At 51.1% G+C, this 246,230-nt stretch overlaps 14 protein-coding genes across 38 annotated transcripts in view; 4 read left to right on the top strand and 10 right to left on the bottom strand.

Annotated features, from left to right (window-relative positions):
• Positions 1-3,862: 3,862 nt before the first annotated feature.
• TAF9B (TATA-box binding protein associated factor 9b) lies at positions 3,863-7,800 on the top strand. Its single transcript, XM_075054129.1, has 8 exons — positions 3,863-4,004; positions 4,112-4,328; positions 4,411-4,492; positions 4,698-4,834; positions 4,909-5,043; positions 5,477-5,558; positions 6,118-6,231; positions 6,692-7,800. The coding sequence occupies exons 2-8, from the start codon at positions 4,278-4,280 to the stop codon at positions 6,856-6,858; spliced, it is 768 nt and encodes a 255-aa protein (XP_074910230.1). The 5' UTR covers positions 3,863-4,004; positions 4,112-4,277; the 3' UTR covers positions 6,859-7,800.
• Positions 7,801-11,531: 3,731 nt separating this feature from the next.
• KIF4A (kinesin family member 4A) lies at positions 11,532-33,922 on the bottom strand. 5 transcript variants are annotated; one of them, XM_075054115.1, is made up of 31 exons: positions 33,850-33,922; positions 33,415-33,558; positions 33,172-33,286; positions 32,328-32,518; positions 31,942-32,034; positions 30,548-30,714; positions 30,201-30,295; positions 29,875-29,994; positions 28,464-28,639; positions 27,371-27,432; positions 26,532-26,664; positions 25,964-26,022; positions 25,653-25,758; positions 24,925-24,990; positions 24,441-24,626; positions 23,673-23,776; positions 23,219-23,363; positions 22,623-22,733; positions 21,737-21,820; positions 21,021-21,134; positions 20,625-20,780; positions 20,118-20,212; positions 19,536-19,665; positions 18,490-18,660; positions 17,978-18,085; positions 17,135-17,212; positions 16,940-17,041; positions 16,088-16,249; positions 14,597-14,716; positions 13,721-13,843; positions 11,532-13,283 (listed from the first exon to the last, which is right to left on the bottom strand). In XM_075054115.1, the coding sequence occupies exons 2-31, from the start codon at positions 33,535-33,537 to the stop codon at positions 13,095-13,097; spliced, it is 3,684 nt and encodes a 1,227-aa protein (XP_074910216.1). In that variant the 5' UTR covers positions 33,538-33,558; positions 33,850-33,922; the 3' UTR covers positions 11,532-13,094. The 5 variants fall into 5 exon arrangements, with proteins under 5 accessions (XP_074910216.1, XP_074910214.1, XP_074910215.1 ...); XM_075054113.1 differs by having other exon boundaries at positions 26,532-26,667; XM_075054114.1 differs by having other exon boundaries at positions 26,532-26,667; positions 33,772-33,865.
• Positions 33,923-34,019: 97 nt separating this feature from the next.
• On the top strand, positions 34,020-37,534 carry PDZD11 (PDZ domain containing 11). The gene is made up of 6 exons (XM_075054130.1): positions 34,020-34,144; positions 34,295-34,378; positions 34,910-34,966; positions 35,335-35,433; positions 35,613-35,673; positions 36,483-37,534. The coding sequence occupies exons 1-6, from the start codon at positions 34,058-34,060 to the stop codon at positions 36,515-36,517; spliced, it is 423 nt and encodes a 140-aa protein (XP_074910231.1). The 5' UTR covers positions 34,020-34,057; the 3' UTR covers positions 36,518-37,534.
• A 1,225-nt stretch (positions 37,535-38,759) lies between these two features.
• On the bottom strand, positions 38,760-42,747 carry LOC142043405 (uncharacterized). Its single transcript, XM_075054566.1, is given in 11 exon segments — positions 38,760-39,384; positions 39,979-40,032; positions 40,034-40,120; positions 40,122-40,253; positions 40,255-40,383; positions 40,810-40,912; positions 41,230-41,342; positions 41,344-41,662; positions 41,783-41,981; positions 42,416-42,488; positions 42,568-42,747. Coding segments are annotated over 11 exon segments (1,623 nt in total). The 3' UTR covers positions 38,760-39,150.
• RAB41 (RAB41, member RAS oncogene family) lies at positions 41,953-60,196 on the bottom strand. 11 transcript variants are annotated; one of them, XR_012654035.1, is made up of 9 exons: positions 60,043-60,196; positions 58,374-58,432; positions 56,571-56,624; positions 50,520-50,625; positions 50,142-50,253; positions 46,836-46,929; positions 44,964-45,030; positions 44,181-44,414; positions 41,953-43,631 (listed from the first exon to the last, which is right to left on the bottom strand). XR_012654035.1 is itself a non-coding variant. In XM_075054517.1 (9 exons), the coding sequence occupies exons 2-9, from the start codon at positions 58,397-58,399 to the stop codon at positions 44,350-44,352; spliced, it is 630 nt and encodes a 209-aa protein (XP_074910618.1). In that variant the 5' UTR covers positions 58,400-58,432; positions 60,043-60,183; the 3' UTR covers positions 43,944-44,349. The 11 variants fall into 11 exon arrangements, 7 of the variants coding, with proteins under 7 accessions (XP_074910618.1, XP_074910617.1, XP_074910612.1 ...); XR_012654034.1 differs by having other exon boundaries at positions 41,953-43,686; XR_012654037.1 differs by lacking the exons at positions 41,953-43,631; positions 50,520-50,625 and adding exons at positions 47,431-47,524; positions 54,313-54,418 and having other exon boundaries at positions 43,944-44,414.
• A 153-nt stretch (positions 60,197-60,349) lies between these two features.
• Positions 60,350-73,804, bottom strand: ARR3 (arrestin 3). The gene is made up of 18 exons (XM_075053978.1): positions 73,753-73,804; positions 67,771-67,816; positions 67,184-67,214; positions 66,782-66,842; positions 66,352-66,396; positions 65,732-65,931; positions 65,562-65,621; positions 65,242-65,309; positions 64,835-64,970; positions 64,650-64,734; positions 64,452-64,524; positions 63,789-63,926; positions 63,190-63,273; positions 62,851-62,874; positions 62,696-62,748; positions 62,324-62,333; positions 61,343-61,345; positions 60,350-60,944 (listed from the first exon to the last, which is right to left on the bottom strand). Exons 2-18 carry the CDS (start codon positions 67,785-67,787, stop codon positions 60,851-60,853), a joined length of 1,182 nt encoding a protein of 393 aa, XP_074910079.1. The 5' UTR covers positions 67,788-67,816; positions 73,753-73,804; the 3' UTR covers positions 60,350-60,850.
• A 47-nt stretch (positions 73,805-73,851) lies between these two features.
• On the top strand, positions 73,852-84,209 carry LOC142043158 (phosphatidylinositol 3,4,5-trisphosphate 5-phosphatase 2-like). 2 transcript variants are annotated; one of them, XM_075053976.1, is made up of 27 exons: positions 73,852-73,998; positions 75,206-75,269; positions 76,076-76,214; positions 76,301-76,451; positions 76,585-76,725; positions 76,870-76,957; positions 77,219-77,305; positions 77,598-77,705; positions 77,797-77,911; positions 78,107-78,213; positions 78,432-78,534; positions 78,956-79,152; positions 79,484-79,601; positions 79,718-79,814; positions 80,016-80,154; positions 80,255-80,354; positions 80,725-80,813; positions 81,048-81,129; positions 81,234-81,323; positions 81,428-81,544; positions 81,632-81,720; positions 81,928-82,015; positions 82,263-82,418; positions 82,597-82,678; positions 82,758-83,262; positions 83,548-83,768; positions 83,845-84,209. In XM_075053976.1, the coding sequence occupies exons 1-27, from the start codon at positions 73,862-73,864 to the stop codon at positions 83,978-83,980; spliced, it is 3,546 nt and encodes a 1,181-aa protein (XP_074910077.1). In that variant the 5' UTR covers positions 73,852-73,861; the 3' UTR covers positions 83,981-84,209. The 2 variants fall into 2 exon arrangements, with proteins under 2 accessions (XP_074910077.1, XP_074910078.1); XM_075053977.1 differs by having other exon boundaries at positions 83,921-84,079.
• Positions 84,210-89,787: 5,578 nt separating this feature from the next.
• On the top strand, positions 89,788-90,912 carry P2RY4 (pyrimidinergic receptor P2Y4). Its single transcript, XM_075053716.1, has one exon. The coding sequence runs from the start codon at positions 89,788-89,790 to the stop codon at positions 90,910-90,912; it is 1,125 nt and encodes a 374-aa protein (XP_074909817.1).
• A 1,461-nt stretch (positions 90,913-92,373) lies between these two features.
• On the bottom strand, positions 92,374-97,106 carry LOC142043047 (diacylglycerol O-acyltransferase 2-like). The gene is made up of 8 exons (XM_075053718.1): positions 96,799-97,106; positions 94,951-95,079; positions 94,765-94,872; positions 94,443-94,513; positions 94,141-94,345; positions 93,511-93,685; positions 93,218-93,420; positions 92,374-93,070 (listed from the first exon to the last, which is right to left on the bottom strand). Exons 1-8 carry the CDS (start codon positions 96,836-96,838, stop codon positions 92,916-92,918), a joined length of 1,086 nt encoding a protein of 361 aa, XP_074909819.1. The 5' UTR covers positions 96,839-97,106; the 3' UTR covers positions 92,374-92,915.
• A 1,708-nt stretch (positions 97,107-98,814) lies between these two features.
• Positions 98,815-104,782, bottom strand: IGBP1 (immunoglobulin binding protein 1). 2 transcript variants are annotated; one of them, XM_075054013.1, is made up of 6 exons: positions 104,569-104,782; positions 104,080-104,391; positions 101,894-102,089; positions 100,785-100,870; positions 99,625-99,737; positions 98,815-99,345 (listed from the first exon to the last, which is right to left on the bottom strand). In XM_075054013.1, the coding sequence occupies exons 1-6, from the start codon at positions 104,754-104,756 to the stop codon at positions 99,197-99,199; spliced, it is 1,044 nt and encodes a 347-aa protein (XP_074910114.1). In that variant the 5' UTR covers positions 104,757-104,782; the 3' UTR covers positions 98,815-99,196. The 2 variants fall into 2 exon arrangements, with proteins under 2 accessions (XP_074910114.1, XP_074910113.1); XM_075054012.1 differs by having other exon boundaries at positions 98,815-99,342; positions 104,569-104,768.
• Positions 104,783-111,712: 6,930 nt separating this feature from the next.
• On the bottom strand, positions 111,713-123,514 carry LOC142043042 (protein Wnt-11b-like). 2 transcript variants are annotated; one of them, XM_075053713.1, is made up of 9 exons: positions 123,429-123,514; positions 122,142-122,637; positions 119,980-120,205; positions 119,066-119,179; positions 118,666-118,785; positions 115,337-115,572; positions 114,606-114,883; positions 113,655-113,947; positions 111,713-112,873 (listed from the first exon to the last, which is right to left on the bottom strand). In XM_075053713.1, exons 5-9 carry the CDS (start codon positions 118,710-118,712, stop codon positions 112,699-112,701), a joined length of 1,029 nt encoding a protein of 342 aa, XP_074909814.1. In that variant the 5' UTR covers positions 118,713-118,785; positions 119,066-119,179; positions 119,980-120,205; positions 122,142-122,637; positions 123,429-123,514; the 3' UTR covers positions 111,713-112,698. The 2 variants fall into 2 exon arrangements, with proteins under 2 accessions (XP_074909814.1, XP_074909813.1); XM_075053712.1 differs by having other exon boundaries at positions 119,066-120,205.
• A 3,420-nt stretch (positions 123,515-126,934) lies between these two features.
• On the bottom strand, positions 126,935-130,507 carry LOC142043121 (transforming growth factor beta activator LRRC32-like). The gene is made up of 2 exons (XM_075053901.1): positions 130,328-130,507; positions 126,935-129,383 (listed from the first exon to the last, which is right to left on the bottom strand). The coding sequence occupies exons 1-2, from the start codon at positions 130,445-130,447 to the stop codon at positions 127,419-127,421; spliced, it is 2,085 nt and encodes a 694-aa protein (XP_074910002.1). The 5' UTR covers positions 130,448-130,507; the 3' UTR covers positions 126,935-127,418.
• A 2,507-nt stretch (positions 130,508-133,014) lies between these two features.
• Positions 133,015-215,771, bottom strand: EDA (ectodysplasin A). 6 transcript variants are annotated; one of them, XM_075053984.1, is made up of 8 exons: positions 215,431-215,771; positions 166,058-166,163; positions 147,976-148,005; positions 143,943-144,122; positions 142,545-142,579; positions 142,085-142,136; positions 139,069-139,148; positions 133,015-136,988 (listed from the first exon to the last, which is right to left on the bottom strand). In XM_075053984.1, exons 1-8 carry the CDS (start codon positions 215,725-215,727, stop codon positions 136,737-136,739), a joined length of 1,032 nt encoding a protein of 343 aa, XP_074910085.1. In that variant the 5' UTR covers positions 215,728-215,771; the 3' UTR covers positions 133,015-136,736. The 6 variants fall into 6 exon arrangements, with proteins under 6 accessions (XP_074910085.1, XP_074910084.1, XP_074910083.1 ...); XM_075053983.1 differs by having other exon boundaries at positions 139,069-139,157; positions 215,431-215,770; XM_075053982.1 differs by having other exon boundaries at positions 139,033-139,148; positions 215,431-215,769.
• Positions 215,772-231,693: 15,922 nt separating this feature from the next.
• The window catches only part of NALF2 (NALCN channel auxiliary factor 2), a 31,889-nt gene continuing 17,352 nt past the window's right edge, over positions 231,694-246,230 (bottom strand). Inside the window, exons 2-5 of one of the 3 annotated variants that reach the window (XM_075053954.1) lie at positions 240,252-240,423; positions 239,010-239,703; positions 234,690-234,911; positions 231,694-232,677 (exon numbers count right to left, since the gene is read on the bottom strand). In XM_075053954.1, the coding sequence (XP_074910055.1) occupies positions 239,285-239,703; positions 240,252-240,423 (591 nt within the window). In that variant the 3' untranslated portion in view covers positions 231,694-232,677; positions 234,690-234,911; positions 239,010-239,284. Of the gene's footprint in view, positions 234,912-239,009; positions 239,704-240,251; positions 240,424-246,230 lie in introns of all 3 variants that reach the window. The other 2 variants (XM_075053955.1, XM_075053953.1) reach the window with 2 other exon arrangements.

Here is a 246,230-nt window from a genome sequence, read left to right on the forward strand (position 1 = left end):
TATTTACCCTTAGCTTCATGGTGTTTGGAAAAGGGCTATTTTTTGCATTTCCTTTCAAGTCCTGTGAATCCCACTACGTGCGTAGAGCCGGGTCTGGCAGCGGGGCACTGGATCAATCGCCGAAGAACTGCAAGGGGAGGCAGTCCCCCTGACTGGAGCTGGACAGGAACAGCCTCTCGGACCCACTCAGCGGTTTGCCAGTTCCCTCCAGTGTTTGCGAGCACCACGAGTGGAAATCTTTAGGCTGAGAAGAGTCTCCTCCAGGCTCCGCCGAGGAACAGGGAGGCTCGCAGGCGGTCACCGTGCCCGGCAGACACAAGATGCTTCACCTGCAGGATGGCTTTCCTGCTGTCGGTGGTGATGACACTGGTGTGCCGGGAGGTCCCCGGGGTGTCGGAGTCCCCTGGCACGCGGCACAATTTCTGATGAAATCAGCTGGCACCGCTTGACTTTTTGTGGCTGTTTCCCGTGCTGCTCGTTCTGCGGTCATCCATCTTCCTCCCTCCACCTACACACTGCTAACGATGCTGCGCTAAATATGCACTCCCACTCTGCTTTTCTCCTTACACTGCAAAAAGTGCCTGCAGTTACCAAGTAGGGTAAAACAGTTCTTTGATACTGGAAATTTAATTAGCCCATTTGGGCCAGTTACATAATTTTCCATTGTTCTGTGTTTACTTAGGGCCTTTCCCACTTGAGCTCCTCCCCAGCATATGCCACCAAGTGAGAAATTTCTACTGACAGTGCTTTAATGACATTATTAAGATAGGATGGGAAAGCCTTTATTTGAACATCAGTCTTCAAAATGAGACAGTCTGACACTTAGCCCTGAGTTACTTTCCACTTCAGAAAAGATGAGAGATGACGAGCTGGAAAGCGCCAGGGCGGGGGAGGCGAGGGGAAAAGGGGCCAGTGGAAGGGAAAACGCAAGGGAAGGCTCTGGGAAGCTGGAGGTTAACTGCACGCAGCCAGAGAGAGCGGGGACACTTGGCACTGGAGAGGCTGCGTACGCTGCTCAGCTCAACAGCAGGATGCATCCAGCCACAGTCCTTGGAAATTCCTCCATAACCTGGGAAGTGGGGCGCTGGCAGAAGTGAGCGGGGTACCCTGTACAAACTAAACTTCCTCCATTCTCCTCAGAGCTCTGCTCTTTGCAGTTTTTCTTGTCTGAAGGACTATTCAAAGGCCAGCATTTTGTAGAGCCAAATAGTATGAGATGTGGGCTCGGAAGGTCAGTGCTGAACACAGACACTGCATTGTGTTGACAGAGCCTTGGTTCTAACATTAGGGAGATTTCTGCTGTCGTTTCCAAGAGGTGGATGCACTGGCCGTAGGGTTTTTTTCAAGAGATTTAGGCACCTGAACACCTCAGGAATAGAAAAGCAGTCTGTGTGCCAGGGCTTTGCTTTGCTGTGCCTTAAACACCCCAGCAAAACCCATCTAAGAAGAAATTCCCAATGCTTAACTCTCTGTGTTGATGATCTAAATGCTGCACTCTGAGCAGAGCTAAGCCCCAGCCGGTGCATGCTCGCCTGGGCTGACCCGTGTGCGGCTGTCAGCCCTATTTCTTTGAGCAGTTCCCTCCCAGCTGGGAGACAGTTGCCTTTGATGAACGTCCCCGGTTCGGCGGTGGCAGATGGAGGAGTCAGCGCTCGTCCTGGCCACGCCGTGACCCAGTTTCCTGTTTTCCAACGCTGAAAGAAACCCCAGTGTGTGAGCAGAGATGAAGGGTGACTGCTTTTTCATTCAGGCCAGGCACGGTGTCCGCAGTCCGCTGAACGCAGGCATTCACAGCACGGCCGTGCCCCAGAGGACTGGCAGGAGGGAGGAAGATTTCACAGCCAGGCAGGCTGAGCCTCTCCAGCTCAGCTGTCCGCATGGAAGGCATTTGTGGCCTCGGGGACAAATATCTCCCCTGTGGAAACTGGCTCTCCGTGTCTTCTCCTCGCCGCTGTTTTCCAGGCAGAAACGCTGCAAGTTGCTGCAGCTCTTGGTCGTGCTGCTCAGCTTGGAAAGTCACCTCCGCGCAGCAGGGTTGGTGGGGAAGGCGGTCATGGCACTGACAGGAGATCATGGGAGGGGGTGGCAGAGTCTCTGGCTGCTGTTGGGGGTAAACCCAGAGCCCATCAGCAGTACAAAGTATCTTTCTTTTTTTACTGCATCGGGAATAAATGGCAGTGATGGCAGATGGCCCGCTGATGCCAAGTTTCAGCCTGATCCACAGCCTGCATCCAGCCCTTGGTGAAAGAGCTCCCCTCCCCCTCTTCCCTAAAACAAGGGAAAAGAAGTGGGTTTTGTTTGTTGTCTAAGGTCAGTGTCTGGAATTCATCCTCCGTTCCCTCCTTGCAGGATGTTTTTGTGTAATATACTCTGACTCATGAAAGTCAAATGACTTGGACTACGACGCTACAGTGCTCCCAGCCAAAGAGCCTCAGCAGAGGCATTCCTGCCGCCTGCACCTCCAGCGCTGGCACGTGCTGGACGCGGGTTTTCCAGCTCTTCCAGCTGCCGCTGCAGCCGCGGGGCTGCCTCTGCCCCCCGTCAGGCTGAGTCTGGCACCCCCCCTCACTGGCAAACCTGCAGCTTGGGGGGGGCCAGCCGCCATCTCAGTACATGTATACAGAGGCCTAGACACGTTTGCAAGTTGCATTCACATCTAGGTAGGCTGAGTGTATGGCTTCCAGGTGTTAAACATCGTCCTTGGTATAGATGGGAAGCAGAGAGAGAGTCTCGCTGCTGCCAGAATGTTTTGCAATGCGTTACAAGCATGAATCAGAGGGGTCACAAGTTAACAGCTGTTTATTTCTTCTTGCTCTCAAAGGAGGTTGGCTTCTCTTCCCCCTTATATCAGCTGGTCTAGTGCGGATATCGCATCTTCCTCCAGACCTTGCTTCATTTGGACCGTCACGGCTAATGACAACACTACTGCAACTTCTTCTGGTATGCTGCTAACGCCCCGTTTGACAAAATCACAGGAAAACTTTTTTGTTGTTGTTCTGTTTTGCCTGAGAAAGTAAGAGAGAAACTTGTGATGAGACTTGCATGGAACATACGTAGAGATCCTTCGGCTGCAGGGAAAACAAACTCAAAGACTCCTGCTGCCAATACTCTCATTTTTCTTTAATCCTGGGAATGCTGACAATTTAAAAAGCGGCCATCAAAGTCACTAATGAAGTAACACACCCGTCTGCTTCACCACGGGATAAATGGCTGGTGTTGGACTATCCTGCAGCAAGGCGGGCAGGGGACAATTGCCCGTGCCCCAGGGACTTGGTCTGTGCCCTCGTGCATCGCTTTGTCTCCACAAATATTTTTATCAAAAGGAATATCTGCACCACAGAAATATATTTTTTTGAAAAGGAGGCTAAAAGCCCTGTCTAACCCAATACCAGTCTGACCTGGGGAGGGAGCTCAGGGGCTCAGCCCCACGGACCGTTCTTGCAAATAATTCCGGTAAAGAAATAAAAATTTAATCACATAGAAGGATTGGGTTTGATTAAGAAAATTGTGACGTATAATGTATAAGATTGTTAAGTTTGAAACGTAGCCATAGAAACTTTAGGAACTGTGTTATGTGTGACTATAGAAACCTTAATATTGTTAAAGTTTGAAATAGCTAACCCTAGAAACCTCACCAGGAAGTTACTGGTTTTTCTATGTTTTCTTTCAAGAAACCGTCAGGGACACCAGTTTGCTGCTTGGAAACCCCCTTACCCTTCCCATCTCGATTTGAGTATCGAAGATTCCAATCAGTAGAGCTAAGTGTAACTGACCGATGATTGTTTTTAAATAAGAATATTGATAAGGTTATATAATCAAAGGACCAATCATTATAAAGATTAAATTTAAGAGCGAGCATAGTATGTATTTTTACGTAAAGAGCTTACGTAACAATGACCTGACAGAAAAAGTCTATAAAACCTGATGGATTCTGATACCAAGTGGGACACGCCTTTGGAGGAGCGATCCCCGTTACGGAGTTTTATTCCGGATTTCGGTAACAGGTGAGGCCTGTACCCCCCCCTCACCCCCTCCCCCGCTTTCCACCGCGGGGAGGGGAAACCCTGAGTTTCTCCCGCGGCTGCCGAAGGGTTTGTTTGCTTTTCCACAGCAAGGAGACAGCGGCCACGGCCGCATCCTACGAGCCGCCGCCAGGCCGCGGCTTCTTCCGGCCAGGCCGCGTCTCCATGGCAACACCCGCCCGGCTCCCGTAGCCGCGTTCGCCGTTCCCCGGTCACGCGACCGGAAGCGGCCCCGCTCTAGAGCGAGCGGAAGCGATGGAGCCGGCGAAGATGGCGTCTCCCAAGAGCGCTCCCAAAGACGCGCAGGTACGGCGGGGGGCTGAGGGGGGTTCCCCGGGCAGGGCTGGGTCAGCGTGGCGGGGCTGAGCGGTGCCTCTCCGCCCTGCAGGTGATGGCGCAGATCCTGAAGGACATGGGCATCACGGAGTACGAGCCGCGCGTCATCAACCAGATGCTGGAGTTCGCCTACAGTAAGCGGCGGGGCCCGGGCCCGGCGGGAACAGCGGCGCTGGCCTCGCTGGGAAAGGCCGAGGGGAGGAGAGGAATGCTGGTTTTAGCCGTGTGTCCTCGAGGGGGGGTGGGGTCCCTGTCAGTCTTAAGGGGGGTGTTCGGTGACAGCCGGGGAAGGTTTTTTTCTTTTCATCCGGCCTTAACGAGAGGTTCTGTTTTTCAAAGGGTACGTGACTACTATACTGGAAGATGCAAAAATTTACTCGAGCCACGCAAAGAAATCCAGCGTGGATGCAGATGACGTGAGGCTGGCGATCCAGTGTCGAACAGACCAGTCGTTTACCTCTCCGCCTCCGAGAGATGTAAGTAAAACTCTGTTGATAGTAACGGAACACGGTGAGAGGCTACAGGTGGGAACGTAACTGTGTCTCTCCAGTTCTTGTTAGATATCGCAAGGCAGAAAAATCAGACGCCGCTGCCATTGATAAAGCCTTATTCTGGACCCAGGCTTCCGCCTGACAGATACTGCTTGACAGCTCCCAACTACAGACTGAAGTCCTTACAGAAGAAGGTAAGGTCTCAGTGGGTAGGATTTCATATTTACTTCCCCCATTTTAAAGAAAGAATCTTAAAAGTTGAACTTAAGGTTCCAGGTATTGACATGGGATATGTCTTGGTGCTAGGTGTAGAGTGGAATAATAATTGTTGATTAAAATGTTCTAGTTACTCTTTCCAGTAGAAACAAACCTGGTTGAGCCGAGTGCTGTTTGCCCGGTGAGCTGCCTGCCGATCTTCGGTATTATGTCATGTCCAGGAGCTCTCCAGCTCATGCCAGTGATGTTCACACCGTGAAGTTTGAGAACTTCTATGTTGGCATACAAATCGTGTATTGCAGCTGTGAAATAGGCTCTCTGTGGTTTTGTAGGAAGAACCGTTTCTTTGTTTTCATGTTAAGAACTGTTAATTCCTAACGGGATGCTAAACCAAATGTTCTCTCTCAACAGGTCTCTTCCTCTGCAGGGAGAATAACAGTCCCTCGCCTGAGTGTTGGTGCTGTGAGCAGCAGGCCCAGCACTCCTACTTTAGGTAGGAAACGGCTCAATTGGGGTTTCCCATGTTGATTCTATGATGGAAAAAGTAATGATGAGGAGTAATACCACTGAGGAAATGTTGGGTGCCACCTGAACTTAGTATCGTTTGACAACATCAGAAAAATTGAATTCATTTCAAAAAGATTATTGTAGTGTTCAGTACGTATATATGTTACAGACATTCTGTATTTTTATTCCTGTATTTGTGACAACTTCTATAAGTGAAGAGGCTATTGAAGAAACTTACATGAGTTTGAGTTTTTTTTCCTCAATGTGAGCACTATGCTGAACTACAAATAGCAGTAAATAAAATCCATTTTTAGAAGGTTCCCAAAATTTATGACTGAGCACATGCACTTACATATTAGTGTGTGTGTTTGTAGCCTAGAATTTTATAGGTCTTGCGTAAATGTGCAGTTCTGCCTGAAAATCCGACTCTTTATATTCCCACTACTTTGAAAATAATAGGTTCCACTTTGAATGCAAATTTACAAGTGCAAGTATTTATTTTTATTTTTTAATTTCTTTTTTGACCAAGTTGTTTTGAATTTCAGGTACACCTTCAGCACAAACAGTGTCTGTCTCAACAAAAGTTGGCACTCCAGTGTCGCTGACTGGTCAGAGGTTCACCGTACAGATCCCGTCTTCTCAGGCAGCAGTCAAGTCAGGTAAAACACAAGCTGTAAAGAGCAGCACTTTTGGGGGCTCTTCTTAGCAGAATGGATATTAATTTATTAATTTATAGTAATAATGTGGGAAGTTACCTTCACCTCTTCTGATTTTTATTATTGCTAATCTTTTGTGTCTCCTTACTTAAGGCAGGCAGTCCTCTCTCTGGTCATTCCAGTAACTTCTAGTTTTAATTCCTGGTTTTAGCACAGTGGTTTCAACCAGAAGATAGAGGCAGATTTCCCTTACACCTTAGCTGCCATCTCTGTGCTCTCGCTCTTTCGTGCTCACCCTGCCAGCACTTTCCTATCTTCTCAGGATCATTCCAGGGTTTTCAGCCTGGAATGTTCTAGTAGCACACTGCTTTATTAGATTGGAAGTTCTGTTCCAGTGTGGGGAAAATCAGCTGTCATTTTTTTTCAAGCTTTTCATTCAATGACATTGGGTTTTTTTTCACAGCCACACCAACTACTCCGACAGTTCAGAATGTTCTCATTAATCCTTCCTTAATTGGACCAAAGAACATTCTTATTACTACAAATATGGTATCATCACAGAATACCTCTAATGAATCAAATCCCTTGAAAAGGAAGCATGAAGACGATGACGACTATGATAATTTGTGAAGAGACTTTCTGATCCCCTTCCCTTCTTCAGCGATTCATATTGAGTCTGATGGGTTTTGCCAAGAGCTCTTTGTAAACTGTGTGAGAGCGTGTAAATACTCTGTTAATATGCATTGGGTGTGGAGTGAGAGAGAGATCACTGCCAGTGGAAAGACGAAAAAGCACCTCATCTTTTCCTGTGGCCTGTACTGTCTTTTGAACCTCAGCAGCGCTGGTGAGCACTGGTCACTGTTACACAGGAGAACAGTCTTTGTGCCTCTTCTGTCACCTTATTTCTAACAAACAGATGTATCCGTGTCTTATTTCAGATAACATCGGAGTCCTGGGTGAAGTGGGACATAGCTGGGGAATGTCAGCCTTTTCCCTGAACCCCCCCAAATACATTTGCTGCTTCTGGGTTGTGTTAGTTGCACACACTGTTCTCCATGTGCAGTTCCAGTGGGTGTGAAAGGTTTCTCTTAACAGTAGAAATGCAGACAAAAGGTAGAGGAGGGGATTTCTGGAGTACACTTAACTAACTTACTTTTAGGCTGACCTGTGGTATCCATTAACCCATGGTTTCTGTTGACCTTAACACCTACACCAGTACCCACAACTGGAGCTTAAAGTTAGAGAAGAGGTAAAAACCCAGCCGAGATTTGCTCTTTATTTATTTCCAAAGAAAGAGCTGCACCTCTGTCGCTTGTCACTTTATTAAGCTTGTGCTTCTATGTTTATTGAATTAAAAAGAAGTGTCACAGTCATCGTGGCAGACAGGGGGATCTGGCGAAGGGCAAATGGCCGGAGCTTGACGGCACGTGTCTGACTTCTTGATGCCTCGGGTACCTGCAGGTGCTTTTGTTGTGCAGCAGGATCCTAAGTGTGCTCTGCTAAAAGACTGGATAATCACTTTAATGTGTTTTTATATATTAAACAATAAAGTGGTGTGTTTTTATAACAGTATCTCCTTGGTAAATGCTTTAGCAATGTATTGGTTTTATGTGGCAAGGTTTTGGTAGCGGGGGGGGTTACAGGGGTGGCTTCTGTAAGAAGCTGCTGGAAGCTTCCCCTGTGTTCGAGAGAGAGCGAGCCCATACCAGTCGGCTCTGAGACGGACCCGCTGCCGGCCAAGGCCGAGCCAATCAGTGATAGTGGTAACGCCTCTGTGATAACATTTTTAAGAAGGAAAAAAAGTTGGGAGAGTGAGAAAACAGCCGCGGGAGAGAGGAGTGAGAACATGTAAGAGAAACAAGCCTGCGGACACCAAGGTCAGTGAAGAAGGAGGGGGAGGAGATGCTCCAGGCGCCGGAGCGGAGATTCCCCTGCAGCCCGTGGTGAAGACCCTGGTGAGGCAGGCTGTCCCCCTGCAGTCCAGGGAGGTCCACGGTGGAGCAGATTTCCACCTGCAGCCCGTGGAGGACCCCACGCCGGAGCAGGTGGGTTCCCGAAGGAGGCTGTGACCCCGTGGGAACCCCGCGCTGGAGCAGGTTCCTGGCAGGACCTGCGGATCTGCGGAGAGAGGAGCCCGTGGAGCAGGTTTTCTGGCAGGACTTGTGACCCCGTGGGGGACCCGCGCTGGAGCAGCTCTCCTGAAGGACTGCACACCGTGGAAAGGACCCATGCTGGAGCAGTTCGTGAAGAACTGCAGCCCATGGGAATGGCCCACGTTGGAGAAGTTCGTGAAGAACTGCAGCCCGTGGGAATGGCCCACGTTGGAGAAGTTCGTGGAGGACTGACCCCGTGGGTGGGACCCCACGCTGGAGCGGGGGAAGAGTGTGATCAGCCCTCACCCTGAGGAGATGAAGCGGCAGAAAATAACGTGTGACGACCGTAAACCCCATCCCTGTCCCCCTTGTGCCGCTGGGGGGGTTTGGTGGAGAAATCCGGGAGTGAAGTTGTGCCCGGGAAGAAGGGAGGGGTGGTGGGAAGGTGTTCTGAGATTTCGTTTTATTTCTCATTACCTTACTCTGGCTGATTTGTAATAAATTGAGTTAATTTTCCCTAAGCTGAGTCTGTTTTGCCCGTGACGGTAATTAGTGAATGATCTCTCCTGTCCTTATCTCGACCCGCAAGTTTTTGTTATATTTTTCTCTCCCCTGTCCAGCTGAGGATGGGGGAGTGATAGAACGGCTCCGGTGGGCACCTGGCGTTTAGCCAGGGTCAACCCATCACAAGCTTGTATTGCCTTTCCTACTGACTCCGCTCTCAGACGGACCCCCCCCTCCCCACAGACACCTTGTTTATGTGGGTGTAGAAACAGGTGGAACAGATCTGTGTTACACACACGCACACCCGCCCGGGGACCTCGCCGCGTTTGTCGGGGGTTTTATATATATACACATATATATGCGTGTGTGTATATATTAGCAGGTTTTTTTATATATATGTATGTATACACACACATATATAATAGTATTATATGCTCTCAGACGCATCCCTAGCTGTCCCTAGAAGACAGCTATTCTTTTATATATAGACAGTATATACATATATAGAATATAGTGTGTGTGTATATAGCAAATATATAGTACTTACTTTATGCATGCACATGAACACATTCAGCCACCCTTTATATATAATATATAGGTATATATACACTTGTATTATGCACACACATTCATGCAGACACTTATTCTTTTATATAGATAAATATATTTATAGTCTCAGACACCCTTTAGATGTATAATGTATACAGCATACATTTGACAACATATAATATGTATTTTTTTAATTATATGCATCCACACTCTCACAGACACTACTCTTACATATATACTATTCAAATATATATAGAGATAAATAAAACTACATGGTATCTTCTCACACACCCTACCTTTTAAAATAATTCATATACATATTTATACATACATAGGCATGTAGGCTTAGTTTACACAGCCACCCCCCCACACATACACACTCTTACACTCTGTCACCTATTTTTTACACACACATTATATACTCTTTCTATAAATGCACACACAGTCTCAGGCACTCTTTCATTTTTGTATATAAGTATAAAATAATAATACATAATATATAACAAAACAAAATATATGGCATATATTATATATGCCATATTTTATATTTTATGTATCATGTAGTCCGTTATTCATATTTATATTTGATATTATATTATACATAATTATGTTGTTGTATATTATATATACTTATATATTGAGACATTATTTACAATTATATATTACATGCATAAAAAACCACACACATACACACACACAGTGCGTCTCAGAGAACCTTTTTATATCTACAATACATAGCAAATAATACATCACATTACTATATAATGTGTAACATAATATATTATATATTATCTAACATATATAATACATATATAGTGTATCTAAACCACATAGAAACATATGCTTTCTATATACTTTTTTTTTTTTCTACTCCATGCACACAAAGTCTCAGACACCCTTTCATTGGGGGTGTGTGTATATAAAAAAAGATAGCTAGATATATAGATAAAAATATATATTCAATATACAATATATAACATTAAAAATATAATGTAATAGAGAACATATAACACTGTCTCATAATGCTCATATATCATAGCTTATATGTAAACCACACATTTTTATACACGTATTTGTGTGTGTGTATATATATATATATTAATAAAAAGTTGGACTCGATAATCTTAAGGGTGTTTTCCAACCTAAGAGTCTATGATTCTATATTTATACATTCTCTATACACACAGTATCATCAGACAGACTTTTATATATCTAAAACATGTAACATATTACATATACTATAATCTATAATATACTATTGCATATGTAAAATATACACAGCCACACCCAACGCTCACAGACATCTATTCTTTTATATATGTAATAGTCTAATATATGTATAAATAAATTCATATTCTCACACGCACTCTCTTGTTCACGCAGCGACATGTATTCTTATACACATATGCTCTACAACTCCACACACAGTCTCAGACACACATACATAAAAAATTGTATGTTATATATGATATTTAACAGGGCCTGGTGCCCCCCTGCTCCCCAGGGCAGCTCCTCAGCTGCTGTTGGGCTCCCAGTACTGCACCAACACAAAATGAAGACACTCGCCTTGATTTAAGCCCCGAGCGTGTCCCGCAGTGCTGGGCACTGGGGTGACTCGTGCTGCGGGGGGGCCCTGCAGCCCACGCCACCTCCCTGCCCGGGTGGGACAGCACCTTTCTGGTGTCTCCAGCGCAGCCCTTAGTCGACCCAGCATCCAAACAGGAGCTGGGCGGTATGAGGGAATGTAACTAAGGCAATACTTCAGAAAAACACCCATTTTTCTGATTTACAGCTTTTCTTCCTTTACAGGGGGGGGTCCCTGCCCCATCACACCAGAGGTGTGGTGTGGCTCGGGGCACAGGCTGGCAAGACCCGCGCAAGCGGGCTTCAGGTCCACAAAACTCACCCTCTTCCAGCAGCGGAGGCTAAACTGACGTCCGTCGGTCAAAGCTGACAGCTGTCCTGGGCAGCTGCTCTTCTCCCACCCCTTCCAGCGAGGAACAAGCATTGGGGAAAGGCGAGGAGAGACCTGCCACCTCCACGAGCACGCAGCTCCCAACCACCTGGGTGGATTGTTTCATAATCCTGTCTAGGAACAGGACAAGTTCTCTTAAACCACAGGCATTTGTTACATTGCCTTTCACTGCGCAAAGATTTGTTGCCTCTGTGCCGTGTCTTTGTTCTTCAAATACGAAATGATCCTGACTCACAGTTTCTAAGCCATCGCATAAAGGATGGGAAGGTTTGTGGGATGAGGTGGATGCCCTTTTGCTGGGTAAAGTCCTCACAACTGACAATCTTGTTTAAACATTGAAACAGTTGTCTTGCAACAATCAGGGACTTTTATATGCTTGGAAAGTAGAAAGATGACCAAATGTAGAAGAGCAGTCAGCTAATAGCTCTTTGTTGAGCAGACCACGTGTGATGACACGGGATTGTGTCTTGGCTTGCACTTTTCACAGGCACCACGCTGCATGGTTCTATCGGTGAGAGCAATGCCAGGTACAGTATGAACGCTGCTTCTACCACAGCCCCACAAGAGTTTGCAGAGAGCCCTGCTCTGCTCCAGCCCCTCCTCATAAAAGGAACAAGCTCATAATAGAGTGAAGGGAAAGTTACACTGCTCATTCATGTTGGGACCAATTTTAAGAGAAACCATCCACTTATCCTTTAACAAACAAAGGCATGTCTGAACAGCTCCTGCACAGAAAAGCCTGCTCAGCTTGCACTGAGCCAGAAGCCACATAATCCTTAATATTGCACCAAGCCCCAGATAAACAGAGAGCTCAGGGAAGGTACAGTGCTAATGCAGCATCTATCTGCAAGGTAAAGTGTAGGTCTGGGTTGTTACCATTATCATTGGAGAAAAAAAAAAAAAAAAAAAAACTTTTGTCACTTTTTCTTCATGCTGTGAACCAAAATTAGGACACAGTAGCAAAGAGAGGAAAGGAAAGCAGCAGTACCCCAACAGAAAAAGACCTAGAGCTAGTCCTGCCGGCAGTCAGCACAGAAACTGCTGGAACAGTTTTGAGACCCATTTTAACTGCAGACAGGCCAGATTGGCTATGTGGTTCATTGTATACAATAATGTACAACTAAAAGTCAGGGTTTTTTAGTAGTTACTTTATTAAAGCTACAAAACCAAGTTAAAATCACTAAAATATTCACATATGGCTAGCAAGTTTCTAACTTCATTGAATAAGGACAGACCAGTGCCCCAAAGAGAACAGAAACACTGACCACCATTTCATATCTGCTAGCTAGTTTAAGACTACAGACAGTCCCTCCTCACGATCAAGCACCAGCAGATCCCCCAGGGCAGCTGTATTGGATGAGACAGTGCCCAGATTTACAGTGCAAATGCAAAGTTTGTTCAAGCTTACGGATTAAACTGTACCCAATGTGTTCACAGCTCAGGAGGAGGAAGGCGGCTGGAATAAGCAACCTGGATAAATCACCTCCACTTACTACAGAAATTTCAGAGGAAAGGGTTTCTTACCATGGGCCCAAGTCCCACACATACAAGTATTTACAAAGAATGGGACACAATCTAGCAAGACATAGTGTTTGACTCCCTTGCTGATGCCAGAAGCCATCAGGCATGACAGTCATCAGGCTTTTACTGCAGCAAGAGATCCCAACTTTTTTTTTAAAAAGGCACCAGCAATGTGGTGTAAAGAAGCAGAGCACAACCCAGTCATGGGGCATCTTATGGGCTCGTCAGTTAAGCTCCTCTTTGATAGGGGTGCAACCTGAGAAGAAGCTGGTATTGCTACTCAGCATTCTCTTCTTTCTCTTTACAAATGGTATCTGGTTCTCTTGGGCCTCCTCATCTCTCATGAGCAGGGAAGCAGCAGCAGCGCTGGGCTTCTTCACAAACATATCTTGGTCTGTGATCTCTTTCAGGACCTATCGGAAAAGCAAGGAAGACAATTCTGGAGTTGGTCACTGGCCTGAAGAAGCCAGCCAGTTTGCACTGGAGCTTGGAGGCAGCACATACAGAAGTTGCCAGGGGAACATCAAGAGTTGCTTAATTTCTTTACTTAAGTCAAAATTGCAAGGATAAATTCATGGGCTGAGCAGGAAGAGAGAGCATTTAGAATAGTGGGCAGAGGGTACACATGAGAAGTGAATCCATTTTTTGTGACAAAGGTTTAGTGTGAAAACTTAAGAATTCAGCAGACTCCAAACTTAAATATAAGCTGGCTTGACAGCTGTAGCATGTTCAGAATTTTCTAGCAGCAGTCTATCATCTTGGGTTTTTTTCTTTAAGATCCATCACTAGCTGTAAACAAGGTGTGCACACATTCAGAACCACTGTTCGTTCTTACAGCTTTAGGCAGTACCTTTGTAGTTGGTGTGATGCACACAGGCTGAAAGAAGGTCTCTCCTGCGGTCACTTCAGTGGGGTCTTCAAGTTTGAAGGAACCTTCAGAATCCCTTGTTTGGTCCTCACACAGTGTGGCATCCTGAGGGGCAGTACTATTTTGGAGGACTTTTACAATATACATCCCTTCCTTTCCCACCAACAGCTGAAGAAATATTCAAGGTCCCTAAGCTACCTTTTCTCCAGTTGCAAAATAATTCATAGTACAAGATGCTAGATGCCTCTGTCAGGCAACTGGTTTCATAAAATAGTCAATTAAAAAATTACTATGAGAGGTCTCTGCTTCAAATCTCTAAGATCCAAGAGGTAAGGGAGACATTTCTAGCAAGAGTTCTAATGAACATCAGTTGCTCGTGATCATTCCCGATGCTACAAGCTCCTCCCCAAATTATCCCTGCCATACTTTAAAAAAAAGACAAACAAAAAACAAAACAAAAAACTGAGAATGAGTTAAGCTTTTGTGCCATCTGAAAGGAAAGATATAATTTTTATTTACTAAGTGCAAAAAAGAAAGACTTCAATTGTTCGTCTTCAGGTTCACAGCTGACAACTGGCAATAGGTAAATCTATGTGACTTGGGACATCATGCAAATTTCTATATTTAGTGAAAGAGCCTGGTACTGCAGTGGAAAACTTTGTACTTAATTACCACAGATAAACACTGAATTACAGTGACATTTACAAATGTTTCAGAAAGCTTTAGCTTGACAAACTATGCATGTACACTAAGAGTGTAACTGTTTATCCATTCATCCAGCTTTGCTTAAACACACTGTGTAGTCTGGATGTTGGGTGCGGGCCCTTTTGCACCCACAAATGCAGACTAACTACTCACCGGAAAGCCAGGGTCTCTATTTCTGCATTTTGCCGAGTCACAGCTACAGCCTTCAGTGCAGCCCACCTTCTGCTTCCTGCAGCCACACTGTCTATTTCCACACCAGCCCTTGCAGGAGCACTAATTAAGAGAAGAGTTCTGTGCAGAAAGAGCTTCGGTGTTTTATAGAGTGCATCTAGATTGCCACAGCTGTCAATACATGAAGCAATCTAAAGGACAGTACCATTCCCAAGCTGTCATGAACCTTCTACTGTTTCACTGTCAGTCCTGCATCCCAGGAAAAGAAACAAGGTCTTTCCACCTACAGACCCATCTCTTGCTTCAGTATCCCCATAATAAGCATCTTCAATTACTCAATCCCTGACTTCAAGTTATCCAAAAAGATGCCAGTTTCAGTGTCAGTAAAACAAGCTAACACTTACACACTAGGAGGCAAACCTGAGTCACCATACCTAGGGTCCTCCATCTAGATGGAGGTGATCCAATTTAGCTACTTCATGGCATACCACAACAATGAATCTCTTTGCTAATCTGGGTACATGAAGCAGTGTCAGACTGCACAGACCAGCTGCTCCAAGCTACAGTTCTGAACTGAGCAGTAATTTGCACTGGAATTCCACTGGGCTACGTAAACAAACTCCATAGAGCCAAGTGTCAAGCACAAACCCTCCTTCCTGCAACATGGCCAGAAAGAATTCCCCAAAACCCAAACCACTAATAGTAATGTAGTTCAGAATTTATCAGGTTGACAAGCTCCAGTGAAAGGAACTAGACCTTAAAATTCATAAGCTTTTCTGTAGTAACTGCTGACATTTTCACAGTCACTCAATAGTGAGATATGTAATCATTTACCCCTTTCACAAAGGGGAAGAACTCGTCTCACAATGGAGGTCTAGCTTCACAGCAATTCAAGCCCAAAGAGGCCCATTGGTTCACAGCGCTCAGCATGTTCAAACTATTTCTTCCATCCCATCAGGAACTGACTGAGCAGCAGGCTGAAGCTTCAGGCCCAGCAGAGTGATAGAAACAGAAGATGGAAGTTGAGGCTTCTGTCAGGACTAGGAGCCACAGTATACCACAGTGGGAACAGTCCATAGGGATACACGACAGGCCATCCCTTTTTTTCCCCCCTAAAATAGGCTTCATGAAGGAATAAGGCTGCTGTTAGGGCTCACTATTTTGCTGCTGTCTGAAACATAGGCCAGTTGAGCCACAGGCAGCAGGACAGAATGTGTGTGTCTCATGGTAGAAGATGACTTGTCCAATGAAAAACTATTTAGGAAGGTGTTGCTGACTACAAGCAACTTTTGCTCTTTCTGTCAGAAGACCATAAATAACCAATGCCAGCAGTACTATCATATTAGGGCTTTTCAGAGCAATAGCGGAGATGCTACAATCTCACTGTTTCTCTGTACACATACTAGATACTTAGGGATACAGGCAAATGATTCCCTTATAGATAATAACAAGTCAAAGGTAGCTGGATCTTACCCCCATCATGCTTTTCTTTGCTCCTTTGATTGCTTTTACCGGAACCCAGTCTGCATCCTCCATCTCCGCTCCAGACTCCTCTGAATCAGAGAACAGCTCTTCCACATTCATTTCTGGGGTTGGTGCACGGGGTTTTGCTGTCGTTTGCCGGCGAGTCTTTGGCTACACATAGAAATTACAAGGGTTGAGGGCCCAGAAGAAATAACAGTGGGTTTACATTTTATTAAGGCACTTCAGAGTCCCACCACCACAGCCCCATGGCTCTCAGACAGCCAAGAAGGCTGTAAGGTTAGGGAGGACACAAAAGATCAAATTGTCAGGACTAAAAATATATCAATCGATTTAAACTGCTAAAGTTGACAAATCTTGGAAATTTAATAGATTTGTGTCACAGTCTCGACAAAATTGTATAAAACCATTTATTCCTCCCAGCACTAAGATTTGGCTCTTTTGCAAGACAATGATTTTCTATGACAGATGCCTTGCTCCATGATTCAGAAACTGGAAATGCTACAGAGAAAACACCTGGATCACCAAGGAGGATACAGAGTCAGACATAATTAGACTGAGGAAACAGGTTTAGGTTTTTGCTTACCCCCCCCCCCGCCTTTTTTTTTTTTTTTTTTTTGTTAAGATACAAAAACTAGTGCAAGTTAGTTTCAGAAGTATTTTGATAACAGAAACCTTAAACAGTGATGAAGTAGAGAACAGGTCTATTTCAATAAGCAGAGCAAGACACCTTGTAAAAAGCAAGTTAGGACAACGAAGCCAAGATTATTAATAGTCAACATTAACTTTTGAAAATAACCCAGGTACAATACAAGCATGAAAACTGGTATGCAGCATCTTTACTTTGGGTGGAATATAATCAAAAGAAGAATCTGGAGACTCAGGTGGCATTTGCTGAATGTGGCGGAGCTTCTGTCCACTGGCAACTTGGAGGAGCAGCAGTTTCTGTCAAGAGGAACAAAAATTAGCTTTGCAAAATACATTACTGACATTCCAACTGACAGGAAGCTCTTATGACCTGTCTGTACAGATCTCTACCTGTTTAAGAGTGTCATTTTCCTGGAGAAGTTCTTGGTTCTTCTCACAGATCTCCCTCATTTTCTCCAGCTCTTCCTCCTGTTTCCAAGACAAGACAAAATCGGTAGGCTTACATGGGAGTAGCACAAGTAGTTGTTTGGGACAGATTTTTTTATTTGGAACTTTCTTCCAACACCAGGGGGGTTTCTTTGTATTCTCTGACAGGAGATCAGCTCTGACTACTAAATCAGGAAAATCATTAGTGCTACTACCTTGTTTTACGCATAACAGTGCCAACACAAAGAGAGAATGTGACCCTTTCAGAGTGACCATTTAAGATCTAAAACATCCTCTATTTCTAAGGCTTATCTCCAAATTATGTACACCTGGGGCTGATTTTGCTTTAATACATCACTGAACATGCCCTTCCACAAGAGTTTGCTACACCACTTAATTCTCCTAGCAACAAGACAAGGTGCAGCTTGTTTATATGATCAAGGTAAAGTTCTTCCAGTGCTGATAGCATGGTGGAGCTGTGCTCGGTAAAGAATTAGTAATAGCATGTTGAATGTCCTAACTAAAGGTGTTCTGAGCATGGAAGAAGTTTGCATGAGCAGGTCAGATTGTGGCAGGCCTCATTGCTGCATTTACATTTATTTAATGGAAGAAGATAGGAGAAAAAAAACCAACAGGCTTATTCCAACCTGTATAGCAACTATTCCCTGCAACCAACTGAATCAATCTTAGCTGCAAATGGAAATGCGCTCAATCCTTCTGCACCTTCCTCACTTTAAAGGCACTATTCCAAGTAACAGGTAGCCCTAATGAGCACACAGTCCCCCAAGCCACATCCAGACACTCTACCTGGAACCTGAGTCGCTCTTGCAGCTGTTTCTCTTGCTCACTTAGCGAATCTTCCAATTTCTTCTCTGCTGCTTCTTTTTGCTGAAATTGGCTAAGCAGGTACAGAACCTAAAAGCAAGTTAATATAGCAGAGACAAACAGGCATGAATTCCTAAAGAGACTTCTGGCAGCTCAGGCAGAGGCTTGACAATTTCAGAAAGATTCTTTCTGCCACTTCGAGTAGGATTCTGCCCTAATTTACTTTAAAAATTATCTTGTGCTGAGGTGTAACATCCTCACTTAAATCACTGCGAAAAGTTATTGAATAAAACAACTTGCATAGGACAGAAGATGAATAGGGAGATTTCTTAGGCTTTTGTCAGCTATCCTGCAAGAGTCTGACAAATCTTGATCAGATATACAGTGACAGATTGGTTTCAGCACAACACTTCACCTTTTTCTCTGAGCAGATCTGGGAATCAGAGTCCCAAGACACAAGAGCTCCCAAGATTTCTATCACTTTTTTTTTTTACCTTCTCCTGGTGGTGTTGTTCCTGCACCAAAAGCTGATTTTGGAACTCAGCCTCCATCTCCACTATGTGGTTTCGCTCTTCAACCAGCATTTTTTGCATGTCTGAACAGTTGGCTTTACTCTGCTGAAGGCTGCTCTCCAACTTGCTTTCCTGCACTTTTGAGGAGACCAGCTGAAAGACAAAAGCAAGATGATTGCTTGGGTCAATGAGTTCCATGTTTCATAATGTCTGTTGGGGCAGACATGCTTCAGTTCGAAGGCGAAGCATTTCTGCCTAACTTCCAACCACCCTAAGAATTGGACTGGCCACCAGCAACAAGGAGGCTAGATGAGATATTCAGAGCTAGACATCTGACAGCCAGTGTGGACGTGCAAAACAGATAGCAGGAAGTTTTGTTAACAGTTCTAGATTAAACTCCTTCCCTGCAGCACTTTGAGTACTGGGGGGACCCCAAAAATGAATGCTTTCTCACATTAGCTCCTTCACTCTTTTCCTTTAATTTCCAAGAACCAGGGACTGACATATGATTCTGCCATTCAGTTGCTCTTTCCTTGATTCCACATCAGCCCAATTCCTACTCTCTCCTACCCTCACAGTCTTGTTTAAGTGTCTCCCATACCAGCATCCATTCCACTGCTTCCACTCTGACCTCAGAGAGTAGTCCCCTTGTTTCCCTGCAGACAGCCTATTTGTTCAGTATTTTCAGGTACTTTCTTCTCTTCTTTTCATTTCCACTTCTGAATTGTGTCTCTTCCCTTTCACTATTCCCATGCAAGCCTTCTGTACGCACAGATTTAGCTGATATCTCCAGACCTGTGTCTATTCTGTTTCTCTCTTCCCTGCTCTTTTTGGATTTCACTCCCCAAAATGATCTACAGTACAGAATATTTCAATCAGAAGTTGAGGGAAATAAACCTCATCCAGTACAGCAGTGCTTCACTTGAATTCATCTCTGCTGTCAGCCTGTTAGTCACTGCCTTTCATTCCTGGCTAAGCACTTAGAGCCTTTGTTTTTTAGTGATAAAATAAGAAAATTCAGAATTTACCTCTCCAAGGAGATACTTCAAACCACATTTAGCCTCTAGAATTGTTGCAATACTGTCCCAACGCTGTTTCGCACGATCTCCATTGTCTGCATCTAAGAGTTTCTGCTGTAGATCTGCTATCTGGGCACTCCTTTGGAAGAATGCATGTATTGGAGGTTACAACACAGAAGAAAACCTAGGCTAGAGTCTGAGCTAAAATTACTCTTACCAGAATATTAGACAAAATTGCTCAATGCAAAATTTTGACTGCTTAGTAGAGCAGCTGGAACCTGCAGTGCTATACCAGGGAGTTTCTCGTTCCTTTCACACTTCCATTTAAAAGTGCAGTATTTCCCTCATACAGAGATGCTCACAAACAGCTAAGAACAATGCAGTCTCAGTGACCGAGTAGTGTCCTTATATCCCCACATTTTGGAAAAATTCAAACCAGAAAAACCACATGGTCTTACTTCATAATTTTTAGTGTCAGTGTACAAGTTATTTTACTTTCTCTTCTGTTTCACAGAAGAGTTGTAGATAGAGAAAAAAAACCACCAAAACGGAGGCAAGGGTGTGCAAATCAGCTTTGTCATACTGCCTTACCTGAGCCCCATCTCAGTTTCCAGGCTTTCTATCTGCTTTGACATGGAAAGGTCCATCTCTGCTTCCTGGAAGTCTGTGGCAGTGTAGGTGCGTCTCTAAAGAATTGCAGCAATGGACAGAAGTGAGCAATAGGTGAAGTGCACACAAGACTGGGCTTTCATTTACAAACATTTCAGCAAAGGGAGCCAAACTATTATAAAAGCCTCCAAATATCTCTCCATAGCTTAAATTCCATTGCTCCTTCCCAAACACATAAAGTCTTTGATAAGGGGTGTGACCCACTCACATCCATCAGGTTCATTGCATCAAGGAACAAGTTACTTCAGCAACTCCGTTCCCTGACATGCCAGACGACAGGAACAACATTAACCCTTTCTTCCAGAAAGGTAACCACCTCCACCCCTACCTTCTGAGGGAAAAGGTCAAATAGGAGTAAGAGTCAGTGACGGTACTTGCTGAACAGCCAGAGGTGTGGGACAGGGAAAGTGGCATTTCCCTCTCTCTTACCCGGAGCTTTGGAGGTAGCTTTTCCCCAGCCTCTTTGCTCTCTTTAAGCTGAAGGAGCTCCTGTGCCAAGATCTTTCTGTCCTCCAGAAGGTCTGCAAGGTGCCGTCGAGCCTCTTCAGTACTAACGAGAACCTCTACTTCATTTGCAAGCCAGCTCTGCAGGAAAAAAACCACCAAAACCAAACAGTATAGTGGTTCACTGTGGTCTCAACTTCAGGACTCAATCCTTCTCTGAAATGCCTTCACAGATAAACTGAATAATCACATTGCCTCCCTCAATATGTAACTCCATGTTCCTCCCCTCTGCTCTCCAGCCATCAACCCCAGCAACACCTACTGAGTTAACAAAGCTAAGTTTGCTCATTGTTTGTTGGAATGCACAACACAGTCACCCACTTTTACTCGTGCAGCAACTCCTTCCATTCCCCGATTTTGACTTTCCTTCCGTTTATCTGCAGCCTCCCGTTGTTTCTGCAGAGCATCCTTTAGGCGCTTGTTAGCAGCTGCTGCCTGTAAAATATTTTACACAGAAGCTGAACAGTAGTTACTTCGCTTAACCTGCGGCAGTTGAAAACACGAGGTACTCACAACGAAAGACAGACATTGAGACAACAAGAAGAGAGAGTGAGGTTAATAAAACCAGAACAACTTTAGAATTAAGGTAAGACTAGACTGTCCTTGACTATTTCCTTTGCTGAGATTCCCAGTTTAAAAAGAGAATCTGCTTCTAGGCCAAAAGGTAGAAGAAAGCATCCAAAACGACGGTTTCGAGATGCATTTCTTCTATAGAGCCATCCTGAAAGAATTTTGAACTGCAATCTAGCATATCCACCACCCAATTTTAGACTTTCTGGCTTGGGTATCTATAGTAGACTTGCCACAGCAGCCTGATGCACAAAGGGTAATTTAGCCTTTAAGGAGCAGATTTAACTAGAATCCCTCAAAGGCTACAAGACAGAAGCATGGTATTTTCCTACAGAGAGAAAAGCACCTATTTCCAGATCTCCAAACTGCTTTTAAAAAGTTTCTGCATATCCTATTACAACCTCCAACCACACTTTGCAGACCTTTAAGAATTGGTCAGGAGTTTCTACCAGATATTGGCTCCTTACCTCTTCTGTTTTGCGCCGAAGTACATTGGCCTGCTTCTGGAAATCTCGTTCTAGCTTGAGGAGCTCATATTGTCTCTTGCGATCCTGCAGGGAAATAATGTTAAGACAGATTGGAAAAAAAAACCCACCACACACAAAAAAAAAATCACATCACATTAATACCTATGACCAGTTTCACACTTCTTGGAACAGAGTAATTACATTTGCTGTTCTGCAATGCAAGTGCTTCATGGTAATGATTTCACTGATCATTACAAGCTTAAGCCATGTAGCGCCTCTGAGAACAAATGGCTGTTAGGTTTAAAATGAATAGAAGGGACTCCAAACTTTCCATTAAAAAGGTTTAGGAGCCTAAAGGCTGTAAGAGACTGCAAACCAAAAGTTTAAGTGTCCCAAAACATTGAGGAGCAAACTTGTTACAGTAAGAATTCCTGTGAGACCAGAAGTCAAGAGGTACAGATGTTTGCTGTGCATTACACTGGAATGCTACAAGCAGCTGGATTTCATTACCAATTCTGTTTACCTGCAGATTCAATATTCCTTTGAAAGTTTAAATACCTCCCATTCTGCAGCCAAACCCTGCAACTTTAAATACTTAAAAATATTAAATATTTTTGCCTTCTGCTTTAGAGCTGAATCATAACAACTATGTAGCTTTAAGATCTCCAGATCTTAAATAGCTTTAAGATATCCAAACATAAGCAAGTGAGACCATTTACGACAACTGGTGAAAGGTGGCAACCATATGAACTAACATTATCTTCAAAGCATTCCGCAGATGTTTTTCAGATGCTTGCTAGTTAAACAAAGCCTTGCAGCAAACACTTTAATGATTTGTTTCACTCTTTAGAGGGAGGTACAGTTTGGGGGCTTATTGTTTGCTCACCCGTTCTTTCAGCTGGATCACTTCCTTGTCCTTCTGTTGTTTCCATTGCCTGAATTTCTCAGCATCATCTTTCATTTGGCGCATCAGCTGTACCCTTTGGTTTTTCATTTCCTGAAAAATAGAGCAGGCTGCAAAAATTGTCCAGTACTCATATTCTGGGTAGTTTCAACCTACATTCCTGTAGTGTGTCTGTCAGGGGTGGCAGACAGGAAATATTAGTGTGCTGCCCACTCAGAGTGCATGCCTAAGGACACTCTCAAAAGTGCTAAAACCCAGGAATTCATCTTTTAAGGCATAAAGGGAAGGCTGACACATGGACAGTACACACATGGAAATCAAAGTGAAGTCAAGTGATTTGACTGAGGCAATAAATTATCAGAATAGCCAGAAGACTCTTCAGACTTCTTTTATTCCTCCAAGTCTCAGTAGTCACCTGCCTATTGCATTACACCAGCAATTGTGGTCATGTAGCCAAAGGAGTCTTGTCAAAAACTGGTGTTCTCAGTCTAACAAAACAGAAAGTGATTGCCTTCTGTCTGGAAGCTGCTTTGTCTACACCGGAGCAAGCCTGAGAACTGCATGCTAGGGTTAGTTACCTTGATCTCCTGGTTCAGTTTGGAGACAGTGCGTTCCGTAGATTCCTTCAGCTTTAAGAGCTTCGATTGCTCATTCAGCTTTTTCTTCAGCTCACTTATTTGCCCTTCCAACTCCTGAAGCCTCTTCCGACGCCGTTCACTCAGTCTGTAAAGAAATTACACTTTAAAAACAGCCCCCCCAAATAACTTATTCTCAAACAAGTACTCTCCAACTTCAGAGACACTTAATGAAAAATGAAGCGATTGTGTGTTATCACCTTTCCCACTGATGAAAGACCACTCTCAGGCTTCTCCGCAATTCATACAGCTCACATGGCATGTTAAAGGGATGCATTTGCATCAAAATAAGAGCTTTTATAAATAGTAGAACTAAGTGCAAGACAATGAATTTTCACAGGCGCATTAACACAATTTTCAGTGCTATAAGCCACATGGCTTGCATAGTCACTCTTACTTGGCTTGGTTGACATCCTTCTTTGCCATATGCAGAGCAAGGATCAACTCCTCCTTTTCTTTTTGCAAACTGCTGACCTCCAATTCCAGATCCCTGATATCAGTCTAGAAAGGACAAGAGTAGTAAGCCTCAAAATAAAAACCTTGAAACTCCACTCTGAGACAAAGCTTTAAGGGCAGGAGGCCTCAAGAAACCACGTTCCTTTCCAACTGGTTGTAAGCCACCTTGTCTAAAAGCAGTACAAGTGTCAAAAGGGCTAGTGCTCCATACACTGAAATCATAATCAGTCCACAGAACAAGCCAAAAGTTATGACTGAACAATTTCAGCGATGGGAGATCCCAGCACAGCTTGTGAACAGGGGAAGCCAGATCAGCTGGCTGTACTATGAGACTTAACAATGGAGTATCTGCACTTTGGCTTGGTGCACCCAAGCAAACCTCCGAGTAAAAAGCAGAGAAGCCCATTTCACATAGAATAGCTAGTGGCTAATAGCTTATTTCAGGGAAAAGACTGTCTTCTGATGGTAAAGCTATTTGTAGATAGCTGGGCATGGTCATCCCCCCGCCTTCTCTGCTGACACCTGTAGTTAAACTCCCCTCGTAAGCCCAAGGGGGCAATGACCAAGCTTAAGAAAATAGACCCAGTAAGAATATGCTCACGAGAGGACAAATCTTCTCCTCCCTTCCCTAGTCAGCATGCATTGACTGCATTAACAGGGAAAAATAAACTGAATGTATTCTTACAAGAGCTATTTCAGAAGAGTTTACCTGGTATTTGGACTGAATGGGCTCCAGCTGACTATCATTCTGTGTCATTTTTTTGGCAAGTGCCTCTTTCAGAGCCAGGGCTTTATTCAATTCAAGCAGCTCTTTGGACAACTGTGCTTGACGGAGGGCATGTTGAGTGGTAAAGTCATCCAAGGATCTCTTGGTATCCTGGCCCATTTCTGCTTCCTAGGGGAGACACAGCAATGAGCTAGAGAGGCCAGTGGAAAGCTCTTTAAGTATGTGATCACAGTTTTTGTGGAAGACTTCAAATTCATTTTTTTTACATTAAAAATTAGAGACTCAGAAATGAGAACAGGTTATTATCTTGAACACATTGAACAAATAAGGTCGTAGAAAGGCAGCACATACAAAAGTGACACATTAGTTACCAAACATTTGGTTAGAAAACTAGCATAAGGATGCAGACAAGATGATAGAAACGTGCCCCTGTTAAGACCTGCACTGCTGGACTCCCTTCACTTACAGCTGTAGCATCCTGTTCAGAGTTTGCCATCTCTGCAGCAGCTTCCATTGTGGCAGCACTTTCATTCTATACAGGACAAAGAAGAAAATTTCAGTAAAAAGTGAAAGATGAAGTAAAATGAAGCTAGTAACAGTCTGTTAGCATATAGTGATAAAGCATAATGTTATTCTCCTTTGTCCAGAAATCTGTCTTTGGGAAGAAGAGGATGCCATTATCCTCCTAGACATTCTTTCTAGTCTTCCCTGAACTCCAGCATTGGCAGGCAGCTCCTCACAAAAGTAAGGAGTCTGGGAACAGGGGGAATGTCTAGCAAGGGAGAACAGAGAAGTTTCTCCATTAGACAAAGGTTTGGCAACTTCTATTTAACAATTTCGGGTCCCTGAAATTTGGGTTGCTCATTAAAACTACCAAGTTTATAACTCACATTTCCAACTTTCGGATTTTAAATCCATGCTAATCTCCCACTAACAGATTCTTTTATGGATACTCTTCCCCCACCACGTGCAGCCATTCAAGCTGAAGTGGCCTTTCTGTGGCATTAAAAGCACAGCAGGGCAGCTTGTTTTGAAGTCTGTGTCAAGAGCCATTTAATACTTTTAACTCCTGGGTTCCTTAAGCAAGGTTTCTGAAGAGTAGAATCCACTGCTCAGCAGATCAGCAGAAGAACCCTAGGTTTCATTAGTAAATTCACTTGGCACACACTCTTCTCTCCCTGGATTCAGTCTTACCTGCAACTGAGCCAACACTTGCTGCAGATCGCGAATCACCTCTACGTTTTCTTTTAGTTCCTCATCTTCCACAGTCTCTACCAGCTTCTGCAGATCAAGCTTGCATCTGCAATGCAGACGTGGGAATAAGTCCTCAAGTACAAGGCACATTTGTGTCAACAGACGCCAATAGGGAACAATTTTCCCACTGAACATACAAATGAGTTTTGGATGAACAAACACAAATTGACTGTATCCAGTTTATCCCAACAAAAACATTTAATGCTGAAAGACACTTCCTCAGCACAAGTAGGGTGTGGGAACAGACTTACGCAGCATGTTGCTGAAGTTGCTCTAGTTTGGCATTCATCTTCTCATTTTCTTGTTCTGTCTAAGAGAAATCAGAATTATACTGAATTGTAGGAAAAGCATGATAAGAAGCCAGAAAACAGCTAATTATTCGTAGGGAAAGATATGTTGTTCATCTGTGGCAAATCAATGCACTGAAAGATTTTGCATGATCATTGCCACCAGTTTGCTTAGACTTAACACCGTTTTTCACAGGAATATACACTGCAGTGAATCAAAACAAAGCAGAGTGGGGTGGTGAAGAGGGAAGAGAGAGAGCGCGCACGCACAAGTGCTGGTATTTAAAACATTAAAGCAACTGAAAAGCTGAAAGATTCAGGTCTACTTTTCCCTACTGAAGTCACCAGCTCTATAGGCTCTGAAAGACTTTTGGTTCTGACTGATAGCTAGAGATTTGCAATAAATGTGAAAGGAACATTAGAAGAGAGAGATTCCTAACATGCCATTATTACAGGAGCTGCTAGGGATTAATCTTCAGCTAAAAGGGGAAGTCATGCAAGTTAAAGCTCTTCTGGGGTAACTGAACCTTACCAGAATGATCCTCTCCAACATCTGTGCTGTCTGACCAGCAGCCTCACTCAGCCCTTGGATCAGCTTTTGATTCTCCTCCGTTAGTGACTGGTTCTTCTCCATCAGGGACTGAAGGTTCTCTGAAGGTGCCATACTACTGAAACATTAAGGACCAGTTTGCTTGTGAACATGACTTTGCTAGAGATTTCTAATAGCACTGAAATTACCTCCAGGTTTCCTAAATAACTTACAATAAATATAGGTTGTAGCAGATGAACGGAAATAACTGGATGAAGTCTAATCTGAATTCAAAAATTTAAGTAATACAGCATATCAAAAGTAGACATTTGCAAGAGAAGAAAACACCCTTTTGAAACAGTAATGCTGTTTAACCAATGGTAAGTCTGTAAACTGCATGTACTTAGGTTTTGAAACATCCTCAGAAGACAACACCTACACAATCCAACTCTTCCCTGCATTTTGTGCTTTTAAGAACAATGGAGATGGAGGTGTCTTACATTTAGAGGTAGAGGGGTGAGGAAGAAAAGAGGGATGGACGGGTCTGAGAAACAGATACTTAGTTAGGAGGCATTGCCTAGTTCCTTTCATATTTACTACAACGGATTTTTGCAATCTTAAGGGGTCTGCTACAAAACTCAGTGAACCCTACATGCATGGAATTTCAGTAAAAGTGACAAAAAGAACAAAAGAAGAAGAAAAAAATTGTCCAGATTCTATTAGAAAGCAGCCAGTTTGCTCTACCCTCACTCTACAGCACTGTCTAGAGCAAAGGAGATCTAGAGCCTTTGCTGGTGCGCGATGGCCATCAGTTACATTGACCATTAATCTACAAATCTTACTTGATAGACACAGGCAGGGTCCCTCCATGGGCCTGCAGCAGTAACACCTGTAGCTGTTGTACCTAGAAAGACAAACAATTACTAGTTATAAGTCTCTCCTATATAGTAAATAGATGGTTGAAGGAACACTATTAAGATCCTTAGTCTGAATATCAGTCACCTGCTCCACAATTGTTCTTTTACTATTGCTTGTGGAAAGGAATCATGTCACTACAGTATTTCAAGTAATTTACTCCTAAAAAAGCTACCTTCCCTTCACCAGGAATGCTCAAATCAGAGCACGTTAAGTCACCCACAGACAGTTGATGTACTGTTCTGTGCAGGGTGTCAGAGACCTCGCTGATTCAAAGGGCAGGCCTCCCATCTTACTGAACCAATGCTCTGTCGCTACCTTTCACATGAGATGGTCAGTTCACCTGCCTTCCTAAGCTTCTTGAATATGTGATTTAAATTTACAGTATGTTAACAAACATTCGCTAGGCTCTGGTGAACACTCCTATGTAGTAAGCAAAACCACTTACTTGCTCCACTGTGGAACAAGACTACTGAGTTTTTCTACAGAGAGGTAGCATGAAAGACTGTATCACATGCATACAGTCAAGTAAGCAAAGCAAGCCTGGTTAACTCATCAGCAGACAAGCCCTCAGGCACTTCTAGCTTTGGGTTTAACCAATTCTAGTTTATGCAACTTATTTCCCTCTGAAGCTGGCCACACAGGAACACTCTTCACTTCCCACTCTGTGCTGGACGTAGGCAGGTGGTTTCAGCAAGGCAACCATCACTGTATTTCCCATTTTGTCTGTAGCCTAATGGGCAGGTGATGATTTGTTCAGTAGAAGGGAAATGTAAATCACACTAACACTACCATTTTTCTATGGCATTGATAGTTGCTGTAGAATTACAAGAAATATTCATGTATTCCCTTCTAGCACTTACACATCCATCTCAAGAGACAGAGAAACACATACTAAAATTTTTTTCCCCGCGTATTTTGTGTAGCTAGGCAACCTATGTCTTTGCTTGCTGTTTACTGAGCTCAGTCCCAAAATGATAGATCTACTCCTCTCACATGAAGAAAGCGCCCAGTCAATACCTGCTGCTTCAGATGATGCAACTCAGCCGCCTGGGGATCAAGGTTGACAATTGGTTTATTTTTTATTTTTCTTGCTCTGTCAGCATAACGCAAAGTATTTAGAGTTTCTTCTAGATTGGAATCCGCTGGGCTTACACAGGCAATCATGAGAGTGTGGCTGTTACCACCCAGAGAATCTGAGAGGGAAAACAAGGCATAATCAATGCTTTGAGAGAGAGCAGGAATGACTAGTAAGATATCATCCCTAAGATAATCTAAGACCACATGGGTACACCTCCAGACTACAGCTAGAAAATATCTAGCTGTAGATATAGAAAGTAGAAAATAACTAACTGTAGCTGTGTGCCATTGTCATCTACTTTCTCCTCTGTCCCAGTCAGTACTATACTAAAGACCTTTTCTGGAAAGCCAAAGTCCCAAAATTACGTCTCAGCTCTAAGCACTGATGATTTCACATCAGAATCCCCAGTAATCTTGCTGTCCTCTTGACTAATGTCTGTAATTACCGTAATTCCCATATGCCATTTCTAGCATAGTTCTTTCAGGTTTTCCCCTCCCTTCTCCCACACAATGATACTCAAGACCTCCATGGCTATCCAGGCATCAGAATTCACACTATCTTTCAATCTAAAGAATTATTGGCTAAGAACATATTTGTTCAGATCATCAAGCTGCATGGCATTTTAGTCTTTGGTTTTACACTAACATGTTGGCTACTTAAAACTTTTGATCAGAAAAAAAAGGACCCCACATCCAGCTCTGCATAATCCGGTTTCTTTTTATTAGATACTTTCAGATATGGAAAATCCTGAAGAGCCTAACTTTTTGTACCAAATTATTTAACTACCAAAAAAAATACCAGTGAATCGCATTACTATAGTTATGCCCATATTAAAGGCTAATTTAGATAAAGTGTATTAAAAGACCATCACAACTATTGATAAATAAGTACCACAAAGACCAGATATTCAGAATTAGAAAACAAACCAAACGTGATGCACACAGTGAAGGTACAGACAATTTAAGCTTCATTCTGGTTGTGATACCCTCCAGTAAGTAGCTATAATTAGGTATAATAATAGATCTCCACTTCCAGACTGAACTTCTCATCTTCCTTCCCCCCACCAAAAAAAAAACCCCGCACTGAATTTGTCTAGTTTTGTCCTATCACACAGGAACTGCAAAAGAGCAGGACTCATAAATAAGACCATCTCAATGCATTTGCAACCTTAAAATAAAAGTACAGAGAAGGTCTAGCTTCAGCAAGAAGAGGAACTAAACCAATAAATGCAATTCCTTTGTCAACAGCAGCTACTGCTTTGAATTGTGGTTGCACGGCTGTTAGGTTTTTTCCTACTTTGTTATTTAAGTGCATCTGTAGATTTAGGCTTTATCATCATCTGTCTCTTACCTTGCAGCAGTCTTGTTAACTTTGAGTCTCTGTAGGGGACAAAACCACCCTTTTTATTTTCATCACCAAGAGCACTAATTACATTCCCCAGGCAGAGGAGACCTCTATTTATGTTGATGCCTGCATACAAACAGATGACAGTGAGTAGAGCCACCTCAGCAGCTAGGAACTGGTCATTTCCTGTCCTTGTTAAAAAACTGAAGGTGAAAAAAAGGCAAATTATAAGGGTTAATTAAAGAACTGCTTTGCTTTTCCTTACAAGGACTCTATTTATTAACTTAAAAGTGTTAAGAAACCCAAGCTATACCAGTCCTCTTCCTACAGACCTTCTTTTAGTCTGTCTCCCTCGGCCTTGGTCTTCTTTTGTCTCTCAGAGCCAGCAAGATCAACCAGGTGTAGCTTGGAGTGAAAACTGCTGTTCCTATGGCAGAAATAAACTATTTTACTCTCTCAAGTAAACCTGCAGTTAGGAAAGGAGCAGTCCAGTGGTTACTACAGTTGAGCTACTGGGCTGAAAAATATACTTCATATCAGAGACAGTCAAATACAAGAACTGCCTCAAGAGTAGCTCAGCTGAGTTCATTCAAGACCAAGAAAGAATGACAGGACTACAAAATTTTGAGCAAATCTGACCCCTAAGAGCTGCTAGGAGCAGCTGCGCAATCACACTTACTTGTCATTTTTCTTCTTCTGATCAATGCAAATGGTGAAGATGGCATGGGACCGTGAGGACTGGGAATTCATTGCCGTGGAGGCCACTGTTCTGGAATTGTTCCCTTGTTCCAGGCAGGATACAGTATCTTGGGCACAGGTGACATTTCTTTCCGTTAACCCTACAATCTGTATCCAGGAGGAAAGCATCATTTATCCTCTCCTTCCTCTTCACCCCGATTTACATCAGAAAAATTATCCTCTGTCTTAGACTACGGCAGACAAAGCAAAATAAGTACACATTGACAAGAATCAGAGTCTCACTTCAAGCCAGAGGCTTGGTATGGATTCCCCCAGCAAAAATTTATTCTGAACTCTGTATTGGTAACTAAATGGCATCACCTCTCTCTCAGCCTATTCCTACATGCACACACCAAGCTACTCTGTGCCTGCTTGAGCTAATGGAATGGACCTTGAGCTATGAGCCAGGTGAGCTATGGGATGAAGACAGGGCTCTGCAGTACTCTGTGGAGAAATTACTAGCTGCCCTCAGATATCCTCTGGCCAAGCTGGGAGCTGAAAGTTGTGCCAGTCACAGGCAGAGAAAGGGGAAATGGGCTGAAGGGGGTGGGGTATTTGTGTGAAGAGAGTGGAGGGCACGCAGGTATTAGGGACATAAAGGGCAGAGGGGACTGAGTAGTAGGGACTGGTCGTGCTCCCTGGCAAGCTTGCACTTTCCCTGAAGAGCCCATGTCTCTGGATCACAACACCACTACCAATACGTGGATGAGCCGCACACCGGTACTTTAGAGGTGACGGTGAGCAGCACAAGATTACACACAACAAAACCATTAATGGATCAAACCTACAGGTGTCATGCACACCTAAGCTTGCATATGACAACCAACAACCTCCTTATCACTGCAAACTGAAGCTGTATAAGTGAAGTACAACCAATGAATGGAAGTTTAACTACAAAACAAGTACACAGAACAAGCAGTAGCACAAGGTCTTTCTGCACTACACTATAAGCACACTTCTGTACAAAACTGCTAAGAAAATAACTTTGGCACTTAAATAGTTTCCCCTCAGGATCCCTCTGTTGCACACTACTTCTGCCAAAGTGAAGAGTACAATTGCAACAGAGTTTGAAATTTGGCAAAGGGACCCAAAGTACAACATTCTCAGATATTCACCTAAATCAGCCTTCAAAGAAAAGCCAGAACAGGACTTGCAAGTGGCTCTGTCATGAATGTCTAACCTTACTAGTGACTAACCCTTTGGCTAAACTTCATGATCATCAATAGCTTCATTTATATAAAACAGCCCTCAAGGAGTCAGACAGTTGTTTCACCAAAACATTCATCCCTAGCGACGTCACCCTCTTATGTACCTATATCTAAGAGGCCAACAGACCTTTATGCCTTCTTTTGGATCTTCCCGTATACTGATTGGAGAAGACCGTTCTCTTGAGGGGCACAGCAGGTCTAGAATATCCTCATTGTAGATCTAAAAGCATCAGAACAGCAGTTCAGAGTTAGCAGCAATGCAAGAGAGCAATTCGCATAAAGAATGATGTACAGTTACACCAAAATCATGGCTAATGTTGCATGACATTCTATTCATTTTACCTTTAGAGAAAGATACCTAGGACTCAGAATCAAATTCCTGACAAGATCTTACGTAGTCTTCGGTTTTGATTTAATAAATACCTGTTACTTGAAGGAGGTGGCCTCTTTAAAGCTTGCTTTATGTGCAATTCATAACTTTATAATAGTTTGAAAAGTCAAGCCAACTTTTACCTCTAGATAAGAAACTTTGAGGACGAATTCCCAATCCTGCCTTTGCTCCTTCTCCTTAAATAGCAGTTTGATTACCCGAGGGATGACCCCCACACTGGGTTCATGCTCTTGATTGGCAGTGTAGGTACCTCCCATAGAGTACGTTTTTCCAGATCCTGTCTGTCCATAGGCTAAGACAGTAGCATTATACCCTAGGGGAACAAAGGGCACCCAGATCAGACAGTCACATGGCAACCAGAAGAAACTGACAAAAAAGCTGCGTTCCAATAAAAGCATCCTTCCAGAAAAGCACTGCCCCGCACTGTCAGTTTACACAAGTTTTATGCACAGGTCACTGTTAGCAACATCAAGGGGAAAAAAAGTCAATGAAAAGCTCCCCAAAACGCAGGTAAAATTATTATTCTTCCAGCTCTTTTTTTAAGACTGCGTTGCTGCTTTACTAGAGTTAGCCATAGAAATACAGTCTAAGTTCTCCATCATCCCAGCTCCGCTGTAGCATCGCTAACAGCGTCTGGTATGGGATGCTTATCAATTCACTGTATTATTCTTGATAAAATTCTCTTGCCTTAAAGAGAATAGCTGCAGGAACCATAATGACCCAGAGAACATGCACAAGTCATTTTGTTAGCCCTGCAGAGTACAACAGGTTGTAAACAGGCAAGATTTAGCACTTTTCACTAGAGGCTGGAGTCAGCATCTAGATAGTGCAGGAGTTTATTTTCTGCAAAGATCAAAGAAAAAGCAACTCAGAACGCAGAATTAAACAGCACCTTCTTCCACACAGCTGAGCCCACCAAACCCCCCAGTATTTTAAAACGGAGCTTTAAGTCAGTTAACCACAAACCTTTGAAGATGCCTCGTATGAGAGGGGCGACAGCCGTGTTGAAGACTTCCTCTTGCTCAACAGAAGGGTCGAACACATAGTCGTACGTGAACGACTTATCGTTACCTACAACCACCTGCGGAGGTGACCAGAACAAAAACCGCTGACTACACCGCCCCAGCACCCTGGCAGCAAACCCCACCCGGGGGGTGAGGGGAGAAGGTAAGGCCGACCCCCGGGGACGCAGAAGGCCGGCTCCCTTACTTGCGGTTCCCCCGCCACGAAGGACAAGCACATCTGGCACCCTTCGCTGGTCTCCTTCGGCACCAAGGGACGGCAGCGCAGCGCCACACGCACCGGGATCACCTTGTCATCTTCCCTCACCATTTTTCTGTCACGGCGGACGCCCTAAAGGAGGAACGAAGCCGGTTAAGGCCTCGCAGGACCAAAGCCCGCCGCTGCTCGGGAGCTACCACCCTGACAGGGCCCAGCGCCGCGGCCCACAATCCGGGGCCTAGGCCGGAGGGGTGCCCAGCCCCTACGGGCCGCTCCCGCCGGTAGACCAGGCCCCACCGGGCGAAGGAGGAAGCGCGGCGACCACCAACCCGGCAGCGTCCGTACCTGAGGGGACCCGAGGAGAGAGGGAAAAGGGGGGTGGGGGTAGTCGCGGCGCTGCCCCCCGGCGACAGCGGGACCCACCTAGAGCCGCCGCTGACCGTTACGATGGCGGCGGCGCCCCCAACATTCAAACCGGGGCCGCGCGCCGCCAACCGCCAATCGCCAGGCTGCGCGCCGCCAACCGCCAATCGCCAGCCGGCAGCGTCACGGCGGAGGGGGAAGGGGGCGTGGCGAGGCTGAGGGGAGGGGAGGAGGGCGGCGCCGTCCCGTCAGGCGGCGCGGCGGCAGCATGGAGGGCCGGTTGCCTTACGACGATTTCCCGGTGGTTTTCCTGCCGCCTTACGAGAGCCCGCCCGCCTGGGTGCCGCCGCATGAGGTGAGGTGAGAGGTGGATGGGGAGAGCTAGGCGGCAGACCGGGTTGGTGGGTGGGGTGAGGGAAGGGTCTGGCGGGCCGCCGCCCGGCCCGTTGGTGGTGCGGGTGTGCGGCGGGTCCCGCCGCCTGACGGCCGGCGCGTTGCCTTGCAGCGGGTGTACCACCCCGACTACAACAACGAGCTCACCCAGTTCCTGCCCCGCACCATCGTCCTGAAGAAGCCGCCCGGAGCGCAGGTGAGACCCCCCTCCGCACAGACCCCGGCCCACGGGCTCCCTCACGGCCACCACGTTCCCCTCGGCGTGGTGTTTCCCATGTTTCAGTCACAGCCGTCCTTCCCAGCGCCTTTGCTTGGCAAAAATCGGTTGATGCAGAGGCCGAGCTTGCGGGGCGATGATCATCCCTGACCGGCGCGCTGAGGGCAGCCCGGGAGGGGTTCCTTGGTGCTTTCCTCGTCCAAGCACTTGGCGGGACCGGTGGGATAAGGGGAGGCATCGCTGCTGCCCTGCTGGGAGAAGAAAGCTTTGTGGGTGAGGCAGGGCAGTAGAGTATCTTGGGATGCGGAGCTGATACGGGACAGGGAGCCCCTGGGGTGTTTAAGGTGAGATTGCCACAGAAGTTAGCAGAGAGGGACTGGTGCTTGCTGCTGCCTGGCTGAACGCTGCAGCACCAAAAGCTTTGCTCCATCCAGAAGAGACATGTTAGCAGTGGGAAGGGTCCTGGGACAAAGGGGGGTGACTGCAGTTCACTGCTGGTTTCTTTCACAGCTGGGATTCAACATCCGGGGAGGAAAAGCCTCACAGCTGGGGATCTTCATCTCTAAGGTGTGTCTGTCCTTCTGCCATTCCCTCCCCGTGTTCTGTCTGTTCCCTTGGGTGTTGCTGAGCCAGCAGGGCGTGCAGGGAGATTGTCATATGCCTTATATGCATCTCCAAACACATAGCTGTAATTTGCCAGGCACCAAGCAGCAATCAGACAGTCCTGTGCCATTTCCTGGTCTCTCCCCAGCCCACAGAGTGTTGCTGGTGCGCTGCAGTCCCCGCTCCCCATCCTCCCCCAGTCCCGCCTGAGTGTGCTGGATGGGCACCGTGGGGAGGCTCTGGGGCTGGGCTGCCTTGGCTGCGAGGCAGGGGAGCTGCTGCACTGGCCATGCGGAGAGTCACTGCTGCTGTCTCTGCTCTTCCCTTCGCAGGTGATCCCCGACTCGGATGCACACAGAGCTGGGCTGCAGGAAGGGGACCAGGTGCTCTCGGTCAACGATGTGGATTTCCAGGATATTGAGCACAGCAAGGTAAGCACTCCTGTGGCCCAGCTGCTGGAGCAGGGACAGGATGGGGATCCGTGTACACACCATCTCCTTCCAGCCTCTCAGCCTGCACCAACTCAGCTGCTGGCACCACATAACTGATAGATTCCTCTTTCCTATCCTCCAGCCTAGCATGGTCACTGAGCAACTCTTTCTGCTTTCAGGCTGTGGAGATCCTGAAGACAGCCCGTGAAATCACCATGCGTGTGCGTTACTTCCCCTACAGTAAGTGCCTGCTAGCTCCAAGTCCAGTCACCTAGCAGCATTTCTCCTTGGGAAGCAGACTGCCACGTGTCCCTGCCGATTCCACCTGAGCTTAGCAGTTTTGAGTCTAAGGCCATAGACGGTGTTAACCCTGCAGATCAGAAAGAAGATTGGGCTTTGATTTGGGGATCGGGGCAAGTACCAAGTCAAAACAGCAAGGACTGGCTTCAGCTGCCCATATAGAAAAACATCTAGAGCAGGGCTTAGCAACACAGTGCTAAAAGGTGGGATGATTGTTGAATGGAAATGTTAACTTTAGAGCCATAGAAGTAGCCTTGAATAACATAGGAATGAGTTCTGTCAGTAGTGGACCTGTGCCAGTGGTGGACACTGCTTGTGGCTTTTATCCCTCCCTAAGGACCTTTAAATTCCAAGTGAAGGAAAAGACTGTATTAACTCTCAGTTTCTGCACCCATAAAGTTCATACATAAAAGGGGAAAAAAAAGAGGTCAAGTCAAGCCAAACAAGGATTCTTCATAAAATGGAAACTGGCCCTTAAGTGAAGAAAGAAGAAAACTATGGAGCAGGGGAAGAGAGGACTTTAAACAAACTTTTGTTCTAAGGGCCCTAAAATAGCTTGAAATGAGTGGCTGGGGTGCAAATACGCTATTTCAAAGCCAGCTGCTACCCAACAAGGTAGCCTTTACTGCCTCTACTTAGTGAGGTATAAACAGAATTTATGTTTTCCTTTAACATTTTGGCTAATTCCCCCTTGTCATCAGCGACTGCCACTCCTGCCCTTTCAGCCTTGCCTTCTCTTTCCTTTCCAGATTACCAGAGACAGAAGGAAAGAACTGTTCACTAGTAGGCAGCTGTCTGCTGGGTCTCCAGAGTGGCTGTCCTGCAAAAAACTCTCCACTACTTTTCCTCAACATGTGAGATGACACATCAAGTTTCGGCTGTCACTGCAGGTACAACTGTCCTGTTGGCTGCACAGGCATCAGCTCTGCTTCCTGCGTGGAGGGATGCCAACAGTCTTATTTAGCTGGAAGATGGATGGGGCTTTAGTCTGTACTCCTTGAACTGGGTGTTGAAACAAGCTGATGGTGCTGATGTGGAAGTGGGTACTGGAGGACAGCTTCTTTGGCAAGATCTGTGTTTCTGTTCTAGCAGGACTTAAATTAAATGAGTACTCTGCTGGTTCTGGATCCAACCCTTGTTGTTAGATGTAAGGCCAAGAGGGTCTGAGCGTGCTCGAGCAAAGCACGGCCTTTGTCCTCCAAGATATCAACCTGTTCACTTCTCCGGTGACATGAAATTCTTTCCTTCTCCACTGTCCTACCTCTGCTCTACACTACTGGGTTTGCTTGGGACTCAAGGAACAGGAGTAAAATCCACTCAAACTCAGTGCACATCTCTAGCTGCACTAGTCTGCTAAGGTGTGTTTGTACCAATTTGCTGCTTAACGACCCCCACGATAGAGGACCGAGGCGCCTGGAGCATGTTTCTGAACTGCTGTGGGCACTTGGCCAGGTTCCCTCAGCTGTGGTGCTTGCACGGTTAAGGGTTTCACTCGCTGAACCTGCTTCCATCACTTGGCACAGCCCTGTCCCTGTCATGTGCTCCCATCAGAACTCCCCGCCACTTTGAGGTAAAATTCTCCCCTTCCGTGTTTTCAAAGACGGGTGAAGAAGCCCCTGTGCCCTGCGCTGGGAGAGCACAGTTGAAAACATGCTAGTTATCAGCAAAGCGGCGTGCAAATGCATGGTAGCATCGCATTGTAAATGGCATCAGGACAGCCCTTGCTCTGGCCTTGTGTGGTGTTTTCTGCTTGTCTGTAATAACTGAAATAATAAAACGAGTAGAGCAAACCGAATTCATCTTATTCCCACTCAGGAAGTCTCTGTGGAGGGTTGTTTGTTGCCATCCTCAACACTACCCCGAGGAAATGCTGGGTGGACAGCTGGGACAAGGCTTGGCTTTAGTTGTCCTTGTAGCCTGTAGGGGGAAAGCGTCGGACCCATGGGAGTTGCAGCTCTGTTTTAAGGGTGTTTTTCCATTGATTGTAATGGAAGTCAGCCCTTGATTAGCCTGGAGCAGTGTTTCAGCACTGCCAGGAGCAAGAGCTGCAATGGAGGGTTTTTGTCTGTGGTAGCACTAATGCAACTTAAGCAAGACAGCCAAAAGCAGCAGCCCTGACAGCTTCAGCACTGCGAGCCAGGTTGCTCTTAGCTCAGCTGCTGGGCAGAAAGCTGAGCCAGGCTGAAGCAGAATAAAAGACACTAGAAATCAGACTTTCACTCAGAATGAAAAAATAGCTTTTCTACCAGGGAAATAAGCATCCTGGAAAGCCCCACTGTAACACCCTGAGAAAGCAAGCTAAGAGCTTTTCTACGGAGGCAGGCCTCTGTGTCCCATGGTGATTTGCTTCCAGTTTCACAGCATTTACACGCTCCTTGGGGAAGGAGAATGCTCAGGGCTCATGTTGCAGCAAGGCAATGTTTCATACTGCTCTGTCTTCCCTTCTCCCTCTGTTGTGCTCAGATGTGCCATGGTGCCTGATGCGTGCATTCAATCGTCGTTTTCCAAAGCCAACCCTGTGCTCTGCCTGGTGGAAAACAGCAATAGAATGCGCGCATCAGGCTTTTGGCACTCAACCTAGCTGCCGAGGAGCCAAGAGGCACCTTGAACTCTTTCCACAGGGGACTGCAAATACAACCTCAATGTTCAATCTGTTAATCCTGCTTCAAAGCAGTCCCTCGCAGGAGCTCCAGGGAGATGGCCCCTGCCTAGGGCAGCTTCCTCCCTGTCATTACTCAGAGGTAATTAGTGGATGCCTTTGCAGCCATTGCAATGACCCCGTGACTGGCTGTGGGCTAACAGGAAAGAGTGGATTCTTTCCCAAGAAACACTCATGTCTTAGGTATCTTAATTGACAAAGCAGTACTAGGGTTTGTACTGGTGACCAGAGTCCATTTCATCCTCCAGGAACTGGAGGGACAAACAGGGGTAGTTACTGATCCCTGCTGGGAAAACAACAGGTCTGGCAACATTGGATGGTTTTAATGTCTTGCAAAATAGAGGCCAAGAGTCACAAGTGCTGGAGCAGTTTTAGTTTGTCAATGAATAACTCCCTGCCCAGGGAAGCACACTGGCAGAGGCACTGCAGGTAATTTGACCTTTTGGAGCGACAGTAACAGCCCCAGAACAAGCTGTGTTGTGTTAAAGCACCGCAGGTTACACCTGAGAAACATACCGCAGCTCCTCTCCCTGAGCATAACTCAGCCAGGTTGGTACAGGCGGCCCGTGTGCTCCTGGCCCCGTTCAGTCTCGGTGCTGAGCGGGGCTGGTGTGTTCGGACCCACACAGTCACATCTTGAGAGAAAAGGCTACAAACACAGAGATTTTCTTTAAAAGCTCCCCCCACCTTATTGTAAAAGACTGGATGCGCCTGAGCAGCACCACGTAACATTCCTCCCTGCAGCGACGCTAGCAGCATCAGTTCTCCGAACTGTTGTGGTCGCCCCTCTCATCCTTCACTTGGGACAGGCTGCTCTCATCGACGTTCTCCAGCGAGGCAGCACACTGCGCCAAGAGAGGAAGCTTGTTCTGCTCAGGGTACAGCCAGGGTTTCATGTTAGCGTCGTGCTGCTGCTTCCAGGCAGGGTATTTCACGCAGGCCTTGTGCAGTATATCAGGAGCAGAGAAGTACAGGGGAAACAACCACGGAAGCTTAGAAAAGGTCTTGGCACGTGTCTCATCTAGCCACTAACAACACCTACTCCATTTCTTTTCTGGTTGCTTAGGAGGGACTCAGGACCCACTAGCAAGAAAGGCAGAAGGCCAATTTAACTCCTTGATGGGACCATCTTCTGCTTGCCCAGGTCCCCTGATGATGCCAGCTGCTTTAGGAGAGTGAAATTAAACTTCCCGCACTGAAATCCTTTGTCCCTGTCCTGCTCTGGCAGCAGAGACCCCTCCAGCACTGCTCTGCCACTCAGCTCAGGATCTCCAAAAGCTACTGAGGTTTTTTTTCATGCCCTGTTCGGACGGGGCATGAAAAGTGAGGGTCAGGCAGGTTATTGCACAAGGAGAGACCAGAGTCGTCGTGTTATTTGTAGCCCTCTGGCTTCAGAAAAGCATCAGTCAGCTGTCAAAACTGGTAAGGCTGGCAGAATGTGACGCCACACCAGAGATGAGCCAAGATGCCCATTCCTAGTGCAGCCTCACCACCAAGGGAGGCCCACCCTCTGCAGCCCTCTGCTCCAGCTACTGGGGTGAGACTTGGCACAGGCACCTTGGAAATGCTCCACTCCCCTGCCGCGCCAGGTACTGCGAAGCTTTATTTACAACCCGCTTTGGCAACGACCGTAATAGATGGAGCTGGGGAAAAACAGAAGTTAACGTGCCAGAAAATAGCTGTGCTCCTACCAACCACCCAGAGGCCCCCTAGCAAGCTGCAGCATTCGCATCATTGTTTGTCAAAGAGGGTCTGGAGCAGAGGAGTGCCACATTACGTAGGCGTGCTCCGGATTAAGAGCAGGATTTCCACTGACTGGGGCCAGAATCTGCATCACCCCATCACCATGTCCTGAGGCCCACAGAAACAGAGTTACCTTTTGGATCCACCTGAGCCAGGTAGGTCAGACTGCAGCTGTTGGGCCCAGTTGAATGGACCAGGTGTCCCGCCGGCAGAGAGACCACTGTCAGCTCCTCGTGTGGAGGGTATTTCTGTGCAAACACATCAGACAGTCAGATGCTGTCTTCCATCTTCCCTGCCCTCTTCCTCTATCAGGTCTGGCATTGAAAATACAGGGCAAAGACTAGGCTAGAGGCACAGAGGAGCTTCCTCAAGCTAAGGAACTTGTAAAGGAATTACACATCTACATGATAGGGACTCTGGGACCCCATTTTGTCCCAGGCACAGGTAGGATCTTGCTGTCTAGATAGACCGCTGCATTCCTGTGAGGCTGGCACTGATGGTGTAGCTCAGCTTTAAGGGAGCCAGTGCCGTATCTTGAGACCATCTGACTCCTAATTCCGGTGAATTTGTGCAGCTGGTGACCCTAGAACAGCATTTTGCCCTTACCAGAACCCTGCAGTTCATGGGATCACTGTAATGGGAGAGCCTTCAGGCCCAGCCCGCTCTTCACTCACCAGGTGTCTGATGGAGAAGTTGATAACAGTGTGATACCCATCCTCGACCTGCAGGGATCGCCGTGTCACCACAAACCTGTTCTTCAAGGGCTTCGGGCACCGCCTTGAACAAGGAAGAAAGAAAATTTCACCTGCCTGAACAGCACATGGGGTCCGCAGGGATGTGCAGCCACTCTAGAAGCTTCTGCCTGGCCCGAGTGTCCTCTTCTTCGTGATCTCACCATCTCCTCCAAGCAGCACCCACCCTACCCCTTCCCAGCCCGAGCGGTATTAACGACCTCATGCAGCAGAGGTCCCACGTGGTGCCCTGTACCCCAAACACCTCTCTCCTGCCAAGCAGCCTGGACAGCGTGTGCCCTCTATTTATCACAAGCCAAGTACTTCGGTGGAAGAGTCAGTTCCATCACATCCCCCACTCACAGGCGCAGTAAGCCCACATCAGCGTTGGCAGCCAGCCGGGCGATGCCACGCGTGTCCGTGACGTCGGTGTCCCGCTTCCGTCGATACTCGACATGGCGCAGCACGTCGTACGCACCTCTCCACCGGCTCGTCCGGGATGTCGATGCGGCACTGAGGGGACAGGCTCGCCCACCCCAGGCCCTGCACCCCTCCCTGGCGGGGTGTCTGCAGGATAGGATGGGGAGTTCCCCTGTGGACAGCAAGGCTGAATGCTGCCTGCGGGTTCCTCGCACCCCAAGGAGAGGAAGGGGCTCCCGGAGGAGCGGGAATCCTGTCACGCTCCCTCAAGTGAGAGAGGAGCTGGGGCCACCAGCGCTCCCGCGGTGCCCCCGGGTCGGTGACACCCCCCTCGGCCTGGCAGGACCGGGTAGGCCGCCGCTGAGGAAGGCAGGCCCTGAGGGGTAGGCGGCCCGGCCCGGTTCCCCGGCGCCCCCGGGGCCGTCCCGGTGTGGCCCCGGTGCGCTCCCGGTCGGCGGAGAGCGCGGACGGCGACCGTGTCGATCATCCCGCGCACGCTCCACGGCGGGAAGGATGACCCGCCTCGGCCACGCCCCCCCGGCAGCCGCCAATAGGATAGGCCGCTGCCGACAGCTGGGCCACGCCCCCGCCGGCCCGGGCCACGCCCCCGCCGGGCGGTTTAAAGCCCTTCTCTTCTCGCTCGGCCCCCAAAGCGCCGCTTAAGCCCGGTAACCTCGTCCTTCTTCCGCCATACCCTACGCGGGACAGACTCGTTAAACCCACGAGTAAAATAAGCAGAGGCAGGCCTCGGCCCCTCACCGGCAGCAGGACAGCGAAGGTGTTGGTGAAATAACTTTATTTAGTGTGATACACGGCCGTGGTCAGACAGTCCATACTCATATTAATAGTCACACTTACTCGGCTAACAGCTAGGAGACAGCAGGGCCAGACACACACTCAATATTATACACATCCATAGAGAAGACAGTGGGAAGTGAACTATTTTATTTCACTAGTTACCCGCCCCCCCCCCCCCCCCATTACTTAGGGTCTCCCCCCTCCCTCCCCCCAGGTCCGTGACTCGGAACAACACGACAGCAGAGCAGCGCACACCTGCCTGTGAGAAGGGGACAGCAAAACCTGTTCTACAGCAGACACGGACACACCGACAAACATCAGCAATTCCCACACAACAGGGGTATGTACAGAGGAGGGGGCTGAGCATCTCGCCAGGCATTGGGACCCGGCTCTGCCAGCTGGGACTGTGGATAAGGTGAGGGGGGGACACTCCGGAGTGAAATGGGAAACCGCATCCCTGCTTCCTCCTGCAGGCCAGCTCACCCGGAGGGGAAGGGACAGGGCTCTGGGGAAGAAAAGGTCAGCCACCGGCAGCGAGGTGACTTGCCGCCAGTAAGCCAAGGCGGGGACCACCAGCTCCCGGTCCCAGGCTGCCCCTTCCCCTCCCCTCGACGGCTTGCAGGCTTCAAAGTGCGCACGCTGTGTCAGGGACCTGACAGGCATCCTGCTAGGGGAGTGTCACTAACCACCAAACACCCGTCACACTGCGGTCAGTCGCTCTCCTGCCCGCTGGCATCCCCCCCCCCCCATCAGCGTGACATAGGCTGGGTGATGAAAAGAACAGTGAATGGCTTAGAGCCATCCAACTATTTTATTCTCCTTGCTGTCAACAAACCTACAGACTTCTGGTTAGGACAGATGGATGGAAAACCCCCAGTCAAGGTCTCTGAAAAGCTCTATTAACATAGTTAGAAACCAGGGGCAGGGAGAAGAGGATGTACTTCCCAACCTCCAAGGTGGAGAAGTGACACCAAAATTCACTTCAGCAGCATACATTCCTCCATTCCTCTATCTGGGTCTGACAATAAATCCCTGCCACTGCTCATCTCAGTTTTGGCAATATTAGAGCTTAACACTATTCCAAAAGTGAAATGGCTACTAGCCCCATCCCCCAGAAGTCAACTACAAAGGCAGAAGCAGCTACATATGATTTCATCAAGCAGCAACCTAGGTACGAGAGCACAACAGCTATCGCTGGCCTTCCATCTGCTGTAGCTCTCCTGCTCCGCGTGAAGAAGCTCCCAGCCTATGTGACGATGAACAGGAGAACAGAGACTAGAAAGGAGCCTGAACAGCATCCATGACTTCTAGGGCAGGTATTGCCCCTGTAGTGATGGATTTCAGGTAACTGCTCGCTTTCACTGTTGACAGACAGGACCCAGGTCTCTACAAACCACCCCAAGGATCTCTCCCCACCCAGCTTCATGCTGCAAAGCCTCTGTACCCTCTTCCTTCCCCACATCTGACAGCCAACACTCACCAAGCACCAACGTCCTCTGGATGGGAAGATGCTCCAACTGAGGAGAGCAGTCTGTAGGGTGTCTCTGCTACACAAATGGGAGCAACAAGGCCAAAGCTATCAGAGTTTGGGGGTTTCCAGTGCTGTGTGTAACACAAGGGGCAAAACTCAGAAGTCATGAGCAAGAGTTAGCCAAGATCATCCACAGAAAGGAGAAACTGAGGAGCTAGTATTGTGTGTGCCCTGCAGGAAGCAAAAGCCTAGAAACAGATAACCTGTATTGTCCAAAAAGGCAAGGCCAAGTCAAACTGACTGGTTTAAAAGGAGCAGCCTTTTGACAGAGGAAGTGGGGATGCAGGACAAAAAGACTGGGCTGGCGTGGACAGGGAACTAGTTAAGATGCAAGGCAGTAAGGAAGGTGGAAAGCCCACCCCCAAGCTTTATTTTTGTCTTCCCTAACTTGGTGGCTTTTCCATTGCATTCACAAGACACATCTGAGCAGACAGGCTCAAGGTGGGGAAGAGGGGGAGAAGGAGAGGAAGAGAGAGAGTGTAAAGGGCACCACAGTGCCAAAGTGCAACAACATAAAAAAATAAAATAAAAGACAGGACACTCATTCTGCACTCAGGGCTCATACCATGCAGTAAGAGGGGCGGCCGGGGCTGCTCCCCACCAGTAAACAGGGAGTTCGCTCGCTTAGTAGATTGGTTTTTCAGCCCACAAAGTAGGGTTGCCTAGCCAATGAGCGGTGATGTTCTTCAGTGAGACTGGCCGGTTGGGGAATGTGCTGCTACAGAACGGGCCTGTTAGCAGGAGCACCCGCTCTCCGTTACTGGCTGCTCAGGAGGTTTCTCTAGTTTGATGTCAATCACTGCAGGAGACAAGTTAAGGAAATCACCCAGCCCAAGGAAAAACAAGAAGAAGAGAACAGAGAAAGGCATCAGTATCTGAAAAGGTTGTTAGCTGTCCCTTCTTGATAAGGGCAGGTGTTTTAGCAGAGCAGAGGATATCCTGCCTGAACAGGATTAACTGCAAAACCAGTGGACTTGGTATGTCAAGACCATTTAGAGGACAGAGCCCAATCAGACAGGTCTGCGCACAAGACAGCCCTGTGCAAAAGGCAGAAAGTATTACGGTATTTTGAAATGATGCAAATTTTATCCTAAGTGGAGAAAGCAAAACTTGTGTTTGCCATTATAAGTAGTTGTGTAGATTGTATATAGAACACAAGCAGGGTCATCAATTTACGCCCATAGGTAAGCACCACTCTATACTGGCTGTTTCAGCCATATCTCTGCAAAACCCCAATAAGGCCCATCCCCACAGTGTGCCAGAAAGTCAGCAAGCCCAACCTGACAAAAGATAATTGCCAAATTCTACGAGAACAGGGAAAGTTACTGACGAGAAAAAACAAGGATACTGTCTTCTTTGCTCTTCTCTGGTGTGCTGTCCATCCCAGGTAAGGCAGCAGCCACACGACGGAAAAGCTGAAAAGTAGCAATAGACAAAGCTGAAGAAAACTTATCAGAAAAAAAAAAAAGCATGTTAAAAAACATTGCTTTGCAACAGATCTTACAAACTTGTTATGTGGGTTACCTTAGCAAGCAAAGCAATGATCAACAAATGCCACGAGAATTTTACCAAAGAAATTTAACAGGTTTTATTAAAGTTATTCGATGCCTACAAAACACAGTTTGATTTTAACTGTTTCTACTTGAACAGAACATGGAATTAATTAGTAACAGTTCTTCCAGGGACGCATAGAACAATTCCCTCCTACACTCAGTAAGCATGTTATTTACCATTTCCAGCCTCAACTGCTTTTGCACACAGCAACGTTACAGTGCACAACTCTAGACTTCTGATAAGCAACCTTGCAAGAGACCGAAGGTTTAAGAAGTCTGTGGAATAACTGAGGTTTTACAGCCCATCCTTTCAGTTCAACCTTGCTGCAAACCAGCCATTTCTGAGCAGAACAGCTGGCTCAAGCAAGCTGCACTTAAGCTATAAAGGATGTGCTAGAGCTGGGAAGGACTATCATATCCCCATTATAAAAACAGAAAATGGTCTTGCATAATTTTTCAAGTCAATGTTAGAGCTCCTCCTGCTGACATTAATGCAGCAGCTAACACAATACAGACACTGCTAGGCAGTCTGGTGAGAAGTGCTGCATAAAGAACCAGAGGAATCATCAGCTAATGATGATTTTCCTCACAGTAGCTTGGCAGAGACTTCTCATCCACACCTCAAAAGTGTGTTACTTGGAAAATCAAGCCACTGAGGTACCAGCAAGGTGCTGCAGTGAGCATCCTTTTAGTCACAGAAGTTCTCAGTGCAAACACCCGCTAAGCAAATAAAGCAACACTAAGTTAGAACCAAAGACTAATGTGGATTCAATCCAGAATAGCCCAAAGAAAACCCAAAGTCTCCTAATCCCATTGTGAGGTTCTCCTAACCAGCTGGTGTGTAGCAAACTAGTATGTTTCCCAGCTGACACCAACAGTACTACGCTCCCTGCAGACCCCTGGACCTTACGGGTGCCTTACTCCCCAAGTTCTGTTACACTCCAGAATAATTCCTGAACTAACAGAGAGTGGGATCACAAGCCTATAGCAAGAGGCAATGGGCACAAACTGAAATACAGGAAATTCTGTTTAAACACAAGACAAAAGTTTAAAGTCTTTTCTACTGTACAAATAGCCAAACATTGTGACAGGTTGCCTGGAGAGATGGAGTCTCTATTCTTTGAGATACTCAAAACTCAACTGGAGTCAGTTCTGGGCAGCCTGCTCTGAGCATGGCGGTTGGACTAGACAATCTCCAGAGATCCCTTCTAACCTCAACTAATCCAAGATTTTCCTCTGTGGCTTGAAAACAGAAGCACAAACTTCTACTCTAGTGCATCAGCATAAGCAATTATCCCAACTGATGTCAACATTGATTTTAGAAAACAGTGCATGAACTGTTAACAAAAGCAAAGGGAATGTACAAAATTACGTTTGACTGGCTGCACGAAACAGTTCCATTCCTATCCCTCAGCACATTCTGGTTTTAGATTCTCCTTTCTTTCAAGGTAAGTTTGCTTAGCTTTAACAGGAAATCATTGACTTGATGGGAAAGGAGCTTCCACTAGGTAAAGCAGCAACAGTGATCTTTGGGCAAGAAGCATTTCAGGCGTTGACATCAAACAATACAAGCAAATATCTGATGGAACATGAACCCCAAGCAGAAGCATACACATACAGAGCAGTAAGTACAGATTTCCTCTCTTTAGAACAAAACATGGATCTACCTGTTTCACATTGTATCCAGTCTTTGCACTGGTCTCAATAAACATCACATTCAGCTCTTTGGCTCTCTGTTCACCTTCTTCTGTAGTGATTTGCCTGGACAAAGATGCAAACAGAAGCAGAAAGACAGAAAGGAAGAACAGACAGGAAGAGTTAGAGATGTCTGTGACTGAGACGCTCTTCAGTGGAGGGCCGCTTCACCACCCCTTACAAGGGTGCATAGTCCACCAATGGAGACCTGAGCACCTCTGAGTCTTTAAGACCCCTAGGTCCTCCAGCTAAGAATGAAACAACCTCAGGTAGGTTACCCAGGGAACGCCTGGACTTATGACTATTAATAATGGATGATCAGCACAGGATGAAGTTTGTGCAGTACATTTGAGCCTCATTCACAGCATCCTCAAGGGAAGGAAGAATCCCCATACGCTGCACCTGATACAAAAAGCAGTTTCGCAAGTCAACAGGAGGGAACTCCGCGAGGTTACAGAAAGATTTCAGAAAGGCTCCAGCAGCAAGTGCAGTGCAACAGCAAGCGCTAGGCTGCTGCTTGCGAGCAAGCACCTGCTTTTGCATCTCTGATCAATACCCTGTACATACCTGTTTCACATTATATCCTGCTTTAGCACTGGTTTCAATATACATCATATTCAGTTCTTGGGCTTTTCTCTCACCCTCCTCTATAGAAACCTGTCTACAGCAATGAGAACAAATCACAGAAAAGAAAAACCAAAGCAAAGAAAAATAGTCCAAAAATTATAAAAAGAAAACTGCAGGATAAGAGCAGCCACCAACTGAAGCAACATTAACAGGAAAGAAAAACTTAACCGGCTGCACAAAATAACAGTGCTATTTTTAGGTCAGCTTTTTGGCCTCAGAATGTGCATCATCACTTGGTTTTTACCATAGGATGAATGGCTTCCAATATGCTGTATTCCATTTCAAAAAATGTGACCAAGCTCAGACTGATACTGCAGCTTTGTCCAGCCTTAAAAGGCCTAGTATTTCAGCCTAACACAAATCTAACTTCCTTTTAAAAAGAAAGGCAAGGCAGCTTCTTTTACTTATACCTGGATATACACCATAATTCCAAATTCTAGCCTAGATTAGGACTACTGTCACTTACACTAAACTTCTAAAATAAGAATTTCTAGTGCTACAGAAACTTGAACTGTAGCTGGTTTCAAACAATTTTCTGGTATTTTTAATTCTTACGGCAGTGCTGAGCCAGCTGCACACACACTCTACTTCACTTATGTACTATCAGGAAATAATCCAAAACTGAAATTACCCCATTGCATTTTCCAGTTCCACATGAAATTGGATTTTGATAGAAATTAGAAAGCCTCAAATCTTAAATGCCAGGTTATTCAGTTAGGGAGCTGCAGTTATTTCTAGCTCCCAGGAGGGCATAAGAGATACTAGGTGGTCAACATCCAAAGCTGGCTCAAGTAGAACATCTTGGATTTTGCTCCATTGCTTTTGTAAGCTGATTTCAAAGACCAGACTGATCTGAGGTCTTGCCACCTGGAATTCTTAATCCAAATCAGCTATATGCATTTTTATCCTATTTCTGAAGCTCTAAGCACCAAGTTTTACCAACATTTCCAAAGCGCAAGGCACAGGATGCTTAGAATGGCCTCCCACTGGAAGTGGGAAAAGCCAAATAGTCATCAAGACTAAGGTGGTCCGCGTGTAGGGGACAGAACACATTTCTGTAAGAACCATCAGTACGAAGCCAACACAGCATCCAGTTGGAGCTTAACTTTATCCGCTTCACCACTGACTCAAACCACTTGCCAGGATTAGAATTGTCTATGCTTTTCCTGCCAGGCATGACAAACTAAAAACTAACAGCATGACTTATATGGGGACAAAGGGCAAAAAGCATCTCCTGACACCAGTTCGTGCAGCCAGGGATGCTGGGTATTGTCTCACATGAGCATTTGGACAACACCAAAACCACAAGAGAAAAAACACATCACAATACATTCCAAAGCAATATGTACACTGCAGGAGTGAGTAAAGCAAGGTTTAAAATTTAAAACACATCCAACAATGGAACAGTCAGAACCCTATTAGGCCCACCATCACAAGAAAACAGAGTGAGTAAACAGGCAGTTAAGATAATAGTACAAGATTTTTCCGAGAAAACATTGGTGTTCCACCTGTAAGGCTTTTCAAGCTGTTACCTTTTGATCAGAAGTGTCTCATTAACAGCCAAAGGATAAGGGTCTGATTGTATAAGACCTCATTTCGCTGTGAGATTCAGATGTTTCCCAGTTCTGCCTTTTTGAGATGCTTTCTTTGCATCATACAAAAATTCCCCATCATGCCAATAATTCATATGTCCCATGACGTATGAAGCACACATTTTAGAGTGCCTGATGTATGTGAAGATGCTTCAGTTTAAAGTATTGGGACTGTAAGGAACTGCATGGCTTACTCCATCTTCCCTTTGCCAACTACTACTGACACTAACCATTAAAATAAAAATCTTTCCTTATCTACACTGTTTCTGATGTCTTCATAAAGAATGACAATCTCTGAAAACACTAAACAAAATTTTTCCAAAATCATCAATCAAGAGAAGAATTTGAAATAGAAATGCAAAAGCACAAGCCTGTGGTCTTTTAACAAGCTATTACATTGGTTATGTTGGCTGAAGTAGTGTTGTAGAATTAAGAGTTTTAAAAGCAAAATGCTTTGACATGTCCCAAAACATTAAGTCTGTGTAATTTTAAGAGTCTAATTAACTTCTTACGTCTCTTGGGGAGGTCTGCTTCTGCTAATCGAGTTTCCTCTCACACATCCACAACATCACAGTTTGTGTTATGTATGGCATGAAATTTATGCTCAAAGGGAAACCTTTTAGATTGATACTGTAAAAGCTCATGCTGCGTCTTGTAACAAGGAGAAACTTTACTATGAACTTATAGTTGCACATGCAGAAAGAGTCACGTAAATAGGATTGTTGAAAAAAGGTAGATTTCCTTGCTTTTGCAAGACATCTTTTTGGCTTTATCTCAGCATGAAAAAAAAATCAGACAAAATACACCGTTGAGAAACATGGTATAGAGATACTTAATTTAAGCAAAAGGATTTTTTTAAGGTGGGTTTGTTTTAACCAAAACTATTTGTAGAATAGCAAAAGGGAGTAACTTTGCATATGCTGAAACCAGAAACCTGAATTTCATGACAAGCTATTTATGTTTCATTTAAAATCAACAATTGTTTTGAAGACAGACTAGTCTGCCAGTTCCTTGCTTCTACTGGTCAGGACAGCAAGGCCAGCAGCTCCCCCCCATTACCTCTTGTCTGCCAGGTCAGTTTTGTTCCCCACCAACATGATGATGACATCACTTCCTCTCTCTGTCCGAACATCATCAATCCACTTGGAGGTTTGCTGGAAAGAATTCAAGTCTGTAGGGAAGAATCAAACGGGAGTGCTGAGGATAAAACTTCTTTTCAGAGAGGGAGAATGCTATGCCTGTACTCAGGTGCTTCTCCAAATCTCCCCACACCACATATAAATGACCAATAAATTGTTTTCCGCTCAGACAGAAAAACAGGGCAGGGAAAAAACCGTTTCTAATGATAACCATCTTTTTGCAGAACTTCTTGTTGTAACTTATTAGTTCTGCTTACATGTAGTATTTCAAATAATGAGACACCAAAGCATCACTCACTTGTAATGTCATAGACTACCACAGCAATAGTGGAGTCGCGGATGTAGCTGGGAATGAGACTGCGGAACCGCTCCTGGCCTGCTGTGTCCCAAAGCTGCAGCCGAACCTGCTGGTACCAGGCCAGGGAGAGCAGAGAGAAAGAGAGAGAGAGAGAGCAAGAGAGAAAAGAAAGGAGGAAACTGTCCTTTAGAGAAAAGGCCATTTCTTGAATTAACTGTATGCAGCTCAGTCTGAGAAACTGAGGCTGACCTTGTTATCTTGCCCCAAATATCCAAACACCACAGAAGCTGGCTTTTCTGACTCTGTTTGTAGATAACGTGCTTTAATTACCACCTTTGCTTGCTTAGAGATTCTGCTATTCCCAAAGAGCTCCAGGTTATGACTACTACCTCATTGCTGATAGCAGTAGCTAATAAGTCATAAAGAGCTGGTCTTCCTGGTCTACCCAGGATTATGCATGGGGTCTCCGCAGGACTCCTGGCCCACAGCATCTCAGATCAAAGCTTTTTGGGCAATTCCCACATGACAGACATGCAATTCCCTCAGCCCAATGTAGTAAAATAGCATCCGTTCTCCAGCATCAAGCACCCAGAAGATAGTAATGGCAATTTTCATGCAAGATTAAGGCAATCAGTAACTTAAGTTCCAGCAGAAACAAAAGCAAATTTACACGCTGTAGGCTTCAGGTGACACAAAGGGCATGGGGCTCTCCCTTTCAGATAAGCACAAGAGTCAGAAACAAGCACAAATGCTATGAGAGGTATGGTTTGATCTCTAGAACTATGCCCAAACACAAACTGACCTATTATATATGATTGTCTGGGACCTGCCTATTAGAAATAGCAATGGTCAAAACATGCCCAACTACCACAGTGAATGCTAAACAAAAGCTTTTCACAACTGGGAGTGATACCATTTCCTTCCAAGTCATTACCCCACGTGGCTAGCTGTACAAGTAGCGCTACACTGCCAGAAAACAAGATTTCTGTTGGCATTCTCAACAGGCACAAGTTTCACAGGAGGGCAGATACTGGTTTCCAGCTTATTTACATGAATTGGTTAGATTGCTCACAAAGCCACTTGTTCAGCAATGAGGGAGAGCAGCTGTTTATGCGCAGAACAGTAGTTAATAGGGCAGCTTGCAGGAGACTGGCTACAAGGGAGAAAGCAGTTTCAGAAGGACCGATAATTGGCTTGTTTAGAAGAGAAACAGAAGCTGGACAGAGCACATGTCTGCACAGTGTCTTGCTACAAGAAGATTCAAAACAACATCATACCTACATCAGGGTATGTAGATCTGATGCCCTGGGGCTTAAGGAAGATTAGGACTTGTAGTTAAAGCAATTAGCTCATGCTTCGTTTTGAAGGCAGACTTGATTACAGCAGCAAAAGTCAGGACTCTTCATTACCCCAGGAAAATCAGGGTGACAAACTCCAAGCACCTGGACAATATTACACTGGTGCTGGAAGATCAGATTGATAATGACAGCTTCTGGCTCTTCTGGACTTTACAACAAGCTTCCACATAGTCCCCAAGACATTGCTGCTACACCAGACTATTCACCCAGAAAGTATACCAAAGTGTTGATTTAAACACTCCAACCTTCAAACTCCCAGTCAAAAAGGCAACTAGAGGAAGTACCACAGAACTTGGGAAAAACTGGCCCCAGTAATCTAATCTTGTTGTAGTGAAGGGTAACACTATTTGAGGGAAGGCTTCATCTAGTATGCAGGTACCCTGCAGGCACCCCACAGGCACCCCTGAAGTGACCTGAGAAAGTTAGCTGCAGTATTTCTGTGGCTTCTCATTTCTAGAAGTCAAAGTTTGTGTGCACCTGTTTTGGAAGGGAAGAGAAAATATAAACAACCCACTCAAACATGACATGCTAACAACCCTACTGGTCTGGAAAGGTGAAAGGTCCTCAACCGAGAATTAACCCAGTCCCTCTTGCAAACAAGGTAACTTGTTCAGAAAGGAGCCCTGAGTTGCAGTATGGACTTTCAGCACGGATCTCTCCACAGGCCACTTGCATTTCAAGATGCCCAGCAGATTAACAATAACTAAGCAATTACTCTTTTTCTTCTCAGCTCCCTACATGCTAGCTAACAGTTCTTCTCTACTAGTTAAGAGTATCTTGGCTGGTACTTAAGTATGTCCTGTGGGACTGTCCCTATTTTACACTACCACGACCGGCATTAACTTACAGGAGACTATTTGAGGTTCCCAAATACAGTTACCACTAAAGACAACGCAAATATATAGCTCTTCAGAGTGGTAAAGGAAACTGTTTTCCTAATCATGCTAGTGCTCACCATCATCATGCCCTCAGAAGTACACAAGCATGTTCCTTTAATAACACAAGAAAACTAAGAGCCTCTCAGTCACTAAGAACAGAACAAAGAGCAGTAACAAGAAAAAATGAAATTATCTGGAAAGATCAGACCATTACCAAAGTATGATGAGATCAGCTATCACTTAATTATTTTTGACATGTCTGGAAGCTGTTAAGAACAGCCTAGACTGGCAAGATTTTTCCACCTGCCTGGATAAACAGCATCCTGTATCTGTCACAACAGTGGGGAGAAAAGATGCCAGCCTATGCAGCCTGCCACACACACTGCCTCACCTAGATGAGATCCCAGCATAAGACACCAAGTGCACATCTCAGCACTCCTCAAATCCCAAACAGATCACTTCATTTTGACATTAGTTTGGACCAAGCCAGAAATCATACCAGAGTCAACTAGTTAAGCTACAGTACTGGGAGAAAGACCTTGTAATTATTTGCCCTCAATATGTATGATAAATCATAACAGAAGTCTATTATTTGTTAGGCACTTCAGTTAACTGAAGTGAAACAAACCCCTGGTCCGTAAAGCCTCACTATAACCTACAGTTTGTGACAAAATGAAGGTGGGCCATAGGTTTTTCATCTGCGCTACATTCATTACTTAGACTTTGTCCACATGGTGTTGGCTCACTGATATAAATGCTGTCTAGGTGTTTATGTTGTTACTGTAGCTTAACCAAAAAAGCCAGATCAAGTGGAATCAATAACAAGGAGTTAAAATGAAATAATTGTATTCATATCTTATACTAAAAAATTCATGCCAAGCGTTATAGAGAATTTCCCTCTAAGCTTGTTTATTGTTTAGAAATTATGGTAGTTACATCTCTTCTCTTTCAAAACCTCTCTCATTACTCATGTGAATAGCCAGCTCTCTTCTTCAATGAAATGGAAGTCTTGAATCCTCTTAAGTCACTACACAGCTTTTATTTAAATAGGTGTTGTACTGTTTTACCTACTCTGACAGTGTTCCTTTGCTTTGGCACCTGAAGTTGTTACATTTATTAACCTCTTCAGTTATCCAGAAAGGAAAAAAAATTCATCCTGAGGTTTAAAAAAAACAAACAAACAAACCAAAACCCACCCCAACCAGAAAAAGTATAAAGCTTTCCAAAAGCTACCAACCACCTTTCATTCCAATCAGCACAGACACACGAGAAGTCACAATCCCTATTCACCTACCTGCCAATCCTGTGTATCATTTCCATTGTCTGAGCTTTGAGCAGACCAGAGTTTTCCAGTTCCCCAGTTTCTGTATTATGGGATGGAGTTACCACTGGTTGTGGAGGAAGATGCTCAGCTACATCCCCTCAGCCCATGAAACACCTACAGTCCTGGGGCCGAGCGCCTATCTTAGCCCTTTTCAGATAACACCACCACTTCCAATGCATAAAAGGTACATGTTAAATGCAAGGTCCCTGCAGACACTCCAGCTCAATACCTACTTGTAATGTCAAAGACAATGACAGCCACAGCAGAGTCACGGATGTAGCTGGGAATGAGGCTGCGGAACCTCTCCTGGCCGGCTGTGTCCCACAGCTGCAGCCTGATCTGGGAAATGGAAAAGTGTAGGGGAAGAGGGAAGGGGAAGAGCAGGAAAATGGAAAACAAAACCAAAACTCAAGTGAAATAAAAATAAAGAGAAAAAAAATTGCAAGGCGAAAATAATGCAACAAAAGGAAAGTTAAAATGGAACAGAAACGTGAAAAGTGCTAACGATACTTCTAACTGCATTCTCGCAGAAGCCTCAGCCTAGCATGTCTGAGAAACCTCCCTCCCTCCACAGACCCATTAATAACTCACATGTATGAACACGTTGTTCTATTTAATCATAAAACCAAGATATCCCTAAAAAATACCTTCTCACACCATCTGCAAATGAGGGAAATGAGCATACATACCTCAGTGCATCCTGCCATGTAAGTACTCTGGCTATAATGGCCACACAAGCAGACTGCAACCTGCAGCTAGCTACAGGCAGTGACTCCTAACTGTAAGGACTACATCACCCCGCTACCGATTAACCCTCTAGAAAGCCTGATGTGGTGAAACATAGTAGTGGGGCACAAGCCAGAAGAGCAACCACCCTCTAGACTGGCTTTTCTAGTGCTTAAATCCAACAAGTCTGGGAAGATACCGAGACACAGAAAAGGAAGTACTACTTGGGTCTTTCAAGAGTGAGGTTGTAGCTGTAACATGGAATTGGCAGCCTGAGAGTTGGGATTGAGGATGAAATTACTTGTGGCCCCAGTTCACTTAGTGCCACAGGTCCCAATGCACTGGCAACGTGCTGGAAATGGCATACTTACAATCGCCCTCTGTGGGAGGCTTTGGAGATGGTTTTGAAGAACCAAACTCCACATATATTTGTCCCTTCTGCTGGCTAGTACATACTACCCAGGCCATATTTACTGCTGAGTGATCTAGCATAGGTATCATTCCAGAATATGTTATTTGGTGTAAGGACATATCAAATATGCCAAAGCATATGCTGCAGTTAGAGGCTTACCATTCTTCATTTCAAGCCCAGCAGTCAAAGCCTATTGCAAAATACAGCATTAGCCATATCTGAGAAATTATTTCAATGTCTGAATTTTCCCAGCTTGTGTGCTTGTATTTCTCCCTCCTCTTATCTACATGCAACACCTCTCTTATTTAAACAGGCTTTATGGGCTCTGTGGACCACTTACATAATCAGGAAAGCTAACAGTATATCTAACATTGGAAAGAAAATGGTATTTTCTGGATAGCAGGCCAGCAGGTGAATGACATCCTGACCCACCCAACCACAAGAAATCAAGACTACACTGCTGAAAACAGCACAAAGGCATTCCAACTTGCCTTCACCGGTGTCAAGCAGCATTCCCAAGATCTTTTTCTTCTTCTGCCACTACCACTGAAGAATGTTATTCAAGTAGTTTCTCCCATACAAAGATTAAGCAAGGTCTTTTCTAATAGTGAATCACTGGTAAGATGGCAGAGAAGCACTCGGGAAACTCACCACACACACTAGGCTGGGACTTGTTCAGAAGCAACAGACCCAAAGCAACAAAAAGGACTTCCACCGCACCACTGGCCCCTTCCTCCCCACAACAGTTTCATACTTCTCAGCCAGTAGTGAAACTAGCAAAAAGGCAAGTACTAGCAAAACCCAAACTAATAAAAAGACACATACTGAAAGACAGGAGAGGGATGCAAGGGATCTCTTTATGCAAAAAGGAATCTCATGCAAGCTAAATCCAAAATTGCTTTATTAACAGTATGTCAGAACTGTGTTACAAAAGGAGCCTTTCTACGAGGAGGAACTATGCCACCACTGGTAACCATGAATGACTTCAAGACTTGGAACTGCCTGAGGTCTGATCAGACCCATTTACACTGACAATCCCAGAGGCAGAACTGCAAATTCTGGGAGGAAACTACACCTAGGGTACATATAACAGACAGCCCATTCCCTGGGATATGGACATTAGCTTGCCTCAATTTTGCATGAAAGATTTTTACTTCATTCTATGGGTATCAGATATTAACAAGCACCATAAACAGGAGAGTGGGTCAGTGATTTGATTCAAAGGCTGTCCCTCTGAAGGCTGCTGGGAGATTTCAGCAGCCACTGGAGGAACGGCCAGGTGAAACAGCACACACAGCAACTGCTGCTCCCATGACTGCAGTTGCCATGCTATCACACAGATGCCTCACTTACCGTGCGATCTTCAAGATACATTGTTTTTGACAGGAAATCAATTCCAATGGTCGCCTGAAAAGAAGAAAAGCATTAGTAACTGCAACTTGCCTTCCAGCATCTGCAAATCAGATCTTTCTATACAAACTCTTAGAAATGTTCACAAACTTATAATTAAGTTGTGGAACTCATTTGCCTTCAATATAGTTGATAAAAACAAAGCAATCTGGGTATCTGCGCCATCTTCATTTCACATCATTCTTCCAACACTTCTCAACTGCACAAGAACCTCTGAGTCTCGATTTTAGCCTCAGACATTCATGCATCTTAACACAGATCATATCTGAAGTGGCATCTCCTTCTGGTCTACTGCAATTCAGTCTGGTAAGAGCTATCTTCTTAGAAATAACCAAAAGGTAGAGCAAATTACATATATAAATTGTGGGCGACTGTGCTGAAAGCTAAAAAGTGATGCTTGTCTGGGACTTTCCATTTCAGATTATGCTTCCTTTCCAGTGACATTCAGAAGCTTCATTTCCCAGGCAGTTCTTTCTGTAAGTCTCCTTCCATTCACGTTTCCATTGCTGTACAGTAATTCCAGTACAAAGACATTTCAATTAATTTACTAAGTTAGATGCACTCCCAGGCACTTAAATCAAGCAGATGTCCTAGCCCATCATAACCCTGGGAAACAAGTGACAGGTTACCATTGTAACGGATTTTAGTATTTTAGACAGATTATCTCCAGTCTTAGCAAACACAGGCAGCATAACATGTTCTGGAAGGTCTCCATCAGAATGTGAGACATTTAACATTAGAAAAGACCATAACAGTCAATTTCTGTAGTGAGTACTTATTTCTGGGAGTCCTATTTTCTGCAGCCAGGACACAGTTTATAACAACTACAATAAGCAGATGAATCTATGAGAGCACCTTACAAAAGTCAGGAAAAGAAACACAGAAAGCACAAGAGGATCCAGTTCCAGTGAATGACTTGTCCTCAAGAAAGCAACCTTCTCTTCCTTTTCCAACTTAAAATTACCCCAATCTAAACCTGTAACTCCTTCTCGCCTGAATTAAAAGACAAAGCCCTAGTCTCATCTTCTTTAAAGATATTTGGTATTTCCTCGAAATACTGCTAAATGGTTTTGATGCAACTAACTCTTCCTGAAATCTTCAGGCCTCTTACGCATCTTCAGCTTTTCATCTGCAGCCTCTTCATCCCCACCCTACTCTTTCCCTGCCAAGACTTCTTTCCCTGGCTTTTTCTATCTATAGCCTTTTAGTTAAAAAAATAGCAATAATAAAAAAAATTAAGAGAGAGAATATGCCATGCTGACTTCTTGCAGATGTATCTATACACTCTGGACTCAACTACTCCTACTTAAACAGCAAGCTTCTGAAGACGCTAGAGACCAAGAACTATCATAAGCGTGTTTGTATCTTATTCATTCTCTGTTTCCCGAGACTTCCATGTCCATCATCAGGCATCCTGACCATTATCTTCTCTATTAGCCAACCCCATAAAAAAATGTTTCTCCCTGTTTCCCTCAAGGTTTCTCACATATCCAGACAGGATCTAAACCTTGCTTCTTTTTTGTACACTGTATTTCCTGACATCACACTAAATGCTTGGGCTTAGTCATGAAGTCTCATTTCCATTTCAAGGCACCTTACAACCTTACATGTGATATTGAACTGACATCTCATGGAGAAATGTGCTGGGCCCTAACAGTTCTCACAGGCATACATTTTAATAGCGGGGAATAGATTTACCCATATATATATAAAAAATAAAAAAAAAATTAAAAGTCTACCACATACCTGGTAAGTATTGTCAAAACTGTCATACATAAACCTGGTGATCAGAGAGGTCTTCCCAACTACAAAAGAAGAGATAAATTACTTTAAAGCAGCAGTGGGGAAAAAATAACCACTGCTTTAGGAGTGGCACACTGGTGGTGCCAATCATCAGAACTGAGCTGCCACTCTAAGGCTATTTCCCAGCTATGGCCTCCTGCAAAATAACCAGCTAAGAAATTAATTCACAAAATGATAGAAGTATGTTAAGCCAAATCAATCTCAGTAGGTCAAAAATTAATCATGATGAAAACTTGGTCCTCAAATTAGGTACGTTGCGATGCATATGACAAAGAATTATTTATTTGCTTTAAGCGAGCAATAAACTTGCATTGCTACTTGTATTTCTGTACTTATGTAATCACCAAGTCTAGGACTTACAGGCATAAACATCAAAACAAGACACGGTGATGTCCCAGACACTGTTTAGCTGCCTCTGGCTGGATAGAAAAGCAACATTCAAGACTCACATCCTTTCTTCATAACAAGATTTTAGATACAGAGTAAACTTTGGTGGCTTGCTTAAAAACTTTAGATTTATGTCTCCAAATATTATCAAGAGACAAAGCCCAGAACCAACAAGAAACAGGAACCAAAGATAAGAGCTCTGATTATCTCTCAGGAAGCCAAGAAAAATTCAAAGGACATGGATGGAAGAGAAGAGGCAAAAGGAATAAATTGCCTAGAAAGGTTGTGAAATTGTGAATGCTGGGTTAAAAACCGGTTAGACAAATGTCTATCAGCAGCAATGTCGAAGGTAGGGGAATTAGACAACTCCTGGAAATTCCTCCAAGACCTGCAGTTCTGGGACTGAGGAGGAGGTAATCAGTACGAGATCTAAAGAGAGTAACACAGCAAAGAACACCACAATTTCAAGAAAAAGATATAACTTGTCCATATATTATGGGGGAAGGGGTACAAAAGGGAGGCAACTCCCAGGCAAAACAAAAAAAAACCCGAAGACGTAAGGGAGGCAGCAACCATGCTATATACAAACAGCACCGCCTCCCCAGCGGCACGGCTGCGGGCGCACTGCGGGCCAGCCCCGGCCCCGGCAGGCGGGTAGCACAGGCCCACCGGGGCAGGATAAGACCGGCTGAGCGCTGCAAACGGGGAACCGGCCGCTCGCTAGGCCCGCGCCTCCCGCCGGCCTGAGGCCTAAGGCCGGACCGCCCCTCCCTCGGGCGGGGGTCCCGGACGCCTCATCACCGCCTTCCCCCTCCCCAACCCCGGGCGGAGAAAGGGCCCTTAACGGTTCCTCCGCCGCCGCAAGACCCTCACGGGCCCGTCGTCATCCAGCCCTCAACGGATCCTCACTCACACACACACCCCCACCCCGCCGCCCCGGGAGCCTTTAGTGCTTCCTCACCCCCCCTCCCCAACACACACTCCGGGCCCTTAACGGCCCCTCACCGCCCTTAACGGCCCCTCACCGGCCCCCCCTCATTCCTCACCCCCCTCCCCAACACACATTCCGGGCCCTTAACGGCTCCTCAGCGGCCCTAACGGCCCCTCACCGCCCTTAACAGCCCCTCACCGGCCCCCGCCCCGCAGCGGAAGGCCCGTGACGGCTCCTCATCCTCCCTGACGCCCCCCGCGGCCGGCCGCCCGCCCGGCCGCCCGCCCCGCTCACCGCTCTGCTCGCCCAGAAAGACGAGCTTGAATTTCCTCAGCGGGTTCCCGAACTCGCCGCCGCTGCCGGGGGCGGACATGGCGGCGCGGGGAGGCCGAGCCGGAGCCGTGACTGAGGAGAAGGAGACACCGCCGAGCGTACACCGGACCGCCGCCCCGCCCCGCCGCGCGTCACTTCCGCCGCCGTCACCGGCGCGTCACTCCGCCACACCCCCACCCCACCCCTCCGTAGGGCGGGCGGTTGCCATGGCAGCGGGCCGGTCTCCGGTGGCGGCGGGCGCTGCGGCCTGTACCGGGGATCCCGACCGGGAGCGGCGGCGGCCGCCGGGTTTTGCAGCCCCTCGCCTTCCCGCCGAGGCCCGCGGCAGCCTGAAGCACCGCCTGCCCGCTTCGGGCTCTCCCGCGGCCCCGGGGTGGGCCTCGCTCCCCGGTACCGCGACACGGAAGCCTGCACCGGGCCCGCTGGGGCGGGTTTATTGATAACGGTGTCACAGAGTATCGCGTAACGCAGGCAAACGACAAACACGCCGGCGACGGCGCCCTTCCCGTCCCCTCGCTGGGTGCGAGGAGGTGGGAGCACCGTCCTGCAGGCTGTCGGGCTTTCCGCCGCAACCGGGGTCTTGGAATCGGTGCGAGGAGCCCGGGGAGGAGGGGAGGAAGGTGTACCCTAAGGGAATACATCGCACCGCGCGTAGAGGGCTGAGGTGTCTGCACCACGTGCGGTACAGCGGGGAACACGCTACGGGCATCTACGTCCCAAACCGGGCCGCCTGGGACCCGGTGGCCATCTGTGCGAGCAGGCAGCCAGGTTAGCTTTCCTCTTTGTTGGCCTCCTCCTCCTCCTCGTCTTTCTCCCCCTTGAGTTTCTGGCGAGCGAATTCCTCGATGACGATGTCCTCCTCGCTGGAAGGGAGAGCAAAGCGTGGTGAGCCGGGGAAAGGCGGCCACGGGGAGCCCACGGTCCGGCTGCCCGGGATGCACCGCAGCGAAAAGGGCAAAATCCCTGCTGACCCCCCCAAACTAGGGGACAGCGCGCAAATCCTGCTGGTGCTGGCCCCGGCCCCGTCACCCCCCACACTGCAGGGAGCAGTCAGATAGCGTGGGGTCACTGCGAGCCACAGCCTGAGCCAAGCACACAAATCCAGGACAGATCGCTGGCTCGGCTGTGAGCCTGCGTGACCGGAGGAGCTGGGCGAGAGCAACTGCAACTTTCGGCGTTTTTTTTAAAGATGCTGTTTTGCATTGTCAAGGGAAAAAAGGGAAGGAAAAGAAATTAAAGTGGAGACAAAGAGATTAGTTACCTTCTTGCGAAAGGCAAGCGGCAGATGACATCAAGGGAGAGCCGCAAAATGAAAAGTGGGGGAAGAAAACGGAAAAAAAAGAGTCAGCAAAACCGATTCCAAAAGCTTGCAAATGTGAATAGACTTGGCAAAACCTACAGGGAGCGATGGTGGGGACAGGCCAAGAGATTTCCTCCTCTGGAAGTTTAAATATCCTCGCTGGGCTGGGAAACTGATAGGCTTTGGTGTGAAAGCCTTGCAGTTGCAGCCCGAGTTTCCAGGCTCCAAATCCCAGCGCTCGCATCCCGTGGCAGGGTGTAACCAGACACAAAAACAGCCTTTTGGGGCTTTGCAAGCCAGGGCCGGCTGTGGGGCTGGTTGGCGGCCGTGGCTGCCAGGCACGGCTGCCAGGAATGGGTTTGGCACGCTGCAGCTTCCCAGAGGGAAGCAACCCCAGCTGTGGCTTCAGCTTGGAATAAGCTCATGTGGTGGGAGGAGAAGAGGGCTCTGGCAACGGGGAGCGTGCAGGGGCACGGGGCTGTGACCAGCGCCGCTTCCAGCAGCCAAGGGGCCTCAGCATGGGGCAGATGGGGACCAAGGCCATAGGGGACGTTATGTGCAGTGGTGGCACTTGCGACTGGGAGATGGAGCACTGCTGGCTGCTTCCGAGGGACAAGGCAAGGTCTGGGCTTGCAGCAGGAGAGGCTGCTGTGTTTGCAGCAAGCGGAGTTGTAAAATAAGCCCTGGAATTCGGCAGAACACGTGCCAAGCCCAGCATTGAATCCTCCCAGCCTGTGACAAGGCTCCTGCTGCCTGTGCCACCATGGAGAGTGTCATGCTGTCTGCTGTGACACAGGGGCTGAGGACTTTGAGGCCTGGATGATTTAATCCAAGGATGTAATCTCAAGCTGCAATGGGGCATCACATCCATCTGTGATGGATCTGTATGGTTTATGTGTTAGAGGAAATACTGGCTTGAGGTATAAGGAAACATCTCTTTACCTTGGCTTATCTGTAGTCCATTGATAAGCAAAGCACAGGGAGGCAAGGATTGAGAGACACACACATGCAGGTTAATAGAGAAAGGACATTTCAACTAACTTAATGCTCAAGTGTTTTTCTGGAAAGAGAGACATTGGGATGGGCAGCCCCCAAGGTGCCACGGGGAGAAGAGCTGCTCCCACACTGGTCCCGGAGAGAGGGTGGCTGCCATGCAGCCGGAGCAGCTCTGCCCGTCCCACAGCCAGGGATGCTGGGGCAGAGCAGGGCTCTGCACGGAGGCAGCTGCATCAGCGGTGCTTTTACAAGTTCCCCTCTGAACAGGGACTGCCTCTTCCTCCCGGGTCTTCTGGCACCATCCCAGGTGCTACTTACCGTCTGCAGGCTTCGGGTGCATCAGGATGACAGGCAGCTCGACTCCAACGTCGCTGGAAGGAAAACCACTTCTTTCAATAAACCTGCCCAGCGCCGCACCGGGCGGGCACTGGGCACTATGCTGCACTGGGTCCTGCAGGCAGCTCCTCCCTTACCTGGCAGTGAGATCCCCCAGGATGCTGCAGCAGTGGGAGAGAAGGGACAGAAATCAGCCAATGCAGAGGAGGGGAGGTGTTAGACTTTGCTTTATAATAAGGTAGAAAATGATTTATAATAGGGTTGAAGGGCAGCGGGGATGGGGATGGCGGGGGGGGAGTCAGGGAGCACAGATCCACGGCAGGAGCCCAGCGTCTGGCTGCCCCGTGGCCCAGGGGAGCGGGTCAGGGACAAGGGGATCCACGGCATGAGTCCCTTCGTCATCTGCCCAGTGGTACAAGATCCCACAGCATGGCCCAAGGGGATGGTCCCTACCCCCCACGGCCGCAGAGCCTCACCCTCCTCGGGACACCACCAGGTTGACCTTCACTTTGTAGGACACCAGGATGCCCAGCACCTCCTTGTCCATGCCGGGTCTCAGGCTAGGAGAAAGGCAGAGTGGAGCGGTGAGGTGGGCACTGCTGCTCGCAGACCCCGTCCGCTCCCCCCACGGCAGCTCCCGGGGCTGTCTCTGTGCCCCATTTTGTGCGGGGTGCCCTGGGTTTTAGCAGGAAAGGACAACACAACGTGGCAGTAAAAAGAGAGGGGAGGGCAGGTCATTTGGCTGAAGCCACAGAGCAGTTTCTGGAAGCCACTTGAGCTGTCTGAGCTGGGATTTACTCACGAGATGAGACCCGATGCAATTCTGCAGAGGGATACAGGGGCTTTGGACTGGGACTGGGAGGCTACGGCTCTCTTACGGGGTGGAGAGGTGGGTCTGTGGCCATGTCACAAAATCCCCACATTTTCCAGCTGGACGGGGTGGGCTCAGGCACAGGAGGTGGGGGGGAACCTTGATGGGAGCCCAGAGCACCCTGAGCAGTGGGAAGCAGCCAGAGAGGAGGGAAGGCATGGGTCCGGCTGTGGCGGGGAGTGCGGGAGCCCGCCTGGCTCTTACATGGTGGTGGAAGCCAGGTTGGTGTCCTCGTGTTTGAGCTTGCCGTCGAGAGCAAGGCCTCGCTTCTCACGGTTGGCCGAGAGCGTGGGGGTGATGGAGTACGTTTTGGAGAAGGTGGAGTTGGCTGCCACGTTCTCGCTGGAAGGGGTGGGAGAGGAGAGCTCAGAGCCAACACCAGCCTGGTGGGTGCTCATCACCCACTGGGGATGCTCAGCATCGCACCAGGCACGTAGGCAGAGCCAGACCCCCCCTACCCTGCCCTCCCCACGCAGCTGCCTGGGTCTGCTTCCTCCTTTCGTTCCCTTATACAACCACTTCTTTTTCCTATCCCTCACCTCTGCTGCAGCCTGCCTGGTTCTCAGGGGCACAGAGGCTGCAGCTGGCCTCAGAGATGCAAAGTAAGGAGACGAAGCAGCCGGGGGGGGCAGCTGCGCACGTTCCCCCAGGGACCTCCCCAGCCGACACCAGCTTGTGCTGGGGGGGCACGGTGTCCACAGCCTTCCCTCTCCTCTGCTTCCTCTGCACCTGCTCTTCTAACCCTGATATTTTTGCTGCCTGGTGTAAAACTGTCTTCCTTCTCCCCATCACTCTCCCCCCCCCTCCTCCTTTCTCTTCCTCCTTCTGGCCGCGATGCCATGCCACCCCCAGTCCCTTTTTACTTACTTTATCTCCTCGGTGCACACAGTCTTCGTGTATTTATCCAGTGAATAGAGGACCACATCTGTGATCTGATCAACTGAGAAGAGACAAGAGAGAGCAGCGTTGGCGACACGGCAGAGGCACGGGTGCACAATCCCCATCTCCGACAGGGAGGCTGGGACGTGGCGGGTGCTGGGACATGCCCCTCCTGCCTCCTCTCACCTGAGAGCTTAATTTTTTTCACAATCTTGTTGGTGGTGTTGTTGATGTTGACGGTCACATTGATGGGGTCTCCGTGGTAGTAGATCTGCAGTGGGAAGAGGCTCGGTGACACGACTGGGCATCCTGGTCCCCGTCTCTGGGGACACAGGTGGTGGCACAAGCCAGGGGACAGCCCCTGTACTGACCTCCTTATCCAGGGAGGCTTCGAGGTGCAGGGGCTTGTCGGACATCATGAACTGCCGGGTGGTCTCCGACTTTGGGGCTGGCCCCGTCACCAGGGGTGCAAACTGGATCTTGCGGATGATGAGGCGCACTGAGTTCCTGCGGGGCGAGAAGCGGTCACCCCCCAGTAGGGACGTGTCAACACAGCCTTCGAGGGGGACACGTCGGCTGTCTTCGTGGACATCACAAGGTCTCTAGCCAAAGGACGCAAGCTGCAGCCTGCTCTTAGGATATGGTGGGCTCTGACACGGGGACCACTGCCCCTCCTTCGGGCAAAGTACCCGATCCAAGTGTGGCACAGGCTGACAGCAGGTCCTCAGCCCGACCCCTGAGCTGGCCATGGGGAAGGAAAGGGATCCCCTTCAAATACCTCTTGTGAATTTTCTCCTCCAGATTTTCAGCACAAAATCCTTTGACCTCGAAGTCCACGCCGCAGGCCTGGGAGGACACGTACGGTCACTAAGCAGGAGGGGCTCAGAGCTGCCTGAGGTTTAGATTCATTCCTCTCCTTCCTCCACCGCATCCCTGGAGATCCTGGTCCCGACTCCAGCCATCCTTCCTCCCTAACCCTCACCCCATGGGCCACATCCCCATGAAAGAGAAGCAGCTCTCATTTTTGGCATCCCACAACTTAACCCCCTGCCAGGAGGGAATGGGTCTGGGGGACACAGGTTGGGGACAGCAGCTCACCTTTCCCACATCGTCTGGTCCTGGCTGGAGGGTGACTGAACAGGGCAGGTTGGTGGCAATCTGGGCAGAAGAGGGAAAGAGAGAAAAAAGTAAATTAAGAGCATGCCCAGAGATGAGCCCTGGTGCACACCACGGAGATGTGTGGTCAGGAGGGGCTGAGCAGCCCTTACCTCGAAGGTGAAGGGATAGGCATTCTCCCCGAGCTTCTTCATCAGCTTCTCTTGCAAAGGAGTGAGGGTTTTGGGTGTCTGGTCCGGCACCGGCGGGAAGATCTGGGTGGTCAGGACATAGAGGTCCTTCCTGAAGGTCAACCCGATAACGTCGAGGTCATCTCGGCCGTAGCGAAAAGCGCAAGTCAGCGTCACGTACACTGAAGCCGGATGGAAATGGAGAGGAGCAGGGTTAGGGGAAAGGCGAGATAAAGGGAAGGCATGGGGTGGGGAAAAGGGGTTGAATAAAGAGGAAAGAAAGAAAAACTACTGTAATAACTCTTCAGCAGAAATACGACTCTGTTATCAGGACCTGGACCTCAAACACTAAATATAAAGTGAACAAGATTCATCACATCTTTCTGCAAGGCACGGGTAGCTTCAGAGCTGGTGCCCCAGGCAGAAGAGATGAGAAGAAAGAGGCAGCCTTCTCCTCCAGGTCAGCTGCTGTGGCCCTGACATACAACAAGCTGTAGATGACCCATTGCAGGTTTAACCTGACTACAGCCCCAGGTTTGTGGTGAGCTTTGCACTGGTTTCCATCCCTTCCTCTTATAACGTGGGGTTTTCTGTATTAATACCTTTTCTGTCCTTTAGGTACTCTGGATCAATCAGGCAGATGCCATCTGCAAATAAACAAAGAAGGGAGGGTGAGCTCAGCTGCCCAGGAAGATCAATGCAAAAACACAGCGCTTTTTAAATTCAAATAATCTGCTCATCAGCTGGGAAGGTGACTGAGGGAAGCTGCCAGTCAGGGGGACAGCGATGCCTCCTCCAGCATCTCCACCAGCAGCTTGGCCGAGTTGTTTTGCAAAGGGACTTTTTCCCTTTCCCCACCATTTTTCTGTAAGGGTATTTGCAGGAAAACGGGACGTTTGCTCCTCCGGAGCTGCCCTTGCTCCTCCTGCTCCGGAGGGAAGCAGAGATGAGCAGCCACCAGCACAGGGACTGGTCTCTCCGGCGGCTCGCTCCCCGTGCCTCCCCCTCCATCACGGGCATGGCCCCACTCACCTACGGAGTCCACTGACTCCACGTGATCCACAAAGTCTCTCTTCCCCAAGTAGATGGATAGCTGGAGGCAGCACACAGTGAAAGGAAAGAAGGAAACAAGTTAGTGTTTGCTGTTAAATTGGCCAAAATTTTCAAGCCCCGAGTTGTGTTGTGGGGCTCATTAACCCCGTTAGCCTGTTGGACCAGACATTGCATTTAAGGGTTCGTATAGGTGGGGTTTTTTTAATTTCTACTTTGAAAAGCAAGCCCCACGGTGGCATCGTGGCAGGTATAGCAGGAATCAACCAGATCTCAAAAGGAAGGGCCAGCCTGTGTCCCGTCCCATGGGCAGAGTCACCCCGGAGGAGCCCCAGCACAGCCTGCACGTGGGCACACAGCCCGTCTCTGCGTGCGTGGACTCACCTTGCTGTTGGGGCTGGTCTTCTTGAACACCCTGTGGAGGAAACACAGGCAGATGCGTTGGGAATGCCCTGGACCAGGCTGGATGCGGCACAGCCCGCTTCCAGGGTGGGGAGGGAGGGGGTGGCCGTTCATCTCCGTGGGGCAAGGAGGTGAGGGCTTCCCTGCAAGCATGCTGCATCTCCAAGAGCTACGCCAGAGCGTGCACAGGATGGCTTGGCCTTGGGGAATTCGGTGTCCTGCAAATTTGGAGCCCAAACCCCCCCCCCCCCCGCCCAGTCTCACTGCCCCAGGGGATGTCATGCTCCTGAGCTCAGACCATCGAGGAGGGGTGCGTTAGCCAGCTGTGTCTTAAGGGCAAGTGAGAAAGCACCAACAAGCAGAAGAAAAGAGAAGGTGCTTCAATGACCCCACGACAGCTCGGTCCATCTTGCTTATAATGAGCTCGCATACCTGCACGCAGGGACGGTGGGTGGGGGGGGCTCGCTTTCTCACCCCATCCAGGGTCAGGGCACTGGGTCTCCCCCACTCCTACCCTGCAGCACCCTGCTCCATCCCAATTTAAAAAAAAATAAAATAGAGACACTTACTTTGCTCCTTCTGCCATTTTAAGTCAGCGGCTGCGCAGGCAGGGATCTGCGGGGAGAGATGGAGGGGGCACGCTGGGCAAGGCAGCGGGGAAGGGGGCAGCCGCAGGCCATTGCCAGCCAGCGGGACAAAATCGTTCACGTCGCAACGAACTGCAGGGCTGCGGCACTGCTGGGCATTTCGCCTTCGCAGAGCTCGGACGCTCAGGATTCAGCTGGGGCTGCCCAGCTCAGGGCTGCACACAAGGCACATGGTAGCATCTGGAGACCCGGTGGGGCAGGTGAGCCATGCAAGCCCCTTGCCCCCAGCCAAAAAGGTGGTGAAGAGGAGGTGGAAGAGAAGAAGGGAGAGCGATGCCCCAAGCAGGCACGCTTCAGAAAATAGGAAGCACAGGGGTGACTCCCAAGGGAACAAGTTCAAGGCTGGGAAAGGCAAGAAAATGAAGACAAGGGCTTACGGAGTTTCAATTTTATGAATTTTTCTTGTCTGCGTGAAATTGGCTGTCATGACTTAACGGCAGGAATGGGACTCATTTTGTCCTGTCACTCATGGGAGAGCGAGGAAACCGCAGGCAGAAAGGTCGACTGCAGCTTAACCGCCCCGTGGGCAGGGGGGTCTTGGGGTGCACGGCCCCGACCCACAGCCCCTCTGTCCCCGTCCCTAAGCTGGCTCTGGGAGGGCAGCGCTGGCAGCCCTGTCTTCACACCGGGAGCCTGGCCAGGGCTGCCCAGCCCTGCCCGTCTGCGCTGCCTGCATTTTGCTTGCTCAAGCCTGGCATGCAGAATTAAACCGTAAATATCGCACTGATCACCAGCTGATTTCACCAGGAGATTAATGGGATGAGCTCAGCTTCTTAAAGTTAGGCAGCTCTGACATTAGCAGAGCTTAAGGCCAGGTAGGATTTTAAGCCCCAGGGGCATGTGGGCAGAGTTGCCTCTTTACGCAACCGCAGGGATGCTGGGGAGAAGGAAGAAATTGATATGGGGGGGAGGAGATGATCTCCCCACGGGAAAACAAGGGATTAGCCCCAAACACAGGATCTTGGGTTCCCTCAGGTGCCGCGGGATGTGAAGCTTGAGCATCCTTGCCCACAGGGTTCCTTGGGCAGCAGCAAGAGAAGGTGCAAAGGGAGTGGGAGCAGAGCGGTGCTGCAGTCTCAGCCCTCTCCAGAGCCCAGGAATTGGGGACGAGGCGACGAAAGGTGGAGGAGAAAAGAGCTGAACTCCTCCTCTGCATCTCCCAAGCCCCAGAGAGGGGACTTGGACCCCTCCTGGCTTGGCTAAGCTCTCCCATGCTGCTACCTGACCCCTCCACCCGTGCCCACTGACTCGGCCACACAGAAACCCTTTTGGCCACGTTTTCCCCCTTTCAGCCCCAAACCACCCTCCTTCCAGCCACAGTCCGACACCAACGTCCCTGCCCCAAAGTGTTTTACAAACCAGCAGAATCCGTGCCCCAAAGCACTGGCAGGGCCCAGGCAGCAGAGCAGGCAGCACTCACCTGGCGGGTGGATGGACAGACGGACGCTCTCCTCTTCCCCTCCCAGCACGTCCCACTGCCACCCAGTCACTACGGGCTGCTCCCAGTCCTGCAGCCTCTTATACCCCCCGGCGGTCCCTCCCCTGGCATCTGATCTCCACGGGGCGGTGGGGGTGCATGTGTGTGTGTGTGTGCACCATGAAAGAGGTACTTTTGGGAAGAATCCTATTAGTTTATTAATTGGGGAAGACGCTTCATGAGTAAGAGTGGGCTATAAATACGGCTGCTGCCAGAGCCCTGAGAAAGCAGCTTAGGGAGATTGGCAAAGCGGGCTTAGGAGTAAAGTGATGGTAATTGAGGTGGAAGCTCTGCTCCCGGTGGGCAGGGGTGCAGGCAGGGACGCAGGCAGGGACGCAGATTCCCAGTGATGCTCTCTACAACTGCTCCCACGGCAAATGGGAGCCGGGCCAGCCCTGGGCACGAAGGTGGATGGAGATGGCAGACGGGCAGGAGGGACCTGACGGGTTTTATCCCTCCCTTACGCACTTTGCTGGATGTCTAACAGATGGACAGGAGGTGTAGGCATCTTCCTGCATGGCCAACATGCCCATGTGGCCGGTCACCTAGAGGTGACCTGCTGTGGTCCAGGGCACACAGGACACCCTTGCCACGGGGCCCGCTGATGTACAAGGTGATGGGGCGAAGGCAGATGCGAGGTCCGGGGCTGCAGCAGCAGCTCCCACGCTGGGCTTCGCTCCCCCCGAAGCAGCAGGGGAGGGCCAGCCACCCCTTGGTGGTGGGACGTGGACCCGCCACTGTCCCCCAGCACCGCTGGGCAATCTGCTCAGCCCCACGACATTTCATAACACCGCAGGCTGGCCTCACCTGACCTGATTAGCACATCATTAATTCACAGTTTGCTGCTGCATATAGAAAACTGTTGAAAGCGCAGAGTGGATTTGCCTTACGGCTGGCCAGGAAAGAAGCGCTTCCTCAGTTGCAGCCGGCACACGGAATCGCCCTCTCGCAGGGATGGCTGTGGGATGCTCACAGGATGCTGCCCCTGGGTTGGCCCTAGAGACAGGGCACAGACCCCAGGGACAGCCCAGGACAACCTACAAACTGCTCCAGCACGGCTCCACTCATCTTCCTCACCTCCAGAATCCATCAAGCCCTTGCTTGCTTGGCCAGACCCTTTGCTTTGGGCACGCACTTGGTCAGGATGTCCCTGCTCGCTGCTGCTCTGCCTCCACCCCAGAGCTGCCAGCAACCTCATCCCACCACCTTGGATCAGCTCGACCTTTATCACCTGGGTACCAACTCCTCCCAAACACAGCCCACATGTGCCCCTGGCCCCGTGGGCCACCAGGAGCCACTGGGAACCATCATGAGCCACTGGGAGCCACCACAGCACGCCAGTCCCACCAGCCTGGGGCTTTAGCTGTCAGCACACGTTGCCCGGGGCCAGGACTTGTGATCTCTTTAATTGCACACAGGAGAGCTGCTTAGTTTGCAGATTAGCGGGTGCTATTTCTGCCAAGGTCAGGGGGACACGTGAACTGTGACCTTCCCGCTGGTGGGTGGAAGAAGAAGAGGAGGAGGCAGCTCCACCTGGATGCCTGCTGCCTGGCTGGGGGGGACGGCGGCACAGCCACCCCCAGTGCCATGCCCGAGGCACCTAATCCTGAGCTCTCTGTTTGTGGCTCTTCATTAGGCTCTTAATAAGGCTCCTGAGACTGGTGCCATTCACAAGAGCTGTTGTGGCTGTCGGCTCCGCAGAGCGTGGCGAGGATGGAGAGCAGATTTCAATACGGGTGGCTTCAGCTCGGTTTAATCCTGGCTGGGGTGGACTCAGCCACGGAGACCTTCCCCAGGTGGGGGGGGGGGGCAGACATTTCCCCTCCCCAAAACAGCGGTGAGACGGACAGACCACATCCTTTCCTGCACTCACGCTACGCTCCAAACCTAGCACCGGGGAAGGAAGCTGGGGGATGCAGTGCTGTGTTAAAAATAATAGGGAAATGAGAGAGGGCTTCTTCCTTTTTCCTGTTTAATAAATGGTCAAAGGCTCCTCTCATCCGCCTCATCCCACCCGTCCGTCCAGGTCCCCACGCTGCGTGAAGCACAGCTCAAACGGCCACTTCCAGTGGGGCAGGACACTGGCGGAGCACGTGGAGGTCCGGCTTCATCCCTGGTCCCCGATGGACAGTGCCCTGCGGTGTCCCACCTCGCCGGGGAACGGCCGCAGGGCTTCCCACGTCCTCCCGCTTCGGTGCCCTCACCCGCAGGGTCTGTCCTCCGAAGGGAGCCTGGGTGGAGCCGGAGCTACCCAGCAAGCTGGCACTAGTGAACCCACATTGCCTTCCAAAATTCAACCGTCCCCAGGTGCTGGCAGAGCTCCGTGGGTGCCGGTGCATCTGGCAACGTCCCGGCTCAGCCTCTGGCACCGTGCACCGCAGCCACCTTACATAAACGCCCGCAGCCGGCGCCGCTGATTTCTCAAAGCCCCTCAGAGCTCCCGGGCTTCCTCCTCTGATCCGGATTAAGCGGCGCGGACGGCATTAATCTGAAGCCAGGCGCCTCCATGGCTGCTGGGAATTATTGCCGCGCTGTTAAGTAACGGGAGGGAGCGGCACCGGTGGGAGCGGGTCTCTGGCAGGACAGGGATCTCCAGCAGGATGGGGGTCCCCGGCTGCCGTCCCTGCACAGACCCACCATTGCTGTGTGTCTGCATGGTGGGCACTAGTGAGAGATGCAACCGCTGCCCTGCGGCCCGGAGCTGCCAGCCCAAAATCAAGCGGGCTGCCCGACTTCTTGGCAACCCTGGCCACAGGTTCCTCTCGAGACCGGGAGCCCAGAAGGAAGCCTCAGCAGGGGCTTTTGGCACGTCTGCGCCGGTGGGATTCCGCAGACAGTGGTGGGGGACGGTCCCTTTGTGCTGGGCTCATGGCTGCAGGGGTCAGCTCGTGATGCCAAGGGCAGCAGAGAGCTGGAAGCATGGCTTGGCATGGCACTCCATTCTCCTCCTCCTCCTCCTCCTCCTCCTCCTCCTCCTCATCCTCATCCTCCTCCTCTGGCAGGAACCCGCTATCCCATCTTTCCCCGGAGCAGCCCTTGTGCTCCCGGGCACCCTGGCAGCAGACGGTGGCTGCTGCTCATCTGTAATTAATTGGTGCTAATCACCCTACTGCAGCTCGAGCCAGCTGCACGCGCACGGCCCGCTCGCTCCTTGCCGCGGGGAGCAAGACCTCGAGGTCTGCACCCAGGAGCTGGGGTGCTCTTTGCAGCCCCATCCTGCCGGGAAAAGCCTCCCTCCTTCCCAAACCCCTTCCCAGGAGCCCCCGAACCCCGCTTCCCTTCTGCCTGCGGGCAAGGCACGTACAGACAGGGTGACATGAATGCCATCGTGGGCTCCTGGCTCGCTCGGCCGCCTGATGCCTGCCAGCATCTCCGTCTGCGCGCAGCCGGCAGCAAACAGCAGAGCTCAGCCCCAACGCGGGCAGCAAGGTCCCCGGGAGCGGGCAACTCGGTCGCTGCCCTCGGGCTGCCTGCCTGCCCACTGCCCCAAAAACATTTCAGGGGTTTGCAACTGTCCCACGCTGCTCGTGGTCCCTTCTCCCAGCATCCCGCCCGAGGGACGGGGCTCTCCCCGCTCCATCGCCCCTGGGGAAGATGAGCAAGGGAGAGCGGGATGGAGGCAGAGCCCTTGCTCCAGGACTGCTGCCGCCTGCACCCTGCCACGCTCGGCCCCGCGTGGCTGCAGGCTTCCCCCCATGGCGGGGCTGGAGCTGGAGGAGGAGCGAGGAGGCTGGTCCCGGCAGCGGGGAGAGCAGAGCACAGAGAAGGAGGAAGAGCGCGGCGGCCGCAGCGGCGGTGTCGAACGAGCGGCACGGGACGCTGAGCTGGTAGGCCTGGCCGGTGGGACCGGAGAGCCGGGGCGGGGGGGCATTGGCAGGGCTGCCGGCGTGCCCCGCGGGAGAAAGTCCAAGAGCGGCCGGTGTAGCATCGCGGCTCCGCTCCTGCTTGGCTGCGCCCCGAAAGCTCGGCCGGCCGCCCGCAGCACCCCGCAGGAGCCCTGCTGCATCTGCGAAGGACGGTGAGTGTGGGGGGGTGAAGTCTGGGCCCCCCCCCGTCCCGCCTGCTGCTGGGATGCCAGCATGGCCTGTATTTGCCATGCACCGGGGCAGGATGGTGCCCCCCCCCCGGGGGGGGCTGGGGCGGCAGCACGGGGTAATTCCCCCTGCGGGAAAGGTCCGTTCGCTGATCTGCTCCTCTCTGCCCCCCGTGCATCCCGCAGGCTGGAGACCCCCGCGATGAGGAGCGTCCGGACCCCCAGCCTCTCCCAGCTGCTCCCCGGGTCCTGCTCCTGCCACGCTGCCTGGCCACAAGGCCCCCCGTCCCCATGAGCATCACCTCGGTGGCAGCACATCACCCACTGGGACCTCCAGCCAGCAACTCCCTCGAGTACTGGGGGGCTGGTCCCCCCACGCCACCCCCACTTTTACCTTCGCCAACCGACCCCGTGGGCCAGCCGATGGCCAGCGGCTGCCACTGAGCCCCGATGCGGGGCTGGGACGGGGACGCAGCACGGCCGGCGTCTCGCTGCTTCGGAGGATGGCGGCAGCAAGCTGGTACCACCGGGACATCAGCCGGGTGGTGGCAGAGGAGCTGCTGGCCAAGGCCGGGCGGGATGGCTGCTTCCTCGTGCGGGACAGCGAGTCGGTCTCAGGGGCATATGCCCTCTGCCTCCTGTGAGTCACCTGCCTGGCTTCTGCTCGCGGCTTCTCTTTCTTTTCCCTTGCCGAGGTCCCTCTGTCCCTCTCCCTGCTCCGGGCTCCAGGAACAGCAATCCTGGCACTTCCCCTTGGGCTGGCGCTGCCAAAACCTCATGGAAAAGCTTTCTGCGGGGATGCCGGCGGGGTGCGCAGGGTGCCAGCTCTCTGGTATGGGGGTTTTCGGGTGATCCTCAAGTCGGACCAGGGCAAAACTCCACGTCCTTGGGAGCAGGAAGAAGCCTGGGCAAGCAGCCCTGCCCAGCACTGGGGTTGCTGAAGGGAGAACCCGAAATCCAGGGCTTGCCAAGCCCTTTCGGGCTGCCCGCCATCCCGGCCCCGTGCGTGGAAGCGGGAGAAGCTGACTCGCGTCGCCCTCCCTCTGCAAAAAAACAAACATCCCGTCTCCCTCCAACCCCCAATGTGGCCGCATCCGGACCGCGACACCCGCCGTTAACATCTCGGGTGCCGGGATTTCGGGTCTGCATCCCCTACCACCCTTGCCATCCCCACGCCTTGAACCAGGCTTACAGCCCCTGAGAGCGAGTGCTTCTGGGGCTGCCTGCACCCTTTCCTTGCTGCCTGCACCCCTTCTTTGCTGCCTGCACCCCTTCCTGCAGCCGAGCGACACGTCCGCAAGCGGGGAGGTGCCTCGGCGGCTTTGGCAGGATGCCACCCCCTTTCCTACGCCTGGCCTGGCCCGGTAGACGGGACAAACTGCAAACACGTGGTGCCGAGGGGCGCGGGGGGGTGCGCGCGGGGTACTTTGGGGGTTTCGGCCGGTGAGCTGCCCCGGCACGGAGTCGGAGATCAGGCTGATGTCAGACGGGACGGTGGCACGGGCAGGGATGCGCGGTGGCCTCGGAGCGAGGACGACCGACCGTGCCGTCGCAGCCACGGGGAGCACAGTGCCGGGCTCGGTGCCCCAAGAGAATGCTGGTGGAGATTTGGCTGAGCCCCCGGCGTGCCGTGGCCGTGCCCGCTGCAGGCAGGGTGCTGTTTGGAGGCAGTGGGACGCTGCGCATCGCCCCCTGCAAACGGGTACAGACCCAGAGCTGAGGGTGATGGTTTTATTTCCAGAAATGAGAGCTCAGTTCCTCTCTCTGCAGAGGGTGTTTGCATCAGGGCTGGGTGCCTGGCACCCCCCCCCAGCGTTGCCACACGCCCACGGTCTGCTCTCCCCCAGGTTCCAGCGGCACGTCCACACCTACCGCATCCTTCCCGATGACGAGGGGTTGCTCTCCGTCCAGGTGGGTGCAGCCATGGGTGCCCTCCCTGCCCTGGCTAATGCCACCGGGCACCGTGCTGGTGTGTGTGTGTGTGTGGGGGGGCCATCGGCTGCAAGCTGGGGCGCAGGCAGGATGCAGGTGCAGAAGGACCGGGGTGCTCGCTCCCCCCGGGCAACAGCCGGAGACGTGGCGTCTGCTTGCCCTCCCCGGCACGCCAGCGCTGCGAGCGAGCGGTGCGGTTTGCTTTTTTTGCATAAGCTGCCTGCAACGCTTGGGTCTGCAGGATGCAAGCGCCTCGCAGCCACCTCTGCAGCACCGGGCTGCCTGGGAAGGCTGCTTTCCCCGACGGCCCCACGGCTGTCACCGGCCCACCCTGGGTGGCACAGAAAAACACTTGTCCCATTCCTGCCGCTGTCCCCTGCCCCAGCTTGGCCACACAAGCCCGATCCTCGAGATGTCTGTCCCTGTGATGTCCATCTGGCTGCTGGCTTGGCCTCGCTTCCCCCCTTTGGCATCACTTCAGGGTTTCTCCCGGTACCCAGCTCTCCGCAGCCGCCCTTTCTTGCCCTCTGAAAAGAGCATCCCTAGGGAGCATCCCTGGCAGACGTCTGCACGCTCCTCCTCTTGCTCTGCTGCCCTGCCAGGGACACCGGGGTGAGCTCCCCATGGGGTGAGCACTTCCAGTTCACTGTGGGCACATTTTTGGGGAACAGACCCCACTCGACACAGCAGGCCGGTCCGCAACCCAGCTGGGGGCTGCCCCAGCACACGGAGCCAGCAGAGCGGGGGCGGGACGTGATGGTGCTTCCCCTTCTCTGCCTCCCCAGACCATCCAGGGCATCCAGGCCAAATGTTTCCGAACCCTCCCCGACCTGATCGGCGCCTACCAGCAGCCCAACAACGGGCTGGTGACACCCCTGCTCTACCCCGTGCACCGGGCAAGGCAGGCGGCCGACGAGGACTCGGGTGAGCCGGGGAGGGGGCAGCGGGGGCCGTACAGGGCTGTGAGCCGGGGAGGGGGTCCCGCTGAGCCGGCTGTCCTCCGCCCGCAGACGGGGAGGATGGCCGAAGCGGCGGGCAGACGGCGAGCGCGGTTCCGGCCGGTGGAAGCGGGGCGGGCGCGTGGGTCAGCGCTCCCATCGCCGGCCGGACCCACATCTCACAGCAGCTGCACCAGAGGCTGCAGGAGCAGGTCCACAGCAGGTAACGCAGCCCCCCTGCCCACCCCGGGGCTGATGGAGGCGACGGGGTGGGCACGGCCACCCTTCCCTCGCGATGGCGGCGGTGGCGGTGGTGGTGGTAGATTTTTTCCAAAGACTCCCACCCTACCTTGCAGCCCGGCCAGCGACTTCATGGGTTTCATGGCCGAGTACCTGAACCACCACCTGCAGCTGGACCTGGAGGCACTGCGCCACGGGCACCCGCAGCTGCGTCACCTCAGCACCGCGCTCGTCACCGCCTGCCGGGCGCTGCACAGGCGAGTGGCCTGGGAGCGGCGGCGATGGAAGTGTTGGGGACACCCCCCCACGCCTTCTCCCCGTCCCCTTCATGGTGGCCGAGCATCGCCACCGAGGCTCGGGAGATGCCGGTGCCAGCTCTCACCCGCTCGTCTCCTCCGCAGTGAGATCGACTTCACGCTGGCGGGTCTGGAGACGCTGGCCAGGGTGTTCGACTCCCCCGCGTCCCCTCGCAGCCCGGCCAGGGAGCAGGTGAGCCCCCTCCCCAGCGCCGTCGCAGCCCGCAGCCGCCTGCAGGTGCTTTGTCATGCGTGGGTGGGTGCAGCTGGTCTGCAGGGGAGGTGGGGGGGGCGGTTTGGGTGCCTGTCGGCACCCAAAGGTGGGAGAGGAAGCTGCTTCTCCTGCCAGACCCCAGGGACCCCCATCACTCGGGGTGCAGCCTGGATCCGCAGGGAGGAATTCGCCGGTCCGGTGCCACCGCCCTGCTCCAAAAATGTCCCTCCTTCCCCTCAGGGTCTCCTGACCAGCGATCCAGACCTTGAGCTGCTCCTCAACAAGATATCTACCGTCAACCATCTCCTCTCTTCGCTGGAAAAGAAGGTGCCTGCCCCCCCCCCACACCGTGATGCCAGGCTGGGGAAGCCCAGCTGGGTGCAGGGAGAGGCACGACCGCCGTTAATGGCACCCACTGCCCAGCTCTGCCAGTGCCCCGAGCTGGGGAACCTCACTCTGCTCCAGCAAACCCCTCACCTAAATTAAACCCTCCGGCAAAGCGAGCTGCCGGCGGTGGCGCAGCCCCAGGGTGCCCCATGGGGCAGGACGGGCTGGTGCAGGGTGCCTAGGGCTCCCAGTTAGCCCAGTGCCCCCAGACCGGTGCCCATCTCTCCTGCAGGTGCTGAAGTCGCTGCAGGAGACAGTGTCGAGGCACAACCTGGCGCTGCCCAGCGTGGCTGCAGCCCCCCCGCCAGCCGCCAAGCCCCTCGCCGTGCAGAGCTTCGAGGTGAGCGCAGGGGGCACGGTGCGGGGTCCCAGCATCGCTGCTCGGGCAGGGCAGGCGTGAGCCGACCCGGGAACCGCGTCCCCGTCTGCAGGTAAAAGTGGGCAAGTCGCAGCGGGCAGCCCTGACGGTGGACGTGGAGTCGGGCACCGTGGCCATCACCAAAAGGGGCAGCGGGTCCCCGGAGGAGACCATCCCTCACGACAAAAGTAAGGGGCTGCTGACTCCCCCGCCGGCCGCTGATGGGGTGCCGCAGGGCAGTGGGATTCCCTGGCACAGGCCTGATGCCAGGGTGATGGGCTGCAGACCCCCGGTCGCAGCCCGAGCCCCCATCCCGCGCTACCTGCTGCCCCCATGGCGGGAGGTGGGGAGCCACCGTTGCCCCCCTCATGCCCGGCGTTCAGTCCTGCAGCTGATCAAATACCAGAGCGTGCAGAGCAAGGTGAGGCTGGTGTACGACCGGGAGCCGCAGAGGAGCCTGAGCAGAGATTTCGTCTTCCCCAGCGCGCGGGTAAGCGGCTCCGGCTGCGCTCACTGAGCATCCTGGGGGAATACAGAGCCGTTTTGTAGTGATGCAGCAAATGAGTGATCTCAGGATTGAGACCACCCCTGCAAGCCTTCTCCTATGCCTGGGGGTGATGTCCCCCTGATCCCACCACCGGCATCTTCTGGGGTGCTGGAACCCCTGGCTCCCCTTTGGGACCCTAAGACACCCGTATCATCCCGCAGAAGCGAGAGGCCTTTTGCCAGCTGCTGCAGCTGATGAAGATCCAGCACTCCAACCTGGATGAGCCTGACCTCATCTCGTTGTACGTCGGGACATGGAACATGGGTAAGGTCGCGTTGTCCTGGGAGGCTGTCCTGGCTCCTCATGAGCCTGGGTGGGTTTTGGGAGGTGAGGGCTGCAGGGAGCTGCCCCAGGGAACCTGAGGTGTGAGCTGGTCCTCGGTGGGAGGAGGAGGCTGGAGAAGACTCCTACCTGGCCGCTTTCGGGTTTGTCTGTCCTGTTGTGATCCACTCACCTGGTGGCTGTCAGGGAAACGGAGGAGCTGGGGTACTGGGAGGGTTTGGGCTAGTACCAGTAAATCCCAGCATCAGTCTGGGATGTGCATGGGTGAACCACAGAGCTGGCACGAGGATTCCCATCCCCGGCGGCTCCTGGAGATGCGTAAAGTCTGGGGTTAGAGAGGAGCTCGAGGAGCCCGGCATGCTGTCGTGTCCCCCCCCAGTGACCCCCTGTCCCCTGCCCGCAGGCAGCACGCCGCCGCCCCGCTCCCTCGCCTCCTGGCTGACCTCGAGGGGCTTGGGGCGCACGCAGGACGAGACCACTGCCTGCATCCCCCACGACATCTACGTGATCGGCACCCAGGAGAACTCCCTGGGTGACCGCGAGTGGGTCGAGTTCCTCCGCGCGTCTCTGAAGACCCTGATGGCCATCGACTACCGAGTGGTAACGGCGGGGCGCAGCCTGGACCCCTCCGGCCGTGCCTGGGGAGGGACCCGGTGCTGAGCAGGCTGAAGACATCCCCTGGCAGTCTCAGGGAGCTGGTGACCAGCAGCCATCGCCCCAGGGCTCTTACCCCCAAACCCGGGGTCTTCCCCCACCCCAAATGCAGCCCAGGGAACCTCCTACGCCCTATGGACTCCCTGCAGGGAGTGCCCTCCCCAGGAGCCACCGCTCAGGGATGGGTTGGCTGACCTTGCTGCTTCTCCATCCCCACTGTGTTTGGCCGTGGGGGGAGCAGGCAGACTCACCCCCCCTCCAACCCCCCCCCCCGCAGGTCGCCCTGCAATGCCTCTGGAGCATCAAGATCGTGGTGCTGGTGAAGCCCGAGCACGAACGGCGCATCAGCCACGTCCACACCTCCAGCGTGAAAACTGGGATCGCCAACACACTGGGTAGGGATGGGGATGGGGTAGGGGGGGATGTCCCAGTGTGAGGGGGCAGCCTGGGGGCCATCCCAGCACCTCCGGGCCCCCCCCCCCAGAGCTCAGTGCCTGGTGCATCTCTGCAGGGAACAAGGGAGCCGTGGGCGTCTCCTTCCTCTTCAACGGGACCTCCTTCGGCTTCGTCAACTGCCACCTGGCCTCTGGCAGTGAGAAGACCCACAGGTGATGGAGAGGCTCGGGGGGGGGGACATGGGGCTGCCCCAGGCAGGCGGGTGCCACCGGGGGCTGGAGGAGCCCTTGGGGGCTGTGGGGCTGTCCCTGTCCCCCTCCTGTCCCCACCTGGCAGGGGCAGGATGAGGATGAGGAGTCCCCGGGGTGGCTCATACGGTGCTGCCGTGTCCCCCCCCCCCCGCCCCACCGCAGGCGTAACCAGAACTACAGTGACATCCTGCGTTCCCTGGTCCTGGGCGACAAGCGGCTCGGGGCATTCGACCTCACCCTGCGCTTCACCCACCTCTTCTGGTTCGGGGACCTCAACTACCGCCTGGACATGGACGTGCAGGTGGGATTCTGCAGGGACCACGGCACGCCGGCAGCAGCGCCGGTGCAGCCGCAGCGGTGAGAGAAGCCGGGGCTCACTGCGATTTCCTCCCCCGGCGCAGGATATCCTTGCCCATGTAACCAAGAAGGAGTTTGAAGCCCTCCTGGCTGTCGACCAGCTCAACCTGGAGCGAGAGAAGAACAAGGTGTTCCTGCGCTTCAGTGAGTGCAGGGGCAAAAGCGCCGCTCCCCCCACCAAGACAGCAGCACCCAGGGTCCCCGCAGACCTCCCCCTGTGCCATCTCCGGCACACGGTCGTGCCCTGTCCCGGCACAGCCCTGCGCGAGGTGCCGAAAGCCCTGGGGGACCTTGATGTGCACCACGCAAGCCCCCCCCGGGGCAGGTCCCTGGGCTCCGCATCCCAAAAGCGTGGAAGCAGGGGGACAGTCAGAGGCGGCCAGGGGTGCCAGCCATCCGTGTGAACCCTGGATGGGGACCGTGACACCCCGTGGGGCCTCTCCCCAGCCGGTTGCAGCTGTGGGGACAGGCAGGGATGCTGGTCCCTGTGCCACCTCCGTGTCTCGGTTCCCAGGTGAGGGTGACATCTCCTTCCCACCCACGTACCGGTACGAACGGGGCTCCCGGGACAGCTACATGTGGCAGAAGTTCAAGCCCACGGGGGTGAGTTCCCGGAGCCTCCAGCTGAGCTGCAGGACGTCGTCGGGGGACAGGGACGGCAGGCTCGGACGGTGCCAGGGGAGGGCTGCGTGGTGATGCTTCACCAGCCTGTTCCCCCCCAAAGGGGGTCCGGGAGGGAGGCAGCTCACTTTTTGGGGTGCTGGGTTGCTTTTCTGGGCTGGGGGGTTGAGCCAGACCCGATGGGGCACTGAAGCCAGCTGCTTTCCCCATTTTTAGGTGAGGATCAATGTCCCCTCGTGGTGCGACCGCATCCTGTGGAAGTCGCACCCAGAGACCCACGTGGTCTGTAACTCCTACGGTGAGTGAGACCCCAGGGCTGGGGGGGAAGCCCAGGGTGGCCAGCGCTGTCTGGGACCCTGGGGTTCGGGGACCATCCCCCAGCTGCCCCCTCCCACCATCCAGGTTGCACCGACGACATCGTGACCAGCGACCACTCGCCCGTCTTCGCCACCTTCGAGGTGGGAGTGACGTCGCAGTTTGTGCCCAAGAAGGGTAAGGGGTTGGGGTCTGCCACCCCGCACTGTGCCAGGTTTGGGGTGAGCCCTGGCCGCGGGTGCTCAGCCGGCACACACCGACCCGCCGGTACTTGCCTGCAGCTCCCGGATCCGGCCCCGAGCCCCTGGCCTGCATCGAGTGGGAGAGCATCGAGGTGATCGTGAAAACCGCCAGCCGCAGCAAGTGCTACATCGAGTTTCACTCCCACTGCCTGGAAGGTGAGGTGGCCCCGGGGTGCTGGGGGTGCACCGCGGGGGCTTAGCCAGCCCCGGCTGGAGCTGTGACCCCCGCTGTCCCCCCGGCAGAGACCCAGCGGAGCGGGGAGAACACTTCCCAGAGCTGCGATATCCCCGGCTTCCTCAAGTTGGGCTGGTCCGCAAAGCATCTGCCTGTGGTACGCGCTGGGGAGGGGGAGAAGATGCTGGCCCCCCCCATACCCTGAGCATCCTCCTCCCTCCTCTTCCCCATGCCTCCCGCTGGCTCCGTACCCTGAGCCCCCAGGGGTGCCGGGGGCTGTCATCGTCCCCTCCAGGACAGAGCCGCCTCTGTCCCACCCTACCCCACGGCAACCCCCCCCGAGCACCCCTCTCTCCGCGTGCAGCTGAACCCCATCCTGCCGGACCTGGAGTACCTGGGGGACCAGCACCTCCTCCTCAGCATCAAGGGCGTGGAGAGCTGCGAGTCCTATGGTGCGTGTGGGATGGTGGCGTGGGGGCCACCGTGGTGGCATGGGGGGGGTGCCAAGCGTAGCCCCCGCAGGGCTCAGGTACATACAGCCTGATGGGTGTAAGGTTTTGCAGCTGGAGCTTGGCAGAAGGGACCCTGGCACCCACCCCGCTCTGGGGTGCTGCTGAATACGGGGGGCTCACCTGCCCCCCCCGAGCTGTCCGGGGGGTGTGTGTGGGGGGCTAACACCAACGTGCACCGTGCCCGCAGGCGAGTGCTGCATCGCCATGAGGTCGATGATCGGCAGCATGGCCCAGCAGTTCGAGACCTTTCTTTTCCACCGTGGCGAGGAGACGGGCTCCATGCGCGGCTGGATGAAGGTCCGGGTCCCCAAGGAGAGGCGCAGCACCCGCGAGAGGCTCTACGGTAAAGCAGCCGCACACCAGCCCCCTCCCATCACCCTGGGCAAGGGGGGCTCGGGGTGATGCTCGGGCACGGCACGGCCGAGAGCTGCCCGTGCCCGTGCTGCCCTCCTGGACGCTGGCTGTGGGCAGGGGCCGTGCGGTGCCCGGTGGGGAGAGGCCAGACTTCGATGCTTTTGCAGAGTGGATCAGCTTCGAGGAGGAGGATGCCGAGCCGGCAGCAGACACCCCGACGTGCCCCAAGCCACCTCTGCGGCGCCTCAGGTACCCCAGCCGGGTTCAGCCCCCGCCACGAGCCCCGGCCGCGGGGTGATGCTGAGCCCTCTCCCGCCGCGCTTTGCAGGAGCCGGCCCCGCAGCCTCCCAGAGTCAGCGGCCGGCTACACCAACCCAGCCTACTTCATCTTCGAGGGGGTCCCCAATACGTGGGTGCCGGCCCCCGGTGCCGGCGAAGCCCACGACAAGCAGGCGGAGAGCCCAGCTGGGGGCCAGCGGCACCGCAGTCCCCTCGGGGCGCGGGTCCCTTCGCCCTCCGAGGAAGAGCGATGGGGCAGCCGGCCCCGCTGCGTGCCGGGGGGCCCATCCCGTGGGCGCCTGCTCAGCCCCCCCAGCGTGGGCCGGCAGAAAAGACCCAAATCGGCCGTTTTGGCGAGGGACACCCCAGGACCGGGAGACTGCTCGTTGACGGCGCTGCACATGGCCACCTGCCTGAGCCAGCTGGACCGGGCATCCCCCGAGCACAGAGGGGACAGCCAGAATACCCTCCTGCGCCTGGAGCCCCCCCCGCGGCCCTGCCGGGAGATGCCGAGATGCACGCAGGATGCCCGCCAGCACGGCCGCCCTGGGGAGGTACCGCTGTGGTCCCCGCGGGGCTCTGGAGCTCAGCCGAGGGGTTTGGGGAGCTCAGGGAGGGGAGAGGACCTGCTTTTGGCCATAGAGCCACCAGCAGACGTGGGGTCCCATCCCCGTGGCAGTGCTCTGCCTGATGGAGCCACCACGGTGCAGGCAGGGATACGGTAGAGGGTGGAGGAGCAGCAATGTGCCCCATTCATGCGGGGTGAGGACGTGAAGCGGGGGGACTTGGGGGTCCTGGTGTGACGCTTTTGGCCCACGTCCTTGTTCTTCTTTCCCCAGTGGCCCTGCGACAGGGGCGAGGGGTCCCGCAGCGTCGGCAGGTGCCTGAGCCACCTCGGCTTGCAGCAGGACGAGGAAGGGCTGCAGGAGCGTGGCTGGGACCACCTGGAGATCTTCAGGGACCCCCAAGCCCCGGAGCTCAGAAAGGGGGGCACCGTGCGGGCCAGCTCCTGTGGCCCCAGGGTCCCTGGCAGAGCCCCACGCTCCGGCGGGGAGGAGAGGTGAGCCTCGGGGTGGGGATGCAGCAGGGCAGGGGCAGGAGGATATCAAGTCCCCACATCTCCTTGGATGCCCCAGGGCCGTGCAGGATCCCGGCTCCCCCTCAGTGGCCGGGGTGCTCAGCCCGAACCATCCCCGGCTCATCTCCGGCAAGTTTGGCGAGGACAATGCGGTGAGCCTGGCACAGAGACCCGACCTCGGACCCAGCGCCTAGAGCACCTATCCCTGCCCCAGCACCCACGTTTGCTCTCCTCCATGGAGCTCCCGGGGCAGGCAGAGAGCCGCCGAGGAGGACTAGGCAGGCAGGCACCCACGGTTGGACCTATTTGCCACGCTCCCAACTTGCCTGGCCTCACCAGCAAACAACTCAGTTGGAAAGTCTCAGGAAGCTCCCACGGCCATCGGGACAGACGCTTTCCAGGTCTCGCTGCCTGTTTCCATCCTCCCTCCCCAAAGCGATGGAAGGACCACGCTGAGCCCCGCCAGCAAGGAGGGACGGGGGACGGGGGAGATGCTGAGGCCACTCGGGAAGTGGGGACCACCGGGTGCTTTGGACCTCGAGGCTCAGCCTCTTCTGGCAGCCAACTTGCAGCCTGCAAGGGCACAGCAGCATCTGTGGCCAGCCCAGCCCCACGCACCCTCGTGCCTTCGGCCTCGGCAGCTGCTCCCTCCTCCCTGGGCTCAGCCCTGGTCGGACGGCGTTCCCAGAGGACTTCTCCGACAGGAGCCGCTCCTGAGGCTGCGGCGCCGTTTCCTTACGAGATGCCCCTTGCTATTCCTATCCAGAATAAAGTCTCAGGGACACTGGGGTGCGTGTGTGCAACACCTGGGTCTGTGCAGGGGCAAGGAGGGAGCGTGCCAAGCCAAGCGGGGAGACCACCGGCGCCCCGGCTGCTCCAGCAGCATTGCCCCCCCAACTTCCCCCTGTTTAATCGGGGACCCTGCAAACCCCGACCCTCAAGGCTGCCCTTGCCCGGTGTCCCGTGCGGCTTCTGCGCGGGTCTGGGCTGGCTTTGCCCTCGGCGGGTGCTTGTGGTGGCACGGTTCCCCTCCGAACGCACCGGCTCTGCCTGCTCAGCACCGCACACCCGGGGCCCCCCGTGTTCTCCCTCCGTGGCCAAGCATCCCCGGGCTGTCCCCCCACCAGCCACTGAGCCCCTCACGCCTCTGCTCCCCCCGAGCCAGCCCACTCCTGGCCGCGGTCCCCCATGTCTCAGGGTGCACCCGCTCATCCCCGGCGTGCCCCGTTCGTCGCAACACTGACCTGTTTGCCCAGCACCCACCCTTCGCCCACCTACACGCTCGCAAAGGAGTTAAATCCCCCAGACCAGGCACAGCTCTGCAGGCGGTGGGGGAGACACGCTCCCCCCCGCAAAACAAGGGGGACACCGCGACCCAGCAGGGCCCTGGCTGCTGTGACACCCAAGGTGGCCCTGATTTTGGGGACACTATGCCCAGGCTGGCCTCAAGGTGGCAGTGGCCACCTTTGTCCCCAGGATTGCCCCGCAGGGCTGGGGTGCCAGCAGGGCAGCACCCCGGGGTGCGGGCACTGCCGGGACCCTCGTGGCCCCGGTGGGACAGGGAGGATGCCACGGGGTGGGCGAGGGGCCACGGTCCCTATGGGCGGAGGGATGCGGTCCCCGCGGATGAGGGGCTACGACCCTCGTCGTTGAGGGACCGTGGTCCCCACGAGCGAGGGGCCGTGGTCCCCATGGCCAAAGGTACTTGGCCCCCATAGGGAAAAGGCTCTAAGCCCATGGGTGAGGCCCAGATGTGCCACATCTGGAGGGCTGCGGATGGCCCAAAGCCTGCGAGGGCGATGGGTGGGATGGGACCGGCGCACAGAGGGGCTAAGCCCTGCGGGCAGCCCCCCCTGGGGCAGGCAGGGATGAGGGCAGGGAGGCAGGCAGGGATGCGGGCACGGGGCACTGCGTGCTCCTGCCCCCGCCTCCGCCCGCCTCCAGCCCTGCCTCTCCCGGGCACTTTGCTCCCAGCAGTGGGAAAGTGGGAGCAGGCACAGTCGGCACGGCAGGGCAAGGCGAAGGGCAGCCCGCAACCCCTCCAGCATGGCCCCCAGCCCCATGGGGGACAGGCGCAGCCCGGGGGTGTCTTGGTCCTGAGAGCCACCCCAGCCAGGACTGCAGGTGAGCCGGGGTAACCCACGCTTGGTGGAGAGCAGCAGCCGGGACGGCCCTGCCACGGCCACGCAAACCCAGCTGGGCTCCGGGGGGGGACCCTGTGGGGAGCAGCTTTGGCCCCTCAAGGGATGGAGGTGGGATCCCCAGGGCTGGATGGGTGTGGGGTGGGGGTCAGCCAGTTCTCCTCATCCCTCCACCGTCCCCAAATCCCTCCGTGCATCCTCTTCCCTAACACACCACTGCCTTCCTCCATCAGCGAGGGCCTTCATCCTTCCCAGCGTGGCCACCTCCTCTCCTTCATCTTTCTCTCCATCCCCAAATCACTGTCTCCTCACAGGGCAAAGCTGCCCTCGGGTCGCTGTGAGCTCCTGCCCTTCCCTGGGGAGGCGGAGGGACAGGGACAGCCCACCCAAGGGTGAAAGGAAACCCTCACCTCCCACCCCGCTGAGAAAGGGGGTCACCTCGGAGCAGGGGACGTGGTGGGCAGCAAAAACAGCACCCAACCCCGCTGGCGTCCCCGGGGAGGAGGCACCAGCGCCAGGGTAGCACAGGCAGATCGTGCTTTGGCTGCTCTCGCAGTTGAAGGGAAGGATTGAAAAGAAATCAGGTCACGCTCCCCTTGTGCCGGGGCTTTGGCTGCACGAACCACGTGGCGATTAGGGACAAGGGTCCTTCTGCAGGATGTTTTGCATAATTTCCCCTTGTTTTGCAATTTCCAAGCGCTTAGGCGAGAAGAAAAGCCCTGTTTTTCCCGTGCTCCAGCAGCAGCCAGTCCCAGGCTCACCCAGCCCCATGTCCCTCGGCAGCTGCTTGCTCCCCTCCGAAATCCTCTCTCGCGTCCCCTCTCCGAAGCTCCGGCCCGTTCCACCGCGATCCCCAACCCCTCGTCCCGTCCTGCCGGCGGGCAGGACTTTGGCTCCGGGGCAGAGTCTGCCTTCGGTGCTGCCCCACTCATTCATTTCATTGGTGCCTTTCCAACACCCCCGTAAATCCCCCGGGCACGAAGCCTTGGCCAGCTGCTGGGGCACCCCGGGCTGGGGGCGACCACCAGCACCCACCGAGTGGTGGTCCCCGCAGGACCAAAGGACGGGTTCAGGCTGGGCACGGCCACGGGGCTGGGAGCCAAGGCAGAGCTCCCGTTCCTGCGGCAAAGGTCCAAAGGCAGCACGTGCTCCCCAGCGTGGTCCCCGTGGCTGGTCCCTGCCCCTTTCCACTGGCCGGGTGGGTGTTTTGCAGGACCCCTCGCTGCTTCCCGGGGCACGGACGGGGGGGACAGCTCGCAGGGACCGTCCCAGGGGGATGTGCTTGCCATGGGCGAGGGATTCCCCAGCATCGCAGCCCTCGTGCATCCACAAAACAGGCAGGGCAGGAGCGGGCATCACCTCCCCAGCTCCACGTCCTTTCCCCGCAGTGCCTTCCATCTCCTGCTCTGGCAGCAAGCCCAAATCTTGGCTCAGACCTCACCACAGCTGTGATCGGTCCCTCCTTGAAAAGCCCACGCTGGAGAGGCCATGGCCAGGGAGAGCCTTGCTGGGGACATCAGCGAGGAGTAGGAACAGGCCTGGTGGTGACGTGTCCTCGGGGTGGACTGATATGAATCAGCAATTTAAACCACTGATTTTGATCGTGACTAAGATGAGGAAGCAGGAAACCTGTTGAGATAAAGCTTGCCAAATGTCATTTTCTTTTGCATTTTTATTTTTTGGTGGCTATCCTCAAAGGAAGCTTGCTTAGGAACAGTGAAGTCACAGTGCTGAGCTCTGACCATGCTCAGGCTTTTTCTGCTGCCAAAAGCCACGTACCTGTGCTCTCCTCCAAGCAGCCCGGCACCACACAGCTGCTCAGGCTTTTTCCTTGTGTGTTACTCACACCAGATTATTATTTTTTATTTATTGGCTTCTTCATATCTTTGTTGTTTGTTGATCTATGTCACGGGGATTGGCTTTGGTCACTGAACCCTGCAGCACCTCTGGTCTGGTTGGGCTCAAGGCTTCATGCTCACTTGCACTCCGAGCTTAGAAGAGGAAAACAAATCTGGTGCCTCGTGTCCTTGGCAGCATCGTGGCCTGAGGAGATGCAGCAGCTGGGCTGGGACCAGCACGACCGGCACAGCACCCCGTGGGACCACCACTAGCACCAGCGCTTGGAGGCTCAGGGTTTCCTACAGGCTGGTTTTCCCTCCTGGTTCTGGGGAGACAGAGCAAATTCTCCCCACTGTTAATGTTTGATCAGGACCTGCCTGTTGCTCTCTGAACTCATCCTTGTAATAAAGCCAGGCAGTTGCCCACGCCAGCCGCAGCGGGTAGGAAGCTGCAGGGTGTTTGACGTGAGCCCAAAGCTGCGGCTCAGCCCACAACTCAAACAGAGAGCGTGGAGGTGTGTGCAGCATGGAGGGGCCCATCCTGCGGCCACCCGCCTGCCCATCTGCCTGCCGATTCATTTACGATCATCTCTGTAAACCCAGGGATGTCTCTCCAGGCGAGGATGGGCGGGGAGGAGATGGATCGCAGCTCAGCTGACCCCACGGATTCACCCTGTGGGATATTCCTGCCAAGGGCTCTTGCCACAAGAAGCCGTCAGGCTGTGCACCTCCATGGCGAAGGCAAGGGGCAACAGGAGGGGGATGACGAGGGAGCAAAGGGATGAAGGAGCCCTGGAGGACACAGCCTTCCACCTTGTACCACTGATGCCAGCATCCCGCTAACGTGCATCACCTCCCTGAGCCCCGAGTTCTTCTCCGTCCTGGCGCCCATCACCTCCTGGCTGAGCTCTGGAACAACAGAAACTGGAGATGCACCAGCGCTCCCTCCATCAGATATGGTTTTGGCTACACCCTCGTCTCTGCTGGCAGCACGGCAGATGGTCCTGCTCCCAGGTTACTCATAGGAGCATCCATCCTCGGCCGGCAGAAGCGGCCGCTCCGAAATTGCTTCGCCAGGGATGACGGTGGGCACAGAGGGGCCAAGGCATGGGAAGCCTTCGCCCGTCCTTTGCTGGACACCATGACGGTGGCAGAAGCTGCTTCTTCCCTCTGGAGCAGCGGGCTCTGAGCTTTAGACATCCTGAGAGGCGAACGCCACCCTCCGACGGCTTGCCCTGATGCCTCAGCCCCGGGGCCCGATTTGCCAGGAGGACGCAGAACCCAGCCTTTGATCGTAACACCGTGCGAGGGGAAACGTCCCGCCTGCCTTGCGAACTTGCACTGTCTTGAGCTGGGACTTGGCTCTGGCGCAGCTCCTCTCCGCGGGGCTTAGATCATCCCTCTCCTACGGAGAATACCCGGCAGCTGGAGGCCCCTCACTGTCCAGGGACGCTCTCTCCCAAAGGCTCCTTTAACAGCCCCCCGAGGACTTCTCCAGGCCATAATATTCCCCCAGACAAGCCTTTCTTCTCCTCCCGCCTTTCTTCTTGTCAAGGAGCCCTTTGGGACGAGCAGCATTGTCAGGATGGTGCCAATTAGGCTGAGCCAGCTTCCAAGAGGCTGCGCTGGCACCGGCCGGGGGCTGCTGTTGCTCATAAAGGTCTCATTGTTCGGCGCGCCGTGGGGCTGCTGGCCGGCGGGGCCGGCGCGGTCCTCTGTCTCAGGCACGCTTCCCGGCTCCACGCGGCGCTGGTGTCACTGCGCGCTGCTCAAAGGGATGATTAATGGGTGTCATTGCGGGGGCTGCGAAGGGGGGGGATTTGTCGAGTCCCCCTCGGCTCCCCGCGAGGCCCGAACGCGCGAGCTGAGAAAAACCAGAGAACCATCAAAGTGGCCGGAGCTCCTGGAGGGGGGGAAAATCTGGCATCTTTGGCTCCCTTCCACGCTTTGTGCCTGACAATGGTCGGGATCGACGACTAATGCGCTTTTATTAACTGCTCCCCTAGATCTGGCTCGGAGAACATGGCCACTTCAGTGAGGACGTTCCCAGTTGCCCTGTGGACACCGACGCCGGCTCCCTGGCCGGGGGGAAACACCACCGCGGCGGCGGAGGCGAAGTGCGTCTTCAACGAGGAGTTCAAGTTCATCCTGCTGCCCGTCTCCTACGGCATCGTCTTCGTGGTGGGGCTGCCCCTCAACTCCTGGGCCCTGTGGATGTTCATCTCCAGGATGAGGCCCTGGAACGCCACCACCACCTACATGTTCAACCTGGCCGTCTCCGACACGCTCTACGTCCTCTCCCTCCCTACCCTGGTCTACTATTACGCTGACCGCAACAACTGGCCCTTTGGGAAATGGCTCTGCAAGATGGTGCGCTTCCTCTTCTACGCTAACCTCTACAGCAGCATCCTCTTCCTGACGTGTATCAGCGTCCACCGCTACATGGGCATCTGCCACCCCATCCGCTCCCTGAACTGGGTGAAGACCAAGCACGCCCGCATCGTTTGTGTGGGTGCCTGGCTTGCGGTCACCATCTGCCTCGTCCCCAACCTCATCTTTGTCACCACCAGCTCCAAGGGCAACAGCACCCTGTGCCACGACACCACCAAGCCTGAGGAGTTCGACCATTACGTGCACTACAGCTCCTCCGTCATGGCCCTCCTCTTCGGCGTCCCCTTCCTGGTGATCGTCCTGTGCTACTGCCTGATGGCCAAGAGACTCGGCAAGTCCAGCTTCTCCAGCCCCGGCCTCCGAATGCCCTCCTACAAGAAGCGCTCCATCCGCATGATCATCGTCGTGCTCAGTGTCTTCGCCATCTGCTTCGTGCCCTTCCACATCACCCGGACCATCTACTACACCTCCCGCTACTTCCAAGCCGACTGCCGGACCCTCAACATCATCAACTTCACTTACAAGATCACTCGGCCCCTGGCCAGCATCAACAGCTGCCTTGACCCCATCTTGTACTTCATGGTCGGGGACAAGTACCGGGGGAGGCTACGCCGGGGGCCAGCTCAGCGCCTCCAGCCTGTGCCCACCTGTGACCTGGCCCTGGTGTCCCCCTCCATGGACAACATCATGGGTGGCAGCCTCACTCCTGGTGACACCCGAGGGCCAGGGACGGCACGGAGCAGAGGCGGGTGCTGAGGGGCCAAAGAGGGTTCTGGTAACCTCATCCCTGGTCTCCACAAGTTACGGCCCCTCCGGGCTCCATGTGGACACCCTGGCACCCCCAGGTCCCCAAACCTGACCTGCCCCTGCCCAGCCTGTGCAGGGGCAGAGACCTCAGGGCTGAGGGATGGTGGCCGTGGGACTTGTCCCAGTCCTGCCCCGGGATGCCACGGCAGGAGGGTGCCAGTGGCGCTTGGGGCAGGACAGCTGCCAGGCACCCGTGGGAACGGGAAAGATGCTGAGAAACCCGTTTTGGGGAGGCAGGCTGGCATCCCATCCCGGGACGCTCCTGGGGACACACGGGGGCTGACAGGTCACTAAAGAGAAGGGACACTGGTCCCTCCCCGGGCACGCACAGCCCTTCCAGTCTGCTCAACAGCGATGTGCGGGGACTGGAGTGAAACTGGGGATGGAGCCGACGCTGGGCCCCCCCACATGCCTGGCGAAGGCTCTCCTAGATGTCCCTGTCACACTGCTGGCCTTAGGGGAGGCGGGCAGGGACACGGCACGGGGCACTTGCTGCCCATCACCCCCCAATAAAGCCCCTTCCCTTTCTCTACGCCCGGACCTGTTTCTCCCTGTAGCAGAACAAAGAGGGATGAGACGCCCACCTTCACCCCAGAAAGCGTTTGAGAGCAGAGAAAAGCCACCCGCCACCTTAACGCCGGCACTGGGGCAGGTTCAGAGCAAGGAGCTGGAGCGGTGACACCCGCGGTGACGGGACAGTCCTCGGGAATCTGCCTTTATGGGTGTTTGCTTTCCAAATGTTTACCCAGCCCTTTTGTTTGACCAAGTGCCTGCGCAGAGAGGAGCGGACGAGAGATGGCTATCAGCACTGCCGACTCTCCCACGCCAGCCCTGGCAGGGATGGGACAGGGCTGTTCCCGTCACAGGGACCCCCAGAAGGGGCAGCACCCCATCACCCCCCACAAGCCCTGCCAGCGCGTGCCTCAGGAAGGGGTGCCCATAGCATCATCGGGGTGTCACCCCCCCAAGCCGTGGCCACGGCACCAGCCACACACAACCACATCCCACCAAGAGCTGCCCAGGTCATTCGGGGAGGGAGAGGGTCCCAGGGATGCCACGTCCCAGCCCCACACCCCCATCCCACCGAACAGTAACCCAGGGAGCCCCTCACTCACGGATGAGCCGAAAGCAGAGAGAGAAGGAGACATCCCTCCTAATCCCAGTTAACCCAGTAAGAGCAGCTGCTGCCCCTCACCTCCCAGTATATCTGACGTCGCCCAGGTGGACCCGGGAGCTGCTCGGTTGCACCTGAAGGGTGCAAGGATCCCCACCAAGCATGGCCCCAGCCCTAGAGATGGGACTGCCGGGGAGGGGACACAGGTGGGTGGCAGGGGTACGGCTGCGGTGCCACCGATCCTGTCCCCCCCCCCGCCCCCCAGCACACACAGGCAGCGGTGGGGGGGTTGGAAATCTGTATTGGGTACAGAGGTGGTGGAAAAGGCTCATCTGGGGCCAGACCAGCACTCGCCCCCACCCACGGCTCCGTGGTCCCAGCTGAGGCTGGGTCCTCAAGTCCAGCGGTGTCCCCCCCCACCCTGGGGGGATGTCTCCTCAGCCTGGTCCTGCTCGCCATCAGGATGCCACCCAAAAGGGTCCGTCCCATTCCCTCCTCCTGTGACACCCGCTCCCTCAGCTCACGTTCTCCTGGTTGTCTTGCAGGGACCCCAGCCTTCTGCCAGCCCCCCCCTACATCAGCCCCTTGTCCTCAGGGGATGGCTGTGTCACCCGCAGCCCCTCCGAATCCCTTTCAAGGGGGACCCTTCCCAATCTCCCCTTCCCCTCGCTTCCTCCTCTCCTCCCACCTCCCGCTCAGGTTTTTTCGGCCGGAGGAGCGGAGGGCCGGAGCGGGGACTGTCCCCCGTGTGTTCCCCGTGCCGGGCCGGCTGAAATCCCCACCCGCAAGAGCCAGCCGCTCTTGTGAGCCAGGATCTGGCCGCCGGCGCTGGCCGTGCTCAGAGGATGTGCAGCTCGTCCGTCTCCGACAGCCCGTACTTGGTCTTGTTCTCATTGAAGAGCTTGAGCAGGGAGCGGACGTACATCTCGTGGTACATGTCCACCGTCTCGCAGCTCGGGTCCTCGATCTTGGGCACCGTCACCGGCTCCCCCACTGCCGGCAGGGGAGGAAGGTCAGGCTGGCGGCACGGGGATGTGCTCGGCTCATCGGAGACGTGAGCCGACCATTGCCTTCCCACGCCACCCGTCACGGCGTGTCCTCCTCCTCCTCTGCCCCTCCGCCCCGGCGGGCAATGCTCACCCACGGTGGTGATGGGTCTGGCGTAGGGAAGGAAGCCCCGGGACCGGACGGAGGTGAGACCCCGGCCGTAGAAGACGCAGGGAGCGAAGCCCATCATCTTCTGGAAGCGCTGCTGGATGCTCCTCATCCAGCTGCCCTCCTCAAAGACCACCTGGCGGAAGAGGTCGTTCTCCCCAAAAGAGAAGGAGGGGACGAGGTAGGCCCTGTGGAGGGGACACGGTGGGTGCTGATGGGGCGCCGGGACCCCCAGACCCCCCTCCGCAGCGGCAGCCACAGCAGTGCCCGTGACCCACCCGTGCTGCAGGGCCATGCGGACAAAGCCCTTGCGGTTCTTCAGGATGAGCGTGGTGACTCCGGGGCGGCAGGAGAGCGACTCGGCCGCGCCGCCGATGACGATGGCCACCGCGTTGCCGGTACCGTTCTTGGACAGCAGGTACCCGATGGCGCGGCGTGTCACCGGGCACAAGCCTGCGGCGGAACGGACCACCGATGCGGTGGGACTGCCTGCCCGTGCAGCGCCCGGGGACCCCACGAGGGACCGTGCCTGGTGGGACCACGCCAGGACCATGCAAGGGACAGTGCGAGGGTGCTCTCTGCTGTGGGAGAGGGTCAGGGTGCGGGCAGGTTGCTGGCAAGGTGTGGGCAGGGTGCGAGGAAGATGAAGGTGGAGTTCAAGCAGGGTGCAGGCAGGGTGCAGGCAGAGCACCGCCCCAGCCCTGCCTGCTCCTGGGGAGCACAGAGGACATCAGTCCAAGGTTTCCTGCAGACGGGACCGGGGAGTTCCCCTTGGAGACCCCCCCCCTCCGTGCTCTGACCCTCCGTGGCAGCAAGCAGAGGTGGGCAGGAGCGGGACAGGCAGGGGGTGCATCCCCCCCCCCCCAGTACAACTGGCCGTGCCCGCAGGGCTGCCCATGGACGCTCACCCCCGCTCATCAGGTATTCCCTGAAGACGGGCAGACGAAAGTTGCCGGCCAGCGTGGTGAGGGAAGGCCGGATTCCCGGGAACATCTCCCCGAAACCCGTTGAGCCGGTGACGAAGTTGCAGAAGGCGCCGACGCAGAGGATGCCGTGGGGGTGGGAGCCGATGATGTAGTTGTGGCTGGGGGACAGGTCGTGGGTCTTCACCAGCTGCGGGGACAAAAAGGGGTCACAGCCTTTTGGGTGGTACCACCACCACTGCCTGCAGGAACATCCCGTCCCGGCACCCTGGCTCGCCGCGCCATACCTTCACGGGGAAATAATCCCGAAAGTGCCTCCAGACGGGCCATTGCCGCAGGCACGGCAGCCTCCTGCCACCTGCAAACCGAGGATTGACCACAGGAGATGATGCCCACCCCAGTGGGCAGCGGGACCCGCGGGAAACGCTCCCCGCGGACCCGCCGCATCCCTCTTCCCACCATGATGATGATGGGAGAGAGGAGGGAAGGAGCAGGTGGGACACGGTGCTCCCCATTTGCCATGCTGGGATGGACCCAGAGAAAGCGGGGGACCCCAGACCCCGTCCTGCTGCAAAGCGGGAGGAAGGGGGGGGCTGCGCCCATCCCCACCTTTCTCCGGCGTGTCCCAGTCAAAGATGACCCAGGCCAGGTAGAGCGCGGAGATGGGCCAGAAGCTGGTGAACACCAGGTAGATGAGGAGTAGCAGGCTGACGGTTCCTGCGGGGAGCCAGGGAGGGGGGTGAGCAGGCACGTGCCCGCCCCACCGGGACCCCCCCCCTCCAGCCCCCCACTCACCCAGCAGTAGGAAGCTGAGCACCCACTGCAGGACGGAGAGGAGCTGGAGCCAGGAGCGGACATCCCGCTGCGAGGGCCAGGGTGCTGCGAGCAGGGTGCGCAGGGCGGTCTGGATGCTGGCGCGGCTGCCTGCGGGGAGAGATACGGCACCCAGCCCAAAACAGCGTAGGTTCCACAAATGCTGTCCCAGATAGCCATGGGGGGGCCCAGACTGGTGGTACCCGTGGCTGGGGTATGGGGGCAAGGTGGGAGGTAGGATGAGAAGGATGAAGCAGTGGGGCAAGGAGGGATGGGATGGGGTGGGATGCGGGATGCTCATCCCCAGAGAGCTCTGGACCGTGCCAAGAGGTGGCCCTGGGCAACCCGCGGCTGCTCTGGGGCCAGCCTTGCTCTGAGCAGGGGGCAGCTGGCAGGCTGGGCACCCCCAGCCCAAACGCGTCCGTGAGCCTGCGTGCACCAGCGGAGCTGAGCACAGCGGCACGACCCGCACCGTGCCGAGCTCCCCAGCGGCCAGGACCTTTCCCGTGTCCTCCTTGGCATGTTCAGGCTCACAGAGAATTCGGGGCTTTCTCAGTTGGCGCGGCAGGGAGGTGTGGGGCAGCATCTGCCCCCCGGCAAGTGCCAAGGACAGCGGCCAGGGGCTGAGCCAGGGTGGCCAAGGCTGGCCGGCCCCACCGAGCCTTGCCTCCCGTGACGGACAGCCCAGCAGCCTGCAGCCGCTCCACTCCCCCCGCTGCCCCCATCCCTCCAGCCAACCTTGGTGAACTATTAACTGCCCCGGGCCAGGTGCCAGGATCCAAATTCCACGCACAGCCCCATCCCTCCTCCCCGAAACGGGCCCGAGGTGCCGGTCCCGCCAGCGCACCGCTCCCTGCCAAAGGTCTGCCGCGGCCAAGACCACCCGGTACAGCCACCACCGCGACCACAGCGAGCTATCTCAGCTCTTGTGTCACAAGAGCCTTGTTTTCTTGGGAAAACAACCCCAAATCAGCGTGCTGGCCAGAGAGAGAGAGATGTTCAGGGTGAGACAGGAGCAGACCTGTCCCCATGGCTTCCCGTGCTGGGGATCCTCAGGTCCCCAGCGGGACCCCCAGGTCAGAGAACCACCAAACCCTGGTTCAGGTGGCTGGTGGAGGTTCAACTCATCCCGGCTCAATCCAAACCGTGAATGGGACAATTGAAATTAATTAAACACTACAGCCATCACCAGCATTGAAGAATTGTTTTCCCTCTCCTTTTCCCCCGAGCAGCATACTGTGCTTTAAGCAATCCCTCCCACCCGTTCCCGCACGCCCAGCAAGGCATCCCCAGAAGCCCTGCTGCCCGCACAGCCCTGCCATTGTCAACTTTCCAAAGCCCCTTTTTTTTTTTCCAGGGAAGATGCAGAGCTCTGCCTAGCACATTTGTGCCTACCAAACAGTTGCTTTTTTTAGTTCCTTTTTCTAGCTCCCCCTCAAGCACTCCATGAATGTCCAGACCGCAGACAGAAAATGGAGAAACCTCAGGGGCTCTGCTGCCGGCCCCATCCGCGGCAATAGGAGCCTCTTCAAACCCAGAAATTCTGACTCTGTGGCCCAGGGCAGCAAGGAAAGACGAAGGAGAACTTGCAGCGCCGAGTGTCTTGCGGGAGTAACGTTACCGAATGCATTGTCAGAAATTTCATTCCTGTTGAGCAACTGTATGTTCTCCTCTGGTGCTGCTAACCCCAAATCACTCCAAACACCTCCCTTTCCCCTAAGCAGTCTAAAGCAAATAGACAATAGTGACAACAAACGCTAATTGCCTGACCAGCTCCTCACATCTCTAGAGCATCAGAAACCATTCAAACACGCTTTGGAAATATCTTACCACTAAGATTTTGGGAACAGGCTGCAATAATTGTTTTCATGGTGGCAAGGAGTTCTGCGCCAGACCCTGGTTCAGCAGGTTAAAAGGCGAGTTTGGAAATACCGGAGAGCGATTGATTGTGTATCCAGCTGCTTCAACCAGCTGATCCAAGGCAAACCGTCTGCCACGGAGGGGAGCGGACCCGCTCCGGCCCCAGCTTGCAGAACAAGGAGAAGAGCTGGTGGTCCTTGGGAGGATGAGGAGTTGCGCTGAGCGGTGAGGAGCTGCCGTCACGAAGGGCAGCCGCCGCTCCTCGGAAAGGCACTGCTGCCGGCACCAGCGGTGGCTCAGCGGGGACCGCCTTCCCCCAGGGAATGGTACCGTCCGCACTTTGGGTATTTCACAAACCACTATCATGCTCTAACGGTGTGACTCCCCTCCAGAGCCGCCCGAAAACGTCATCCCGAAGCTCCCGCTCCGTGGTACGGGAACGCAGCCCGCCAGACAGTCCCTGACCCTCAGCCCCACCACCCAGCACCATTCCCTCCTCTTCCACCCCTAAGAGGGGCACCGGGGCTGGCTAGCCCTGCCTGCTAGACCAGGAAGACTGGAGTATTGCCTGGAGAGGACTGGGGGGGGGAAATGAGAAGAAAAGGGAACAAGAGCAGCACAAAAGCAGCCCTGAGATGGGGCTTCAGGCCAACAGCTGAAGGAACAGTAAAAATCCACAGCATCTGATTCACTAGAGCTACTTCTCAGGATCTACCTCTCCAGAAGTAATCGCTAGGAACGGCCAGCTAACATCAAATGTAGGAAACGGATAAATACACATATGGGATTCCACATGTTGTTAAAGTAAAAAACATGTTTCACAGGAGAGGTTTGGAAGCTACAAAACCTCATAATCTGCTCTTGTAAATTGTAGTGACTCAGTATCTGGAAAAAAGGGTGCAACAGCATTCACTGCAGGCTACAACTTCACAGATGTAGATTATTTAAGAGGAGCTAAGATTGCTATGTATAAAATGTCTAAGCTCTCCTGCAGCATAGCTGGCCCCTCAAGTGTGCCTGGATCATGATAATAGGAAGGAAAAACCCCAAATTCTTTCAGAATCCCACTGTCGCCAGAGGTAAGGGAGCACTATGCTGATGAACCCAACTGTGCCAAATCAAATAGTAAATGCCTCATGGCCTGCTCCAGGTAACACACTGCCACACGCGCAAGTAGCAGTGATGCTTTGTTTGTTTTTTTTATCCCAACATTTCTAACAGGTTTTGAACAACTGCAGTCAGCTGCCAGCCCACGCTGGGCAACTCCAGAGCTTCCAGCCATGATTCCTTTCTTGCCCAGTAACATGCTTGCTGCACACCAGGTCAGTGCCAGGTACAGCAGACCAGTCATGGCCTCTCTCCTCAGCAAGGTCAGGACTACACATTACAGCAGCTATTTAAACTAGCTTCAGAGGAATCCAGAAAAGGTTTTCACCCCTTCAGGGTTATTCTGTAAGCAGGTATCAAAGCACACTGACAACCAGTGCACTACTTCGCTTTTGAATATGGCACCGTTTGTCCCAGCATTGGCCCCTGTAGGGCTCCACGAGAGGGTCCCGAGTACACACACGTTGTGCATTACATTATGTATGCTATAGCCATGCACACCCCACATTACACAAACCAAGAGGACAAATGTTTCTATTAAGGCATTTGTACTATGTGTAGTATCAGCACTTCAAGACATTGCCCTCGAAATACCTGATCTACTTAACACAAAAAATCGCAAACACTTCAGTCTGCCTGCTCTGGGAGGAACAGCGGGATGAGCCTGTGGAAAGGCCCCTGGCACCGCTGGCTGCATACAGATGAGGTGAGCACTGCACCTGGTGCAGCTGGTGTGTTCAGAAGCCTCAGCCAAAAAATCCTGACCATCTGACATTGCCTGTTTCCCATCCCCAACTCCCTTGGTTGCTGGAAACCGGCCTTACAGACTTGCTTTGGAAGAGCCTAGGACAAAGAGCAAGGGATTTTCACAGCAAGAACTAGGCAGCACATGAGATTTTATTTTGCTTAAAATAGAGAGAAAAAAATAAATACATCCACCCACAATACAAAGAGCAGTTTCCAAATTCATGTACTTTTCTCTCAAGGACTTCCTCTGACAGGGAGAACAGAGGCAGTCTGACCCCTCAGAAAGAGCTCCACCTGACAGGAGCTCTGTGGTATCACTGTACATGACCAGTGCACTCAGTCTGACATTTAATGTAAACCAAAGCAAACTGTCATGTTTACTCCTCTGACTTCAGTGCCTCCCAGAGAAGCCATGGATACCTCCACATATGTACAGTGTATTTACTCCTATATCTCCAGGACACAGGCAATTCTTACAGGATTTCCAGGCCCTGCTCCCTCTGCAGCGAGAGCATCAGCCCACATTCTGCCGGTTGCCGTAGCCTCTTGGGTGTGTATCTTTCCAGTCATCCCAGTTCCGAGCTTTCTGAAGAGCTTCCTCATCATCCTCCTCCTCTTTTTTCTCCTGCTGCTGCTTCTGCAACTCTTCATCAGTTATACCTGCTGAAGGTCAAGAACAGGAGTGAGGGGCAGTAAGACAGTGGAAGATCCCTAATTAAGTTCTCAAAACAGAAGCCCTGCCAGGAGCCAGTCTAGACAGAAAGCAGGAACTGCCAAAGAGCAGTCTAGCAATCTGGTTATTCTCACGGCCTAATAAAGTCTTAAGCTCTTAGTCTTCCTCAGTCAGTGGGTGTTTTACAGCCTAATTACATCCCCACTCACCCTTCCCCTCAAGAGGCTCCCCAAATTCTCTATTCCAATCTTTGCTTTGCCTCTCCATACCTGGTGTTCTCTGCGGCGCACTCTGACCAGACACGACTCCTTGCCTTCTGCGCTGCTCATACCAGTCATCCACAGTCATAGTAGGCAGGCCAGGATATCCAGCACCAAACACTCTACAGCAAGTGACAGACAGTCAAAAAAGGCACTTTACATCACTACAAGCAGAAACATAGACAACCACGCAAAGAACTACTACGTCGTCCAATTTGTACCAACAGTATAAGCCATGTTATCAAGGAGGGCTTGACAACAAACATACTTCTACAGCCTTGGCCTTCAGGCAACAGACTGGCCGGTAACCTAGCCAAAACAGCATTTAAAGAGTTCGTCCTGCTAGTTTAGAAAGGTGAGGACTGTTCCCGTCCAAAGACCTTGAATCACTTCTCCACCCCAAAGGAGAACACTCTATGCTAGCTAGCGCAGCTTGCCAAGGAGGCCACTGGGAACTGAATTAGGCACAGCTTGGCTAAATAGATATATGGGAGGCTCAGGGCAGATAATGTCAAAAGCATGACAAGAAATCTGGTTTCTATCCCATTTTGTGCTTCAGCTGCCAAATTCCTTGCAAGAGTCTCACGGTGCCACAAAGTGTTAAGATCTTGATACCCTAAGGAAAGCCTTAGAGTTAAAAACTGTATTATTGTGACTGATGATTCTCTGGCAGGTATCACATCTTCCCAGCCCCTAAGATGACTTATCTGAATTCACTGAAATCTTCTAGAGTTTACATTAGATTAAGAGACCACATGTGCTTTTCACTGCTGGGCTCTTTAACAGTGAAGACTGTTACATCACATAGAGGTTAGAGGGGCAGATAAGCCTCACCTCTCCACAGCCTACCAAACAGCAAGCACATGGCCTATAAACTAACACAGTAATATTTGCTTAATACGATCTCCTCTTCTGCCATCCCAACAGGTGGAAAGAGCATTAGCCAAGACACTGCAGCATGCTGGTAACAGAATAAATCAGAGAAAGTTCAAGAAATGCATTAAACATTTGCCCCATCCCCTGCCCAGATGCACAACACGTGCCATCTTGACGTGACACGCTGCCTGAAGGTAACGACTGGTTTTCTGCATTTGAAAGAGTATCTTAGGCTTGATGTGAGAACACAGCACTGCCTCATACTGTGTCTAAATTATCAGAAAACAACATACTTAGCCTGAGCAGCATCCCGGGTAAGAATGAAAGGTTTCAATGGAGCCCTGACTTGCCGAGAAGTACCGTGTGGTGGTGCTGAAGGCTGAAGATGCAAACAATAGTCACAAGATAATCGTGTAGATGAGAATCCCCTTCTCTGCTTCCCACCCCAAACAAGTTATTAAAGGCCTTGTAGCAGAGAAATGCCTCTGCTGTCAGAGCAACATCCCAAGATGGAAAATTCAGGCCTTAATCCAGTTTAAATCATGAACTCCATCTGTGAGCTTCTACAAATCACTTCTCTTTGTGCCTTTGTTACACCCGCTCTGATCAAAGCGGAAAGCTGACAGAGCTAAACCAGATCAGCTCAGATCAAAGCATGAAATATAGCTTATTTTTCCCAGGGATCAAACACAGTACATTCTGAAGCAAGTAGAGCTCATCATTCCCGATAATATCACCCAGGGCATTACAGAAAAGCAAAGTTCTGCAACACCAATAATGAACTGCACCAACCGGCTCTGCCAACCAAGCTGGACTGTGGTCTATGTCAGCACATTATGATTTTTTATTTCTAGACAGATATTTTAGGTGAGTAACATAAAGCCCAGAAACACTATTCTACACAGGAATTGCAGGTCTGTGAGAAGCTTTCATCATTCAGAATGGGCATTTCTTTCTTTAACATCTGGACACACTGTAGACCAGAAGTGTAGGTTGAAAAGAAATCACAATAGTCTTCTCTTATTTTACAAACTTACTTAATTCTTTATAGAGTTAACGGTCTGGCAGAACGCAGCAAAGTGGAGAAAAGCCTTTGCACGCAGACCAGTTCAGCTCTGATATTCAATGCTCTAGCATTTCATAAGCCATGACTGTCTAGAACATGTGGTAGCAGCAGACAGCAACTAATACAAAAATCAGACCACTGCCCATTCAGAATTAAACCAAACCCCACCTGCTTGTGCTGTGATTGAGCAAAATTTCAATCAAGAATTCACAGAATAAAACTTATGTAACTCTGCTACTGAACTCCTCTGGGGTTCATTTACCTGCAACAGTGTCTTATCATCAGGTCTAACTATCCACAGTCCACGGGACCTGCAGTTCAAGAGAGATCTCATACCTGTTTCGCTGTACCTCTGCTCCTCAAGATGACCATTTCTTGGTCAATACTCTCAATTTCCTCCAGGCTAGTGTTGATCCATTTCTGGATTTGTAGTATGTAAAATTCCCGTATCTGATCCTCATCTGCTTGCCCGCTCTCCACAAAGGTTCTCATAGAGGCCAACCTGTTCTCCAGTTCCTTCTTCTGCTTATATCTGTCTCAAAGAGAACAAAATGAGATCATTAAATAACCTTTCTCTGGCCCAGCCCAGATAGTGTTTTCTAAAATAAACAATTTCCTGTTTCTTGAAATTCAATCAAATAAATGTAGTTAGAGAGCTACCTCCTGCCCCAATCCCCTTGTAACTGCTCTTCACAGAGGTGCCAGTTGCTGACCAGTGCTCACTAGGGTACACAAATCCCAGTTATTCATAGAGCTCCTCACATCTTTGACAAATTCTTTGTGTGAGGAGGACCCGCTCGTTTAACAACTGAGTCCCACAGAAGGAGAGATGTACAGGAATGTACCTGTGAAGAAGAGGAGCACTGGCAGCACCAGATCACACTGGTTGTCATTTACTGATGATCTCTAATGATGCGTAAGCAAGCAGCAAAACACCAAGCAGGGGCATCCATCTCCCCACCTCATCTGACAGAAGGTTTTTGACAAATGAAAACTACAGAAATCAGAGGAGTTCCAATCTTCTTAAAAAAGGCTTTGGAAATGCAGTTATATACATACATGCAGGACCAAAATCTTTTCCTCTTATCTTCCCCATCACTTCCACCTGTCAACTCAAATTTAGACATTACATAGGACCTTTACTACTCTTTGTAAGAGGTTTAACATGATTTCATGTATTTAAAAAGAAAATTGTATATAAAAAGGGAGGTCGTGATGGTTTGCTGTTGTAATTTAAGTACCTCCTGTCTGTTAAAGGCAGCTTTAAGATGACAATTTAAATTTAGAGGCGCCTCTCTCAATTACTTTTTTCTTCTCCAAGCAATCCTTGAAAATTAAGCCTCCCAGGTAAAATTAGGCAAGCCTGGCAACATAAAGTCCTGTTTTCTCCAGGAGATTAAACTCATTGGCTCCTTCATGGAGAAAACCAATGTAATAGCTGCTTTGAGTTGCTTCTGTATGACACAAAGATATTAAGCCGCTGCTTATAAGGCAGATTAGAACACTTTTCCAATTCCTGTCTCAGGTGTTTGTGTGTGTGCAGGTCATTTTTTAATATAGTTTTGGCTTTCTGGATTTTTTAACCTTTTCAGGAATTAGTTATTAAAGGGGGAAAACTACCTATATAGTAAGTTCCAGGCTAAATCCTTGTGTCCCACTTCCTTCAGTTACAGTGCCACCTGAACGAACAGTAAGGACCAAGGATTAGAAACCTACGGGAGCTGAAAGGCCAAGGAGCATAAAGTTCTAAAAAACAAACCCGTGCTTGAGACAGAACTCACAATGCGGGCACCTCCTGTTTGTCTTTAAGCGGAAGGAGTCACGGTACAGGCAAACACAAGCCTTCAGCGAGAGGGGAGTTCAGGCGTAACCAAAGCCCTACCTGTGGCGCTGACAACTCACTCGCACTCGGGAGGTGATGCGCAGCTCAGACTGCTGACAAGCAGCCCATGCTGAAAAGGTTTTGCTGTGCTGACCCCAAAGGTCCTGACGTATTCTAGTATCCCAAACCCATCTGAGCTAGGTTACTCTCTAGAATATAAATCACATTTTTGTATTCATGCAATTTAAACAGCTCTCCAGCCCAGCTTGGGCCTTTCAGTGCTACCACAATAAGCAACAATTTGATTGTCAAAACCCCCAACTAAAGCATGACGAAGAGGCATCAAGCACCTCTTTTTTAAAGATCTAATAAGCACATCACTAGGTAACTTCCAACATGGGTGGCTTTACGCAGTTAGCGGTGATTAAAGAACTAATTGTAATAACTTTTGTGCAGTTCTTCAAAGACTGGAGACTAAAGTCATAAATGCGTCTCTCCAGTCTGTGCACAAGTCAACACCGTTAAGTAACAGGCGGTACGTATCTTAAAATGAATGTTTAATGACCAAAGTATTCCAGCATCAAGGGAACCAGTTCTTCCTTGACAGTCGTTGTCCATACAGTCTCGCACTGCCAGAGGCTCTCCCCTTCTCTTAAACTGATTCCCGAAAGCCTGTAAACACCGCAAAGCAAGAGCCTACCTTTCAATTTTGGCTTGCCTACTCGACGCCATGGCCACCAGGCTGGGCTGGGTGGCAGCAGGTCCCCCCGGGGATGGGCTCCCAGCATCTTCCTCTGCTGGGGGACTGGCAGCAGCGGGGGGCAGGTGGAAGCTGCCCAGCCGGTAGCTCCTGCAGAGCTTGAGGAAACGCCAGAAGTGGGCCCGAGCGCTCTCCAGGTGCTCCAGCCTCCTGCTCAGGTCGACCTGCTTCAGCGTCAGGGCCCCCAGTAAGGCAGGCAGCAGCAGGTACTTCAGGTCGGCCGAGGCGATCTCCTCCAGCTCCTCGTTCTCGCTGCAAGGGGGAGAGACGAGCCTTCCCGTTCCCGCTCCGCTCCACCTGGGCCCGGCCAAGCCCAGCCTGCTCCGCCGCGGCCCGTGTGGAGGTGGCAGAAGCCTCGGAGGACCCTCCCACGGCCTCGCTGGGTGCCCCGGGCCCAGGCCCAGGCCCAGGCCCAGGCCCTCCACTCACCTGAACAGATCCAGCTGCGCCACCATGGCGGCCGCCCGCTGCAAGGCGTCCAGCCCCTGCCGCACCTTATCCTGCACGGCCGGGGCTCCCGAAGACGGCTCGGTGCCGGTCTCCACCTCCTCCCAGAGCCGCCGGCCCGCCGCCAGCAGCTCCGCCAGCCGCGGCCCCGCACCGGCCCCCTCCGCCATGCTGGGCCGGGAAGGCACCGCCGCAGAACCGCTTCCGGGTCGGCCGGGAGCGGACACACCCCCCGCCGCCGCCATCTTGGTGAGGGCGGAGGGAGGGCGCCGCCATCTTGGTAGGGGCGGGTCGGAGGCAGGGCCTGGCGAGGCCTCCGCGGGCCCGTGGAGCTCCGGGCTGGGCCCGCCGCCCCCGGCCGGGCCCGGGGACCCCTGTGGCGGGCGGGTGGCGTCACCTCTACGAGGCTCGGCGGGGCCACGGTCCCTCACATAACGTCCAGCACTCCCAAAATTTGTGCTGCAGGTTCCTGGCCGAGGCACAGGCCTCCCCAGCGCCTGCTGAGGGAGCCCCTGGGGAAGGCGTAGCGGTGATGCGGCCCAACGAAGAAGCACAGATGAGGATAATTAGATAAACTGACAGAAAGCGTGCACCTTCCCCCTCCAGAACAGGGAGCGAGAGGGGCGAGGAGGGCATGAGGGCACTGAAATGGCTCCCGAGCCCTGGGCGGAGGTGCGCAGGTCACGGAGGGAGCCTGTCCTGCCCTGGGTGCTTGGGCAGATCCTCCGTTCTGGGCCGGCAGGTGAGAGGCAGGGTCCTCTTCTGCTCTTGGCAGAGCCCGGGTGACATTAAGGCTTAGGACACCAGCTGGGTTCACTACAGGCTTGTGCTGTCGCCGCACAGCCTGGGACCTTGATCCAACGAGACAGTCCCGGCAGCGCACAATGCACAGCGTGAACACTCAGCAGCATAGCGCTACGTTTCAGGGTTTTTTTTTAAGCACAGTGCCTTCCGTTTCTTCTCTCTGTATTCTTTTTGTGACATAAGTAAAGATAAGCAGCCTTTCTCATTTTTTATTTAGCTCCTAAGTCCCTTCTTCCAATAGCTCTGAAATTTTAACGGGCATAAGGCAGGTAAGAGTTAAAGCTGGGCTTTTAGGAACTGATGTGAGTCCCTTAAAAACGCAGGTAATTGATCTAGACATGAGAAATGTGTATACGCTATAAGGATAATTCAGGGCCAGCTGGAAGCACTCAGCCACCAAGAGTGAGTCAGTTTACAATTTACTCTGTCTTCTTCATACCTACGTGAGACAGCTCGATAAAAAGTTACTCATAAAAACCAGAAGAGGTGGTGTTTAGGTCCCCGTTTGCTGTGCCCTGTGGTGTCACTGTCCCGTCACCCTCCCTCTGTATGACTGCTTTGCTCAGGCTGCAAAGGCAGGCGCCGGTAGCGTGACGTATGTCAAGAGTTGACTGTCATTCTGTGCTGTTCCTGCACACCAGGCAGGAGGTGAAGAACAATGCTGTGTCTGGTGGTGGGAAAATTAATTAATATAATGATTAGAAGTGGAATGGGGCCAGGAATCTACAGCTGTTTGTTCGTCACTAGCAGAAGATGCTTTGGCATCTCCAACAATTACAACCAGTTCACTTTCATCAGGGCAATATCACTCTCAATACAGCATCCTCTCGCTTCACTTTGTATATATTAGTTAAAAGCTACAGTTAAAACCTATCACATCATCACTCTCTGGAACCCCTAAGATTCAACATTTCAGCAGCACTTTTAAGGATCAGAGCAAAAGAGACTGCCAGGGTGAACTCCTCCCGTGCATTATCCTTTGTGTTGCTGAGAGACTCTCTGAGCAGTTCACAGATCACCTTTCTATAGGATATCTCTGTTTAATCTTTAACAAACATCTCCTTAGGGCATTCTCCTTGGAAGCCTTCACCTCTCAGAGCAAGCCGGGCAGGTTCATAGGCTTGCTCTCCAAGTAATTGTAAATAGGCTGATGATGGAGTGTGGGGTTTCAGCCCGCCTACCCTCCCCTTAAAACTGGAGGGGGTAGGAGAGGCAGTTTTCACCCAGATTGTCAGGGGCAGTACAGGACAGGCCTTGAGCAGCACATTATCCTGGCTCACCAGGCAAGCTAGACCAAGAGAATAGGAAATCCATGTGAGGCCCGGTTTCCTTTGAGATGGAGAAGGCTTTGCCTCTAAGAGCCAAGTGGGTTAGCTGGCTGGAAGCTCTTGAATCTGCTTGCTAGAAGTTAATCAGCCTTGTTTTTAATCTGCTGTCCCAACTGGTCAAGAATAGGTTTCATTTACACTGTGGGAGCATGAAATGAGTAAGGGTTAGTGACCAGAATCACCCACAGTAAGCTCTTCAGCTCTTGAGTAGCAAACCGCATGTACCCGCACATGTTGTTCTCCTCCTGCCTGAGGTCTGCCTGGCAGGACATGGTTTTTCGAGCTGCCCCTTCTAATTACAGAGCTAATGTTCTCAACACAAGGAAAAAATAAATTATTCTTTGGAAGGCATAATTACCCAGCAAGTCCCTATTCACACCACAATGAGCCTCAAGCTGGAGACTACAGGAATAGTAGCTGTGATTAGTCCCACTGCATGTGAAAAGGGGCAGTTCCCAGAGCTTTGGCAAGCTGGGGATCGGTCTCTCCCACTCCCCAGTTCTGCCAGGTGTCTCTCTGTGGTAGGTTTTCAGCATAAAGTCAATGTCTAGTGATCAGCCTCAGCTTCTGGAGGGTTCTTACATTTCCACTTCCAGGCATGAAATGTGCTCACGTGCTTTCCATTATACAGGTAGTAAAAGCTACCGCCATGGTGTATTGCATTTAACACACATGTGTAGAACATCTGGCCATGCACATCCAGAAGGCCTGTCTGGTGCTTCCCAGGAGCTCCAGCATGTTATATGTACATCCAGTCTTCCTGGAAGGTATCAGAGCTTCTGCATGTCGTCCTACACGACACGAGTGCTGCTCCAGCCAGACAGAAGCATGCCTGGAAATTCCTTATTCCACCACATAGCACATGCACAGTGGTCACAGCTGACACATACACAAGCCGAGAAAGTCCTCAAAATCTGTATGGCCCCAGTTCTGGGCTGGTGGGAGGATGCTCCTGGAAAAGCCCAGTTGGGTGGCAGCCCCAGGGTGGCTCACAGGCCCACGGCAGCTTCTGCTCTGGAGAGGAGACTGTTCTGCAGCTCTCTCCCTGCTTTAATTCACTTTCTGATGGACCCTGGAGGCAGCATCCCCAGGGATGCACAAAGGGAACAGACTACTATTTAGTGATCCAACAGGGCGGCCATGGCACCTTCTCCGCACTGGCAGAAGGGCGATTCAAAAAGTCCACTGTGAGCAACCTCCAGGATGCTGCCCGCACTGAACGTGGATGATTCTAAGCAAGCGAGAGGGAGAAATACAGGTTGGTGAAGGGAGACGAGGGTGCTCAGAAATGCCACCACACTCCTCCTGGCCCCTGCAGATGTGATGGGGATACCACAAACCCATGGTATCTGGGAGTTTTTGCACTCTGACTGAGCAACTTGCTGAAATACAGGTTTCAGAGCTGGCAGGGATGCCAGCCTGCCCAGCCCAGGAGGAGGGATGGAGGTCTGCTTCCCCTCTGGACCTCGCACAGCCACTGCCACATCTGTCCTTCAAGCTATGCCCAAGGGCCCTCAGTCTGCTGCCTAGTTCCCCCTTTGGTCTTATGGCTGTTACTCACCTATGATGATTTGTCCCTGTCCCTCAGCTGAAGATCCCCATAAGGACAATCCCTATTATTATTTGTCATCCTTAGGGCATCATGATATTGCTGAACACCCCAGAAATAAAGGAGAACAGAGATGCAAGGGTTTTTCCTTAAATACAAGTGTTTACTCATGTTTGTCTTGCGGTGTGATAGCGTAGGCACCAACCATCCCAAAGGTCAAAGCAACATCCCCCAAATATTTACAGCAGTACAGATGTTGATCAACAGCTGAGCCCCCAGACAGCGGCCACATCCCGTACATTCTCCTTGTACTGGCTCAGCTTTCTTTGTGAAGAGCACAAGCAAATAGCAGGTGGAGGTCCTGACCCATGCTCCAGTCCGAGCTGCAATCCAGGGCTGTAGGGAAGAAATATCGCAACATGTGCTTGAACACAGAGTCATTCTTCCTCCAAAACGCTTACTTGATTACCAACAGCTTGTTGCCCTTGCTCAGATTATCCTCCCGGAATAAGTTATGCAGCATCCCTCAATGAATAAAGAAATAAAAGGAAAAAAATAATCAGTGCTTTAGCAGCAAAGTCAAAAGAGTCCATGAAAATCACTCGCCTTTTTCCAGGCTTCATTTTCTGCACAAGTCTAACCAGCAGGGAACGATCGCATTCATACCAGCATTACTCCTTTCAAACCCCAATTAAAAGTCAAGCAGTAACCAAGAGGAGGCTTTTCAGAGCAAACCCATTGCCTGGTTCTCACCACATTTCATGAAGAGGGATGGTTTTCTTCTATACACAAGCCATTTTCACAGCCATCTCTCCCATAGCACCAGAAAGTGAAAGACTTCTGCCATGGCCATGGAGAATTCAGCTCCGGGGAGTCTCATTTCCAGAGAGACAGATAAACAAAAAGCCACAAAACATCAGGAAAAATGGCTAATGACAGGAAAGTCAAAGAGGTAGAGCCGTCACATTAGCAGCGAGCCCAGCGAGGGTTCATGAAGCAGAGGGTAATGACAGCAGCCTACCGCAGTCTGGAGAGGACCGATTGTGAAAGCAGGGCAAAAGAAACGCATGAGGAAGTGTCTGAAGGGCTGCAAAGCCACAATTGTTACAGAGATGCTCTCGGTTTTAGGGACACTGCTACTGTCCTTGCCCAGGTTTATTCAGGTCCTGAAGGGCTATCTGTCAGACCTGGAGATGTTTAGGGTGGGAGCAAAGGTGTAGAGGGTTGGAGAAAAGCCTTCTTGCACCGATTTCTCTGGCAGAGTGTTGCACTGACTGGTGCTGGAAGCCACTGGAAAGTGATGTCGGGTCTGAGTTTTCCCATCTTTTTACCTCAGAGGGTGCTTGTGCTAACCCGGGCTGTGGGAAGGAGCTCCGTGTTCCGCTGGCACCTTCCTGCTGGCTTTTCTGTCCAAGCAGGGTTAGAGAGAGAGAATGCATCCAGTCAGATGGATCTCCTCAACCCTTGGGGCCAAGCACAGGGTTTATTCCATCTGGATCCATCGTCGGATGCCGACTGCCTTGCTCTAGGAGACTCTACCAGTCCAGCAGATCTCACAAGCCTGGTAAATCCAGGTATGGGCCCAGATTACACCACCTCCCACTCAGCATTGTCACTTTGCTGTCACCTCCCCACCATCGTCCTTCCCACCAGCCTGACCCTTTGCACCCTTCGACTAATTACAGCGCTTTCCAATTTCCTGCAGGACACAAACGGAGCCCAAGGTCCTCGCTGCTGATTGACCCCTCCAGTCCTTTCCCAGCTCTTCCCTGTTGGGCTTGCAGTCAAGATGCAAGAAGCCAGGGAAGGAGAGGGCTCTGCATATTCAGCACTTGACCCTGCCTTTTCCCAGGCAGAAATTCAAATGGGACCTCTCTAGGAGGGGATCATGACATCTCCCCGGGGCATTCCTAGCTATTGTGGCTCTTCTCCTCTACCCCAGGCTATGTGTGTTTGTAGTTACCAAATGCAAATCACATTTCCCACCCTCCTGGCTGAATCTCTCACTCCACAAGATCCTTCCCCTGTTTTTTTCTCACCAGCTCATTTTGCAATGCTCTGCCGAGTTCACAGCCCCTCCCGGTTTCACCTCCCTCTGATCTGGCTAGGCACAGCGAGGTGGCTATAGGGAAGGTATTTAAGCAATCCTCCTAATTAAGAACCTGCATCACCTCCCCGCTCAGCCTGGCTCTGGACACAGAAGCTGCAGCTATTTTGCAGCCTGGCTGCTGAAGACTCCCTTTTCTGAGGAATGCTGGTGGCTAACCCCTAATTGCATTTTAAAAGACAAACTCCAGATAGCTTTTTGGCCTTTGGCAGCTGTGACGGAAGCCTTGCAAGCTGTGGCTTTACTGTCGCTCTGGGAAGGCTAGATGTCAGCAGCCAGATCAAGTCAACGGCACATTAACAACTGATAATGATAGTTAACTCACTTGGTTAACTATGTGAGCATATGCTTCACCCCTGAGCATTTCAACTTCAGCTCCCAGGCTTGTCTTAAGCCACCTTTGACTCTCGGCTGTCGTTCACTGTTAATACAGAAACCTGGAGCACATTAAGTGGAGGGGACAGTTTACAATAAAAGCTCATGAATTGATTCCGTGACCCAGCAGAGGCTATTAAAAATGATTAAATGAATATGGAAATGAGTAATCGTACAGCTGGACTTAGGGCTGAACGAGGCCAACTCCATTCAATGCAAACCACAAATAAACCAAGGCGCACGCAAAGCCACCAGAGTCTCTAGGTCACGGCATGAGCTGCAGGAAATTGCCCTAGGATTTCCATCCTGTTTACCTGTCCTCCTCGTGCTGCGGGTTCTCCTCAGCACCTCTGTGCTTAGACTCATCCGTTCTCTCCAAAGGCTGCATGACTGGGAAGTTCTTATCCCATGGAAGCGCTTAGTTTCCGTGCTAGGGGAAATGGGGGGCCATCAGAGCCCCCATCCCTGGCTCCTGACTCCTTGCTGTTCACACACGTGCTCTTGGCTAGTCCAGCCCACGTTCACAAGGATCAGAAAATGATCCCGGACTGCCTCGGTTTCCAGCCACCAGCGCTGAATCCCAGGAAGCCGGATTCCTTGCTGGCTGGTCAGAGACCTGAGGAAGCAGGCGATAGAAACCTTCCCACAGGTCTTCCATATGTGCACGGTAGCTGAGGCTGACAGATATCTGTAATTAAAGACAAACCTGGGCCAATGAGCAGCAGGAAGAGTTAAAACTGAACTGGTCCCCTGCTGCGTGTAAGGGTACGGACACAGGGCTTTATGCTCACCTTACAGCCTCGCTTTCTCTGTGGCCAGCTGAGAAGGAGTTGGAGAAAGGAGGTTGACCTAGGAAACATGTCGCAGAGAGGTACAGTATAATACATTTATTTTAAAAACACACACCGGAATCCCACTTACAGTAAGTACAGAGACTAAAGGTTCATTCTTATTTCCCTAGGTCCCTGGAGTCATGTCCTCTCTCCAGGCCAGAGTGCCAGCACACCTGGTGTTAAGGGGGTGGAAGGAGTGGGCTGAAGACCTTAGTGGTCTAAAGGAGGGGGCAGGAAGGACAAGCCGTGAATATGCCACACGTTGAGTGGGCTTCCACCTCCACCACAAGCCCAGAGGGCAGAAGCTACAGTACTTCCATGGCTGCCTTGTTAATACAAGACTGCTGGGTGCAGTTTTGTAATGCTGCCCTGCTTTGGCAGCCTCTGGGACCAGTCCTGTCCCTAGATCTGTCTGCTGTCATCAGTCATCACTGAGAGCAGCGGCGATGTCCATGCAGGTCATGGGGAGGATCGACAAGTTCTGTCTCCTGGAGCAATAACTGGTTCTGCCTGTGTCCCAGCCTGTGTCTTCATTTCAGATGCTGCAAAGGGCACAGGACCAGGAGTTGTCCCTGAGGAGGAACATTCAATGGTGTTGGGTGAGTCCACAGCAGAAACCTGTCCCCAAAGGATCTGCCCATGACCCCCTCACCCGAAGCAGCTTTCCTCCCCTGCAGCCTTCTCCCAATGGACAACTGTCTACCCCCCTTCCCATCCATCACTCCTGGCTTTCAGGCCACTGTCAGAAACCTCCTGCAAAGAGACAATGGCAGCCCAGGGTCCCCATTCACCCTTGGAGAAAAGGGCCTGTGCATGCGGAGTGATAAATGGTTTGTCCCCAGCTGGAGACAGAGGGCTGGACACTCCCGATCAGCTGCAGGAGGGCAGCCCTTTGTCTTGCTCTGGAGAGATGGAACAGAGGTCGGCCTCTCGTCTTAGGCTTCCCGGCATCTCTCAGTTTGAGGTCTGCCGTGGTAATGCGAGAGTCCAGGCTTCCCGCATAGCCGCCTTCTTGCCGTAGCTCAGAGCATCCCTTGCGGCTGGCGTTCGGTCTCCAGCTGTGCCCCGGAGGAGACCGATGCAAGAGTCCTCCCGCCTGCCGTGACGCCTCTGGCGTTATTTACAGACGTATCTCTCCACCTTCCGCCGACACTTCTTGCACACCACGTAGCAGCACCAGTGATACTTGCAGTGACACCTCTCCACCACCTCCTCCGTGTAGGCATTGTAGCCGCGGCCGCAGCACATCAGGTTGCAACTGTCGCTGCCCACGGAGGTCTTGTTGCATTGCCTGTCGAGAGGAGAATACGCAAGCGGGAGCTGAGGGAGCGTACCTGCCCACCCGTGGCACCCACAGCATTCTGCCCTGGCCTCCTCCCGGAGCTTACTTGCCCATGGGAGGCAACGAGCTGCGCGGGTCTGCTTGCAAACTGGGGTCGATGGCAGCCCGCGTTACTGCGGCAGCGTTTGAGCAGCTGCGGCTGAGGTTGGGCACGCTCACTCGGTATCACGCTGGGGGCAGGAACTTCCCGTGGAGAAGGAAGGGCGGATGGTTAGGACCAGGAACTTTTGCTACTGCTAAATCTAGCAGGGATTGCAAGTCACAGCCCCGAGGCAGCCCTGGCTCAGCCTTCAAACGAGCCTTCCCCATCCCTCTAAAAACTCCCCCCATGCCACCCTGCAGCTAATCCGGAAAGGAGACATCTGGGAAGCACCGCGGACTCCGAGGACCTGCTGAACCGTCCTGGTTACTGGCAGGCAGCACCCAAAGGCTTGCAGGGAGAGGCGGTATCGCCCTTTCTGACTCCTCACTGGATGGATCCTGTCCTGGAGAGTGGAGCTGACGGACTCTCAGTGAGGGCTCTCCCTTGCCTTTTTAGAATGACATCTGCCTTCCTGCCCTTGGGACTTAAAGATGCCAAGATTTCTCAGCAGTCCCTGTGGTGTCCACATCTGGCAGGGGACCGACTGCTCATCCGCACCAGCTTCCCGGAGCAGGCTCTCAAACCCAGCGGTACAGACACTCATAAAATGGGAGGCTGAGTTAGACCGTATTTGCAGCAGTTTCTTACCTATCCTGTGTCCCCAGAGACCCAAGGTGGAGATTTGGGGTGCAGTAGTCAGGAGAGTTGTTGAGATAAACCAGATCCGTCTCTTTCACTGGCCTGACGTCCATTTCTTTGGGTATCAGCTGCTTCCTGGGCCCTATAAGCCGGTGGGTCACCTTGATGGCTGCCAGGTACTTGGACTTGAGGTCAGAGGCAATTTCATCCAGGTTTGGCAGCCCCTTCCAACAGGTCTTCACCGAACAGGAGCCTGAAACACCATGGCATTTACACTTGGTATCCAGGGAGTCACTCAGCACCTGCAGAGGACAGGAAAACATGAATTTCCTTCTGCTTTCTCCCGGTACCCACCCTATGGATTGGTTTGCAAGAGCATCCATGGGAAGTTTCAGGAGATGAAAGAGCTCAGCTGCTTACTGCCACCTTTAAATGATTATAATGGGGCAATCAAGGACTCAGCCCTGCTTCGTCCCCCTCGTGATAAGAACCCAGCCCTTGGGCAATTCCCTGCTGGAGCTTGCAACGGGGCTGGTGGCTTCCCTAGCCATCACGGGTGCAGGCTGGCCACGTCCTCACCTGGGGAACAGGAGCAGGTGAAAGCACAAAACCCCACAGTTCTGGGCAGGGCTGGGAAGCCCAGCTGGAGCGGAGCAGGACGGGCCTCTGCTCCCATCAGAAGGGTCGAAAGAAGCGCTGGAAGTACTGGTGTGAAGTGGCAAATACCTTGTTCTAGTTGTGGAAAGGGTGCAGGGCTGGCTGGGGGGGGTGGGTAGCCGTGGGGGTTGTCTCTGCAAATGCCCTGTAACTCCGTTTTAACCATTTAGTTGCCTCCTGACCTTAAGGAGAGCATCCCAACAGCCTGGCCAGAGGTCACCGCCTTCCATTAGGCACCTCTGCCCGCCAGGCTGCTGTACGGCGTGGTGGGCTGCAGCAATGCGTGGTGGGCATCATACCCACCTGCCGGCCCACCGCATTGTTATGCAGATGCATGGCCTTCAGAGCTTGTGTCCCCAGTTTGCTGGATTTTAAGGGACTGTCAGCAAAAGCGGTGCCCAGCTGGAGGCCGTAGCGCAGGTTGTCCCCGCAGCCACCCCATCTGAAATCCGGCCCGGGGACCTCCGAAGGGATGGAGCCGCAGGAGCAGAGAGGGAGTTCTCCCGAGGTGCAGGCTTGGGCGATGGCGTGCGTGACGGCGGCAGCAGCCAGGGCGTAGACAAAGGCGGATTCCCGGGTCCCTGGGAAGAAGAGGGGGAGATGTCCTTCCTCCCTGCCCAGCCAAACACTCCTCTCAAAGACCTCACAGTGCAAATGCGGGATTTTTCTTCTTGCAATAGGATAAAACCAAGGCCCGGCGTTTTTCTTGCACTGTATGTTTAACCTGTGCCACCCATTATGTTACGCTGTCAGTATACAGCCTATATGTCCCCACTTCTTCCCCCTTTTTTTTGGAGCCTCTAGCAGCTGTTTTTGTTTGAAATGGAAGTTACTGCCTGGCATCTCCTGCAGATCTAAGTTGCACAGGATGAACACCGGTGTGATAGCAGCCAGCGTTCTCCGAAATAGATATCTAAGGCAAAACTGACACCCATCAGCTGAACAGCAGTGCTGCACGCTAAAGCGCTGCCTGCCTGGAAAGCTACGTGGGGCAGAAAGAGGAGCATGAACACAGCGGATGAAGCATCCTTTACCTTTCAGCAGGTCAGGGCCAAAGCTGGGGGCACGTTGGACGGAGGAGCAGTTCCACCTCATGTCTGCGAAGGTCTTCTGGCAGACGCTTTTGGTCTGGTGGGCGGCCCGGACGATGCTGTGCATGACCTCCAGGTTCCTCCGACACATCTGGAACTGGTCCGGCACCAACCCGGCGAGCAGCCGGCAGTGGTGGCTTTCATTCCAGGCCACCCCGCTGCCGCTCTCCGTCAGCCCGCTGCGGGGAGAGGATGGGTATCAACGGGGTGAGGGGGACCACCGGCACCCCTCCGGCGACCCAGCCGGAGAGGGGGAGCCCCAAAAGGGCGTGCATCCCCCCCCATGGGGCTACTACTCACAGCCAGTGGATGGCCGCGGTGAGCCCCAGCTGGCAGAGAAGCACGGCAGCGGTGGTGGGGTGACCCATGGCTGGGACTGGGACCGGGGCTGGGACCCGGACTGGGACGGGGGCTGCTCGGTGCAGCCGCCCCCTTTTATAGCTGCAGGCAGCACGGTCCTCCCCCCCCCCCGGGGAGGGGAACAAAGGCGGTTTCGGTGCCATTCACAGCGGTTTAGGGCAGGGGGTGGGGGTGGAGGGGGGGGTCCAGCTGTTATTAGCAGCCACCATCCCTGAAACAGCACCTGGGAAGCGATTAAGAGATGACCCGCTGCAGGACGGAGGGGCTCGGGGCGATGGGGAGTTGGGGGGGGGGTATCGGGTCTGGCACGTCACCCCGCGAAAGGCTGGCGTAGAGGTGCTGGGCACAGGGGGCCCCGATGCCGCAGCCGTGGTGTTCTCTGCTTTTGGCATCTTCGGGAGAGCCACTGGATCGCAAAGCAAATACATGGGTCTTTGCTGGGCATGTAAAAACTCATCCCTGTAACTGCTGGCAGGAATCAGAAAGGGAGGATGTTAGTAAAGGACAGATGGGGTTGGCACAGGCTTATAGTAATTTCTGGCTTTTTTTCTTATTTTCCTTGCAAGAAGCTTTAAAAAATACGTTTTACTTGACCCAGAAAGAGTGAAAGTCTCAGCCATCTGCCTCCTCTGTCTCCAGAGACCCATGAGGACAGCCAGGATTCTGCAATAACCGAGACTCCAGATGTATATGTGTCAATCAAGGGTGTGGATACTGGTCTCACCAGCCTGGAGAGGACCCAGCCAAAGGCTGCGCTGGGACTGAAGCTCATTGAATGTGGGGAAATCCTGCCCCTAGACACAGACTTCACAGCTTCAGCCCCTTTTCCTACAGACAAACCATCTTACCGGCCCATGCTCAGTCAGGGCATCGGCAGCTGCTGGTGGGTTTCATAACTGCAGAGAAAGAGGGGGAGCAGAAGGAAAGGCTCTTGGCACGCAGCCCGCAAGCACATTTCAAAGTGATGGGGCTAAAGCAACCTCTCCCCGCTGCAGGAAGGTGCTGGGCTGCAGTGCAAGGGCTCCCTCCGCCCCGCTCCGCTCTACAGCCCTGCCCACGCAAACTTGAGAAACAGCCCTAAAACTGAATGCGCCCATTAGAAAACATGTGGTCGGAGCAGGATCTAACTCAGCATGGGGCTGTCTTTAGCTTGTCAGCGCTGCAAACCCCAGTCCATAGTTGGCATTGGGCTTTCTGTTGCCTTCAGCACCCCAAAGTGCACGGCAGGAGGGACAGCTAAAGGACTTTGCTTTGACTTTGTTGCTGGGCTTTCCAGATCAGGACTAATGCTTCGATGTGTACTGCTAATTCCAGTCTCCTGAAAACAGCATAACCGGCTTCCACAGCAATTTGCCTCTCCAGGCCAAGAAAATGAGCTTAAAGTCCACCGGCTGTTTCACAGACAGCCCAGAGGGGAGTTTGCCTGGTGCTGTGGGCAAAATGATGCGTGCATGTCCGTGAGGCAGCACTGGGCACGGGTATCAGCTGCAGAAGTGCCCATTTCATTGCAGGGACCAGACTACAGCTGGCAGAAATGATGCAGCCAGGAAAACAGTGCCTGTTTGGACAGGGGGTGGTTTGGTGTGACATTTCCATGGCTTACACATGCTTGTCACAAGGGTGGTTTTTTTCTGAATCTTTCCCTTCCTTAAGTAGAAAAACAAAAGTGCGACCTCGCTGCTATGAAGACCTGCAGGAACCAGGTGGGCTGATATTTTCACACAGTGGGAGGTGACATTTGAGAGAGAAGTCTGGCTGACACCAGCTTCTTTTGGAAGCAGTCACAGGTTGAAGACCTCTACTTTGGGCTTTCACTTTCTCCCTCACTGTGCAACTTCCCTTGTCACTGGAAGGTGCTTTCCCTTTACAGGACATAACTGGGTGGTTGGTTTGTATCCCCCGTGACCTCCCTTTGACTTGCTACCACGTGCACCAAAACTAGGACACGCAGCTTGAATTGTTGACCTTCCCAAACTACTCCCTTGGGATGAAAAGGCCAAGGTGCATTGTGCCGGAGCAGTGGCCCGTGAGGAAGGGTCCTGCTAGGAAAGCGCCGAGGTCACTCCCAAATCCCAAGCAGAGTTACATGAGGCTTAATTAAAGGACAGAGAGAAAAGAAAGAGATGCTGTGTTCAGTGTTCCTGGAATCAGCTGGCTCTGATCCCATTAACCTTCCTCTCCCTGATGCCTGGGGACTGACACCAAAGGGCTCCAAAGCTCTTGTCAGCTGAGGAATGATTTTTCAGCAGGAGGAGGAAAGATACAGGACAAAAGCAAATTTGCTGAGCTGCTCGTCGGGGTGCACAGCTTGGATGTCTCTGCAGAGGGCACGTGGAGGCCAGCCAGTGCTATCCACGGATTTCTGCTTCGGAGTGGTCTGAGCAGGAAGCCTGCCCTGCTCTCGACATCCCACTGGCTGAACACTGGCACTGTTGGGCTGGGAGTCCCTGGTTTAGGGCAAGAGGAACCTTTTCTCACTGCAACCAGCACTTAGAAAATTGTGCCTGAGTATTTCAGGGTGGGAAGTGCTTTCCCAGCTGCAGAAAGAGGAGTCCCTGTTGGAGAGGACAAGGGATAACCCAGGTCTATATTCCCTAACACCAAACCCTGTGTTTTGGTTTCTGTCTCTAAAATGAGGACTAAGCTGATTAAAGTAACAACAGTCTGCCTGTTTTTACGGGCTAAGGTAGCAATGAGCATACCCTCTCCTGTAGCACATGCTGCTTCCAACCACCGCAGACCAAGCGTCAGATACCCCAGAGTCCTCCAGCACCTGTGGGACATCAGGGCAGGTCCTGCCCCTCTGCTGCCCTCTCCAGCCCCGATTATTGCCCCACGGAGGAAGATGTAAGGGCAAGTCAGACACTAGCTAGAGCAGTGTGTGATCCCCAGCTGTGGGATGGGTAACTCACAGCCTGCAGGGAGGTCGAGCACAGGCATCTGGGCAGACTTCATCCATCCGCAGGGGTGATGTGATGTGCTGGCAACGCACCGGCCTCCGTGGGAAGGATGTTCTGCAGGAGCGGGCTCACCTGGGAAAACCGGCCAGGAGGAGATGAGGGAGCGTCAGGACATGCCACGCTGTTTCAGCCTGGGCAGTCCCTAGAGCATCTTTCACTCTCTAGGCTTCCTTATGGTCCCAGACACAATTCAAGCACCCTGGCCATTTCCACAATGCAATTCACTTTTTTCTCAGTTTTCTGAAAGCCCCCGGATTTTCAGCTCAACTCAGCTGCTCCCTCATCAGCCCAATGTCTCCCCTAGCATCCCTGCTATTGAAGAAAGCTGCTGTTTGTTTTGCCCCAGTGGTACCTGAGCCCTGGTACTGCCGTCCCCTGTAAGATCAAACTCTCTGGCTCCAGTCCCGGGTGGCATATGACAGAGATGAACCCAGTCTCCAAACCTGGTCCCCTTCTACCGAGGTCTCTGCAAGGAGAGAGAGTCCCTGTTAAGTCCCCGGCGTGATGGATTTTGCTTATACGCATCACAGGACCCTGCGGGTTGAGGTAGAAAAGCCCCACAAAGCAGCACCCGCTGTTGGGGCCAGATGCTGGTGCTGTGCAGGAGAGGGTGACAGCACCCTGGGGTGCCTGGGGCCCTGCTGTATGACCAACAGCTGGGTGCTGCGAGACTCCTTCGGCCCCGGGGTAAAGCTGGGGTCCTTTGCCGTGAAGTTATCCATTGTCTTTGGTAAAAGACCGAAGTCAGACCCGTCTCACTGCAGCGACATAGTTTGGCTTTCACCTTTCTTGAGTCGGTTTGGTTCTGCTGGTACTCACTGTGTTCTGGAAGTCCCTGATATTTCTTTGACATCTCACCTTCTCAGTCATGGCTTTTGCAGATCCTTCTCTTACCTTGACCCCAAATCAGATACGGTGTCCACACTTCTCCCTTGTGCTAGCCCAAGCGCTCCTTTCACTCTAACCCCGAGGATTTTGATGTTATGAAATCATATTCTCTGTAAGTTCCCTTTTCAGCCTTGGGGAATGGGGAAATGCCTTGGGCCAGAGGGGGACATTGCGGGGAAATCTGAACAGCTTCTGGAGGGATTAGGAATTTTTTGACCAGGAAAAGCTGCTTTTGTCAGTGTTGGGAGGTGCCTGGGTGCTTTTTTGGGCATCATGTGCTCAGTGGGCAGAGGGAGGGCAGCGGTTCACCGAGCATGTGCAAGGCAGGAATTGCCAAGCAAAGGCAATCCTGTGTGCTGGGCATGTGTAAAGAGACACCTCCTTCTTCAGACACCAGCCAGAGGGACGCAGGGCCTCCAGTGGCTTCCAGTCCCTCCCAGTTACACTCTGCCCTGGACTCCTTTGCAGCAGGTGTCCTGCATCCAGCCTGCCAGGAAGAGCTGCTTTGCTGGTTGTTGCTCCAAATTGTCCCATTGCCACATCTCTGCTGAGGGATGAGGAGGTTTCAGTGGGAACACAGGCTCTGCTGGAGATGCTAATCCTTCTGGAAAGATTTAAAAAGTGACCATCAGCACAAACAGACCCTATGAGAGAAGATTTCAGACAAGAGGGTCAGGAAGGTCAGCAGTCCCCTAATCTCTCCTGAGCAAGACACAAAGGTGGGCAAAGTGCAAGCCCACCTCTGTGCAGGTGGAGGGGGAGGAAGGTCTAGGGTTGCTGTCTAGGCGAAGCTGCTTTCCCGTTGGGTGGCCCCAGCATATACTGGTGCCTGGGGCTGTTCCTCCCTGGGGCAGGGCTTTGCAACCCCCCCTCCCCGTGAAACACCCTGTGACCGTAGGTGCTGTGACATTCACAACACCAGCACCCACTATGGCCAGTGCAGGCTGAGGTTCAGGAGATGGACATCAGGGATGCCCGACCACCTGGGTGGGACATGGAGCATCGTCCTGCCGTTGCCCGAGCTGTTCAATCCAAAGGTGGGTCCGAGTGGGGTTAGAGCTTCCAAACCAAAATGGACCCATCCCCAGCACAAGGGGCTGATCCCTTCTCTGCTCTGCACAGTGTCAGGCCTAGAAAGGAGAGGGGATATTGCCACCTTCTGGCCAGTGGTTTTGCTTTTAAGGGCCACCATCTCCCTTTCGGGTGTCTGGAGAACCTGCTTTCACCATGCTCCTGCCTGTCGTGTTGGTGCTGGCAAGTCTCACATTGCAGCAAGGCACTTTTTTCCCCTATTAACCATGTTGCTTTCAGGCAAACTCCTCAAGGTGTGGATGGCGTCTTATTCTGGGACCTGGAGGATCTCAAATGGGTTGCCATAGCCAGTACATACTGGGGTCAGATGGCAGCTGGGCAGGCGAGAGCACCTGGGTTCCCAGGGGCTTCAGAAGAAGCCATGGACAACAGTCGGGAAAAGCTGCTGGAGAGCAGGAATGCAGAGAGGACGTGTGCGAGGATGGTCTGGCAGGTGGAGGCATCTCATAGCTCCGCAGGTGCTGGGAGCTGTGACCAGCGCTGGGGCAGAGGGGCTTAGTACCACCCTGTCCCCTTCCATTGGGATGCGAGGTCACCGTGGGAGCTGGGCAAGGGCACGAGGAGCCAGTGCCAGCGTAGGGAACAGCGTCCAGCGATTTATGACGCCAATCTCCCGCTGCCTCCTACAAAAGGTGATTTTTTACCAGTCCCTTTTCACAGAAAGTTTTGCAATGACTGAGTAGTAGGAAAAAAAAAAAAAAAGGCTTCCCCTTAAAGCAAAAAAGCAATCCTTCATTTGATGTCAATTCCTCTTCTTAGCTCAATCCTTGAAACAATCGTAGGGTAAGTGCTAAAAATACCTCTTCCTCTTCCGTGTCAGGCTCTCTCTTGGGGAAGGAGGAGGGCAGGAGGGGATTCCCAGCTCAGGAGAAAGGCTTTCCTTCCCCAGCCTGCCCGGGCCGGAGAGCCGCCGTGGGGAGAAAGTGCAGCCACGCTGCTGGGGCTTCATCTGCAGGTGCTGAGCAGAGGGAAAGACCAGAGGGGAGCAGGCGAGGAGTGGGGAAGGACACTGGAAAATGTCATCCCCCAACTGCCTGCCTGGTGTTGGCTGCTCTGGGGACACAGCCCGGAGGGGAAAGCTCAAGGAGGAGCTCACAGGAGGGCAAGGAGAAGACCTGCTGCTGGGTCGGGGCTTGCCTGCACACAGAGTTTGCTCCTGGGATTAAGCTAATTAGCGCAGGAACATCAAATAGTTGTCTGGGATGGCCAAAGGTTCGTGTCCCCCACTACTGGGACTCGGACAGGGGCCAAAGCAAATGCCCCTGAATGGTTTGTGACCTGCATAAGCACATGGGGACCCCTCCCCGTCTACCATCCCAGCTGGCTTCCAGGCTCAGGAGAAGCAGCTTCATACAAGGACCTTCCCGGGGCTCCCCCGCCATCAAAATGTCCCGTGTCCCCTCAAGCCCCTGCCGACCTCGGCGGTCCCCCACCCCACGCTCACCTACCGACTGACCGCCCGCCTGAGGAGCCACATCCTTCTGCCCGTGACAACGCCGGGTCGCGGTGACGCAGGTGGCTGTGGCACGCCGTCATGGGGCACTGACGTCTCGGCGAGGAGGCAGGTCGTGCTCCCTGGCCAGCTTCCATCCCGTGTCCCAGAGGTTGCGGACGAGATCCCTGCTGCAGGCAGGCGCCCGGGAGCATCCCGTCCCCTCCGGAGGCTGGGGATGCTGGTGAGGGTCGCCCTGGGTGCCAGGTGACCGTCCTGCTGCAGAGGGCTGCTTTCCTTTAGCGAAACCGTCCTCCTTCCTCTTTCCGAGGTAGCGGTGGAGTCGGTGACCTCACCACAGGACGGATACTGAGAAGCAGGCTGGGGGGTGACGGGGACTGGCGAGGACTCGCTCCTGCCAGCGGATCTCCTCCGGAGCCGCTTACGCACCGTGCTGCCTTCCAGCACCCCAAAGCTGGGACCAGGGGTCTACACCTGCTGGTGGGTTCAAGCTGTAAGGAGACAGACACCTGGTGACACTTCATGGGCTGCCCTGACCAGGGCTGCCTGCGGCCGGAGCAACGTCCTCTTGCCGAGGCAGCCCAGAGCAGGCTTTGCAGCACGCCCTGTCCCCAGGGCCCGGGAACAGCTGGATCGAGGGGATCCAGCTGCAGAACATGTGTCGGCATCTGCACCCCCTCCCCAGCAGCTCGGGACAACCCGGGCAAGCGATGCTGCAGAAGGCAGTACGGGACTTTGCAAGGCAGGGGAGATGGTGGGAGCTGCGTTTCCCTTCTGTCCGCTGCCAGAGTCTCCTCTGGCTGAAGGTCTGCGTGCTGGAGAGCTGGTGGCAGGTCCCAGCCTGGCTGGAGCCCCACCAGAGAGGAAGAAAGTGTCATGAATAACACGCCCGACCTCACTAACTAGGCTAGAAATAGCTGTCAGGGGAGTTTTGTTGAGTCATGCAGAAGAGGCTGTGGCAGTGAGTGATAATGGAAAGCAGCGGTGGCACAGCCCTAAGACCGGGAGGGGGACACAGGCTGATGTCCTGGAGGTGACACATGGGGATGAGCCGCTGTCACCAGCCTCCTGTCCCATCCCAAAGCCACAGAGCAAATGCCGCATTAGCTAGGAGCACGTAAAAGGCGCCCAGCCGTGGGGAGCCAGGCTATGGTAAGACGACAGTGGTTTATGAGATCAGCTGCATCTGGGAATGCATATTACAGCAATATCAGCAAAAATTAAAAGAAACGATACCTTCAGCAGCTGTTCTGCTGCTCTCTGTGCATGGAAGTGGACTCACCTGAGCTCTTTGGTCAGGACAAACCCAGGCCAGGAGCTGCTGGGCAGAGGGAGGAAAATAGCGTGCTCTGCTTCGATGGTTTCACGCCTCACAACAGCCTAAAGCACGTTATCTTGCATTACCTTATAGCAGAGTTGGGAGATTTAGGCTAACCTATGCTCTGTCTAAAGCCAGAGGATGAGGAGTGCTCTCCCTGCCCTGCCAGGCAGGGGCAGCTCGAGGAGCGATAGCTGCCAGCCAGTGACCAGGATATTCTTCAGCTCTTGAAGCAGATGAAGCTCTGGCTCTTGTCTCCATGGAGAGAAAGGGAAAAAGGGAGGGCAAAAAAAAAAAAAAAAAAAAAAAAAAAAAGAGTGTGCTGTAATTGAAGTTAGTTGCAGACAAGGTAATTTCCACATGAGTTAGCAGAACAGCTAGTTGGAAATTTTTGATAAAATCTATTTTTCTTTGAAAATGCAGATCCAGTGAAATGTGAAGGCTTTCCACTGGAAAGAATGAGTTTTGCTGGATTTCTCAACTAGTTCTCTAGAAAATTTGTAAATGGTCACAATATTTTAACCACCACTGCTATTTTTTCAGACCAAAATTTATACTCCTACTGCCTTACAGCATGACATGAAAATGCAACATTTTTTGGCATCATCGCTTTATTTGTTTGAACTTCAATATTCTACAGATCTTTTACCCTTATTTGGGATCAAGAAAAAGCTTGAGATGCCAAGACATCACTGGGATAAGCAAACCATTTCCCATAAACCGTGGGAAGCTCAGGCTGAGGAGCAATGCAGAACATAGGACGTACCCCTCCTGTTAGCACCAGTTAGCACCACAGCCGGGTTTCTCTTGACCTCGTGGGTAACTCGTGCTGGTTTCTGCTGACAGGAATGCGGTTCGCAGGGGCAGGGTCTGGCCAGCCCGGTCACACCTCGTCGTCCCCCTGTGCCAGCACCAGCCCTGGGTGCTCGCCCCGTGCCCTGCTCCCAGCCAAGCTGAAAGCACATCGCTTTTCCTATCGCTGGGAGAAGGGGGCATTGCCCTCAGTGCTGACGTGGATTCAGTTCTTCTTGCAGTACCTGTGAGACCACAACCTAGAATCCTGTTTTTCCTCGAATCGGGAAAGCACACAGACATCGATAAAGATAATAACCCGACGCGCCATTTCCCTGGCTCAGTTTCCGTACCTTCACAACCTTTCTTTGGCCTCAGGAGTTCTCCAGGCTTGCTTTCTTTCCTAAAGCTTACCTCCTCCTCCCCTGGGAGCTTCTCTGTCCCTTAGCAGGGCCAGCATCTCTCTTCCACCCCTCTTACCCTAAGCTTGATGTGTCTTTGGGTGCCTTCCCTGCAGGGTAAAACCAGTACCAGGATCCCTTCTATTTTTAGTACACGCTTTAGCAGATGCTCTAATCCCCGGAGAAACCTTCAGGCATCAGCAGCCCGCTGTCCCCAAGCACCGCCGTCCCCACACAGGTCAACCACCAGCTGCTGCTGCTGATCCATGGGGACATGACACAGCCTGTGTCAACAGCGCTGGATAAACACGGCTCCGGAGCACTCGGGAAGCCTGGGGCAGCGCCTGGCACCGACCGAGCACCCGGCGGTACGCGATGTCCCCGCCGGCCACCCGGCTCTGCGTGGCTGCAGCCCTCCGCAAGCCTTGATGCGAGGAAGACGCCGGCGAAGAAGGAGCACAAAGGGCAGGACATCCTATGGCGACACGCGTGGAAAGTACAGCCTGGGAGGGGGTTTAAATGAGGAACAGAGGCCACACAAAATGTACCAGAAACACCCACCAAAGGCAACAGCAGAGTTTTGGGCTCCGGCCAGGCAGCCCCCAAGAGCGTCCCTGTAATGTCACCAAGCGCCTGGGCTGGGGAAGGAGGCTGGCACGGCTTTAGGGACGGGCTGAAGCCGGGCTGAGCTCCCCCACCTGCTGTCACGGCGCTTCGTGGGCATGCGGGAAAGCACGTCCCTGCCCCAGGGAGCTCGAGTGCCACCCGAGGACAAGGGACCCCGCTGAGGAGAAGCGCAGAAGAGACCAAGGTGGGCACGGCAGGTCCTGGCACAACGTGCTTCACGCCCAGAACCCATCTGGCTGCGTCTCCCCAGGGACATCAGCTGGGGCCCACGCTGGAGCAGGGGATGGAGCTGGGGAGCACCGGGATGGGAGAGGACGAGGGCTTGTGGTGGCGGTGGGAGGGTGGCTGGCATGCACCGGGGCTTTGGTGAATGAGAGGGACGCGAGAGCTGGAACAAAAAGAAGAAGGGTGAGCGTGGAAGCAGGAGATCCAAGCAAATAGCTGCCCTGGAGCAGGAGGCTGGGTTTTCACCAGCAGCACGGGCTGCCTGCCCGTCCCAAAGGTCCCTGCAGGGTGGTGACACGCAGCACCAGGCTCCCCCGCGACGCCCCGGGCACCCCGGCATGGCCGGTCGCTCGCCGTGACGAGGCGCAGAGTGCCAGATCAAAGGGAAACTGAGGCGGGGATGGAAACGCGGGGCCATCAAAGGCGCTGGGGGTCCCTCGGGTGCTGGATGCCCATCAAAGTCCGGGAAGCTGCAGCCCCAGTGGCAATGTGGGCAGCGTGGGGAAGGCATATGTTTTACAGCAAAAACGCCTTTTGCTTCACAGCAAAACCACGATAAGCTTGAAAGGGAAAAGAAAAAAAAGAAAGTAATTGGGATTTTAAGTGACTTCCAAGCCCTTTTGCTCTCACAGCTTCTAACCCAACAGGTGCGTGGACAAGCAGGTAGCCCAGGCCAGTTGGAGACTTTGAAGGTGGAACCAAAGACATATGAAATGTTTCATCACAGCCTTATTTTATCCTTCCCCAGAGCTGGCCCCAGCCCTTCAGGTGCTCGTCGGGCACCTGGCTGCTATCGTGGGGGGTACAGCACCGCTCTGCCCTGGGAAGCTGGACACACTGCACCCGGGACAGACAGCTGGCTGTTGTGTGAGGACCGAGAGCATCCATCACACCGCCGCAACAGCCATCCCACATCCTTGGTGCAGCTCACCGTCCCACTTAGCACCTTCTCCTGCCGCCCTCCCTAGCTGGGGTCCTAGCCCCCCCCAATATTAAACACTGCCTGAGTGTGGGCTGGGTGCTCAGAGGGTGCCAGATGCCCCAAAAACCGCGGCTCTGCCAGCACTTACCCCCTGTGACGGAGACCAAGCTGCCCCTGACTCGGGAGTGCAGGCGCTGGGGGTGGGAACGTCCTGCACCCCCCCCAAGAGCCCGTGACCCAGCATCAGCCAGGGACAGCACAAAACTTGATTTTTCTCTCATTCTCACTATCCCAATGGGTGAGGACAGGGCAGAACTCCTTCCTGCATCCACAGCAGTGCCCGTGGTCGTTTTAAGCCCTGCCAACTCCACAGCGTCCTTCAGATGATGGCTTGGCAGGGAAAGGCAGAAGAGAGAGGTACGCGGGATCCTGCAGAAACCCCCTCCCCACCCCAACACTGTGACCCACCACCAGACACCGTTCCCTGCCACTACCCACTCCTCGCAAGGCTGGGTGATGCTTTCGAGAGCAGGAGCAGGTGGCTAACTGACCTATTAAACCTACTTAAAAGGCAGGTAGTGACTGCTGGAAAAGCTGTGAAACACTCAGGTGGTACCAATGGAGACAATTCCCTTTCCACAAACAGCCCCTGATGGGTTCAGGGGGGTGGCATATCAATACAAGCAGCCCAGGCCTAGGTTTCTTGTCCTGGGTGATGAGAATGTATGACGGCAGGGCAGAAAACCCACCCGCAATTGCTTATAGAGTGTTTAATTTCTTGCAGGGAACAGAGCAGATGTGGGCACCTTACTTCTAGAGAAGGAGAGGTGGCCCAGAGCTCGGCACCAACCACGCTCCCTTTATTGGGTTCGCAAAACACACAGGGTACCAGTGAGGGGAGGAGACCTAAAATACAATAATGTCATTAATATTATTAATAATTAGAGTTCTGACTGATTGCTACAGTTCCTGCTCCTCAGGGCTGGGCTACACTTTGGTGATGCTGTCTGCTGGCTTCGCCTCGGCTGGCTCCTCTCTTTTGGGGTGGTGGGGTACGACCCCCACCCTGTTGCTCCGGAGTCCCACACGCTCCGGCGACTTCTGTCCTTTCTTCAGAAGGCAGCAAGCCCCAGAGCTGAGAAAGAAAAGGCTCATCACGACCACGAGCAGAGCCAGCGAGCCGGTGCCCTTGGGATGTGGACAAAGCCACCAAGGACTGCTGGTTATTTTGGCTGAGAAGTTCCTGCTCTCGTCCCAGTAGGTGCAGAGGGCTTCGTCCAGGTCCCGCACGCCCACGCCGGCCGCCTGCAGCACGTCCAGCCAGGCCAGTGAGCAACAGCTGAAGGGGTTTCCAGCGACGGACACGTCCTTCAGGCTGTGGGACCAGCTCACCAGCGCCAGCTTTTCCAACCTCAGCAGGTGGTTATTGCGAACGTCCAGGCTTTCCAGCGGGGAGCAGAGAAGACCTGCGGGCAAAAGGCTCAGATTATTGCCCGAGAGGTCCAAGACTTTGAGCGTGTCCAGGCAGGGGAGCTCTGTCTTGCTGTTGTCCATCTGGTTGCCCCTCAGAGAGAGTTTCTGCAGGGAGAACTCCAACCCCCCCAGGGCTTCCTTAGGCACGAACAAGTCCTTGTTCCCCGACAGGTCTAGGGAGAGCAGCGAGGTCCGGTTGAAGGCGTAGGGCTGCAGCCTGGTGATGTTGTTATTGCAAAGACTCAGATGCTTCAAGAGAGGCACGTTGTAGAAGGGGGTGCAGGTGCCTCCTCCCGAATTCCCTCCCCGATCGCTCCCCTGGCTCTCGCAGGGCTGGAGGTTGTTGGAGCCCAGATCGATCGTTTCCAGCTGAGGCAGAGAATCGAAAAACCAGCGTGGCAGCACGTGGATGGCATTGCCATGGAGGTCCAGCGAGCGCACGGAGAGGTTGGCGCGCTCCGGCGGCGGAGGCGAGCGGTCGCGGGGCTCCGTGCCGTCGGCGAGCGACTCCCCAGCTACGTCCTGGAGACAGTTCATAGCCAGGCTGAGGCTGTGCAGAGAGCCCAGGCTGTGGAAGAAGGTAAATGGGAACAGCTGCAGCCGGTTATTGCTGAGATCCAAGTCAGCTACATGTGTCAGACCGGCCGCGGTACGCGAAGTCCTATTAAACCTCGCCATCTCCTTGTAGTGCAGTACAAACTCCCCCGGATGGTGTGAGCCTGGGAGCAGGGAAGCAATAAGGTTGTTGGAGAGGTTTAAGTGTGTGAGATAATGGGCTTTGGGGAGCTCTGGAAAATAAAGGAGTCTGTTATGGCTCAAGTCGAGCACTTGAAGCAGGTAGGGCTCCGCTGCCTCCTCCGAGACGAAGAGTTCCAGGGCGTTGTGGCTGAGATTTAAAACTCGCAGCTGCGTGAGGCTGAAGCCAGAGATACAGTGGAGGGAATTCAAAGCCAAGTTCACCACCTCCAGCTCTTCCAGAGCCTCAAAAGCTCCCTTCTCGATTTCCATGATGTAGTTGTTGCTGAGGTCGAGCTGGCGCAGCCGTGGCGTGCTCCAGAACATATCCATCAGCAGGCTGGTCATCTTGTTCCCGGAGAGATCCAGCACCCTCAGCCTGGTGAGGTTGCTGATGTACCAGCCTGCCATGTGGCTCTCCAGATTATTTGCCGACAGGTCCAGGACCTCTATATTCCTCAGCAGATGAAAGGCTCGCCCATTAGCCAGGTAATTGCGGTCCAGGTGGTTTGATCCCAGGAGGAGAAAGCGCAGCTGGGGCAGCTGAGCCAGGGTCGTGTCTGACACGGCTTCCAGCTGGTTGAAGCACACATCCAGGTACTCAAGCTGCCCAAACCCTGGCATGTAGGTGCCTGACAGGTTTTGGATGAAGTTGCTGGAGAGCTCGAGGTACTTAACTCCTTGGCTGAGCTCCTTTGGAAACTTGCGCAGGCCAGCTCCTTTGCAAGACACCTTTGTGGGGCTCTACAGAGAGACGGGAGAAGCTGTCAGCATGAGAGGGGCGACAAACCACAGCTCCAGCCAAGCCCTCTGCTCTCCAAGATGGGCAAGAACAACGTGGAAATGAGCATCAAGCCTGGGATGGGAAGGGGCTGGACCACCTAAAGCCACAGCTCAGAGACAAGAAGCTTGTCCCAAGGGTTAAGGTGGGCTTTCTGAGACACTGCTGAGTTTTTTTCTGATGGTGCAAGGAGAAGGCTCAGCCTCTGGCCCCTCAGGCTGTCCTCCCATGCGTCCCAGCAAGCGAGGTGGGCAAAAAAGTAGCGTAAGCACTGAAGATGCAGCAGGCTGGTGGGGGAAACCCGGCCTCTGGAGGGCACTGGGACAGCCCAGGGACTGGTCCAGAGCATCCCTGTCCTGTCTGGGCAGAGAAAGGGCACCATCCTAGTGGGCTCAACCTTCCCTCTCCCTCCAAACTGGTTTCCTCTGCCAGTTTGGAGTTGGGAACCTGGACATGGAGAAGCTGGTTTCTGTCCCTCACCCTGCCACGTTTGTGGTGGGACAGAAACCAGCTGCTCCACGTCCACGCTCCCGACTGCCTTGCTAACGTGCGTGGCAGCTGTCTGAACCCCCGTGAGACCCTGCACGCCGTCCTGCCACTTGGCAAGCATCTCGAGCTGACAATGACACCCCTGCGGCAGGGACTGCTGGAAGGTGTCACCGGCACGGCAGGGACATGGGAGCAGCTGGGTGCTGGGGACCAGCTAGTGGGTGACCGGCTCGGAGACAGGAGAGCAGAGAGGAGATCAAAGCTGGGAAGGTTAAAGAGATGGAGGCTGGAAGGAGGGGAGAGCCGTGGGGAGGAGATGCACCCTGCGCTGCGCAGAGGGATGCTGGCAGCCCCGCTCGGACCCAGCGATGCTGCCGGGGCCATCCCAACCCAGGGGCTCCTCGGAAAGCAGCCTTACCTGCTGGCACGGCATGGACCTGGGCCTCGTCTCCCCACTAGATTGGGCTCTGAGAACAGATGGGAGCAGCCAGAGCAGCAAGCATCCTCTTTCAGCCATCCGATGTTCAAACAAGAGCATGTTGGGCTCTGGGCACTGCCAGCCCCGTCCCGCTCCTCCAGCGCTCTCTGGCAAGCTGGGCAGGAGCCGGGCTCTATATAAATAGGCTTCAGGATGGGATGGGGGAAGGAGATAACACATGTGGGTGTTCGTAGCTACGGAAGTGGGAAAAAGAAAGACATAAGATTGCAGAGGGGGAAAAACAGTGCAAAAAGCCACAAGGAAGGGAAAGAGAAACGGCAGGACGGGGAGGAGGCAGGGCTGCACCGGCGCTCAGGTGATCGGCTGGACCGACCACCGAAATCGAATGCCGGGAGGCAGAGGTGGTACTCGGGAAAGCCGAGAGCTTTTGGGGGGAGTTGCCCTGCATGGACCTGCTCTTCCTCCAGCTTCCTCTGCCCCGTACCGGGGCAAGCTGTGCCCCGTGCCAGCTGGTGCCGAGGACACCGGGAGCAGCCGGCGAGGGCTCCCCGGCCATCCCAAGCCAGGAACCGAGCTCCTGGGGATCACCGCGGGACTCCCGATGCCTCCGGGGCTGCAGGTGAGGCAGAGCAAATTCCCCTCCTTGCACCATCGCAGCCCAGCCGAGGGGACTCTCCCACGGCACCTGTCCCTCCTCGGGGAAACAACGGCTCCCCGGGATTTACCACCCGTTCCCAGCGGGATGTGCCGAGCTGGCATCCCCCTCCTCTTCCTCCTCTTCCTCCCCAGGAGCCCGCTGTGCTGCGAGGGCTGGGCTCCTCGCTGCCCTGTCCCTGCCAGGACCGGAGCACCGCTGCTGGGTCACCTCCTGGCCCAGGGCAGGAACCAGACAGGGACTTTCCCTGCGGCAGCTCCAGGTGGTATCTGGGCTCCCAGAGCTGCACCCCACCACCGGGATTTTTTTGCGGTGACATCTTCATGTCCCCGTGCCACCTAGTGCCCACACGCTCCCGGGGGGGGGACACACACACATGCTCCTCGCGCACTTTGTGGGGCGTTCTGCAAAACGCACGCTTTTGGGGTTTTTGGCTCGCTGCAGCCCGTTTCTTTCCCATCCAAAAGAGCACCTCCAGGCTGCTGCGTGGTTGCCCAAGGATGTGCTTTGCTGTAGTGTCAGCTGTCGAGCTGTTGCTCTAGTCTTAGATGTGTCTGGCAGGGGGGAAAAAAAAAAATTATATATATATATATATATATAAACACACAGGCACATCTGGAAGATGAAGCAGCCTGGCTTCTGCTGCTGCCCCTCGCCCTGCCGACAGCGGCCGTGGTGGGGAGCGCTTTGCCACCTCCGGGATGTGGTTCAGCCTCGAGCTAGACCAACGTCACCAGTCACCCAGGGCTCAGCCCGGACACCGGAGCCCGTGTTTTGGGCTGACGCTCGCTGCGGCGGACCTGGGCTCCAGCAGCAACCGGGGCCAGGGCAGCTGCGAGCAAACAGCCCGCCGTTGTTTTCGGAGGCGCGGTGAGGATAGCACATCTGTGCAGATGTAAAAATCCTGTAGGCTCCGGCCAGGGAAACACCGACCTCTGGATGAACCTTTGCCTTCGGCGTCCCTCGTCTGCCATCAGCAGCGGCGCGCAGAGCCCTGAAAGAGGAAGGCGGCACAGGGGAGGAACCGCGCCATGCGAGCGCTCCGGCCCCCGGTGCAGCCCCCAGGGCGCCTGGCCCCACCGCCGCCGCCTCGCCCGGGGAACCCCGACCCTCTCCTCCCTGCATCCCGAATTGCTGGGCATGGGTCCGCACAGCAGGCACGGCCGATGAAATCAGCTGAAAAGTCCCCGATTTTGATCAGGGACTTCTGCGGAGAACCCCTGGGCATTTGCATCCCAAGGCTGTGAACTCCCTTTGCAGGAGAGCCTGGCAGAGCGAGACGGGTGCGGACCGAGAGCCGTCCAAGGTGCCCTGCAAACGCCGAGAGGCTTTTCATGGAACAAGAGCCGTCCAAGGTGCCCTGCAAACACCGAGAGGCTTTTCACGGACCGAGAGCCGAAGGCAGAGCGAACCGCGCAGCACCAACTAGGGAAGAGATTCGCTCCGGCAACTCACAGGGCATCCCGCGCTTCTTGCCACTCCTGGCCTCCACGCTGGCCCCCAGGTCTCCAGAATGGTCTGTTAGAGGGAGATGGCCCTGTTCCCCCAAAGGCTTTCACGTGAAAGCTCTCCAAAGGATGGGAGGAACGAGCAGCAGGACAGAGGCTTGCTAAAAAAAGGGATAAAGCCACTTGCCCACTGTCACAGCCGTACCGCAGGGTGACAGATGCTCGGTCCCATCCTGGGCGTCAAGGAGGCAGAAGGGTATGTGGTTATCCAAGTACACCGAATCTGTCCTTCTCTCCCAATAACTAGTGACAGCAATGCCATTTTCTGTGCATTCCCCTGACTGCAGAGAGCAGCGGGGAGTCAGAAGGCAAATGCTGAGCAGCGCTGAGCCCAACGACGGGACTGCTGCCACGGCCACAGCAGCTGCGTATCAAATATTCCCTGAAGGACGGGGAGATGCTTTACCTTTCAGCTGTGCCCCATCGCACAAGCGCAGCCAAAATACTTTCCACAGAAACTCCTGGTTTGGCTGGGGAAGGAAGTCCCACCCAGAACACCAAGATCAGGAAAAAAAGCTTTATTTGCAAAGAAAATATTGACAATTTACATAAACTTACATCCTAATTTATATACATTATGTATATTTTATATACAGATAGTGTCTTGAATAAAGATGTCGAAGCACGAAACAGCATCAGTACATCACCGTGCAGCTCTAACAGGGAACGGGGAGTCGTGTCTCTCTTCCCACAACTCCTCTCCCGTTCTGCGTTTGTCGGGGAGTCCAAGAGGCTTTCTCCCAGCCTGGGAGGGATGAGCGTGGGTGGGTGGGAGTCAGGCTCGTACGTGGGTGCAGCCACGAAGCGCGGCCGCAGTTTTCCCTTCTCCTTTCCCCCAAAAGCCTGCGCCAGGGCAGGTGCCGCCAGCCTGCAAGCGAGTGGGAAGGACTCCCCGCGCTCCACCTCCTACCAAGAAGAGGGGAAGAAACATGGACGAGCCAACACTATTTGCTCATCTCCCTCCCAACGCAGCTCGGGTGCCCTTTTCTAAGCACGTGGCAGTGCTCCTTCAGTGGAAGGAGGATGCCAAGTCCCCTGATGGGGACAGAGGGTGGCAGGGAGACCACAACCGCTTACCTGGGTGAGAAAGGTGCTGGAGGGAAGCAAGGGCCAGGTAGTTTTGGGGAGGGAGCCATGACCTTTAGGTCTTCCTTCCAAAGGGGCCCTGAACACAACAGCCGAGCTGGCTGCCCTAGAAGTTGTCTCTGTAGAGAGGAGCTCGGGAGGGAGAAGGGTTTCAGCCGATGCATTATATACCGATTAGCTGCTTGGTACATTTCTGCAGCTGGAGTCCAGCCGAAAGTTGGGCAGCAGAGCCAAGGCATGTGGGCAAGAGCAGAGCCAGCAAGTACCGCCGGAGAGAAAGGCTGGCTCACGGGAAACCAGTGGTGACTGGCTTTGCATCCACCATCTCGGATACACAGACGTTTGTCTGTAAGTGAAGCACTTCCTTCCCAACCGCACTAGGAACCGAGATACGTCAAAATTCAAAGACATCGGGGGGAAAGACTGGAGCAAGGCCCTGTTCCTGCTGGAGTTTGTTAAAACCTCCCATACGCATCCTCCCCGCACTCCTCTGAGCTGCTTCCAGGCCTTTCCAGCTCCAGTTAAGGGGAAGAGGCACCAAAGATGGTGGCACACCGTCTAGAGAAGCATCACCAAGAAGAAGCTATACTACAGCCTAGGTAACCTGCACTGTAACACTTCATTAACGAGAACGTGTTGCTAGAGAGGCCAAAGGGTTTCAAGTATAAAGACTCTCCACGGCTGCTACAGGACTGGTGATCCTCCCGCTCATCCCAGGGATGACCACAGCTCTCCGTACCAAGGCCACCTGCACTCAGGTGTTCCTTGCTCTCCAACTCCACATCCAACTCCAACTCCACGTCTCCAACTCAGCCACACCGAGCTCACGCTTTGGCGTTAACGCGAGCATCAGAAAAAGCCCGTGAACAACCTTCCGTGGCCTGGGACGAGGGAGGCAGGAACCGCTGCCTTCTGCTCTCCTCCCGCATCCCGGGCAGAGGCCAGAGAGGGAACTCGACAGCGATGCGTGGGGCTTTTACGGAGAGAAGGGATTCTCCCTCTGCCTCCTCCTGCCCGCAGCCATAGTCAAGGAGCAAATCACGGATCCTGCCAGTGGGGGACAAGGAATGCAAACTCCATCCATCGCGCTCTCCCAAGGCATTGCCTTATTTGTGCTTGCCCCTAAGTCTTGCTGTTCAGGCTGTATTCTAAAGCAATTCTGTTAATGATTTGCTTAATGTTCTCACTATACACAGTTGTCCTGATTCATTCTTGTCAGAGGAACATGTCCTTCTTAATCCATTCTAAAGGAAATAAACCACAAAGACTAGTTAAGTGCCCCTAAGGCTCTTGCTAGTCCAACATGTTAAGGCTAGAAAGGAGGAGAACATATTGAAAAAGAAATAGCAGGCAATTTTTCATGCAGTTATTCCGCAAACTGCACGCCTCCTGTGAATAGCAAGGCTGTAGCCAAAGCTGGGTGCCCCCAAGAAATATTTATCTCCCAATAACTGCAATACTTGGCAAGTGAGATCACTCGCTACGGATGGGGAAAAGTGACGGAGCCAAGAATGCATCAGCCAGGGTGGACCCTTCTGCGGTCAGATCAGTCGCTCCAGCACAGCGCTGAGACACGTCCGCTCCCACGTCCCTGCAGGTGACCACGGCTGAGCCACCTCTGCTCGGAGATGGAGGTCATCACCAAGACGTCGGTTCCGGACTTGTCCCATTTGCTACGTAGGCTGAAACTTCACTACCCTCACCTCTTTAGTTTTTAAAGAAAAAACATGCTCTCAAAAGAAATCCAGTTAAAAAAAAAAACCCAACACAACCAAGCACAAGCCAAGGCATGACACAAAAGAGCAATTAGCGCTTCAGCCTCTTCCTCAGCTCGAGCACATCTTATAGCTTTAGGTCTCCCCAGTTGAGGGGAGGTAACGGGAGAGAGTTGCTCAAGAAGCCAAAAGAAACAATAGTGTCCCAGCTCTTCTATTAGTCACCAGAAATCGAGTTATGACTAGACTCAGCAGGGCTCAGAGAAAAGAAAAAGTGGTGACTTCATGCTGGACCAGACTTTTCAAATACAATTTTTTTTTTGCTAGAGACTCCATCACCACTTATTAGAGTATTTTAGGTAGAAGGGTGCCAAAAGGAAAGGGGTGGGGGAAGGAAGGACAAAAACCACATCTAAAAGCAGGACAGTTGCTATTAAAACAGAAAAAAAAAATTCCTGTTTGAATATTTTATTCTTAAACATGACAAACTTCTTCAGAGTGTTTTCACAAGTACTTGTGTCTGCTCTACGTGGCTCGGTGAAGCCTGTAGAAATGTGTTCTGATTTGCAAAATATTAATTAAAAAGACCAAAAAAAAAAAAAAAACCAACCCCAACAAAACACCAATTGCTGTAACAGCAGCAGTACTTTAAGGCAGCCCCATCAGGGCAAGGTATACCTCTGGGGTAATGGCAGGAGCTGAAAGTAGCAGAGGCGCTGGAACCGGGAATCAGCATTTTCTTTGGGACTTTGTGATTTCTGGAATGTGGAGGCAGTTTCCTATCTGCTAAGCCTGCTCTATAAAGTATTCATCTTCCTCTCGCACTTACTGCTTTTGCAGCCTGCTTCCAAGCTCTAGGTAGAGGCACTTCGCCTTCTTTGCTCGCACTCCTGAGGATGAATGTAAACACCACTGACCCTGTCTTATTCACCTCCCTTCGCACCCCGTGGCCGTTCCAGTTCGAACTGGGAAGGCAGAAAACCAGAAACCCCCTTTCTTGCTTTCGTTAGCGTGCAGAAGCAGGAGTGCCTGGGTAGGACAATTTGGACATTAGTCTGTCTTCTCCCGCTACCGCCTGGGATGCTCTTGCTAGTGCAACATAAAAGCAGAGACCCACACCACTCTCAACAAGCCTCGTGTGAAGATCACAGAGCAGAGTATCAGTGCAGTAATACTTGAAATACTGAGACAAGGCAGACACAACAGCCTTTCCTCCTCACAACGCTTTTTCAACTAGCTTTTTGATCCAAGTCTCCACGCAAGTCACAGAAGACAATTGTGCTTCCTGCATTCACATATAGGAATAAATAGCTCTGGATCAGTTTTCTTTATGGCCGGATTACAGAACCCCCTGAAATACTGATACGCTTATGAACAGCAGCACTGTGCAGTTCTGTGAGTATCCTTGGACATGCCAAGTTCATCTAGGATGCTGGTGCATCTCCTAGGCGTATGGCCCCAAAGAAAGTTGTGTGCTTGCTCATGTTGATGGAGATGTCAGCATGGACCATTTTCACAGCGATCTTCTGCCTGGCTTTGAGGAGGCAGACCCCAGCTGTATAGCAGGTATTGAAGTTGGTCTTGCCGGTCTCAATACTCCGAGTGCATTGCAGAAAGGGCTTTTCATCCACCACCACCTCATAGCTGGCAAAATCTGTGAAGTTTATGTAGTATACCTGATGTGAAGCAGGAAGAAGAAAGGTATTAGGGAGTGTATTTGTGCACATAGAACAAGTCCACATTCCTTTCAGTGTGTACAGATATGTTCCCTCCGCTAACATTACCTTCCTTGGCCCCAGGACACTCAACTCATGGGAGGTTGACTTGTTCGAGGCAGAAGGCACCCGAAGCCAACCAAGCATGAGGAAACTCTGCATTCCACTTCATACTGACACAAGCATGCAAGCATCCGTGAATCCACGTATCTAAGGCTGAGAGCTGTGAACCCTCGCTTTAGACCCTGCTTATGACAGGAAAACTTACAAACCTGCACAGGCCTAGTTACAAAATTGTGTAGACAACCCTGTCTGCTACAAACAGCTCTTCGTCCAACAAACAAACAGAAATATTTTAACTGAAGTCCTCTTTCACTTACCTGGCCAGTCCCGCTTTCTGGGTCCCATGAGCCTCCTTTAGTGTTGACATCAAAAATGCCCTAAGATGTACTGGGAGTTGCCTTCTTTGTAATTGGACTTGAGGTGCTTTCAAAGGCGTAAGCTATTACAGGGAAGACACTCTCCCAACCTCCACAGCTTGGAAGCAAATGACCTCATGGTGTTTCTGCTGATTTAACTCTTAGACCTAGCGCCTAAGCCCCCATGACTCCATTACTCGTTACTTAACCACCTCCCACACACTGATTCTGAAGAACTGAGAGATGCATGAGAAAGACCTGTCCAAAGAGAAGTCAGTCCCAGGGAGCTGCTTCTTCCTGATAGAAGAAAACCAGCCATTTTGGATGCATCTGCTAATTCTTCTTAGTCTACACCCTGCGACCACAGAAACTACACAAGATTGAGTCCCCTTTTTCCTTGATGGACTGCAAATGACAAAGGCTTCGGAGGCACAACATTGTGGCCAGCAATTAGCATTAAGCACTTGGGAAACAATTATACTTTGGCCCACGTAGAGTTATTTTTCCTGTCCCCATCCAAACCAGACACGTTACCAGTTCCACGGAAGAGCACCTAACTTGACATCCACAGCCCACTTTATCCGACTTGGTACAGTCCCAGTGGGGCTGTCAACGGAATAAAGGGAAATCCTGAGCAGGAGGTAGTATTAGAAGCCCGGAGCAAAGTGGAAGTCGCTTCATTGTGGTTGTCACACAGAAACCCTCTTGCCTTGCTAAAATCTGTCCCAGAACCTGGACAGTTTTTCAGTCCGCAGGCGGGCGGACACCCTGCGTGCTCTGGAAGAGCTTCGTAGCTCATACGCTACACAGCTCAGCAATTCTGCTCAGATTTGCAAGACACTGGGAGCAGTGCGTTAAATGACAGTCCATCTCCTGCATTTTATTTGAACAGGGAGAGGAAACGATGTCTTATTTAGCTGTATACCAAATCTAATACAATAAATTATTACTCTGTTTAGCCCTTTTTACAGAAGCAGGTCCGTATATCCATCGTCGGTACCAACTAAAGCAGCAGCTGAGCCATCCCGCTGCACAATGCTGTTGCTGGTGCATCGTGTCAGGTCTGAAGCTACACGAAGAAGGTGGAGGCAAAACGGGAGTTACCTGGGCTGGAGTTTGGCCAAGCCACCCGGGCTGAGTCCTACGCTTACAAAGAGTGACATGGCTTGGCAATAATCACAAGTTGCCAGGGTTTTGGTCTTACATCTCTATTAGAGCACAGAGCCTAGCATCCCACCGGGACCCTTGTTCTGCAAGGAGGTTTAGATGGGCTGGTGAATGACTGCACAGACAATACGGAGGATTTAAAAAAAAAGGCATTGGTGGCATGTGGGATCTGGCTGGGCGTCTGCGCATGTGTTTCGGTAACTAATCTCTCGCAGGTGGCGTCACGGCGAAACGTGTGACCTGGCACTTCGAAACTCTAAGGTCTTCCTCCGACACACATCTCCTAGAGCACGAAGTGGTTAAAAGTACATACAAGTTCTTGGCATTTGGTAGTTGTCTGGAGCCCTCTCGTGGTTCATGCAAGGCTTCCATTGGAACACAAGAATAGGAGTTAGGCCTAGGACCGTACTCACTTCTACCTGACTATAGATGAAGTATGTGCCGTCCACCAGTACCTCCAGCTCCCCACTGCGGGCATGCAGCTTAAACACCTTGGGGTTCATAGTGATGCGAGACCAGTCATTGAGGACTCCACCTGAAAGATCTCAGTATGAGAAAACGGCAGTCACTCAGTACCCGTCAGAATGAAAAGCGCAGGAGCACAGAAATACAGTGACATTGCAAGGTTTCATACACAACGGCTGGCACAGACTCAAGTTGAAAAGTCAAGTAACTTGGTAAGAAAATCCCAGAATTAAAGACTATGGTGTGTTAGTTTGGACTCCTCCCTATAGCTCTAATTACACCATCACTTGCTGGTGGACACCCATTTCGTTCAGTGCACAGCACAGCTGATTTACATCTCTACTTGTCCTCGTCAAGAGTAGTTCTCCTCATCCTTGAAAACTGGCATACGACCTTTTGTACTATGCTACATTCACCCCCAGCACTGGATACAGACTACCTTGCCTCCTCCTGACACTAAGTTGAGCTTATTACCATATTTGAGTGTTTTACAGGCCTGAAAACATGTTCCAGTATCAACCCCACTCCAGAGCCAAGACACTCCGGCACATGCAAATCAATGCCAGTACTGTAATATTACAGTAAATACTGTAATACAAAAATACTTAGTATTTGCTAAGTTTTCTTCATTCACCTGAGAAGCCAGGGGCTGATTTTTCACACTATTTTGGTATGTTCAGACACAGATCCCAAGTGTGACTGTAACAGCACTTTTTCAGGCACCTGCTGAAGAGCATCTGTTCATGGCCCTTGTAAAAGCTTTGTTACTGGCAACCTCCCTGGCATCATGGAAGAAACTCTGCAGCAGAGGTAGGACTGTGATCCAATTCTCCAAGAAGTATCCTCAACTGACATCACCCAGCCTTGAGACCGCTAAATCTCTTCCTCTACTTTCCATCTCATTTATTCACCTCCCCACACCTCTCTACCCAGCTTCCATGTTAAACAAAGTGGAGCTTCAACAGACGGTGTGCTGAAGACCACGTCAACAGGTACGTCCTTGAGGACCACAGCCAGGCTAGGATGACAACGGTGATTCCTGTCCTCGTGGGAATGGGACTATGCGTGGCCAATCTGTCTGCCCCCACCTCCGTGCTGCTGGGCTGGAAGATGTTCTCAGCAGGAGCATCATGATACAGCCTTCACCCTCACTTTAAGCCTTGGGACCATCCCTAGAAGAAAACTAGCCCTTGCAGCAAAAGAGACAACAGTATGATAGAAAAAATCATGTGCAACTATCAGACTACACCGTCTCTCAGGACACGTGTGTGCGTGGAGGCCAACTTAGGGTTACACAATCGATTTTAATTCTGGTATTCCTTGACTTCAACATTCTTGACTTTGTAACTAGCATTATTTTAACAAATGCTTCGTCATTACATTTCCTAGTTTTTTTAAAAGCCATAACAACAACAAAGTACAAAATTGCATCACGTCACACCACCTTAACCCCTGACTGGGTTCCTCAACACGGTCAGGGCTTTATAGATCCCGAACCCAGTGCTTTGGCATTGGAGCCAATGGAATAACTGACGACATGAGTAGATCTCTGTTTTCTGGACAGGCCAACAAGCAGGTCCAGAGGACACGCTTCACCGTGAGCCCAGAACAGAGCCATTCTCTGTAGATGCCTTGTTTTATCAAACACAACTCTTCTCCTCCCAGTCTTCATCTGCTTTTCAGCTCCCTGCCCCCAGTTGCGAGCCAGCCAGGCTGTGTTTTCTGCTGGCTGTCAGCTGGACAGCATTAATGGCTCACAGCATCAGATTGTTCCCGAGCAGCAGGGAAGTACACTTACAGGGCAATTCCCACTCTTGGAGAGTAGCGTACGCTCTGTAAACATACAGGCTTCCCATTAATAAAGGGATAATTACTTTTTGAACGTAAGCAAAACAGCATCTTTCCCCTCCTATTGTTCTTAGGAGCGGCCAGTTTCCTTTTTGTTTTGGGGAGCTTGCCCCCACCCCGCTGTAGGCATACTTCCCTACCCATGAGAAATTTCAGCTCCCACAGCTCACATCTGCTGAAAGAGCGAAACTGCCTTTCAACAGAAGCGGTGGCCAGCCCTCATCGTCCCGCGCGTGGGGCAGAAGTTGGCGGACAGGGGTCCTGCAGCTCCGTCCCTGCCGCACCAGCCCTCGGGAGCTGCAGCCCTCCAGGTCTGGGATGGGGGTACGTGCCGCGGGACTGCTGCCCGCGCTCCCCGGGGACCCGCACGTGGTGACTTCGGAGGGGACAACATAGCCAGCTCCTCTCTGGCACAGCCAGACATCGTGAGCAGGGAGGCAAGCAGCTAATGAATGAGACCCAGCTGTTGGCAAAAAGAGCAGGAGCTCGAGCAGAAATTGGATAGGGATCCGGGGAGGAAGGAGGAGAGCAAAGAGCTGCTTGTGGACGTGAAACGGCTCGGCAGGACTCGAGCTTAAAGGCTTAAAGGCTGTTGGTGGGGGTCGAGATGCACAAGGGACTGCGGAGGCTGCGTGGGTACATGCTCGCAGCGTAACGCAGGAGGAGCCGGTGGCTGTGCACCTCTGTGTCCTCACGCTGCAGCTGTGCCTTCCCCTGCCATAAATTACTGGGAAAACTGGAGAAAAACACAGGCTCATGGGGCTGAGACAGGAAAAGGATACGCTGAGGGCTTAAAATAGAATAGAGTGGGAAAGAAGGCTGGCCATCGAGGGGCTGAGGAAAACTGATGATACAACAGCAGGTTGGAGGAGGCACAATACATATCTGGAGGTCAAGGAGAAGGGAAATTCAGCGGGACAGAATTACTGGGATGTACACAATAGAGATAATCTGGGAGGTAAATAGGAGCACAGGGGAGACAGGGATGGAGACTCAACAGAAAACTCCTCTAAGGGGGTCTGGGCAGGGGAATCAGACTATCTCAGGGGGAGGCTAACAGCAGGGACCCGTGTTATAGGATGGACTTAGACCCGGATACGAGGCTACGGGTGCAGGATGGGCTCTTTTCAGTAACTGCCAATATCATGAGATCCTTACCATTCTTCACTTGGATTGCTGAGCCTTGGCCTTGAAGGTGGACCACAGCTGGCTGCAAACGAGATCACAGGGATTCCAAATTAATGGGAAAGACTGCGTCATTTCACAGTCACTCGACACACCTCCCAGCCCTGGTGACCAGTACAGAGGCATGATAGTACCCTGAAATCATTAATGCTTTTCATAAATGAAAAAAGAAGATCAGAGCAGCTGACAACAACATGTTTAAGTAGTGGAGAAGAGGTGAGAAGCCCAAGCCAGATTAACATGGCTTTCTTATGAGCGATTAAAAAGGTGAGCTCAGGCAGTCACTCTGTGTAGCTATGATTTAGCACACACAAGAAGGGGTGGGTTTTTTTCAGAGCTATACTATCAAGCACAACATTAGCAAACATAGCCGGTAACGTTTACAAAAATCCAGGCAAAGCTGGGTTTTTCCCTTGAAAGAAAATCAACCAACCTGGATGTCTCTGGAGCCGGCCTTGTCTGTGGCACCTGCAAAATGCAATTTCACATAATTGAAGAGGAAGCTTGAAAGAGCTGCAGTAAACACTCCCATAAATAAAACTTCTCTTACTCCATAATAACCATTAACCCCCCATTTTTAACAGAAGGAGGAGAGCAGCAGCAGTACAGCATGCAGCTTAATGTTAAATAGTACATAAACAAGAGAAAGATTCATCCTACTTTTTCCTATTTTATTCTTACTTTTCTGTCTAATATCATCAAAATTCCCCAACGTTATTCAACCAGTTTCCACTAGAAGGACAAATTGCACAACCCTTTTCCTGATCGGTAGTGGCAATAAAGCCTCTTGGCTGCAAAGATTACAAGTTTCACTCTGCAGTAACTCAGGTCATTCACTGCATTCAAGCTACATGCTGAAATCTCTTTTCTCCGAGAGCCAAATCTCTATTAAAGAGGAGATGCTTGTGGGCAGCGCTCCGGAGTGCTAAGGACCTCATGCTGCTCCTGGCCTCTGCTTTGGCAATTTCTGAGATATAAACTGAGAATTCAACCACGTTCTCCTTTGAGAGCCATGAGAGCTATGGGGTAATAGTCCCGATTTCTCTGAAGATACATTTTTTAATACTAGACCGTTTATATATATATATATATATAAAAATATAAAACCCAAACAACACTGATGTGAACTTCCACTAATCAGCATTTCAAAGAGTTATTAAATTCAGGGATTTTAACAAAATAATTGGCACATGACTCCGTGGAGAAACAATATGGTGCAGATACAAGGAAACAAAGAAAAATGAAGCCGGGAGAAAAAAGATATTTTCATCTGGCTGGTACGGGAGGCAAGCCACCTCGGTTCACGCGGTTCGTGGGCCGGCTCAGCAGCTGTGCTAAGCGTCAGCCTCCCCAGTCCTGATGCAAAGCTAGGCTTTGCGTCAGCCTAAGAGGAATTAGCAGAAACACCAAGTCAAGGCCAGGAAAAGCCACCTCGCAGCCAGCTTGCGCACACAGAAATCGGTCGCCGGCAGACTTCAGCGGGACGCTTAAGAGCGACCGAAGCTCCGCAGGTCTTTGCTGCTCCTTCCCTGCATCCTCCTCTGACGGGCACCCATGTTGCCCACGGCATCGCGCCCAGAGCCACGGCGGCGGCCGGGCTCCCACCGCGCGAGCCCAACTTCTGCCGCCCCTCTGGTCCCCGCCGTGGGTGCGAGGATGAGCCCAGGAGCACCCGCGTCCTACGCGAGGATGCTGCACCGTGGCGTTCAGTCGCTACACCATCCTCCGATGGAATAAACCTGTATTTGTACAGCAGCGCTGCCGCGTCTCCCGCATCCCACTCCCCTGACCGCGCAAAGGCTCGGAGCGGGGAAGGGGACAAACCAGTTACCTGAGGGACCCTGCAGTCCCGGTGGCCCCTGAGGACCCGGCGGGCCAGGGGGGCCGGGCGGTCCCATGACGGTTGTGCCGGGAATCCCCGGGATGCCGGGAATGCCAGGAGGACCCTGGGGCCCGGGAGGACCCGGTGGCCCTTGGGGACCGTTGGGTCCTGGAGGACCAGCCTTCTTACCTGAAAAATAGAAGGTTAAACGTTAGCTTCTCCGCACGCCGAGCGTGGGATGGTCTTTTACCTGCAGGAAAGCGCTGGGAACGAGGAAAGCAGAAGATTGGGGATGGATCGTTGCTGGCTGGAGGGCAGGGACAAGGAGGAGCACCCAATCGACGGGGATGGGATGGGGGTCCCACGGCCCCGCACCCCCAGGACAATGCTGCCGGCAGAGCAGAAGCAGGTTGCCACCTTGCAGGCTCCATCCAGCATATGTAATTACATTTAAACGAGGCACGCAGGCTCTTGGAGGCCTCCCAAGGAAGGGAGGCTCCAACGGTCTCTGCCCCAGAGCTCTGGCCGCAACCCTGGTCCGGCCACCCCGATTTCGGCACGGGGCCGGGAGGTCCCACAGCCCTCAAAGTGCCCGAGAGCCGGTTGCATCCCTGGGGCAAGGTTAGGAGTGCTCCCTTCCAGCAACCGCAGGCTGCAATGCAACAGAGGGAAAGCTGGAGCGTTAAAAGCCGAGATGAACCGCTCTGCAGTTTCTTGGTTTTCTGGTTTTTGATGGAAAACAGGTGCAATCTTTTCTACCTGCTGTATACGTATGCGTTAGCGTGTAATCCCCACAGCTTGATCTCCTGTTGGAAGGAGAGAGGTGCCTCCAGAGGGCAGTTCAGAGCTGAGCTTCAGCTCTTCTCCACCAGCTGCTGAGCACCCGGGGCGATGCGGGAGGGATCCCCGGGGCGATGCCAGAGGGATCCCCGGGGCGATGCTGGAGGGATCCCCGGGGTGATGCCGGAGGGATCCCCGGGGCGATGCTGGAGGGATCCCCGGGGCGATGCTGGAAGGATCCCCGGGGCGATGCCGGAGGGATCCCCGCCGCTGCTCGGTGGGGACCAAGTGGCACGTCTCTATGGTGCGATGAGGATGCGCTTAATGCGCACGGAAGGACTAAGATGCTACAAGGCCTCGAAAGAATTAAATGTGCATTTTGGGGGCTTTGGGTGGAGGGGTAAGGGAAGGACTAACCCAAACAGGAGGATGAAAGCGCTGAAGAATTGCCACGATCCTCAAACACATCTCACCACGCCATCCCAGGAAGAGAAACAGCGCGGCCATGTAAGCAAAGACTCTTATCAGGCATACACACAGTGGAGGGAAATCAGGTCTGCAGGGAAATCAGGTCTGCAGGGAAAGCCTGACCTGTGCTCTCCTGATTTTCCAGATCCCTGATAGCAATTCTGTTCTTTTGATGTAGTTTTTAACAACTTTGCAACAGCTCTTATGCCAAAGATCTTTATTAACTTAGCAAAACTGCTTCAATTGCTGAAACAAAGTCTGCTGTAGGACAGAATTAAAACACTTTTTTAGATGACAGCAGCAGTTAGGATATGAAATAATGGTTATTGGAACGGTTTCGGAGCACGTTTATGTACTTGTTTCTCTACTAATACCCATCTTTGTCACGGAACAGAACTATAAGCAAAACCCCATCTATTTTAGTTAGCTGAGAAGTGGAAATCTCTAGATGGTCACTAGCCACGAACAAGGGCACATGGAAATTGGCATAGGACAACTGTGCGGTTTAGTTTCAATGTGCAGAAAACTAAGTTAAAGTAAGCACGGGTGATTAAAGTAATATTGGTATCCTACAAAAATGGGGCAAAGGCTTAAGGGGACAAATTGTTCGCAGCAGTATTTCTGCCCAGATTAGTAGCTGTGTCTTCAAATCTGAGCTGGCAACAAGCCAGCCTTCGTCTAATCCAGCAATTCTCCTCCTCCTCAGGATAATGACATGCTTTGGAAATTATCATCTTGCATCAAACCCCTTACCCATTTCCCCTAAAGCACAGTTACTAAATTCTTCTCATTCACATGCCCTCCGATCTAGGCCATCCGAATGAAGGATCATATGTAGTAAGTCAGGAATCCTGCTGCTGTCACTCCTTGCTTTCCTTCCCAAGAGGGATACATATTACAGCTGGTTTAACTAATCTGCCTCAGAAATCTGGTCTGCTACTAAATGAGCTGCTAGTTTAGCAGTGAAACAATTGCACATAATTCTGATGCCGCACAGGGACACTTATTTTCTGTGCATTCCCGCTCCTTCAAGTAATTTCAACTACTTTTCTGCATTAATGGATCCTCGCTTATTAGAGTCACGAGGCCAAAAATAGATATTCAGTAAGTATAAAGCTCTCGATTCATCTTCTAACTGAGGGGACCCGAGTCCCACCACAAGCAGCTCCCCAGGGAGGGTCTCCGGCACCCAGGTCCCAGCGTGCCAAGTCTGTCTTTACCCGCACGCACTAGGCAGGCTCCAAAACTCAAAGCAGGCAGAACCAGTAAGTTTTCCTTAATCATCATTCACCAAACAATAAGCTCTAACTCTAAAAAAAATTAAATGTGACAATACCATAAAATTAAACTATTTTATACAGTGCTACAGCTGTATATAATACAGCTCTATGAGATCCCCCTGCTACTCCGAAATTGCTATGAATACCACAGTCATCATTTGTTATTAGTTCGGCTGATTTAACACAGGTTTAGGGTTTCAGAGTTTTGTCAGGACAAACTTCTCAAACATAAAATTTTATGCTGCTTTTGAGGGTAAATATAAATTGAGTTTCTAACTATGGTCTGTCTCAACGTCTCAGCCATAAATGTTGAGTTTGTATCCAAGGATTAAAAGCGATTTGATGCGCTATTAAAGTAGCACAGACACACAACGCTTGGCCGCTCTTGCCGCCGCAGGTCGCGACGGCGGGCTGGAGCACGTACGTATGCAGGAAGGTCTCTCGAGGGACACAGCAAAGTGCCAAACAGCCAACTTTTCCATTAATTAAATCTACGTTAGGCGCAATAGGTGGCAGGCAGAGAGTTGACATTGCACCTGTCGGTGCTTTACTGCCCAGGCTTGGCCCCGAGCACGTTTTCATCGATTTCATCGAGCTCCCTGGGCGTCGGAGGCAGAACCACTCCGAGTTGCACACACTTTCTGCATTTCCTGTAACCTATGAGTAGGTGCTCCAGTTTTTAAAATGGGCACAGAAGCGTTTTGATGGTTACAAGGAGCAAAAATCGGTAATCTGACCGTTTCCCTGAGATCAAGACGGCAGCATGTTTTTGAGGGAAAGTTTATAAAGCAACTCAGATCCTTTGATTTGCTGTGCACTGTAGCACTGGTAGCAAGTGCATGGCCGTAAGCATTCCCCAGGAGTCCTACACAAACAAGGACGGCATCAGACACCCCATGGAATCACAGGGCTGCCTCCCGAATAACCCAAGTCACATATGCATTTTAAAAAATACCCGATTACCCATTGCAAACTGCTTGGGGAACGTAAGAGTGTCAGACAAAATACCCGGGGGCTGACCAACACTCAGAACAGACAAGTAAAATAATACTTCTGAGGTTAATACACAACCAGAAGTGAGATGCAGCGCATATCTACCATATTGGTGGAATATTTGGTGGGTCTGAAGGAGACCCCAACCTGCAGCAAGATGCAGGACAGGGATAGAAAGCTAAAGCTGTTTTGGCAGAGATGACCTAGCAAACAGCAAGTGCCTCTCGATAGCTGGTACCTGACTCAATTATTTAATTATAGCATCTTCAGAATTACTTCTATACAACGCAATTAACTTCCTTTAGCTTTCAAGGAAGGCTTTAATGAGCGCCGATGCTCCCCTGCCGTAGTCGTGCCGTGGCAATGTGGGCGCACGAGAGCAGCTCACGATCCAGGTTGTGGGACCACGTTAATCCTGCCCTCCCCGGAGAGGGAACCTGTCACTCCATGTTGGCTAAAGAGAATTCTTAGCCATGCAACAGAGGCAGAGAAAGGAAAATTAAATTAAAACCCAAACTTACCCTTTTTCTTGTTTTTGACTGAACTTGGACCTACAAAGAAAAAAAGAAAACTAGTGAAATTCAGTGATCATCTCATCTTAGAAAATCCCCACTGCCACCAACACCCACCGACCCAGAGGGTGCCTCTCCACAGCTGGAACAAAACTGGCAACAAAACCAGTGAGTCAAAGATGTACGTAGAGTTTTCTGTTTTCTACAAACAACAGCTGTGAAGGTATAACCATTTTACCGAGACCCAGATCTGCTTTACCCTCTCCGAGACCAGCAACCCGTGGCTGGTACAACGCAAGTGAGTGAGTTTTGGTGGGCATCTCCCTCCCTTACTGCAAAGATGAGTTAAACCATCTGCTCGTGGCCAAGGGCAAAGCTCAGGTGACGGATGCTCTTCAATCTTGAGCCAGAGCTTTACTCTCAGGTACCAGCTCAGTTCCAGCTCTGCTGAACACTGCCCAGAGTTCTGCCCAGAGATTTGCCGTATGTATCCCCCGAAGTCACTAACAGAAGTACAGCGCGTCAAACCTTCAGACAGCAGAAATCCTGAGACTCAACAGAACCCATTTAAAAATACGATCCCTAAGCAGCAGATTATTTTTCAAGTGGACAACGGATGCATCTGTGGTCTGTGCGGCCATACATGAATTTTCTCTGTTAGCTTGAAATCGCCGCGCTTAACATTTAAAGCTGACACACTTTACTTCCCGACGAGGACAGGTTAGAAGAAAGTTAGCATGACTCAGCTCTCAGCAGTAACCCAAATACTTGCAAGCCAACTTGTTTAAAAATAATAACAAAATACCAAAAAAGACCAATAGCAAAGAATTAATATGAACTGGCTTATTTAAACAATGGGAATACAAGCCTCCCTAGCAAGAAGTGAAAATATTTACAGTGAAGCTGAGAAACTACATGACTTTTTGAGCAGAAGCTGAAGTGTGAAACATGTTCCACTGCTTCCTCAAAAATTAATCACGGATGGGAATGAACTGCAAAAATCCCCAAATACTCCCTCGCTGTTCATCAGTGAAATCCCTCTAAAATCCGGGTTTAAACATGCATCAAAGACTGAAATCACCTTTAACTGAGATAGGCTTATAATGAATGGAAGGTAAGGAGGTAGCTTCGAGTCTGCAGTGGTAGAGAAAGACAAATTACCAATTAGTACAGAAGTGCCATGTTCCCATGGCTAGTTAGAGTAAAGATGAGAGAAGGACCAGAGAAATACCCAGCAACCTTACTGATGCCTTTTCAACAGGAATAAGAATTTAATTATTTGGGTCATGAGAAAATTATGGTATTATCTAATTTAGTATTTCTGCTAATATACTGTTTTTTTCATTAATCCATACATTCACAGTATTAAAACATGTAGATAGCACAAGCCATAGGTTTCTAACAATGCCAGTCCCAGTATCTTGTTTGGCAAATACCGACAGGCTCCTCTTTTTGCATTTTCTGAGCTTCTGCGATGCAGAATGAGCCGCAATCATGCTGGCGATCTCCACCGGCCCTCATCTTAGAGACCAGCTAGTTAATAACATTTTCAGTGAAGAGAAAAAACTTGTCTGGGGGACATAATTTAAAAAAAACCACCCAAACCCCAAAACCCAACACAGCAAGCGACATGCAAGTGCTGTGTATGTGTCTCTTCAGACCTCGGAGTCACGAGAGTTTATTTCATGTTATATATATCACACCATTAGCGCTATAACCAGAGTGAAAGTACAAATAGCTGTGGCGAGCCAAACACATTTGAAATGGATGGAACCAATTAGCTTCAAAGATGAATGGGAGGAATGAGAACCACATGCGATGTCAATGTTCACAGTCTATATTACAACACACGCATCTGTTCCAGGCACGGCAGAGAGAGATGTTACGGCTGTGCAAGTGAATCTTTCGACAAACACAAAAATACTTCTGACATGAAAAAAACACAGTATTATTAGCCTTGGGAGCTTCTGAGACTCTGGGGTTTGCATCTGTTCATCTCCCAACAGGAGGGGGTGGATAATTTAATTGTAGCAGGGAGCCATAAGGTTCATCCGATATACCAGAAGACAGAATTTTCCTCATTTTTGTTCAAAATGGTAAACTCATCGGCTCTTTCTTGATTTAGTCTAAAACGGTAACAAAGTCTCTTACTGAGTTTGAGAAGCAGAGTGCCACCAAAATACCAGCTCTATCTTCCCCTCAGTACGAAAGGTGCTGAGGCACAAGGCTTGAAAACTTTACTCGATATACGTTGTCCCAACATTTATGTGCAGAGGAGAAAAAAAAAAAAATCCTTTCTGCCATGCTTTTCTGAGGCCACACCCCAATATTTAAGCAATAAAGCCTGTTAAACGCTGCAGGGGTTGAACACGTACGACACGCTGGTTATCTGTTCATTGATGGAGCAGGTTAAATACCTACAAGTTAGGCAAGCGTAAGTCTTTCCTAAAGTCTCCTCCTCCACCGTTAATGCCACCTCACCATCCCACTCCTCCTGCAGAGAGCTCCCTGTCTCAAAGCCTTTTTACACTACCCACGTTTATTTAGCATAGTTTCATGGAGGCCATTAGATGACTTGATTCTAAGGAAGGTCTATGAAAAGACACTTTTTTTTTTTTGCTCCAAGATGCAGATTATAGGCATGTGCACTACTTTCCTCTACAGTATCAAAAGCCTTATAAAAAAAACCAAGTTACAGGATACCTACTGCTCCTTCGGAGTCCGCAAGACCTGCCATCTCCTTGTAGAAGGAAATTGGTTTGACTTGAAGAATTCTCCACTGATCAACACTGCCTGCTACCGCTCTCGCCTCTGTTTTCAGGGGCTTTACCACAGCACATTTGAGGATTTATTCCAGTCCCGGCAGGATCTGAGAGCAACCTGACCGGTCAGCTGTTCCTCAGCACCTCTTTTTCCTTCTTTATAAAAATAACCTCAAGTTTGCTTTTCTGCACTTTTCTGGCATCACCTCTGTTCCTCATGAATTCCTTTAAGTATCTGTTATGAACGTACTAGAGATCAAGCCCGTGATCTTGGCTGCTGGTATTAATTGCGACAGCTATGTAAGCATAGCTGTTTTTCTCCGTATGTGCTTGTGCTCGAGTGTTGTACTACTTCTTTGTACCAATCCCACCTATCTCCCACCTCCTTTCCGCAGGCTGTCTGCTCGTGTTTGAGGTCAAACCAGACCCCAGACCTAGGGAAGTCCATCCCCTTCTACATTTCCTGTCTTTCATCTGAAATTAAATTTATGCTTATGCTCTAATCCCTCCTTGAAGGAGCTGTCAGCTCTATTCCACCTCTCATTTTAGCTTTCCTTTGCAGAGGAGGGGAAGTTGACAAGAACTGTTAATACAGAAGAGGACCGGGATATCAGAGAGGACAGGCTGGATGGCTTTGAAGCGTAATAAGCACGGAATGAGATTCAGTCATACAAAATGCATAGTCCTATAAATTATATATACATGGGGAATAATAAACTCTTCTGCTGGATGGCGCAGCTCCTCGGGTGGAGCTGTGGAAGACAACGTCTGCACGTACCGAGTTGCTGTCACACAGCCAGGAAAGGCAGAAATACAATCCTAAAAGATCAGTGGAAATACCTCCAGCAGACATGGGGCAATACTGATGCCACTCAGTAGGTAGGATTGAAAATCCTGGGAGTAACGCAGTCAATCCTGATCATCTACATACAGAAAGATCAATTTAAATGAGAACAATTTCGCAGAAGGGCTCCTGGGAAGGTCAAGAAGTGGTCAAGCAGAGCTTGCCGCGTTGGCCATCAGCGCTGGGAAAGGGTTGACAGCACCACTGCAAAAGGCTACGGTGATGGAGAAGACCTATTAGGGCTTAAAGAACAGCGCTGGCACGTCCTCACGTGTGCAAACTGCTCCCCAAGACCATTAAGCTGGGAATGAAAAGGCTTCTTCTAACCTCCAGAAAGAGGAGCACAGGTTTGGAGGAGGTCTTCTGGCTCAGAGCAAGCCCTCCGGTGTCATGGGTCACTGCTTAGAAGTCTCTCAAAAGTTCATCAGTCCCTTTGGAAAGTGGTGAGGTTATTTTTGCCTAAGTACTAAAGCCACAGCTACTAAGCTACGAAGCAGGCTGCTAGCCTGACTTGAAACGTTTAAGCTAGCTACCTGATCTACTTCTAAAATTTATAATCTCTTTCATTGGATTTCCTGTAGGAAAAGCCCACCGACTCCTGCTGTAATAACTCTGGCCAGTTCTATCATCTGCCTGCTGAGTTCTTCATCACAGGACGGGATTTCCCCAGCAAAGGTCTTATAGAGCAGCAACGCTGCGCGCTGGGCTTTTGAAGACTCTGGCTTTGAACAGCACTTGAGACCTAGACTTCTCCAAAAGCTTATTTTCCACATCTGTTGGGAAAATAAAAGGGGATGGTAACAGAAAAGGAGGGAATATAAAACCAGCAAGAGTGGTAAAGTTCGAGGGAAAGGTTCAAGCAGGAAAAGGCAGCTCTATATGATAACAAAAACCCCCAACCCAAACAAAAAAGCCCCCCTGGAAGCCCTCTGCCTGCAGAGCCATCCAGCTGGGCATCTACCTGCAAGGGGAAGGCTCCAAGCAATGCCAAGTCACTGCTCCTAGCAGAAGCACTACAGCCACGGGTTTTAGCACTGAGCCACTTCAGATGCAAGCTTGCCACCTAAGCTGAAGAAAATATTTGCAATAGATGAGTTGTTGTTGGGTAAAACTGCACCTGTGGCCCAGCAAGCAGCAGAAGACATCTAACTGTGCTTCAGGGAGCACGGTCTAGCCCCCAGCTTCTGCAGCCCTAGCATCTGCTGGATCATTTCCAAGTGCTTCAGAAAAAAACAGATGGTGATGCAACTCGAGGATATTACATATGACATGTTTTCTTTTATAAAGATTTATAGAGTTTACTCCCCTCCCCTCCACCCTGATTTTTCTTTCTGCACGCTACGCACTGCTATGATTTACTATAAACACAAAAATATCAAAAACTTCTTTAGGACATATGCTGATATAAATAGTATATTAAAAAACCCCTGCATTCACTTATTAGTTGTGTGTGTGGATTAACAAGAAATAGTTTAAATTCCTGCAAAACAGTTCAAACTGGTTTTATTGATGGGAACAGATCTTTGTAATTATGCTTATTTTATATAAAACCTATAAAAGGTTGACCATTATAGAAATCAGTCAAACAAAGGACGAGTACCTAGGAAGGCTGCTGAACTCTCTCAAATTCTCAGTTGCCAAGAGCAGAACAAAGTTGAGGAGTGCCACTACCATATCCTAGCAGCATCACACATTCAATTCAGAACCAAGACATCTACTGATGTCTTCAAGGTGTTCAACCAGTTTCGGAAAGGTAGCCAACCTGTTTTCAGCATTCACTGCTTGACCCCAAGATTATTAAGGCATCCCTTTTCTATTCCTAGCACTAAGTTACTATGGTATATCATCAGTCTTGTTACCTAAGCACGACTCTGGTTTGGGGAATATTTAAGATGAGATAATACAACTGAGCCATCTCCATACTGCCATCACCACTCTGCCTCTGAGAGATGAGAAGATGGTACTGACAAGTTATCCTCAGCCCAGGTTACAAACAGAATCAGAGACAAAATCTTGATGATTAATGAGATGTTAGTGTCTTCCAGAAACGCCACATCGCTTCTCACTCATTCATAAAACAAGCATAAGGTGACCTGAAATCAGTAAGTCCACAGCTACTTTCAAGATGAACATCTAATTTTGAAGATAAAAAGAGAAGCGGGGAGCTCTATGTGAGTTATCCAATATGCCTGTTTTAAAAACTATATTGTCTTTGTGCACTAAAAAAAAAAAAATCGCAGCTTTTTCTTTGAAGTATGAGCTTCTGGCTGTAGTTGGAAGAAGAATATTAGGTTTAATGATCACTGTTCTCAACAGCTATGGAAATTTGTGTAAAGTATTTTTCCAAATCCTACTAACCATCTGGTTTAACAAAGAGACTACTTGCTAAATCTCAGACAAAGCTCTGAATACTGCCCAAATCCACCAGTAACTTCTGGAGAATAGATAGCTAACAGAATTTGAAACAAGCTCCTGGACATTAGTTGGGAAACCATGACTAAAGGAGATGAAAACAGAAGCCAAGCATGACAACCAGGCTCTGTAGTCCAGCAGATGAGTGTCCCAGGACTCAAGTCCTGCTGACCGTTCAACCCAGCAATGCGGGGTGTTTCCATCTCTCACAGAAAGCTCTGACCACCAAGTGCCCTCCAGCTGTGAAGGTTTCCACCTCTCCAGGAAGGAAGTTCTCTGCCACTTGGGGCTTCCTAAAAAGAGAGGGGCAAAGCAGCTACTAAAATGTTACCCCATTCCTGACCCGTGCCTGGGAACTAACCGGTCCTGTCAACTTTTGCAGACTTTAAGACCAGAAGGAACCATTATGATGACCAAGTATTAAAGAAGACCTACCCGTTAAGCCTCCCATCAATCCCTCTATCTCTATTTGACCAATACTACAGGTGGATGGGGTGGAAAGAAAAGCTCAAGCGCTACCTGAGATTTCAAGTGATGGAGAATCTACTGCCTTCTTTGATGCAAGTTGTCCCAATGAATAACATTAAAAAACTCCACTTTAGTCAAACCTCCGGAACTCAGTTGTTTCATTTACAGAACTGGTGTAATGATATTTACTTCATTCACATGGGCATGAGATATGTAAGGCTTTTCAAATATTTTTAAGTGTGGTGTTATTAATGCCAGACTATGGTGGAGTTGGGGAAAGAAGGATGTTAGCTCCCAAACACATGCTTAATCTAGAACATGTGGTTTTGGGGGAGGTTTGGAACCAATATGTTTTCAACATTTTCAGGAAATTTGGTCTATCCAGATGAAAGCTTCTTGGACCCTACTGAAATATCAGTCAGTGATACTAATACTGAAACAAGATAAATTTTTTCCCTTCCCTGAAAAAGAAAGTGCTTCTCCACCAGTTCCAGAGAAAAAGGCAACAGATCTTGAAGAGCAGCTTTGGTATTATTACTCCAGAATATTTAGAAAATATGATAAATTATAGATCTAGGAAAATATCCCAGAAGTAAAACACATCATATGCTACTCAAAACTTCTGGCATGCCTTGCCAGAGTGGTTTTTTGGGGGGGCGGGATGAGGAAGGGAGGTCTTCTGCTAAGTGTTGGGGAAAGACACTGCCTGCAATTACAGGCAGAATGGCTGAATCCAAGTTAGGGATGCAATGTCCCTGGTACAAGGCTAGTACTAATTTCAATAAATCAGAATATAGGGAATATATTACATAACAGAATGGGGAGCTCATTGTACAAAGTGGGTGATGGATGAAACAGTGCTGCTTGATATGTTAGTATGTAAGGCACAGCCCAAGGCCACTCAGTTTTTCCTTAACCACCATTGTTGCTTCTCCCTCTGCTTTTGTTTCCATTTGTTTTAAACTCTTCAAAATTCATGTGTGAACACAGTCACCCTTAATTGTCTTTTTCTGGTGACATCTTAAATTGAGATGCTCTATGTCAGCATCCCCTGAAACAGCGTTGTCTCCTTGTCCTTCACCTAACAGCACCTTCCTTCCACGGCAATACCAAGAGTCACGCCTGGAGGACATCCCAGCCTGCTGCTCTCCCTTCACTGAACTTAGACTCTGTGCACAGTAGAAACACAGGCCCTACATTTCAGGAGTCTTTGCTTAGTGGTAGCCCTGTCATATTCTGGAGTTATAGGCTGCTAAGTCCCCAAGACTGGCTTGGAGCCAAGTTAGAGCTGACACTTCTTCTGATACCCCACCGCTGTGCTGAATTAAACTGCCTAACGCTCAAAGCCAGTCTCCTCCAGCCCGAGAGATCAAGAAGAGTTTGCAGCTCATCTTGTACTCTTTTGAGGCACTCCCTTGCCTACATCCACTTATTGAGGCTATTCTTCATCTCTTTTACCGACTTTTCACATGCCTCCACATGTCTCCGGGGGAAGTATCCCGCACTGCGGTCTCCCCCGACACTTCTGGGACACTGTGCGGCTTGGCCAGAGGGTCTGAGAAGAGCCTGTGCATCAGCACCAAAGGCTGAGAATCATTTCTCTTGTGGTGAGCTAGGTATGAGAGTGGCCTTCTGCTGCCTCACTGCTCTTCTCTGAGCAATCCGTCAAAGGACAAGCCTACATCCATGTGTCATCCAGATGATCAGATGCTGCTCCAGGAGCTCCATGGATCAGTAGCCTGCTCCCTCCCTATTCCTCTGATCCCATACACCAGACCCCAGTTCAAGCTTATCGGTCTGAAAACAAACGGAGAGAAGTCACAGCTCACCCCTGCCCCATCTCTCGAGTCCCTGGAGTGACACGAGATGCCAGAGAGCCACAACCTCTCTTCCTCAGACAGCTTCAGACGATGTAAGATCTCATCACGTAACAGGTTTTTTTTGCTGTCGCCAAAGTTTTTTTTCTCCTGGCAATACTCAAGAGATATTTTTGCCTGGTTTGACAATTAAAAAACAGGACTCTTCACATCAGGCAATAACTCGGTCATGCTCATAAGGAATGGGAGGACAGTTAAACACAAATATACAGACATAATGGCCAACAGTGACAGTAGGTTGTGATGTACTTTATGCTGATCTTTAAATCATATTAAAGGGAAAAAAAATATCTGTAGTTACTGCAGTTCAAGATGATCATAACTGAAGTGCAAGCAAAACAGACAGACCTAGGAGACCATCAGACAACAACCTGTTTCACTGGTCCAGGTAAAGGTGCCTTGTCGAGCAACTGCCCTCTGCCCCAGCTGGAAAGGAGGGAAGGAGTAAGACAAATGTAATTGCTCTCATGCATTTACCAGGTTTTTCCACCTTAAAAAGGACGGTGCGACTCGTAGGTCATCAGCTGCTCTTTGAAGGGACCTGCGCTGGAGCATATAGAGACCCACCAGCCCTGTGTACCTCTTAAGGGCTTTTTGGCATGAGGAACAACATAGGTCCAGGGTCACAGAAGCACCAGGCTGGAAAAGCAATCATCCTTTCGAAGTCTGTCACCTCTGTCATGGTGTTGGTCCCACTTTAGGGGAGAGGGCTGGATCCAGTCACCTCCCGGGGTCCCCTCCACCCTACGCTCCTCCACGACCACAGCTCTGCTTCTCCAACAGCCAGAGCTCTGCTAAACACCACTACTCACTGCTTTCTCAAAAAGGCAGAGGTATCCTGACTCACTGCAACAGGCATTTCCATTGCTTTATACTACATAAAGAACAACCAAATTGATTTATCTCCTCAATCCCATCCAGGTCCACTTCGGGATTGGGTGGCAAGGTACCAGGACAGCCTACTGATACCATGAAGGCTTTTAATAAAAATATCCAGTCTCCACTGAGTAGGTGCAAGCACACCACAGCACAAATGTGTTCACGAACAAAGACAAAACCCTGCTCCCAATTAACTACAGAGCCACTGTTGCTGGCAAAATAATATTGCACTGACTTCACAAAAACACAAAAACCCAATCAAACATAAATCTCCACCCTTCTTAACTTCGCTCCCACATAATCAGTCCCAGCCAAGTTCCTGGGGTTCACACCAGAACCTGTGGCCATCATATTTCATTTTCCACACTCTCACTGGCTATGGAAGAAGAATATGATGTGCCTTTTGTTTTCCTTCAGGCACTTAGGTTGGATTCCAAATGCTGGATCTTTACAGCAGAGCTGACAAACAACATTACTATTTCTAATTCAAGTATCTCAAGGCTTTTTTTGGCTTGCTGGCTGGACTCGCAAGGCTTATTTTCTATACACCACTACACCCTATTGCTTACTTTATCAATACCACATATTTGAATTCAACAATTTAAAGCGTAGTATTACAGCTGTGTTTTTATTTTGTTTGTTTTATTCGGTTGTTGCTTAACACAAAACATTCTGACATTTTAAGTCATATCCCACTAAGATAAACAACTAACATATGTCATGAATTCCAGTAGAAATGATTCCCAAGTGGTGCTGCAGCAAGGTTTTAACCAAGCGTACGAAAGGCTCTCTGAAATTGTTTGCTGGATGTTTCAAATGCACTCTTCCCCACCGCAGCTATCCATAAGGAATCGAGGGCAGGTGGGAGGAAATCTCTTCGACTATCTCGTCCCTGTAGAACTTCACATGTTTTTCTTCCTCCCGTATGTAATTCTGCCTAATTGGATCAAAAACCTCTGTAGCGTTGAACAGCTGTCTGTAAACTGATGGTTTAATTACACAGAGTAGCATGGGATCTATATCCAAAGATATATCTGTGTGCATATACATGTACTTCCATTTGTATGAATCTGAAAAGGGGTCTGAAGGAAACCCAAGAGAGACCCCACCACTCTTCGGGAAGCCAAAGTCAAGTCCCTGCAGCAAGTCATGACACAGCAAAGCATTGCCTGGCTCAGCCAACTCTTGAGTTTACCCATTCACAGCATTTCAAACAGATTAACAGACTTCACCAAATCCCGCTCGCATTAACGAGATGAGTTACAAATCCAACAATGTTGCTATACATCATGGCCAACAAAGCCCTAATGAAAACATGCAACTACCGTGCCTCATTCACAACTTTTTCCCCAAAGAGTTTCCCATGGTGGTGGCGGTGTTCAGCTTTGGGCAACAGCAATTTTCTTATGGCTAATGTATCTGGTCTACTGTAACTGAGCGGATTTTTAATGAGCGCCCAGACAGGCCACAAATTGAAGACAACTTCACAGTTCCCATCACCAGCGAAGCAGCTCTGCGTTTGGCTATTCAGTCCCACCCTGGCCCCCACAGACAGAAAAATAAGCTTATTCAGCCCAAGATCTGCAGAAGGCAGATACCTCGTAGGCGCTGCAGCAGGACCCTGAGCCTGGACTGCCATACCTGGCCATTCCAAAGGTGTACGTGATCCAGCTCAGCACCAGTTCCTCAGCTTTTGTGCTAGAGCTGATCTGCGACCAGATGGGCTTGGAGCATGTGCTAAGCAAACTTGTGTCTGCCTGCAAAATACTCGGTGGATGTGGCCAGAGAGCCAGTTTATTCACAGAAATCAAAGCTCAGCTGCAAATACTTCAGCAAGACAGACAATAGAGCCTCTCATACTGTGGGAAAGAAATCACTAGCTCCTAGTTGAGTTCAGCATTTACAATGTTTGGTGCATGGCATCCATAGTTCAGATGCACACATAATTCAGATGCAATCGCATTCCTGCCTGGCTGGAACATCTGTTCTCCTCTCATTAGTCCTGGCCATGTTTTGTAACAGAAGAAACTATCTGAGATTCCTGAAGTTCAGTATTTGACCCGAGGCATTATGAAAAGCCCCGGTTTTCAGAAGTGGAATTCATACGGAATCACCAGTCACTTCTAATAACGCTGGTCCCTGCTTAACATGCAGCTGTAAAAAAAGCTCAGAAGTTTAGTTCAAGTTTCAGCAAAGCCTGCTGAAGCACACACCGTGGGCTACGCACTGGGGATCCTTCAGGACAACTCGGAAATCCACCCAAAAGCGGAATCAGCGCAAGTATCTGAAAATACAACCCAAGGTGAGATTCTGACCAGAGAATTCCTTCTCAAGCCTTCTGAATATCCTCGGCATCTCAAAACCTCCCAGCGGTCATCCCACCACCTTATTCCAACCAGACAGGAGGTACCAGGGAAGGACAAACACACACCAGAGCAGCTCTACGGATGGAACAAATCAACAGCACCTAATCACGCCTTTGCAAATATTAAGAATAATGAAGCAAGATTGCTTTTGCAACAATCCAGATCACAACTGGAAGGGCTGGCGAAGAAAACAGGGGGCAAACGGAGGTTGCGTATGGATCACGACACATCGACCATTACACTGTGAACCCTGTGACCTGGAACAATTCCTCATCACGGCCACCATGCAATTAGGCTTGTACCTCTCCCAGCAAGTTAATTGCTTTTAATATTTAATAGCCAGTTGGGACAGCACCATACCAGACTGCAGTGAAGAATTCTGGACTCCATCAGTTTTCAGACCCTGGTTCCTTCCTGCTGACTGATGCAGCACATCCTCATGAAAATATCACCCTCAACGTAGACTGCAGGAATGAACGTTGCCACTCAGGCTTTCAGCATCACACGCTTTCTAGGTACAGAAAGTGACTCCAAAATCTTTAAGCTGAAGGAGCATGTTGGCTCAAGCCTAGATGTTAACACCTCTGCTTTCCCAATGCCCTTGGGCTACATGGAGCTTCCCTCAAATTATGCCTTGCTTGGGTATCTACCACATCATGCCCCTGGATGACAAACAACTGCCTATGGTTTCCCAAGACAGGCTTCAGCAAAGATTGTTAATGGACACGGCAGCAAATTTGACCTCAAAGTAATTTCAGTATTAAAAAAATGAATTCAGAGTAGTTTGAACCAAGGACATGCTGAAAATGTTTCAGCTGTCTAAAAATTTATTCCCTTAAAAGTTATACCTAAAGCAAGAAGATCTCCTTTAACATCATCTTCACCTTTGCTTTCACTCATTTCCAGAAATGACATGGTATTAATCTACCACTGCTGTAACAGAGCTGAAACCAGGACCTAAACATTATTCTGGCTTTTTAGCCAGTTGTTAAGTTTCTCTGGATCTGTCTCAGTGGAAATGTTGATTAGAAATGAGCACAGACACAAGACGTTAGTCTAAAATAAGTTACCTATATATTTATCACTGTATCTTCATGGCTGAAAAGTGCCCGAGGTATAAGAACTTAGACAGCTACCTGCCTTATTATCATAAGCATAGGTATAACATGCAGGTAAGGATCTGTAAATGAGCTGTAGTTCTTAATTTTACCATAGTAATAACAAGTACTGACAGCAACGTCACAGGAAAGGGATGGAGACTGTCCACGAAGATTCAAACATCATCTTAATTCCCCCCTTCTCCCATTTTGGGGGAAATCACAGAGAAATTCAGGGGGAAATCACTAAGTGCAAGCACTCTGTGGTGAGCTTTCCTTTTGGGACTGTCTCCCGCGCTCCAGTATCCAGGAAATGTTCTGTATTTACCGAGTGCTCATCACCATGGTTTCGGAGCACAATAAGGCTCTATCGCCCTTCATACATCTGCGTTTCTGGGAATGCCTGGGCTTTGGGGAATTGCACGGGGCCGACACAAAGGCACCGATTGTTCTGGAGGCAGGGGGACGAACCTGCCCTTTCCACAGGAGAGGAAGCCGGCAGGAAAAGTTGCTATTGTGATCTAGATATTTAAAAAAAAGAAAAGAAAAGAAAAAAAAAAGAAAAAGAAAGAAAAGCCCTATTGCATCGTTAGCACTGCTGGGTTGGCCCTGGGACCAGGGGCTGCCCGGGGGGACGGAGGGAGCCAGGCACCCCCGGCCAGACCCTGGCATCAGCTACCTGCTAAACCATCCCCAAACCATCCGAAAACCACCACCCGAGTACTAACAGGCTGAACCCACGTAGCCGGCGCATCACTTCCAAAGCTCCAGGTAGAAGCAGGGATCGAGATGAGCTTCTGCTCTCCCAGAATTTCATTTTCATTTCAACAAAAGCCATTTGCAGCACTGAAACCCATGAGTTCTCATCAAGGACTTTCCTCGGCAGTAAGGTCTGCCAAAGTAGTAGGAACCAAATTGTTGTCAGCTTAAGGACAGCCATCTGCTCAGCCTCTTCCCAGCTGCCATGCTCCAAATCAAAGAATGGATAACAATCACTTATGTTTCTCACCAAGCTCAATATGAAAAAATCTAGGAAGGAAAAAAAAAAAACCCAACCCAAACCAAAAAGCAAAAACCAAACAAACCAGGAAAGCAGCACGGCAGGGATCTAACTGGGAACAGAGATGAAAGTAGGAGAAAAAGAAACTAGGTTTTTTTGTTTTGTTTTTTTTTTAAAAACAATGTTTTTTAAAGAGTCCTATTGACATCTGCTTTGTAAATGCTCTGTCATTATTTATAACCTCAAGAGCACGGAATTGTCTCTGTAGTTACAACCATGCTACTCCCATATTTTGGCTTTGTTAGCAAAGAGCCAGCAGCATTTTTACTGGTGCTCTGGGAATAGAGATCTAACATTTCATACACAGTTTATTTAAAAGTGGACTAATTTAACATTCTTGATGGTTCCTTTTAGCACAACTGTTGCTAATTACCAGCTCCAGAATGATTTGTTAATCTGGGAGCAACAGCGGTTCCACAGCAGCATAAATACACCAAGACAGAAAGGAAGGAGGGAAAAAGAGAAAAATAAAAAAAAAGACATTGAAGAGGGTCAAGTTTTACTGAACTAAAGCAAATTAAGTGACAGGTGGAGTCGGTAACACCGAGTAGAAAGAACACCGTAAAACGGAGCCGGAAAGGGGATAATCCTGGTCCTTGAGACGCAAAAAAAACCCGCGGCAATTTTTAAAGCTGCGCAAACATTGGTTTTGGTGGCACGGGCAGGAAGGTGGCTTGAAAGATGGTCGGTGCTCCTCAGGACTGGGACAGGCATCAGGCTCCCATTAATCCCGTCTGTCGGTGGCCGGGTGACCCACGCCAGAGCCGGGCTGGACCGACGGCGAGCGGCGAGGGGAGCCAGGCAGGCACCGCGTCCCAGGACACGACCTCGACTTCTTTAATTGGTTCCAGGGCACCGTGCGTGGAGGGACACAAACAAAAAATAAGCAAACATGATCATAAAACATGACAAGCGGGTAGGAGGACCGAAGCCGGAGTCCTCAAAGGAGGAGCCCTTGAAATACCGGAGTCATGTTTGGAAGTGACAGGATCCAACTGATAGCTTTGTGCTTTTGCACACAACTTTTCCTGGGGTTTTTCGGCAAGCAACAAAGAGGCACCAAAGCAGCTTCGCTGCTCGTGGCCTCCCGTGTCCCGTCCCTGTGGCTCCGTGCTCTGGGCATGGCCACGGCCATCACCCTCGGGACCAGCTCTGACCCGTCTCAAAACCACCCCTTTCACAGCAAATGACTTGAAAGCACATTTTCCTAAAAGCAAAAACTTCCAGGAAAGGAACAGTGTTATCTTTGGCATTTATAAATCATCAAAGCCATCCCGTTGCCGGTACCGAGAGGAGCAGGACTCAAACAGCCGTGGAAGGGGACTGAGCAGCCTCCCTCCAACCACGGCTTCCACACTTGGATCACTTTGGTCTTTCACTGCATGTGGAAAGGACTTGAAAGTTCATAAAATTAATTCCAGACAAATATTAGTGAGGCCTCAAGTGGAAAGCACATCTCCTTCCTTCTGGGAATTTATAGTTCATCCACTTTTATCTTCTGGAGGCTCTTTGGAGATCAAAGATTTGATCAACTTTCCCTTTGCAAAGCTCACGAAGAAAACGGTGTTATCAGTACCGTGACACGATCTTATTTATTTTTTTCAATGATTCATTGTCCTTCTCTAAAAAGTAAGATTCCTTCATGTAGGTCTAAACCAAACAGCCTGAGTTGCACAAGAAAGCTATTCTGTTTATTTATTGATTTTACGGTTGTTACGAGGTCAATCCCTACCCTGACAGCTTACACTTGTTAAATACTGCTCTACCTAATAAAACTGAGATGGCCAAACACGAAGTAACTGCTTGCCAACATAACCCGCCCTGCTAACACCACTTGGAAAATGACCTGTCGCTCTGGCAATTTTCCCCACCTCCATCACGCTACGGGGTCAAACCCCCTAACTGACCAAAAGACATATAGAATCGGTGGAAGTGAGCTATGTTTCTGGAGTGACTCAGCTCTGATGCATTCAGGGAACATGAAATCTGGGAAAGGAGTGCAAGTTATAAAAGTAGGACACGTTTTCACCCGGACACAAGGATGATGAGAAAAGCCTTCGTTAGTCCACTGACTTTCAGCATCTATTTCTCACCGTGCAGCGATTCTCTGCACATCTGGCAATAGAAAAGGCAGCACTTAGGCAGCCTAACGGACTAGGCTGATTCCTCCGAACATCTGCCTGCAGCACTCCATTTACACCGCTCGCATACAGTGGAAACTTGCTACTTACACAAGCGACTTGCGAAGACACTGGAATAGATTTCAAGGAGTCTGTGCAAAAGGACTTGGATCCCGCCTGAGCCATCTGAGCATCAGAGCGACACTGGCTCTAAAGATGATGGACCACATTTAGCTGGAATCACTCAGGGAGTCTGTACCAAATGCATCATACTTGTCAGCGTTTTGGGGAGGAGGAATCTGGGGAGTTTCACGAAGCTCGCTCTTGGAGCAGAGCCACAGGGAAACGCTTTTCCACTGTGAAACTGCGAAGGCTTCAAGGGAGATGGGAAACTCATGGAGCCAGGGAGCTGGAGAGGAAAACTAACGCTAGCCGAGAGGTTTATAACACAGTCAGGACTTGGGCTTAGCAGGCATCAAGCCATGCACAAACTGCTACTCCTCCGTTCTTTCTTTCCCTACTTTCCCTGGCATCCAGTCCCCTTCTCCTCTCCGTATAAAAATGGACCTGTGCTTTTCTGCAGCAGGAAAGCGTGGGAGCTCTTCCAGCAGCTCGACCCGGGAAGCAGTCCTCATGTCTCTAGATGGACAATCACGAAAAGACGGCATTGGAAATAAAATTCCTCATACTGAAATCAGGCAGGATTCAAGCTAGGGGAAGGGACTGAAGGTGAAGTTAGTTTTACTTCTTTCGGTATTTATTACTTATGTTCTCAACAAGCGTTGAGAGTGGTGTTGGTGCAATAAAGATGTCGCAGCACTTACCCTAAGTTATGCTCTACCTAAGGATTCTGGCGCTGTTCTTAGAAGAATAAAAAAAGGTGTCATTACATGACTTCAAGCATGAAATAATTTTGGCAGGGTTCATTTTCCACTTTAAAGCACCCTTCAGACATCCAGGGGCTTTAGAGGACACCTGCCGCGGGAAGAGCCAGCCATTCGGCACGCAGAGCGCAGCTCCTGGAGAGCTCCAGGGAATTGCCACCTTTCTCTAATTCTGCCCCGTTATCTCCCAGACCTTTACCCACAAGCAGCCGGTGCCGTCCCTCGCCCATCCAAGCCATAACCGACCCACGCAGCCCGGCTCCTGCTCCCACCGGCTCCTGCTCCCACCGCCACGTCCTCCGCGCCAGCTCGGCACCTTCGCAGCCATCAGGAATGGCCTCCGCCTCCCGGATTAAAGATTAAAACACTTCAAGAAAAACCCCTATCAGATAGTAGCATGTTGTAATATTTAGCACCCGCATAAAGCATGGGTACCACTGCATCACGGTATGGCCCATCCCACCAAGGGGACCGTCCACGTAGGGCAGGCGCCTTGTCAGACACCAAGTCCAAAACCAGCCAGAAGGTCTGAAACAAAGAGACCAGATACACGAGAAGGGCTCTGGCATCGGAGCGTAGCAGAGCACGACACGTGGAGGACGATGCTCTCGCCAAGGGACGGTGACGGCAAAGGGCAGCAGCAGCTGCCGCCCTGCGGACCCCGAGGACGGACGGCATCGTCACACCAGGGGGGTCTCGGGCTACCACTGAGGAAGCCCAGCACCCCTGGGGTTGTATCACACATACTCATTTTATACTTGTCAAATCACGGATCTATAATTGTGATTTTTTTTGTAACTCTACGCTCTCTTAATACAAGCTCTGTACAACTCTTCCCATCACACAGGCTTTGAACCCACCCAAGACCCTCTGCTGCACTGTGAAACACCGTTAGAACCCAGTTATCATTTTGCAATGCAGATGTTCGAGCTGTTTGTTGGACTATGAATAGCTACTTGATGATTTTAAGCAGAGACAGTGTACAGAACAACAAATATAGGTGTAGAAGTACAAATTATAGCCTTAAATGAGCCTTACTATTAGAGAAGAAGAGTCAAGAACAAAATTACTATGTAGCATTAATTTGCACAAAATCACTAGATCTACAGTTGCAGAAATCAGAACTACTGGAATTCCTCATCTGGAAGTCAATCAAAATCAGACAGAAACTATTAAAAGCCACAGATGCCAATTTTTTTTTTCCCCACATACAGAATTCTGTACCAAGAACACAACCATGATCTGAAAAAAAAAAAAGTCAGTCTTCTGCTCGGCTGTGCGAAGACGAGAAGCGCAGCAGCGAGGAACAAAGCGGGACTCACCGTCTGGCCCTTCGCTGCCTTTACTCCTTTTATTTCGACGGACACGTCTACCTTCTTCTCCAACGTGCAGCTTTTCTTCAGGGTGAAAGAAGTTCAGCAAGGCCAGCTGGAAGAAGAAGGACAAGTTTAAGCATCTTTGGCAAGGACGGCTTAGCCGAGCGGAGAGCTCGGAACCTGAACGCCAAATCCTTTCCATTAGGGATAGCTCTGCTGAGCCGACGGGGAGAGCCAAGGGAAACACGAGATGGCTGCTCCCAGATGCTCAGCTCATCCCAAGGGAAACCGCAAGGAGCTGTGTCCCCTTGGAAGCAGCCTAAGACTTGGGAAAACACAACCTGAAGGGTTTCGGCAGGGAGAAGCATCCCCCCCCAGGACACGGCGGGGCTGCAGGGACAGGGACGCAGGCAGCATCAGGGGAGATCTATAGCTGGAAAGAATCAAATGCCCCAAATGCCGATGCGATCATTTCTAATTATTCTCTGCAAAACTTGCTCAATCCTGGAGCTCTTTCACCAGTATTACTCACTGCCAGTAAGTTTTTCCTCTCTCAAGCTCTCTTCTCCAAGCCTCATTAGCTACTGAGATTCAAAGGTCTTCAGGGACCTTTAAATCCAATTCGGGATACCACATAAATTAACACTTTAAACCCAGAGCAAGTACATCTTTATAACATGACTTTTGCCAAGAGGGAAAAATTCTATGTAGCGACCTCTTATTCATGAAAAAAATAGTTGCTGCATTAAAAACTCTTTGACAGTCTTTACATCAACAACCCAACCCAGGAACAGGATCTGGGAAACCAAAGGACTTCCCCAAAAAGAACCCCCCAAAGCGTTTCTCAAATTCCCAAGCAGTTTATTTCCACCTGTGTGCAGGCACGTCTGCATTTACCGCAATTCCTGATATTTTTGTCATTGCAATGACGTTGTGTCCGAAAAGACCCCGAAACGCTGCGGGATGGCCTGGGACCAGCTCCCCGCAGCCTCACGACACGCACAGTTATACTTTTAAGCGTATATAAAAAGCAACGGCAAGGAAAAGCTGGCACTTACCTACCTAAGGAAGGACCGGTCACAGCATCGGATGGAGAACTGGAGGCTCTCATTTACAACAAGTCTTAGCAAATGGAGAGAACAAGGGGCAGAGCCCATCTTCCCTAACTGCCCGCATCCCACCACGCGGACCCAGGCACGGAGCGCGGGAGCAGGATGCTCCTGCAGACACTGCCAGTACCTTCCCCTGCACAACACAGCAGGGCAAGGGATGAGCAAAAAGCGAAGGGTTTTTTTTTTAAACAGCTTATTTAAATCAAATTGAAACATTGTAGAACTAATTGACGGAACAAATTGCATTATAATTCAGGTTAAAATGTCAATGAAATCATCAGCGCTGCTTTTGAATGCCGTTATTACTTGGCTCTCTTACTTGAGCTTTACAAAACATGACTAAATAAGAGCACTGAAAATGAAGCGGGGGGAACCAGCCCGTTCAGATGCTCCGCTTCCCACCCCAGCTCACCCTGCTGCCTTCGGCCACACGGCACACGACCTGCTCCCGGCACTAAGGCTAAAACCAACATTTTTCATCTTGGGAAGATTTTGTAGTGGCACAACCCCTAATTGTGTCAAAAAACCCAGGTTTCCTTTCCCTGCTATTACAAATACAATTTTAAGACAACATCCACAATTCTGAAAAGCTGCAGCGTAATAGTAAGCTCACACCATGCCACCCCCTTCTCCACATCTGGGCACTGACACGCAGATTAGTGATAAATACACTGATTTCTTTTCCTGCCAGGTGTAAGCTGGATTCTTGCATGTCACCCTCCCACCCATGCTGTAAAGAAACAGAACTACCAGCAGTCACTGGAATTGTCGCAGGCACCTGCAGCATCTTCCACAACCCCTCTCGTCCCCAGAGGAGGCTCTTCAGATCATGAACGTGGAGTACAAAGCTATTTGTTTTCAGCTGGGAGAACATACATTCAACATTGCTGAGCTTTTTTTTTTTTTTTTTTTTTAAAGACAGACGATTGCTCAAATCTTCATAGGATCACAGAATAGTTTGGGTTGGAAGGGAGCTTTAAAGTCCATCTCACCCATCCCCTCCCTGCCATGGCAGGGACACCTTCCACCAGACCAGGCTGCTCAAAGCCCCATCCACCCTGACCTCAAACGTTTCCAACGATGGGGCATCCACAACTTCTCTGGACAACCTGTTCCAGCATCTCGCCACTCTCATCATAAAGTTTCTTCCCTATGTCCAGCCTAACCCTATCTTCTTCCAGTTTAAAGCCCTTGCCCCTTGTCCTGTCACCACAGGCTTTGGTAAAAAGTCTCTCTCCATCTTTCTTATAAGCCCCTTTATATACTGAAAGGCTGCAAGAGGGTCTCCCTGGAGCCTCCTCTTCTCCAGCCTGAACAACCCCAACTCTGCTACTCTGTTCTCACCCAGGTTTTATTTTTATATCGCACTTATCGCCGAGCAATCAGAAAAACACTAAATATTGGCTAAAAGTAATCTATCCATTCAACTTTGTCTTTCTGATAAGACCAAGTCAGAAAGAGAAATGACAGTGAGGGTGAACGACTGAAATGTACCTTTTAGGAAAAAAACCAATAAAAATAGCTTGTGACGGCAACTGTGACCACACTAGCTAGTAGCACACGCCGTTTTGAGACCAACCCCGCGAAACCAAACTTGCCTGGAGAAGTGACACACCACTCCCCCGCGCTTACCCTGCCAACGGACGCAACTGCTGCGAGCAAAAAGACAGAGAGAGGGGTTTGTCCTAGGGGCTGCTCCCACAGCACTTTTAATTATGCAAGTAACGGCATTTAACCTACGGCCACCGGCGTACAGGGGTTCAGAGGGGTCCCCCTCCGGATGGAAGGAGCTGCTCAGGACGGATCACCCTCCGGAGTTCAGGGCAAAGGGTGGCCAAGCTGCCTTGCCGGGTGCAGCGCATCGCTGAGCCCCACGCGGCTGTGCTGACGAAGGCAAATTTTCTCTCCCATGACTCAAGGGGTCCGTTGTTCCAGGGGCTGCAGCTGCGGGAGGTCGGGGGATGCTCGGCCGCCGGGTCAGCTGGGGACCGGCGGCTGGCACAGCTGCGCTGGCTGGGAGAGCAAAAGATGCTTTTTCCATTCATCACCCCCCCGAGATACGATTAATATATTCACTCGCAGCTCTTGGACTCCGCAGCTTTTGGTCCGGACGCAGGGGTGCATGTTGTTGCGCCTTAAATTAAGCTCATCTACTCTCTGTTATTTGGCGCGGCCGTAATGAGGGAGAGGATTTGCGGAGCAGAACGAGCAGATGTTTGCCACCCATCTAGCAAAACACGATGCAGCCACACAGACAGATGCAAAAGGAGAAATCACCTTCAGTGAAATGCTGCTGGCTGGACACTAGCACAGCACTACGACACGGAGGTCACTGACAGCAATGCTTAAAATGTCTGAAAAACACACTGAGCGACCAGGACGGCTTCTGCGGGCTCCCTCCCCGCGTGGGGAGCAAAGCAGTGGGCTGGGCAGGCGTCTCGGTCGACCTGCTGTGGCCATTCCCGTGGCTGAATGCCTCCCATAATTTTAAAACCACCCAGAAACGTTTTGCACAAATATCAGTTGGATGCTTTCAGGGAAATGCCGAGCAAACACACTTGCAGGGCTTGAACGGGCACCTGCCCGCTAAGCTCGGGTGCCCCACGCTCGTCCCCCTCACCGCAGCTTGCCATTTGGACCTTTGCCGGGTCTGGGAAAGAGATGAGATGCCGGAGCCGGACCACGAGCGTGGGTGGCCCCAGCCCAGGGGATGAGGAGGTGCGGAGCGAACACATCTGCGCCGGCCGAGCAGGGCAGGGCTTCGCTGGAGCATCCCGGCTGCGGCATCCATCCCTTCTGGGGAGGTCTGCAAGGAATTACTGCCCTGGTCCATTGCTTCGCTGAAACTCCTCGTCCTCGGAGTCAGGGAGAATTGATTCTCGCAGCCTCTGTGCTTGTAGAGCAAGAGTATTTTTGAGGAGCCCAGCAAGCACATACCTGCTCCCAAACAAGAAGTCGCATTTTCTCTGTACGGCTACGCAACAGCGGCAGAAAAGGTTGGAACGATTACCGTTTTCCTCCTCCCCCAACCTAAAGCCCTCAAATTACCTTAGTTTTAGAAACACCATGTAAACCCATTAGGACTCCATACTTTTAATCAAGAAAATCACTATAGGATGCGAAAAGGTCAAAAAGCCAAGAGAGGAAAAATCCCAGGGGAAACCATCCCTCAAAATAACCTGTGAAACAATAGTAAAGGCATGCCTCACCAGAATGAATCAGTTCTACCTTGGTTTCTCCCAGCAAAATAAAGAAAAACAAAGGCATGCATACAAAAGCGCTGATTTTCTCTGCAGTCACATGCAGAACCCGCTCTGGAAACGCAGAACAAAGCTGCTCTGGGATGTCGAGGGAGCACAGTAGGAACCCCCAAAAAATCAAGTAGCCTGCAGCCACTCAAACTCATCTGGTTCGTATGGATGGACGTTCCACACTCTACAGAAGTAAGAATAGAGAGACGTGTGTGTATATACATATATCTATATATCTATATTGACTATTTGTTTTTTAAGGTACTGTCCTGGTTTCAGCCGGGATGGAGTTAACTGTCTTCCTAGTAGCTGGTACAGTGCTATGTTTTGAGTTCAGTATGTGAAGAATGCTGATAACACTGATGTTTTCAGTTGTTGCTCAGTAGTGTTTAGACTATGGTCGGGGATTTTTCAGCTTCTCATGCCCAGCCAGGGCACCTGACCCAAACTGGCCAACGGTGTATTCCATACCATGGGACGTCCCATCTAGTTTAGGAACTGGGAAGGGGGGGGGCAGTTTTTTTTTCTGGCCGCTCGGGGACTGGCTGGGTGTCGGTCGGCGGGTGGTGAGCAATTGCCCTGTGCATCATTTGTACATTTCAATCCTTTTATTACTTACTGTTGTCATTTTATTAGTGTTATCATTATCATTATTAGTTTCTTCTTTTCTGTTCTATTAAACCGTTCTTATCTCAACCCAGGAGTTTTACTTCTTTTCCCGATTTTCTCCCCCATCCCACTGGATGGGGGGGGAGTGAGTGAGCGGCTGCGTGGTGCTTAGTTGCTGGCTGGGGTTAAACCACGACAGGTACCATAAAACAGGAAGCTTGCTTCAGGCTGTGAAACCCAAACGTACCAGAGAGTTATGGCTGGATATACAAACCACATGCAGTAAGAAAAACAATGCTGGGATGCTGAAGTAACTGTTAACTTTTGCATATTTAATTGCATCCCTCTGCAAATGCCTTAAATAACGCACACCCCTCAGAAACACTCTACAGGAGTGAAGATCCACTGGACACCAAGGGAATGTATTTCCAGTGGTCAAACAGCTTGAAAATGAGAGAAGTGGAAAAATACAACCCAACCTATGCAATTATGCACAAAAAGGCACATTTTTTTCCTTAGGCAAAGCCAAGTTGGTAGAAGAACTAGTGTCTTCTTCCTGATTAACAGCAGAATTGGGAAAAAGCAGGCAAGCATTCAGGTGCACAAGCCCTTTTCAGGGAAAAGTGCATTCTTGCAAAGACTTTCAGAGCATATTTATCACTAACAAAACCCCCAAAGAATTCTCTGCATGCAGTATTACAAAGTTGGCTTTCAATTAATCATGTGAAAGCTAGACCAGGCAGCTTTAGATCTAACCAATAAAACCCACACTCTCCTACAGCACAATGTCTTAAAGCACCAGAGAAAAAAAAGCATGAAATCATCCTCTTGCATTATTGTTTAATGGTTAAAATTGTTAAAATCAAATTCCCTCATCATTTGCAATTTTAGAGATCATTAGTGTGAGAAGACTAATAACAAGACTTAAGCTCTGTAGAGGCATTCTTTGCAAGCAATACTGTTGTTTTTCTGGTGCTCTGAAGTTCAGCCATCGGAGGTTGCGGTTCAGAGTAGCAGCTACTTAAATATCAGCCCCATTGTCCTCCATGAGAAATTTGCCTCTGGTAACACGTGGTGCAAAAAAAATAAAAAAAAAATTAAGTAGCTTATTTATTTTCAAACAGACTAGAAAGAAGCTTGGGGAGTAGCTGTGCTTTATTGAAAAAAAACCCCATTCAACATATTTTAAGTCTTGTTTTTGTCATCATTACTTTTTCCTCATGAAAATGCAAGAAGCGAAAGAGTAAACGATTCCCATTTCAACATGACAAAAATTTATACACAATGTCTTGTCTGCAAGACAAGCCGCAGCCCTGAATATAAAACTCTTGTAACACGATATATACCATAAGCCAGAACGTGGTCAGAAAGAGTGGTGGAGACAGCAGAGATTATACTTGCTCTAAGCCAGAATTCTCATAACCCATCTTCCTTCCTCAAATCTGGTGTTTTCAGCCCAGCTCAGCTGCGTGCGTCCTTCCCAGGGGTCTGGAGTAGGTTACACACCATCCTCAGCAAACCCCTCCACTGGCTTTTTTTCCGGCGTGACAGCTGAAGTATGGTCCTCTCCTTCAAGACTGCCCGTAACTCTTCTCGTCCCTATTGCTTCATCTCTCCCATGGCTCCCCGTCATCCTTCCCCCCCCGGACACCAGCCACATCCCTGCTCTCGCCAGCTATTCACCCTGAACCCCGAGGTCCCAGGGGCACAAACCATCAGCTTTGAGTTGATACAAAACCCACCACAGTTCCCCCTCTTACTGATCTGCACGCAAGGTTTTTAGACCCAACGGTGATCTTTAAAAGCTTTTTCCACCCAAAGCTATGAGGCAAAGCAATTCTATAGTCTAGAGAATAAAAGCACCAGCAAGGCTAAGGAGCTTATCCAAAGCCAGGCGGGAATTTTGGGTGGAAGGAGGGACTGGGCTATGCCTCTGGCTGAGAGCCGGAACAGCAGAGCCACCTCCATCCTAATACTCACGAGGAGCTTCATAACGAGTGACGACCAAGGAGCCAAGCAAATATTTGGCCATCAGAAAAAAGAAAAGACCTTGGTCTCAGAGATGGAGGTGGACCAGGCAATGCCATGGACCAGTGGCACAGCACCAGCTACTGCCAGCGGGCAGGAACGCCCATCTCGGTAATCTATGACTCTTAATGTGCCACCATGGCTTTTAACAAGCGGATTTGCGATGCTTTCGATCTGCCGAGCATTTCTGTCCTTGGGTTGAAAAGCCTTTTCAAAGAGGACTGCGCAATCCCAGTTTTCAGAAGGCCAGCGAGTCACGCTCCCGGGTCTTCTAGGCACTGCGGTAACAGAAAATCATTAGAGAACAATAAAAGAGGAGGGAGCATATTTTCCTAAGTTTTTATTGGTATTTTAACTTCATTACCCAGGAAAGCCACTGTATTTTTCAGCACAGAACATTAAATCTGATTGCCAGTTATCAGTTCAAGCCTCATTACAAAGCGACGAACACAGCGAATTAATTGCCATTGGAGGGTCTAACGCAGTTCTTAAACTTTCCTTCAGAACCGAACTCTTCCCAGAAATTTTCCTCTCCTCTGCATGTGTTACAGAGCTTTAAGTAGTAATCCTAGATCGACAACAGTGGTCATCTTTCCTCATATTGCAAACTCCCACAGCTATAGCTATGAAGCTTTTACTGCCAAAATTGATAACCTGTCTGAACGAAGGGAAACCAGAACACAGATCAAATTTTTTAAATTTCATTTGAACTTCAGTAGTAAAATTGTTAGATCAAACTGACCCACCAAATGCCACACCATTTTCCAGAAACAAGCCTATCTTTAAAACAAAAGCATTGTTTTCCCTACCAAAAGGCCCTCAAAATCAAGAGCAGGTCACTCTCTTAACATCTACTACAGGTAGTAAATTCCAGCAATGCAGGCAGCAAGGCAAGTTAAGGCTGTACATCGATTGAACTACTCTTGAAACTGCCCAGCTCATGATATAAGACGTTGCTTCCCAAGACGAAGTGCCTTCATATCACCACATATTTCCAACAATCCAATCCTGTCTTATGGTGGTTTCTCTGACCACGTCAAGTCTAGAAGCTTTGGACAGCTGATCAAGCCAGCTTCTGCACATTCCATACACAACATACAAAGTATTTATATTTCCACCACTGATTCATTTCTACTTTTCCAACTGTTAACTGTTCTTTGTAGAAGGCTCAGATCAGCACCAGCGTTACTCCTTCCATATATTTCTGTGTTGATCACAAACCGCGCACACGCACAAAAATAAGTTTTTGTAGCAACGTGCTTTAAATCCTCCAGGCTGAACCCCAGCAATCGCAGCCCACGGGACAGCAAGGCACAAGGTATGCTCTTCCAGCCCCTGGTTTTGGTGGTTCTACCAGGCAACAGGACTTTCTGCTGACTTGGGAGTCCAAGTCTGACATTGAGCCACATTGGAGAACAACTCCACGTGGTGTTATTTTCACGATTTCCCTTAGCAGCCACATCTGGGCTGTGGGTGAAGGGAACGAGAGGTGCCAATGTCCACATACAACATTCCCCTACTTCCACCTGGAAGCAGGGAGTGCTGGCCACGGGTGCAGGTCTTCACTGCATGGATGGCTACCCAAGGGTTTCACTCTGGCACGTCGAAACCAGAAGTCAACTATGGGAGAACAGACTTCAACGAACAACTCTACGAACAGTGGTGTTTTCTGCACTTCTTTAAAAAACAATAGGATATAAAAGCATAAGTGAAGAGAAAACCTGATCCAACTGAACATACCAGTTGCTTTTTACTTTCCATCAACTCAGGGAACCCGAAGCAAACGCACTTAAACCCTAACAAGTAAGAACGTGGCAGAAACAGCAGACAGATGGGTTTGCTCTTCATAAGAGAAGGGAAGAGTGTAACTTTGGAGAGAAGGAAGGGTTCTGGCATTCTTTCAGCACAGGCAGAATAACCCATGCAACCCCGAGAAACACAGCTTCTGTCACAAATCTCTGTATAAAATTTGTTTCTAGCATAAAATGGAACCAGGTACACAGTCCAAATCCCTGGGTTACACGTACATCGCAACCTAAACTGACTTTGTAGGAGCAGCTAAATAGCTAAATTTGATACCAAACCAGCATCATCTCAAGCCTAGAAGACCGTGATTCGGTTTACAAGGTTGTTTGCCCAAATGCTTGCCCCTGGACACCCTTCCGTGGAGCTGCCTTGGTCCGGAGATGAGCTGGTGCCTCCCGCGAGGATGCTGGATGGAGGTGGGATGCCGCTGGTGGGATGCCGCTGGCGCTGCAGCCAGACACGACCTCAGCAGCATATACATTACGTACGGCACGGAGCAAGGGCTGAGGTTTCCAATTTATTACACCTGTTGGCACTGAAAGAGAAAGCTAAAAACACAACCCAGATGTGAGGTAGAACAAGGTCAAAGCCAAGTTTAACACCACATATGAAGACACCTGTAGTAAATTTTTTAATGGTAGCAAGAGTAAGAGATTCCTGCTGCAGGCTTCCCTGTCCCGGCACAGCAGACCTGCAGGAACCGAGCACTTTGCTGGGAACACACTGGTTAAAACGCTGAAAAAGTATCAATGTCAGAGCAAGGTAAAGAACTTAAATCAGTTCCTTTCGTCTCCCAAGGAAATAAAATTTAGCTGTGAACCAGCGCCAGACAGAGATCTGCTGTCTATTAGCATGAATTCTCAGTTTTTCACATTTTAATTAGCCTTCATAGTCTTTTTCAGTCCCATTTTCAGCCAGCTGGGCTACGTCCCCCTCCATATGGAGGTCATGGTTTCTTCTCCTGCATACCAACAGCAATTCTTTTCCTATTTTAGCATTTATATTATCAAAGCATTTACGCACTTCTAAAAAGCACTCTGCACGCTTGCTTTGGGGGGAAACCCTGTAAGCTTAAGTGACTCGGTATTAGCCATATTTCCTCCTGTTGCCTGTTTCTCCATCTGTGCCTTTGCTCATGCTTTCTCATGACCTGGATCTTCTCCAGTACATCCAGGACAGCATGAGGTCAATAGCACAATCCTCCTTGAAGACATAATACCTCTTAAAAACCCTCCTGAAATCAGGCGCTGCTCTAGCAAAGAGCTTGAGGGCTCTGCTGCTCTACTTGGAGCATCTCTGTTGCCCTGTGAAATAAAGAACTGGGTTCCCTCCAGCCTGCAAAGGCTTGCCTTCAACCACCCTTGGGTCTCTTCATTAGGAGAAAGTTTCCTTTCGCCGTGTTTGAAAACGTTTTTAAGAATACCTGGCATGTTCTGTTAGCCATGACAGAAACACTGATCTCATCTGGCTTCCACAACCAATATAACATGAACCATAACAAGACGGAGAGACCATTCCCAGAAGACGCCGTTGGGCCACTCTCCACTGAGCGTGCTGCTTTTCTACCCAACGCCTTCAACTTGCACCACTTTCAGACATTTCTTATGAGACAGGAGCACTAAAGTCCCAACACCTGAAACAGCTGAGAAGAACAGCTTCTTGAATGGATAGTCATCTCTTTTTTGAGCCCCATCTCCAAAGCAGACACACACTCAAGGTGATAAAGCCACCTCTTCTTGCAAGAAGTGACCAACCAGCAGAAAAGACGCAACCAAATCCTGTTCTGGAGCTTTCCATTGAGAATATGGCTGTAGTACCTGAATTTAGGACATTTTTCAGTTCTCTGGTATTTCTCCTTTTAACTTTCAAAGTTCTACTTAAACCCACTGCTTGAGATGGGACTAGTCGCAGCAAAGAATGAGTTTGGGTTCATTCACTGAGATGATCCCCACAGTAGAAAGTTACAGGAGAACATTTGTCAGACATTGGAACTGATGAACTTAATTCTGCCCTTGCTGTCAGACATGCACGCCTACCCTTTTTTTTTGGAGGTCTTCAAAAATCTTCATAATTTTGAAATCCTTTTGCTATAAACTGTTCAGATAGATGAAGTTTTAAAAATGTTTTTCCTCACTCCATAACAAAACAAAGACTTCCTGTTAGAATGCGTTTTTCCTTTCAGCACAAGGGTTTTAAAACCCTATTTTCTAAATCTGGATGTTAAAATTGGCCTTCAGCTATGATTAATTTTTATGACATTTTATTGGAAGAAGAAAAACAGAAGGGAAGGAAACAGGAGGAGGGAATCAAGTAGTCCAAATCAAATAGCATTACCATTAAAAGAAAAACAAGTCCACTGTAAACGTAACATCCATGAAATAATGCATCCGATATAGGGATAAAAAGTCCACTACAGCAACTGGGAAATAATCTCAAGCAAATCATTACCCATGCATTTAAAACAGCTTCCATACTCGAGCTCTTAATGAAAAAGCCACAAAGCCAAGAATAAACTAATTGTCCGTTTTTCAGTTGCTGATTCCCATCATGCAAGCAGAGCACCCCTAATCACGGGGGTTAGGCAGCGGCACCGTGGTGTGTCCGGACCTGCCGAGCCAGCACACAGCTGACACATCAGAGAGTTCACAACCTTGGACCTGAATTACTTTTATAAAGACATCTACTTAAGACGGTGAAGGTTTTAATGCCGGTTCCCATACCTGCAGGAACGCATGATATTGTGGTGGGAGACGGCGGCTGCCAGTTTAATTCTGTAAAATCAATCTGTTCAAATAAATCATGCTTTGTTGCCTAATTAATCAGATCCACTGCAATTAGTGTCAAAAGAGACTATGATCTCATGCAAACAGGATTAAAAGCTCTGAAAGCGCTCGTTTTGTTTCAGGGCACGGCAACGCAAACAAGTCACCGCAAGGCAGAGCCGGGGTGCGGTGCCGCAGCGTGCCAGCGATCCTCCTTCCGTGCGGGAATTGCAAAACACCGTATCCCACAAGGAAAGCGGCGCAAACCGGGGCTCATCGGAAACAAATGGGACACGGCACGGGAACGGGGGAAGGAGGGAACGTCCGTCCCCTCGAGTCCCGGCTCCAGAAAGCAGGGAGCACCGAGGTGCTGCTCGGCACATGGCACCTGCGAAGCAAGTTACCGCCAGATAAACACAGTCCTTGCCAAAAATTGAAATTACACAGCTGTTTGGTCCCCTCCTGGCTTGGCTTCCCCTGGCTGCGTTAGCTCAGCCGGCAGTTGTTGTCTCCTCTGGAAGCAGAGGCACCCGGAGCACGTTCCCATGGCCCCAGCACCCATCGAAACCAGCAGCACGAGGAGAAAACAAACCCACCCACAGCACTTCACGTATGGCTCCTTCAAGAAGGGTTATTTGGGCAGCTGAGGGAGCAAGAGGCGGCACGTAGGAACGCCAGGAGAATTCAGAGTACAACAGGAGGGATATACGACCATCTCCTGGAAATTCCATTTCATTCCTTTTACTGCTGAGCACCTTTCCTTTGGTAACTCCGATGGCTCGGCAGAGGCTGCGCTTGCCGGATCGTTGTGCCCGGTAATGTGCCGCAGAGACCGACCGAGTGAATATTGCTGGGTCTACCCAGGGACTTCATAAACCACCATTTCACATGCAATGGAACAGCAGAAAACCGAGCTTTGAAGGAGCCAATGGTGCCTGGCTCATCTGAGCGAGAAACACCAGGATATGCTGTAGAAATGGAAACTATTGGAAAAGAGCTGGGAGGAATTCAGGAATCTGAATTTTCCATAAGATGCTATCTCACACAGTTGGTCCCAAGTACCGGCAACACGCACATCCCCAGCCGTATTCTAGGCTGAGCTTTGGGGCTGCCAAATAACCCAGCTCCGCTTGCTGCTGTAAGGACCAGACGGATTCCTAATCAGAAAAACATTCTCCGTTTACTCTCTACATGGAAGCAGAAGGACTGCTTTTAATTGAAATAAAACTGCACCAAACCACCCCGTCGTCTGAGCAGCCATCCTTCGAGTAGGAGGTGCAGCTGGCACAGTACTAGCAAGTGCATTTCGAAGCTGAGCGAAGGAATTACATTATCGTTTTAGCAAACGAACCTCAATTACGCCACTCGGTCTCCGGCTGTGGGCAAGAGACACAGCAGCACTAGACAAGAAAGGAGAGGTGTTAGTTTTGTGCAAGCCAAGCCTTTCTGCTTCAGACTTTGATGTGAGGAACTGGAGAGCATGTCTTTCAAACAGGCGAGAGCAGCGACAGCAAGATGCTGCACACAGCAGCAGTCAGCACAGCGTCTCCTGCCGCGAGGGTCCATACGTTTTCAGACCATCCAGATGTTTCCATCCAGTGCGCCAGGCCAGCTGCTGCACAGCTGCCTCCAGTCGGGCTTTGTTAGCTCTTGTGCGAGAGCAGCGCTGGGGAAGCGCTCGCTCGTGGCTCGCTTACAGGTTCTTATTTTCTGGCACAGAAACGAAATGTTTTTCTGTAGTCCTACTAGTTTGTCAAGACGAGTTAAAGTATTTAAGTATTATTTTAAGCTGGTGGATACTGCTTGTGCCACCGCAGTAGTTGCCTTCTCCATTGTATGGACACTGCAAACCGAGGCACTGAAAGATTAAGTGACTTTCTGAAGGTTAAAAAAAAGAGTCAGGAAAGTTTCATAAAAATGCCCAATTCCTAAAATGAGGGCTAAGCTGGCTCGTAAGATTCGCAAGCTGGCTCTCAAGTCTTTCTGAAATGCCACCTACCTCAGCTTACTCCCAATCATTTAAAGTTCAACATTCAATTGTAAGTGTACACATAGCGCATGAGGGTATTCCTGACCTGCTCCTCTGAAGTGGACCCTGACGACTCTTCTCCAGGAAAAATCTAATCTTGCCACTCTTTTATTTTTTTACAACCATTCATTTTATCATTATCCTCTTCTTTTCACCCAGAAAACTGCCAGGTACCAGATATGGAAGAGGCAAGTCTTCCTGTATCAACCCATGTCCTGCTAGCAGCGAGGCTTCAGAGATAGATATGGATATCTCCATATATCTATCTATATAGGTACCGCTGGCATCCCCAGCTCAGAACCCTGGGCACCCAGGCTGGGCTCGGAATGTGCCAGTCCCATAGCAGTGGGCAAGCAGACCGAGGAGTGAATCAGAGCGTGGGACCGCTGGAGAGCATCCCCGAGGCTCCAACAGCCGGACTCCCTCCTGCATCCCAGCTGCTGCCCGGCCACATCGGAGCACGCAGGGCCAACAACCTGCTCCGGCACATCTGGGGACCCGCCGCGGCTGATGCCAACTCACCGTATCGCATCCGTCGAGGTGCAGGTTTATCTTTCCCTGCAAACTGTCGCGGGCACATCGACGCCAGAACTCCTCAGGCTACCGGAGCTGGCTGGCAGCTTTTTGCCTGACTTTTGGCACTGGGAAACAGGCAGTGCGTCCAGCAGGAGAGGACGGGGAATTTGCCACCATGTCCCACACGCACCTTGGTGTGGCGTGCATGCTGGGGGTCTCATCCGGGCACTCTGCACGCTCGCTGTTAGTGGGAAACGCTGCCGTAGCAGAGGAAAATTAGGAAAACAACCCACTCCTGTAGCCAGAGAGTATTTTCCTACTTTTCTGGGTGAGCCGAACAGCTACATGGCTTGGGGCTCAGTATAAGAAAAAAAAAAAAAATACTGTTTACAGACAGAATTTTGCAACTTCTCCAAACGTCACCCCAGGTCATATTTGGCCCGTGATAGGGACACAAAACCTGAGCAAAACGCCGAAGTCTGTGCAGCCTCACGCATGCACGGAGCAGCCCAACGCATGCACCGTGCAGCCCTGCAGCACCGCAGCGCTGCCAGCACATGAGCACGGACAAGGACAGGCAGCAACATGTACTAAAGAAGGACCCATAAACCTTCTGAAGGCTTGAAACTGAAGAAGGATGGAAACTGTTTAACTTTTGCCAGGAAAAAGTATCAAGTATATCCTCACTGGATTTTTCAGTTTGGTTTGGTTTTGTTTGTTGTATTATTATTTTTTTTCTAAGGCTGAAACCGGCTTTCTAAATCATCCTAGACAGAAAAACAAATAGGGACATCACACTGATTCAATACCCAAACAAAAATTATTCCACTGGCCAGGTTTCGCCACAAATTAAGTGTACTGAAGCCTTTATTTTTCCCACAGCACACACTGAATCTGCTAAGAACTGGTCATCGACACAGCCAGCCACACCGCCTGCAAAGCCCAAGACAGGTCAAGGGCAGGGTCTGGCTAAAATCCCGTTCCTGAGGAGCAACAGCATCAGCGACCAGCTGGAACCACCGCAGCCTGGGTCACACCGGAGCTCTCGGGACGATCTTGGTGTCACGATGTTTTATTCCCTTGATCCCCGGGATCAGCCAAACTGGGAAAGGCTCCCACGCACCCCCGAATGAAAGGGATATTTTACCATAACCTTAAATAAACAAAAAGCAGAGGAGACAAGATGCTGCGGGGAACTACAAAGCGCAATTGTAAACACAACAGCAGATAAAGCAGATGGATGTTTCAAACAATCATTTGCACTGGAAAACAACACATGGGATATGTCCCCACGCCCGCGGGGAATGAATTCGCTGCAGCCAGAAACTACGTCACGCAGTCAAATTTCAATTTCTACGCCTTCCCTGCCTACCCTGAAAAAGCCCACCAGTAAAATCCAGGATCTTGCATGGAGACAAGGATGCTGGAAATATTGTCACAAGGATCTTACAATCCCAAGGTGAGAAACACTTTTGGTGGTTTTATTATTACCCCAGAGGTCTGATGCCCAGCAGCCAAAAGGAGGTGGAGATGCTTGGTCTGGATCACATTCAGACTCAGTTCTGGCCCTCTTTAGCTTTTCACACACAGAGAGAGAACAATTTGGGTTTTTATTAGCAGACTGAAGAAGCACGAGGTTGAGATGAAAAGCAGGGTGAACACAGCCAGCATGAGGAACCAGCCTCTTGTGCTAGATCTTATTGTCCTTAAAAAAAAAAAGAAAAACCCCATAAACAAAGTAGCAAAGAATAGAAACTACCAATAAAACCGCCTTATAAAATGGATTATTTTGGAATTACACCATCATTTAGATGATGGTATTTTGGTAGCAGCAGTCCATGGGATTCGTGCCCCTCAAGAGGGTCGCTCCTGCTCCCCCACCAGCACCTTCACTCACAGCTCAGTGGCTGAATTTTTTAATTAAAAAAATTAAAACTGCTGTCTTATTGATGAGGCTGAGGGTGCTGCCTGGTCCCTCACCCTCAGCTTCCTCCCCAGGATCACCGAAATCCATCTGCCAAACGTGCAGAAGCGGCATGAGGCAAGGTAAATATTTAGCTAGACTGAGGTTAACCTTTTTAAAACGTAACCCTGCTTCTTACCAGGAACTCAGCTGGTTGAGCTTTGTTGACGCTCAGTAGGTCAACATTGGATTTGAATCCCACCTCTCAGGAGGAGTAACCTACAAGTGTCCTATGGAAGAACAAACCCACCGAGGAGTTAAGACGGGGGCTTTAACTAAACATATCTAACTAAAAACACCCGAACGCTAATACTGATGTCATGACCAATACTGATGACATACAGCAGCCTGCCGAAACACCCAGGACGTGCCCAGGAAGGCAGAAGGAGACCGTATTGCTTCAGATCAGAGGTGAACTCAGATAACAGCTGCATACATCAGACTAATTCAGACACACTTAGCAATACCAGAATATGCTAGACCCCCCCGAAAGGCCACACTTACCACTTTGCTTTGCTTATGTCTCTGCACGCAGGGCTGGGTCCAAAGTGGGAACGCTTCACCAGTATGGCAACACTGGGAAGAGATCCTGAAGTACACGCGTGATCTTAGTTACAGAAATTCAGAAAAACTGATGATCGGCCTCCCCCCTCGTTACCAGATGCTCACATATATCACTCGGCAGGGAGAGCAGAAAGTCAGACAACTTTATGCAGCAAGGTCAACATTCAAAAGGAGAAGAAACCCAAGCCCTCTTTCAACTTTTAGAGTCGAGGAAAAAAGAGAAAAGGAGAAAGAACATCTGAAAGGGATGAAATAAGTACAGCACCCCAGAAGCACAAAATGTAACCCCCCCAAAAGGTCAGCTAACTCTGCTAAGAAACCAATTACACTTCGACTGAACGTGCACCTGGCACCTCCTGAACTTGCTTTCTTCTGGGATGCTGTCAGTTCTCCATTAACAGAAGAGAGGAGGGATTTATAAAACAGCTGTTTCTGTGCAGACATGATATCCAGCAGCATGTCCCAACACCTACCCCTTCAGTCCTGCTTTATCGTCTCACCCACACCCCTTAAGTGGCTCTTTGTCAGACACCGGAGTGTTGACATACCCTGTCCTGCAGAATTATGCAAAATGGAAAGCAACAAAAAGTTGGGCTGCGCATGTTTCTGTGGATTAGCTGCTATCATCCTTCTAGCCAGGAGCAGTACTTGTACTGTCTATTTATCAAGATAATTCCCTTACACATGCATTAAGCAGAATACCCCATAAAAGTTAGCAACACTTTAAAGCACCATAACAAACAGTCGTTGCTCTCGTGCTACCTGGTGAGCCAGGAGATGCCGAGGTTCTCGTTAAGAGCCTCTCAAAAGAGCTTCACTCCAAGTGAAAAAGCAAGCAATCACCGCTTGCTGCATGCAGGGCACCAAGCAACTTAGGGCAGGGGAACGTGTGAGCAGGCAACGGTGGAAGCTGCTCTTCCACTTTTTTTCCAGTTTAGCATCTCCGAGTCAGCCTCCAGCATCTCTCACGGGGTCTCAGCTGTGCTGCAGTTAAAGGTTCATCCGTGTTCCAGCATCCCTTCTTGACACCAGTGTCAGACTGTATCTTTTAAGAGCAGTTATTTACTGGCAGGCAGATTTTGAGATGCGTCATTAGGTGGTACTGGAGTCTTTCCATCGACACTCCTCTCGCCATAACCACATCAGCGAACCTCTGACTCGGGGAAAAGAACCGCGTAGCAGCAAAACCCTGGGTCGCAAGCGCTAGAAGCCAAGAGCACGAGACGGATGTCCCGCAGGAGTGCTGCGGAGACGACCTCCACGGTCACATCAACTCACCCGCAGCCCCTGCAGGGGCAGCTCCCAGCCTAAGGGCTGAGGATGGATGGATGGACGGTCCCTGCTCCCCTCCAAAGCTCCGCTCTCCCACGGACCCATCCCAGCACGGGCCAAGCACACCGCCTGCAAACCCTCTAATACAAGAGCGATCAGATTTGAGGGCTATCATTCGTAGGTAAGACTGGGGTATAAATAATTTGTTGGGATAATAGCCTTAATAGCCGCTCTGCTCCCCATTTCACTCCTGCCGCCTGCCCAGGCACGCACCGAGGCAACGAGCTGCTCTCGACAGGCTGCGGAGCACAGACTTCAGTGGGTGCTGCGAATATCTTGGGTCGTATTCGGCGTGGGGCATATCAGCTGTGAGGGTGCCCAGGACTCCTCAGCTGAAAACTCGGTCTCCATTGCCTGAGGCAAAAAAAAAAAAACCACCTAACCCCAACCGCTGCCCCGAACTCTAACAACGTTGTTCCTAACTTGTCATTTCTAAGAGAAAGCCAAAGTGCCTCATACTAAACATAGAGAGAATCTGCTCTTGAAAAAAAAAAAAAAAACTATCAGAAAAAACAAATCTCAGATTAAAGTCCTGTGCCTCTGATGCATACCACCAGCTTGTCATGTTACCAGAACCCTCCAATATTAAGTTTTAAAAACACAATTATCAAACTCTAGGCATTAAATCCTATGTCTTAACTAATTTCACAACTTTAGAGACTTAAACTGCAAACCCCAGAACAGGGCCCTGCGTGGCCCATTACACTAAAAAGCAAAAACAAACAAAGAGGGAGAAGCCTTATTCCTGCTTCACAATCGGTAGTTTGGGCATGAAAAATCCCTCTTAACAGAGGAAAGTGCTCTGTTAGCAGACGCTGTCACAGCCAGCAAGATGCTCCTTCCTTCCAGTTTATCCTAAGTCAAAGAACTTGTGCAAAATTAATTCTTATTTTCTGTAGAGCAAACGCTCAGAAGCTCCATTACCCCATGTCTGAAGGGCTGGCTTTCTCCCTGTAAATCAACCAAAAAAAAAAACCTCAATACACAAAACATGAGCTTTTATATATAGCTTGAGGTCACCTTTGTCTTTCTTCTGGTAGAGGGACAATGCTCATCTCAAGTGTATTGGGTGAGTGGGGGACACAGATACAATGGAGAGGCAGGGAAATATTTTATTATAATGGACATAAAAATAAAAATTCAAAAAATTAGTATTAGGAGGAAAAAAAAAATAAGCTCATGCAAATGTAAGCAACAGTTCTGTTGAGGAATCAGCATCCTTAGTTAGGGTGCAGGAGCCTGCTCCTCTGCTGCAGTGCCTTGCTATCAGAGCCTCTGTTTGCAGGACCCAGTACAGCAGTTTGGGGGTGAGAAGGAATTACATATTGCATTCAAACAATTTTAACTAACACCCACTCATCGGCAGATTTACAGGCTTACCGCTCATTTTTCAGCGGAGACGAGGGAGTGATACAATTTCAAGAATCATTTCAAACAGTTGTAATGAAAATATGCACATGGGTTTGAAATGCCTTTCGCCAGCTTGAAGTCATATGTTGCCTAAGAGACTTTACAATATAATCTGGAGAAAGAACAGCACACAAACACAGTGCCTACATAAGCAAAGAGCCTTAAAAAAAAAAAAAAGAAGAAAGGTTACTGAAAACTCTGGCAGGGTTTGAAAGAGATTCCATATCAGCTGACAATCTTTCCAGATTAACACAGATAACGCACTGATACTTGAACTTTTAAAGATTTATTTTGCAAATAGTGAGAAGCAACCATTGGATGGAGGAGCGATATAAGCTTGATCTAAAAATAAAAATACTTAAAAAGAGAGAACAAACCAACAAGGAAAACTACCTGCTGCGGAGTCACAGAAACTTAAAATAAAAAAAAATTAAAAAAATACCTAGTTCGTGCATGACCTGCCCGTGAAAATATGATTTCCATCACCGTTCCTTGAGGCATTGGTGCACGCTAGCCAGGGCCCACGGCTGGTGCCTTCGCTGCTCGGCTGCTGCTGCCCGCAGGCAGGGCAGGCAGGGCAGGCAGGAGCAGCGAGCGAGGCTCCTCTGCCAGCTCCTGGAGCCAAAAAAAAGGAAGCAACCCCATCCCACCACCATGCATGAAGGAGCGACCGAGAAGAGAGCTCCCCCAAAATGAAAACCGCAGCCCCCGACCCAGGGTGGGAGCCTTGGTTTGGGGGAAAAAGCAGCAAAGTTCCTCCAAACGTGATGCCTCGGCACCCTGCACAACTGGAACACATCTGCCGTTATCGCAAGCGGGCGTTAAAGGTACCAGAGCTGCAGCTGAGCGGAGGGGGTGCAGCAGCACTGCATGTAGATCTGGTAGATTAGCGTCTAGCACTAATTAGTCCTATGTATTTAAAAGCTCATTTGTGTCCATTCTGCCTTGGTAATGGCAGTTACTGTAGCTCAGACACACGCAGTGCCGTACAGCTGCGTTAGCCACATTCACTACTTGATGAGGATTCTGCCAATTCTTTGCACTTTGACCACATAAACTTACTTTTTTCTAACACTGCCTGTTAACTATACAAAAAAAAACCAACCTGGGACTGCTCCTTTTCCCCCGCGGCTGGTGTTTGCCTTGTTGCTGCCATCTCACGCCTTCAGGGACGCAGGATATTTGTGCAAAATAAAAAAAGTTAGTGTCCCTTCGAAGTCAGCTCCAGTCCCAGCCAGGCAAAGGCAGCGTCCTCCCCTCGCAGCACTGGGGGAGAGACCGCAGGAGGGCTCCCAGCACGTATCATCACCAGATTAACGTCAGGATTAAAAGAATCACCAAATCAAAGGCAAAAAGAAAATGGTGGCCATCAAGAAAGCAGAAATAAACAGTGTTAAGTGAACCAAACCGTCACTAGAGCCTCTGAGACCACCCCTGCCCCCTTGCCTCGGAGGCCACCAGCTCATCAAAAAGGATCCAACATCTTTCTGTGGTCGTCTACTTGCTTTTAGTTCAGTTCCTCTCAGTTTTTCATGTCCTCTATACAGAGAGGTCCTTGCCGGTGGTTTTCACCCCGATACAGGTGGGATTTCAGGAGGAAATGCGATTTTAAGGCTATCAAACTGCCCAGGAGCAGGCAAAGACCTGAAACTTCCAATCCACTTCATCGGTACCTGAATTTTCATCCTGCAAACCTTTGGGATGGACCTCGTTTTTAACTACTTATAGTTTCTTCAAACCCAAACCTGTTGCCGAACGTCCTCTACAGCAATACCCACTAAATAGGTTTTGAACAAATACCCTCAGGTGTGCAGACCATTTCCCTGTGGCTGCAAACCCCAACCTTCCTGAGCAACTCAGCATCACAGAAGATCCGAGGAGACACAGAGACCTGCTACACCCTACCTTTTTGATTGTTTTTTGACTACCATAACTTTCTGCCAGACCGACCCGAGCAGTCCCCGAGAGGTCTATAAGCCATAAATCATGGCAGCCCTGACCCTGGGGAACATGTACTCACCCATTAATCTCTCCAGCAGCTCAATCCCAACACATGGACAACTCAGAGCCTTGGTCCCAGACGCTACAAATTAGTTCTAACTATGCAAATCACAGCCACAAAATAAAAAAATTCAAAACAATAGAAGAGAATCCCAACCTTACCAAGGGACCATTTTCTCACAATATAGTTTTTTTGTCAAAGCTTGTTCCATAAATCAAAGCAGAAATGGCCTGGGTTTGATGACTTCATTTGAGGATGAACACGTCGAAGCCTCTTCTGGGGCAAAACAGACTTTTCCAGAATCACCTTCAGTGCTCTGAAGCAGGAGGAGATCTACCGATCGCAGGCGCGCGTTCGTGGGGGTCCCTGCACCACCGCGTCCCCAGCACCCTGGGAGAAGAGGGGACGCGGTACCGTTCCCATCCCCTTTGCTCCGGGATCAGTTGCAATTGAAAAGGCTGATTTTCCAAACCACGTTTCACGTCTCCACGGAACAGCCTGCCCATACCTGACGCTTCGGCAGGGCAGGAGGAAGATGCCCGCCGTCCTGCCTGAGGACGGGCAGCGGTGGCAGGCAAAAAAATAAACCGCAATCCCCAAAACAACCCACGACCCTTTTCCATTTAGCCGGATACGATGGTTAACCTGAGGCACCGGAGCAAAATACTCCCACGTTCAGCTGAGATGAGACGCGACCCCAGACGACGTGCTGCTCTCGGATGATGTGCCGCAGGACGCGGTGCTCCGTGCCAGCTCCGTTTGACCTGCCCCCCTCGATGCCACCCCCACGGGACCCCGAGGCTCAGAGGAAAGGCACGACATGGGGCCGGCATCCAGCGACCGCGCTGGGCAAGATCCCGCTCCGAAACGTGATGGAGCGCTTGCTACCGCAAGTGGATCTTAACAGGGAATAAGCATCTCTGTCCCACTCCACAGAAACCCCTAAACGCCTCTAAAATAGTTGCTAGAGCACAGACGAACGGAACCGATGGCTCCGAAAAGCCAAGCCATCACCCTGCCTGCACGAGTCCTGCCGGCAGCGGCTGATGCAGGTTTTCAGGGCATGCACCTCTCGCACCCAAAATGGTTAAGTTTCACTTCGACAGCCTTCTGCAAGTGAAAGCTGGGCTCTTCCTCAAGCTGCTCCGGCAGTTTGGGATGTCTTTTTTTCATTAAATCACTTGTTCCAAGTCGAGAGCTTTCCGTAAATTTAATTTGAGCTAATCACTTCCTTGCCAAAGGAGAAAAACAAATCAAAGGTTTATTTTAATGCTATTGAATTCAATGCCTGTAAATTTAATTTCTATCTGTACTTTTGTTTAAACATTTTACAGTGTTAATTACAACAAGCAATGCAAATTAGTCTTCCAGTGTAATAAAAAGCCTGTTATAGCAGATAATAAATAGCTTTGAACCATAAGCTCATTAAGATGCTGTTGAAGTGCGTGCTCTGACTCACAGGTTAAGATCAAAATCTTCATCCTAAAACCAGGATGAGGATCTTTGCGGCAACTACAAGCTGCAAGCGCTGACGCAGAACGTCACATTCTTTCCAAAGGAAGATCCTGGAGCAAGCGGACGGTCTGAAACCAAAGACACAGAAACCAAAAACCTCAACGTCTGGACTTAGGACTCCAGCTAAGCCACGCAGACAGGTACCATGAAGCACTACTCACTATTTCTTCTTAGCCGTGACCATTTACATCCCAAGCTTGGTGCAGATAAATCATTTCTTTGAGTAACTGACATCCTGCAAGCCATGCAGCCCCGATCCCCTTTCTTAGGTCTGTAGGGAAAAACAGCTGAAGTGTCAAATCAGTTTATTCCTTGCAGTATGTTGCAGGACAAGCTCAGCACCTTTCTGCTCTTCCACGTGGATGCAATAAGGTCTCACCTTAACCTGCTCTCAGCCTGCAGCCCAAGGGAGAAACCCCGACCGAGGAGAGGCAGGAGGGATAGAGAGAGGTGCAAGGCTGTGTGTGACAGCTCTGAATTCCAGCTCCTGGCCGGCGACTGCCAGGAGGGAATGGCTTTGCCAAAACCCCACCGAGTTCCCGGTGCCAGCCCGCAGAGCCCGGGCAGGGGCACGTGCGTTCCCTGGCTGAGGGACCCAGGCACAGGGTGGGGGCAGAGATCCAAAACGGTTCTGTCTTTACAAGACCTGGGAGAGATTTGGACACGGAGCCGAGCAGCGAAGTTTTCCCTGCTAGACTGCAGGCTGGCTGCGCGATAGCTACAGGATATGCAGGATTTTGAGGACATCTGGTTGATCCTCCCCTTGCGATCCAAAAGCCCGAGAAAGACGAAGGTTGCCTGCCAACACACTTACGTGCCTGATATACTGTTGACACGAAGCCAGAAAAGACTTACCACTTCCAACAAGGAGCAGGTGATTTGCTGATATGAAATGCAGTAGCGCTGCTGCCAGCCAAGGCTTGTACGGGATCCTGGTCTATCCAAGGGAAAACCGTTCGGCAGCCCTGTGCCGTGACACTCAGACACCCACACAGCCCACACGGACACGCGAATGTCCTCCCACCCAGGGCCACCGCGTCCCAAGAGGCAGATCCGAGCCCTCAACCTGCAGAGACGGAGACACGGGGAGACCTGAAAAGGCACGCGCTGAAGTATAGTCAGAGAGCGAGAGGAAAATCTCCTTCTCGCATGCAAGAAACGAGACAGCAATATGAACGCAAGCACCTTGCTGGTCAGCAGGACACCACTCCTGTTCTCTGGACCTCACCATCCTTAACCTGCACCCAACTCCAAACCGGCCAGGGCTGACCAAGCACCAGCACCGAGATCCTGCTGATGCTCCTCTTTCTCCTGCCCTTCGGAAGGACACCAGTCCCAACACCAGATGCAATCGGTCCCCTGGTCCTCTCAGCACCTCTCATGGGACCAGGGGTGATGCAGCCTCAGCCCGAGGAACATCCCTTTCCTCCGCACAGCCCTCGGGGTGGTTCATCCAGAAGACGTGGACGTGGATCTTCTCCTTACTGATGGCTCCCAAGAGGCTGGACAGCAAGATCACCATCTCACTCTCTGCTGGACGGAGGTACAAAGGCTCTGTGTTTGGAGCACCAGCTCAGCGTGGACAAATAGCTGTGATGCTTAGAGTTTGGTCCTCAGGGGAATTATACCTTCCTCACTAAATGGGAAATTAACTAGTTAAAAAAAAAAAATACTCATGAATCAAGGAAGTCTATCCTTAATACCATCACTGACCCTCCTATGGATTCAAGTCGCATCCTACCTAAGGAAAAAGATGTTCAAAGAGCAATCCGATAATCAATATTAAAGTACCACCTTTTGCTGAAATGCCCACGCTTTGCTAGCAAATGCTGCTGCCTGACCTCTGTTTTCCTGCCTGCTGCGGGTCAAGCGTTGGCTGAAAGAAGGATTTACCGCAGCGAGGGGACCACCGCTCGCCGTCTTTTCAGTCGCCATCTCCCTACCTGCTTTCCTCACCGAAGATGAGAAATCCTGGGCAAACCACCACCAACCGCTCTGCTCTCACGCGGCCACGAAGAAGGCAGATTTTACAACCACACATCTGGCACATCAATGGCTTTCCTTGATTCCTTCTGCATGGTGCAAGTGACATCAACCCATTGATCTCATAAGTTAATATGGATTTCAAAATAAAACACAGAGGCAGGTGTTTTTCTCCACACTTGGCCTTTTGTTCCTGTTTTAAACGCAAGAACAGCTAACAAGAGCTTTAGGAAAGTTGCACGGGTCTGGCTGGAGGTGGTGGCACGGTTTCTCAGCACGCCGGGCTGCGTTTCAGGAGATCTGGTCTGAAAAACATTGGCTCAGCCACAAGCCTCCGGGCAACGGGGCTCCTCTGCACCGATATCTTCCATTTATGAACCGGGGTGAAACTGTCCCCAGCCCAACCATCTCCTCCTGCTCTGCAGAGCTCTTGCAAGGGTGAAGTCCACCCACATCCAAAATAAGACTCAAAACAGAAAGCAAAGCCTGTATTTGTAGCTAAAATCAAAGAGCCTTGACCAGATTCTCTAGGTATATAAAATAATCACAACCTGCAAGAAAGAAGGAGGAGCTGAGACTTGGGGAGAAAAAGAACACGACGCCAAAACCAAAGAAAAAAAAGCAATATTTAAAAGCCAGGTGTACAGAAGAGCGTCATGCCCTTTTGGGGCCATACAAAAGGTCTGAAGAAGGTCAGGCTGGTTCAACCCAAGGGTGTGTGGAGAGGCGAGATGCCTCTAGCTCCCAGTTCTGGAAACACAACCCTCATTTATTCTTCCTGGAAAAGTATGGGCAGCTTGAGAGAGATCTGGTAGGTTTACGCTATAAAAAGAGAATGGCACAACACAGACAAGAAGGAATTTTCCATTCAGAATTAATTTGTTTTCATTAACACCCAATTCCATTGCTCACTATTAGAAGAAAAGCTCTTTTGTTAAAATTTCTAGGGGCTGAAAAGGCCAATGAAGGGCTGAAAATGCTCCTCCCCATAACAATGGGTTCACTACACCAGACTGCCCACAAAAATACGCAATATCAGGCGTCGTATTCCTGATATTTCTGAGGTTAGAAAGTGTAGGGAAGCCACTTAAAAGCAGAGTTTGGTCTCCTCCTGCCATAAAGAGCTGAGTTATTTTGCCTTCAATATAGGAATCTGACAAACCCCAGGGAAAGCAGCAGCCATATAGAGATATGAGTGTCTTCATTAATAAACTCCTTCCATACTCTAGGATAATTATTGGCCTGTAAAAAGAAAAGCATCACCCAGCTAAGGTGTTGGAACAAGAAATCCAGCAGAATCAGATTAATATAAACAGCAAGGTGACTCTGCCCTTCTTCCCTAAAGGCTAACATTCGAAAAAGTGAAGTGAAACAAATGCCGAGACAGCTCTGAAGGTAAAAAGAGGAATAAAAGTCACTTCGCAGGTTGCAAAAGAAGGGTCTGGGGGTTTTTTTTTTTTTTGGAAACTAGTGTATGTTTTACAGATGAGAAATTTAATACTGTAATGTCTTTCTACAGAGTTGATGCAAAACTCTGGGAAATCCAGAATCATTTGCAAATATTTACTCCTGATAAAGATATTTAAAGAAGTAAAAGGAGATTTCACGGAGGAGTAAAATTCAGCAAAACTGGAGGATGTGGCTTAATAAAGCTCTAGAAAACTGCACGCAAAATACTGTGAGCCTGCCTATTTCTAGGCACCACAAACTACTTCCCTTTGGCTTCCTACACTCATTTAAAGCCCTTTCACGGCGGATACGAGAGTTTTACAGTAATTTCCAGCCAAGTTGGTGCAAACTTCCACGCAGCTGCCGTGCAAGCCCCGGTCCGGCAGCACCGCCGCGCCATCCCGGCTCCGTCTTCGGCACCCCGGAGTCCAGAAAGGCAGGAGGGGGCTGCAGCCCCTTCCCCAGCCGTCGCTGCCGGCAGCGGCAGGCTGAAGCAGGGCCGGAGCAGCCCCGGGTTTTGCAGGCGATGGGTCGGCAGCTGTAGAGCTCAGCAAGATGCAGAAAGGAGGAGAGCTTTCGGAAACCTGCCCCCAGGACCGGGATGGTCCCACCACCTGGGGCAGAAATGGGATCCTGATGGCGGCATCCCACTTGCTACCTGCGTTTCAACACCTAGGCGTCTTTTTTACTTACAAAGAAGCCAACGGCACCAAAACTCGGGTCGTGGTGGTTTCGCGGACAAGGGACGGAGATCTCAGCAGCAGGGATGCATCGAGACAGGCAGAGGCGAGGACCGCTGCCACCAAAGCACAGTGCACGCTTATGGAAAAGACACACATGTACACGATCCGGACCATTTTACCATCACCCACAATACAACTATCTCAGCAACTGCACCGGGCATCCCGGGAAGGGCTCTCGCCGCCTCTCACGACGCAGCCCGAGTGGCGATGGGGATGGAAAGCTCCGTTTCCAACCCAGGCTGGAGCAAAGCCTGGGCATGGGAACGTGCCTGCCTGCCTTCCCTCGCCGTGCTGCTGCCTCGTCCCTTCCCGGCAGCAAGCTCAGATAAGAGGGAAAGATGAATTTCAGCGGCAGCACGGGCGTCAAAAGATGAAATGGAGAGGGGTAAGGGGACGCTAACATCATCTCCCAGGTTGAGCAAGCTTGCAGCTACTGCACGCCTCGTGAACGCGAGATGCAGCAACGCACAGAGACCGAAGGCGCTCGGCTGCCTGCAAAGAACCCAAAAATAACGCCGGGCTGGAAGATGCAAAGCCTTGCCGAGGCAGCCCTCGACCCCGCGGTGCACCCTGCCACCCCTCCTCGGAGATGCCAGGGGGCTGGAGATGCCCCCGCGAAGGGAGATGGTGGTGGTGGAAGGGGGGGGGGGAGCATCGGCCGCCCCCCGGGAAGGCGGCTGAGAAAGGACAGGGACATATATGAAACGTTTCCTGGAGCGGCCGCGGAGACAGCCGGCTTTGCTGGAGACCATGTTTCCACATCGCCCCACAGCTACGAGCGCTCACGCAGCCCAGTCACGTCTGGCAGCCCGGCGTGAGCTGGCAGGGGCAGCTCCCTCCGAACCCCAGTTTGGGGGGGGGGGTGGGGGGTACCCGCCACCCCCCGACCCACCGGGTACCCCCGGAAAGCCGATGGGCACCAACCTCCCTCCTCTGCTTCCTCCGGCTTGGCAGGTCCCACATCTACGTGCACTGCTATACGGCCCAAATTCTGCTTTGTTAGGGTTTTTTGGGTTGGTTTTGGTTTTTCGGTTTTTTTGGTTTGTTTTTTTTTTTTTTGAATACTATGTTTAAAGTTGTATATTGTTCCAAAGTTTCCTTGTTTCATGTCATTGTTTGTTACTGTGTTTGAAAGTTGGCACATATTTGTTCAATTAAAGATTTATTTGCACTATTTGTTGAATAAAGATTATTCTTGCTAAAAGCTAAATAAAGTTTCATAAAAACTCACACATCCCATAAACAAAATACAATGTCCCTTCCAAAAAATGGTTGCACAAAACATTTCAAAATCACTCAATTCATTATACAATAAATCCACACACAAAATAACAAGACCTTGCCAGAATACATAATAAAATCTCATTACAACACTTTCAGACCCGAGCTTCAAAGCGGGAACACAAAGCCTCCACGAAACCCCTCGGCCTCGAAAAATTGCTGACGGCGTGGCCGGAGAAACTCCCCAAAGCCTCCGCACCTCCACCAGCACCCATGGGTGCCAGCTCCCTGCCTACCAGTGGCTCTAAAACGGCGGTGGCTCCTGGCCAGCGGGTCCCCCCCGTGTGTGTGTCCCCCCCAAACCCCTGCCCCGGGCTGCCAGGCACAGCCCAGCACCATTGTGCGGCTCCTCAGGGCTGCAGCGGAGATGCTCTCTCATGGCCCGAGCATCACATAAAAGCGCTCGCAAAACCACGGAAACAGAAGGCGAGCAGGGCTTCCAGCAGCATAAGGAGGAGTCAGCACAATTGCCACACGAGCCCCGAAAGCAGAGCCCCGCTCTTCATTAAAGCGACAGGCGGAGTTTCCAAAAACCACGGATCCTTCCAGAGCCCGGCGCATTCATAATCAGGTTGATGACGGTTACGAGCTGGCTTTCCAAAGCCCGGCTAGTTGAGAAAAAAGAGTCCTTTAAGCTTGCGATGAGCTTGAGGTTTGGGGCAGAAAGCCGTGTTGCAATACGCTTAGGGAATCCCGGCCGTGCAAAAGCATCCCCGGCGCTCGCGGGCTCGGCGACAGCCCTCAGCACCTCTCGCAAAGCAAAATGGTGGCTCTGGCCGGTTTTTGTAGCATCGCGGAATGGTTTGGGTTGGAAGGGACCGTGAAAGGTCATCTAGTCCACCCCTCCTGCAATCAGCGGGGACGTGTTTAACCCCATCAGGTTGCCCAGAGCCCCGTCCAACCTGACCCGGAGCGTTTCCAGGGATGGGGCATCGACCACCGCTCTGGGCAGCCTGGACCAGCGCCCCCGGCCAAACGCTGAACGCGGAGCGCAGCAAGCGTGCGGGCAGCGACGGCCCCGCGCTCCAACACCCCCGGGCATCTCCACCTGCTGCAGGAGACAGCAGTGGCATTTGCCACCCAGATGCTCCACTGTCGCTGCCCCGGTTACCCCAAAATTAGTTTCAGCTAAACCTTCTCCGACCCCCAAAACCGAGAAGCCACGCTGCGAAAGCCGGGATGCTGCCGCATCCCCAAGTCAGCTCGCGGTGCATCCAAGGGTCTCCATCCCCGAGCGATCGTCGCTGCCCAGCTGTGCGAAACTCCACGATTCTCCCCACCGACCACAATCTGGCAGTTGGAGAAGGTTTTGGGTTTCCCCCCCACCCTCATTTTAAGTGCCGTAAGACAAGCTCCCCCGCGCACAGGGCTCCGCCGAAGGGCCGTGGCCGTGCACCAGCTGCACCGGCCGCGCCGCGCTCCCTCCGGCAAAAAAAACCCGAAGCTTTATGGATGCACTTACCTACTCCCCTCTGAGCAACAGCTGTCCATGTGGATTCAGTTATTTCGGAGCAGCTACTCCGAAACGGCGCTCGCGAGAAAACCCCCCCTGCGCAGAGCCCTCGGCAAATATCAAAGAGCGAAGAAAAGATACGACGGATCACGAAAGCCGATGGCGATGCCCAAGACTTGCCTAGCTGGGTGTGACCGAGCTCTTGGGCTCGGCCGAGCAAGGAGAACTCTGGAATAACGCTAGGAAGACCCTGCTGAGAGGGATGAGGCTATGGAATAGCTTTCCAAGAAAAATGGAAGCAGGGTTGGCTCTGCTGCCCAAATAGCAAAGGGGAAATTAAGAAAAGGAGCAGAAGGCAGACCACAGCGGTGATACCCACTCTCCTGACAACCCAGGTGCTGACGGACACGTTTTCCACCTGGATAAGCTCCTTTACTTTATTAAAATAAGCTGCTAGAGCTCATGCTACGGGCTGGGGCCACGGCCAAAGGACAAGGACCCTTGAACCGGCACTCGGTGAGAAGAGCCGAGCTACACAAAGGTCGCCCCATCCCAAAGCAGGGGTTAAAAGCTGGGATTTTTCCTGCCATTTCAAGCACATAATCACTTGCATTAGTTGCTAGAGATGCCTCCCTCCCAGTTCTTCGCCGAATATATTGTCTCACCAGGCAGAGGAGTATGAACTCATCGTGGTTTCCCAATCCTGACCAGGGGCTCTTAGAGCTACTGGCAATACATATAATAAGTTATTATGCAAATAAAAACTGGGCTCAGCCAAGTGAAATATGCTGGCTCTTAAAGTCCCATCTGCATCACAGCAAGGATCTCAATGAACTTTAAAATACTTATTGTCACCACAATGGGCAATATTATATTCTAGTTTGGATCTGTTCCTTCAGAGCATTAGCTCTCATTTGTAGATATTTTTAGATTTTCCTATCCCACTCCTCATTATGAAACACTGAGCTGCAGATTGATTTATTTCTTAAAAGCAAGTTGCTGTTTTCCCAATAACAGATTTAACAAATTTGTTCCACCTGTTCAGTTATGCTTCCAATGTCTTTTTTGTGGTTTCATTGAAGTTTTTTTTAATCCAAACCTCAAAGACTCTAAACTCAGCATTAAAAGACAAGCTCAGCATCATCACTACCACTCACAATTCAAATGCTGCTCCAAATTACTGCAAGCTTTCATTTGTAAGTTGATACAGACAGCAAGATTATTAAGCTTAATGGCTGTGGGCACAAACACACGCTCTTCGGAGGGCATTCTCCTACTGTAAATCCTACCTCTGCAGCACACAGGGGCTCGCTGCATTATCCTCAGCATCTTCCTCCCGTTACCTCGGCTAACCTTAGCCATCGATTACAAACAGAGAGCTTAAATTAAAAAAAAAAAAAAAAAAAAAAAAGAAATAATCCTATACATATTCATCAGAGTCCCTCGAGCCCGGCGTTTTTCATCGCTTTATCACACCAGCGTGGGTGAGACAACGGCATGCGGCAGACCTCTCGGTCTGGAGGTGATGGATACGGAGCCATAAACACCCCCTCACCCCCCTTTTTATTCCAAGGTGCAGGGTTGTGACCCTGAGACTTGAAAGAAAAGCTTGGTGCTGCGATATTTCATTAACATAATGACAAGCAGCTTTCTTGCATACCCAGCTCACCAAGGAACTTTATGGGTTAATATTAAGAGCAGCAGATGTACGGTCACCTTACCAGCCAGAAATCACCCTTACGGTAACTCCTCATAACTAGGACGATAATTGGCGTTCTCAAACCTCTATGGCCAGCCCAGACAATCGCCAATTCTGAAATAGCTTGAAATAAAAGCAGGGAATGACAGGAAAATCCAATGCACTCAGCCTTTCACCAAAAGCCCATCCTGATAATCATTAACCATGAGATTAATTATCTTGGGATTTTATTTATTTTAAAAGTTGAATCTAGGGAATTCTTTGCTATCAGGTATCACTACAGTCAAGACCCTCAAATAATTACAGGAAAAACTCACCCGTTTGGGTTACACGAACGCACAAAGTAACAAAAGATGGCACAAAATTAGAAAGCGATAGAAGCACTCACTCATTCTTCGACATCCAAGAGACATCCTAGCTGTGAATGGAAAGAAGTACGTTTACCAAAAGCCAAATTGTTTCATAACTGGCCAATTCTCTTTGCAGCTCTCCCCAGACTTGCTGGTCCCAGCTCCATCACACCAGCCCCACATCTCCAGCGCATCACTCCAAGCTTCTTCACTGAGCGCTCCAAACGTGGTTGAGGTTCTCCCCACTTGCCTTAATTATATTTTTCCCTCCAGACCTGTTGGTTAACACCTTGCCTGCAGGTCTGCTGGTGAGTCCTTGAGAAAGTCATGATGCCAGCAACGACTGGCTGAGAGAAGACCTGCTAGCAGGTCTTCTCCTGCACCGGCCATGCTATAGGGGAACAGGTCACCTGAAAACGAGCACCTGGGACGAAACCCGTACCGAGCACCCAGGATGAAACCCGTACTGAGCACTCACCGCCCTGGTCCGGGGTAAGGTACGATGCCTTACCTGCGGCACTGGTGGGAAGTGTCTTTGGGGGAGTCTTCAGGAGAAGGTGCTCACCAACATCAGGGTGGTTTTAACCCACCGTCAAGGAACGAAGAGTCCCTCCTGATGGCTGAAGCTCCAGAAGGAGGGAGTCCACCCTGGCAGAAGCAGAGGGGAGGCAGGGTGCCGAGGACACCAGGGCACTGCCAAATTTACCCTTGAATTGAAGAAATGGGACTTGGCTGCTGCTCCAAAAGACCCAGCGGGCTACTTTTATTAACAGTTCATTTACGTAAACAGTAACCTATTTTCGTGTAGCCTTAATTCACAAATGACCATACAAGTCCAAGTCTTAGAAGAATAATTTTTAGATTTCCAAAATCATTCGTCAGCAAATATTTTAGAAGAAACATTTAACTGCAGCGATTTATTGGCAGAACATGTGAGTGCACAGGTGTGCACAAGAGTCAGCCAAAGAATTTTGCTTAATTTATGTGCAAACAGTTACGTTATGGAGATATCACGGGGGGGGAAGAAAACTAGGTTCCTGTAAGAAATAACCCAAGTCCTTCCAATCTGAAAACGTTGGCATTGTGCAATGATCGCAGAAACCTGAGAATAATCTTCTTCATTCTTAGCATCAGACTAGGAAAAAGCAAAATATTTTTATTCACCAAAGGGACCTTCAAAGTGCAAAACATACATAGTGACATGTTTCCAACTGGGTAGCATGAAAATTTCAAACTTAATCCGATTTTAACCTAAAGCAATTTTTTAAGACTATCTGAGGCTTGCTATTATCAAAGTAATACTTGAGAGGCGTGAGATCGAACCAAGGCTTGCCTCCGTGCTCCTCAAAGACCCATGACCCAACCTCCCCCTAAATAAATACGCAAACAAAAAGTTTCATTCCCCTTGCAGCTATTTACAAACACAGACAAGTGCTCCAAAAGCTAAAGTGAAGGTCCTGCAAACCTCGGCTGCCTGCTCTCCTTCGGTGGCACTGGGACACGGTCGGACCCAGCATGGCATCGCCTGAGGCTGCACCTCACCTCAGGTACAGGTCCTTTGGTCCAGAGCAAAATTGGTTTGGATTTTCTGCCCAAAAAAGGAAAAATTTCTGCAAAGCCCTGCTGCACTAACAGAAAAAGTCCGATTTTTCAGGGGGTGGATGTAGCCTGAGGGTGAACCAAAAGCTGACTGTGGTAAATACCAACTTACTATATTTCATCGGGGTCTCGGAGAACACAGGCAACAGGAGAAGAATAGCAAAAGGGAAATTCTGCCACAGACATACAATTTGCACATGCACTCACTTGCTTTTATCCAACAATTAAAGCAGGAGACGTTTCTCCCCAGCCGCCGCTCGGCGTAGCCATTACCGATTGAGTGACAGCTTTACAGGCCTGAAAGCTATTTTGTGTAGGGAATCAACAGCGTGACACAGCCCGCGCAGTCCAGACACGAGCCCTGAATGCCGAATGGTACACAGAGCTGTCAACATACTTCACTGATATAATCAACTGAAAATGTATAGAGCTGCCTGGAAAAAACATCCACCCCACCAGATTACATGCTCCGCTGCTTCCAACTGAACAAAAATAGTTTTGAAGTGTGCCAAAGTTTGAAAACTTTTGAAATACTAGTTTCTTGCTGCAAAACAGATCCAGGCTGGCCAGAAGAGCAGCAGGTAACCCCATATTGGTGATAAAAAGAGAAATGTACCCACAAAAGTAGGCAAGGCTTCAAAAAGTGGGCAATGTCCACAAGAAGCCAACTTGTCTTCCTTTCCTCTTTTAAGTGTTTGTTTTGCTCAGAGGTTCACTCAAAGGGATAAGAGCCACCAGCTTAGGGGTCTTAAAACCATAGTTCACATCAAGGCTCAGCATGGGCTACTGTGGGCCCCCTCAGAATTAGGGGCTCCTAATCCACGAAGTGTGACCCCCCCCCCGCCCCCGATGACACACACTGCTGGACCTTTCTCCAGCCTTGGACGTGGAGCTGATGACCCAACCTGCAACGCCGCCATCATTCCCACCCAATACTCAATCCATTGCTGCTTGACTTTCTTCAACAAGATGCTGGAAGACGCGGTGATGTCCAACGTGTCACTGAAGCCTCCTTACCAACCAAGCCCAACTCTGCCGACCTTCTGCAGATGTAGCAATTGGCACTTCCAAAACAGGTTGACACCTCTCTCTTCCCTGTAGACAACAACCCTGGCAGATCATGTTGGAAAAAACCTTTTGTAGACGAAGAGCCCAAACCAACCACCGATTCATTATATCTCAAACGAGCAGCACAATTCATTGTACCTAGAGCTAAAATTGAGCACTACGCAAGACACTTCATCCTTCCTGCAACTCCAGCTGTCAAACACATCTTCACCAGCTTTCAGTCAACCGACATCGCTACAGCTTCCTACATGAGCTCTTCCTAAATCACTCGTCTTAAGGCGTGAAAGCCATTAGTACACCAAGCCCAGCTATATCAACCAACCTAAGAGGACCAACAGGGCATCGCTTACAACACGGACAATCTCTTCAATCTCTAAACCGCTGGTAACCACCATAAAATTTCCCCACAAAAGCCCAAGATATTCAAACCCAGAGTACTGGCCTTAAAAAAACTAAAAGCCAGAAAAAAAAAAACCACGAAATTGCCCTGGGTTTTGTTACTGTTGTTACATCGCAGGCACCCATCAGCCTGACACGTACCGACACGAGAGCCCACAGGCGAACCGACGAAATGAACCACGGGGCTCGTCCAGCTCACCCCATGTATTCGATGGCTCTTTGTCAGACCTTTCCCCGAAGCACAATTAATCTGTGTTTTTCCTTCACTACCAAGCTCTTTACTAGCATGAACATTTAATTTGGGTCCACTTTGGGGCAAGACCCAAAATAAAGACCAGGGAGGAATTTCTGGAACAGCAATAACTCCAACTCAGTTTTGGAGACGTAAGGCATATTTCATGCTAAGATGTCATTTTCTAACATTTAATGCTAACAGTGTCATTTGCCCTTCAGCTAGAAGAAAGGCATGTAAGCAACCCTAACTAAACTGAAATTTCCCCATTGCAAAGCATTTCTGCCAGGAATCACAATTTGAGTGTCGTGTTTCTTATGCCCTTCTTTGTACAATAACCCTCTAAGTCCATGCTTACAGACAATGTTTTATGACTCGGTATTATACATGCCAACGTTAACAGAGCATCCTTGACATCGTTTGGACCAACTTCAACATCAGGGCCTTTCTGTATCGTGCAAATTAAAACTGAAAGAAAGGGAACCGGCTGGATCAGGACTAAAGTCACTGCTTTACAACCTGAACTATTATTATTGATTTTTCACGGCAGACTGCCCCTTTTTCTTACAAATGCAGTTTTGCTTCATTCTCCAAACAAGCGAAAGGACCAGGAGAGACGGGGCGGCAGACGAACGCGTGGCAGCCCACCTCCTCCCAGCAACATTTAAGACCGATTCCAGTCCCAGCCCAAGGCAAAGCCGAAGCCCAGGCGGGGCTGGTAGAAATCCTGCTTTTTGGGTGCCATTTCTACAGCCCCCTCAGCACACATCCCCGCAGGACGGACTGCACAGGCTATTCCCCTCCGCCCTCCCACCCTTTCCAAACTCAGTCTTGTACTGTCCAAAACAAATGTTTACTTTTAGTTGTTTCTAAACTGCCGCATTGCCTGCCTCTAACAGCCTCACGGACCGAAGTTAGAAAGCACAATGCAAAACCTTTCAATTCCAGTGCTTCTAAAACTTTGTTTTACGAACTATCTAACTACACTTGGCCTCACTAATTAACCACTAGATGCCAAGTAGTCAAACAAAGAGCAAAAATCATTTGTTATCTTGAAGCTGCATCTGCTCACAAAACCTACAGTGGTTTTTTGTTGCTATTGTTCTCAAGGTTTGGTCTTTCTCAGAAAGCCTACTTAATGATAACAAAATAGCTAGGTAAATACGTCAGTGAGACCTTCCCTGTCAGCCATAGCCTTGGGGTGTGATTTCTGTTCACGACATAAAAATTTTTGCTATTTGCCAGATTTCAGATAGCAAACTTGGATCCCCGGGAAGATACCTGGCATTGCTTTTGTACACCAGCAGCAGGAATATTTAACTGCTTGAGTACCTGATCCAGACAAGCAGCTTGAAGCCACACAGGACCTTCACTGGGACCTGACCAAAAGTTTAACTGCCCCCATCGACTATCGGTATCAGAATTATCATTTAAAGATTGGTTTTCCAGCATCTTCAGACGTGGGGAGAAGAGATGGTTTTGAGCCAGGAGGAACCAACAGCAGAGAAGCTCATGGTCCACGAGGTGGGGGGACACCAGCCCGGGGTTCTCTGGAGTTTTTCTTCTGAGCCCAACTGCAGCCACCCGCACGCAACTGGGCTCAGAAGCCCAAAAGTCTTCATTACGTGCAAACGAGCTAGTTAATATTTCAGCCAAAACCCCCCCTGCCTTGAATACTTTGCTCCCCTATTTGGCTACCAGAGGAGAAGAACTCCAGTTACTCTCAGCCCTCGCCTCCGCAATGGGTTTGCAGAGGGACCCAGCGACCCTCACGTGGGGGGCTGCGGGGGGCTGCTGGCTCGGGGGGGCTGCAAGGACGGAGGGAAGGGGACGGGGCTTTGCTGGGCAAGGGGGAGCATCGCTAGGCACCGAGACACCCTAACTGCCCTATCGCTTCCAGACAGCCCGGTTATTCTGAAAAGCAAGAGAAAAGCAGACTGGCAGCCTAGGGAGGAAAGAGTTGACAGCTATTTTGCTGCATCCAGCGTAATTTTCTTTGGCAAATCCAGCCTGTTGTTAGAAATGTGCGCCAGACGCCTGGATCGGCAGAGCTGAGCCTGCAGGAGCAGCGCTTTGTCTTTAACACTTGAAGACCTCGACTTCCGAGAGCTCATCCTACCATTTCATACCAGCCAGCGCACGAAGACGGCACATATGGAACCGACTAAGGCGCCCGATGCAGCGCCTATAAATTGTCCAAGCCTCGCAGCCGCACATAAGAGTGCTAACAACAACTGTGCCGTACACATTTGTTTGAAGTCGGATCCTGCTTTTATTAGGGGCGTGCTGCTTTCCTCTCCAGAGCCGTGCACCGGCTGCTGCTCCCCGCTACGTGACTTCGCCGCCGGCCGGGACCTTTGCGGCCGGGGATGATGCCAAGGTTGGAGGGTGCAGCCGCGGGGACCAGTCCGGCACCCAACGGCACGGTGGGACGAGGTTCTCACCCATCGCCTGCTGCCGGTGTCGAGACCCAAACGAGAAACAGCCCCCGTGCACCACGCCAGCACAGCACGGGCGATGCGCAGGATGGAGCTCCGAGGTCTCCAGGGATTAAAAACGCCAGCATCCGTACGAGTACTGAGCACGGAGGCTCTCAACGTCTCCTAAGGAAAATCCACCCTACGAGAAAAAGGGTTGGTGTTTCTCATCCATCTGTCTCGCCAGACACGGAGGCCAAGTGCAGCTGAGCAAGATTAGTGCTGAGCCTCCACAGGCTCAGCTAAAGGCTTTAGTCAAAGGACTTTTCCCGCACACATTCCCTTCTACTTTGAAAAAGGCCTCAGCATCGCTGCTACTGAAGAATGAGCTCGAATCCTATCACCGCATCAGCAAAAGCAAAGACCTGCTGCAAAGCCCAGCTGCAGCATACTGAATCTTTTGCTTAATAAAAATGAGAGAAAACTCACTCGTGAAAACATATATAGCCCAGAAGGGAAGCATGCAGAAGGAAAGAGGTTTGCCTGTGTTTTCTTTCAACATCCTCCCATGAGCTTTGCTACCTGAATACCTTGTTTGTTAGCAGCGTTCCTGGGATTTCCCACACTGACAGTAAAGATATAAACAAAAACAAAACAAAAAACCACACCAAACCTTCCAAAACCCCAAGAGATCCCAGGACAGTGCTCAGGCAATACAAGTTTTCCCCAGAAGAATACTGCAACACCAACAGAAGCGGCACCAGAACGAAGTGATTTGGGGTTACTCGGTCTCATGCAGCGAGCCGACTGGGTTTTACTTCTCCTTCAAAAAAGAAAAACCAAAAAAAACCCTAAAGCAGCAGCCAGCAGATACGCAGCTTCTGGCTACATGGTGCTGGGGACTAAGCAGCCAAGAGCTCTCACAGAGAGTTAATTTAAGTCTCCAAACCTGCTTCTAACCACGTCTGGGAAAGCCTGGGCTAAGGGCTGCTCAGCAGCGAGCCCCAGGACAGCAAGACTCCGGGATGTTCTCCTCAAGCAGATGGTTCACCCTGCCCAGGAATGCCCCAGGACACCGGCCCCTCGCTTTAAAAAAAAGTTTGAAGTGTCTCAATTTTTTCCTAGCAGTTATCGTAGGAGCAGGATTTAACGTCCCTGGGGTGATTCTGCACATCCAGCCCGTTTCGGTGCAGCAGGACCCTGCACCTTAAAGCCCATCACTGTCATATCAGAAACATTTTCCTGCTGAAGTGCCTTGGAAGCTCTGGCATGCGAGCCTTGGCAGCTCTGGCATGCGAGCCTTGGCACGGAAACCCCCTTTTTCCCCCATTTACCTGTTCTACCACCAGAGGCCGGAAAACTGCAGCGATGCTGCAAAAGTAACTGATCCCTAGATCTGAGCTCAAATCCTTTCAGGTGCAGTTTACTCGTACGCTTGGACTTTCAAAATTAAGTTCCAGGACCTGCAAAACAAAAGGGGCTTTGGGAAGGGATGCAGATGGGTCGGCAGCCACCGAAGAGGACCAGCAGCACAACAACCCTGCTGCGCTGCCCCAGGAGCTGGAACTAAAGCACAGCACCACCAGTAAAACAGCTGCACTTCCCAGGTAAGCTCATTCTGTCGGATAATACCAAGTTCTGCGCAGTCCCGGAATCTGTGCACGAGCCATATTCTGAGTCAAAACAACCCCTTTTAACAACAGAGGAAACAGAAGAAAACCCCAAGCCAGCAAAAAAGGTGTTGCTAAAAAGAAGATACAACAATCCTTTAAAAATGACAATTACCATCTTTAAGCTTTACCCCCCCCCCCCCCCAAAAAAAAAAAAAAGGTCTCCTTTCGATCTTCAAAAGAGAAAATCTCCCACAATTTACTCCAACGGCACAGACGTAAGTCAGGTCCCGGTGGGAGCGGGTGAGCAGGGCTTTCCCCAGCAAGAGTTAACACCACAAACCCAGCAAGCACCAACAAGCCTATCCATAGCTCAAAGGCAGCCAACGTACTAATTTAGTTCATTATCACTAAAAAGATAGTAACAGCTGCAGTTAAAAACCAACTATTTTCTTTACACGTTTTCATCCTGCTCTCTAGATACACCTCGTCAGCTGCACGTCCAGCAATTCCTATTTTGATCTGATTTTTCTGCCATAGGGTATGTTTTATGGGAGAGCATGAGAATTAAAGCTTTCCAGGCAGAAACGCCACCCCTCCTAACTCCTGCAGCCCCAGGTTCCTCACCGCCTAATGAGAATCCAGGTGAAACGCACCGACAGGCAGAACGGCAGCACCCCACAACTGCAGTAAAAAAGAAAAATAAAACTCTCGTTTCTCAGTCTGAACTGTTTAGTCCTCTCAGTGTCACAGCAGGTCAGCAACCATTCCAGCTATCAGCTTTAAATGATTTATCCTATTTTCCTACCCCAGGGGATAATTTTTAAAAAGTGCTGGTTAAGGTTAGCAGTAGCTCAGCAACTTATCTGCAAGGTCGAAGGAAATCATCGCTCCAAAGTTATTTCCTGGATTCATTTCACTGAGCCCAGCAGGCGGAGAAGACTGGAAGGATGGCGTGAAGCCTGTTCAGGCCGTTAGTGCCTGCCCCACACAGTGCCCACAGCCCCACGCTTCCCTGGGAAACCCGGGAAAAGCCGCTGCCGCTTCATGGATGGGAAAATGAAAGGAAGAAGCCAAAGATTTTTTTTTTTTTCCCCTGCTGGACAAGGTACACTGCATTTATGTCTTCTCGCCACTGAAGCAAATGAGGTGTTTGCTGTGTATGTGAATGCGTGACATTATTTTCTCTTCCCTACGCAGCCCCCTCCTCACCAGAGCTGCCCCCAGAGGGAGCAGGACCAGATGAGCATCTGCAGTCAACACACCCTAAATACCCATTTTCTTGCTCCAGCACAGGACCTACCATCAGGAGCACTGGTCTCATCTTTTCTCCTGTTGCAAGCGCTTAGCGTTGGTTGGGTTTTTTTCACAGAGAAAAAACAAAAAACCCACACGTGCCGACCTATAGAGAAACGCTGACTGTAAGGGCGATGGAGAACGTGGGATAGAACAACGGAAAAACCAAAAGCCAAGGGATAGCTCTCCTTTGAGACACGCAAATCTTACTCCTGGGGGCAGCACTGATGGCAGAGGGTCCCTGGGTAAGGGAGCACGGACCACCTCCCGCTGCCGGGGAGCGAAGGACGGAGGAGATGCTCTCCGAGGAGGAACGCCACCGTTGCGCTCCTTAGGATAAGAAATGGAAAACGGAGAAGGGACAGGACAACGGAGCCGCCGATTAAGAAGGTTGAGGAGGTTTATCCAAGGGAAAAGGGCGCAGGAGTGGCAGCACCCAGCTCAACTATCATGGGGCGACCAGAAAAACCACAGGACATCCCGGAGCAGGGCCAGGAGCATCAGTGCTGGTCCGAGCCTGGAGCCGGAGCCACCAGGGACGTGGCTCAGCCTTGGCCCCCCCCACCCCGACAGAGCAGCTCCCCAACTCTTCCCCCCCTGTATAATTTACAATTACAGAGCTGTTACACGCTCCGAGGTGGATTTTGCTGCAAGCGCTGGCTTAAGAAACTTTCCCACTGTCTTCCCCCTTCCACCTTGTTATGTGCCTCAAGAGGGATTTAAAACACAGAGGTAAAATGAATTGCAAAGAGGGATTAAAGGCAGCCAGACCACTGCCCCAGGGGATCGGGCATTTACCCTGCTTTGTCACCGAGGGGCTGCTCCTGGGACACCCGGCCCCTTGTAAAGGAGGTCAAAACAGCAGAGACCGGGAGGGTCTCCTCTTGCAAAGCCACGTTTGCCATCGTTTGCGTGGCTGGCCGGCAGCTCTGTGCTCGCCCAAATTCAGCCCATTGAACTAGAGGCAGCTCTGCCAGGAGGGGGGGGGGGGGGGGGGGTGAGCCTTCCCCAGGCCTCTCCTCCTCCCAGCCACCAAAAGTCCTGCTGCAAAACCACGCAAATTCAACACCACGCCGTGGCCGCGACCCCACGCAACGCCGTGCCGCTGCGAAGCCACACCGTGCCACGCAGCACCCGCTGCTGCAAAGCCGCGCAACCCCACGCTGATCAACGCTCACCGCTGCAACGCCAAGCGACACACCACCACGGCAGGCAACGCCTGCTGCTGCAAAGCCGTGCAACGCCACGCCACGCAACGCCTGCTGCTGCAAAGCCGTGCAACGCCACGGCATGCAACGCCTGCTGCTGCAAAGCCGTGCAACGCCACGGCATGCAACGCCTGCTGCTGCAAAGCCATACAAGGCCATGCCCTGCAATGCCGGCTGCTGCAAAGCCATGCAACGCCACGGCATGCAACGCCTGCTGCTGCAAAGCCATACAAGGCCATGCCCTGCAACGCCTGCTGCTGCAAAGCCATGCAACACCACGGCATGCAACGCCTGCTGCTGCAAAGCCATACAAGGCCATGCCCTGCAATGCCGGCTGCTGCAAAGCCATGCAACGCCACGGCATGCAACGCCTGCTGCTGCAAAGCCATACAAGGCCATGCCCTGCAATGCCGGCTGCTGCAAAGCCATGCAACGCCACGGCATGCAACGCCTGCTGCTGCAAAGCCATACAAGGCCATGCCCTGCAACGCCGGCTGTCGCAAAGCCATGCAACGCCAGCTGCTGCAAAGCCATGCAATGCCATGCCATGCAACGCCAGCTGTTGCAATGCCATGCCATGCCACGCCGCTTAACACTCACCACTGCAAAGCCCTGCAGCACCACATGCCGTGCAATGCCCGCCGCCGCACAGCCACGCACCGCGACGCCCGCCGCCAGCCTCCCCCGCTTCTCCCGATGCCTTTAGGCCTCCTGAACGACCGCGACCCAGAAGAAAGCGCTGGAGGTTCAGCTCTGCACGGTATTCCTCCTTGCCCTGCGCAGACGGGAGGCGCAGCGCGCGGAGCTAAATCGCTTGCAGATTTACATATCATTTCGAGTTGCTGTTCTGTTTCTCCTGCTGCGAGAGCCATTTCGGAGGAAGTGCAGAGAGACCGGGGAACGACGAGCTGCAGCCGAGGTGCAGCTTCAGCAGGAGGATGCTGGCACTTGCCATTTGGAACACATTACAGCACTGGCATTTCATCAATACAATCTTGCATATTTAGTACTTTGCACTTACAACAGAATTTTATTTGGGCTTATGGAAAGAGCTTATTTTAATATCCACCCATCTGCGAGTAATTATTTCTGTTATAGTAGCATTCAGGCCCAACTGGCATCAGCACCATTAGCATACAAAAACAGCGCGTTTCCCCAAGAGTTTAACAAGAGAGCACTTACAACTGCAACATGTAAAAGTCTAGGCAAGGGTTTTATTTTCCTCTCCTATAAAGACAGTTAACTATTTTAAAATTGCATCCAAATCTCGCTGTAATTTTGTACTTGTGCACAATGAATTCTGACAGATTACACATCTTCAGAGACACGCTTACCACTTACTCACTGCGCAGAGCTTGCTTACTGCTTCACATTCACAAAAAACCCTCAGCCTCTCACACACGGGTTACCTTTCGCAGCCAGACACCTCTAAAAATAACATCCTCTTAAAGCGTTGAAAGATACTAAAATATAAAGTCATTAACATATAATAAGACTGGAATGGGAGCTTCGCATGCTCCGAAGCTCTCAGGGTTTGGCTTCCAGTCAAGAAAAATATATTGGATTAGTATGAGAGCAAAATTAGGATAATGTGCAGTTTAATTAGCATTACAAGATACTACATGTGTATGGAAGAGCAGAGAAGATTTATAGTATTATGCGGTAAGAAAAATAATGTTAAAAGGTTAGAATAATATCGGTTTGATATAAAGCACTACGTACTCTGAGGTGAAGTGAAAGATAACTTTGGAATGCCACTGAGCCTTCTTAAAAACACAGGTTTGAGTGTTTGCCAGTTAACTCATCTAAAAATTGTGGAAAAACCCAGCAACTTCGGTCACGTGTCGGTCAAACACTTACTTTGGCAACAACAATGTTCTCCATCAAGGAGTTCAATAAACGCTGATAAAAAACTCCGAGTCCTTGCACGAAGTTGCACTATTTACCCTTGATGGAACGATAGCGCACGCTCGGTGCCCTCTTGGCGCGGGCAGGATGCCGGGGCCGACCCCGTCGGGATGCGTTATTCCTGCGTTTTTCTGTTTCCGACAAGATATCGGCATCCCCACGTTCCTCCGTGAGCCGGAGCCTGTCCTCCTTCCCGTGCGTCGCCGAATTAACTTCATCCTTGTCCCCCACTGGCCACAGAGCGAGGCTGCCTGCGCTCTCCCCAGGGTAGATAATCCGCCTGATGTTGACACAAGCTTTGAGACAGCAGTTGCAAAATATATTTCATATTTTCCTACTGCTTCTTCTCTCCTAAATGGGAATTTTTCTTTTTTCTTTTTTTTTTTTAACACCTCCTCACTATTCTCACCAGCACCCCCAGCACTTTGAGGGCGTCCCCAGTGAGATGCGCCCACAGCCGACCTGCACTCAGGGACCCCAGATCAACAGCTATTTATTTTCTTGCTGACGGTTTCCCCCTTTCCAAAGGGGAATTCCTAAGCTCCAGCCTTTGCAGCCAAACAGGTCGCGAGCGGTGACATCCCACCGCATACGACACGGCGTCTGTCTCGCCTGCTCGATGTCAGGAGGCAGAACGAAACGCACCCACGCGGCACCAAAAATCCCAAAGTCGGCAGGGTAGGAAGGTGCCCGGTTCCTCCGCACACCGGGAGTTAAACCTTCGGCACATGCAGGGATGCACCTCAAAGACTCGGGGTGAAGCTCATGCTGTACTTCAACTTTTCCAATTAGTGCAGCGTCCCCAGCAGCCGCTGCCATTCTGTACCATTTTCTTTTTCCAAGGAGAAGCTGATATACTCATGCCAGATTTTGCACAGAATATTCATAGGCATAGTAGCAGAAATATGTTTTCTATTTGGTATCAGGCAACCCCGCTGCAGCCCCCTCTTCCCGGCACAGACCCCAAACCTCGCGCAGCCTCAGGAATGTTATCTTCTGTCGAGGGACGGGCACCGTTCAAACGGGAATGAAGGTTACCGGAGCCCCGACAAGTTATTAGCCAGAGAGCGCACTGCGGTCTCCCTTTATTGCCCTGTAAGAGCTTCCTCCAGCTACAACCAAGACCGCCAAGTCTAATTCGAGGGAAAACCCACCACGAAGCACATCCCTAAACACCACCTTCCCTCTGCCTGCGGAGACCCCGGGGTTTCCACTAAGCCGGGATCAGAAGTCACGAAACCCCAAAGCAGGAGCCCCGACCAGGTCTTTCGAGGTTAGTGCCCCGCAGGGGCTGCTGGAGAAGGGTTTCCAACAAGACCCTCCGCTCAAAGCTTTCAGCGTGCTGCCGGGTTTCAGCTCGACCCCGATCCATCCCGCGCCGGTGCGGCCTCCCGGCTCGGGATGCGGGAACCGGACGCGGGGATGAACGTGCATGGCTGAGCTCGAGGTATGCTCGGGGAGGGAGAAGTCTCTGGAGCAGCAGCTTTAATGCCTTTGAGACCCATTGAGAGCATGTTGTGCAAATCGCTCCTGAAGGCTGCCTTTTATTCTGGAGCTGGAATCGAGAAGAAAGGGCAAAATAACTGCAATTTCACGTTAGTGAGGCAAAAGACACCAAGGTGCCCTCATGGCTGAGCACTAACACCCTTCTGCTTTTACACTATGTAAGTCTTGCCAAGGTGTTCTGACCAACCCTCAAAACTCCATTTCAGTACAGAGCTACTTACACTGGACTGACAACGTTAGTTTGAGAAGTTTCCGTACAATTATTCTGAGAACAGACAGCAGCAAGTACCTGGCCACAATTCCCTATTTTCCGTTACGACCCCTGGGTGGCAGAGGGCGGACAACAGACTGAGCGTGAAAGACAACGCGATGTCCGTCTGTCCTCTACAACCAACGGCCCTTTCCCACAGCCGGTTAGAGGCCAACATGCCACAGCCCTTCTCCAGGTGAAACCACCCAAATAATTCACCAAGAATTACTCTGCCAGGGCATCCTGACCAGAAACAGAGAAAAACCTGTATATTACTCCCTAAATCTTCTCCTACCTCCCCCTCAAGTAAAGCCAGTTATTCATTTTTACGAAATATTAAAAAAAAAAAGCAGTGTGCATAGACTAAGTTGCACACCCTCACTGTATTTCTTTATCCATGACTACAAGCAGAACACTACTTTGCCTCTAAAGCTTTATTCCTGTCATTTCCTTATCAAATGAGCAAGCAGGCTTTTAGAAGGCAGATATAAATTAACGGGGCCGTGTACTGCCTAACGACTGCTGGAACAGGAGGACCCTGACTGCTGCTTCAGGAGAGGGAGGGATACAGGTGGGAGAGGGAAGAAAACCAAGGAAACGAGCATTTAGGGGGTTTATACCTGTTGCTTTGGTGGAATTAAAAATACTGGCAGGAAAGCAATGCTGTTGTGAAGAATGCTGACGTAAGCGCTTCTCGAAAGCGGGTACGTCCCTCGTTAAAGAGGCGAGAGGTGGAGACCTGGGAACGGACACATCGGTGCTGGTGAAGGTAAATGCTGGTAACCCAATTCCTGCTCAGCACATTTTTTCGGATGACTCGGCAGCCGCCCCCGGCCACGACAAGCAGACAGCCCTCCCCGGCCTCCACAAGGAGTTTGATCTGTTGGATCCGATGGGTACTTGATCTTATTCCAGGAGGCAGACTTTGGCAACTTTTAAGCCCGTCTCGGGACACTCACAAGGGCACGCGCTTCGCCTGGCGTTTGCAAAAAACAAGTTTTTGCAGAAACGTGGCACGACACGGACTTGCTCGGAGCAGCAGCACATAAATGATGCTCCGCGAGGCTCAACTATTACAGGGATGATTTTTTTTGACAACAAAACACGATCTAGTTTAGGCATAAAGTGTTTTAATGAGCGGTACGTAGTACCCTGCTGCCTCTCCTCCGTGAGCGGAGCCATTAGCGAAGCGCCTGCCGAACGCTAACGAACGCGCCGACAGAGTCACTTTTGTGTTCCACAGCGTGTCCTTCTGAAGGGATTATTTAGATTTTATAACATCAGTCAAGGCTGAACCTACCACCGATCCCCAAATCTGCTATCGCGTCTCAGAGGGACAGCAATTGAAGAGTCGATGAATTAAAGCGGCACTAACAAACTTTTCATCTCGAAGCCAAACTGGTGATGCAACGCCCCGCAGCTTCTGGGACAAAGATGTGAACTGCAATGCCTCAACCTCTGCCATGAAAAATTGCCCTTGTATCTTAAATGAGTTACATATTTGACTACCCTGTAAGATAGGGAAGCGGGGCGTTATCGAGCTGCCAAATCTCACTCCTGTCATGAGGTCATTTCTGGCACGTGGCCAGGCGAGATTTCTGCCAAAATCTCGGTGCTGACCATCGCTCCCCGTCCTTCCCCCCGCTCCTCTCCCTCCTGCCTCAGGTCAGGAAGTGGGGGGGGAGGGAAATAAAAAAAAAAAAAAAAAAAAAAAGGTCAGTGAGAGGAATATTTTTGTTTTTTAAAATCAGCTTGTACAATCGCAATGCATGCAGTCATTACTCGGCCTCTTTACTGAAAATACTTCGCACAGCTAAACACAGCGAAAGGACCGTCTGAGGGCTCACAGCACCACCTTTACCGGGACGGTGGACCCCCCCAACGCACCCCGACCCTGACCGGACCCTGGGAGAGAGATGTCACTGATCGGATCTCTTGAAATAATTATTTAGTAATTTCTGCTTAATTTATGTAAGCATCTGCCTCCCGACACACGTGCACGGGACCCCACTTTGGATTTAGCAGCAGCGCAGCTTGGCTGCTACCGGCTGGAAAGCAGCTGGGAACCCCATACATACCCCAAAGCTTTTCACACTGTTGACAGTAACTTCTTAAATAAGGCTGTTTGCAAATACCTCATTTCCTTGCTTTAATCGCAGAAGGGATATATTCACAGCATCCTAAGACACAGAAGGTGGTTGTTTTTAGCTGCACACAGACTCAAGCGAGCCGTAAGGCAGAGAAATCAGTGAGAAACAGGAGAGCAGCACTACTACAAATAACATTAATTACATGTTGTCACAGCACCAGTTTCCAAACAGAGCGTTTTCGGTGCCAGCAGTTAGGCTGCAAGCTGTACGCTACCCATTAAGCTCAGCATTTCGCGTGCCCTTACTACAAGGAAACTTTCTCTCACAACCAACTGCTTCAATATGTCCAAAAGAATTTTTCATCTTACGCCTGACAGGCCAGATGTAAAATAAAGAAATAAATAATTAGCATTACCTTATCTGGAGTATGTCAGCTGTAGCGAGCGACGCTTGGATCTTCGTACACATCCAGAGACAAATTATCTAATGCTGTAATTTATGAATGCCTCAACTATTTATCCTGGTATTTCATTATACATTCGCTGGAAAGAAGAGCTCTAAAGACTAAACAGATCCAGCACGATAACACGAAAGGAACTTCAGCCGCATGCTATTACAAGACAACCTAAGAATTCCAACACGACATCAAGCTGCTCCGACTCACTTTATGCTGACACCGCTTAAGGACTGAAGGCGGGGGGGGGGAAGCAATGACCAGATAGTGCGGGTTCTCTCCGGTTCAACACTTACTTAGATTTTATTATGGGCAGCTGCAGAATCCGAATACCCACTGGAAGGCGCGAGCCCGGCTTTCCCGGGAGCAGCCGAGGCCGGCGCAGCGGAACGGCTGCCCGCTGCCAAGTAGGAGGAAGAGTTTCCAAACTCGCAGCTTTATCAAAGCTATTTTTGTCCTGCCCCCCCCTCCTTCTCCCCGCCATGCATTGATAACCAGCAAGGCAAGGGCTGCCGGGGTGCTGAGGCAGGGCTTTGGGTCTCCGCTCCCCCCCAGACCCCCGGGATCCCCCCCCCAGCAAAGCCACCCAGCACCTTTGGGGAGCGGGCCATCCGCTCGCGAGGCTCAAAGGGGAGGAAACTCCTTCCTCCAGCTTATCCTGCTCGCAGCGAGGTTTCGTGCCTGGAAAAAATGAGCTAAGTTTGCGAGCGGAGGCCCCAGCTCCGCTCTTGCTCTCCCAGAGGCTCTCGGGACAGGCGAGCCCCCCCGGGCACCACCGCTCCCAGGGGCTCCGTACGAAAATTGGAGGCAGAAGCCAACCTGTCCTGCACAGTTTGGGGGGCAAGGGATGGGGGGTGGGGGACACACACCCCTAAAAAAGGCTGATGCATCTCGGTTGCGGGGCAAGGGGTGGGGGGGTGGGGGGTGGTAAAAAAAAAAAAGAAATTAAAAAAAAAAAAAAAAGAAATAATCAAAACCACCCCAGGAGGGGAGCAGTGGTGCGCAGGGAACAGGATTTGCACCGTAAAAGGCGGTGGGCCGGAGGAGCGGATTTAAAGCGGAGCTGTGCAGAGCTCTGCAGCCGCGGGGTCGCAGGGAGGAAGAGGAGGAGGAGGAGGAGGAGGAGGAGGAGGAGGAGGAGACCCCCGCCGATGGCTGAGGAGCGCCCGGGGCTGTCCCGGGCACCAACCCCGCGCTCTTCCCCCCCCGGCAAAGGCCGGGCTGTCGGCAGCGGAGCCGACACGGCCGGGCTGTCCCGACAGAGCGACAGGAGAGCGGCGGGCAGCAGGTGGAGCGCGGCCGGCCCCCGGCAGCCCCTCGGAGACCCCCCGCAGCACCGGCTGCCCCTCCACGCTTTCCAGCCGAGGCAAAGCAAACCAAGTTCTCCCCAAACTCAGCTCCCGCCAGCGCCGCTCTGGGGCTTTTCCCACCCCTCCCACCCTTCTTCCGAGTTCGGTGTGTCCCCCCCCCCGGCCCGGCACCCACCTGCTGGCGCCTCTCCGCTCCCTCGGCGGGTCTCTGCGGCCGGCCGGCGGCCGGGGAACCCGGCGGTGCTGCCGCCGTTCCGTCCCGCCGCGGTGGAGCTGCGGGCTGGGGGCCGCGGTCCCGGCGGAGCTCGGAGCGCAGCTCCAGGTAACAGCCCAGCGTCAGGACGTGCAGCGCCAGCGACAGCGCGAAGAAACCGAGGAAAAGCCGCCAGCTGCCGCCGCCGCCGCCGCCGCCCCCGCAGGCGCAGCCTCCGCGGGGCTCGGCCGCCGCCTCCCCCCTGCGCTCCGTCCCCATGGCCGGCGGTCCCGCAGCGGCGAGGCGCCGAGCCGCTACTGCTCCATGCTCGGCCGGGGCGCGCCGGGCCGCCGCGGGGGCTGCGCGGCCGGGGCCGCCCCAGCGCCCCGCCAGGGGGGCGGGGCTCCGGGCGGGGGGCGGGGCCGGCGCGGCGGGGCGGGGCGAAGAGGCCGCCGGAGACACGCCCCGCCCCCCGCTCCGGTGCGCGGCCGGCGGGAGGGAGCGGGGCGGGGCGGGGCGGGGGGGGGGGCAGAGGGACGGATGCGTGGATGCGTGGATGCATGGATGCGTGGAGGGATGGAGGGACGGAGGGACGGACATCGGTAGAAAGATGTCACATCTACCGCCGCTCCTCCCGGCAGCCTTTATTTTGCGGCCGCTGGCAGGGGACGATGCGGTTTTTTGGGGGCACGAGGTGTTGCGGGTGCTGGGACCTCACAGAGGGGATGGGATGGGATGGGATGGGATGGGATGGGATGGGATGGGATGGGATGCACACACACACACACACACACGCACACCACACACCAGAGGGGATGGGATGCGCGCACACACACACACCAGAGGGGAGGGAATGGGATGTGTGCGCGAACACACACACCAGAGGGGATGGGATGGGATATGTGCGCAAACACACACACCAGAGGGGATGGGATGGGATGCGCGCACACACACACATGCACACCCACACCAGAGGGGATGGGATGGGATGCACGCACACACACACACACACATCCACACCAGAGGGGATGGGATGGGATGCACACACACACACACACACCAGAGGGGATGGGATGGGATGCACACACACACACACACACCAGAGGGGATGGGATGGGATGCGTGCACACACACACACCCACACCCACACCAGAGGGGATGGGATGGGATGGGATGCATGCACACACACACACACACACAGAGGAGCAGGGTCCACCAAGGGGTATCACACACCGGGGCTCCCACCCACGGGCACCCGCTGCCGGCCTGCAGCACGCACCCGCGTCTTCCAGCATCATCTTCCTTCTTTTCTTTATAAACAGAGCGAAGAGTTACAGGCCGATGCGGAAAATAACAGGGCGGGTGGTTGCTCAGCACCAGGGTATACAACACTCATGTTGGGAGCGAGCTGGCGAGCTGGACAAGGGTGGAAACCGGGAGCTCGTCTGATCCAAAGGGGAGTTTGCTGCAGCCCCCTCAGGACGGCGAACACCCGAGAGTGGGGGCACGTTAGGCAAAGAGTCTCTCCAAGTGGGTTTCATCACCGAGCGGTTGCACGTGCGGAGGATCCTCTGCGGTGAGAAATCAGAGGAGGGTTTTTGAGAGCAGATACCAAAGAGATCCAAAGCCCGGGGCTCGGCAGGCAGGCTTTAATTCTGTAGGCACTGCTTGGAAGGCGAATGCAGCCGAGCGCTGGGAGCCCAGCAGGTTTTTGAATGTTTTGGGGGCAACTATCAACGCCTTCTCCAGCTTTTTGGAGGTTGATTCTGACTGCTAGAAATGCAGCGAAGGTGGAAAGCAGCTTGGGCAAAAGTTAACCGGGAAGAAGTGTGGGTTTTGAGAGGGAAGGCTGTGAACTTCAAGAAAGCAGGCTTGAATAAACCGTGAATTTGGGTATCTGTCCCTCAGAAGACGAGGGGTGGGGGAAGACGTCCAGGGAGTTGCCAGTTCCTTATTGGAATTGGAGTAATGGCACATCTGCAGACCATCCCGATGCAGAAGCGAGATAGAAAGAATAGCATGAGATCAGCTTGGTCATCTCCAACACAATAAGGAACACGCACAGAAAGTATAAATCAGACCAATCCCTAATACCGAGCGTAGAAGAATAGCGCAAGCATGTGGGGACAGAGCTGGAAGGAGGAAGGCTCTGATCGCGGGGGAGTGCGGGGACAGACAGCGAGTGGCGTGGGAGATAAGGAAACATCAACAAGTATGTCAGTAAACAAGGAGAGAAAAACCAGGTGGTTCTTCTCAGCGAGGAGGAACACGTACTGCTGAAATGGAAGCGAACAGAAGGGTTGGGACTACTTTAGTGAGAAATTATACTGAAAAAAAAAAGCATTCCAGTTTCAGTCAGGCAACTGCTAACACCAGCGGCAGGTAAGACGAGGGAAGGGGAGGTGGAGCAGGGAAGGAACCATGAGGATTTTTGCAAATAGCTGGGCCTAACGAAGATGAAGGTTTAGCCAACTCATTAGGGGTTATCAGTGGGAATCCGTGGGGTCAGGGAGAGCTTAAAAGACAGGGTGTGGATGAATAAAATGTTGGGAAATTACTATAGAGGCCACACGGCTTGGCTAAATGTCCCCCAAACATTGCAATTAATCAAGGTGTTTGTTAGCACCTGGATGGTGAGAGGGAAAGGAGGACAGCTAATGGGGGGGGGGTTGAGGGGGACCTTGTCAGGCCAATCTGACCTCCCTGGTGACCAGGTACAGCAAAGCTGGCAACGGCTTTATCTTCATTTCCAGGATGCTTTGACATTCCTGCTGCTGACCGGTTCCCTCGCCTGGGTCACTGTGAGGCTCACCAGCCCCTGGGGCTCGCAAGAGCCGCTGCAGGAGGAAGGCAGGAACCCCTGGCTGAGCAGGGGACACCCCTTCAGTGAGCATTTGCACGGCAGGGAGCAGTTTATCGAGAGTTTACAGTCAAGGAAGCAACGTTTCAAAAGGAGCTCTGCAGAAGTCTTCGCTGGTTCTATTACCAATCGGTGTTTTTACTGGATAATGAAATAGAGAAGGAGATTAGTAAGATTCTGTACGATGCCTACATGCCACAGGCTGCAAGGAAGTTCGAATACAGCGTTAGAAATTAACAAATTGGAGAGGTGGCCTGAAGAAAACAGGATACAATTTCAAAGACTAAAAGAAAAAAAAAAAAAGAAAGAAAAAAGAAAAAAAAGTGCAAAGGTCTTGATGGAAGGAAGAAGCAGAGGGTGAGGCAGGAGTGGCTAGGTGGCACTGCTGAGGAGCACTTCCAGCTGGTTTTAGAGGATCAAATAATGCAGAGCACATCATCAGTGCTGGGGAAGCAAGCACTGAGGGGGAACGTTATAATGACCATCAGATCTATAGGAAGGGTAGCTGCACCGAGGACTATCACCTAGGAAATCCCTTGGGCTCAGGAGTTGTGGGTGACCGATGCCGGCGAAGCTCCCCCGGGACATTAGAGCTGTGGCTCTTGGCCCCACGCTGGACATGCTGCCGGGAGGTCTCGTGTGCCCGGTGATGCCCAGGGACGGGACCTGCGAGCCCACCTTCTGCTGATGCCCAGGGACAGGACCTGCGAGCCCACCTTCTGCTGATGCCCAGGGACGGGACCCGCGAGCCCACCTTCTGCTGCAGGGCGCTCAGGGCTGGGCTCGGAGAGTCGGGTGGTCCCTTGCAGGTCTGTGTTCCCGGGCTCCGTCATCCCCTGGGTAGGGTGAGTTTTACACGAGGCTGTCCTTTCCAGGAGAAAGCCTTCATCGCTCAGTATTTCATAGATTACAGCTATAAAGAATACTATAGTTGCTGTTTATCCTGCCTTTGGGGAGGAGGATGAACTAGATGACCTCTTTGTAGTCCTTCCTAGCCTTATTTTTATGCAATAGGGTTTTTTTTCTTTAAGTTCTATGTAATCCTCATGAAATTATATGAGAGTCTCTGTTTTCATTTAAGAAAGAAATGTTTCCCTAATATTTGTGAAGAAAAAATTGGAAGCATTAACCACTGCCAACCCTAACAACTCCAGAGCAAAAAGCAAATAAAAGCAAATGAACCCTCTGTACAAAACTCTGTTATTATCTTCGGACAGTTTATAATCATTTGAATGCTTAGGGTTGTTACTGTTTTTCAAGATCAAGATCCCAATTATTTAAAAACAATCATTCATTGACCTACTCAGACTTGCCATAGCCTAGTTCTATTTTCAAGAGTAATTTATGTTACTTTTAAGATGCATTTTAGAGGTCAAGTACCCCAGAATTCCCTGAAATACTTTGTGCCATGTATGTTCATAGGGTCTTAAAGACAGGTCCGTATTGCAAATGTCTTAAGTCCAAGCTGCGCAGCTGGGTCAAGCAGGTATTAATATTAACTGGTCGTAAGAAATGAGTTCACTGTTTCCGCTCAGATCTCATTTGGGGCCTTTGCCAAATCCTCAAATTGAGGTACTTCTGCCTCCTGGAGCACATCACCGTGCAGCATCCCACCAATTAAAAAGAAATCCCAGCTGATGATATAATTAATATGTGTCATCCCAGACCTGAGAGAGGTCCTCACGCATTGACCACGTGGCACCGGTCAAGCCCCACAAACGGAGGCATTGCCCTGTTTCTCCAGTATTTTATTTTAATTCCTCTTGCTCTAAAGCATTGCTGCCAGCTTCAGGCTTTGGTGAGAGCGCGTGGTGGGGACCCCTCCCCTGCCACAGACCTTTTCTTTCTGAACCTTGGGTCTTCTTTCTCTGCTGAATGCAACCAGTGCCCTTTGTTTTCCAAGTTTTGTCCCTTTTTTACTGTGCCATCCCTGATAAACTTCAGTACATGGATGAAGAACCTCAAAGGTTTCAGTTTTCTTCTGTAGCCCAGCCTCATCGCTCCAAGGAGTCCTGGTGCAGGACAGGCCGGAGCCAGAGGACAGAAAAGCTAACGGCTGCAGAAATGACACGGCTTTGTAATGCTTTGGATGGGCTGATCAAAGGCAGGGGCCACAATAGGAAAATAAAGAACAGTTCTTTTTAATCAGAAAATAATATTACTTCTTTCACAAGGAAGAGGTCCCCCCACCCAAATTTTGCCTCTTTATATCTGCTAGAGTTTATTGGGTCCAGCTGCCCCTGCTTTTTTTCCCCCGTGAACAATGGAGAGAAATCTAGGAAAAAAGGAAACTTTCCAAAAATAAAGGCATTGTTCCCTCCAGCCCATGTAGTCCGACAGAGTCCTCTGGAGGGTGGGCAGGGGCCGAAGAGGAGAAGAACACACAGAGGCAACATCTCTAATGCCACGGGACTTTTTCTCTTGCTTCCTAAACTTGCTGGTTTTTCCAGCACCACAGCGCAGCGGAGCCTTCCCGTCCCAGCAGGATTTAACCAGAGGTGGGAGGAGGACCTGTGATAGCAGTCTTGTCAGTTTAGAAGATCTCCCTTTCTTTTGGCATGGGTAAAACTCTCTCAGCATAACACAGGGCACTTTATGGCAGGTCCAAGTGCCAGTTGCTATGCATATTTAACAGATCAGGGAATCTCTTAGAAGGATGTTGTAAAGAAGATTATAGCCCATTTCCCATTTACATTTTGGCAACAGCTGTAATATTCGCAGCAGCAATAGAGTAGATTTTAACATGTATGACCTAAAAGCTTTGGAATTCATGACTTTCCTTTGAGGAAAGCTCCGCTAAATTTCAGGAAAGCCATCTCTTTTACTCTCTCCGTGATGTTAGCAACAACGTTAATACAATAAAGTCTCCTGAAAGCTGAAGTCATAGCATACCGACAGTGTGTCCTCAGGTACATTTATAAGCCCTTAGGACAAAGGATCCTGACTTTTATAAAGCCTCCCTACATCACTGCAATTACAATTATTTTTCCTCGGTGAGAGACGAGATGTTTCATACAATCTGGTTTACTTAAGACTGTCTTTTCAGTAACTATGAGCTCTGCCCGTGCAGTAAAGGACTGCTTCCATAGGGGCATGGATTGAACAATACGTTCACATTATGAGAGCAACATGTACTAAGCAATTGCATTCATGGGATGCCTCTTCCCTGGCTCCGTCTATGACTCTTGTGAGATTTTCCCTCTCTCAGGCCATCACTATCTTTCCCTGATCATTCATCTGTCCCTCCCATCTCACTCCGTGAATTCTTATAACTGTCATTTAAAATGACACCTACCGAGCTTCTCATCCCTCTCCTCAAACTCTCCTGCACCAGGATCATCCCATTCCCCCCACTTGACTGGCAGTCAGTGTAACAGGCTTCGACAAGATATGCAAGACAGAGAGGATGATTAGAAAATCCTCGATATCCCAGTGTCAGCTAAACAGCCACTGCATTTTAAGCCTGAATTCTCTTTTTTCTCATAAGCACTGTGTTTACAGAGCACAGTGCACACAGCATCACTCCGGGGTCCATTTTACATCAGTAAACATGAAAAAAGGAAAAGCAAAACCTACCACTGTGTATTGACAGACATATTTTCTGAGATGCACTAATAATTATCAACAAGCAATAATAATAGCAAAAAAAATTATGTATGCTTGTGTCCTTTTTACAGAGAGGGAAAAAAAAGTCTATGGGTTCTTACTGTGCCTATTTTCACACATTCTTCCCCCTGTACTACTGACTTCTAAGAACTAGCAGCACATTGACATCTAGCTTTCCTGTACAGACAAGTCCTTGCTTTGCTTTCTGTTTTACAGGAAGATGGAGGCCTAATTGCTTAGCCAGCTTTGCTATTTCATTTCATTACAGAGTATACAAGGAGGAAGTTTGGCCAAAGAAGGCTAAGTTAAACCTAAACACAGCTTCTTCTAGAAAGGGTAACTAGGATGTTGCTCTTGGTTCTGTTGTATGTTTATTTATATGTTATTTGGTGATAATGAAAAACAAATGTTAGGAATCTATTCAGTTCTTAAACTTTTATAGACTTATTGTCTTTATTTTCAACTGTGCAACCGTCTCTCAGCCTCCCCCTCCCTCAGACACATGGAAGTGCAGTCGGTGACCAGCGTCAGCTGTGCTCTTACTCATCCTGGCTGGAACAATGATATTCCACACCACGTTATACAACCTCCCCGGTACTCGCTGCCTCGTCACCCCCGACCCTTCGGCTCCCCACATCCCAGGTCACTCAGGCGAGCGGGGGAATCTTCCAACTTATTGTCCCGGAGCGCCGGTTTCAGGGCTCGCTGCTGCCAATGAAAGAGGATACGGTCTTTGCCTCAAGGAATATATGTCTTATGTGAATGACACCCTTTCAGAAAGCCCACAGCCTGCTTTGCCCCTTGCTTGTAGCGGTAACGCTCGCTCACCAACAGCCCGTGCGAAAACGGGGAGGAGGAGAAGGGAGCTGCGCCGTGCAGCTAACGCTTCGCTGGACCAGAGGACCGAGAGGAGGGTGCTCCTCTCCTCTGCCCCTGCCAGGGCTTTCCCCAGGTTCCGGCATTTCTGGCACAGGCGTTTGCCCGACCTGTCTGCTGGGGAGCCTGGATCTGGATTTGGTGCTCCTTGGGGCTGAGGGGGGGGGAAGAAACTGTCCTGCAGAGCCGCGTTCCCTCTGTCCGGGTGGGAGACCTCCAAAGCTCGTCCCTTCCCACCTAAACCAAACACGGCGACCGCCCTCAAAGCAGAAGCAGATGGGGTTTGCAGCTCGCTTTGCCTGTACCGGGGCTCAAGCTGTGGCCCCGCTCCATCTGCAAATGATTTCGGTCACTTTATATTGGTCTCCGTTAATGCACGGCGCAAATTACCCCTTTGGAGAAGCAATCCTGATTAAATTATTATCCACAGAATTTAAATCTCTAAAGCAAGAGAAGCAGAAGCCAAAGAGGCTGAAATGCACACAACACGCCACAAACCTAGGGCAGGGGGGGTTTCCAGGACACGTCCCGTCAGATCTCCCTGTGGCTGGAGGAGACACGATGGTCACAAAACCGGGGTTACAACCTGCTCTGCAGGGGTAAGCCTAGGCACAAAATACCCTACTGTGTCAGCAGAGTTAAGTCTAAATGATACAAGCTCAATTTCTGCGAAGCACGTGAGCTCGAGCACTGCCCCGTGCTCACGTCTCTTTCCACTGATACGACCCCGTCTGTGCAAAGCTCTTCCCAGCCCAGCTGTACGGCATTGTCCTGGCCTGACGGTCCCATCCTATAGCTCGGCATACCCCAAGGTTTGGTACTCACCGGACTAAACCTACGTGCTTTCTGCACCTCGAAGGGAAGCCGCAGACTTCTCTTGCGCCGTTCCTCATGGTATTCCTAGATGTCCCTCAGGACAGCAGTTGTGGCGTGGCTCTTACCGAGCTTTGCTCTGGGGTGGGACCAACCCGACGTCCCATCTCCCCCTCGCCGATCCCTTCTCACAGAGCAGGGACCGGCAGGACCGGTGGCCGTGGGCTCGCCCGCAGTCAGCACGTGAAGCACCATCACTTCTCCGGAGGGGAGCGTCGTGGGCTGCGGGGTCTCTCCTTTGTCACCCGGTGGGATCGTCACAGGAGCCCGTTGGCCCTCCAGAACCCCAGGTTCCTGCAAGGAGCGCTCATCCTGCCCTTCCTCGGGCATATCTGGCCTGCACCTTCCACATCTCTGATGCACTACATATACAGACTAAGGGTGCGTCATTATTAGTATTAAAAAGGTCTGGAGGAGGGTTTGGCACTGCCCTCCTTCCTCAGGCAGCTTTAGTTGTGGTACAGTAACACGCCACGTCTCTGATCACAGACGATTTAGGCTGCCATAAGCAGCTCTCCTGGGCTAAGCAAAAAAAAAAAAAAAAAAAAAAAAAAGAAACATTAATGAAGAAAAATGAAGAAAGAATGAAAAATCAGCCAGATTGCAGCGGGTTTTGGTAGCGCGGTGACCAGCGTGTCCTTGTGCCTGATGCACGCAGGCGTCCACGTGAATGCACTGCCTCCCGGCATCGTTTCCTCGACGGCCGGTGCAAAACGCGGTGCCAGACGCGGAGGGTCCCAGCCGAGCCCTCGCCCCCCGCCATCGGGCAGCCTCGGTCTGCCCTCCGAGCTCACCCAGCAAATAAAGGTGCAGGGTGGGAGATGGAGGAGCGAAGCCCCCTCGCACCCCCCCGGCTCCAGCGTTCCTGAAGGGCAAGTGTTTCTCTCCACCGCCCAAAGCTCTGCCTGCAAAGGTGCCAGTGGGGAAGAGAGGTTGGTAGCTATCGGGAGCCAGGGACCAGAGTCTTCCCACTTAGATTTGGGCTTAACTTGAACTTTTAAGCATCTTGGGTAAGGTAGGGTGAGTCCAGGTAAAGAACTGAAGCCTTTGAAAAGAGTAAATGCGAGGAATTTATATCAAAGCAGGAGTGGTCATAAGGAGGACATATGGAACCATCCTTTTCTGCTCATTTCTTAAGTTTTTGGAAACTGCACACCCAAGGCCCTGCTCCAGCTACGGGACCTCCACACAAGGGGCTTAGTTTCCAGGTGACCTGGGATTTCAGGGATTTGCAACCTCGAGACTGTTAATATTATATGACAGCAATAACCAGGGGAAGGAAAACCCAAGTGTTTGTTCTTAGATGCATCCCAGCCGTTGCAGATTTAAGCGAGGAGAAAGATCACAAGGCTCAGACATAATATCCTATAGTAACACAGCCTTAAACCAGCAATTTCCTCCGTGGAGCCCACGTCAGATCAAGGCTTGATAAAACACACCATTTGAGCATTGGTTAGAGGATTTGGAGAGGGGCAGTAGCCATTTGTTATGGTATGGAATAGTAAAAATTAAATTGCTTATTACAAAGGCATATTTCAAGCAGCGAACAGATACAGCTCTAATGAGTGCCATTTGCCTTCATCTCTTTTATTACAGGTCCGGCAGTCATGGCTCCACGAGCTCTGGATTGCTAGCTTTGGGGAACGCTGCATTTCTAGGCTAAACCAGCCAATAGAAACATGTGTGTTTCATCTCAGAATAAAAGAAGTGATTGAAAAATAGCAAACCATGTAATTTTTGAAAGGAGTAATTCATTTGTGATTCGAAATAACATACTTTTGGATGTGAAGGCCAGTTTGTCTGGATCAATTGGATGAAGACATCTGCTTTATTTCAAAGAGATCTGAAGAGGTAAGACTTGACAGTTCTTTGTTGAAATCTTTGCTATCTCCTTTGTATATCTAAATTACATTTATTGATATACAATGTTGACATTTTTGTAATACTTCTAAATCTCATAACCTTCTGTTTCAAATTCACAGTCTTCTACCACTTAAGCTATTATTATTTTTACCAGTCCCAAGGGTGTGCTAGAGTCTCTTTGGTACAAATTAGAAAGGCTTTTATGAAAAACTTACAGTTTATATAAAAGAGGTTCTCTCTTTGGCTTCCTAACTTCACCATCCTCAATGCCAATGCAGGGACAGTTTCTAGCGTAGACTCGCCCGGAACGGGTCTCCACAGCATCTGGCGTTTTAGCAGTGATGCTAGACTTGTTCACAGCTAGGCTCGGAGGATCTGAAATGATGTTAGAAACAGTAGCAGTTTTCGCCAAGAGGAAAAAAAAAAAAAAAAGCCAAATGTTGACAAGCTTGTGAATACAAACATGTCAGGGGATCTTCTGATGGCAAGACTTTCCTCCGAGCTGGTCTCAGGCTTACCTGTGGCTTTACTGTAGGCTGGGTGCTAACCTGGGCTTAGCACCGAGCGATGGGAGAAACAGCTTTGGGGAAGACAGAGCACTAAGTGATTTTGCAAGGAACAGACAAATGCTGGGGTAGAAATGCCCGAGTGATCCCTGCGTAGAGAAGGTGTGGGGCAACACCGATTAGTTTTGGAGCAAAGATCAAGTCACAGGCAAGCAGGTTGAGTGACAGAGAGGAGGGTGGTGGGAAGAAGCTGAGAAAGACCAGAGGAAGGAGAGCTAGAGCAAACCTTGGAAAAGGTGACAGATCCAATGTGAAGGGTAGCTAGGAAGCCCGAGAGAGAGACAGAAGCTATAATCCTAATTATCACACACACGGGACTCATTTTGTACTAAAAACATGAAAGGGACTGGTAGGGAAAAGGAAAGCAGGGTGTAAATGAGGTGATGTGCCAGGGATAATACAAAGATAACCTCTCCCTAATGTGGCATTGCATACAGCAATTTCTGTTACTCAGTTCAAGGCATTTGTCTTGATATTTCAACATTAAGATGAGGAAATTTGGTGTAATTTGACATCCCTTGGATTTATCAGGTCTGGGATCCTTGCTTGCACTTAACACTTCCCTCTCCAAAGGGGAACCAGATCCTGCACACTTTTTCTTACAGGAAGCTGCCCAAAGGGCAGTGCAAGGGATGGATCCACGTTGGGTGGCACTAGGTGAATACACGTGGCATGTCTGTGTTGCTCCCCTAACACAACACCAAATTCACCTCCAGAATCTCCGTCTGTGAACCCTCACCTTCACCAGCTGAAGAGTCCTGATTGCTCTCACCAGGAGTGAGTTTTCTTAATGTACAGCTAATTTTGTAACAGGGATTAGGTGTTTGTGGAGGAGGACAGAAACAGGACACTGATCTGAGGGGTCATGGCTGGAACACAATGACCAAGGCCATCCCGCTTCCAGTGCTTCACTCTCAGGCTTTAACAATATTTTTTTAATTATTTTTTTATTTTCAGAATACTGGGACCTACAGTTTTACCCGATGTGGTTTAATTTTTCAGGTGAACTCCTGTCTCAGGGCAAGCTCACAAAAGAGGACGATCATCCAAGTCCCACGTGGCACCAGCAACACCTTCTCCTTCTGGGCCTGACCTGCTCCTTGAAATATGCATCTCTATCAATATAGGTGAAAGAAAGGAAAGGAACTTCCACTGCTTTCACATGAAGGCAGAAGAAACGCCCCTTCCCAGCCCTTTCCCATCAAGGGGCTTCACTTCCATACAATTAAAGCTGAATTAATAAGGACACTGATGTTTTCAGTGGAGGAGACACATCAGTATGACCTTGATCTTCCTCAGTTACCAAAAGAGATCTAACAGAATGACACAGACCATCGTGCAGTGTCAAGGCCATGATCCAACATGGGCAAGAGACAGACAGACCAGGAAAAACAGAGCGAGAGAGGAAGAAGTCACACAGTAAAACCCACCTGGCTTATAGCATCTAACATATAAAATCCAGATAAACCCACCTTCTACAGCTCATCTAGGCAACTCCTGCTCTGCTATGGCAAGGGGCTTGCTAATGAAAAATAAATTGTAAGCTCTTAATGCAAATTTTAGACAAAAAGAAGAGAACAAAGGAGTCCTCCAGGCAAAAAAAAAAATGTGGAAAATTATGATCATTAATAATTTCTTCAACTCTTCACTACAAGATTTTCATCAGTTTTCTGAGGTGGCATCACACTAACTTCCCAGTCACAAAATCCATAAACCCACAAAAAAATACCTGTTTGGCCACATACATAAAAATAAACGAAGAACTCCTCACCAACAGCAGGGTGCTCCGATTTGAATATACCCAGAACATACAGACTTTGAAAGGCCTAGAAACATCCTTGAGCTTCCTGGTAGGTAGAAAACAGAGCTTGAAACAGCATTCTTACAGTGAAGAGTTGGAAGGACAAGAAAACACATGTTCTCTTCAGGATTCTTACTCTCCCGTATTCAAATGTTGCTGTGAAAAACAAGACTCTTGAGCACAGTTTTAGATCTGCGGTAACAAGTTGCCTGATTTTCATGAGTCCTGAGTACTTCTCCACCCGGGGAGGACAGAGAAGCTTCAGGAGCTCTGAAATTGCTCAGAAATGGAATTACACAGTTAGCATGGTTTTTACACGCACATGCTTGAAAATAATAATTTTTTGATAAACCAGAATGCAGAACCTATATAAATGTATAAATAAGCACTATATAAATAAATAGAGGAACAAAGAGAACTCCTAGTTCACATCCAGAAGAGATGATGTTAGAAATCCAGACCCCACCCATGATTTCAGAGTCTGGAGGGTCCCATCTTGCACCTCAAAGCATTTCCAAGCCTGGAGTTTGATTTGGGTCTGCAGTGCTTTGTAATGTTTTCTCAGGGGTGCAGCATTTTCCATCCTCTTTCCAGCAGAAATATTTTTTACACTGCCCGTTTCAGTTTTTATGGACTCACAAGGCAAATTTACAGCTGAGAAACTTCTCTCTCGCTCCATGCTGCCTTCCAACTTTGATGTCTGCAGGCCTATAGACATGAAAATTTATATTCAACTTAACTCACGTCAACTTCAAACCCCTGCTAATGAAATCCCTGGGAACCGGCATGTTCCTGGGTGGATTTTCAGCTGCTGCATCAGCTCGGGCACCACGTGCCCACCGAGACCCTTCCCCACGCTTTGCCCAGTGCTCATTGCAAGCTCAGGAACAGCATCGCTGCTCCCGGGGCTGGGCAGGCACGTACCTTCTTGCCCCTTTCTCCAGCCCCGTAAATCTTGAGGTCTTTTTATATGGCAGCCAAGCCCCAACAGGTCCCTCTTTCAGGGCATCCTGGAGGCAGGGAGACAGGGCACGCTTGTGGTACCTCTCCTCCGAGGGGAGGGATGCTTGGGGTCTGTCACACCACGGGCAGCCCGGAGAGGCCGGGTGAGGGATGCGGTGTCTCAGACGATGAGATGCAGGGACATCAGAAGGAGCCACCGAGAACAAATAGCTGCGCAAGCACGCACTGTGGTGCTCCAGCAGTCACTGCCGTGGGAGCGGGGATACTGGCGGAGTGGCTGGGTCCGGGAATGCAGCTACACAAATTCAGCAGTTAAACATCAATGCAGAGCTGTTACATAAAGAGATACCGGGAAATGCCTTGTGTTTGGCTCCGAAATGCCTGCGTTCTCCCTACCAGGCCAGAGACTCAACCTTTTCGTCTCCAGCCCCAGGTCCATTTTCAAAGGCTTCGGAGCAAACAGCTACCACCTACCCAGTGCAGCAGAGATGCCGGCCGGTGCTTTCTCATCGCTGCAGCCCGAGGTCAGTAGGAACGAACGACGGCATGTGGTTTGCTGGGACCCGTCCTGCCAGCAGTGCTCCCAAAGGAAAAAGTGATCCCAAGCACATTTTCTGAGAAATCTGGTACTGTCTGTATCCTGAGACTATTTAGCAGCTCAAGCCCTTTGCAGGACTCTTATGTTGTAGTTTCTAGAGCCCAGCTGAGGCCCAGAGCTGCTCAAATTGGGGCAGTTCAGGACACACCCATAAGGAACCACTATTGAAAGTACCTTAAAAGCAAGTGGGGAGCCCTGCAAACGTTAGGAAATGACTGAATTGGATTTAATTGCCTACAGCAGGATAGATGCTAACCTGAGATACCTGAGTGCTATTCTGGAGAGAGCCGCTGGTGTATGCTTTTCTGTTTGTCTGTGGGGCTAAGCATGACCCCCTCTATGCAAATAGTAAGAGACCCCCTGGTTCTGTTAGCTGGCCATCATGCTTCTCCATTACAAATTCACACTTCATCCTGGAAATCATCTTGACTTTGCCTCATCTTTACACCTTGGCGGCACCAGAACATGGTACTCTCTGAAAATCAAAACAATAGGCTGGCACAGAGCAGGACAAAAGGATTTTAGACAAAAGAACCCCACCGTCCCTGTTTTGCATCAACAGTGCTCCTGTACAGCATCTACACTGTGTCCCCTCACTTCCCTACCAGAGCTGTGAAGGTTTCCTGAGAAATTGGGTGGGAATTCACACAGTTATTGCTGCTGGAGACCTTGTGAGGGGTAGTAGGTGACTTAAGAAACAAGCGAGCAGCACGGTTTCAGTTAAAAATGGGCTGGGATAATGTTGATCTCTAGTTGCCCAAACTGGGAGCAGCACCGTGACCGTCTGCCCGTCCCGGTGTCCCGAACCTCCTGCCTCTGGGTTTTGTGGACAAAGAGACAACCAGGCGGTTGTGTCAATGAAACGGCTCCCTCTGAAAGGAGGTGTGATGCCATCTTCTACCCAGCTAGCGGGTACCCTGAGCAAAGCATTGTGGAAGTGAAAATCAGGCACCGATCCATCTGCTACCATTAGTGGCCAGGGAAGAGATGCGTACCTGCGTAAAAAGGTGCGCGGGCTGCCGGCAGGGACAGGCAGCCCTGGAATACTTCGGATTTTGCAGCTGAAGGGCTGAATATGGATATTGGCTCTGCGTGGGGCAAAGAGAAGAGCCGACGGTGTCCCCGCCGGCGAAGGGAGAGGAAAGGGGATGGTGCAGCCGCAGGAACCCTGGGCTCAGCCCCGCCGGGTGCCAGCAGCCCCGGCTCCAAGCCGGAGCACAACCCTTCCAGCACAGCATCCCGCTCCTGGGCCGGCTCCTCTCTTCAAGGAACTCGAGTAAATAGATTTTTTGTTTGTTTTTTTTTTCCTTTCTGAGCCACAAAGGAAACTGTTCTCTTGTAGACGATTTGGTGTGGGCAGAGGGGAACGAGAACCTTGCGAGGGGCCAGAAAATGACACCTTCAGTTCTAGCCGTGATATATCCCGCTAATTATTTACCCACCCAGCCCCGCATGCTGTTACATACCGGACACCCCACTCCCTGGCCGTGCTCTCCGTGCCTCCCCGCCTGCACCCACCACTTCTTCTTCTCTGTCCCAGTTCCACAGCAGAGCCGGTGCCTCCCAGCGCCCTCCCCTCGCATTCGCCTCCTGCGCCAATCTGCTTTTTAAAAAATCATTTCTATCTCCGTCCAATGTCCTTCCTTTTTTTCCTCTCTTTTCCTCGTCTTCTTTCCAAACTGAGAATTCTCAGCTCGGGGTAGGAATGGCCAAAGTGTAACTTCAGAGTTTTATTACATGGCCTTTTGCAGCCTGGCATGCAGCATTCAATTTGGAGCGGAGTGTCCTAGCTCTGTTGCATGCCGAGATCTGTTGTCCAGATGAATTAATTCCAGATTATATGTGGGTGTGGACTTCAGCTGGGCAAAATTTGGATACCCTGGTTTAGTCATTATTCTCTGATGAATCTCTTGGTGACAGTCTTTGCCCCTATTGTTCTGAGGTGAGCCCCATGGCAAGAAATGTGAAGGCAAGAAACAAAAGAATATAAAGAAAGGTTACGAAATCAAATTCAGTAAGGCAGGGTTATTGTCCCTCCATTCTGCCTCTTCTGTCCTCCATGTGAGATTGGATTTCGCAGGAAAAAAACACCCGTAGGACAGACAGACCAAGTTTGCAGGGCAGGTTCTGGTGGGGAGCAGGGGGCCGGCAGCCCGTCCCACCGCGTCTCCCCGGATGGTGAGCAGCACGCCGGGACCTACACGGCCCAAATTAAACCGCAGAGAAAGGGAGGAGGATGTTATCATCAATTCTTAACATTTTATTTCTTTACTGGGTTAAACAAGGAGCTGAGAAAACCTCTGCCCCAAAATACAACAGAACTGAAAGCATTACAGGTACAGAGACTATTGAACACAGAGAGTAGTAGGATAATATTTTTAATACAACTGAATTATAGCATGGTTTTGTGTTTTTGTTGTTTTTTTTTGTTTGTTTTCTGTCAAACCATTTTGGAAAATAAATGTAATAGGAACTAGTGCAAAAAAGTTCTAAACATGAAGCACAGTGTATAAAATGGCATAAGAAAACTGTCCCCTCGAGGACACAGTCACTTTCTTATGACAGAGGGGAGAAAGAGAAACAGAAGGGGGGTGGGAACAGAGAGGGAGGGTCCGGGAGGCAGAGGAAGAAAGCTGGAAAGAAAGAGAAACCGGGCAGGGGGATTAGAAAGAATATTTTGACTTCAGCAGTATGGTTGGTTTTGTTGGTTTTTTTCACCCCGCCACCACGTACTGTAAAAGGACCTTTTTTGTTGTAGGTCTGAGCTCTGTAACCACCGACATTTCACGAGCACTTGAGAAGGGTTCGGTCACAAGCAGCCTGGTCACACACACACACAGGCAAAGCCATCCCGGTCCCTGCCGAGGTCCCCCCCGCGCCCCTCGTGCCCGCCGGCGTGCCGGGACCCCCCAGCCCGGCGCTGGCCGGCAGCAGAGGGGCAGAGAGAGACCTCGCCTCCGCTGCCAGAAACGGCATCTCCCGCGCTCCCAACGGAGAAGGGCAAGAGGGCAAGGACGCTTTCTTTGGGGCTCTCTTCGGTGCTCTCCCTGAAAACGGTTCTTGTTGAACCGCGGCGGTTCCTTCTCTCGCTTTGTGGCATCCCCGCCGGACCAGCGCATTGAATTTCTTCCAAATTTAAACTCCCGCGAGCGTACAGGAGTATCTCTGGTTTCGAAGGCATCCCGCAACTGTGATGTCTGAATGTACTGAAGGCTAGAAGAAGCTGGATTCATTTTGGTTTGGAAAAGAAAAGAGAGCTTGGTTAGAGGGATGCCTGGGGGCACCCGCCACCGGCCGAGGACCTGGGGAAGAAGAGATGCTTCCTCCCGGGCATCTCAGCAGCGAATTCCCACGGGGAACGTGCCCCTGTGGTTCCCAAGGTGTGTTATCCAGGACCGAAACCATCCCGGTAAGAAAGGCAGCTCTCCAGTTTGCTTTCACCACGGAGCCGCTCAGCCTACTGCCCCCAAGAAACTGGCTGGATGCTATTTTAAGTAGAGCTGGTTGGAATTCCTTACAAATTGCTATTCTCTCCGAATCCACTGCCACCAGTTCCAACTGTGCGAGCAGAAAAAGTGTGATTGATTTTTTTCATTTTATTTTTTGAAAATGAAAGGTTTTGTGGGAAAGGGCTGTTCTTGATACATTTCTCAATTTGAAAAAAATTGGTCATAATTATCAATATGGCTTGTTTTGACAAGTTTCAAAATAAAAAAAAATAACTGTCTGGCTTGAAATGTCTTTTTGTTTCGCAACTCAAGCACGTACAGTTCCCAAATACGTTTAAAAATGGTAAAACCAACCCCAAATTTCATAAGCCAAACCTAATTTTTTTTTTTGAGTTTCAGTTTACAACAAGCAAAGTTGTCGACTTCCCGGGCTGAAAAAGAATCATCAGAAAATGCTAACGAGACTGGAAACCACTCCTGACCTTGTTTCGAACAAAAGTACTAGATACGCAGTGTATGAAAGGAAGCTGGAGGAATGGTGTTTAGTAACTCAGCCCATCTGCCCGTGAACACCCAGTCCTGCGAGCGAGGGCTGAGAGCTTTGATAAAATCCCCAACAACTTTTAAAAGGAATTATTTAATTTTTTTTATGATCCTTATTTGAAAATGATTTATCCTTTGCGTACGACCACAGCCCTTCCTTTGCTCCCTTCATCCCAGAAGGGCAGAACTGAAGATCCCTTTGGAAACTGCTGATGCCGGTGACCTCCCTCGCGGGGTCTTGGCGCAGCCCTGCATGACCCGGGATGGAGGAAAATCTCCTCCTTCCCCTACGCCCAGCGGGATGAGCATCCACCAGCCTACGTCCCGGGAGGAGGCAGCTGCACGTCCTGCAGGGACCACGCTGTGGAAGGCCACGTGTGGGACCCCCCCCCTCCCCGCCTGTGTTTTTGGGAGCCCCATTTTGGGGAGGATGCTATTCTCCGCTCAGCCGTGAGAAGCGCGGTTGGTGCTGGCTTCGTTGTTTGAGATGGAGCCTGGGGCTGCAGGAATGGTGTAAACCGCTGGGATTTTTCAGGAGTCAGGTGCTGGCTCTTGGCTGGCACTCAGAGGACAAGCAGAGCAGGCGCGTTCCTATCCCCCTCCCTGCAGCGATGCGCAGGACTGCAAGCAGTCACCCAAAGAGCCATACGGACCAAGAACACCCCAAAAGAGCTGGTGAAAACCTTCACTCCTGAAAGAAACCTAAAGGATGCCTGGACCTGTGCAGCCCCCCCAGAGCTGCCGCGATCCAGGAGCTCCAAAGAGGCTCCTCCTGGGGGGAGAAGGGGCCATCACGGGGTGTCGGCACCCCGCTGGGATGCCCAAGAGCTGACTTTGTTTGATGGGCTAGAGTAGATCGTTATTAACGTCCCGCCTAAACATTAGCCACTGCCCTTCCTAACTTTCCAAATATAATTTAAGAGAGATTTATACCCCCCTGGATGGGAAGCCACAGGGCAGCTCAAAAAGTCCATAAACAAAATTGTCTGCCACATCACATAGATTTTAATAGGGATTTTCGCAGAATCCAACTATGTTTGTCTCTACCAATGTCTATAGGCATTCCTTTCCAGGGTGGTAGCAAGGTATCATGTTATAATTTATCACAAGCCGCTGCATGACTTTTTGAGGGCAGAGCCTTCAATCCCAAGGCTGAGCACAAGGCAGTGCCCCCTCGCTGCAGGACGGGGGGGACCCTGTCCCACCGGCCGCGCAAACAGCCCTGCTCCGTGCTAGAACTCACCCCACTCCCTGGCAAACGCGGCGCGGGGAGACCTCGCCGGCCAGAAGGGACCCACCGAGCTCGGCGACGGGAAGCTCCGTCGCATCGCCGAGGAGGATCCTGCCCTGGGAGCAGCAGATATCGGGGATTTTCTTTTTTCTTTTTTTAAACGCGGGCAGAGGAACCCTCTCCCAGCATCGCCTGCAGTCCTGAGTGGCAGTGAATGAACTGCCCTGACATCTCCTATTGAAGCAAAGCAAAATGTGTTGAACAAAAACCATTTCAAGATGTTTTCTGAGTGTTGCCAAGTTACTCAACATGTTCTGCTTTAGTTGTCAGATGCTTTCAAAGCGATTTCCCTAACTCAGAGCACGAATGGTGAGGGCTCTCCCTGGGAATCTTTTGCCTGGGGCTACCATGGATCTGTATTTTCATAAGAAAAAGGCTCAACTAATGATTAATCTTCACCAGAGGAAGCAGGGCCTTTCTTTGGGATTTTTCTTCAGTTATTTTTAATTAATTTGTACAACTGGCAGTTACATTAAAGTGCAAAACCCAGGACTAACACTCCAGCCAGGCAGGACCCGGCTACCTTTCCTCCCGCAGCCCTGTCTGCTCTGCCTGGACCCGCTCCTGCATCCAGACCCCCCCGGGACAGCATCACCCCTTGGCTCCCCCGGGCAGAGAAAGCCTCTTGCCAAGGAGGGCAGGGAGGAATCGCTGCTTTCCGATGGGCATTTTTCTCCGAGCAGAGAGAGGTTTATCCACTGAAGGAAAGGCTGAGGTTTACATATTAATCCCAATGTGTGGAGCCTTCTTTGGGGAGAAGAAAATAAGAGCATTGAACTGAAAAGGAGAAAGCACCTTGGTTTGAAATTCCCGGCAGGATAAATCCTGGTGTTTTCCAAGGTCCCAGGAGGCTGCAGGAGCGCGGCTCTGCCAAGGGCTCCCAGTCCCAGGGCTGTGTTGGGCACAGGAGGGGCTCGGGCTGAAGCCTACCTGCACGCACGGGGCAGAGAAACCCTTTCTCTCCTTATCCCAGGCACATTCACTCCACGTTTTAATAAAAATAATGTCAGTGGTATTAATGGAGACATGTTAACGTCTCCTTTCTGGACTTTTCTCTTGTATAGCAAAGAGAAAGCTAATATGGATGGAGGATTATTAAGGTTGTAATGTCAGACCAAAGAGAAGGTTTTTATCCGACGGCCTTATAATGATGGACTGCGACATACACCGCTTCCAGCTGCTCCGTCCTGTTCTGTGAACAGCCTAGTCTGGATTCATTTAACGAGATTGGCAAAGTGTTGAATACAGCATATGGTGCCCTAAAACCACAGAACTTATTGACAGCAGCCCAGACTCGCTAAATAAAAGAACTCCTTCCAAAAGCCTTGGTCTGTGAAGACTCAGCACTTTCCTTCCAGTCACACTAGGTAAAATCCCAGCCCTGCGCCTGCCAGCGCGGCTCCGCACCCCGCGCGCTCCCCCTGCCCGCGGACCCGGCAGCATCCCTGCCGACCCGGCACATTATCCTCACGTGAACACCTCCCGGGAAGCCGCAGCTTGGAAAACGTGCGGATCTCCTCCGGCTACAGCCTAACGTCCCTGCAGAGCCTCCTCGCTCCCCGGCTGACGCAACGACACCTCGTCAGTAATCACGCTAAAGACCCCATTTTTGAAATGGCTCAGCTTTCAGATTCTTTGGGACGGAGCGCGGGCTCCCCGCCTCCCGAGATGAAGCTCATCAGCTGGTGTTACGGAAGGTGACGACATTTGTCACAGCTCCCAGGTTATTCCAGCAAACCCCTGCCAGCCTCCCCTCGTCCCTGAAGATAACTTGGGCTAATCTGACCTCACTCCGGCAGCTCCGTGGCAATCGCCCGTCACCAAACCTCCGCGCTCGGAGCCACCACAACCCGCCCCAGCCTGGACTGACGCCAGCGCGCTGGCCCATCGCTCCGCTCGCCGGCGGTGCCGAAGAGCTTCCAGGCAAGCAGAAGGGCACGAAGCCCTCGAGAACGGTCTTTGCACGGGGTTTACACACGCACACGGGGTGCAGAAGAGCGAGCCAGTAACACCGCGTCGCCTGCGAGCGTGCGGGCTCGGGCGCTGCTCAGCGTCACACCAGCAGACAATGAATAGGGCCAGTGACTCAGGGCCACTTGCTGACGCACCACACTGGGCTATTCTTCTCTCTCTAGATGAGTCGTTCAAAGATTGGATGCAGCCTATCTCTGAGAGAGGCGCCTGGAATTAGCTTAACTCTTGGCAGTACATGAAAAATGTAATTTCCTTAAGAGCGAACCGGATCCGGCTGTCTCGAGGCAGGCACAGGACCGTGCTCCCTCCCTCGGTCTGGCTGTATGCTTTTGCTAGTCATCGAAGCAGCTACACGACTCACATCTGAGCAGCAGAGCAAACGGAGGACTCGGATCCCTGTTTGCTGAACTGCTGCATGTCCCAGGTTCTCAGATTGGTGTGAACTAGACTGAAAATAGACGGATGCTGTGAGGAATAGTCAAACGAGAATCGTCCTACCTTTTCTGGGTAGCAACAGCAAGGAAATCTGCTCGGGAAACACTCTCTGCATCTTCCGTGACCACCACCTCTCCCAGCCTGATAACCAAGGGACAGCGGGTTCACAGGCTTTTGTATCTGCGGGACTTTGGTAACAGGCAACTGATAATGTGTAAACATCACCCTAAAGCTCTGAGATTCAAGTCAAAGCAGAAATCAAACATTCAGCTGCTTCTCAGAGCCTCTTTGGTCTGGAAATGGGCTGGAAACGTCAGGAAACCCGTCCTTCCCATGAGATGCCCGGTACTTCCTTCTTCCAGCCGGGTAGGAAGTAGCTTTGCTCATGGGGCTCTGCTTGGTTTTGCTTCACCTCAACAGACCAGAAACCACAAAGCTCTTAACAGTCCTCAACTCTGTAACTTCTTGGACCCTCGCAGGGACTTGGGATCGGTTTGAGATGCAGCAGGACATTCCTCCTGCTCCAGCAGCAATCCACCCTGCGCTCTGCTGTCAGCTCCCCGTCAAGAGGCAGCCTAGAAACAGAGGGACCGTCACACGTCCTCTGTAGGCAACGAGCAGGTTCACATCCGAATCGCGACCGGGACATTTTGCAGCTGACTAGTGCTAAAACGCACCCTCCTCCTTCCCCTCGCCCACAGCCAGAATAAACTTTCTCGTCTCTGGTGCCTGGCCCGGCGGCGCAGCGCCGTCCCCCGCGCACCACCTCACAGTATTCGTGCTGGGAACAGTTCCCGGTGGGTGGGTGGAGAACTTGGGAGTTTCCTAGGAAAGCGGGATCTGATGTCTGTTTGGGGCTGAATGCCTGGATAGGCTGAGCTCAGGTTAAAAAAAGAAAAGAAAACAAAACAAACCCACTAAGTGAGCCAAATGAGGCTGCACCAGCCAGCACCTTGCCCGGCTGAGTCCAGCTGCCCCAGCTGGGCTCCTAGAAATTTTCTTATCTGGGGGGCATCTGTGGATAGAAAGTATTCATAAAAACTCTCTTCCCCAGCTGGGCTTTATTAGCGCCTCTTCTTTGTGTGGGAGACTCTCCCTACAAGCCAGATTTCTCCAGCCCTTTTTGCCCAGTCCTTCTGCCATCCAGTCGATGATTTGTAGCTGGGAAGCATGGAAGGATGCCTTCTGATGCCCCGCGTCCAATTGTTAACCATGCGCGATTCCCCTCCCTCGCTTAGCCTGTGCACTGCTGGAGTCACATCTCCCTAACTCCTCTCGGAGACCAGCCACTCCGGTCAGGAAAGAAAGCAAAAAAGGTTAAACCAAATCATGGGGACACTTGGCAAAGTGGGACGTGGGAATGCTGGGGACGTCCCTCCTGCTCCATGCCTCCCCCCTCCCTCTCCACCTCCTTGCACAGAGGAGCAGGAGAGGCAAGGCTGGAGGAGCAGGTCGGGGACGTAACGAGACGAACCCCGAGTAGTACCACAGTGTAGCATAACAGCGTCCCACTCCTGTCCCCCAAATCCCACCGGCGAGGGGAATGCCGCGCTGAGGACGCTGCACCCCGCGAGAACGGTTCTGCCTTGAGTCGGTGGGTTTGTCCCCTGGGACAGGAGTGGGGGGGCAAGGCTGTGCCAAGAGGGGCTGCCTCCCTGCCCGCCTGGCCCTTCGGGATTTACAGACCGAGGAGGAAAAGAAATGGGTGCTGGGCCGACCGTCAAACCCTTGGCATGTCGCTGGCAGGTAAGGTGCGGGCGCCCAAGGCACTCGCGGCAGGCGGCCGGGAGATGCGCGGCCGTCCCACGGGGAAACCTCTTCCCAAGGGACCCCCCCTCCCCTCCGCTCCCCCCCGTGCCGTACCTTCCCGCGCCGGCGCCTCGGCGAGGCCGGGCACGCCACGCTGCCCGGCTGCTACTGACCGAACCCTTCTCAAAGCCGAGTCCCGCAGCCCTGTGCGCATTAGAGACTCTTCATCACGGGGATGCCCCGCGGCGAGCAGCTCTTGGGGGTATGTGCGGGGGTGTGTGTGTGCGCGTCACCCCCAATCCCGTGCCTCCCATTGGAGGAATAGCATGTGCCCCCCTTAGTGGAAAAAGATCTGGCGTTCTTCTTGGAGGTCGGCTTTCCCCTCCGTGTCACTCGTCCCGTGCCACGCTCTCCTCCAGGGCGGGCAGGGCCTCCAGGCTAAGCCCTCCGCCGGCCGCCCCGCCGCCGCCGTGCACGCTCGAGAAGGACACCATGGTGTGGAGAAGCATCAGGACCAGCACGCACAGTCTGATCCTGCTGCTGCCGAGGCGAGACCCTGCGGAGACCGGCAGCAAGGATGGGGAGTGGGGCTGGTGGTACTGGTGGTGGTGGTGGTGGTGGTGGTAGAGGTGGTAGTGGTTCTGCCGCTGGTGATGGAGGTGGGGGTCGTGGCGGTGGAAATGGAGTGACTCTGACGCGGTGGATTTGGGGGATGTGTTGCCGTTGCTGTCTGGGGGGTGGTCGCAGGAGTCCCATTGCACCTCGCAGCACTTGGCCTCCTCGTCGGGCAGCTGGTTCTCCAGCAGCCCTGCGGGAAGGAAGGGGAGGAAGAGGAGGGGGTCAGCGGCAGACTGCGGACGGGGGCAGCGCACCGCGGGACGGGCAGGACCTGAGAACCGGGACACCCAGAGACCCCCCGGGACTGGCCCTCGACGCGGCTGCGAGCCTGCAGACCGGCAAGCAGAGACCACCGCCTCGGGGCGCGTTCGGGACTCCCCGAACGCCGCTTGTCGCAGTTAAACGTCCCGGCCCTGCTTCCATCCCGTCACCTTCAGCCCCTACGCGCTTGCTTTAGCCTTCGGTTAGAGGTAGGGCTGTCATGTCCTGCGCTAAAGCTGTCGGGCTGTTGCTGCGTCTCCGTTACCGCTCACACCTCACCCCCGGACAGCCACGTTTCGGCAGTCAGGCAGTGCTTCCAGGCTGCACCTCCTCCCCCTCCACCCCCAAAAAGCCTTCAAAATCTGGTTGCGTGGCTTGCAAAAGTGCGACGGGGCTCATCAGCACCCACCCCTGCCCTGTCCCCTCGTGCCCCCCGGGGCGTGCGGGAGCCCGGCCCCGCTCCCTGGACCTCCTTACCCGTACAGATGAAGCCAGGCAAACCTCCATAGATCAGCTCGTCATTGTCCGGTAACACAAACGGGCACCTGGTCTGCACCTCCAGGCAGTATTGCTTGCATGGGATCCGGTGTCGGCACTGTTGTTGGGTCACGTTGAAATACTCGGAGCACAGCCAGGCCTTGTAGACAGCCTAGGGGAAGCCACCGAGAGGGACATGTCACCTCCCCAAACGCCGGGGTAGCCGAAGCATCGCAGAGACATGGGGTAAAAAGGGGAAGGGAGAACTCCTCTCGGCTCACATGAGAAATCGGGGTTGCTTACCGAACTCACCGATCAATTAGAATAAACCGCTGAAGCGTTGGGACTGTGGAACTCATCTAACAAACTAAATCCACCAAAAAAAGAAAGCGAATTAACCACACGGACTAACGTCCCCTACAGACAGGCACTGCGACAGACTGCCGTGACTCTGCCAAGACGGGTGGCCCGAGAGCTTGGTCCATCACGTGAAAAATTCAAGCACCGCTTATCCCCTGTCCCAGAGCACCTTCCTCCTGCCAGAGACACCCCGCCGCTCCCCCGGGGCAGGGTAGGGATTTATGCCTCCTCTGAAGCACTTTGGTCCCCATTGGCTCTGAACATGGGACAGCAAAACAGACCGCGGGCTGATCCTTTACTGGAAATTTTCAAAGGTCTCTGCCTGCTGGAAAAGCTGCCTGGGATGCGGCACCCGCGGCCGCTGCAGCCTCAGGCTTGTCCCTCTCTGCCACCAAGTAATGCCTTCCTCACCTTCCCCACTCATCTACCTGGTTCTGGGGGAGATTCCCCATTCATAGACATCTGGCACTTTTCGCTGTGCTGTTTCTTTTGGCTCAAATGGGCAGAACCTTGCAGGGGAACACGTTCATTTTACAGGCATATTTTGACACTCGGACAAATGTACCAAAGAGCGGTACAGATGCCCCCGTGCGCTCTGCTCGCCTCTCCGCTGGTTAGAGCTGTACTTGCCAACATTTCCAGAAGCAAAAGCAACCTGGGGGTTCACCTGCGACTGCACGGCTGTGCCACAACCCCCACCTCCCCAGTCTGCCTGGTGCCCAGTTCCCGATCCCCCTCCCTCGGGTCCTCCGCCACTGCCACTCGCGAGCAGGGGAGAGAAAGCAGTTTTCATCTGCAGCTGACTGAGATGACCTTCCTCAGCAAAACCCAGCTCTTCCCTTCCACCCTCTGCGCGTTCGTGCCCATCGCAGCTGGCTGGGCACAGCCCAGATGGTTTCGGTTAAGACCGTATCTCCCGCATCCCCCCTTATCTCCCAAAGCATCAGGCACGGGTGGAAATTGTTTGTCTTCGCTCGATTTCTCATTTCTCGTGGTGAGCAGTCTTTCCTCAGGCTGCAAGAAACCCATGACACCGCTGGGAAGAGCAGCACCCTCCGTGGCACTTCCAGCTCATCTATGAATATATCTAGGCACTAGCAATAGAGTTAAGGTCATGTTAATGACCACATCCAACTTCCTTTGAAACCAGCTAGAAAGGACTCCCTGCGATTCAAAGGGAATGAATTTCCCTCCTCGGCATGCTTGGAGAAAAATCCGTGCTCCTCCTTCCAGCTGCATTTTTATTTTCTGGAGGCTTTAATAACATCACTTCTTTGTTTCCCCATGTTTCCATAGATCCTTATCATCATTTGTTTGGACCATGGTAGTGTCTCAGGATTAAAGCTGGTTGGGAAATTCTTGGCTAGTTATTTTAGTTTCTTTTTTTTTTTTTTTCCTGGAAAATGCCAAATCATGAAAACCAGAATTTTCATGGAAGCATGTTAGTTTTGGTGAAACTTTCATCACAAGAAGTTTAATCGGGACCAGGACACAACATATGGAGCAAGCCTTTCAGAGCAGTCAATAGCCCTGTGGTCAGGGCTTTCAGCTGAGATGTGGGAAATTCAGCTGCGGTCCTGCTTTTTCTCCCTAGCCTGTTGGATGTTAATTACTAAGACAAAGTGGAACGGCTCCAGAGAAGGGACTGACTCTGCAAGCACACTGTGAGGACACAACCGGGAGGGAGAGCTTCGAGGTCTGGATCAGCATCTGTCCAAGCTGATTCCCCCGGGACCGAGGAGGAGGAGGAGGAGGGGAGACAGGCCAGCACGGCCCGTGCTCCAGAGATGCCCCAGCCCCAGCTGCGATGCGTGTCCTCCCCACCAGCCTCTGCTCCCGAGGGGACAGCGGGGCAGTGAGGAGGACACAGAAGGACCCCTCGGGAGGGTGGCACACGACACCCCACAAGCGCGATGAGCTCTTCTCCTTTGGGAAAGCATCCACGGGACCTCAACGGGATGTAAAGGAAGGTTAGACGTCTCAGTGGACACCGATGCCTTACGATAGATGGGACAGAGAACCAGAAGGTGTAAAACGGGCTTCAAACCATCCACTGACTGTCCAGGACTTAGCCAGAGGGGACACATCCTTACTTCAGGCCGAGGACTCGGCAAGTCCCTACCTCGACACGATGCTGTTGTTTACGCACGACTACAGCCATGCACGTAATCTGGAGCAAACCGGAGAGGTCCCTGCCTCAAGGAGCCTGCAGCTGCAAAGACATGCTACGGGACAGCCCGAAACGTGGGGATGCCTCTGGGAGGGATGTACCGAGGATGGCAGACATCAGGCAGCCGCCCCGCAGGCAGGGGCACCGGCTGCCCGGGCTGAAGGTGAAGCCTTCTCCTTCTCCCTGTTGGAGGGCACAAGCATCCCACCGCAGCCCCGACGGGCCGGGCAGGCAGAGGGTAGGCATGCAGACCTGCCCCCAGCAAGCACTCCTGTGGAAATTGCTATGAAACACGTTTTCCAAAGAGTTTTTAGGTCTATTGGAGATTTAAGGTATTCAGGAAGGGGTGAATTTCCTTCATTTCAATCTTCTAAAAATTGATTATTATTTTAATTATGATTAATTATCTGCGTTAGTTATTTGGGCTGCCTTTATTGGCAACAGAGAGAGGGCAGCCTGAGGACAACGCAACCCTCCGCAGCACCCCGACCACCCAACAGCGAGGAGGTTGGAGGTGCTGCTCTCTTTCCCTGTTGACTGGAGAGGATTTCTGACAGCTAGCGTTGACTAGCTGCTTGAATTTTAAATGGATGAAGTTGGGTGGGATGAATTCTCCCCAAAGTCATAAAGTTTTCGGGATTAAAAACTGGATGCATTAACTACAACACAAACAGCCTGCAAATTTAAACAGGAATTAAGATACGTACCAGAAGAAGATAACTTGCCTCCCCCTTTTTGTGATTAATCATTTGGGCTATTTCTATGCAACAAGTCTGCCAGTCACACAGCACCAACAGTGCCCTGCCACTTCAGTCTCTCTCTTGCACACGCTCTTCAGTGCTCCACGGTAATGAACAATAAATAGCAAACAGGTGAAGTGCAGCATTTATACACAGCTCACAGTGCCGTATTTGCTCACAAAAATTCTGTTGCAAGTGCCGAAGTGACAGTACATGCAACAGCAGACCCCGGCATCCATCCACGAACGGGTCAGGAATGGGAAGGGGATCAAATCCGCAACGTGATCCACAACCAAGGTGCTGCCCGGGGCTGGCGGTGGGTGCTCCCCTCCCGTCCCCGGGGCGAGCAGCGGTGCGAGGACGCTGCTCCACGCTTCCCCGGTGCCAAGGGGACACAGAAGCGCTGCACGTGGACCCTCACAAGCGATGGCTGCAGGATAACTGCTCCCTAAGGACGTGGTCACCCTTGTCAGCCCCGGAGGACCCCCTCGAAGCCCGGCGCAGCCTGCACGGACCCAGACGGGTGCCGCCGGTGTGCCCGGCCCCACGTGCCAGCCGGGAGGGTGCAGGCGGAAGGACCACATGGGACACACCGAATCCATCCCTCCCGCTCACCCTGTTTTCCAGGCCCTCCTCCGGCTTAGCGTGAAACGTCTCCATCAATGGGACTTCCTCGTGTTTCCGGAGGAGGTTGTTTTACTGCTGAAAGCACTCGTCTCGCTGCCTACAAGTTTTCCTTCATACTTGACCTACATTTTTCCACCCAAAAGTTCATTCCCTTCAATCATTCCATAAACCATCCCTCTCCCTCCTCTCTGTTTACACATTTCTAATATTTGCAGATGTATCACGCTCCCCATTTAGTCATAACTTAGGCAAGCTTGACTGATTTACTCTCTCACATTTCCTGCGAGTCTCCCTCCCAGCCCTTTAATCATCTCTGACTCTCCCCCGCGCTGCTTCCCAGGTCCTGGCTGCATTCACGGCTCCCACCGGGGGACACGTGCAGCCCAGAGAGGAGGGATGCTACACCGTGTCCCGTGGCAGAGGACCGTGGCTGTCACCTGCACTGTCCCAGCCCCGGCTTCGGGCTGCGGCAGACTCCTGAGAGTTGGTAGGAAGGAGCTGGGGCTCATCCCGCTCTCCTGAGGAAACACAGCTTGCACGTGCAGACTCTGCGTGGATCTGTACGCTCTCCCCCTAAAATGTTTCTATCGACTCCTATCAGGGAAGTTCGGCAGAGGGTTGGGGTCTCAGACACCAACGTTCCCGCGAATTTAATGAAAATCCTGAGTGAAAGGCTGCAAAGAGCTGGTGATACCTCAGCCACCGGAGAAGGCAGAAGAGGTGCTCTCACCCAGAAACTGCGACCAGGCACCAGGACTTCCCGGGTGCCTTCCCTTTTCCCTTCCCTTTTCCCTTCCCTTTCCAGGGCACCCACTTGCCCAGAGGGAAGCACCAGAGCCATGTGGCTACCCCGGTCCCAGCCAGCCCTCGCCTTACCGGGCTGTGGGTCCTCCGGGTGTTGCAGCAGGCATTCCTGCAGCTGTGCATGATGGAAACTGCCCACGTCTGTTCAAAATAGAGCCACCAAAGACCTGCTGGTGCTCCTGGGCCAGCAGCTGCCCTGCTCCACCGGGATAAGGCTGAGATGTGGGCAGATCTCTGGGAAACACCAGCACCCTCCCGTCACACATCTGCAAAAATCAGTGTTACAGGCAAGGAGCAAACTCCCCGGGATGCTCAAGCAGCAGCCTTATGGCTTTGGTTTTTCAACAGCTTTCGGTATGTCTGGGCTTACCCCACACAACCTGCTTTCTCTTGCTGTTACAAAGGACGTGTAAGAATTTAGGACAGGAAGAAATTTATTCTCTGCTTAAATCAATGGGGAAAGCTCACTGTTTTCCATCCTTGCCCTTTATGGTTTCTTCAGGAAGTGAGTTTGGTTGCAATCAGCATTTCTTCCATTCTGTTTTTGCTTTTGGCCGATCTCCAGCCTGGCCAAGTAAATGTAAGTGACCTGAACTCCAAAAAGCTCTATTTTGGTGCCCTCTTCCTGCATTTTTAGCTCGGAGGACTGGCTAGATGACTCCAAGAAAGCACAAGGAGTTTTGCTGCCTAGGAAAGGGGCCAACTTCAGACACCCAATTTATATGTGAGGAGGAGGACAGGCTATCTATCTGCATCTGAATTTTGCAGGTGTGCTGAAATACCCCATCATAAAAGACATTAAAAGAAAGAAACAAAATGAACTGGGTTTCCAATAGCTATCTAATTAAGCTACCTGCCTGCTCACACTTCCACCGATATCTGAAAGCAGCAGTCAGAGGGATGGCCTTTTCGCAGGCACTTCTGTGCCAGATTGAGTTCCTCGCTGCCTGCACTTCTGCTGCCTGTGCTTCTCCCACTGACTGCTGTCAGTACCAGGGCACCATCCCCCATCAAACAGCTTTTCCAGAGCCTTTCTGCGCTCTTAGTATTTCTGCACAAAATAACGTACTCATTTTTTTAAATTAATTTGGCCATTTCAACACCAATCTAGTTGCTACCAGTATTTTGTAAACACTGGCATTGACTGTCAAACCACTCCAGCTAAATTTTGGGAGAACCAAGGGGCAGGGATGGGATGCAGCACCTTTGCAGAGGACGCAGTGTTCGGGATAGTCTGGATGCCCGCTGAGACCACCAGCTGTAAATAACCCAACAAGC

This window comes from Buteo buteo, chromosome 22 (assembly GCF_964188355.1).
Source record: "Buteo buteo chromosome 22, bButBut1.hap1.1, whole genome shotgun sequence".
In the NCBI taxonomy this organism is placed as follows: Eukaryota; Metazoa; Chordata; class Aves; order Accipitriformes; family Accipitridae; genus Buteo; species Buteo buteo.

Bases quoted from the DNA above. Each gene is read 5' to 3' on its own strand.
- TAF9B (XM_075054129.1), top strand. From the start codon at position 4,278: ATGGAGCCGGCGAAGATGGCGTCTCCCAAGAGCGCTCCCAAAGACGCG. The intron at 4,835-4,908 runs GTAAGTAAAACT...GTGTCTCTCCAG, and splicing joins CCTCTCCGCCTCCGAGAGAT to TTCTTGTTAGATATCGCAAG. The intron at 5,559-6,117 runs GTAGGAAACGGC...TTTGAATTTCAG, and splicing joins GCCCAGCACTCCTACTTTAG to GTACACCTTCAGCACAAACA.
- KIF4A (XM_075054113.1), bottom strand. From the start codon at position 33,537: ATGGTGAGGGAAGATGACAAGGTGATCCCGGTGCGTGTGGCGCTGCGC. The intron at 18,086-18,489 runs GTAAAAAAAAAA...ACTTGCTTTTAG, and splicing joins AACAACACCACCAGGAGAAG to GTTCTGTACCTGCTTAGCCA. The intron at 16,250-16,939 runs GTAAAGATGCTG...TTCTATGTGTAG, and splicing joins TTGATTATATTCCACCCAAA to CCAAAGACTCGCCGGCAAAC.
- PDZD11 (XM_075054130.1), top strand. From the start codon at position 34,058: ATGGAGGGCCGGTTGCCTTACGACGATTTCCCGGTGGTTTTCCTGCCG. The intron at 34,379-34,909 runs GTGAGACCCCCC...TTTCTTTCACAG, and splicing joins AGAAGCCGCCCGGAGCGCAG to CTGGGATTCAACATCCGGGG. The intron at 34,967-35,334 runs GTGTGTCTGTCC...TTCCCTTCGCAG, and splicing joins TGGGGATCTTCATCTCTAAG to GTGATCCCCGACTCGGATGC.
- RAB41 (XM_075054511.1), bottom strand. From the start codon at position 60,121: ATGTCCGCCCCCGGCAGCGGCGGCGAGTTCGGGAACCCGCTGAGGAAA. The intron at 58,433-60,042 runs GTGAGCGGGGCG...CTTCTTTTGTAG, and splicing joins CTTTCTGGGCGAGCAGAGCG to TTGGGAAGACCTCTCTGATC. The intron at 56,625-58,373 runs GTATGTGGTAGA...TCTTCTTTTCAG, and splicing joins GTTTTGACAATACTTACCAG to GCGACCATTGGAATTGATTT.
- ARR3 (XM_075053978.1), bottom strand. The intron at 65,310-65,561 runs GTGAGCTGCTGT...GTGTCCTCCCAG, and splicing joins GACCAGACGATGTGGGAAAG to GCCTGCGGCGTGGACTTCGA. The intron at 63,927-64,451 runs GTAAGTAAAAAG...CACCCCTTCCAG, and splicing joins GTGTGCACCGAGGAGATAAA to CGAGAACGTGGCAGCCAACT.
- LOC142043158 (XM_075053976.1), top strand. From the start codon at position 73,862: ATGGCGGCAGCAAGCTGGTACCACCGGGACATCAGCCGGGTGGTGGCA. The intron at 76,958-77,218 runs GTGAGCCCCCTC...CCTTCCCCTCAG, and splicing joins GCAGCCCGGCCAGGGAGCAG to GGTCTCCTGACCAGCGATCC. The intron at 80,814-81,047 runs GTGAGTTCCCGG...CCCCATTTTTAG, and splicing joins AGAAGTTCAAGCCCACGGGG to GTGAGGATCAATGTCCCCTC.
- P2RY4 (XM_075053716.1), top strand. From the start codon at position 89,788: ATGGCCACTTCAGTGAGGACGTTCCCAGTTGCCCTGTGGACACCGACG.
- LOC142043047 (XM_075053718.1), bottom strand. From the start codon at position 96,838: ATGAAAACAATTATTGCAGCCTGTTCCCAAAATCTTAGTG. The intron at 94,873-94,950 runs GTGAGTGGGGGG...GGCTCCCCGCAG, and splicing joins GCTCAGCTTCCTACTGCTGG to GAACCGTCAGCCTGCTACTC. The intron at 94,514-94,764 runs GTGGGGATGGGC...CTCGGTTTGCAG, and splicing joins CTGGGACACGCCGGAGAAAG to GTGGCAGGAGGCTGCCGTGC.
- IGBP1 (XM_075054013.1), bottom strand. From the start codon at position 104,756: ATGGCGGAGGGGGCCGGTGCGGGGCCGCGGCTGGCGGAGCTGCTGGCG. The intron at 104,392-104,568 runs GTGAGTGGAGGG...TCCCCCTTGCAG, and splicing joins GCGCAGCTGGATCTGTTCAG to CGAGAACGAGGAGCTGGAGG. The intron at 102,090-104,079 runs GTAGGCTCTTGC...TCTTTGAGACAG, and splicing joins AGGCAAGCCAAAATTGAAAG to ATATAAGCAGAAGAAGGAAC.
- LOC142043042 (XM_075053713.1), bottom strand. From the start codon at position 118,712: ATGGATGAAGTCTGCCCAGATGCCTGTGCTCGACCTCCCTGCAGGCT. The intron at 114,884-115,336 runs GTAAAGGATGCT...TCTTCTTCCCAG, and splicing joins TGGCCCTGACCTGCTGAAAG to GGACCCGGGAATCCGCCTTT. The intron at 112,874-113,654 runs GTAAGAAACTGC...TCCTCTCGACAG, and splicing joins TCTCTGGGGACACAGGATAG to GCAATGCAACAAGACCTCCG.
- LOC142043121 (XM_075053901.1), bottom strand. From the start codon at position 130,447: ATGCTCTTGTTTGAACATCGGATGGCTGAAAGAGGATGCTTGCTGCTC. The intron at 129,384-130,327 runs GTAAGGCTGCTT...GTCTCTCTGTAG, and splicing joins GGTCCATGCCGTGCCAGCAG to AGCCCCACAAAGGTGTCTTG.
- EDA (XM_075053979.1), bottom strand. From the start codon at position 215,727: ATGGGGACGGAGCGCAGGGGGGAGGCGGCGGCCGAGCCCCGCGGAGGC. The intron at 148,006-166,057 runs GTGAGTCCCGCT...TTTTCTTTGTAG, and splicing joins AGGCAGCGAAGGGCCAGACG to GTCCAAGTTCAGTCAAAAAC. The intron at 136,989-139,026 runs GTGAGTACGGTC...GCTTCACATCAG, and splicing joins TCATCTATAGTCAGGTAGAA to GTATACTACATAAACTTCAC.